Source organism: Mesocricetus auratus, unplaced genomic scaffold (assembly GCF_017639785.1).
Source record: "Mesocricetus auratus isolate SY011 unplaced genomic scaffold, BCM_Maur_2.0 Super-Scaffold_100018, whole genome shotgun sequence".
NCBI lineage: Eukaryota > Metazoa > Chordata > Mammalia > Rodentia > Cricetidae > Mesocricetus > Mesocricetus auratus.
Window position 1 is genome coordinate 28010074 of NW_024429199.1, and position 288358 is coordinate 28298431.

General features: G+C 42.8%; 5 protein-coding genes and 1 long non-coding RNA gene across 18 annotated transcripts in view; 4 read left to right on the plus strand and 2 right to left on the minus strand.

Annotated features, from left to right (window-relative positions):
• LOC121132892 (collagen alpha-1(I) chain-like) overlaps positions 1 to 5412 on the plus strand; it is a 5658-nt gene extending 246 nt beyond the window's left edge. The window contains exons 2-3 of the mRNA XM_040728369.1: positions 3198 to 5002; positions 5279 to 5412. Coding sequence (XP_040584303.1) covers positions 3198 to 4383 — 1186 coding nt within the window. The 3' untranslated portion in view covers positions 4384 to 5002; positions 5279 to 5412. The remainder of the gene's footprint in view (positions 1 to 3197; positions 5003 to 5278) is intronic.
• A 62502-nt stretch (positions 5413 to 67914) lies between these two features.
• On the minus strand, positions 67915 to 75653 carry LOC121132894. The gene is made up of 3 exons (XR_005869595.1): positions 75255 to 75653; positions 71684 to 71891; positions 67915 to 68140 (listed from the first exon to the last, which is right to left on the minus strand). It is a non-coding gene; the product is annotated as an uncharacterized LOC121132894 (long non-coding RNA).
• Positions 75654 to 75675: 22 nt separating this feature from the next.
• On the plus strand, positions 75676 to 90571 carry Ccdc28a (coiled-coil domain containing 28A). Of its 4 annotated transcripts, XM_040728377.1 has the most exons (7): positions 75676 to 75859; positions 77787 to 77986; positions 78405 to 78497; positions 80297 to 80460; positions 84699 to 84853; positions 87849 to 87871; positions 90017 to 90571. In XM_040728377.1, exons 2-7 carry the CDS (start codon positions 77829 to 77831, stop codon positions 90069 to 90071), a joined length of 648 nt encoding a protein of 215 aa, XP_040584311.1. In that variant the 5' UTR covers positions 75676 to 75859; positions 77787 to 77828; the 3' UTR covers positions 90072 to 90571. The 4 variants fall into 4 exon arrangements, with proteins under 4 accessions (XP_040584311.1, XP_012965698.1, XP_040584310.1 ...); XM_013110244.3 differs by lacking the exon at positions 78405 to 78497; XM_040728376.1 differs by lacking the exons at positions 87849 to 87871; positions 90017 to 90571 and adding an exon at positions 85939 to 86172.
• An 81-nt stretch (positions 90572 to 90652) lies between these two features.
• Positions 90653 to 156898, plus strand: Ect2l (epithelial cell transforming 2 like). 4 transcript variants are annotated; one of them, XM_040728371.1, is made up of 22 exons: positions 90653 to 94100; positions 99446 to 99579; positions 101852 to 101964; positions 119259 to 119421; positions 123877 to 124129; positions 125127 to 125295; positions 126990 to 127128; positions 128233 to 128401; positions 130121 to 130249; positions 132018 to 132110; positions 133886 to 134068; positions 136310 to 136413; positions 137877 to 138002; positions 146442 to 146525; positions 148266 to 148480; positions 149613 to 149760; positions 150959 to 151032; positions 151129 to 151285; positions 152067 to 152132; positions 153400 to 153488; positions 155391 to 155563; positions 156575 to 156898. In XM_040728371.1, the coding sequence occupies exons 2-22, from the start codon at positions 99478 to 99480 to the stop codon at positions 156697 to 156699; spliced, it is 2874 nt and encodes a 957-aa protein (XP_040584305.1). In that variant the 5' UTR covers positions 90653 to 94100; positions 99446 to 99477; the 3' UTR covers positions 156700 to 156898. The 4 variants fall into 4 exon arrangements, with proteins under 4 accessions (XP_040584305.1, XP_040584307.1, XP_040584306.1 ...); XM_040728373.1 differs by lacking the exon at positions 155391 to 155563; XM_040728372.1 differs by lacking the exons at positions 90653 to 94100; positions 99446 to 99579; positions 101852 to 101964 and adding an exon at positions 108965 to 109092.
• Positions 156899 to 160276: 3378 nt separating this feature from the next.
• On the minus strand, positions 160277 to 224576 carry Reps1 (RALBP1 associated Eps domain containing 1). Of its 6 annotated transcripts, none has more exons than XM_013110227.3 (20): positions 224322 to 224576; positions 193729 to 193852; positions 191980 to 192176; positions 191705 to 191858; positions 191187 to 191248; positions 190447 to 190609; positions 190122 to 190185; positions 188955 to 189109; positions 181476 to 181597; positions 177767 to 177847; positions 170686 to 170773; positions 169603 to 169704; positions 167509 to 167581; positions 166182 to 166300; positions 164950 to 165014; positions 164093 to 164278; positions 162863 to 162958; positions 162358 to 162506; positions 161576 to 161681; positions 160277 to 160548 (listed from the first exon to the last, which is right to left on the minus strand). In XM_013110227.3, the coding sequence occupies exons 1-20, from the start codon at positions 224472 to 224474 to the stop codon at positions 160480 to 160482; spliced, it is 2328 nt and encodes a 775-aa protein (XP_012965681.1). In that variant the 5' UTR covers positions 224475 to 224576; the 3' UTR covers positions 160277 to 160479. The 6 variants fall into 6 exon arrangements, with proteins under 6 accessions (XP_012965681.1, XP_012965680.1, XP_005065903.1 ...); XM_013110226.3 differs by having other exon boundaries at positions 177767 to 177844; positions 191124 to 191248; XM_005065846.4 differs by having other exon boundaries at positions 167509 to 167578; positions 191124 to 191248.
• Positions 224577 to 255736: 31160 nt separating this feature from the next.
• Abracl (ABRA C-terminal like) lies at positions 255737 to 264114 on the plus strand. Of its 2 annotated transcripts, none has more exons than XM_040728197.1 (3): positions 255737 to 255932; positions 259401 to 259463; positions 263568 to 264114. In XM_040728197.1, the coding sequence occupies exons 2-3, from the start codon at positions 259403 to 259405 to the stop codon at positions 263750 to 263752; spliced, it is 246 nt and encodes an 81-aa protein (XP_040584131.1). In that variant the 5' UTR covers positions 255737 to 255932; positions 259401 to 259402; the 3' UTR covers positions 263753 to 264114. The 2 variants fall into 2 exon arrangements, with proteins under 2 accessions (XP_040584131.1, XP_005065907.1); XM_005065850.4 differs by having other exon boundaries at positions 255775 to 255932; positions 259397 to 259463.
• Positions 264115 to 288358: the final 24244 nt, after the last annotated feature.

Here is a 288358-nt window from a genome sequence, read left to right on the forward strand (position 1 = left end):
AAGCCACAGGCCCATAATCCCAGCTACTTGGAAGTCTGAGGCAGGATAGTTCAAAGGCTGTTTGGGCCTCAAAGTGAGTCAGGGCCATAGACAACCTGTAGAAATCCTGTCTCAGAATTTAAAAATAAAAAAGGGGGTCTGGAGACACGGCACAGTGGTAAAGCATTTCCTAACAAAATCCCAAGTAGGGAGTAGGGGGCACACTTCCACAGACCTTAATAAACATGACTCCCTTGAGTATCTGTTGACTTCTGCACACTGAAGTCTCCTGATTGCTAACAGAGCCCAGACATATTCATATTTCTGCCTGTTGTTACTATTTTCAATAAAGCTGTATTTTGTGAACAGCGAAACTAAGTTTTACTCTCACAGAAACAGAGCCAATGAAATGGCTCAGTGAATACAGGACACTTGAGTTTGATCTCTGGGTCCCACGAGGTGGAAGGAGAAAACACTCCAGCCAGTTGTCCTCAAACTTCTTCACATGAGCCGTGGTATGTGTACACGCGCACACACGCGCACACGCACACACACATATACACACAGGTTAAATGTCATTTTAAAAAATTTAAATATATTCTAGTCACTGCACTAAGATCTATTTTTTAAAAAAGTGCTGCCACGTCCTTGACTCCGAGCAGCTTGCTGGATGGCTGAAGGAAGTAGGTGTAAAAGATTCAACTTCAGTCCCTTGTAAATGCAGTGATAAAGTTTGTATTACTTTGGGGTTCTTTAGAGAAATAGAACTGACAGAACAAACACAAACACACACACACACAGAGGATTTACTACCACACACACTGGACACAGGCAAGCCAATTGGACATGGGTTCTAGCCCTCAGCCAGGACAAATGGCTTCAAGTCTCTGGTTATGGGTTCATGCAATCAGAGGCATCTATAGTCAATTCCCAGTACAAAGGTTCACAGTGGAGGACGTGACTTGGAAAACCTGCTTTAAAAGGACCAAGATGGCCGGGCGGTGGTGGCGCACGCCTTTAATCCCAGCACTCAGGAGGCAGAGGCAGGCGGATCTCTGTGAGTTCGAGGCCAGCCTGGTCTACAGAACGAGTTCCAGGACAGCCTCCAAAGCCACAGAGAAACCCTGTCTCGAAAAACCAAAATAAAATAAAATAAAATGACCAAGATGTCAGGCATAGTGGTGCACACCTTTAATCCTTGAATTCTGAGTTCAAGGACAGGCACAGTGATGCACACCTTTAATCCAAAGGCTCGGAGTTCAAGGCCAGTCACTCTCTACATGCTGGAATTGCAGGTATGTTAGATAAGGAAGGCATTGTTTTCAAAGAATCCTGCAGATGCTAACTAGGATGAATGTGACGTGTTGCTTATTAGCATACCAAAAAAAGCTGTGCGAGAAGATGGGGCCAAGTCTAATAACTCATCTTTTTGTGTGTATGCACACCTATGGTCTCAGGAGTAATTATTTTTGTTAAAGTCTTCTCTCATGACCGAAATTAAGGCCATTTAAGATAACATGCTCATTAAAACTTTTAAGAGAATTACTTCAGTCACTCCAATAACAACTTTGGAGAGCATTCAGGGCAGTATAGCTTTCAGGAATGTACACATATTTAAAGAAAGGGGAGAGGGCTGGAGGTGACATCTTTGTATGTAGCAGCACTTGGAAGCGGGAGGCAGGATGGTCTAGAGCTCAAGGCCCATCTTAGCTCTACAGCAGGTTCGAGGCCAGCATGGACCACATGAGACCATCTAAAAGAAGAAGGATGTGTGGAGGGAGGATGAGGAGGAAGCAGAGAAGAAAACATACTTAGGCGCAAAACAAAACTAGCAAAGAATTTTAACGTCAAGCAATGTTTATCTTTCCAGAGTTTAGTTTAGAGTTGTAGCTGGCCTTGTTTTGTAGTTGCAGAATGGGGCATCGCTCCATCCCACGCACGAGAGTGTGTCCCCTTAGTTTGTTTACTTCCCCTAGAATGGTTCACCCGGCAGTTAGATCTGCCTCACTACATTGCATGTCAAGGATGAAATTCTCATCCTCCAAGGTACACACACCCTGCACGAAAAGGGCACAGAAACAAACAGGATTACCAGGTTGACAGTGGCACCACATCCTCATGTACGAGGTCTCCATTCACACGAACTGGACACATCTGATTATGTCCCCAACAAATTATTAGGTCACTTGGACTCTCTGGCCCTCTCATCCCCTCCTACTCTCCTGGGTCCACAGCTTATAAGGACATGTTTTTAGCATAATATAAATAGAGTCAGCCAAGAAATGTAAACCCACCATATGATAAATATACAACCTAGAAAGATGCATTTCAGCCGCATGTGGTAGATTTAAATTAGTGAAAATTCCAGCTCCTAGGCTGCAAGATAGTTAAGCCTGACTCAGGTTTTCTAGCAGGCTGGAAAACAAGCTCCTCCGGATTACATATGAAGTGATTCTAAGTGAGGCCATTTTTCTTGCAGAGCTGCTGAAATCTAGGCGTGGGTTGGTACACGGGTATCTCTCCTCCCACCGTGCAATCCATCAACCATCCCCAATTTACTCTTTGCACTAAGTGTTATGACCGTGTTCACTGAAAAGGGAGAAACCACCCAGACACCACACTGAAAGTTTCTCAGTTTGGGCCAGCAGGAAATTCCAGTCGCTTCATTCATCAGAGCCAGTTAAAGCCGCTGAAATGAAATGGGCACTTGGAGATTGCTATGTCAGGCCATAGGCTTAATTTGGGGGGTTGAAGAGGGTCAGACAAAGACAGAAAATAACAAAAAACTGGTGGCCAGTTTGGGAGGGAACAAAATTCAAAGCCAAAAGGAAAAAATCCTCAACTTTAGTTAGCACGCTTTTCTTTGGTAGGTAAGTCCACTTGTACAACATTCATCAGGCAGCGGTGACAAGCCACCCCAACCCTCGCTGAGCTCCCCAGAGATTTCCACAAACATATCCTCCTAAAGTGTAGTGCCACACGCAACCATTCTATGTATCCCCTGACTTCTCCGACTGGACACCATCACATTTTGCCTGAAGTGTGGCTGCTGTCAATTTCCCACTTGACAGAGCAATGGGATGAGCCTTCCCAAAAGCAACACTCGGCGCACACTTTAACTAGGCAACCTCCAGGAAGTCAGAATCGGGGCTTGCCACACATTCCTGCCACCTGCACTGCCTCTCATCCAAGCCCCCACCCCACCCCTGACACCCAAGGGCTCCTGAGGACGCCGGAGAGCTGAGCCTGGGCCGCCAGGGGGCGGGAGGCAGCTGCCGGCCGAGCGTCTCGGTGTCGCGGTGCCCTCCCCGGGGCCACCAGCCACTCACGGATTTTCACTCGCCGGTGGTCCAGGCGCGCGGCGGCGGCGTGCAGGGCGTCGAGGCGGCGGTGCAGCTCGGCGGTGCGGTGACCCAGCGCGGCTGCCTGGCCCTCGAGCTCCCCGAAGATGTCGCCGGCGCAGCGCGACAGGTCGGCCAGCTGGGCAAGCAGGCAGACCAGAGTGTGCGAGCTGACCTGCTCCAGCGAGCGGAAGAGCGGCGTGCCCGCAGCCCGAGCCACCGCCGCCTCCTCGGGCCGGCGCAGCCGCGCGGGCTCCACGCTCCGTTGGTGGAAGGGCATGGCTGGGCACGCGGGGCGCCGGGGGACCGGCAATCACGGCGTTCACGCCGGGCCCCGAGGGCGATGGGCTCGGGTCTGCATCCAACACAAAGGAGAGTCCCGGGGCAGCAGGCGCGGGGACGAGGCCGGCAGGGGAGGAGGCTCGGGGACAGCTCGGAGACCCCAGGCGGGTGCCGCGCGGCGACGTGCCTCCTCCGGGGCTCCCGGGCAGCGCGGCGGAGGAAGTTCCCGGAGCAGTTCCCGGGCGGCCGCGGTGGGTCCCGCTGGAAGTTTGCAGGCAGGAAAGCGCCGCCGCTCCTTCCCTCCCTCCGGATTGGAGAGGGAGGAGGAAGCGGGGGAAGTGCCGCCGACACGGGCGCGAGGGAGGGCGGCGGGAGAAAGGGAAGGGGGAGGAGAAAGGCCGGCCGGGAACCACCTGCGGCTCCCGCGCCCGCCGCGCCCCGCGCCCAGGCCGGTGGCCACCCGGCGCCCCAGCGCACTCTGCTGGGACGATCGCGCAGTCCCCGAGCTCCCAGGACGCCGTCCACGCCCCCAGCCGAGCCCCCGGGCGCCGGGGCCCAGTCCCCGCCCGCACCCCAGGCCCGAGTGGGGCGCAACAGGGCGCCACGGAGGCGGAGGCGCCGGGACAGCGAGGCCAGTCCGGATCTGGCTCCTCACCTGCGCTGCCGCGGTGGCGGCTGTGTCCCTGTCCCTGCTTCCTGGGGAACGCCGCCGGGAGGCCTGTCTGGGTCCCCCTGGTCTCTCCCCTGCAAGGCTGCCAAGACTTCTGGGACACTTTGGTGAACCTCAAGGAAGACCTCAATAAGTCACCCAGTGGCCAGGAGTTCTGCAGCCAGCTAGGAATCTGAGTCGGGTTGGGGGTGTGGGGGCGGGACGGGACTCTGAAAACCTCTTCAGAATGCTTCAAGAGTTTTTCTAGGTGTCTCCCCTAGTGACTTCCTGTCCTTCAGATGGGCAGACGTAGTTGCCTGTTTCATCCATCCCTCAAGCGTTTGAGTTAGGTTACTAGACCCTAGAACCGGGAATCCGGGGCCTGGTAGATCATAGTCATGAGACACCCAGCTAACTCAAACCTTCTGCTAAGAAGAATTTGAGGAGGCTGGGTCCAATATCCCTAAGCTAAAGATCCCCCTGGCCTCATTGCTGTTTGCTCAGAAAAAGAATCTTGTCCTTCGGTCTCTGTCGCTGAGTTGACCCACATTGCAGCACTGCTCCTTGAGCTTGGGATCAATCCCCCAAGTGGTGCTGGTCTGCCCCTCTGCAGGACAGGAGCAAAGCAAGCAGGCAGCCTGAAGAGAATCTCTTGAAGAAAATTGACAGACAATGTCAGCACTCAGGAGGCAGAGACAGGTGGATCCCTGAGCCAGCCTGGTCTACAGATCGAGTTACAGGACAGCAAGGGGTATACAGAGAAACCCTGCCTCAAAAAGCCTGAAAGGAAGGGAGGGAGGGAGGGAGGGAGGGAGGGAGGGAGGGAGGGAGGGAGGACAAACTTTTTCCATCTTCCCCTAATGTACAACCTGTTTTGTCGTTGATGTGTTTTACAGTATGTGACGTTAATGATCTCAGGTCACCTGGTAGGACCACCTGCAGGGCTAAGAGCAAAGGCAACAGGTGCTGTCCGGTTTTTATACCTTGTTATGAAACACTGTATAAACAGTGTAAGTTTCCTTTTTAGGCTGCTTCCTCAAGAAATGTCCTGATGTGAAAGGGTGATGTTCCTTCCCACCAGCACCTCGCTGACATCATGAGACCATGAGTAACACTTTAACCGGCGATGTAAACCAGTTCTACTGGTGGCACACACTGCAATCAGGCAAGAGCAGCAGGAGTTCGAGGGTAGCCGCAGCTGACCTATATAGCGAGACTGCCCCAAAACAGTACTAAAATTCTATACAACGCGATAGGATGTAATGTAGTATTCAGTGCTTTCTAGTGTGTTGAAGGGCATGCGAACACAACATAGTCTATTTGGACCAATTTATCACTCCTCACCAATGGTTCTCAGGACACCCCCACCCCATACTAGCCACATGCAACCACTGCGCCTGTGTTTTTCACAGACTGGCCTATTCTAGATATTTCAGAGGAAAGGAATCAATCTGTGTGATCTTTTGTAGCTGGCATCGTGTTTCCAAGGCTTCTTCATGTTATAGTCCTTCCGTTCCTTTTTATGGCTAAATAATATGCCACTGTTATTATGGGTAGGCTATACGGTGTTGATCCACTCAGCTAATGAGCATCCAGTTTCTGCTCGCTATTATGAGCAATGTTATAAACACTCACCTGCAGGCTTTGGTGCGGACATACGTTTTCCTTTCTCTCAGGTCTACATACCTGGGAGTGGAATTGCCAGGTCATATAGGAAGTCTGTGTTTAGCCTTATGAGGAATTACGGGCTGTGTTCCCAGGCAGTGATGCCATTTTGCATTCCCATCACCCATGACTGAGGGCTCTATCTCTTCACTACCACTTGTTATTATCGCTCATAATTACAGCCATCCTACTAGATGTGTCTTGATTTGCATTTCCCTGAGAGCTAGTGATACTGGACATCTCTTCGTGTGTGTTTCAGCCACTTGTTCATCTCTGGGAAAAGACAATGCTGGAGAAAATCCACTTGGGTTTGTGTTCTAGTTTTTGTGTTTTATTTCTGTGGTGCTCAGAACTGAACCCAGAGCTTTTCAATGCTCTATTGCTGACCCAAATCTTTGGCTCCTACTCCTTTCTTAATTGGATGACTGCCATCATTATAATATAACAGGTCTTTATGTATATTTATATTTGAAACCCTTATATACAACATTAATAGGAGAGCAAAGATATTTTTGTGAGTTTATAATTCTGGAGCAATCCCAACATTTTTTTTCCTGCTGAGTATCAAACCCAGGGCCTCTGGTATTCTAGACAAATTTTCTATCATCGAATTAGAAGCTGAGCCCCTACATCTTTTATCATTGATGGGGAGTTCGAACTCAGGGTCTCAAGAATGCCAGGCAAACACTCTACCACTGGGCTACATCCCTTCTTTTTTATTTAAAATTTTAAATAATTTTTAGAATTTACTTAACTTTATTTTTATGTGCATTAGTGTGAAGGTGTCAGATCCCCTGGAACTGGAGTTAAAGACAGTTGTGAGCTGTCATGTGGGTACTGGGAATTGAACCAGGGCTTCGATTAGGAATAGTTCCATCTTCCAGCTTGTTGAGGTAGGGTCTCTCCTGATCTATCAGCTGCTCTGCTTCTGGGTGATTCTCTCCATCTTGCTATAGGAATACTGGGGTTGTAGATGTGTGCTGCCATATCTAGTCTTTTGTGTGGATATGGGGCTTGAATTCAGGTTGGCAGACATAAGCAGCAGACTGTTTTCACTTGCTAAATGGGAGGATCTACCAAGTATCTACCCTAAATCTAAATCTCTCCAGTACATTTTGGGTTTTTGGTTTTGGGGTTTGTTTGATGGTTGGTTGTTTTGTTGTTTTTGTTTTTGTTGTTGTTGTTGTTGTTTTTGTTTTTGAGAGAGGTTTCATGCTGTAATCCAAGCTGGTCTTGAACTCACAGCAATCATGCTTTAGCTTCCTAAGTGCTGGGATTACAGGTGTGAACTCACTATGCTAAGTTTAGACAGGAAGGTGTGTGTGTGTGTGTGTGTGTGTGTGTGTGTGTGTGTGTGTGTATGTTGAGACAAGGTTTCTCTGTGTAGCCCTGGCTGTCCTAAAACTTACTTTGTAGACCACAAGTGCTGGAATTAAAAGCATGCACCACCACTGCCCAGATTTTTAAATGGACAATGAAAGATAACATTTAAATTACTTAATGAATAGAGGCCATGAAATTCTATTTATTCCACATTCTGGTGTGTCTAGAATTTAAATTGAGCTTCTCAACCCGTGAAGTCATTTTATCAAAACATTTTACTCAGAAGAGAGATGTGGTAATGAAATCCCAGCACTCAGGAGGGCGAGGTGCCATGAGTTCAAGGCCAGCCTGGACTACCTAGCAAAAGACTGATTAAGAAGGAGGGGAGAAAGCAGGGAGCTGGAGGGGGTTGGGAGAATGAAAGACTTTCTGTAATTAAAACCTTTCCCAATTCCCAGCAGGAGCCCTTTGTGAGCACAATTATAGGAGCTGTGTTCCCACTCCCCCAGCCAGCTGGCAACCGTGCCATGGAGAGGAAGAGGAGTGGAAATCAAGCAGGAGTCTGGGCTGCAGTCGTGGGATGAACTCTGCTATCTTCACATCACACTCTGCTTAGGCGCGCACTGTTGGAATGTGCTCTTTTCTGAACACGTCTGAGCCCTCACTGGAGTGAGGCCATACTGCCTGACGCGGGCCATGGATGGATTCCTCTCCCCCAAGTGCGCCATTCCATCCTTCCACTCCTCAGAGGCTTTTGTTGTTCAGGTCTTTTCCATTCTCACAAAGGCTTTTCAGATAGGATGGAGTTCAAAATGTCTCCAGGTCAACACGTTTCTGGCAGCGGGCTCCAGATCTGGTCTCCATTTATTTATATATTTTGTTTGTTTGTTTTGTTTTTCAAGGCAGGGTTTTGCTTTTTGTTTTCATTTCTGTGTAGCCTTAGTTGTCCTAGAACTAGCTCCATAGACCAGGCTGGCCTCGAACTCATGGAGATCCATCTGCCTCTGCCTCTGCCTCTGCCTCTGCCTCTGCCTCTGCCTCTGCCTCTGCCTCAAGTGCTGGGATTAAAAATGTACACCACCACCACATGAAAGCCATGTGGCAGGTCCATGCCTGAATTGCCAGCACTGGCGGCAGACAGAAAGATTGCAGTGAAGTTCACGGCCAGTCATATCTGAAGAGTCCTGGGGTCAGACCAGCATGATGGCTCAGTGGATAAAGGCTGCTGCCAAGCCTCATGGCCTGTGTTCACTCCTCAGGGCCAATGTGTTGGAAGGAGAGAACGGATTCCCACAAGTTGTGTACACACACACACACACACCAAAACAAATAAATGAAATGTAGTGTGGTTTTTTTTTTTTTTTTTTTTTTGGTTTTTACAATACAGGGTTTCTCTGTATTGTTTTGGAGGCTGTCCGTCCAGCCCAGCCTCGAACTCACAGAGATCCACCTGCCTCTGCCTCCTGAGTGCTGGGATTAAAGGCGTGTGCCACCACCGCCCGGCATGAAATGTAGTTTTTAAAGTGTTCTACGCCAGCCACAAAGGAGGTAAGACCTTGCCTCCAAACAAAATCAAACACCCCACAAATGCATGGTTGAAAGGCAGGAAATTACCTCTCAGGCACAATATTCCTCGGCTGCCACAGTGTGCTGGGCTTTCCTCAAGTGGGAGTCAACACTAGTCCACAGTCGATGGAAGAATGCCAAACACCCTGGAAGGACGTGGCTCAAGTGTCCCCATGGCATCATGTGTTGACATTTAATCCCCAGGCTGAGATACTGAGCGGTGGCTGGAGGGAATGCCTTTGAGAGTTGATTGGGAATAAACGAAAGGTTATGATAGAATCTCATGATTGAATACTGTGTAAGATATGTAAGATGAAAGGACAAAAGACACACACACACAAGTACACATATGCAATGTGCACAACTAACCCATATGGTTTTGATCTGAAATGTGCCTCCAATTTGTCCCCCAGCTGATGGATCCCGTCATTGAGGGGGGGAATCTGACCTCACTACTAGCTTAGCCCCACCCACGGCTTCTCGTCATTGGGACATGGTGAAAATGGGATTTGGGGTCCGGTTGGAGAAAGCAGGCCACTGGGACATGGTTTTGGAGGGTTTGTCTGTGGTTACCACTTCCTCTCTCCTCAGAGGCCATTCCTCTGCCATGTCCTCCCCTCCATTGCGTCTCTGCTTTGTCACAGCCTAGGAGCAGCTGCACAGTCAAGGACTGAAATATCTGAAACTGTGAGCCACTTTAATTAAAGACATCCTCCTTCCTTTGTTTTTCTTAGGCATTTACTCATGTGTTATGTAAAACATACACACACACACACACACAAATACACACACACACAGTCTTAGTTAAGGTTTCTAGTACTGTGAAGAGACATCATGACGATGGCAACTCTTCTTATAAAGAAAAACATTTAATTGGGGTGGTTCACTCACAGCTCAGAGTTTTGGTCCATCATATCACAGTGGGTCATGTCTGAGTGCAGGCAGACATGATGCTGGAGAGGTAGCTGGAAGTTCTACACCTTGTGCAGGCAACAGGAAGTAGTCTGAGTTACTGGGCATAGCTTGAGCATAGATGAGACCCCAAAACCTACCTCCACAGTGACATACTTTCTCCAAAAAGGCCATAGCTACTCCAACAAAACCATACCTCCAAATAGTGGCATTCCCTTTGGGGGTCATTTCTTTCAAACAATCACACACCCCTTCCTGTCTCTTACCATGTGATGCCCTGCAGTATCTCTGAACTTTACCACCTTAAAGGCCTTCACCAGGGATGGGGGTATAATGCTGTGGCTGGGCAAAGGCTTGGTATGTGAAGGCCTGGCATCTATCTCCAGTATACATAATAAAAGTTTGCAAATGCAGCTCTTCAGCCTGCACCTCCAAAACCATAAGCCCAATTATGACTCTTTTAAAATTTATCCCGCCTCAGGTCTTTTATTATGGTAATAAAGGAATGGACAGTTTGATACACCTTCTCACTCTTTGTGGCACGAGAAGCCAGTCCCCTTACCCTCTGTGGGATGAGAGTGGGACTTTAGTGAAGCTCTGTCTAAACAAATTCTCAGAAAGCTCTCTTTGAGGGACTGGGGGGTAGAGCTTTGTGGGACAGCACTTGCCTGGCATGCTTGAGGCCATGGGTTCAACCCCTAACATGAAAAAATAAAACCTTCTTGGTCTGAGCTGAACCAACTGGCAACATGCTTGCTATCCAGGTATAAGGACCTAAATTCAATCCTCTAGAACCAACAGGAAGAAGGGAAAGCTGCATAGTGGAACATGCCTATAAATCCCATCACAGGAGAGGTAGAGGCAGGAGGATTCCCACAGCTGTCAGGCTAGTCAGACTAGTCATGAACTCCAGGTTCAGTGAGAGACCTTGTCTCAAAATAAGAGATAATAAATAGAAAGGCGGAAAACATCTGAGGAAGATACCAGATCAGGTGTCAGCCTCTAGCCAGCCATACTCACTTGCCCACATGTGCATGTGCCCCAGCACACATACATGTACACACACACATGAAAGCATACGCACAACCTCTCAATCCCCAGTCACTTGACTTCTTTGTATTCTTTTTAACTATGGTGTCTACCTGACCTTCAACTATTGACTTTGTATTTTATTTTTCTTGAGCATTAGTCGCAGCTTCCTACTTAAGTAGTAAATGCAACAGTATAACAGGGGGAAACCGTTCTACAGATGTATTTCTTGGATAATTTAATGTCACTGGTGGTTATGTGGTTGGGTTCTGCCCTATGACACTGTAGATCTCAACTCAATAGTCACCAGAAGAAAGGAGCCCTGTGGTCCTCAGACAGCATCTGTAAGAAGGTGACTAGCACTCTTCATTGTTTCCCACTCACTCATCTGAAGAGAAGGTAAATTCCATGGTGCTAGTTACAATGCTGAAGTTGTAGGGACACACACGTATGCGTGCATGGGTGTGTGCATGTGTGCGTGTGTGTGTGTGTGTGTGTGTGTGTGTGTGTGTACACAAGTAAAGCATATTCTGAAAGTGAGTACACAGTACAGATAGGCTAAACATTTTCCAACCCTTTGCTACACAGTCAACACTGGTTCTGAGTCAGGTCTAATTTAATTGCTGGTGTGGTTTTATTTATCATCACTAGCTGAGAGGAAAGCGGCAAACCACTTTGATGTAAGAAAGCTTCGACAGGCCCTTTGAGATATGGTCCATGAGATACTGTGGCCTAGGAATAGAATCAACTAAGAGACAACCTTTGTCCAACTTCAGCCAACCGAGTCTCTTCTGCTATTTGCAGACACAGGCCTGTGGTCATTTTCCTGCAGATTGAAATCAGGACTGGACTCCAATTAGTCAGAGATCTTCCTAAGGTACAAATCTGATTGCATCCCTCCCCAGCTCAAAGCCTTAAGGCTTTTCAAAAATGATCTCTAGGATTATCTCTGAGGACCACAATGTGCCCAGAGGTGCAAGTCCTGTCATGCTGTCAGCCCTGTTTCCTGCCTCCCTTCCTTTCCCTCGCATGTCACGTCCAGGCTGGCCATCTTCCCCTCTCTTTATCTTCTTTGTTCAGTTGGAGCGTTGGATTTGGGCTCAAATGTCACTTCCTTGGCAAAGCATGCCATCAGCCTCCCAGGCAGACCTTGCTATCATGGGACACTGAGCTTCCCAACACGTGAGAGCTTGTATTTGCTCGTGTATATGATTGGAGGTTAATGTCTGTATTTGAGTTATGAAAGGAAACAACCTACTCCCATTCGATTGTGCGAATTAAATAAAGAACTCAGATGCCCGGCACCGAGGGACTAGCAATCCCAGAAGGCTGTGAAAGGTGCAAGAGAGAACCACCTAGTCCCCGATCCCCAGTGGCAATGCTCACCTGCTCAGACAATAGAAATAGGACCCTTATTCTTGGGAGAGAACAGATGGAGAATGCTCATGGGAGAGAGATTGACAGGTGAATAGATGGAACCCAGGAAGCAGATGCAATTCAGAGTCAACAAGGATCATTAGCCACACATCAGATAACTTCCTTTTAGTATCTCACACTTGCATCCCCAGACTTTGAGAGGCTAAGGAAAGGGAATTTTGAATTTGAGGAAAACCTGGGCTATAACACTATGAGCGTGTGTGTGTATGTGTGTGTGTGTGTGTGTGTGTGTGTGTTTTGTATATATGTGATAAAGATTACATTCAAGTCTCTGTTCTTGGTTGTCTAATTAATTAGTTACAATCATTTCCCCATTCTTCCTTTATAGTCAAGCTTCTAGAGGGATCTGCATTAGGTCTCCAGGTCCACAAACCTTATCCACAATCTCTCATCCCTCATTCCTTTAAAATGGCTCTGCTGCGGGCTCAGGCACCTGCCTCTTGGTCTATCCCTTGGCTCAATGCTGCTTCACATGCTCTGACAAGTCCCATGTTCTCCAAATTTTCTTCCCAGAATTCTGTCCTGTTCTTCCTTGTGTCATGTCCTACATTCCTAACTTCAGAAATCAGAAGCTATAAGCACACATCAGAAAAGGGGCACATATAGAAAATGTTACTATCCCTCTCTGCCTTCCCCTCCCTCTCCAAACCCGTAGCAAACATTCACCTGATAGACATTCCAGCTTGAAAACTTCACACACATACCCCTAACTAAGTACATCTACTCCCGGATCAGAGTGGGAACATCACTCAAGAGGCTGAAGCAGGGGAATTATAAATTCCATTCCAGTGTGGGCTACTTTAACAAGATCCTGTTTCAAAACAGAACCAAAATAGTAAGTAAATCTAAGCCTTTGTATGCTGACTTTAAAAGGAAAAAGTAAGAAAACAACAAAATCTCAAGTGCAGTCACTCAAAATAAATTCTCCACAGCACTCCAACTATCATTCATGAAGTCTGTAAAGACCAAGGGGAAAAGCTTGAAGTAGAAACCTCTCCCAAGTCAGAAGGGACCTCCTGAGTCACAGGCTTTTAGTCTGTTGATCATGCCCGTGCCTTGCACAGCAGCTAGCCAACTGTATCTGCTTCATTTCACAGTGTCTCCCAGTCGTTGCCTGAAAAATTGGTACTTGTCAATGGACGATGCAGGAAACAAATTAGAAACCCATTACTCGCCCAGCAGGGGGTGGCTCACGCTCGCCTTTAATCCCAGCATGTACTAGGCTGAGATGGGCAGATCTCTGTGAGTTTGAGGCCAGCCTGGTCTACAAAGCAAGTTCCAGGACAGCCAAGGCTACACAGACAAACTCTGGCTCAGAAAAGAGAGAGAGAGAGAGAGAGAGAGAGAGAGAGAGAGAGAGAGAGAGAGAGAGAGAGAGAGAGAGAGAGAGAGAGAGAGATCTATTACTCTAGTTGGTACAGGTACTGTTTACTACAGCTTCGTTCAAGAAATTTATTTTTAAAACTAGTGTTAGGAACTACTGCTTTCAAAAGAAACAAGTATTTTTTTCATGATTAATTATTACATTTTTTGATAAATCCTAGTTTTTGGCATATGCCAGGTGTGCGTGTGTGTGTGTGTGTGTGTGTGTGTGTGTGTGTGTGTTTGATATAAGGGTCTCATGCAGCACAGGCTGACCTCTCCCTCATTACGTAAGCAAGAATGAGTGCTGGTGTTACAGCAAGTGCTACCATGCCTGCTTTATGCTGTTCTGGGACTAAACCCAAGGTTTTAAACATGCTAGACAAGGGATCTACCAAATGAGTCACATCCCAAACCCAGACAGAGCTGATTTCTGAGCTAAATCCTTGTAGAACAGCATCAGGATTGGCTGTGCGTTCTGTTTATGCCCTTTCCTCCTCACAATAGCTTCCTGTTCTATTTTCAATGTCATGTACATTAGTGCGCTTTGAAAAAAAAACAAAAAACATGTATATCAGGTGAGCTACTTCAAACTCTTGGTGTAAACCATGAGGAATACACTAAATTTAATATACTGTGAATTGTTTAATATAAACTACATTATTCCCAACTAACCCTTCTTACTGCTTTTCTGTGTGTTTTGGTTTTTTGTTTATTTGTTTGTTTTTGTTTTTTTTTTTTCGAGACAGGGTTTCTCTGTATTGTTTTGGAGCCTGTCCTGGAACTCACTCAGTGGACCAGGCTTGGTCTGGAACTCACAGAGATCCGCCTGCCTCTGCCTTCCGAGTGCTGGGATTAAAGACATGTGCCACCACTGCCCAGCTGTGTTTTGGTTTTTAAGGCAGGTTTCATTACACTGCCCAAGCTGGCCTCCTATTGACTAACACTCTACCTCCTTCTCCTGAGCGCTGAGGTCACAGGCACACACCAACACTCCCTTTGCTTTTCACTGTTCTAAGGTTGCACACATTCTTTTTTTAAATAGTCTATTCAATTTTATTTCATGTGCATTGGTGTGAGAATGTCAGATTCCCTGGAAATGAGTTACAGGCTGGTGGGAACTGCCACATGGGTGCTGGGAATTGAACCTGGGTCCTCTGGAAGGGTAGCCAGCCCTGGTTACATACATTCTTAATACAATATCAAGAGGAGGCACGGAGCCACTTAAGTCCCCCTGATAAATGCAGTGACTGTCCTGCAGCCCAGACTGAAGGACCAAGCAAGCCCCTGAATCACAGCCATTCCACTTGGGCATGTCCAATCATCTAACGGAAACAGGAGGCCTCTCCCTTTCCCAGCATCCATCCATGCTTCAGATGATGGTCATCCATTAAGATATTAAGTTGGGACAGGTTAGGCCAAGCATGGCGATCCATGCCTTTAGTCCCAGCACTCAGGAAGCAAAAGAAGGCAGATTTCTGTGAGTTCAAAGCCAGCTTGGTCTACATAGTGAAATCCAGGCCAACCACAGCTGCCGAGGGAGACCATGTCAGAGTTGGGGGCTGCAGGGGCGGGTAGGAGGAAGAGGAGGAGGCTGAATATCTGTAATCCCAGCAGCCAGATGGTAGAGGAAAGTTCAAAGCCAGCCTGCCCATGTAGTGAGCAGTCTCAAAAGAGAGAAGACTCATTTGGGTCCTTGCAAGCAGCCCTGTTGGAACTTATTGGGTCATAGGTACACCAAGGAAACAAACAAATGTAGAGTCAGGGCTAGCTAGGAAGAGATTGGGGGAGGGGAGGACGAAAGAGACACCACTGGGTGAATATGGTCAAAATGCATTATATAATATATCAAAATGTCACGATGAAACCCTTTATTGTGTGTAACTACCACATGCTAATCAGTCATTGCAGAGAGGGGAAGGAAAAAGATAAGGACCAAATATGTATTGCTCCCTAGGTGTCACAGCATCTTCACTCCCCAGTTTCCGGCCCTCACTCCATCCCCATTTTGTCTCCCTCTTTCAGTCACTTAACTATTTCATTCTTCACCATCTGAAATAAATGGGGGAAAACATGATCAAGTAGTGCCTGGGGGAGGAGGCGGTGGGAGCATCAAATCCAAATTCTCTACAGTAGAGATGGAAAAATTAAGGAAATGTTTTCTGATTTCATGAAACCCTGGGAAAAGTTCTTTCTAGAATTTCTATAGAGATTGCCTGCATTTTCCACCTGCAGCAATGACTTTGTTGCCTACTTCTCTGTGTCACAAAGCTTCAAGCACACAAAGGAAAATGTTCTTTTCTAGTAATAGAGAATGCATTTTAAGTTTAGGATCCTTGCTTTCCTGTTTTTAGTCACCTTTCAGCTAAACCTAATATTTTCATATAACATTCTTCAAGAGCATAAGTAAATATGAAGGGGGAATCATTTTCAAATTTAGTAAGTTTTCAGGAGAAAAATGTCCACTGAGAAAAACTCTGGGAAACATATAATCCTTTTTATCCATTTCTCACACCTCATGAAAGTAGCTAATTATAATTTTGGCTATTTCTTTTGGGGAAATGCAAAATGTTAATGTCTTAAATTATCATACTCAAGTAAGTAAAATCTGATGAGGGAACACTATCAGGAACAGAATAATTCATCATTCTGTGCAGGTAGCTGACAGTCTGCAGTATTGCCCATCCTCAAAGACCAGATGCATGGCTTTTTCATTAATTTGGGGGGTTGGAGAATGTTCACTGATTCCCTCATGATATATCTTAGTCAGGATTGGATTTACTGTGAATAAAGGTGAAGGCTCAGGACCCCTCCCTTGCTTTATCTTCGACCCAGCAAGGAAGTTTTACTAATGTTTTCAAAAAGTCACACACACTTCTTTTTTTTTTTTTCAAAGTTCGCAAAAATGAGTTTTGTGAGTATTCTTTTTATTTGCAAGAGATGTTCCAAAATGATTTAGGTTTCTGGTTGCATAAATCCTGGATCTGTGCCTCATCTAACTAAAGAGCAACTTAGCAAAGTACTGTTGTAACGTCAACAAACTGGGTCTCTTTGGCTCTTCTAGTACTTCCTGTTTTGTTCGTGCACTCCTGTGTGTGTGTGTGTGTGTGTGTGTGTGTGTGTGTGTGTGTGTGTAAGTGTGCATACACATACATGCAGAGGCCAGAGAAAAATGCCAGGTATCTCCCCCAGTCATTGTCCAACTAACTTTTTTGTTTGTTTGTTTGGTTGGTTTTTACGAGACAGGGTTTCTCTGTATTGTTTTGGAGGCTGTTGGTCCAGCCCGGCCTCAAACTCACAGAGATCCGCCTGCCTCTGCCTCCCGGGTGCTGGGATTAAAGGCCTGCACCACCAACACCCGGCGTCCACCTAACTTTTTGAGAAGGGTCTTTCACTGAATTTGGAGCTCCACAATTCAACTAAACTGGCTAGCCAGCAAACTCCAAGGATCTTCCCGTGTCTGGGGTTAGGAGAATATAACACCACACCGCACTGTTTTCCAAGGTTTCTGGGATCTAACTCAGGCCCTCATGTTTGGGGGGCAAGCACTTTACTGAATAAGTCAACTCCCCAGCTTCCTACTCCCTGCTTTAATTATAGCATACTGAAGAAAGAAAAAAGTGTCCATTTGGGTCTTTTATGTAAGATTATTATCAAAGTGATATGGAAATAAAATGTGAATAAAGTATTTTAATATCATATAAGCCCAACCGTAATTTTAATAATTATGCTTAACTTCTATTAATAATTTAGCCATACTTCATATTACCTGATGGACTAAGAAACTTGAATAATTCAATATACAATTAAGATGTCATAAACATAATTTAAAAAAAAATTTTTGCGTATAATGAATTTATATATAACACTCCATTATCTTCTTTTTCACAATAAAGTACGCTAAAAAATAATATATTAAGACATTAAATATTACATGTCCATTATAATCTTTTCATATGGAAGTTAAGGCTTTGTCAAATAAGAGCATGTATTAATAATCCTTAAAAAACACTCTCTCTGTAGTTTGAATCCAGAAATTCTAAACCTAGCCATGCTTGCTAATCTTGGCCACTAGGAAGCCTCCAAGAGAGAAAAGTAATTCTTGAGACAGCTTGCTACTCAAAACCACCTAGATTTTTGTAGCCCACAGTCAACACCTCAATTCCACTGAGAACCAATCAGGCAGCCAAGGAGAAATGTGAAGTGTTATTCTGAGAAGTTGAAATTTTACTCTTATATTCCTGCCTCTCTGCAGTACCATGGTTCAGTTTATACTATCTGCAGGTTCCAAATTATGTCTTTGCGTGTGTAACAGACATCAGCTCTAAATTCACTTAACCACTCTGCACAGGGCTCGCAGAACTCTCATGGAGTGCTGCTCCCTCCTAAATAGCTGTGTGGGGTGATGCCATGACAGGTACATCAAATCAACACAGTCTACAGATACCCTGGATCACTTTGCTCACAATGCCGCCTGGATCAAACACTATGCTCTGTCCACAAAGTTGTTTGTCCTTGAATTGTGTTCCAGCCTCCATATATATCAAGGGCCTTAAACTGGAGAGAAGGGAGAAAAAACAGGAAGTGTCCTCCCGGAATGACAGCGACTTCCTTCTTTAAAGATGACTAACATTTTCAAGGCATACAGCCTACTGGGCCAGATACCAAGGGCTGCCCATGATGTCTCTCAATATCTACATACAGGACTGCCGGTAGACTTTATCAATACCGCCATTGTGCAGGCAAGAGATGAATTTGGAAGAGTGATGAGCAAAGAGACGGCAAGCATGTAAGACAGACGAGCAATGTTTCGATATAGTCTGTCAGACTCAGGAGTCTGAACATAGAAACATAACACCAGTGGCTCCTAGGCTGCTTAGTTTTTGTCAGCGTGCCACAGACTAGAGTCACCTGGGGAGAGGGAGCCTCAGTTGAGGGTTACCTCCATCAGACTGGCCTGTGGGCATGTCTGTGGAGCATTTTCTTGATTAATGGTTGACGTGGGAGGGTCATCCCTCTGGAGGCAGTGCCACCTCGAGGCAGGGGGTCCTGGGTTGTTTAAGGCAGTCTGAGCAAGCCATGGGCAACACGTCATTAAGTAGCATTTCCTCTGCTTCCCTTGCTGCCTTGAGTTTTGCCTTGTGATTGACTGTGACTGGGGAGGTTAAGCCAAATAAACACTTTTCCCTGGCAAGTTGCTTTTGTCATAGTGCTTAAGTAAATTAGGAGACTTTCTAAAATGCTAGTTAGCAGAGAGGTGTTGCCCGATGCATGAGAACACCATTTCTTTCTTTCTTTCTTTCTTTCTTTCTTTCTTTCTTTCTTTCTTTTTTTTTTTTTTTTTTTTTGGTTTTTACGAGACAGGGTTTCTCTGTATTGTTTTGGAGGCTATCGGTCCAGCCCAGCCTCGAACTCACAGAGATCCGCCTGCCTCTGCCTCCTGAGTGCTGGGATTAAAGGTGTGTGCCACCACCGCCCTGCTCACCATTTATTTCTTAAGTGCGTGGTAAAGAGATGGTGAACCCCCGGCCCTCAGGCATGCTGGGCAAATATTTTGCCACCGAGCAACACCCTCCACTCCAGAAAGTAATTTCAACTGAACATTCTTCAATCCTCTTTTCCTATCAAGTACAAAGGCAACTTCTTTTTATTCTTGGCCACCAAAAGGTCTTAATAAGACGAAAAAGGATTCCAATCACACAGAACGTGCTTTCAGAGCATGGCAGAATTAAATCAGAAGTCAATAACAGAAAGTTCTCTGGAAAAAAAATCCCTCAAATATTTGGAAATAAAATACCACATTTCTCAGTAATACATGGGCCAAGGGACAAATCAAAAGGGAAACAGCAAAGTATTTTTAGTGGAATGAAAACCAAATCTCAATTTAGAAAACCTACAGTAAAAAAAAAAGTGTTTTAATTGGCTAAAGCTTCTACTTTAAGGAATTAGAAGAAGGAAAGCAAATTAAAACCAGAGGAAGGAAGTAATTAAGATCAGAGAGGAAACAGAAATCAAAGCAATACCAAGGAGCCGGGTTAGAGCACTTGCTGCTCTTCCAGAGGACCCGAGTTTGATTCCAGTACCTACATGGTGGCTCACAACAGACTGTGCTTCTGGTTCCAGAAGATTCCATCCCTCTTCTGGTCTGTGCTGGCACTGCATGCAGATAGTACATAGACATACATGCAGGCAAAATACCCATACACAAAAAATAAAAATTAACTTAAAAACACCAATGCCCAATGGGAAAAAAACCAAAAATTTATGTTTCTATAACATAAAGAAGAGAGCCGGGCATTGGTGGCACACACCTTTAATCCCAGCACTCGGGAGGCAGAGGCAGGTGGATCTCTGTGAGTTTGAGGCCAGGCTGGACCAACAGCCTCCAAAATAATACAGAGAAACCCTGTCTCGTAAAACCAAAAAAAAAAGAAGAAGAAGAAGAAGAAGAAGAAGAAGAAGAAGAAGAAGAAGAAGAAGAAGAAGAAGAAGAAGAAGAAGAGAATGTTAGAAAGGAAGGAAGGGAGGAAGGAAGATAGGAAGGAAGGCAAGCAGAAGAAAAAGCCCACAACTTATGGTGGCATCAAACACACTTAGGGCTAAGAGTAGCTCAGTTGGTGCATAGCTCTAACACCTTTCTCTGCGCTACTTGGTGCAGAGCATTTGAAGGCCTCTTGTTACATGGGTGCTGGTATCCAAACTTTATTTGTCATGTTTGTGCAACATGCACTCCTAACCGCTGACACATCTTTCCATCATGGATGATTTCATTAATATAACAGGTCCACATATGTCAAATCCATAGACACAGAAAGTGGTCTTATAGAGTAACTACAGCCTAGCAGGAAGGGACGGCCAATTGATACAAGGATGTTCTGGAGTGTGTGCACGTGTGTGTGACGAAAATGCTCTGGATTAAATAACACCGATGGCCACACAACTTTGTAACAAAATTCACTGAATTGTGTTTAAGAAAAGCTGAATTAGTCAGGGGTGGTGGTATACACCTTTTATCGCAGCACTGAGGAGTCAGGGGCAGGCAGATTTCTGTGAGCTCCAGGCCAGCCTGGTCTACAGAGTTCTAATCCTAGGACTGTTACACAGAGAAACCCTGTCTTGGAAAACAGAAGGAAGGAAGAAAGGAGGGAGGGAAGGAAGAAGAGAAGAAAAAGAAAGAAAGGGAGAGAGAGACAGACAGAAAGGAAAAGGAAAAGCTAAGTTGTTGAGTATGAAAATATTGGGAGATGGGCTAGCCTTGACTTTACAATATCCCACATCAACCTCCTGAGTATATAGGAGATTATACATAGGTTTGTGTTACCCCTAAACTACTTTACTATACTTAGAAAGAAAATTCCAAACAGGACACGTGGTCAGTGCATGCTTGTAATTTAGCACTTGAGAGGCACAGGGAACCCAGCTTCAACACCAGCCTACGCTACACAGTGAAACTCTGCCTCAAAAATAAATAAATAAATAAATAAATAAATAAATAAATAAACAAATAAGCAAATAAAAAGTAATCTTAAAAAAATTCAACTGTCGCAGCTCAGTGGTGGTCCACACCTTTAATCCCAGCACTTGGGAGACAGAGGCAGGCAGATCACTGTGAGTTGGAGACCAGCCTGGTCTACAAGAGCTAATACCAGGATAGCCTCCAAAGCCACAGAGAAAGAGAAACCCTGTCTCAAAAAACAACAAACAAACAAACAAACAAAAAAATTCAACTGTCTTTTTGGTAGTAACTGACAAGTTGGTATGAAAATGCTAATGACCTGAATAGCTAAAACAACTTTGAAAAAACAAATGCAACAAATCAGAAGGCTAACTCTGCCTGATTACAACTTACCGTGAAAGAGTGTGACTCAAGATGGCGTGGTGTCGATGAAGATCAATGGACAAAGCAATGAGGCAGAACAAGAAATGCACTCATCTGTACACAAGGACAACCAACCTTCAACAGAGGTACGAAGTTGTCCCTGGAGAGAGGACCATCTTTCAAACAGGCAGGACTAGAATAACTGCATATTCACAGGCACATAGCAACTTTTAAACTTCCACCTACATCCTCCGCTGTTCTGTGGTTCAGATATGCTTGGTCCCCTGGATGACTCATATTGGGAGGTCTTGGGAGGTTGGTCTTGTCAATGGTAGTTAGGTCATAGAGACTATGCCTCCTGGCAGGATGGCTCTGAGGGAGGCAGTGATCCCACAAGGCCACGACTCTTCTCATTCCTGTACCAAACATTTCTCTCCCACACGGCAGCCTGTCTTTTTTCTTTCCACCATCAACTGGAAATGAGGCCCTAAATAGAACTGTGAACTGAACAAACCCATTTTCTTGAGAAATAACTCTGCCTTGGGAATTCTGTTACGGCAAAGGAAGATGGACTAAAATGTAAAACTTACAAAAAAAATCTCAGAATTGACTACTAACATATAACTATGAAGTTTCTCCACGATAACATATGATAAAATCTTTGAGCACATAGTTGGGCTTTGAGAGAAAGCCTTGAGCGTGTTATGACGCAAGCATGCAGTCACTGGACTATATAGCCCAGTCCTTGCTTTCGCCTCTCAATGCAGGTGATAGTAGCCTCAGACTCACTATCTGAGCCTTTCAAACAATGAGGGTACAGACATGCCCACCCAAGGAGTGTCTAATTCTGATTAAGTCTAATAAATTCGGTTTTTTAGCCTGTTTTTGTTTTTGTGCATCATGATAGTAGTTGTTGTGTTTAAGAAATCACTGCTTAGTGCCAAGTGTGGTGGCACATGCCTCAGATTTTCAGCACTTGGGAGACTATGGTTGAAGATCATGAATCCCAGGCCAACCGGAACTATATAGCAAGACCTTGTCTCAAAGCAAAAGCCAATCAAAAAAAGAAAACTTAAATAAATAAAAAAAATGCAGAAAAGCAGGAGGAGGAAGAGAGAGAGAGACACACACAGAGAGAGAGAGAGACGAGGGAGAGAGACAAGGGAGGGAAGGAGGAAGGGATGGAGGGGAAAAGATAGAAAGACAAAAAAAAGAAAGAAAAGGAAAGCATTCTCAGAATTGTGGGAAATGGAGTACATTAGCCCAGGAACAGTGCTACCTTCAGAAGTATGGAGTGTGTCTGTCTCTTCCTCAGGACAGACATAGAATTAACTGATGTGGGGACACTGAGTTGGATCTACACAGAGCTGATGTGCAGCCCCGCAGAGCACTTTAATGTGTGAGCAGACCTCTGAGTTGTGAGGGCTTTATGTTGGAACTGTCTGAGCCCTTCTCTGGACACAGCTTTGTTACAGTGAATGCGTTACTGCTATGAGCAGATGAGAAGCTCAGCCTGGAACCACACTGTTCCCTACCCCAGCTGGCTCCCCTGTGCTCCCCCAGTGAAGTACACTCCACAGAATAAGCTGAGCCACCAGTGTTCCACTCTGAATACAAGTTTACAGGAGTTGGAAAGAAAAAAATCAAGTTACAGATTTAATGAAAATATTTGCATACCAGCCGGGCAGTGGTGGCGCACGCCTTTAATCCCAGCACTCGGGAGGCAGAGGCAGGAGGATCTCTGTGAGTTTGAGGCGAGGCCGGGCTGGTCCGACAGCCTCCAGAACAATACAGAGAACCCCTGTCTCGTAAAAACAATATATATATATATTTGCCTACCATAGGCCTAATAGAAGACTTGCATCAGAAGATAATGACCTCTTGAAAAAAGAAGTTGCCCTGCCGAGGGAGCACACAATTGAGAAGCAATGAGTCCTGTCTGTTTCTGACCTTCTGTGCTGGTGTCTTGAGATGTGACAGCTAGTCCAGGCTAGATGAAGATCTTCAACCACAATGTGGTCACAGGCACAATGAATTACAATTCTATCTAAGCTGGCTCAAGCAAGTTTTCTATTATTTGTTACAAAATTAAGTCTTTTTATTTCAGACAAGATCCTAAAGATTTTGCTTTATATGTGTGGGTGCTTTGGCTGCATAGTTTTTTATTTGTTTAGGTTTTTTCTTCCTTCCTCTATTGTCCTTTTGGATTGTCAACACAGGTTTTTTTCAATACAGAGTCTCTCTGTGTATCCCTGGCTGTCTTGGAACATACTCTGTAGACCAGGCTGGCCTTAAAGATCTTCCAGCCTCTACCTCCTGAGTGCTGGGATTATGAGCACTATGCCTGGCTCTTGTTTTTGTTTATTTGAGATAAGGTCTCACTAAGTAGCCCTGGCTGGCCTGAAACTTCCTATGTAGACAAAGCTATTCTTGAACTCACAGAGCTCTGCCTGTCTCCCAAATACTGGAATTAAAGGCATAGGCTACCGCACCTAGCTTGTCTATATGTTTGTATGCACACCACACAGAGGTTAGAGAGACTATCAGTCCCTCTGAATCTGGAGTTAGGATGGTTGTGAGTCACCAAGTGAATGTTGTTCTTTGAGACCAGCATGTGCTCTTAACTGCTGAGCCATCTCCCCAGCCCAGAAACAAGATCCTAGTACCAACCAGCGTCAAAGTCACTATGCAGCCAAAGTAAGAGTCTTAGTTTTGTTTCCTGTTCCTATGATAAAATACTCTTGGTACAAGTAACTTAGGGAAGAAAGAGTATCCATTAGCTGACAGTTACAGGCCATGGTCCATCACAACAGTATCTAGAGGGACCTGGTCAATGACATCCTTAATAAGGAATATGTAATATAGTATAATTAATATAATGTGATAATATAGAGAATCATAGAACAATGGACGCATGCATGGTCACACCCTACTTGTCTTCTCCATTCTTACACAGCTCAGATGTTCCCACATCAAAAGCTCACAAACAGCCATCCACAGACACACCTACAGACCAACCTGAGCTAGACAATTTCTCATTGAGATTCTCTTCCCATGTGATTCTAGACTGTATCAAGATGAAAATTAAAACTAACCACCACGAGGACCTTGAACTCTTGATCCGACTGCCTCCTTAGTCCAAGCACCTGAATTATAGGCATACATTGCCACAACCGGTAGGAGTAACCAGAGAAACAAAAGGCGTAGGTGGTTGAAACTGAACTTGGGCCCTCTGCAAGAGCATCAAGGACTCTTAACATCTGAGCCATCTCGCCAAGCAAGAGAATAATTTTGCCGAGCATCAACAGGGTATTAGATATCATATGAAATGGATGAGGTTCTTGCCAAATGTAAACGGGAGAATGTACACAACTTCAGAGTAACTGTACTAAGAGACTTAAGTCCATAAAACAAACACCTGAGTGCTAGGAAACAGAGAGTCAAGTGGGACAGAACGCAAGGAGCATGCAAAGCATTGGATTTATGAGACTGCCTGACTAGTGAATTCTTTTCAAGAGTTTCACTTGAGCCTTCCCTGTTGGGAACCCAGTACACTTTCCCACAGGAGTATTACACAATCTGTTGTATCTGTGTTCTTTGGTAGGATGCACCAGAAACACTGGAAATGAAAACATAAGAACATGGAACTGGAGGGAGGAGCGACATGCTTTCTGTCTCAATTAAATGCCATCCCACAGGAGGAAGCACATGCCCCATGGCGGGGGAGCTCTTAGTTGTAGTTGAGCCTACAACTGCCTTTAAATTCATATCACTACGCCCATAGATGAGGGCAGCTCTCAGACCTCATCAGAGCACTTTGTGCACTAGACTGTGGTTCACAAAGAAACTCACAGCTGGCCAAAGTGCAGAGAATACGTGTCTGCCTCAAATGGGACATCTTATATCATGCCCCAATCCCCAAGGCCATCATGGAAGAGGAGGCAGAAAAAGGCTAAAAGTCAGAGGTCAGGGAGTATCAAAGTGAAACAATCTTTTCAGGGCATGACAAGACCAATACACTCTTGAACTCACAGCAGCTGTGCTCACCTGCACAAGATCTATACAAGATTAACCCAGTCAACATTCCAGCATGGAGGTGGGAGGGGCTCATGAACCTCCTCACCTCGCTGAAGAGCTACGGATTCTTCCAGACCAAGTCAGTTTTCTTTAAAGGGTGTTGCCCCTGATGGGTAGACCACATTCCAGTGAATGGTTCCATACCAAATTGGACCCAGTGGGTTATTTAAAAAAAAGTTGGCGGCTGGCTAGGGAGTCAGGGGTGGATTTGGGAAGAATTAAGTGGATGAATGGGAGCATGAATATATATGATCAAATTACATTGAATGCATATATAAAATTCTCAAAAGTATATATAACAAAAAATATTTTCAAGTCCTGAGTTTTCCAGTGGCTAAAATTAAAGAAAGATCTGCTTCTCAAGTTGGGTATTTTTGTGGTCAACAAAGTTCAGATGTCTTTACAAACTGCCCATGTAAATAAAATGCTTGTCCTCAGAGAAGTAAAGTTCTTCCTCTGAAGCTGCCCTTGTTCAATTGGCCCAAGTGAATTTCAGAAATGTGTATTTCATGCTTTTGTTCTTCTTTTGTAATATATCCATTATTCATGATGGTTCTGCTTTAGTCTTGAATAAATAAATACCAGAATATTCCAAAATACTCAACTGTCTGTCTTGGCAAAAAAAAAAAAATCCCAAATGACCGAAACCCCAAAGGTCACAAGATGTTTCCCTTCATTTTGTCATTTGATCTAAGACATGCTGCTCCTAAAACACAAGCTACAAAAGTAGCTATTTTGAGACCAGACAGCCCAAATCTATCATTTAAAAGAGGAAATAAGTGGTGGGGACATTGCATTCTTACACTGGAACTTCTTGTTTGTTTAAAGCAATTCCACATGACAAGGCCTCAGTAAAAGGCCCCATCAGTGGTGGCAGGCATAAAAGGCTGGCTCCCTTAGTACAAGAGTTTTTACCACCTTTTTAGTCAGCACTCGTCCACAGGTCAGGGGGTAACGCTCTCTCAGATGTACTCTGGAAAGGAAGGAGGGTGGCCCTCTGACCAGGTGTGGCCAATGAAGCCTAAACAGAAATGTCTGCTTGAGGCTTCCAGAAACCCTTTTAAAAGTCCTTATCTAGTAGAACTTGGGCATGGCTCAGTCACTGAAGTGCCTGCTGCTTTAGCATCAAGACCTGAGTTTGGAATCCCAACACCTACATCAAAGCTATGGTAACATTAGTGATTCCAGATGCTAAGACAAGTGAATTCTGGGGCCTTGCTGGCCAGCCAGTATAGCCAAGTTGATCAGATCCCAATTCAATGAGAGACCCTGTCTTAAAAACTAAAGTAGGAGATCTACAAGGATGACTCCAACTAACAATCTAAGCAATAGTGGAGAGGCTACCATAAATGCCCTTCCCTGATAATGAGATTGATGACTACCTTATATGCCATTCTAGAGCCTTCATCCAGTAGCTGATGGAAGCAGAAGCAGACACACACAGCTAAACACTGGGCTGAATTCCTGGAATCCAGTTTCAGAGAGGGAGGAGTGATGAGCAGAGAGGTCAAGACCAGGCTGGAGAAATCCACAGAAACAGCTAACCTGAATAAGTGGGAGTTCATGGACCCTAGACTGATAGCTGGGAAACCAGCATAGGACTGATCCAGACCCCCTAGGCAATCTATGGGGCCTCTGGTAGTGGATCAGTATATATCCCTAGTATATGAATGGACTTTAGGAGCCCATTCCACACAGAGGGATATTCTTTTAGCCTGGACACACAGGAGAGGGCCTACGCCCTGCTCCAAATGATATAGCAGACTTTGAAGATCCCCCATAGAAGGCCTCACCCTCCCTAGGGTGCAGAAAGAAGATGGGATAGGGGGTCAGTGGGGAACAGGAGAGGAAGAGAGGGAGAGGGAACTGGGATTGACATGTAAAACAAGCTTGTTTCTAATAAAAAAAAAACTAAGGTAATATGCTGAAGAGATGGCTTAGAGGTTAAAAGCATTTGTTTCTCTTCTAGCAGACCTGGGCTTCAATTCCCAGAACCTACATGGCAGTTCACAACCTTCCAGGGGATCCAATGTTCTTTTCCAGTCTCACAGGCCATCAGATACGAACGTTGTACATAGATGTGTATAGGCAAAACACCCATATACCTAAAAAAATTCTAAGGTGGAAGGTGATCAAGCCTCCCCATACATGCATAAACACTACACCCCCCAGGCCACCTCCCAGCAGACACCTGGGTTCCACATACTCGCATAAACACTACACCCCCCAGGCCACCTCCCTACCCCCCCCCCGCCCCCCCCCGTATCCCATGCCCTCCCACAAGACTACACTAGCAACTTCCATTCCTCTTCGTACTTCCTTCCTCTTCTGATTTGGATCAATAACATGCTGGCTGAGGTAAAGCTGTCTTTCACCTACATAAACTAGGACACCTACATGAAAACATGGCTTAGGTGTCATCTCGGTTCTGGAAGCTTATCCCCAAATACCATATTGCTTGATAAACTTTTTAATTGTGACCTGTCTTTCTTAGTTATTAACAAATGGTAAGCAGGCACATTTGCAATGGAGGGAAAGCACATTGTTCCCTGACAATAGTAATTTATTTTCTAGAAACTATAAAGTAACCAAGGAAAGATAATTTTTTTCCCAATTCATTTAGGCCTGCTTGAAAAATCTGATTTATGAATGGGCAGTGTGAAGTGTTCTTTGCTGTGTTTATAGCCAGATTTAACCCTTGTGAAAAAACAAAACTGACATTTTTTTTGTTTCATAGAAAATAAACGTATTGTCTCAAGAGGATTAGCAGTGAGATGGGGGCACGTGGCTGTTTTAGTCCTCTTCCTGCTAGGTTAAACATGAAGTCACAACAAGCACATACTGATTTTATTCCAGGAGTGGGGTGGGAAGATGAAGAAAATGTGAACATATCTTAGAACCAAATATAGGAAATTCCCTAGCTTTGTCAGCCTCTTCCTCATCTCTTTAAACCTGGGATGGTGTAGATTTTGGAGAAAGCTCTTGGTTATTCTAACTTCTACAATCAAAGTGACATGAATGGACCTTAAACTGGAGGAAAAAGCCTTACTATCTAAATTAAGCTAATTTACTTAAAAGGAAACAGAGTTTTTAGCTACCAGCAAAGCTCACCTAGCATTTAAAAACTTAATATCCACCTGTTGAATGTAGGGCCTCTGCAAACCTGCCAGACTGGAGTTCTCATTCTCTAAGGGCTAGGTTCATGGCTGGCCATTACAGTTACAGTTTAGAGTACAGGGTTCCTCAGGAGTCATGCAAGGGTTCTCAGGAGAAAGGATTTAAACAGAAGAAGACCTTGAAAGACCCTCACCTTTCTTGCCTTATCCCCCATCTCTGCACTTGAATTTGAGGTACCGTGAAGTTACACTGAAGAGGCTCTTGGTAAGGTTTTATGGTGGCAACTTTCACACCACTCTGAGGAGCCTAAAGGAAGTGACATCCCATGTTCAGTCATCAGCACTCACAGACTGGAAGGGAAGAACTAACTCTTTCGGGTTGTTCTCTGACCCCCACACATATCCTGGGGGCACTCTTGAGCATGTGTACACTCACACCACACAAACACACAGAGTAAATAAGCAAATGTAATTTTAGACGATGTCTCCTCACACCAATTATAAATACAAATATATAGTTCAGTTTGTGGTTAGCATGTTATTAATCTATTAACATCCTCATACACATTAAAATTCATGTGGGTTAGTAAATCAGAGCAGTGAATAATTGGGTGGTAAATTAGTAAATACAAATCTAGAACTACCTGACTCTCTGGTTGCTAATTCTTCAAGTGTACTAACAGTTCAGCTCATGAACTTCCTTTCAGCAGGAGTTTAATCGGTCACTCAATAGTTGCATGAATGTGAGTACTTGTATAGTTCATACAAATGGAGTTGTATCCTCCCCAGGCAGTTGTCCCTATGAACACATAGGAAGTAAGAATAGCAAGGAAAGCCCCCCTTCCCCCGCCAGCTAACCTAAGGCAGTAGAACAACAATCAGATATTTCCTGAGATTCCCTTAGCTATGCGGAGGTCTTCTAGGACTTACTCAGCTTTCACTGATACACTTAGAGTAGCCATCTGGACATTTCGCAGGGTTGTTCACTTCAAAACCTTAGCCATCTACCTTTGCAGTCCTAGAGTCTTCTCCAGGAAAATGTGTATTTGTTTTTCCCATGCCAGAGTTTGTGTCAAATACTCATCTCTTACTCTTCCTGCTGAGGGTAAATGTGAATAGTGGAAGAAGCCCTGAGTGAACGAAGACCTCAATGATTGTGTCTGTTGATGTGGACACAGCCATGTCAAAAACCAGAGCCTGAGACCCATGGGGAAATGGCAGTCTTCCTCATCCATCCACCCAAGGCTCAGAGGGATTGCAAAGCCTTCCTCTGTGTGTGTACACAAAATGTCCACCATAGCTTTCTCTCCCTGGATATCTACAGCATGGAGGTTGCTTCTCTACAGAGACGGCTCCTACTGGGATTAGTTAAGCCTGGCTTTTTGATCCAGGTGTATACTATAAACCCTGCTTCCTTGTTTATCTGTGTGTAATAACAAAGCCAAGTAGTCAGCTGTTGCAATAACCCAGCCTCTCTGGGTATATAAAAAACACACTGAGCTCCGGGATGCTACAGTTTCTCCATCAGAGAGCCCATTCCACCTGACCCCAGCTTTTCTGTGTGTCCGGGACTGTGTCTGTTTGTCTTTTCTTCATCCCTTCTCTGTCCCAGTCAGGTTTGTCTCTGGAACTGTGCTAGGCATGGCAGACAGACAAGGTAAAAGTCCCAAGAATGTCTTCCTGTTAGGCCCAGAGCAAGTCGAGGGTGTCTTTTCACACAAGCTCAGGGATGCAGGGATGCAGACACAGTCCAAGAAAACAAGCAGGATGCTCTGTGGGCAGAGGGAGGGGAACTCAACTCAAAGGAGCACCTATGCCTCTGGGCTCGAGGACAGCCCCAAATGCCCCTAACATCTTTGAAATGTGCTTTAATACTGGCCAAGGGTTGTGAGACTGACCATGGTCAACACACTTGCTAATTCTGAGCTGTTCTTATATTCCTCAGATCCCGGGGAGTTTACCCTTCCCCACAGGGAGCCTCCTATCATTTGACTATTCATAGCCATGGCTCTGGGTGCTCACAGCCAAGATTTTTCTCCTTAGCAAAACTCCTTAAGGGCAGGATGGGCTGCTTAGAAGGAGGATGTGAGGGCAGCAAACACTTGCTACACGTTTCTATTTGTCATCAGAGAAGGACTTCTTGCTTGAGGAATGTCTTTGATGGAAGAGATTGTACCTGCCTGGCTTAGGAGGAATTTGGAGGCTTCTCCTAAGTCAAGAAACTTCCAAGAATTCTGGAGGCTTCACAGCAGAGTGAGTCTCCAAAGACAAGACAGCATCCGTGAAGGAAGTGACTTCAGAGGCCAAGCGCAAGGTCAGTGCTGTAGACTCTGGGAATAACCACAAGGACAAATTTCAGCCACCAAGAGACCACTTATCAACTCAACTCCAGCCTGAGAGCAATTAGAATGGATGTGAGCCTGAACTGTTCTCTGGGGCGTCTTAATGTGGCAGTGGGGAAATGCTCCCTGCAGGGCTTTAGACCGCTGTGTTTGTCCATTGCAAAACCGTCGTGCACAGTTGTTTATCTCTAAATAAAATGGTTTTATCTATCGCACTGCAATTACTGACTTGCAAGTGTAGTGGACAGTTTTGGGGCTTTTTTGTTTTGTTTTGTTTTGAGGGCTTTGGTTTTGTTTTGTTTTTTCGCCTTATTTGGGCTCATCCCAAAAATGTGACAGTAAAGAGAAACTATCACTTAAATTTTCTGATTCCGTTTTCTCTTTCTGAGATGGTCATTTTTCTCATCTTAACAAGGTTTTTAATTTAGCATCTCACTCACATAGAGTGTATATGTCATGAATATTTGTCCCCCCCCCTCTTTTAAATGTCCTGAGTATATCTGGCAAGATGATCACCCCACAAGACATTAGAGCATGTCTAAGCTATAATAGATAGTTCCTGTAGGAAAGCAGTGAAAGGATTGCTGTGACGCACAAGCCTATGGTCTCAAAACTTGAGAGACAGAGGCGAGAGGGATCAAGAATTCAAGGTTATTCCTTCTTAGCTAAATAATATTAGAATTTTAAGCTGGTCTGTCAGGTCTACCTGAGACTCTGTGCCCTCCCCTCCCCACCCATCCCTACCCCCACCCCAAGCACTCAAAAAAAAAAAAAAGACTTTTACAGTCTGAAGAGAAAACAGAGTATAAATGCAGCTTTTATGAACTACAGCTTTAAGATGAGTGTTGTGCATATGCCAGCAATCCCAGCATGTGGGAAACAGATACAAGGGGATCAAGGGCAACTTGGCCTACACAGTGAGTTCCAGCCCAGCCACAGCTACATAGTGAAGCCTTGTCTCAAAAAAATGTAATCACAAAATTGAAGACTTTAACATATGAAAACAAAACTGAAGGATAGGCAGTATTCAAAAATGCACAATTTATTGGAAATCCCCCAATTATACAGTGTATATGATATAATCGCATACATGCTATACATTCTTTTTTGACCAATGTATTAGTTACTTTTCTAGTTGCCATAAAAATATACTTGAAAAAGCAACTTAAAGCAGGAAGGGGTGTGTTTTGGCCTGCAGTTCATAGTGGTGAGGAGGGCATGCATGGTGGCAGGAGGTGAGGTGAATGGTCGCATTGCATCAGCGGTCAGGAAGTGGAGGTGAGGCGGATGGTCACATTGCATCAGCGGTCAGGAAGCGGAGGGATGATGCTGGTGTCCCTTCACTTTTAGTTTCTTACTAAGTCAGAGATACAGTCCATGGGATGCTGCTGTCTGCATCTAGAGTGGCTCTTCTTCAATTAAATCATATACAAACCTCCTTGAGACATTCCCAAAGATTTGTTACCCAGATGACCCTTCATCCGTCAAGTTGACAATCAAGATTAGTCATTAGGGGCTGGAGAAATGTCTCAGCAGTTAAGGGCACTTGCTGCGCTTGCAGGGAGACCTGGGTTAGGTTCCCAGCACCTATGTGACAGTTGACAACGGTATGCGATTCCAGCTCCAAAGGGTCTGCTATCGGCTAATCTCCATCAGCACAGTGCACATGTGGCACAAATACATGCCTACAGGCAAAGCATTCATGCACATAAAATTAAAAACTTGATAATAACAAAAAGACGAGCCATTACAACTATGAACTGATCCCCTAAGTACTTCAGGCTGTCTAGCAGAGCCATTTCATGCTTCAAACCTGTTTGAATAGCATCATCTCAGAGGGTCAAACTTCCAGCAGCAGAGTGTGGCGGCACACCACTATAATCCCAGCACTTAGAAGATGGTGAGTAGCCGGGCGTTGGTGGCACACGCCTTTAATCCCAGCACTCGGGAGGCAGAGGCAGGCGGATCTCTGTGAGTTCGAGACCAGGCCTGGTCTACAAGAGCTAGTTCCAGGACAGCCTCCAAAACAATACAGAGAAGCCCTGTCTCAAAAAACAAACAAACAAACAAACGAAGAAGAAGGAGGAGAAGGAGGAGGAGGAGGAGGAGGAGGAGGAGGAGGAGGAGGAGGTAGTGAGTTCCAGGCCAGTCAGGGCTTCATAAGGAGACCTCATCTTTTAAAAAATGAAGAAGGAAGGAAGGAAGGAAGGAAGGAAGGAAGGAAGGAAGGAAGGGAGTGAAGGTGGGAGGGAGGGATGAAGGAAGGAAGGAAGAGGGCTGGGGAGGCAGCCCAGTTGGTGAAACACTTTCCTAGCACAAACCAAATCTTGTGTTTGATTCCCAACACCACATAAAACCAAGGAGGTGGTAAATATCTGTAAATCCCACCACTTGATGGGATCAGGAATTCAAGGCCAGCTTCAGCTACTTGGCAAATTTAAGTCAATCCTGGGCTACAGAGTAAGACAGTTTCAAAAAATTAAAGCAAAGAGAGAAAATAGTACTAAAATTTTTTAAAAGAAAGCACAGCATGGTGTCTCATTTTAGTCTGAGGCACAGGGTGAGATGCTGTCTAAAAAAAAAACAGGCAGTACTCTGACTACTGCCCACTGGACTCTGAAGCATACTTAACAAACTATTCCTCCACTTTTGTATGAAGTGAATTCATTTACTACCCAAACCAACAAGCCAGCCATGGTGGTGGCACACTCCCATAATCCTCCTGAGCCACATGACCATTTGGAGGCCAGCCGGGGCAACTTGAGAAGTTATCCTCTCAAAAATAAAAGACAACAGTTTCAAAACAATTAACAAACAAAACAAACACAAGCCAAGATTGATTGTAAGGTTCCAGAATCAGTGAAGAAAGCCTGGCCAGGCAGTTAAGAGTTGAATCACATTCTTCTCCTAAGGAGATCGCCACGGAGAGCACAAAACCATGTCTCAGTTACATTCTTTTGCTTTATGCATTCATAAAATCAACTCTCAGACTCATCTGCTTCCTTTTAAGAAGGAAATACTCTTTCAAGAGACATCTAGTCACTTCACTCCCCCCGTGTATCTATGTCATACATATTTTACCTACTTGTTCACCTGTTTATCGAGACAGGTCTTGCAGTATAGCCCAGCTAACCTTGGACTGGTGACTCCCTTGCTTGGGGTTCCTAAGTGCTGGGATTACAGGCAGATGTGAGTCACCTTAGTTCACTATCAAATACAATTTTAGTTTTGACTGCTATTTAAAAGTAATTTTAATGGTTATTTTCATGGAATGGTCTGTATCATACTGAAATGTGGTAGGTTTTTTTTGTATTGGCACATATTTCTGACTGCTCGTTTCGAGATTGCCCTAGAGACTTTTATCAGATGGAAAATATGGAAGGCCTCAATGTATCTGTAGTCATAGCCAATTTAAGAAGGATCGTTTGATCCTAGAAATTCTGGATAGGCCTAAACAACATTAGCCTTTATTTAAGAACAATAACTTTTAAAGCAAAACTGAGGAAAAAACATTTTCCAACAAATTTTCATTGTTAAGAAAGCATCTTATAACTGTTTTGTTCTGAAAGAGAGCAAGCAGGAACACCACTCTCTGATGCATTACATTACAAATGGTGTAATTAATAAGATACCCATGAAGTCAGAGGATATCCAGGAATACATATGCATCCCAATTATCTTATATTTTTGGTTGTGAGCCTAGCCCAACAGCTGAGCCATCTCTCCAGCCCCATCGTAATTATCTTTAACTGTCAACTTGATACAGACTATAGTCATCTGAGAGGAAAGTCTCAATCGAAGAACTGCCTAGGTCAGATTGGCCTGTGGCCATCCATGTCTACGGGGTGGGGTGTTGTCTTGATTGTTAATTGATACACACGGGCCTAGACCACTATGTACCCACAATTTCTAGGTGGCTATTCCTGAATTGTATGAAAGATTGCTGAGTGAGAGTTAGCATGGGATCTAGCTGGCAAGCAGCAATGTCCCCGAGTCCTGCTGTGCTCCTTTGTCTGTAAAGTGAGTTCCTTGGTCAGAGTAATTCTGTATAAAACAGCTATCAGGATTGCCTTCATATTCTTCCTCTGAGTTCCTGCCTTGACTTCTCTCAGTGCCAGATTGTGACCCGGAAGTGTAAGTTACACAACCCCTTTCCTCCCCTAAACTGCCCTTCGTCAGGGTGTTTTATCACAGCAAAAGAAATAAAACTAGAACACTATGTCATCATATTTTCAAAGGTCTGCTCATCTCCACATTATCATTAGAAAATCAGTTACAATTATTAGAAAATAAGAACGTAATATGCTACATTAACAATTGTTTCTTGATCATATTATTACATCCCCAAAAATGTGCTAAGCCAACTAAATCTATTATGAGTAGAAGCTCTCACTTATGCTATAGATTTTTGTAAGTGTCAAATGGAGAATCATGTCTATGCACTATATAAAAACAAAATTGGACTGGAAGTATCAGTCAATTGTAGAGCACTTGCCTGGTGTGTGTAGGCCCTGAGTTTAATCCCAGCACTACAAAAACACAAAACAAAACACATTTAAGCCTACCATTTGAGCTGAGGCTGTAGCTCAGCAGCAGAGTACTTGCCCAGAATATAAAAGCCCTGGGTTGGATCTCCAGCATTATTGGAGTGAGGGTGTCCTAATAAATATGCTAAACATTAGTTTTATCTTAAAAGTAAACCAATTAAGAAGCCAAAAGTTGTTCCAAAATGGAAAACCAGGCACAGACCAGCTTCTAGATGGTTGTCAAGCTACCTGAAAGCTCTTCACTTCCTTTGAGATTCTTAGTTGTTACAGAAAGTATTCTCACTTCCACTGGGCATATTAGAAATAGAAACTGAAGTCAAAGGGCTGGAGGGGCACAGACAGAATTCATATAAAGTGAAGCCCTGTAGATTAGATGGAATTATTGTCCACAATTATTCTCCCCATCCCTCAGCCATAAAAAATCTAACAGCACACTAGGGTAGATGAGGTATGTTCCCCTCCACTGATGCTGACCCACATAACTTGCTCTGGTCAGGACATTTTGACACACACAAAGAAAGGATTTAAAGGTCCTCTTGTCTTTGGCTTAACTGCTGACATCCTGCAATTACCCTGAAGAGAGCATGTGCCAACTAGCAGCCTTCCCTTCAGCCTGGATCCCAGATGATATATACAGACAGCCTTACATCTGATGAAAGACTAAAGCTCAGCCAAGATGATGTGTCACATGACACAGAGCTGACCCAGGTGACTGCCGACCTGTGTGCAAAAGAGTAAGTCACTCATATTGAAAGTTAACTTGGTATTTGGGGGAACTATAAGCATGATTTGAAGGGATTAGTAAGTAATTTAAATATCACATTTGTTTACACCAGCAGGTCTAGTTTATACTCCACCAACAAATAAATTACAAGAACTTTATGTAATTGTACACAGATATTCTTTTTTTTTTTTGGTTTTTATGAGGTACACAGGCTCTGTATTGTTTTGGAGGCTGTTGGTCCAGCCCTGCCTCGAACTCACAGAGATCCGACTGCCTCTGCCTCCTGAGTGCTGGGATTAAAGGCGTGCGCCACCACTGCCCGGCTTGTACACAGATATTCTAAAAATTTCTGCATTTTACTAGTCATCAGTCTACCTACTTATCTACCTATCTACCATCTATCTATCTATCTATTCATCCATCCATCTATCTATCTAATCATTTCTATCTATCTACCACTTACCTACCTCCAGTGTTGGTGACTGAACCTGAGATCTGTATATGCTAAGCAAGCGCTCTTCGCTGAGCTACAGTCTTTTGTCTCTAATTTTGAGATGCAATCCTGGCCAAGGTACACAGGCTTAGTTTGAATTATCTCTGTAACCTAGGTTGACTTTGAGTTTTTTAAACCTGCCTCAGTCTCCAGTGTAGCTAGGGTTATGGGCCTTTACCACTATGTCCTGTTTAGTTTAAAATTTCTAACAGGAGGTAGTTGAAAATGCTTGCTCTGTAAACATGAGGACCCAAAACCCAAATTAGAATCTCCAGCAATATGTGAAAAGCCACACATGGCTACATATGACAGTTACCCCAGCATTGGGAAACAGAGATAGGTGGATCCTGAGAGTTTGCTGGCTGACCAGCCTAAGCAAAATGGAGAGCCTCCAGTTATGTGAGAGGCTATCTCAAGGCAACAGGTATAGAATCATGGGGAAGACCCTGATGTACAGAGTATAGGCTCATGCACTTGCACACTCATGTGTATACAGCACACACACACACACACACACACACACACTTGCAGTGATGAGACACGGGTGGGAGTAGCAGAAAGTAGAGAAACAGGCTGTCATTGAATACACACTCTAGTATGACAGAACCTTGTCTATTTTACTACTGAGAGTTGGCATGTCCCAACAGCAAGTGGACAGTCATCACTCTAGAATTCTTTTCCTCTTACAAACACAAAGCTTCTTTTTCTATTCATAGTTGGACACATTCTCATAGACCAAAAAAGCTTTGGCTTGAGTCATTTAATATAAGAGTGCCTTCATTGGGTACCAGAATAATTTGAAGGGCAAGCACAATGATGCTCGTCTTTGTTTTAGCTCCTGAGAAAGGTCCAGAAGAACACTTAATGCCAAGCACACACCAGAAGCAGACTAAATGTTGTCACAAGGAACAGTATGAGTAGAGGTTTTGTAACAGTTTCCAGAGATGAGGAAATGATTCATTAATCTGCACACACCTCCTGTATAGGACACAAAATCAGAAAGAACACTAAAGACCCACAATAGATTAGCTGTGTTCATACTGGGAGAAGAAATGTGGCTTCAGACAGTAAAACATCACCTACTGTTTTATTGATTTGAACTTGTCTGATTCTATAGTTCGTTAGAATCTAAGTTGTTTTGGTTTTTGCATTGGGAGGTTTCATGCAACTCAGGCCAGTCTCAAACTCTATATGCAGAGTTGAGGATGACATTGAAATTCTGTTTCACAAGCAATGGTATTACAGGCTTGAGCCTGGTGTATGCAATACTGGAGATCAAACCCAAACTTAGAGCTTTTGTGCATGCCAGGCAAATGCTTTATCAAATGAGCTACATCGCTAGCCCTAAAGTTTTGTTTTGAAGAATTTATCCATGGTAATCTAGATTTACCAAAATAAAAATGCTAAGTTACTCGGCATTGCACCACTTTAATTAAGGATTTTAGTTTACATTTGGCTACCTCAAAGTAGTTATAATATTTGGTTGGTCAATACTGCGGCTCGCTGTTGGATGGACACACAATCTTTATCCCAAAATGTTAAAGCATACAAAGAAACAAGACATTGGTAAATACAGCAGCAGTGGTTGCTGCAATCAGGGCCTTGTCACCAACACCACAGGCTCAAGATGAATTCCCACATGTACTCGTCCACAGTACTCATCCACCGGGTACTCTAAACCAAAACACCACACGTGTGAATTACCGTAAACGGCAAACATCTTAAAGCTACATGTCTGATATTGCAGGCACTGTGCCCCACATAACCAAGAAGCTTGGAAATTTCCTTCCTGACAGAGTGTAAAGGAAACAACTTTGATAAAAGATAAGCTGAAAGGGCTGTATGCTTTCATTTTGGTGTTTTAATTAACTTCTTGAGGCTGATGTATAAAGTACTGAGTCTCACTGTGGCTTCTTCGCACATATATGTCACATATGTGTCATTATGCTTTGCTTGCGACCATTCACCTACACTGTCCTTTGCTACCCTTTGCTGGTTCTATTTCTCCCTCTTCAGCGGTCTGTCACCTTACTTCCTACCTCAGGGTTGCTATAACCTAAAGACAAGATCACTGTCCTCACAGGCTTTTGAAAAATTAAAACAAGCCTCATAGCTGTGTTAATCAGAGTGCTTATTTCAGTACGTTGTAACAAAAACAACCTGTATTTTTGTAATTAATTTTTAATCCTTTATTTCTCCTTTGACAACTTCAGACATGTATACAATGTTAGTTGAGTAAACTCCATCCCTTCCCCTCTCCCCTCACTGCCTCCTGACACCCCCACATGTCTCCTCCCCTCACGTCTTTTTTTGTTGCCTGCCGAGTCCAATCAGGGCTGTCTGTGGGAACAGTGACTGATCTTGTTGGCTTGATCTTGTGCAGGTCACATACGTACCGTGGATTCATGAGTGCGATGGCGGCCATTGTCACATCCAGAAGATGGCATTTCACAGCAATCCCTCCCGCCCTCGGTTCTTACATTCATTCTTGTCTTCCATTATACTGCCTGTGTCCTATTTAGGGTTAAGAACCCAAATGCCACTAAGTCTCAGCACTAGCGAAGAGTTTCTGCATGAACTGCTGTCCACTGCAGAAGCCCCTCCCCCTCCGGCCAAGGTTGAGGACAGCACTAATTTACGAATCGCTGCACTGCCATACGGACTTGAAACGTGAAGTCCTCAGATCTGTCTGGCTCTAGCGGGTTCCATCTGCTGGGCACAGATGAGTCAAGCAGGAGCTGTCGGTATCTGTAGCCTCAATGTTCTTGGGGTTCTGGCAGACTGGGGACCGGCAGATGTTAAGCCTTTTTCTGGCAGTTTTCCTCAGAATCCTAAACTCTACGGGGCCTCTTGGTCCTGCAGGTTGGGCGTATGTGAGAAGTGGCTCGTTTGCTGTATTTTTAAAAATTATCAAGGAATCGAAGTCATCTGGAGTAGTCTATGTAGAAGCTCTTTGACTTTTCTCTTATTGTGCTAAGTAATGTTCCTTTTGGGGTTTGCTATTGTACTTTCCAATGCTAAGTCAGGGGTATATCAGCACACGGTACGCCATTTTCATCCATGTACTTTAGTGAATTAAGACGGTCTCTCAGCAGTATCACTGAGATGTAGCCTTTTTTTTTTCTGGCTGCAAACTCTAGGGCTAGCATAGAAGTATAAATCTCTCTTGAGATGGTGGAAAGTGATTAGTGTAGGGGGATTTTTCCTGTCCAGACCACCTGTGCCTCAATAACCAGCAGCCAATACACAAACAATTGACTTGGAGACTTAATATAAATTATAAATGCTCACCCAATAGCTCAGGCTTCTTACTAACCAGTTCTTACAACTTAACCCATTTCTATTCATCTATGTGCTGCCCTGAAGCTCATGGCTTTTATCCTGATCCCACTTTGTGTGTCCAACTCGTTCTCTGTCTGGTGACTCTCTCTGACTCCGCCCTTCTTCTTCCCATCATTCTCAGTCTGGCTCTCCCATCTAACTTTATCCTGTTCAGCTATTGAACAGTCAGCTTCTTCATTAAACCAACCACAGAGACAAAGCTTCAGTGTACAAAAGGGTTATCCCACAGCAGATTAGAATATAAGCTAATATAATGGCTTTTATTATTTGCCTCTTAAAGTTACCACCACAGGGGAGCAAACCTTGGCTCAGCACGTAAAGGTGCTCATTGACAAGTTTAATGACCTGAGTTCAATCTCAAGAATGTACATGGTGGAACCAACTCCTGTAATAGTCCTCAACCCCTGCATGTCCACCACAGAACACACATACACACCCTCTGCCCCGCTCCGGACCACAAATGTATTTTAAAGTTAAAAGGGTAACATCATGTGAGGGATTATTTATGATCTTGGTCAGCCAAATGGAGTCGGAATACTGGCCAAAGCTCTTCAGTTCTGGCTCAAAGCTACAATGCATGTATTATGTTAAGCAGCTGGCATGATGAGGTTTTGAGGGCCTGAAGTTTTTCTCATTTGCTGCATTAGGTCATAAAAGGTCTCATTAATGGTTTGTATTTTATTTTATTTTCAGAAGATTCTCCAAAGTACAGTTGCTCCATTGTCTTGCTAGACTTGGACTTTGTTTCTGTCTCACAAAGCTTCCAGGTCAAACTTACTACCAACCAGAAGCATAGGCACAGCATCTCTAATGGAAGACTCTGACTTCCTGTCTATCTCTAAATGTGGACTGGGCTGGGATAAAATAAGCTAATGTAAAGCCTCATCTATTTTTCACATACAAATCCCTTGCTGCTGTAAACTGCCCCCTTCTACAGTACCCATGATCTCAAGCACACCCGATTGTGCATCTATTGCAACCATGCTCTATAAGAATCTTCTGTGGGACTGGAGAGATGGCTCAGTGGTTAAGAGCCCTGTCGGCTCTTCCAAAGGACCCAGGTTCAGTTCCCAGTACCCATATGGTATCTTGCAACTGTCTGTAACTCCAGTTCCAGTGGATCCTACACCTTCACACAGATATACATGCAGGCAAAACACCAACACACATAAAAACAAATGCATAATAAAAAGAATCTTCTGTGATAAGAATGTTTTTCAACACAAATTCCTTGAAGAAACTGAACTGTTAGAGCCAACTCTCCAAAGTCTACTGCAATGAATGTGCATCCACACAGGAGGTGAACTTTGAAACCTAGTACTTCCTACACTGGGTCCTTGCTGCCAGCATTGTCCTGCTATCCCTTCACATAGCTGCTTCTGGTGCTACAGTCCTGCCATTCCAACTTTTACATGTGTGACTCTCAAGGAGATGTTCTAGAACCTAACCTTAATTCTTTTAAAACTAATTTTATTTTTACATGTGTATATGTATAGTTGTATGTGTGTGTGCGGGCTGGGTATACATATGTCAGGACATCAACAGAAGATTAGAAGCAGGGCTGGGTTATAATCCTCCAAGCCAGTGCCTCAGTGACCCATCTCTGTCAGCTAGGCCTCACCTCCTAAAGGTCACAACATCTTCCAACCAGCTAAGAACCAAGTGTTCATACACATGTCCCTGCTGGGGAGCCCTCACATTCAAACAATAGCACAGGCCTTGCTGAATTAGGTCTCTTTTGCTTATAATATAAAGGTATTCATAGCTTGGCTATGCTTGACATATGGTTGAGTAAAATTTATGTATGTCTACTGAGCACCCAGATCTTAAATTAAGCCTGTGTACTGTATTTGTAAAAGCTCTTGGGTTAAACAAGTCTTTTGGATAATTAACAAAAGATAATTATTTGAACTAGACATGCCCTGTTGATAGCTAAAGTCAAAACGCAATCACCCGGCTGGCCCTAGTGATGGACTCCTATAATCCCAACCCTCAGGATGCAGAGGCAGGTGGATCTCTGGGTTTTGAGGCCAGCCTGGCTTACAGAGCAAGTTTGAGGACAGCCAGGTGTACATAGAGAAACCTGTCATTAAAAAAAAACAACAACAAAACACAAAAATACACAGCAACCAAATAAGATTGTTACCGGTAAGCATGCTACTTATGTCATTCAGCATTTACTGCAACCCTACAGTAAAAAAAGAAAAATCTCAATAAACATTTTTTGAGTTCTTTTATAGCTTATATCTAAATAGATTCCAGGTGAACTAAATCATGGCTTCTTAAACTTTTTCCACTTTCAACCAATAAAGTTTTCACAAGTTTAGGTATATGTTAGGTTTCTTTCTTTCTTCCTTTCTTTCTCCCTTTTTTCCTTCCTTCTTTTCTTTCTTCCTTTCTTTCTCACTTTCTTTCTTTTTTCACATCGCTGTGTCAAAATAGTTAACAAAGGTAACATAAAGAAGTGTTTGCTGGGTTCAGGGGACCGGCCTCTGGTCCCAGGTACTCAGGAGGCTAAGGCAGGAGGGCCTAGGAGTTCTGGGTTGTAGTGTTCCTTTCTCCAAGTCACACCCCAAAAACTCTTATGGGGGAAACATTAATATGCTGAGAAATCCTGTCTAAAAGACAAGCAAACAAAAACTGGAAGACACTCATGACCTTTGAGCTCAAAAAAATATGAGAGAAAGACTAATCCAGGTGCTTGGAATAAAAAGGAGGCTTAGGGTTTCAATGTCAAGACCCTGTGTGTGTGTGTGTGTGTGTGTGTGTGTGTGTGTGTGTGTGTGTGTGTGTGTGTGTGTTTGAGAGAGAGAGAGATCCATGAAGGAATAGAATTTTAAAACTGAACTTTACTAAAAAAACACACACCAGGCAAAATCAGATGAAGTACAATTTAGAAAAGCACCTACATTCAGAATATTTGAAGAATTCCTACAAACCTAAGAAAAATAAACCTCATACAGTTTAATTAAAAAAAAGTTCTCCAACTCTTTTTCATGAGGTAAAACAATGGCAAACGGACATGAAAAGGCAGTTTCTATTATTCATTAAATCAGAGTTCTCTAGAGGAACAGGAGGGATTTATTAGATTGGTTAACAAAACTGGAGACTGAGTGGTCCAAAAAGTGCCATCTTCAGTGGGCGAGGTGGAGGATCTGGCAGCTTCTCCATTCAAGGAGCAGGATGGCTGAAGAAGGAGAAGCAGGGATGCATTCTCCATCCAAGGCTCAAGAAGTGTTCCAGAGAGTCCCTGATTTGAGTCCTTGTTGAGAAACCCAAGAAACTAGAATTTGATGTCCACGGAAGGTCATGTGACAATGGACACACTTATTAGAAAGAGACACCTCCTTCTTCCTCTAGTGTTTTTTATTCATCCTCCCGCATGCTGGACGATACACTACATATTCAGGCCAGGTCCTCAATTCCCTCCTCCTCAGATGCTGTCCCACATTTCAGTTATCTCTGGAAATGCCCAGAAGTGTATATCACTAATCTGTTAGTAGTCTCACATCCAATATAGTTGATCAAAATTAAGCATCACAATCATCATAGAAGTGTATATTAAAACTAGTTGGCCCTGGTACGGTGGTATACACCTGTAATCCAGGCACTTGGGAGGCTAAGGCAGGGAAGGCTGAGACAGGAGAATGTCTACAAATTCAAGATAAGCCTGGGCTACAGACCCTGTCTTAAAGAAAAGTAGCAAGCAAACATAATATAAATCATGAATCCTTTTAAATTAAAGAAGGGGAATGATAATTTTACATGAACACGTTCTAAATATTGTGCTATGAAGGTAGGAAAGGTTTACAGGGGTGCATGAAAAGCCTTGAGAATTGCCAGAAGTGTTACACGTTACATTACGAGGCAGCAATTACAAGGGTATATACGTTCATACATGTACACACACACACACACACACACACACACTAAATGAACACGGAACTCTACATTTTTTTGCATGTCAGCTTTGCGTGTGTAAATTATACCTTGGGAAAAAAAGTAAGGAAAAAGAAAAAAAATGAACACTAAACTAGCCTAAATTTTTTAGCTACAGAGCAAAACATGCTGAAAAAATAAGGCTAGATTTATTTAATCTGAAGGCTAGCAAAGCTGCAAAGGAAACAGATCTCAACATTTTCTATGGCAAAGCCAAGTCTTTCTGTGAAAGGATCACACTGCCATCTGGGATGGTGACAGGGGGTGGGCAAACTCAGTATTTTGGACTCTGAGATGATTAGGAATCTTCTGCCCAATACAGCAGTCCTTAATTTTTTTTGCTGAAGAAGAAAAACATCTTTGAGACAGGGTTTTCTGTAGCCCAGGCTGGCCTCAAACTTACCATGACTTCATTAAACGATAATAAATTAGCACTAAAGAAGTCAACAATATGTCTCCTCTATACAGTGACAAGATTGTTCCTTAGAACTGTCATTTACTATGCATAGACATGTTAGGATTCCAGAATATTAGACATCATAAGGTGTCGTCATTCTGAGAGAGTAATATGGATATAACTACCATCATATACAGCAAAACTGGGATGGTAACCAGAATGTTTTGACCTACACAAATCCATGGATTAAAGCCGGGTGTGATGGTGTGTACCTGTGATTTTGTAAGGCTATTATGTATTATGGAATGCTGTAGAAGTATGTACTAAAATATAATTCACCTTAAAATTGTAATACCAAGTTAAAAATGAATGCATCAAGTTCTTTACCACAGTGTAATGAATGTGTACTCAAAACATTTGAAAACATAGAATGCCACTATAGATATGTATATATCTGAGAATGTATGAAATGATGTATGAAATCCAGGGATAAGGCAAAAGAATAGATGATACATGAAAAGGTAATTATCACACACCAAGAAATATGAGTCACCTGCATGATTTGAGGTCATGTGAATAAACAAATAAGCAAATAAAACCCAACAATTACCAAAATTCAAGGAGAAAATTATTGAGAAAAATAAGACAAAGTGTTTATATCATATATATATGTATATATATATCCATTTTATATAGAAAACAACAGTTTTTTTTCAAATGGACAAAATCCCAGAGCAGAAAATTAATGAAAGAAGGCCTTAAATAAGCAACAAGGAAATGTTTAAACCCACAGTTATTACAAAGTAAACATCCAATATTGTTCAAGGAGGGAAAAATTCTAACTTCTCAAGCATTGTCACTGGAGCAGGGAAATGAGGGAGAAGTTTCTGCGAAGGAAATTTGGCACATGTACAAAATGCCATGAAAAGTGTTCTCTGAAAACCTGCAAAGCCTTGGCAGGTTGCCATGTGTAGAAATGTACCTTAAGGAAGTAATAGAAGTGCATAGAGATTTAGCTACAGGATTATTGTCCCGTGTACAGCAACTGAAAAGGAGAGGTACGGGTGACTGGATATTAGTGAAATAAAACACACACATATTACACAATAGGATGTAGTCAGTGGAGAAACAGCTTGAACTTGCAAATATGTTTTAAATATATGGAGGTGAAAAAAACACAAATAGAACACATGGATCCTAAGCCATTTTGTGATTCAATGTAGGGGGGGAGGCATTTTTAGTAATAAAAACGTTACATTCTTAAAAGAACTTGGAGAATAAAGTCAAACTATTAAAAAGTCATGCCAAATGGCCATCAGTATCAACGAGGTATACTCACGGTTTATTGTCTTTTATATGGAGAAGAAACTAATGTTTAAAAGTAGAAATAAGAGGGCCAGAGATGCAGCTCAGGGCAGAGTGTCTCCCTAGTGTGTTGGCTCGGTCCTCAACAATGAACACACACACACACACACACACACACACACACACACACACACACACACACACACACACTTACATAGTCTTTGGGACTACAAATGCTGGTTTAAGTTTGCAATCCCAATGTCCGTCCATAAAGAAGTGCTTTGTGAGGAGCGCTGGTGCTCTTGAGACAAGATCTTGCTACACAAGCCCTTGATGGCCTGGAGCTTGTGATGATCCTCCCGCCCTCACCTCCCCAGCTCGAAACATTTTCCAAAATCTGATCAAGAAGGAAATATGACTGCAAAGAGGAAGGAAGAATGAATGATGGGTGACCATCTTTCACCTATGCACCAGAGGCCTACAACAGTGTGGATGAGTTTAGGATAAGCTCTCAGATTGAATAAGATAAACTCAAAGGCTGGGGATCTGAACATTGCCTTGAATAAATAGATAAGAGTTGGGAGCTGGTACAATCCATCCCAGAAAAAATCCAGGTAACAAGGAGGGCCCAAAGAGAGGTGTGGGGATGTCCCTGAGAAGAGGAAATAGAAGAGATCTCCTGGGTAAACTGGGAGTGGGGGGACAGGTATGGGAACACAAGGGATATGATCACGTGGGGCCAGGACAGACAAGAGTAATGAAAGAGATATCTTGATGGGGGGGGCGCATTTGGAGGTTAGGGAGAAACCTGAAACTCCCAGGAATCTACAAGGACTCCTAGAAATAGTGGAGAGGGTGCCTGAATTGGCCTTCTCCTGTAATCACATTGTTGAATATCCTAATTGTCATCAGAGAGCATTCATCCAGTAACTGATGGAAGCAGATGCAGAGATTCACAGCTAAGCTCTGGGATGAGTTCTAGGAGTCCTTTGAAGAGAGAGAGGAAGGATTGTATGAGCTGAGGATCAAGGCCATGATGGGGGAACCCACAGAGACAGCTGACCTGAGCTTGCAGGAACTCACCAACTCTGGACCAACAGCTAGGGAGCCTGCATGGGACTGACCTCAGCCCTCTCTGCTAGTGTGCAACAGTTATGTATCTTGGTCTCCTAGCAGTGAGATCATGACCTGCCCCTGGCCTTGAGCTGACTTCTGGGAACCCAATCCCCAAGCTGGGTTGCCTTGCCCAACCTTGATGCAGGGGGAGGAGCTTGGTCCTGTCTCAACTTGATGTACCATGAGAGGCCTGCCCATTTCTGAATGGAGAGTAAAGAAGGGTGGATGGGGGGGGGTGTGTAGAAGGGAGGTGGGGGGGAAGGAAGAAGAGAAGAGGGAAGGGAAACTGTGGTCGGTTTGTAAAATAAATGAATTTATAAAAGAGCAATTACACTTAGAGTTAGGAGCTGGGCAGCCTGGTCTACAGAGTGAGTTCTAGGACAGCCAGGGCAGAATAAATAAATAAATAAATAATAAACGAATGAGTGAATGAATGAATGAATGAATAGAAGATGAGAACACAAAGGAAACACGCCGTTAATAAAGAGTGAAAAGTGGGACCATCATTCCATTGCTTACAAGCTCCTGTCACAACAGCAGCCTCACTTCTCTGTCCCCCAGACTCCTCCAGCTTGGGACAATTTTATGAGCTGTCTTGGGGTTATTCTCTAGAAGAATCTGTGCAGCACATTCATGTACATTCCTGGCTGAGAGTGGGTACTGCTATCCATCAATGCTAGTTCTTGGTGTGAAATATCAGAACCACAATGAAACTACATTAACAATAAAAATAAAAATAAAAGACATTGTGAACCCCTGGGTGTCAGTGTGCATCAAGTGGATGACAGTGTGGACTGCAGAGATTTGTCCACTGTAAGAACTACTAAGGCCTTCTGGACAGGGTGGGGGTGCCAGATGACAGTCAGTGCACAATCTCCCTTCTGCAGTTCTTGGAGAACAAGAAGTGGCCATCTCTAGAGACCCTGGAAAGTGGATGTTTGCATGTCCCCCAGATTCATTCATTTTTCCAATCTGTGAGAGGTTAGAGGGTCAAAGGAAGCATAGAGAAACCTCTGGTTTTGCCATATGAAGAAACATCATGGTGATGGCTGTCATGAATCTGGAAGGAGGGGGTAGCTGTCACCTCATGCATGACACATGAATCTCCCAGGGCCGTGACCTTGGACTTTCTGGCCTCAAGAGCCATGAGATATAAACTTCCGTTTGTTTAGAAGTCTGTGGTGTTTTTGCTATGACAGCTACACAGACTTTATGACAGGGCCTCTTCACATTACATGTCACAGCTGCTAGAAGTAAAGAGTGGTTACAGAGATGTCTCAGTGGTTAAGGGCACTTGCTGAGCAATCCTGAGGACGGGAGTTCAGATCCCAGCATCCACGAAACAATCCGTTCATTCAACAAATATCTAACTTCAGCTACTTTTCTGGTCTCCATATGCACACATGTATATACACATATATAGATACACACAAAAACCACACATTCTTTTAGTGGGGGGGTTTCAAGACAGGGTTTCTCTGTAGCTTTGGAGGCTGTCCTGGAACTCATTCTGTAGACCAGGCTGATCTCGAACTCACAGAGATCCGCCTGCCTCTGCTTCCCGAGTGCTGGGATTAAGGGCATGTGCCACCAACGCCCAGCTACACACACATTCTTGAAAGTAAAAAAAAACCTCTGAGATAAAATTTTACACACACACACACACACACACACACACACACACACACACACACACATTAGTCCATGATTATTATGTGGAGTTAGACATGACTACAGTTGGGGATGTTGGAGAAGGTTTCAAAGAAAAAGCTGAATTATTCTAGTCCTAGTAGTTTAGATTATGGGGGAATAGGGATGAGGAGAAGGCAGAAGAATGAGGCCTGGAAAGTGTGGGACATGATGGAACCATGGAGAAAGGGAAGAATATTCTAAGAAAAGATTTACCTGTTCCCCCCCCTCAAAAAAAGCAAAAGGTGAAAGAACAAATCCAAAGGAAGAGGGCTAACAGATCTGATCTTCATATGCTTCCACAGCGAAATGACTCCAGAAGCTCTTTACTATCGTAATGTGTTGCTAGAGAGCTATTAGGAATTACAAGCTGTGTGTGTGTGTGTGTGTGTGTGTGTGTGTGTGTGTGTGTGTGTGTGGTTTTTCAAAGACAGGGTTTCTCTGTATTGCTTTGGAGGTTGTCCTGCAACTTACTATGTAGACCAGGCTGGCTTTGAACTCTCAGAGATCCTCCTGACTCTGCCTCTCGAGTGCTGGGAATTACAAACTTTTTAATCCACCAACATTTTAATGAGACACTGTCAGATGTCAGGGGAGACAGGAAATGCCCAGATTAAAGCAGGCAGTCAAAAATGTCCTCTCCAGTAGACTGCAGCCAAGTGGCAAGAATTTTATTGTTCGTTGTTGCCATTTTTAACACTTGCACACATAGAAAAGCAGAGCATTTTATTTTATTCAAAACAAATTATATAATATTAACTATCTCCTTTCAAAACTCTTACTGCATGCATGCAAGAATATTTTTAGATGATAAGGCTTTTTCCTCTAGAGTGTGACCTTGTAGCAGTTAAGAGGGGCGCTATGGGCCAAGACCTCAGACCAGGTGTACTTCATTCGGTAACCAGTGTTGCCAAATAGAAAAACACATTTCACAGGTGCACTAGTCAATGCCTGTATTTCCCAATAGTCAAGTGCATCTGATATACACTATTGCAGAATTCCCTGTTGTTTGTTTTTGCTTTGCTCTTTTTGAGAAAGGATCCTGTTATATATCCACATAGCCCAGGCTGGCTTCTGACTTTGGCCAGTCCTGCTTCAGACTCCTGAGTACTGGGATTACAGATGTGTGACATCATGCTAAAAAGTACTCAAAACCAGGCTTGGCAGCACAAGCCTTTAATCCCAGCATTCAGGAGGCCAAAGTAGACAGATCTCTCTGAGTTCAAGGTCAGCAGGGAACTCTTTTAATTACTTAAACATTCATTTCTTTTACATTTTTAAATTTATTTATTTTGGGTCTATGAGATCTTGCCTAAAACAAAACAAACAAATGTCCTTCTACCGCTGCGCTGTAGCATCTGCTTTACCTCCCCAGAGTAAAAGTGTCTCCGATGTTCGAAGGAGAGGTGAGGTAAAGCTCCCTTCCAAGCACTAGCACACCCCAGGAACGCTCTCCGTCCCTTGTTTTTACCACTCACCTCCCAGCACTTTTGAAACTGCTGCTTCTGCTGTTCAGCTGAACTTTGAAGTAACCGGAGCTTAGCTCTTGGATGCAGACAAATGGAAGAAATGGATTGTGTGTGGTCAGGAAAGTTTGATTTAGAAGCTGGGATGTGGCTCTGCTGGAGGACCTCTTCGCATACATGGAGGCCAGGGTTCAATTGCCAGTACCAAATAAATGAAGCTTGGTGGCTCGTGTCTAATCCCCAAACTCAGGAGATCTGAAGATAAGGATCAGAAGTTCATGGTCATCCTTGGCTATATGGAAAGTTTTAGGTAAGCCTGGGATACAGGAGATCCTGTCTCAAAACAAAAGAAACTGAACCAACTAACCAGGTAAAAAACCAATGTACATACATACAACTTATGATAGAAACGTGGTGATATCATAAGAGAGAGGTACCCTTGCCAGGTATTCATTGGTAGCCCATACCTTTAATCCCAGCACGCGGGAGGCAGTGGCAGGCAATCTCTGTGAGTTCGAGGCCAGTCTGGTCTACAGAGTGAGTTCCAGGACAAAAAAAGGCTATTATACAGAGAAATGCTGCCTTGTAAAACAGAGAGAAGGAGAGGGAGGGAGAGAGGGAGAGAGAGAGAGAGAGAGAGAGAGAGAAAGAGAGAGAGAACTGTGGGAGAAAACTATCTGTTTTGAACCCATAATTACTAATATATATTTTTATAAGGTCTTACCGAGAATACTAGACTTGTGCCCTTTCCTCCTGGGATCACATGGCCACCCCCTACTCTTGGCCACATTTTCCAGAATCCTCCTCGACTCCTAGTCCTACGTATCTTTCTTCCCTATTGGCCAACAGTGCTTTATTTATCAACCAATAAGACAACATATATACAGAAGAACTTCCCCCATCACAGAAGGGTGTTCCTTAGAAGGTGAATAGAAGAGCCATTTTAAATCTTACGTTTATTTATTAATTTATTTTGTGTGTGAGGAGGGGGTGTGAGCTTGCCACAGTGTGCATGTGGGAGTCAGTTCTCTTCTTCCACGACTTCAGTTCTGGAGCCTTTACCCACTGAGTTATCTTCCTAGTCCCCAAAGAAGCTTGCTAGTCTCCTCTTGTCTTAGGGTTTCTATTACTTCAACAAAACACCGTGAGCATAAAGCAAAGTTGGGGAGCAAACACTTCTGAATTGTTTTCACCACTGAAGAAAGCCAGGACAGGAACTCAAGCAGGGCAGGATCCTGGAAACAGAAGCTGATGCAGAGGCCATGGAGGGGTGCTGCTTACGGGCTTACTTCCAACAGCTTGCTCAGTCGGCCTACTTTTTTTTTTTTTTTGGTTTTGTTTTGTTTTGTTGTTGTTGTTTTTTTTTTTTTTTTGGTTTATTCGAGACATTGTTTCTCTGTATTGTTTTGAAGGCTGTCCTGGAACTCGATCTGTTCAGTCTGTCTTCTTATTGGAATCAGGACCACCAGCCCAGGGATGGCACCACCCACCATGGGCTGGCCCCTCTCCTATTGATCTCTAATTGAGAAAATGCCTTACAGCTGGATCTCATGGAGGTGTTTGCTCAACTGAGGCTCCTTCCTCTCTGATGCCTCTAGCTAATGTCAAGTTGACACACAAAACCAGCCAGTACACCTCTTGTTGAGAGAAGTGCTCCAGAGGGACTGTCTTGTCCTTATTTGCCTCCTCCTCTGAAAGACAAGCTAAAGTAAAACTTGCAAAGACTTTTGTGAAATGGCTCCCACTCTTTGCTAGAGAAATTTGCATAGACCTGCACAACCTGCACCTGCTAAACCACTCTGGGGGAGGGGAAAGCAGAGGAGGCCGGGGAACAGGGACACCTCCCATCTCAACTGTTCCCAGATTCCAAATTCCAGGTGATAACAATAGCCTAAGCCGGTAGGTGACCCACAGCACAGCCTACAGTGGTGGGAAGATGCCAGACACTAGGGGACGCCCCAGAAAGAAGGAACACAAGAGTCAACAAGCCAGTTACCAAGAGTGGGCTGGACTCAGTCTAGGTTTGAATCAACACACAATTACTGACCTAGAATGAGTTAAGCTGTCTGGAACTCAGTTTCTTATCTATGAAATGAGTCTAGGTATTAATGCGTCTGTGAGAAAATTGAGGACATTAAATGACTAAATGTATGTAGAAAGTTTATAATAAAGCAGAACGAGGTAGCTCACACCTGCAATCCCAGTGTAGTTTGAAGGTGAGCCTGGGTCACAAAAGAGTAGGGGTCATGATGGACATAGAAAAGTAAGTAATTTATGACAGTGCCTGGTGCCGGGCGTAAGTCATGTGTGCTCTAATGAGTCAAACAGTGGCCTTCAAAGTGGGCTCAGGCCAGCCTAGCTCTAGACATCGATCCCACCACCACCAGTGGCTCTCAACTATGCCAGAGTCATCCCATCCTTCCCTGCCCCCTCTCTGTGGCTTTTTGTGCTTCTCCTGCTCTCCCCCAGTTTCTTCCACAGCTCGCTCTCTCTTCTAGGGCTTGCTCAGATGTCTCTTTCCCCACCCATGGGCCCCTCCCATTCTCCTCCACTGCTGGATTTCATCCATGCCACCTACCATGATCTCTTAGACATTTATTTAATTTATTTCTGCAGGGTAGTGGGGGTACACGTCTTTAATCCCAGCGCTCAGGAAGCAGAGGCAGGTGGATTTCTATGAGATCGAGGTCAGTCTGGTCTACAGAGCGAGTTCCAGAACAAGCTCCAAAGCTACACAGAGAAACTCTGTCTTGAAAAACAAAACAAAAATGGGGCTCCTACAAATACATCTCTTAGAGCAGATATTTTTTGTTTTGTTCACTGATGTTCAATTCCCAAAACAGCACTAGCATACAGCAGGTGCTCAATAGTCAATAAATGAATGACTATTTCACACATGCCCATTCTTACACTTAAGCACACCTTTGCTGCTTCAGACTTTTGCTGTTGCAAGAGTGCTATGAACAGATATATTCCCTTGCTCGCTTTTTACTGGAACTCCTGGATCAGGAGTTAAGCACAACTTTAATTGGCTAGCTGTTACCGGCCAGCTCCCTAGAGGGCTCTTTATCCGTACTCCCTCCTTCGGGGTTTGAGGCCCTGCTTAGACTGTGGTGGTGTTGCTGGTGTTATTGGACTCCACTGCTGACTGCAGTAAGATGGGGTATTTGGTTTTAGCTCTATTTTTATTGCTTTCTTGAGAGGGTGGGAGAGGGTACATTCACTGTGAGAGACGCTCTTTCCTTCCACCTTGTGGGTACTGTGGATTGAACTCGGGTCATCTGGCTTGGTGGTGAACACTTTTGCCTGCTAGCCATCTCTCTGGCCTTGGTTCTAATTTTTATTACCTGGCTTCTAGTGAGTGTGAGAACATTTTCATGTGCTTACTGATTATTTTTCTCCTCTGTAAATGATTTGTTCTACTGTTCTCTTCCTTTTTGAAAATCTCTATAAGATGTTCAGGTTGACCGTTCGCTCACTCCACAGCCCAGGCAAGCCCTCGAGGTGTGATCATCCATACTTAGTTCTGAGCTACCAGGCCCAGCTCATCAAACATTTGACTAGGCTGAAATCAATCTGCATGCTGCCCAACCGAGAAGCTCATGAAGTCCCGAGAAACCCAATTTCTGAAGCATTTTAATTGGAACTCTATTCCTGACTTTGTACAAGAAAACTTTAATAAGCTGTAATACTCTTGTTATTCTAACAGCTTTAACATTCTGGAATGAAGAGATGGGATCCAATTAATGTGCTTATTTTATTTAAAGGCTTGATGATTGCTAGCTGACTACCAAATCTCGGGTGGACTGTGGCAGGGACAAGCCTAAACACCTTTCCTCATATTGTCAGGAAACCCTCTAGGCTCCTTATGAGACCCCATCCTTCAGTGACGGGACAGGAAGACGCTGCTCTCGGAACTCAGCTGGGATTCACTTCCTCCCCCATTATAGTCTCAGGAAGACAGCACTGATTACTTAAATAATATTTAATTCTTTGTTCAGCCCTTCTGTCTGTTCATTTGGCCTCTCTTTCTAATACTATAATCCTTCTTTCTAGATTATTGGTGTTAATAGTAAGGTTGTCATAGCATAAGTTGGATGGATAATAAATCCATTTGTTATTAAAAATAATAAAAATAAAATAGAACAAATAGAAAATTTAAAACGAAGATAGTCTACCTTCAGTAGAAGTAATTGCCTATCTCCATGTCATAAGGAGTGTGTGCACATGTGCAAATGTGTGTGTTTGTGCTCATGCATGTGCGTGTTGAACCCAGGACCTCAGGGCCTTATGTATCCTATTTATGTTTTTTTTTTAAGACAATCTCAAATATCCCAGGCTGGTCTTGAACTCATTATGTAGCAGAGGATAACATTGAACTCCTGATCCTCCTACATCTACCTCCTGAGTACTGGGATTGTGGGTGTTCAACAGAGCACTTGGTTTATGCATGTATAAATCCAAGGTCATGTGTATATTAGGCAAACACTCTATCAACTAAGATGCATCTCAGGCCCAGTCATATTTTAATGAGAATAATGACTTAATTTTCAAGTAATCAAACTAAGACAAAATGGAAAAATTACTAAAAACAGGAGGAAAAACATGAATATATCACTTCAACTTGGATACTTTTAGCTCACACTTAGAGAAATGAAATTCGAAGACGCTGACAAATGGAAATGGTGATTTGTTTCACTCTATAATACTTGTTTCCATATTTTATCACCATCCCTATAAACCTCCTATTTGAAATTAAAACAGTACCAGTTATTTCCTTTTGCTCATATTAACAGTTCAGAGCTCTATCTACGGTAGACTGTAAAGAAGATCCAAACTACAAAATTAATTTATTTTTTCGAGACAGGGTTTCTCTGTATTGTTTTGGAGGCTGTCCTGGAACTCACTCTGTAGACCAGGCTGGCTTTGAACTCACAGAGATCCACCTGTCTCTGACTCCCGAGTGCTAGGATTAAAGGCGTGCACCACCAATGCCCGACTACAAAATTAATTTTGACACTATAGCCCTCCCAACTGCAGAAACCAGTCTCCTTTCTTGGTGTCTGCATCTATGCTTCGATCTCTCTCTCCCTTTTCATTTTGTTGCTCAACTCACAGGAAAGGTTATTTTACTTGGCAGGAAGTGAACCTTTTCTTACAACTTGGGGCCCAGTCTTCGTCTGGATAGACAGCACACACCTACTCTCCAGGGAGAGGTGAAGGAGAATTGGCAGGGAAGTTGAATCTCTGTGAAGAACACATGGAAATTCTTAGATGCAGTGTATGTTCTAAATAGCATTACTTCTAGAATACGTCCCACTGAAAATAGGAAATTTAGCAAAGTCAAAAATCCACTAAGTTGTCCTCAGACCTCCAAGAACATTGTTCTTTTTTTTTTTTTTTTTTTTTGGTCCATAGTAAATGACTTCACCTTTTAAAACTGAAAAACAAACCCTAAAAACATATTCTTTATTTTGTGGTATCTTCCTCCAGGGATAAACTGAAAATGAAGTTTATTGTTTTGATTCCATAAAGATTTGGGACTAGGAGTGGCAATAAAGTCAAAGTTTTTATAAGAAGGGATGTAAATAAAATATTGGCTATGTAGGAAAAAAAAGGATTTAAAAACGTGTTGCCTATAACTCGTAAACAAAGTCATAGGATGACTTAGTGAGTAAAACTCTTGCCACATAAGATTGAGGTCCAGAGGTCTTCAGGACCCATGGAAAATCCAACACAGTAATGCAATCTGTAATCCCTGTGTTCTCTCAATGAGAATGAGGGGGTGGAGGGAGGAGAATCCTTAGGAACTGGGAGACCAGCGTAGATAGTGCAACAACAACAAAACAAGAGAACACAGATCCTGCCTCAAACTAGATGGAAGGCAAGAGCTGACACCGGAGGTTGTCCTTGAATTTCTACACGTGGTGGCGTATGCCCCTGGGCCCACACACATTCTCTCCTGTAGGCACGCACACACGCACACACACACACACACACACACACACACACACACACACACACACACACACACACACCTAAAATCGCAAATAAAGATGGTATTGACTGTGAGAGAAAAGATCTGCAAACACATCACACTGAACTTTTCTAAAGCTGTTACGTGGGTTACAGGGACATCTGTGCGTGGCAATCCAGCTTGGGAAACACAAGCTGATCCTCCTTTTTCTACCAACAAAGTAAATCCCCAGCTATTGTTCCTGTTGTGTGAGGGAAATGGCAGGATCCTGTTCGCTTCCTTTCAGGCTAGGTGGAGGCACACCTTCACATTACATAATACATATGGGGCATTGGCCAAGAAAGGTACGATTGCATCTGTGATGGTGACACAACCTCCTCCCTCTCCCTCACCCCCGGTCGGTACACTTGTCAGATCACACAATCATTTTTGAATTCAGGCTCTTCCCTTCTCTCTCCCTTCTGCCCAGTGCCATGCTTTTTTATTTTTTGAAAATGTCATGTGTGTGTGTGTGTGTGTGTGTGTGTGTGTGTGTACATTATACATATGCATTACATGCAAATTATAGATGACATATTTGAATAAAACATCGTATTTTATATATTATATAATGCTAAGAATCAAAATACATTATAAATATGTATTTTAATCATATCCACCCCTTACTACCTTAGTCTACCTCCTGCTGGGACCCCTGTCATAGCTCCCTGACAACTTCATATCCTTTTTTTTTGATAACCTACTGAATCCAATTGTGTTGTCCATATGCACATGGCTGTGCTCCATTTACTCAGACCTGGGTAGTTTACTAGTCACATGTCCAAAGAAAAGTGACTCTCCCTCAGCAGTCATCAATTGCCAATATCCCTGCATAGTGGCAACCTGTCCCCTATTCATGCTGGAATTCTGACTGGTCTGATCATATACCAGTAACCACAGCTGCAAGTTCATGCGTGCAATGGTTCTATCCATCCTCTCACATTTTTTTTTATGTTCCATGAGCCTTGGGGTAGATTAAAGTTGACATGGATGATCCATGCATTACTGAGAACTTAACTGTTACTTATTCATATCACTTTGACCAGCTATGAATCCACCTCAAAAAGTTTTTCTAACTAAGGTTGAGAGCAGCACAAACCTGTGAGTACAAACACAAATGGTTAGAAGACAGTTGGATGACATGACCATTTACCTAATGCAACAGTAGATTCTGCCCTAGAGTCTAATACATCACTACCTATGAGCTTTTAACCAGGTTTATAAAACTAGGCGTCATGAGAAAGGCCTAAATCCAACCAGAAAGCATTGGTACACCTGCAACAGTTATGCCAGCCCTAATTTCAGTATTTTTGTTACCTATATCCTTCTAACGTAAATACTATTTGTTGGGTGTGAAGATGCTTCAGTGGGTGAAAGTTGTGATCATGTGGGTACAAGATTCCCTGCACCAAAAAAAAAAATTCCTGCAAAAGTAGCCAGTACTCTCAACCAATGAGCCATCTCTCCTGCCTCAATATTCAATTTCATTGTGTGCTCCTTTTGAGACAGGGTCTTACCATATCACTCTAACTGCCCTAGAACTCACTTTGTAGACAAGGCTGGCCTGGAATTCACAGAGATCTATAGGCTTCTGTTTCCCAAGCACTGCAATTAAAGGTGTGCATCATGTTAGCCTGTGGTTTATTCCCCAACACCCACATAAAAAACTGGGCATGGAATGGGTGGTGGTGGTGGCGGCAACAGCAGTGGCGGCACATGCCTTTAACCCCAGCGTTCAGGAGGCAGAGGCAGGCAGATCTTTGAGTTTGAGGCAGCCTGGTCTACAAGGATCCACAAAGAAACCCTGTCTTGAAAAAACAAAACAAAAAGGCTGGACATGAGAGTTAGGAGATGGCTCGGTGATTACGAGTGCTTGCTGCTCTTGCAGGGGGTCTGAATTCAGTTCCCAGCAGCTATGCTTGGTGCCTCACCAGTGCCTAAACAGCTCTAAGGCATCTGAAGTCCTTAGTTTCCAAGGGCACTTGAACTCATGTACACACACACACACACACACACACACTTTAAGAGCTAGGCATGGTGCAGTACACCTTTAATGCCAGAACCCACATAAGAAGTTGGACACAGCAGTGCACACCTATGGAGATGGAGACGGGATTTGCTGTCCAGCTGGTCATACTAAATGAGCAAGTTTCAGGTTCAATGAGAGACGCCTATCTTAGAAAACAACGTGGAGAACAATGGAGGTAGACATGGGGCATCAATATCTGGCCTCCACATGCATACATACATATGCCTGTGCACACTTCTACAAGCCAGTCCCACCCCAGCCTTGAGATGAGCATGTGTTTCGGTGTCACAGGACTTGCCTACCATGTGTAGAGGCCCTGCGTTCCACCTTTAGCACCATAAGAATAAATACAAATAAAGTATCCTGTTGCGCCCAACCTCGACCAGCAAGGAAGACGCAACGCCCAGACTCTTCTTTAAGAAGTTTATTCAGGAACCTTGAACAATCTTCTTCTCCCAGGGAGCGCCAACCCACAGCTTAAAAGCCCTTGGGCGGCCAACCCCAGTATGCCACGTGGAACATGCAGATAGGTCCACGTACGCAGAAGCAAGCCTGATATCCAGCCTTAACCAAATACAGGAGTTGTTTATCACAGAGAGCACCTGCTGTCGGGCTAGCAGAAGGCAGAAGCCAGCGCCATCTTAAGGGTGCGGCACTTCGCAGCTCTCTACAGTCCCCCCTTTTCTGTTTTAAACACAACAGGCAAGAGTAGAGGTCTGATCTCGACATAGACAGGGACATTGTACTGATTTCTCATTATGTGTCATCCACCCAACGAGCATCAGACCCGTCCGATACCCTTTTTTCCAGAGGTGGGATTTTTGGGTACCAACCCGCATGCAATCAGACATACTCTTCTCCGGGTCGCTGTTAACTGACTCAGAGTGCAGTGCTCTGCCTCGTATCTTGAGCGCATTTAATCAGCTCTTAAGGTGGCTAACCATGCCTGTGGGGGACTGTCCTGCTTCAATAGCGGTAAAGGCCTGAATGATCATGGCTGCATTGAGTCTTTGTGTGACTCTAATCTTACATAGAAACCACAAGCAAAACCAGGGAGACCAACACCAAGAGACCTGTTAATGCTCCTATACCCGCCCACTCCTTAAGATGGTCCATTGCAGAAGTCAGCCAGGATGATAATCCCGATGCAAAGGAAAGGTCCACTCTGGTGGAATTCACATGGACCACTGCCAGCCTCAACTCCTTCAAAGTATCTTCAAATTTAAGTGACCAATTCTGTAAAAGAAAACTGGGCAAATACTTAGACAAATTTGCGGCTTTTGTAACACAGGGAAAGCAAGCCGCAATTCCGTACGTACTTGCTTCCATGTCCCTGGACAAAAGGACCATCCAGTGCATGAACCCTGAGTAGGCTTTTCCACTTCCGGGTATGGTGGTATGTTGCAGTAGGTCTGCAACAGCCCTTCACTTCAATACCTGTCATAGTTTTTTCTTTTTTCCTTTTCTTTTCCTTTTTCCTGCAAGCCACTTGCATGGCTGGTAGACTGGGTAGCATTTAATGAGTAGAGGGGTAAAGCGACTAATACCACACTGGCTGTAATAGATTCTAATTAGGGCATTAACTGGCTAAAATAGGCCCTGGTGATATGAGGCAGCTGGAGAAAGCTGAGTAGCATTAGTAAGGTAGTGATTCACGGACTCAAGCTAAGTGCTTCCATAGAGACTGGATTTGATGAAGGATTGAATGTGGGGGATAAGGATGGATGAAGTCCCTACCATTCTGGGGAGCTGAGAGATGGCTCGGCTATTAAGAGCACAGGCTGCTCCTTTCAGAGGACTCCAGTTCAACTCCCAGCACCCACATGACTGTTTCTTCACACACACAGAGGAAGTTATTATATATGAAGTTGACCGCTTCACTAATCGCAGTGGGAAAAGACATGCCAAAGCCTGCAGTGAGGGAGAGGAAAGCAGAACATTGATCTCAGCTGGCCTGTGCTTCTACTTGTAGCACAGTAAAGGTAATAATAGTTACCTTTAATGGAAGACACCCTTGAACAACAGTGGAGGCTTCTGGGTTGATGCTCAAATTGGCTACACCTGGCTGCATGGTTTGAGCCAACCCATCTGAGCCTGCCCAGCAATAAGCCAAGTGAAGAAACACCTGAGTGACCCTTACATTAAACCTGGCCCATGCAAAATCAAGATCTCCATACCATGGGGATCATGACAAAAACTCAGAAACCTGTATAAGTCCTTATTTTCAGGTTCTGTAAGACTGCATCATCTTAGCTGTTTCAATTGTTGGAACACCTGGTCCACTGTTTCCAGGGGTCTTGGTTCATCAAACTACAGAAGCCTGGAAGGAATCCTCAACTTTTCATTTTTGGTTGAAGCATAAACAAAAACTCTTCTCCCAAGTAACATATCAGCGGCATTTATAGTCAAGTGTACTTTAGTAGTTGTTCCTTCCTTAGCAATCAAAAAACTGAAAAACACAATAGCGTACAGTATCCAGACTTTGTGTTTTTTTCATCTTTACGTGGCTTATTTACCTATTAATACTGTATTTCTTTTACTTTTATTTATTTTTCTCTGAGACAGGGTTTCTCTTTGGAAATCTGCCTGCCTCTGCCTCTTCAGCAAATCCTACCGGTGTGCACCACCACAACAGGCTTCTCTACTTATTTACCACTTTGCCGTTTTTCTCTCTCAATCTTAGCAGCTCATTCAGAGCCAAAAAAACTGGGTGTGACTGAGAAGCGCCCATAGCTAAACTAACAATGTTTCTTTTGAGCTTTTACTTTCGGTTCGCTGCTCCCAGAACCGTTTGTCCCACTCTCTCTTTACCTACAGAGAAGAGCAAACCAACCCACTCTTGTTGTGGTCCCTTTTTTACCCCACTCTTGTCGCGGTACTTTAATTGTCCCACCTTACCTTGGGAACTTACCAGTGCGCTGCCCTGACTGCAAAAAGTTCTGAGTCTGTTGGAAAAGGCTCCTTGTACGGGCCACCATTTGTCGCGTCCAACCTCGACCAGCAAGGAAGACGCAACGCCCAGACTCTTCTTTAAGAAGTTTATTCAGAACCTTGAACAATCTTCTTCTGCCGGGGAGCACCAACCCACAACTTAAAAGTCCTTGGGCGGCCAACCCCAGTATGCCACGTGGAACATGCAGATAGGTCCATGTACGCAGAAGCAAGCCTGATATCCAGCCTTAACCAAATACAGGTGTTGTTTATCAAAGAGAGCACCTGCTGTTGGGCTAGCAGAAGGCAGAAGCCAGCGCCATCTTAAGAGTGCGGCACTTCCGAAGCTCTCTACACCTAACCACACTGGATTTGGGTAAGATGTGGGGAAAGCTATTCTGGGAACACAGAGGTGCTCCACCATGCCCATGGACAGAAATACATACATAGATGTGTGTGTGTGTGTGTGTGTGTGTGTGTGTGTGTGTGTGTGTATTGTCGGTTAGCTTCACCTTCTATGTTGTCATTCTCCTTTCCCCTGCATTGACTTCTTCATGTAAGCGAAGCATTTTATTTTTATCTCCATTATAGCTTGTTACTAACCATCTCTTTTGTTAGGCTATGGGCTCCCAGTAAGTTATTGAAAAAGAAAAGTCATGGAGAGGTCACATCACCAGGATATGAACCCAAGCCACCCATCTCTGGCCCTGAGCACCTGGCAGTGAGGATCACACTGCAGAGTAAGCTAGATGGAGGTGAGCATCTGGCAGTGAGGATCACACCATACAGAGTAAACTAGATGGAGGTGAGCACCTGGCAGTGAGGATCACACTGCGCAGAGTAAACTAGATGGAGTTGAACATCTGACAGTGAGGATCACACTGCAGAGTAAACTAGATGGAGGTGAGCACCTGACAGTGAGGATCACACCATACAGAGTAAACTAGATGGAGTTGAGCACCTGACAGTGAGGATCACACCATACAGAGTAAACTAGATGGAGGTGAGCATCTGACAGTGAGGATCACACCATACAGAGTAAACTAGATGGAGTTGAGCACCTGACAGTGAGGATCACACTACAGAGTAAACTAGATGGAGGTGAGCACCTGACAGTGAGGATCACACCATACAGAGTAAACTAGATGGAGGTGAGCATCTGGCAGTGAGGATCACACTGCAGAGTAAACTAGATGGAGGTGAGCACCTGACAGTGAGGATCACACTGCAGAGTAAACTAGATGGAGGTGAGCACCTGGCAGTGAGGATCACACCATACAGAGTAAACTAGATGGAGGTGAGCATCTGACAGTGAGGATCACACCATACAGAGTAAACTAGATGGAGGTGAGCATCTGGCAGTGAGGATCACACTGCAGAGTAAACTAGATGGAGGTGAGCACCTGACAGTGAGGATCACACTGCGCAGAGTAAACTAGATGGAGTTGAGCACCTGGCAGTGAGGATCACACTGCACAGAGTAAACTAGATGGAGGTGAGCACCTGGCAGTGAGGATCACACCATACAGAGTAAACTAGATGGAGGTGAGCACCTGACAGTGAGGATCACACTGCAGAGTAAACTAGATGGAGGTGAGCACCTGACAGTGAGGATCACACCATACAGAGTAAACTAGATGGAGGTGAGCACCTGGCAGTGAGGATCACACTGCACAGAGTAAACTAGATGGAGGTGAGCACCTGGCAGTGAGGATCACACTACAGAGTAAACTAGATGGAGTTGAGCACCTGGCAGTGAGGATCACACTGCACAGAGTAAACTAGATGGAGGTGAGCACCTGGCAGTGAGGATCACACTACAGAGTAAACTAGATGGAGTTGAGCACCTGACAGTGAGGATCACACTACAGAGTAAACTAGATGGATGTGAGCACCTGACAGTGAGGATCACACTGCAGAGTAAACTAGATGGAGATGTGCACCTGACAGTGAGGATCACACCATACAGAGTAAACTAGATGGAGTTGAGCACCTGACAGTGAGGATCACACTGCAGAGTAAACTAGATGGAGGTGAGCACCTGGCAGTGAGGATCACACCATACAGAGTAAACTAGATGGAGGTGAGCACCTGACAGTGAGGATCACACTGCAGAGTAAACTAGATGGAGGTGAGCACCTGACAGTGAGGATCACACCATACAGAGTAAACTAGATGGAGGTGAGCATCTGACAGTGAGGATCACACCATACAGAGTAAACTAGATGGAGGTGAGCACCTGACAGTGAGGATCACACTGCAGAGTAAACTAGATGGAGGTGAGCACCTGACAGTGAGGATCACACCATACAGAGTAAACTAGATGGAGGTGAGCATCTGACAGTGAGGATCACACCATACAGAGTAAACTAGATGGAGGTGAGCACCTGACAGTGAGGATCACAGTAGAGCAAAGAGTAAACCAGATGGAGGTGAGGACTCCGTCGTGAGCCACTGTCTGTGAATCACAAAGACTATGTCACAGCCAGAGATGAGTGCTGGTGACTCGATGCACTGCCCTGTCTCCCTCTAGGAATGCATGGCTATGCAGCTATACTGACTCAGATCTTCGTGCTTAAGCGACAGGAACTTCACTGAACCATTGCTCAGCCCCACAAGCCTAGTATTTTACATTTTTGTTTTCAGAGGCCTCAAGCAGACATTCTGTTTAGGCTTCGTTTCAGAATTAGGTCACAGGTCACAGGGGAATCTACCTTCCATTCCAGAGTGCATCTGAGAAAGCATCACTGTCTCTGGCCCGTGCCTAAGATCAACACCATCTGCAGTTTAGAAACCAGCGCTGCCAGTGTTAATCCCACCAACGGAGAAGACTACTAAGATGGTTTAAAGTCAAATCTGAAGAAAGCTTTAACTAAATACTGGCCAGGTGCATGGGCTCTGCCTAGGTCCATACTCAGAAAATGGCCCAGAGTCACAGTTTGCAGCAGCTTGAGAAGGAAAACCCATAATTCATTGCATTTCCCACCAGATCCAATCAGGAGCAAGCATTTATCCTGATATATCTCTAGCTTACATCACATCAGTGGCAAGTGTACATCCTGAAGTATTTTCTGCCTGTTAACCTCCAATCCACAGGAGATCAAGCACATCTGGTGCAGATGGGTCAAACAAATTTTTTTAGGGGAGTGATAACGTGTGACTTGTTATCTCCCATAAACAATAGCTTTCAGCATTTCAAGATCTGTCCTTGGGTAAGGGACTTGCAGATCAGAGACACCTTTGTTTCATAAATCTCTTAGGCATAGTAATTAAAACTTAAAATGTAACTTTGGCTCTCACATTAGAACTCTGTCCCCTAAAGACAAGTCTTTCTTCTCTTCCTTGTGTACTTATTGTTTGCTTTTCTATTCTAGAAATGGGGTTTGACGTAGCCCAGGCTGGTCTTGAACTTACTGCGTAGTTGAGGCTGACTCAGAACTCCTGATTTTCCTGCCTTTACCTTCCAAGTGCTGGCATTGGAAGTGTTGGACACTACACCTGATTGTTCCCTTCCACCCTCACTATCTCACGGATACTCGTTCCAGAAGAGGAAAGAGAGAGAACAGGGTTTGTAAAGATAAAGGCCTACCACCTTGGGTAGCCTTGGATAATCCGTCATATTGTCAGGACAACACAACCCTGGACTGATGCAGCCTGAGCAACCTTGGGCTATCTCACGTTCAGGCTAGTTGGAAACAAACACCTATGGCCCGCCTCTCCCATTTTTCCTTTCCTTTTCGTGTATGTGGTAAGTCAAATTCTCCTCCCTCCCTCCCATCTTTCAAGTCCTCAGCTCCAATTATTTGCACCCACAAACTCTTCCCATGGGAGCATTTTTAAAATCCTCCCCCACCTTTTGCCAGCTACTCTCCAGTCACTTTAGGTAAAGTTTTGTCACTTTCTGACACCTCTTTTTCTGTGAATACATGTAAAACAGCTCCATTCAGTGGATATGCACAAAAGCGGTAGTCACAATACCTTCAATTAAGGAAAGGAGCGGCCGGCCATTCACTTTGAACTGTTCTAGACTCAACATAAGAATGCTGCTCAGTGTTCCAGGAGGGGATCAGATGGCCTCTTCAGATTCTTCTCTCACAGTTCACTTCCTTCCCTCCTCTTACCTGGGCCTGTGTCCTCCCGCAAACAAGGCTGCTGAGGACTTGATCCAACTGGGGTCAATTTCTTAGCTATGTGACATGGGACAGCTATTTAGGCTTTATTTTCTCATCTGACAAGGGGGTTCTCAATAGAATCCTTCTCCTAGGTTATTATACACATTAACAGGGTAAATTTAAATGAAGCACTTTAGGCAGCTTTTAGCAAGCTAGACAGGACTTGAAGGTATTTCCTCAAACATGAGTACTCAGTACTTAAAATATTCACTTCTATTTCTTCCTTTAAAAAATTTCGATTACAGTAACCCCTTCCTCAAAAAGCACATCTTAAAACTGAATAGTGTTTCAGTCACATGAGTAGGTAGACTCTCAAAGTAACTGTGATCTAACCACTACTGATACTGTTGCCATGGGAAGCTTTTTACGTTTTTCAGGGTGTGGTTTGGGGATTGAGCCCAGAGCCTCAATTCATGCCTGGCACACCACCATTAAGCTACATCTCTGGCCCTACAAACATAATTCTAAAACACAATTTACATGGAAGATAGGACATGCTGATTACTCATACAAATAAATACAAAACAATACCTTGGTTATCTTGCTAGAAAATGTGTTAATATTTTAAGGGATTCATATCTATTTATTGTCATTGTATATCTAGTTCTGCAAAGGGTCTGGGATCAACTTCTTATCAGGTTTGAGGTATGTGCATGTGTATATATATGTATGTGTGAGTGTGTGTGTGACAGAGACAGAGAGAGAGAGAGAGAGAGAGAGAGAGAGAGAGAGAGAGAGAGAGAGAGAGAGAGAGAGAGAGAGAGTGTTCCTTAGAACAGAACAGGACTCCAGACATGCATAATTCCATTAGCCCCAGGACTTGGCATTTTCAACCAGACTCACAAGTCATAAAACACTAGTCATATAAAGTAAGTGCTTTGGGCTTTCCCATGTTCACTTACTAGAGGACTCAGCTTCCCAGAGAGAAATCCCCCACTGAGGGATGTTAGCCTCCTGGAGAGAGCACAAAGATCCACAAAGTCAGATTTACAGCAAGGAAGCTGGACCTACCAGCCACTTCCTTTTTATTATCTCCCCACATAAGGAAGTACCGTGTTTGCCTGGAAGTTTTGTTTCTTTTGAAATAATTACAAACTGTTGGTAAAATCACTCAGTTAGTTAAAAACAAAAAAACCAAGCTTTCCAGTAAATTTGCATTTCAGGTCAACTGGAGTGCTTCGTATTTGTTTGTTTGTTTCTGTGTCCTGGATACAATATTTGGGAAGACAGAACATTATTCCTGCTCATCCAAGATTCAAATTTTACCAGCCATTGTATTTAATCTGGCTACTCTACCTGTCAGATCAATTATTTCTGAAGGTATTACTGCCTTCTCTCACTGATTCTTGCCATCATCCAAATGCATGCACATTAGACATTTCTGTGCTTTGAAGGATTGTGTGTTGAAGGGACAACGGTACACCAACTTGTCACAAGATTCTAGAAACTACTTCAAGAATTACCAAGGATTCTCATTTGCATTGAAACTGGGAAAGAAATGCATAATCTCACAGAATTGTGTATTTTATCGCTTAGTTGCCTCTGTACAATTACAGAAATAGATAACTTAATTTTTATTTAAACATGCTTATTTTTCCAAAGAGTGAGTGGAATCCAGTTTGTGAAAAACAAATATGGGACAATACTGCCACCTGGAGCTCAGAAGAGCAATGAGCCTTCTAACCGAAAAGAAACCAGTTAACAGGGATGCCTGCTTTGACCCTAACTTCCTCCTTGCTGCCATGGGGTTTAATTTCCCCTAACTGCTTCATATTTACTATGCTGAACACTATGCTGGCCTTGGTGAATATAAAGACAGGAAGGCCCAGATCCGTCCTCGAGGAACTAGTGAAAAGAACGCCCCAATTGACCCCAGAAACCAAGGATGCAAATGCACAGTTGAACCTCACAGGAAGGACATGCTGGCACACCTGTAATATCAGAACTGAAGAGGCAGAGGCAGGAGGACAACCTCAAATTGAAGGCCACCCTGTTCTACATAACAAACAGTTAAGGTTACATAGCAAGACTGTCTAAAAAATAAAAATCTATCTTTAATGGTAGAAAGAGTGCTTCTTATTTCTAGGTCAACAGTAAATGGTAGTTTATATTTTCCCATTCACTGTGGAGAACCTGTCTCCAGGGACACTATTCAGTGTATAGACTACCTTGCTGACACACATTCTGCCCCTTTTCCTCAGACCTCTGCAAGGATGTTGAACCCAGCTCTCTTCCTTGGACTCCTACAGTAATTCTTTCAGGGAGCTTTGAGCCTATAAGGGATTACTCTGGGTGAAGGTATGGTGTGTGCGTGCATACACACATATACAATAGTAACAATTACAGGTCAAATGACAGACTTCATCATTCTTATTTTTAGATTGTTTTGTTTTAGAGACAGCATTTCATTCTATAGCATAGGCTAACCAGCATAGGCAGGACTATAGTTCTGAGATTCCATATGTTAACCACCACCTTTTGTTTTTTGAGACAGGGTCTTTTTATGTAGCCTTGCCTGCCCTGGACTCACCATGTAGACCAGGCTGGCCTCAGCTGCACAGAAACTTGCATACCCTGAGTCCTGGGATTCAAAGTGTGCATCTCTGAAACTGGCCAACCACTGTTTTTACAGTTCTTCCTACCATTTCAACTGCCCTTTGCTCTGCCTCCCTTTTTGGCTTCCTTTAGCAGCAACAGTGAGATGCCCCAGCTCTACTCCAGTGATTCTTTCCTCTTTATCACACAGAGCAAGTCAACTTTCTCAATTTTGTGTCTTCCATTCAGCCTCCTGTCCACCTAGGCATATGTAGCTGTCATCATTCATTATGAGCACACAGCAGCAGGACATCTACTTCTTCTTGCCTTTATTTCCCCTACTGTGTTAGTTTGCTGTAATAAAAGCAACTTGGAGAGAAATCCAAGTCCCAGCCCCAGTCCATCACTGAGAGAAGCCGGGGTGGGAACTCAAGGAAGGAACCTGGCGCCAGGAACTGAAGTAGAGGCCATAGAGTAGCGGTCCTTAACCTGTGGGTGGTGACCCCTTCGGGGAATCGAACAACCTTCCACGGGGGTTGCCTAAGACATGGATAAAGAAGATATTTATATTACAATTCATAGCGGTGGCAAAGTCAGTTATGAAGTAGCAATGAAAATAATTTTATTTTCGTGGGGGGGGCACCACAACATGAGGAAATATATTAAAGGGTCTTGGCATTAGGGAGGTTGAGAACCACGGCCTTAGAGAAATGAGGCTTCTTGGCTTGCCTACTGTCTCACCCTGCTTGTTCATACAGCCCAGGACCACCTGCCTAGGGATGGGGGGGGGTTGCTGGACCCTCCTACCTCAGTTGTTAAAAGGTCTCACAGACTTGCCTACGGGCCAATGTGTTGGAGGCATTTTCTCCATTGAGGTTCCCTCTTCCAGAAGGCCCTGGCTTGTGTCAAGTTGACAAATGAGTAGTAACCAGACACTTGATGACAGAAATTAAGCAACTCAAAGTTGGAGCGTGGCAGCAGTTTGGATTTTAAAGCCTCCTTGCTATCTAAGGGGTAAGCCTTATTTGCCTTCTTCGTTTCCTGTCCTGTCCCCCTTGCCCTTCATGCTAGCCAGAATTCTCTAAAGTAACAACTGATAGAAAGAACACACACCCTCATCATATATATTATATATCATTTATATGCATATATGTGTGCGAGTGGCTTATAGGCTCTGGTCACAGTATGTCTTCACAGCTATAACCATTCTTCTGCTGTTGGTTTCTTTTACTCTTTTCCCACATTGAACACCAAAATGTTGCTGTTTTTTACTCTTTTCTCAAATAAATCACACACAGAGTCTTACTCTTTCTTATAAATGCATGGCCTCGGCTTGTTTTTAGCCAGCTTTTTTTTTTTTTATCTTAAATTACCCCTGTTTACCTTTTGCTTCTGGGCCTTTTCCTTTTCTTACTTCTGTATATCCTACTTTCACTCTTGCTCAGCGGCTGGCTGGCTGGCTGGGTAGGTGGGTGGCTGCCCCCTAGAGTCCTCTTTATTAGGACCAACAGGTGTTTTAGACAGGTAAAGAGCCACAGCTTCACCGAGTTAAACAAATGCAGCATAAACCAAAGTCACATCTTTTCTACAGCATTCTTCCTTTTACTTTTTGCTACTTTGTAAGACATTCCTTCAAGTGTTTTTATCGTCCTTGTAGCACTACTTTTAGTAAACTCTGAAAGTCTAGCCAAGGAGAGAAAACTGAAGGCTGTAATACAGTGTAGCTAACTTGTGACCCGGGGGCAGTATGCTTTGTTTTCTGGCTCAGCCATCTTTTAAAGCTTTTCCGATTACAGCAGCTTGGAGAAGATTCTTGAGGATCAAAACAACCTCAGCTCTCTTTGACACCTATCTCCTAAGCTAGTCAACTACTTCAGCTTTAAAAGAGAAGAGTAGATTTGACATGCAAAAACTCAGGTAAAGCATTAACTTTGGAGAACTATAACCCCCAAATTAAAAGTTTTATTGCTTGTTTTTAACAAGAAGGCATCAGAACTTCAAAGGTTGGGTAATCAGATCCTTCATCAGACTCCTTGGAAAAAGGCAGGTGTAGCAAAGCCCAGATGCTCAGCTGAGGAAAGAGCACCTGCTTGGACACTGGTGATGCCATCTGGCCAGCATGTGACTAGGCCAACTCCCTCAGATGTCACAGTTTCACATGGGGGCTTAGCCGGATGTGATGCTTCCCAGCTGCCATTTCAGCATTTGGGGGAGGCTGAGGCAGGAGGATAGCACATTGGAAGTCAGCTCCGTCTGTTGCGGAATATTGATTTAAGATGTGTTACGTTTGTTTGATTAACTAAAATTAACCTGAGGTCAGGAGGCTGAGGCAGCAACTATCTGACAGGATGTGGTAGGGAGGAACCATGTATAACTAGGGTTCTTAAGGGGGGTGCAGAGCAACCTTGCTGCTTTGGGGAGACAAGGTTAGCTACTTGCTCTCCAGCCTCTCTGAGCATGCAGAGTTTCACCTCAACCTTTGAATCCTGAGTTCTTTAGAGGGATAGAGATTAGATAAAGCTCACTAAAGTGAGTGTGATAGAGCCAGTGCCTGAGGGAACAGAATTCCCACCTGACCTCCCTCTGCAGCAATTGCCAATTAGGACAGCAATTGCTTAAGAGACAGTCACTGAATTTAATGAAAAATAGCATTGGTTTACAGAAAATCCTGCCAAAAAGAGCTAAGCATGGCTCTGTAGTTGGCATTTTTTTTTTTTGAGCCGCAAACCAACTCCCAAATAAAGACACGGAGACTTATGAAAGCTTGGCTTTTAGCTTATGCTTGGTCCCACTAGCTCTTATAACTAAACCTGTTTCTATTTATCTATGTTTTGGATTGGGACATTTTACCTTACTTTTCTTTCATTCTACATGTCCTGCTCTCCTGCTTCCATCATGTCTTTTTGGCTGGCCGGTACCTGCCATCTCCTTAGCATCCATCTCCTTTTCTCCTTCTTTCCTTTTCTTTCTTTCTCTAGAGACTAGATTCCCCTTTCTACTTACTCTCTCTGCCAGGAAGTCCAGCCTATACCTCCTATCTATTGACTGTTTAGCTTTTTATTTGCCCAATCAGGTGCCTTACACAGGCAAGGTGACCAAACACAACACACGTTTACATAGTCGAGCCAATATTCCACAACATGGTTCCATGCCTGTGATTCCAGCACTCAGGAAGCCGAGGCAGGAAAACTGCAGTGAGTTTATAGCCAGGCTTGGTTATAGAGTGAGTTCCCTATGCCAAGGCTATATAACATAACCATGAATATGGGGGGGGCACACTGCTTTAATCACTGTATTTTCAGAAATAAAATAGAGAACTTCATTAATTCACTACATCTACTGAGCACCCACTTTATATTCTCTGCCATATGCTAAAGGTACAAAACCACACATATTTGCTCTAAGTGTGTTTATCAAAAACCATTATATAACAATATCAGATGTCTTTAAAATAAGCAATACAATATTTTAAACACTATGGGTTTCTTATATTTATTTTTGGCCTCACACTAAAACCTGTTATATCTCAGAGTAGAAATGAAGTAGTTTCTCTTGGTTCACTGCTTAGCCTCTTTCTTTTGGTGCCAGGGTCTCAAGCTTGCCGGACCAGTAGTCTACCCCAAGCCCTGGTGCTTATTCCATGACACCAGGCGTACATTCTTGAGGTGTGGTTACTCATGGCCGCTCCACCCAGCGGCTCCTCCTTCCAGTACCCGCAGTTCCCAGGAGCTCTCCAGATGCTCTTGTCTCTTCAGGAACAGTCTGGAGGCCCTCATTCAGGACAGTTCTCCCTTAGTCACTCAGCTCCGTTCTAGAGCACACATTAAAGCAGAGGTCTCACTAAGATCTGCAAAGGTAAACCAACTATGGCATGGCTTTTGGAATATAACTACCCATGAAGGTCTCAGCTCTAAGGCATGTCAATAGAACACCACACTGCAGCCTGTTCCTAAGCTGTTTTCCCTCTTTGCATTCTTTCATGGCATCATCTTCCAAAAGTAGAACTCAGACCCTGCCATGCCTTACAACTCTCAAGTGATTTTGTTGAAAATGTCTTACATTGGTTTATAAGCCCTCCATTACCTGATCCCCTGCCAATCTTGGGGTCTTCCACTTCTCCCTGCGTCTGCACCCCACACTCTCATAATGCCATTCCTTCAGTTCTATGGACACGGTAACCACACTTCTGCTTTAGGGCTGGGGAAGGGGGCACACAGACAGAGAAAACAGGCCATTTCCTTAGTCAGGCAACCAAAAGGATGGAACAGTGGCCCATCTCAGTGTAGGCGTTCTAGTAGGGGAGGAAAAGAAGATGGAAGGACACTTAGCAAACGATGGACAAGATCCCAAACAAAAACAAACAAAAGCAAAATCCAAATAAAAACTCCTTCCTATACGGACAAGGACAAGACCACATTTTCACGCACCGGAGTGCTCTGAGTTGATCAACCTACTTGTATTAGTTCCATTCTCTTTACTGTGATACAATATCAGCAGAAATATTACCCTGTCTCATGATTTGATGACACAGTCTCTTCTGATGCAGAGTGTAGGAGTGTGAGGCAGCTAGCTAACTTGTATCTACCACCAAAAGCAGAGAGCTAGGTGCACACACTCAGCTTTCTCCTTTTTATTTAGTCCAGGGAAAGTCTTCATTCAGAGTAAGTCTTAACCTCAGCTAAACTTCTCTAGAAAGGCCCTCAGACAAGCCCAGAGGCCAAGTGTTTCCGACTCTTAAGGACAGTCAAGGTAACAATAAAGAGCAGTCACCAAGCTGGTGGCTTAGAGCATACACTTCCCAAGTGGAAGGACAACAAACATCTGGAGCCAAACAGGGAACATAACAGCGGCTTCCAGATGCAGTTATCGCGTGAAAACTTTGCACAGGGAAAGATTAAAAAATAAAGTTACGCATGGTCACCTATACCTGTAATCTCAGAATTTTGAGAGGCAGAGGCAGGAGGATTAACACAAGTTCAGGACCAGTCTGGTCTACCTGGCAAGGTCCAAACCAGTAAGTGTACACAGTGAGGCCTCATCTTAAAAAGCAAAGACATAAAAATGAAGGAAAATCATGACATCCACGAGTTTAATGGAAACTGAACCCTAGCTGGATAGTTTTGCAGTCAGGATTAAGTTATCTGTGGAATATTTTGATAAAATAGCGGAGAAGGAAAAATGTAAGGCTGAAACATTAATGTTCCCCCAGCCCCCTGTAAAGATTTGCTCCCTCCATGTGGAGATATATTGGTAAGTCATAGAACATCTGAGACAGGGTATCTTGTGATAAGTCTTGAACCTTTGGAGGGACTTAGGATAGTCATTCAAAATGTGAATACCTCCAGTGCAAGGCATTTATTTACTTACGTGGAGAAAGAGTTTCATGTACCTCAGGCTCCTCCTGCTTCAACCTTCCTAGTTCTAGAATGACACACCTGAGCCCCATGGTGTGTGGGGACACCAGACCTTGAGCAGAAACCCACTTCCCCTTCAGCCTGGGAGCAGGCAGCTGTGAGATAATGTTTACTGAAAACAATTCAGTGCTATAAAGCTCTTGATAGGGCTCAGATAAGGGCTTGCTCACTGAAACACCATGACTTTGACACCCCCTAAGGCTAGATGCTTCTTCCTGTTCCCCCTGCTGTTTCTCCCCGATTCTGGGGCCGGAGATTAAACCACCAGCCAGGAGGGTGAGAAGTCTGGGAGAGTTGTTGGAGAATTGTATGTAGATGGATGGCAGAAGTCCTTAAAAAGGGAAGCGTTTTTTCTTGGGGAGACTTCTCCTAAGCGGACTTGGAGGCTCCTCCTAAGCTGACTTGGGAAGCATAAAGTTTTCTTAAAGCAACCGACCGGTCTCTGTGTCATCTATCCCGAACACCTCGCTACATTCTCGGATGCAGGCTGCACAGCAGGTGCAACAATGGTGGCTTTTCTTACATACATTCAGAAGGGCATTTTTCAGTGTCCCTAAATTATATCATAGGCTGTAAACTCAAATGCCACAGGACTCAGGTGGGTCATAAAAGGAAAGAAAAACTAAATACTTCTAAGTGTTTGGATCTGACTCCTGATATAAAGCAGATATTCATTATCTTAAATCACCACTACCAAGCTTCAGTGAAGACCTGGTCTTTCTCATGTATTCACAGATTGCCAATGACTCATTTCTTTTGACCCAACTGTTAGCAAATATTTTGAAAAAGAAAAGTTAGAACAGCACATGAACCATCCATTTCCTACTGACTCTGGTGGTCTGCAGAAAGGGAGATAGCCAAGGGGGATGAGAACAGGAGGGATCCACCATTTCTGAATGTGCTAATTCTTTAACCTAAAACACCAAATAAAAATATATAATGTGTGTTCATGTTGGAAAGTAGGATCATGAATGTTTTGTCTGTGTTAAAAAATTCCAGTTTTGTTTCGTTTTTTGTTTTTCTAATGGAAGAACATCTCATAGTAGGAGCCTAGGGACTTAGAAACTTTATCTTTGCTTTGCCTCTCTAGAACTGACTATATCTCTAGACACATTGCCTCCCTAGGTAATTAGGGCACAGAGGCTTCAATCTAAGAGGCTAGGAATATAAAATTCCCCATCTCCAAATCCCACTCTAAAAAGGCAACCCACACCAAGGAAAGAAAAATCCGTTTTCTTCTCTAGTTGAGGACTGAGCTAATGGGACCAGTATTCAGCACAAGATACTCCAAGACCAAGTTCTCAGCACAAAGGAAATTTATTTGCCAGAGAGGGACAAAAGGCAGGGGAGTAAGAGACAAAGATGAGAGTCAGAGGATGAGGGAGAAAGGGAAAGGAACAAGGGAGAGAAGGAAGAATAGTTGTTAGGGAGGGATAAAGGACGAGGCCCCTAAGCAAATGGTAGTGTATAAAGGCAAAAGGGGGGAACCCCATGTTATGATAAGGCTTTTATTTTTGATTGGGCATGCTAACTAGGTGAGCCAAAAGGGGCTTTTTGTTTTTGTGTTGTGTTTTGTTTTGTTTTGGAGACAGGGTTTCTCTGTATTGTTTTGGAGGCTGTCTTGGAACTCACTTGGTAGACCAGGCTTGGTCTCGAACTCACATCCACCTGCCTCTGCCTCCCGAGTGCTGGGATTAAAGGCGTGCGCCACCACCGCCAGGCCAAAAGGAGCTTTTGATTGCTGGACTTCAATACTTTGATAGCTGGACCTTGGTAGTCAGCTTCAGGAGGAGGAAGTGGCTAAATAAGGGAATGGATCTCGATGTCCAGCTTTAGGAACGTAATCTAATGGTTTTTAGCAAGGAAGAGGGAATGGGGGAGAAGGGCAAGGCCTGCCAGAGTCATCTTAGGTATGCTCTGGCTGCCTAGGGCTCCTTCATGAGCCTTCTCTCTCAACTGTCAATTCTTTCTCCCAGGGATGAAGTGGAGAGCCTTTCTGAATCTCAGATCCACGTGTAAAACGCGGATTATGACACCTATCTCAAAGGATTACCGTGAGGTAAACCCAATCGAGTGGCACATACCTGCAACCCCAGCACTTAAGTGGCGCTGGGAGGAGGATCAGGAGTTCAAGGCCATCCCGGCAACATAACCAGTTCTAGAGCAGTCTCGGCCACACGAGACCCTGTCCAACAGAAAAGAAAACTAGAAAGGCAGACACACAGACAACATAAACAAACCCAGCTCCTCCGAAGAACTGCAACGCTTGGACACTAGCTGTCTACGGAACTCCACTTGCTGGCTCAGCGTCAGGGGGGCTGAACCGTCTACAGTTTTGCAAGCCACATGCAAGGTAGCCAATCCGAGATCTGGATCCGCGGCTAGGGTGACAACAGGCTCCGCCTTCAGGTGTGCCCGAACGGCATGCTGGGAATTGCAGTGTACGGGGGGCGGTCATTCACCGTGGTGGCTAGCCGCTTCCGGTGAGGACACTAGACTGCCGATTCCCAAGAGGCCATCTCAGGGGCGGACTTGGAGTGGCCAGAAACAGTTTCTCTTTCCCGGAGCCTCCGGAGCGGTGCCTGAAGGCGGGCATGGGAGAACAGACCCAGGGCAGAGATGCGAGCCACGCTAAGGGACCCGGAAGGGGCGTGGCTTCCGCCTCATAGAGGGCTCCGCCCCGACGCATCACTTCCGTAAACAAAGGGCACTGTGGAGGCGCGGGTCCCGGGCTGGTGACCAGGGCTGACGACCTGGGCTATTGCTGCAGCTGTAGCCAGAGGCTTTGGACGCTCCCTGAGCTTTTCCGGTTAAGGAAAGGGATCCGCAGCCTCTTCTTTCTCCGGTATGTAGTGGGATGGGGGGACCCGCAACCTGCGCCTTCCGGCCCCTCAGCACCCGCTCTGGTCGCCGCTGGGTATTGATGGGTCGTCGCTGAGGCGGGGTGCGGAAGGGAGACGAAGCGCAGTCCAGAGGCCCCTGCGGTGATTCTGCTTAGAAGCAAGGCCTAACATTCAACCGTGAGCAGTTCGTCCTCTCCGGAACGGTCCCTGGTGCTTGCCATACCAAAAGGAGTCCAGCGGTCTTGTGACAGATTGTTGTCCTCCAGAAATGAGTACATCGCAAGCTTGTTCCCTCGGAGACCATTGGTTTATTTGCGATGTTTTACGGGTTAACTGGTTTTTTGTGTTGTTTTGTTTTTTAGCCTTTTGTCACCAAATACGTGTTAGCACCCTTAGATTTGAAGGTTTATGTGCTTATGAATTATACAGATCCTCACCTCTTGGAGACCTGCTTTGTCATCCTCAAATATCTGTTTAATCTGTATTACATGTTAAACAATTCCCAAATGACTCTAGTGGATTGGTATCTGAAATTAGACACTGGACGTTGGACCCTTTCCCAAGAAAGCCTTCCATTTGATAGAAAAAACATAAATGAAAAACAACCCCCCCCCCAACGTTGCCTTTATAATTCCCAAGTGATTCTTTCAGGAGTGACAGTGTCAGTCTTTTAAAATAACCGTGGCAGGATTAAATTCAACACTTTTAACTTTTAAATTGACTGTGTATGAGTGTTTTGTCTACATGCATGTCTGTGCACCGGGTGCATACAGTGCCCCTGGAGGCCAGGATAGGGCATGGGCTACCTTGGAACTGAAGTTACAGACTGTTGAAAGCCACCTTGTTGGTCCTGCAAATCGATTGAGTCCTCTGGAAGAGCAGCCAGTGCCTCCTAACTACTGAGCCGTCTCTCAAGCCCCACAGTATTTTTTTTAAAGACCTGACATTCATAATGCAATTAACGATTTGAAGGAATGGATAGGTATGCATATTTCTGATGACTCTGTGATCCATTAATAGTAGAATTCAGAAAAATTCTAAGCTAAATATCCGATCTCGTGACACATGCCCATCATCCCAGCACTTACACGCAGAGGGAGGAGCATCACCACAAGCTGAAGGCCAGCATGGCTGACACAGTAATTTCTCAACCAGTCAGGAACATACAGGAACCTTTTTTTTCTCAAAAAGAAAAGGTGAGGTGGGGCACACTTTTGATGCCTTTATAACCCTAGCACACAGGCGACAGGCAGGTGGATTTCTGAGAGTTCCAAGCCAGCCTAGACTCTAGAGCAAGTTCCAAGCCAGCCAGAGCTACATAGTAACACCTTCTTTAAAAAAATATATATATATATGTATATGCACAAAGATAAGATCTGGGTGTGGCGGTGCATAGCATACCAATATCATTACATAAGCCTTCAAGTTGCAGTTTAGACTACTGATGCCCAGATCTGGGTGTGGTGGGGCATAGCATACCAATATAGTGTACATTATATACGCCTTCAAGTTGCAGTTTAGACCACCGATGCCCTGATATACATCTGTTTGAGTGTGGTGTAGAAGAGAAATTGGAAGCTGGGGTTTTGCATGGGTGGTTTGTTTATATTGGCCACCTTATATACTGGTAGCTTCTTGAGGTTAAGGTCTTATTCATTATTGCTTCTTCAGGACTGATGACAGTGCCTCGTTTATGGAGGAGAATCAGTAGATACTTAGAAGATGTGTGAATAGAGAAAGTGCTAAAAAATTATCAGTTTTGATAAAGACCTTCGTGGGCATTAGCAAAGTAGAAAAGATATAAGGAATTCCTTGTCCTAACTTTAATGACTTGGAAGTGTTACTCTTTTGGTCTGTGAAGTGTGTCGTTCACTCTTCTTTGCATATTATAGCATATAGCTATATAATCACTGTTATTTCCCTATGTAGGTCTTACGAAGCTAGTGTTGATGCAACGAAGAACTTAAAACAATGGAAGAGCGGAAAGCGAAGAGGAAGAGTCCCAAGTCGTTCAGTGCCCACTCCACTCAGGTTGCTAATGCCAAAAAAAATGCCATCCCAGCTAGTAAAAGCACGGGCTTTTCAAATCCCACAGCACAGTCAACTTCCCAGCGGCCAAAGTTAAAGAGGTGAGTTCTTTTCTTTGACATTTCCCAGTGAAATGCTGTTAAGTAGTTATCTTCTCTGCCCAGACTCTTTTCCTCTGGTGCTTTGACTTTTCCCAGCACTGCAGCACCAATGATACAGAGATGGGGATCTTTGGGGCTCGTTGCTGAGGCAGTCTAGCCAATGTGGCAAGCTCTAGGTTCGGTGAGAGAGTATCTCAAAAAATAAGGCGGAAAGCAACAAAGGAAGATACCTGACATCAGCCTCTGGCCTCCACACATGCATGCACACACATGTACATACAACCATGTGCATGCATGCACCACATAAAATGTGCGTGCACACGCGTGCACACACACACTATGCAGGCCTTTTCTTGCAAAGAACTGATACCACCACTCCAAGTTCCATTTTTAAAAAAAGTTTTCACTTTATTCGTAGGTGGTTTTGTCTTTGTGTCTATTTGTGCATGCCTGGTGCCTGTGGATGTCAGATGGGAGGGAATTGGATCCCCCGGACCTGGATTAGACAATTGTGAGCTGCCGCGTGGATGCTGGAAGAGGAGCCAGGACTCTTAACCGCTGTGCTGCCTCTCCAACCTGAATTCTAAATTTCTTAAGAGTTGCTAGTTTCTTTCTTTACCCCACCCCATCCATGGGCTTACACCATGCCCTGTTTATCTTAACCTTGTGAGTATAGTTGTGGGGATGAGGTCTTCATTATTGTGTGAAAATCGAGTACTGAGTCTCTGTATGTAGAGTACTGAATTCCGAATCTACAGTACTAGTTAAAGATAACACCAACCCCTTTGGCTTTTTAACCCTTTCTGTTGTGGGTGACCCTGCGTTTGGGGTAGCAGCAGAGCATGTTGCAGACTCGTTTATTGAGGAAATCAGGCCTGCCTTTATACCCACCCTCCCAAGGTCCTATTGGCCCAGTGGCTGACTCTGCTGCGTTGTCCTTTCCTCATTGGTGTCTCTGGGTCAGGTGGCTCTTTGTCAGCAGTCTCTGGGTAGAGGCGGGCTTGGCTAAGGGAGGAAGTGCCTGCCTCGCATGCTCATGCAGCCTGGCCTGGGCACCTGAGGCTTAGGTAGGCTGGCTGCAGTTTCTCCTACACCTTACCTGGATAGCACCTTTAGAACCCTGGCTGGCTCTGTGCCTTGTGAGCTCCTGTTTCTCTGCTTTTATATAGGCATATGCATGGCGCCGTCTCCCTGGTGTCTGAGAGCCTGCAGTATCACATACACAGATGTGTGTGATGAGAATTAATCAAAGGGCTCCCAGATATCTTTCTGGGGAAATAGCAGCTAGACTGAGGCCTGCAGGGTTTGTGAGCAGCGGCCTGGTGAAGGTGTCGGGAAGTGAAGGATCTGAATGTAGGTCCACAAGTCAGATAAGAAGATGGCAATGTGCTTCTAGGAGGCTAATACCATTAGGGTTGGTTGTTTTATTTGAAACAGGGTCTCACCAAGTGGCCCTCATTGTTCTTGAACTCATGTAATTCAGGTTGGTGATCCACCTGCCTCTGCCTCGTTCCTCTGCAATGGGATTAAAGGTTTGAGCAAGCACACCCAAGGAAAGTTGGGTTTCTTAAGGGTGTTGGATTGAAGCAGACTCTTGAAGGCTTAAATTATGCCACCTGGCATTATTTGGAAATGGACTTGTCTGCCTCATGGGAAGGAAAGGGGGGCCAGGGACCATACACAGGACCACGTGGGTCATCTGGGAAGGTGTGGGGTGCTGTTAGGTCAAGACACGGGGTGGTGGCAGCAGCTAAGTAGAGTATAGAGAAGTTAGACTACATTACTCAGTTGAACTTTGAAACTGCATGAGGGTTCCTGAGGATGGTGGCAGGATTCAGGATGCTGCCAGGTATTTGAGTCTGGATTTTAAATGTCTTTCTCCTAAGCCCAAGCACTCCTGACATACTGTCTTCAGAGCAGGAACCCAAAAGACTCACCCAGCTATAAATAGTTCAGGGTTAACATTTAGAAAGAGAAATGTGTGATGCGCTTTACTGAGAAATGAAATATACAAAATAGCGTACTTGAAGGATTTATCAATTTTCTTTTCAATCTAACAAATTATCATATTACACAAACATACTAGCTAAACTTTTCACGTCTCAGTGATTAAAATTTATATATTTGGGATTTTCACCACCTGCTTTTCTTTGTTGTTGACTTGAAGCTTCATGTTTTATCTAGTATTGATTATCTTCTGATTTCTAGTTTCCAACAAAATGTTCATTTATTTAACTAAGAAGTTGAACTGGAGCTTAATGTAGAACAACCTGGAAGATCTAACCAAGGTCAATTGCATCTTCTCCACAGAGTGATGAAGGAAAAGAACAAACCTCCAGGAGGAGAAGGGAAGGGTGCTCAGGCCACCCCCATCCAGCACTCCTTCCTCACAGACGTCTCCGATGTCCAGGAGATGGAGCGCGGTCTCCTCAGTCTGCTCAATGACTTCCACTCTGGAAAGCTGCAGGCGTTTGGTAAGATGGCAGTGCGCTCTCCATGCTTTGTCTCTAGGATTCTCCATCCCGTGTTCTGCAGTGTCTCATTCTTCTTTTGTTTGGTGTGTTCTTGTGTGTGCGTGTGAAAGCAAAGGACAGCCTTTGGTGTCATTCCTCAGCACCGCCTGCCTGCCCCCCACCTTGTTGTAAGAAGGTCTCTCAAAGAACCATTTTCCTTTATTAAAAAGGAACACTGGATGTGGTGACTCATGCCTGTAATCCCAGTATCTAGACATCAGAGGCAGGAGGATGAGAGGCTCAAGGTCATCCTCAATGACCTACGGAGTGTGAGGCCATTCTGGGCTACCTGAAACTATCTCAGGACAAACATTCAGAGATGACTGGATTTGTGGCTTTGTTGGTAGTTGGTAGATTGCCTAGTGCTTACAAAATCCTCAATTTGACACTCACAGCACTACATAAAGTCCAACATGGCAGCGCACACCCCTAATCCTACCACTTGGGAAACAGAGACAGGAGAACCAGACAGTTCAGAGACATCCTCACCTATTTTGGAGACAACCTGGGCTACATGAGACCTGCCTCAAAAACAAGAACATACACTTAGTGTTGGGGGAAAAGAAGGGGCCACAAAATATATAGACATAAAATTTAAGAATTTTAGATTTTATTATCATGGACAATAATTGGCTTTCTAAAATTGTTGGGGGGAATTTTTAAACAGAGTTTTTGGGGCCAGAGAGATGGCTTAGTGGGTTAGACAATTAGCTACCCAGCCATGAGGACCTGAGTTTGTACCCCAACAGCTGTGTAAAAAGTTGCGAATGGGCACAGGCAGGCCTGGAGCTGCAGAGATACGAGAAGCAGATTTCTGGGACTTGCTGTCCAAGTTCACTGGAAGACCCTGTCTTAAGGAATAAGGCGGAGTGATAGACAGGACACCTGATGTCCTCCCCTGGCTTCTGCATGTCAGCATGCACAGGTGCATTCCTGCATTCTGTATAACACCACACTCACGCACACACACAAGGGAAGGTTACCCAAAATATTAAAGTAGGATTGCTATTATGGAATAACTGGTGCTTATTTAAAAAGTAGGTTCTCTGTCTCTACATGTGGTCTTGTATGTTCATTCCTTCTTTAGAAGACAACCCCAATCCATATCTGAAAAACAAAACCATATCATATAATTTATCTATTTAAATAGTAGGGGAAATCTTTTTCTCTTAAACCAATTTAGACTTGGTGTGTTTAATTTGCTTTTGTTTTTCCAAAGCGTCTTGCTTTGTATGTAGCCTGACTATCCTGGAGTTCATGACCTTCTGCCTCAGCTTTCCGTGCGCCGGGGATTTTTCCCCCCTTAGAGGCAGAACCTTTACTATGTAGCTCAGGCTGCTTTAAACTCATTGTGTAGCTGAGGATGACCTTGAACTTCTGATTTTCCTATTGTCACCTGTCTCTAACTGCTAGGATTATAGGCAAATGCTATGACACCCTGTTTATAAAGGCGGGGAATTGAACTCTAGCCTTTGTGTTGGCTAGATGAGCATTCTGCAAACTGAGTTAACATTCTCTGTTTTTTTGCGGCGGGGTCTCATGGATTGTAGGCTGGCCTTGAATTCATTATGTAGCAGAGGCTGCTCTTTAATTCTTGACCCTCCTGTCTCCAAATTCCAAGTGCTGAAATAGAGAAATGGGTAACCACACGCAGCTCAAATTTTATTTGTAATAGATGTAACCTGAATACTTTCCTGTTCTGGTCAGCCAGCCTCGAGGGCCGATTGTGGGAATCAACCCACATGAGCACCAATTGAAGGCGGGATTTAAATGAGTTTACCAGACCCAAGATAAATGATAAATGGGTGTTTTATTAGGGAAGAACTTACACAGATAAGAGTAAATAACCGCTGTGGCCTTCCTGCTCCAGAAGATGTGGTCTCTGTCCTTCCGAGGCTCTCCGTGACCCAAAAGAGGGTATGCCCGCAGCTCCTCTACCTTAAAAGGGCTCATGTCCACACCTGAAACCACGCCCAAAGGGTGTGGTCACAACCACAAGTTGACTGGCAAGGCAAGATGCCACTACACTTTCCAAAAAAAGAAGGAAAAAAAACCCCCAAAACTTATAGCTTCTTGTTTTGTTGGCAATTTAGGAAAGAACCTTTTTCCTTGGGTTCCCACCAGCAGTGAACATTTATCTTTCCATTTTTGCCAGTCAAGTGGATTTTTATTTATTTGTTTGTTTGGTTTGGTTTGGTTTTTGGGGGCAGGCTTTCTCTGTGTAAAAGCCCTGGCTGTCCTGGAACTCACCTTGTAGATCAGGCTGGTCTGGAACTCACAGAGATCTGCCTGCCTCTGCCTCCCTATAATGCTGGGATTAAAGGCATGCGTCACCAATACCCATTGTGAATTTTTTTTAGATGGCCATCAAATTTGAATTTCCATGTCTACTTGTTAAGTAGTTGGATTGTTCTTTTCAGGGTCTTTATATAGTTTTATTTTGGTAATTTCTTTGTCGTTGTCAAGAGCTCTTTGTATGTTTTACATGTAAACAATACATTTTTCTTAATCTATTTTCCCAAATATCCTTATGTCTTTAGATGTTGTGATAGTTTATTTAGCCCTGTAAAGTTCTTGATTTTGTGTGTGTGTGTGTGTACTTACATCTCTTTTCTTTTGTGGTTCCTGGGTCTTTAGTCCTTGGTAATACTTATATTTGACAAAGAAGCCAGACGCAGTCCTGTAATCCCAGTACTAGGAGGCCGAGGCAGGAGAATCATGATTTCAAGGCCAGGCTGGATTACACAGGAGCCCAGCTTCAAAAAGAGGAGCATGTTACTTTACAAAGCATGTTTCCCATCTCATGCTGCGCTACACCCCAGCAGTGTGGTGTCACAGTGTTTCTCGTCTCCTCTCTTCCCCACTCACTCTTTCCTGGTGGTAGTCTCTGTACCTCTTTTACTCTGCTTCATCCCTTAAGGTCAGGTGGCTTTGTGTTTGACTGAAGTCCTTCCTTCCCTGTGTTGTCACTCTGCCCTATGGCTGTAAGTGTTGCACTGAAAATTGTATTGCTGGTCAGTTTCTTTCTTACTAGGTCATTAACTTTTTTTACAGCTTAATGCCTAAGAGCCCACCCCACCTTCTCTGTGAACTGTGGCATTTATCTGGATATGCAGAACTGGGTCTTCTCATGCATCCCACCAGGAAATTGCTCAGCCTTTCTTAGCTGCTGATTCATCTTCCATCCTTCAAAACATGTCCTTTTTGTCATATGAAGCTTCTGTTGTCTCATGGCAGGCAGTCTAGGTCTGTCTGCCTCTCCCTTTTCCTTTGTCAGGTCTTTATCTCTGTATTCATTCATTCATAGTCTCAAGAGGTTCTCTCTCTCCCTCTCCTCACCTTCTCCTCCCCTTTTCCCTCTTCCTCTTGCCACAAGAACACACCTCTTAAGGAAACCCAAATGCTGATATATATACTTATGATACCACGTCTGACTTTATTCCAGCTTTGTTGAATTAATAGTATACTTTTACAATATATTTAGAAAAAGGAGTGGGTTTTTGAAATTGGAATAACAAAAGAGGTTGCAAAGGCTGCACTTAAACCAGATGTCGATATAGATTCTGTCGTGTATGTCTGTTAGTTCTGGGCAGGTGAAATCACCATGCTGAACTTAAGAAATGATGATTGAAAATATTATTACCTGTGTAATGTGTAGCATGCTTCATAAAGATTTACACTTATGCTTCCTAAAGGAAGAATATATAATTGGCTGGAAAATAATTTGTGGCTGAAAGTCTTAGAAAATCCCTCACTTTACTCAGTGTACTACAAAATGTTGACTTTTCAGTTCCCCCGGCAGTTGTCAAAATGGACATAATTGTGGTGCTTTTGCTTCTGCATATAGTTACAGTGGAAGAAAAAAAACACATTTTTTCCTTTAAAAATATTTTATACATGATTTTATCTTAGGGCCCAGGATCATTTCTTAGATTGGTCATTGTTTTCCTGACCAATAATTGTATTTGCTCCTAGTAGTCAAGAGACCAAGACAGGAAGATAGTGAGTTTGAACCAGCTTGACTACCCTGTCTCAAAAAAATAAAGGATTAGTGATTATACTCAGAAAACAGTTATTAGTGAAGCAGTTTACAAACAAAGCAAACAGATTTCTTTTGCACACCTGGAGTTTAAAAGCTGTTCCTCAAGGGTTATAGGCTTTAACACTAATCTTTGTTAATGTTCTGGAATGTTCCCCAGGAAATGAATGTTCCATAGAGCAGATGGAACATGTCCGGGGAATGCAGGAGAAATTAGCTCGCTTGAATTTGGAGCTCTACGGGGAGTTAGAGGAACTTCCTGAGGATAAGCGGAAAGCAGCCAGCGACGCCAACCTGGACAGGCTTCTGTCGGACGTGAGTGAAGCGCTGGTTTTTAAAACACCTTCTTGCAACAACACACACACACACAATTTGATTTTAGCTACCAGTGATTTTATATATATGTAATCATAAAATGCATATATGTGATATCACATATTATATATATATATACACACATAACACAATTTGATTTTAACTATCAGTGACTTTATATATTTGTAATCATGTATGTTGCATATATGTGATATCACATATTTCACATATATATATACACATATATATATATATACACACACACACATATACATTCATAGTGTTTTGAAGTCATCACCACCATCTAATTCTAGAACACTTTCTTTACCTCCTAAAGAAGTCTGTCCTCCCCACGCCCTAGCAACCCCTCACGTACTTTCTATCTTGATGGACGGGCCTCTGTGACACTTCATGCATATGACATTATGCAGTGTGTGCCCTAGTGGGGATTCTCTTAGTGCAGTGTCCTCAAATTTTATCTCTGTTACACTTGACTCTCTTTAAAGAAATAGTCTAAAAATGCTTAAACTTAGATTTATGGATGCAAACTTGTAAAGGAAATGCTTGCTTCTGTACATTTTTACATATGTGCCTGTGTTATACTGAGACCTCATCCATATGCAGACCATAAGCCCATAGAAGACACCAGCCAAAAGCCCTTTGCCTGCCTGGATGGCGTTTTAATTTTAAATACAAGCCACGGTTGGTCTTTATAGCCATTAGAACATTACTACATTTGTCAGTCTAGAGCTGCCATAACAAAGCACCCCAGACTGGGTTTATACACTGGGGATTTTTTCTTACATTCTGGGTGAGATCAAAGTGCTTCCTAAGGCTTCCATTCTCCATTTGGGTGGTCATCTCAGTGCTCATGTAAGTCCTCTCCTGTGCACTTCTTTCCTTGTTAAAGTCGTATTGGATTAGGGCCCATTCTGTTGGCCTCAGTCTGACAGGATCATCTCTTTAAAAGCTTGTCTCCCAATACCTACATACTCTGACAGTTAGAATGTATGAGTTGGGGATGGGGTGGGCTACAACTCAGCCCATAACATCTTGTAAATTTGCCTCTTTAAAACCTTTTTTAGGGGGCTGAAAAGCTGACTCAGCGACTAAAAGTACTTGCTGCTCTTGCAGAGGAACCAGATTCTGTTCCCAGCACCCACATGGCGGCCCTCAACCGTCTGTAGCTCCAGTTCCGGGGATCTGAAGCCCTCTTCTGGCCTGAGGGCACCAGGCACACAAGTGGTGCACATGCTTACACGCGGGCAGAAACTCATGCCATGTGCATGAAATAAAAATAAACAAAGCTTTTTTTTTTTTTTTTTTTTTTTTTTTGGTTTTCCGAGACAGGGTTTCTCTGTATTGTTTTGGAGGCTGTCCTGGAACTCTCTCTGTAGACCAGGCTGGCCTTGAACTCACAGAGATGAGATCCGACTACCTTTGCCTCTGCTTCCTGAGTGCTGGGATTGAAGGCGTGCACCACCAACTCCCGGTCCAAAATAAACAAATCTTTAAAACCATCTTTAGCGAGCTTGGGAGATGGCTCAGTCAGGAAAGTTCTTGTTTCACCAGCAGGAGGGCCTGAGTTCAGATCCCCAGCACCTGTGTACAGAGCGCCTAGAGTGCCATTGCTGGTGAGGTGGAGGTGAGAAGATCTGGGCTTACTGGCCACCTGCTCTTGCTGAAGTTGTGAGCTCCAGGTTTGCTGAGAAATCCTGTCTCAAAGAAATAAGGTGGAGAGCAGTTGAGGAAGACATAAAAGATTGACCTCTGGCTTCCATATGTGCACATGTTTGTGTGTGCGCACAGGAGCTTAGAGCACACAAAACCTTTTTAGAACAAAGGAAAACAATGAAGACAGACTTCAACGTAGTAGTTTAGCTTCATGTTCACCAGTGACGAAAGAGTTTGTTTCCGCTGATTTTCTTTCACTTTTTTTTTTTTGAATGAGGCAAATGTCAAGACAGGGTTTCTCTATGTAGTTCAGGCTGTCTTGGAACTCATTTTGTAGACCAGACTGGCCTCAAACTCAGAGAGCCACCTCCTCTGCCTCCTGAGTGCTGGGATTAAAGGCCTGGTCCCCCACCTCCTGGTGTCTACCCATACATTTAAAGCTTTAAGCCTAGAAGATTAGCAATGCATGCTTGTAACCCCAGACCTTGGGAAGTAGATGCAGGAGGAACAGGAGTTCAAAGTCAGCCTCACCTACATGAGACCTCCCTCAAAAACAAACAGTCCCTTCAAGCCTGTACTTTTAAATATCAAATCTGACATATAGTACTCAGTGTCACAGGTATTTCAGTTCATGTCTTATGCATCATCTCTATTAAATATAAGCTTACTTTGTGTACTTTTAGTGCATTTAGGAAAATACTGCATTTTGACAAAAGAACACTGAAGCTGAAACCAGGAGGCATAGTGCAATGCTTGTGTCAGTGTTGTTCTTGGTAACAGTGAACAGTCTAGTTAACCTTCCTTTTTTAAACTGTTTGGAGATACTGGAGATTAAGCCTCATGGATGCAAGACAAGCACTCCACCACTAACACTACGGCCTCAGCTAGCATCTCTATACCTTATATTTCTTCTTCTAAAATTAAAGAGAGTGTGGTCTGAATGTCTGTATCCTTCTAGAACTCCTGCTTTCAAGTTTCTCCAGAAAGTGGTGCAACAAGAGACTTTCTTTCAAAGAGAAATAGCAAACACAATAGAGATTACTGCCATTGTACATGATTCTAAGATTACTTCCAAAGCTCTAGTCTTTAGCATTTGCTTCTGCTCTCTCTTCAGCGTCTCTCATTCAAGCCGCAGCCACTTTATAGTTATTTTGTAAAAAGGAATTTCCCCGCCTAGGAAACTTGTTGAGAGTTTTTTTTTAATAGTTGTTGTTTCAGTTAAAGAAAACCTACATGAAGCGACTTTAATACATGGTTTACAGTGACCGACTAATATTTATCTTGTAAAAATTAATATCCAATTTGTTTCTTTGTGTTGCAGTTAGAAGAATTGAATTCTTCTATGTATCCTTTGCCTACTATCAACAGTGTAAAGTTCCTTATCTATAGTTCTGGGTAAATAATTCCTACCATATCTTATTTTATTTACTAGGCCTGTATCTCTTCCCTTTTAGTTTCCGAATCAAATTGTTTCATGGTTCATATGCTGAAATTCCGTGTCTGGCTTATTCTTTGTTTTACATTGTTTTTTCTTATTTTTCAAAACAAATTTAATTATTACTTTTCAAGCCATGAAAATTGTGTATTGGACTCTTAAGAATTATTTTGACTCTTAGATTCTGAAACTACCTGGGAGATGTCCAAAGATATACTTAATAGTACTACTTAAGGTGCATAAAATTGGAATTCAAGTTCCACTAAAACACAGCTTTCAAGAGGCCCTCCCACAGCTTATGAAGTGGCATCTCCACACCAAGCTAGTGCAGTGTAGACTTAACTTGAAGGAAAACACCAAGTCACTGGTAGGTTATTTTGATTTTGATATTTCAGTCTGAAACAATGACCTAAGGAACATTTCAAACTTTTTAAAATGTATTTATCAACATGATTGCTAATACACAAGAATAATATGAAACAGCCCTGCCTTCATCCTGTTTTCATATGAGAAGGAAACTCTTTGAACACCATAATAGCATGAGATAGGACTTTTGAAATGTGGTTCACAGTTCAGGAATGTGACATTTCACACCTTTAACATCTTTAAAGGGCTTTGTATAGTGATATGCGTGGGGAAATTTCTAAACTATATAGAATATGCAGAAGTTAGAATAGCAAGTCTGAATCCTGCTGTATCATTTTACACTGTTACTGATTGCTCAGCTGTGCAGTAACCAGTTAAGTCCGCTTTTGCTTTGAGCTTGCACGTGAAGATGAATTCCACTTGCCATGGCTAACTAGGTGTCTGCTCCTGTCCTCGCTTCCTTCTCTGTGTGGTACTGCAGGTGCTTAGAATCTGATTCTGCAATACATTTTTTCTCTTCAATTCTTGGTTTGTTTTTTACTCAGGATCACCTTCTACACCCCAGGCTGGCCTAGCACTCACTGTGTGGCTCAGTCTGGCCTTGAACTTGTAGCAATCCTACTGCCTCACTGCCTCTAGTCCTGGCTTAATACATTGGCTCTTGGCAATTCTTTTTTATTTTTATTTCTTACCGTTGTCACCCTTTAAAGGCTTTTTCCAGGTGATCACAGCTTAGATCTCATGTGAAAGCTCTTGTTCCCACTAAGCTTTCTTTGATGTTTGGGAGCACATCCTGTCCATTCTTGCCATGATACCCTTTGTTCAGCCTGCACTCTTGATGCAGATACACGCCAGCCTTCTTTCCCTCCTCTCTGTCAGACAGGTGACGTTCATGCCGGCCACTCCCATCAAACGTTTGGTTTGTACCTGTAAGTTAGCATTCTGCCTTACTTTACTGTCTGATGGTTCTTCTGTGTGTTTAAATCTCAAACCTCCCAACTAGACACAGGCCATGCCTCTGTCTGTCTGCTTTCGCAGCCTCTGCTGTACATGTGCTGCCGACTCTTGCTGTCCTCGGTGTATTCAGATCACTGTTTGAATTGGACCTTTAAAGGTCAGCAGCAGCTGAACAGTTTAGGACTAGGAAGGAAAAGAAAGATAGTCATGTGAAGGGTTAAGGACACATGCAGAAATTGTTTTCTTCAAGGATGAGTAAGATTATATAAAAGATTATAGAGTTGTGATAATTATTTTATGTGTGGCTTTGTAAGGAAATTGTTTCCCCAAACATGGTAAAATGGCTTCTTCAAGGGATTGTCTTAATCCGGTTAGTCTTTTAATGTTTCACTGGTTCCTTGTCATGAAATGACTCATGCTGCCTTAAAAATAAGCCTGTGCAGACATGATGCTACACTCCTATAACTCCACCACTGGAGATTGAGGTAGGAGGAGACTGCATAACTAGATCCTAAATAAATGTTATTAAGCTTCAAGTATACACATCCATTATTCTACATTGACTACTGTCCAAACTTGTTGGCAACACTGCATCTTTCCCTTGAAGCCTCCCCTGCTCTCCCTCCTTCCCTTATCCCATTTCTTCTGATTCCGGGTCACTCCGTGTAAATTCCTGAAATGTAAGAGAAATCCTCACTTTAAAAAGGAAATCTTCTTAACGATGAACACAGACAGAAACTGCACTTGGCAGATACACAGGACGTCCCCACCACGTCCGCCCGCTAGCGCAGTGTGCAGCCTGCTCTGGGGACTTGCAGAGAGGCAGCAGTCCTTACTCTTCCAGCCGAGTCCAGTAGCGGAATCATCTTCCACCACAAAACTCAAGTAAGGAAAGCGCAAGGGCCGTGACCGTGTTCCCACGCCGCTTCTCGTCAGTGTGCTTGCTGTAACTCACCGCTGTGGCTGTGGCCTGGCTGCGCATCGGATCAGGGTCAGGAAGCGGGATGCCAAGCTGTGCTGCTGTGTCTTCTGTTGCCTTAAGGGTTATACTTGAAATGCTTCGTGCTAAACGTTCTGTAGGGCTGAAGGATCTGTGCTTGCTGCGATCACCACACTGACCCGGTTCCGGTCATGCGTTGGTGGCGCACAGGCCTCCTGTGGCAGCCCAGCTTCAGTTTACGTCAGACAATCGGTACACATGCAGGTGTGTTCCCCAATGGCCAGTGACAAATGTTGGATAAGTATTTGTGAGATTTGCTATTTTTAATAAAGTGATTGTTTTAAAAGATCGTCTCTGATGTCTGTTTGGAAGACCCTGTAGTCTTCAATCTGGAAACAAGAGTTCAATCCTCCAAAGTAAATTGCAGGATTTTGCGCCATCTCGGCCGAATTCTGCACCTTTTGCATATTTAAATACTGTTTAATGGAAGGACATAAAGCTAGAGCTGGATGTGGCTCCCCATAGCTTTGTGATTTGTATTTGATTTCAACTTTCATTTTTCAGTGTAGCCCGCAAGGAATTGCCAGCTGGTAGTGATTGCATGGAGTAACAGGTACAGGAAAGGAGCCTAGCATGAGGCTCCGGCCAGGAAAACTCAGACACAGCCTCCCTACCTTTCCCTCATTTCTTAGTTTCAGTGATGAGGATCACACCCAGGACTCACGAGTGCTGGGAAGACAGTCATAGAACAACACCAGCCACTGTTTTTTAAAAATTATTTTTTTAACTCTTGACAATTTCGTGTATATACATGTGTCTTGATTATGCCACCCCAGCGCCCTCCTTCCAGTACTCCTGAATCCCTCCGCACTTTCCCTCCCACTTTCATTTCCTTTAAATTTTTTTTTATAACTCATTAGGTTCAGTTAGTGCTGCCCCCAAAGGAAAGTGACTCCCACTCCCCCAACAGCCATCAGTTGTGAACAGCTCTTCAGCTGGGATAATGCCTCATGAGCTCCTCTCGTCCATGGGGACTATTGACTGGCTTGACCCTACCCAGGTAACTAGTGCAGTGAGCTCATTAGAGCAGTCACCATGTCATGTCTGGAAGACAGTATCCCTCCCATCCCCTGGCTCTTACATCCTTTCTGCTTTGTTTTCCATGATGTACCATGAGCCTTGGGGGAGTTGATATAAGTGGATTATTTGGGACTGAGCATGCACTCTCAACCCTTTAGTCAGTTATGAGATTGCTGCCCACTGCAGAACCAAGTTTCTCTGGCCAGGGTTGAGAGCAGCACTAATCTATGGATATAAACATTTATAAATACTTAAAAAGCAATTTGACAACAATAGCAGGTACTCCCCTAGGTCCTGGGACCTCTCCAGCCATGGGCTTTTGACCAGGTTTATAGTACCAGACATGAATTCCATTCCTGTGGAGCAGACCTCAAATCCAATCCCAAAGCTGTTGGTTACCCTGTAACAGCCATGCCATTACTACACCAGTAGGCACATCTTACTTGGCAGGGTAGTAGTGTAGCATGTAGTCTGATAACTTTTCTCTCCCAGCAGACTATATAATACTATCTAGCACCATAAAACTAGCTGGCAGGAGTGAAGTTTCCAGATCAATTTCAATCTGATTTCTTTGTGTTCCTCAACATGGTCTTACCTTTTAGCTATGGTGGGCAACCAAGAATAATAATAACTTGTGTTATTTGGGGTGGTACCCTTAGGTCCTTTCTGACTAGTAACTCATAGGGAGGTGTCTCACACTTGACACTACGATTTTCATTTAAAAACGCTCCCTTTTGGGGGAACATTGTCCATTCATTAAAGATACCTCTGTTCAAACTCCTTTTGGAAATATTTTAAAGTTACTTTACAAAGCATAAGGCCTCTTCATACATCCTTAGTTGTGTTTGACTCACCCGCATACCGCAACCCTCATTCCTGCTTAAACAGGAATTCCTCTTAACATTACCACACACTCTTCCTTGTCACGTTTGTTTTGTGCACTCGCCCCATTACGTACGGCCCCTGTCACCTGTGTGCTATGTCTAAATTCCTGATCTCAAATAAAACACACATCTAAAGATTTGAAGCTAGGATCCACACATGAGAGAAAGGAGAGACATTTGTCTTTCTGGGCCTGAGTCACCTCTGTATTATATCCTTCAGTTCCATCCACTTTCCAGAAAATAGCAGAATTCCGTCTTCCTAACATCTACACAAACCGCCATGGTGTGTCATCCTAACATCTACACAAACCGCCATTGTGTGTCATCCTAACATCTACACAAACCGCCATGGTGTGTCATCCTAACATCTACACAAACTGCCATTGTGTCATCCTAACATCTACACAAACCGCCATTGTGTGTCATCCTAACATCTACACAAACCGCCATTGTGTGTCATCCTAACATCTACATAAACCGCCATGGTGTATCATCCTAGCATCTACACAAACCGCCATGGTGTATCATCCTAACATCTACACAAACTGCCATGGTGTGTCATCCTAACATCTACACAAACCGCCATTGTGTATGTCTAGGCTGTCAATTGAGCAGCAGGTATCCCTGTGGTAGGCTGCAGCATCCTTTGGTATATGCCCAGAAGTGACACAGTTGGGTCATATGACTAGCTTTTGGAAATACCTCCACATAGATTTCCATAGTGGCTGTACCAGTTTTCACTCCTACCAACAGTGTGAGGGTCAACATTCCCCTCCCCTCATGTTCTCAGCATTTATAGTACTGATGATGGCCATTCTGACTAAAGCAAGATAGAATCTCAATTTTAATTCACATTTCCTTGGTGTCTGGCCACCCTTTTAACATAGATGTTGTAAAAATCATTGTATTTTAAAAATTGAATGTAATGTTTTAATTGATCATCTCCAGAAACCTAGTAGAGAGCAAACTTTTAACTCAGCTGTGTGTCTCCTTTCAGACTTCATTCTTGGGTTTTGTTTAGTCCCGCTATTCTTAGGGTTGGTAACTTTCCCATACTTACTGTACTGTGGAATCTTTCCATGTTAAGAACAAAAGAAGAGGAGGGAGGGATGTGTCAGAATAAACAAAGGCATTTTTATCAAAGCAATTACAAACATGTTGACATTCATGTGTCTTTCTAACCCCTGTACAGCTAATACTGCTAAAACAAACAAACACAAAACTCTAAAATGTCCTGAGGATTTGCTAAAGATGAACATGAGAAAGGCTAAGAAACGCCTCCCTTTCCAGCACAGGACTTAAATAAACATCGCTGGCTAGATAAAACTAAACAAACTTCACTTCAGCATCTAAGCCTTGCTTGGCAGACAGCAGCTTTGTGTCTGTCACCTCCTCCAAGCAACGTTTCCAGACCCCCCGAGATCCGGCAGCAACCGCTTCCCACAGCCAGCAAAAGAAACTCACTCAGAACCTGAGTCCAGAAAACCGAGGGAAGATGGTGTAAGAACTCTCCTGCCAGCCGGGTGTTGGTGGCACACGCCTTTAATCCCAGCACTCGGGAGGCAGAGACAGGCGGATCTCTGTGAGTTCGAGGCCAGCCTGGTGTACAGAGCGAGTTCCAGGACAGTCTCCAAAACAATAGAGAGAAACCCTGTCTCGAAAAACCAAAACAAAACAAAAAAAAACCAAAAACCTCTTCTGCGAGGAACACCGAGGTTGGCCACTGGAGCGCAGCACTGAGCAGGGACATGGGATCTGTGGGGTGTGGTTGTCTGCCTGTGTTGTCATCCCTATGGAGATGGGGCTGTCCCTGTCCCACCTTCGTCCTCAGGCTGTGATCTCTCCTTTTCACAGCACAGTATCAAGAAGAGACTGCTGCCACCCTGCTCAGACCTTTGACCACTCCCAGAGGTAAAGCCCCTGCCCCTTCACGATGTCTTTTCCTTGGGGCCTCTGGAAAAATCTTGAGCAGTGTCCCATGGTCTAGCAGCCCCCCAGCAGGGTCAGGTTTGATGGGTCTTCCCTCCTCCAGAACACTCCTGGGGTAGGAAGAAGTGCTCCAGGACTTTAGAAAACACTGATTGGATCAGGCTAGCTCTCCAGATTGGATCAGGCTAGCTCTCCTCCTCTGACTTTTTCATCTTGTTCTATTTGCTGCTCTGGAGTCCAAAGACGTGGGAAGGGGCCGTAGGACTAATACAGAAGAGGCTAAGACTCTACAGTGACTACTTTGTGGCTCTAATATTCCACATGCTATGGTTTCATGAATATAGTGAATGATTACGATATATTGCTAAGTGTTTATCTTTTGAGAAGTACTGGTGGTGTGCTTATTAATAAACGTTGTTCTAAAGATCGGGACAGTTTCCTGGCACCGTCTGTGTTCGAGTTCACACAATTCAAGCAGTGGTTTGCACACCCCACCTGTGGCAGTCTTGCCTCAGAAACTTGACTCCTGTGTTGCTCAGGAGCCTCAAAATTGTGTTCTTAAAACACTAATTTCAGCGGGAGGGAAAAACAGGAGTGGAGGAAGTAAAAAACAATTAGGGCGACGGTAATGCACTGTTTTTCTAGAATCGATTTAAACAGCACAGCTATTTCTTGCTTTGATTTTATAGCTTTAAATCAGTAAGAATATCTAGCATTTAAAATACCAGCACAGGCCCGTTTTTCCTTAATCTCTCTCCCTCTCTCTCCCTCTCTCTCCCTCTCTCTCCCTCTCTGTCTCTCTTTGTCTCTCTCCCCGTGTGTGTGTACAAGCACTAGGATGTCCACAGAGCCCAGATGAGAGCTGGAGTTAGAAGTGACAATGAGGTATGCCATGTGGGTGCTCCCTAAGAGTTGCAAACAGAACAGCTGAGCCATCTTCCCCCAAACAAATGCATTCTGTTTATGATATTCTGAGATGTACCCTCTGTAGGAATGGAGCAGGACTGACCCGCTCTGCACCTCTCCAGACAGCACAGATCACTCAGGGAAACAGTGATCACACAGGAGACATGCTTCTCTATTTAGGACTTTAGAATGGTTCTCTTCTTCTCCTCCTCCTCCCCCTCCTCCTCCTTGATTTTGGACAGGGTTTCTCTGGAGCTCACTCTGTAGACCAGACTGGCCTCGAACTCAAGATTCACCTGCTTCTGCCTCCCAAATGCTGAGATTAAAGGTGTGTACCACCTCTGCCTGGTTGGAATATTTTTCAATAAAGTGTTATAGTTTTCTTCATAATATTTGTACTTACTGTTTTCATGGTACTTAATAGTTTTGGATGTTGTTATAACTGTATCACTTACTCCTATTTCCAGATCAGTGTCAGCCCCTACAGTCACCCCTAGTCTCCCCTCCCAAGTATTGCTCTCTCTCTTCCCTTCTCCTAAGGAAACTGTCTTGATTCTTAACACCTTCTTGGTCAAACTGGATCATTTCTGCTCCTGGATTCTGTCACTAGGGTATGTGTGTGATCATCTGTGGTTGTGGTTGTGTGTAACAGATCCTCATCCCACGATACACAGTGCTGTTACATGGATATATGATGCAGGATGCATTTATCCATCCAGCTGTTGATAGACGCTTGGATGATTCCCTCTCGAAGCAATTCAGCACCTCAGGAAATATTCTTTTCGATGTTTTCATTCATACGTGTATTTTTTCTGTTAGGGCAATTATGTGTATATGCTCAACTTCAGTAAGTAATGCCAAACAGCTGTCTAAAGTACATTTCCACCAGCTGTGTCTGAGTTCCCAATGCTCGCCTGCAGCTGGCTCTCTAAGTCTGGTGCCAGGTAATAAGCCAGGCCAAATGTCAGTGGCATGAACAATAATCATTCATTTTCCACACTGTTGCAAGTGTTCTGGCTTCCTCAGTGTATCTCTTCCACTTGTAGACCTCTTTGGTCTCTGTGGGTACTTGCCCAGACTCGGTATACACTCACACAGAGATACACACATGCACACACGGTATACACTCACACAGAGATACACACATGCACACACGGTATACACTCACACAGAGGTACACACATGCACACACGGTATACACTCACACAGAGATACACACATGCACACATGGTATACACTCACACAGAGATACACACATGCACACATGGTATACACTCACACAGAGATACACACATGCACACACGGTATACACACATATATAAATAAAATAAAGTGTGAAAAAGAAATTCTTTCACTTGTTAAATGGGAGGATCTACCCAATATCACCCTAATTCTTTCAAAGACCTTACCAAAGAGTCCCCTGTTCACACCATTTGTTTGATCTTTGTCCAAAGGCTTTGTTACATGAGACTCTGTGGTCTGCTGGAAACTGTCTACCCCAAACTAAGCAGGTCTCTCATGTCTTACTGGGCTTCATTATGTGTAAATAAAGAAGTTAGGCAGCCATCCTTTTCTATATTCTGCTTGGAAGCTATGTAGTCAGGTGCGTGTGTTCAGTGTTACACTGTGTTAGTCACAGGAGCACAGGTAACAGTGTCACTCCTTTTCCATAGCTCACTAACACAGTTCATCTTCTAGTCCTAATTTACCCACTCTTCGGCTCCTTATCATCCTGGACCCAGTGTCAATGGTGTTTTAAGTTACATATGACTCAAATATACTTCCAGGCATATTGGGTTTTATTAATTCTGAATAACAAGACACCTTAAAAAAAAAACCAACAACAGTGGCTCAAAACAATAGTAATACATTGTCCTGATTCAGGTGATCAGCTGGGTGACCTGGGCTGCTGTCCTACTCTGTGTGCTGTTGGCTGGAGCTATTCTTTCCCAGAAATGTTAGAAATCAGGTGCCCACACACACGGCTCGGTTTCTGGACTTCTATCGTTTTAGCTATTCTTGGGCCAAAGTCTCACGCGCTTATTACCCTAAGCAGATCCTGACACGTGTGCTGCAGCCCTGACTCTTCTCTGCCAAGTTGACTTTTTCTATTCTAGATACATTTTTTTTTGGTTTTTACAAGACAGAGTTTCTCTGTATTGTTTTGGAGGCTATCGGTCCAGCCCGGCATCGAACTCACAGAGATCCACCTGCCTCTGCCTCTGGGATTAAAGGCGTGTGCCACCACCGCCCGGCGTCTAGATACATTTTCTAATCAGCTTTTCAATGCTTTTTGGGTTTTGGTGCTGAGTAATAGAGTAATTTGGGAGAAGCAACATCTATAACATACTTGTTCTTATGTATATCTCTTAACATTTCTCTTGATACAGTTTTTAGTAGTCTATGCAGAATGCTTGGCCCTCATATTTGAATTGGACTTTAAATATTATTTATAAATGATGCATTATTGTTTAAAAATTGTTTGTGAGGGGCTGGAGAGATGGCTCAGTGGTTAAGTGTCTGCTTTTCTGGAGGATCCGGATTCAGTTCCCAGCACCCACATGTCAGCTCACAACTGTCTGTACCTCCAGCTCAAGGGAGTCTGATACCTTCACACAGATGTCCATGCAGGCAAAACATCAATGCACATAAAATAAAAATGGATCATTGAAAAAATTTTAAACATAGGTCAGGTGGTGGTGGGGCATGACTTTAATCCCAGCACTTGGGAGGCAGAGACAGATGGATTTATGTGAGTTTGAGGCCAGCCTGGTCTACAGAGTGAGTTCCATGGTAACCAGAACTGTTACACAGAGTCTTGAAACAAAAACCAAATAAAAATGTTTAAATATTTGTGAGTATATGCAAATAAAATTTATTTTGCCTGTTGACCTTGTAAGAAGCAGCCTTTAAACCTGTCAAGTTATCTGTTGATTCTTTAGTACATATGTTGAAAATGACAATTTCATTTTTTTTCTGTTATTCGTTTATCACACTGCAAAGAGCACTCAGAACAATGTCAAATAAAGATGCTAATTGTAATCGGAGGAAAGGATCCTCTTCACTGTTGAGTTTAATGCTTAACATATGCTTCTCTTGCTTTTTTTTTTCAAGACAGGGTTTCTCTGTGTAGCTTTGCAGCCTGTAGACCAGGCTGTCCTCGAACTCACAGAGATCCACATGCCTCTGCCTCCTTAAGTGCTGGGGCTAAAGGTGTATACCATCACTGCCTGGTTTTTAAAATGCACTCTTGTTTGGATTAGGAAATCCCTCTATTGCGACTTTCTTAAAATTTGTGTGTGTGTCATGAATAAATGTCAAAAGCTTATAAAATATACCTTTTGTGTTTACTGAGATTATTATATAACTTTTCTTCTTTGTTTAGTTTATGATAAGTGCATTGATTTTACGATGCCAAATTATATTTGACACATTGTAGTACATGTCATAATGTCAAATTTACATTTTAAGAATAAATCTGGTGTGGTAGAGTATTATTTTAATATGTGTGACTTTTGTTTATGCTGCATTTGTTTAACTCCATGAAGCTGTGTTACTGTGCCTGTCTAAAACACCTGATGGTCTAATAAAGTACTGAATGGCCAATAGTGAGGCAGGAACAAGGATAGGCGGGGCTGGCAGGCAGAGAGAATAAATAGAAGGAGAAACAAACCGAGGAGGAGGAGCAACAAAAAAACAAGGGGAAAAGGATACCAGGGGCCAGCCACCCAGCCACCCAGCCACCCAGCCACCCAGCCACCCAGCCACCCAGCCACCCAGCCACCCAGCCACCCAGCCACCCAGCCACCCAGCCACCCAGCCACCCAGCCTCCCAGCCAGATGAGGAGAAAGAAGGAAAGAAAAGGTATACAGGAATAAAGAAAGATCAAATCCTGGAGGCCAAAGATAGATGAGATATTTAGTTTAAGAAAGCTGGCAAGAAACAAGCCAGGCACTCATAACTAAGGATAAGCCTCCGTGTATTTATTTGGGTGCTAGGTGATCGGCCCCTCAAAAAATCAAGAGTGAAACATGGCTCAGCAATCCAGAGCTGGGGATGTAGCTCAGCCAGTAGAATACTTGTCTGGCATGCCTACACCAACTCTGATTCAGCAACAGAACTTCCAAAAACACGTTTATCTTTCCACTTTCCCAGCAAAGTAAGAACTTGTTTACATCCAGATCCGGATACATGTATATAAATACAGAATAAATGCAACAGCCTGGTGTTAGTGGACACTTGGTGAATATTTTCACAGTCTACATATGTTTATGCATAGTCATCTGAACTATAAATTTATGTATGGTTTACCTATATACTAATGGATACAGTAATTCTCTAATTCCTACAGAGAAAGCAGTTAATGCTGTGGTTGTTTCTAAGCTCTCTTAACCATACATCTGTTAAATTGAACCAATAGTTCTTCGAAGCAGAAGGAAGTACTTTGCTGAGATGTCATTTGGGAATTTTCCTCAGAAAAGCCTGGAAGTGGAGAGTTTCCATACGAGGTTCAGCACCTGGACTCCATTTAACAACCAGCCCTTAAACAGACAGGTGAGTTCCACACTCCACGGCAGAGATGAGTTCAATTGGTAAAGTCAGTTTTACTGGGTATGTTGAGTCTTATGTTGTCATGTTTTTAAAGAAAAATCATTTAGCTTTTGAGTCCTAAAAAGAAGCAAAAAAAAAAAAAAACCTGACTATTTCTCAAAGTGAGTGTCTCCTCACCCAAGACTATCTGTTTCCTAGGGAGGCACCATGTCTGCTACCCTCCCCCCCAACCCTCTCTATCTCCCCTCTGTTGAGTGTAGCCTTCCCTGCCATCTGCCTGGGCCCTGCTGCTTTGTCTGAACCCCCAAATAACTCACAGGATGCTGCATTAATTATGAGGCTGTTGGCCATTTGCTTGGTTTCTTACTGGCTAGCTCTGACTTAGGTATTTACCTCATACTTGTTAATCTAAGTATTTTCTCTTACCGGAGAAAGGGGTCCAGACCTCTTATTCCTATGGTGGCTACATGATGTCTTCCTGTGTTTCTCTCTCTCAGAATCCTCCTTGACTCTTAGTCCCACCTATCTTGCTTCCCTATTGGCCAACAGTGCTTTATTGACATATACACAGGACTTCCCTATCACCCCACCCTCTCTACCCCCCCACCCCTACTTTCACTCTGCACCTCCAGGATATCATGGGCTTCTGTAGTGGGGAAGGGAAATAAGTAAAGGGCTTTGGAGAGGTGGCAAGGGCACTTTTATGTATGGTTCTATGGTTCTTTAATCCATCAGAGAATACAAGAGAGTAAGAAAAGAGATACCTTAATAGAGGGAGCCATCATTATAGGTTTAAAGAGAAATCTGACACTAGGGAAATGTCCAGAGATCTACAAGGATGACCCCAAATAACAATCTAAGCAATAGTCGAGAGGCTACCTTAAATGCCTGTCCCCGATAATGAGATTGAGGACTACCTTTATGCCATCCTAGAGCCTTCATCCAGTAGCTGATAGAAGCAGAAGCAGACACCCACAGCTAAACACTGAGCTGAACTCCTGGAATCCAGTTGTAGAGAGGGAGGAGTGATGAGCAAAGGGGTCAAGACCAGACTGGAGAAACCCACAGAAACAGCTGACCTGAACAAGGGGGAGCACATGGACCCCAGACTGACAGCTTAGAAACTAGCATAGGATGGAACCAGGCCCCCTGCATGTAGGTGTCAGTTAGGAGGCCTGGGCAGTCTATGGGGCCCCTGGTAGTGGAACAGTATTTATCCCTAGTGTACAAATGGACACTGGGAGCCCATTCCACATGGAGGGATACTCTCTCAGCCTAGACACAAAGGGTAGGGCTTAGACCCTGTCCCAAATGATGTGACAGACTTTGATAATCCCCTATAGAAGGCCTCTCCCTTTCTATGGAGCAGAAGAGGGATGGGATGGGTCGGGGGGAGCATGGGAGAATGGGAGGGAGAGGGACCTGGGATTATAATTATAAATAAGATTATTTCTAATTTAAATAAAAAAGGGAAAAAAGAAAAATATACTACTCCGTTGTGTGCTCACTTCATGATTCCATGTAACCCGAGAGCTCCTGTTCTTTTGAAAAATAATTCAAGAAGAATTATTTGAACAGTAGGGCAGTCTGACCAGGTTTCATGGAAACAGAGCTCATGTGGGTTCAGCTGCTTCCATAGCAGGAGAGTAGGTGTAGCTGGTGGATAAAGCCTGATCTACAATAAAGGCAATGGATTTGTATATGTCTTTGTGTAAGCAAAACTGGGCTGAAACCCAGCTTTCAGAGATGTTGGTTCATGGTGTATGTCCTCACTGGAGACACAGTTTAACAATGGCATTGTGCAATAATTACTCATTTTTAGTTTTATGGGCCTTATAAAGCCACAAAGCTAGGAGTAAGAAAACCAAATCTGTATTAAATGGTCCTGCGTCCACAATTCCGTGAGTAGGGCTTGTAGACAGGATGAAATACTGGATTCTTGCCCTGGCCTACACTAACCTAGGTAAATACAGGAAGAGTGAATCACCATTGCCCTGTGTTCTCCAGGGGTGATTCTTGGCCCCTTTGTAATTACACCACCCCTTACCCCCACCCCTGTTTTTCCCTCTGGCCCATCCAACAAGCCCTGGCTTGCTTGGATAGCTGGATAAAAACACCTTAAACCCAAAGCAGAGACCCTACAGCCCATGTGAAAGTACTTGTAAACTACCACCAACGATGTAAACATTAGCTATGGGGTTGTTAGTTGACCAATTGCTTAGCAACTGCGAACTTATGGAAGTGGACAGTGAAATCTCATTTTCCTCTCTTCTAGCTCTTTCAAGAAAGAGTTACTCTCATAAGTCACTGGTTTGACCTCTGGACCAATAAGCAACGGCAGGAATTCTTATTCACAATTCTTTCACAATGCTCTAAGTCACAACTAAGGTAAAAGTAACATAGTGATATAATTATTGGTTCTTAAGAAAACCAAATATGGTGATATGTTTATATAACCCTTAAGGGGTTTTTCTCTTTTCCCCCATAAAAATGAGGCAATTGTTATTTTATGGCTTATGAATGGATTTTTCTAGTGCCTGCTTCCTCCTCCAGATTGAAACAGAGCCCTGGGGCTTAACACCTTCATCCCAATAGGAGGCTGTTCCATTTTTGCAAACACTTGTCAGTGGCTTGGTCTATTCTCCTGGACTATTAAATTCTTCTAGGAACTACCAGATAGAGAATATATGCCAGATGGGTATCTGGTACATAGGTAAACATTTCATAAATGATTATTAAACAACGGATGGATGTAAAAAATGTAAGAAGGGATAATACTAGTGGCCTTTAGGATTATGAGAAGATATATAGCAACCAGATATTTATTGTTTTAATGAATTCCTGTTCCTATTCCTTCCTTCCCCTTTGACATAGATAGTGTGACATTTGTTAGTGGAAATCACAGCCAGGGAGGCTAATGTTCTGGTCAGGATTTAGTATTCTAGAGGTCATTAGCTTTCTCTCTCTGCCTCTTTTGAGATTTATTCATTTATTACGTATGCAGTGTTCTGTCTGTATGCCTGCACACCAAAAGAGGGCACCAGATCTCATTATAGGGTCGTGTGGTAGCTGGGAATTGAACTCAGGACCTCTGAAAGAACAGGTGGTGCTCTTAACCTCTGAGCCATCTCCCCAGTCCTTCATTAGCTTCCCTTCTATTATTGTAACAAAGATTCGACAACTCTTAGATACTTCCCAGTTAGCAGAGCAAACATCAGACTCGAAAGATAATCAGACCCACCAGTGGCTTATTGACTAGGCAGCTAAATGTTAGAAATGGTCTCTTGTAAGTGAAATTGGAGGTACTCAAAGATGCATGGCAGTATAGTCTGGAAAGCCCCTCAGTATTCTCAGACCTGACTAAGAACCTAGCTGGGCCAGTAGCAGGTTCCAAAAGGATGGTTTTGTAGGATTCATCTCCAAAGAGGTGACCTTGAACCCACCTGGGATAAGTGCTGGTAACATCAGCCAACGATCACAATTGAATGGCATTTCTGAGATACTGTCTTTGTCCATGGAGTGAAGCTCTTTACCCAGTGGACAGAGAACTGGAACTCTGTCAAACCAGCAGAGGAGAGTGTGGCTTATTTCCTACTGTTTGCTTAGTGAAACTGGGTATATCACCAGTTTGGGTTAGTTGCTTTCACTCTGAGCTCAAGGAGAGGCTAACCTTCAGTTTCTTATACAACTATCAAAAATCATCAAGAGGTGAGTGCGGTCAAACTGACTTGTACTCCAAAAGCTGCCTTGTACCCTCCTTCACCTTTCTCTGCCCAGCACACTGCGATGGTTTTTGTTTGTTTGTTTTTCCCTCTTCTCCCTGGGTTCTCACTTCTGCATCTGTGGGCACACAGTAGATTGTCCCCTGAGGCTTCCTGGTGGTATCACCAGAAGGAGACAGCTCCCTGCTGTGTTGAATAAATTGTGCAGACTCTTTTATTTAAATAATGCTTATTTATTTACATGTGTGTGTCTAGGGAAGGGGTGTCAATGGAAGTCTGAGAGGATTCTGATCCTTTGAAGATGGAGTTATAGGCACTTGTGAGTTGCTGTGCAACGTAGGTGCTGGGAACTGAACTCTGTATGTATGTACTCTTAACCACCAAGTTTCCTCCCCAGCCCAAGTAGAGGCTCTGCTGTCAGTGTCTGAAGGTCAGGAAGGCATTTTTTACTATCACCAATTGCTGTGATCCCTTCCACCCTGCCTTGCAGCTTTCCAGAAAAAAAAAAAAAAACAGACCAAACTTCATATCCATCATGGCTTTGTACAGTGCATTCTAGTCTCAGGGACCATACACCAAGCAATTTCTGTTGTCACCACTGGAGGTCATTAGAGATCTTGTGGTATATTTGAGGCCTCTTCACATAGGCCTAACATGCAGTCACAGGAATTGCACCCTTTGCTAACTGAATTCTGCTTTCTGTGGGATAAGACTGTGTGACCAACCTGTTCTATGGAATTTCTTTGCTTTCTTTGCTAGCTGCTGTGTTCCCGACAAGAGAGCAACAAGTGAGTCATAGTTCATGCTGCCATTAACATGCTCTAGACTGCTGAGCTCATAGGAAGCTGTGCATGAGTTTCTAGATTTGAACTTCTGAGATCATCTTTAACTTGTAGAGATGGTTTTGTTATAGAACATAATCTGTCTACACACACACACACACACACAAACACACGTATGTCTTGACCTTCTGTGGTTGGGTGATTTTACCTACCTCTCTACTGTTTCCAAAGGATCATTGTGGGTTGCCAGACTCAATCAGACCTGTGTTCCATTATAGTGAGCTCTAGAAAATCAACTCATTTTTGAACAAGTTAATGTAATCAGCTCCTCTTAAAACATCTTTATTGAGATACAATTCATATACAATAACATCTGGCAAGTGAAGGACTCAAGTGAATACTTTTAGAACATTCACATAATTTTGTGGTCACCATACAATCTAAGTCTAACACATTGCCATCCTTCCCAGAGCATCCTCCTAGTCAATAACAGTCACCCCCCTATCTCCTGTCCATTCAAATGTGTTCAAACACAAGTCTACAGCCTGTCTCTCTAATGTAACCCCCTCTGACTCTCCCTATAAATAGAGCCAAGTAATATGTGACTTATTGTTTTTTGTAGCTTCTTTTGTATATTAAAATTTCAAAGCATAAACACTTTATAGCACACATTAGGACTTCCTGTCAAATAATATTCCATTGTGTGGATTTGTCCTATTTTATCCTGTCATCAGTCGACAGACTTTTGATTTGTTTCTCCTTTGGGATGTTGAAGATAATGGTCGTGTGAACATTTGCATCCAAATTTTTCTAAAGGGGTGCTTGCATTTATTTACTTATTGGTTTTTTGAGACAGGGTTTCTCCATGTAGACCTGGCTATCCTGGAACTCACCCTGTAGACCAGGCTGGCCTCAAACTCACAGAGATCTGCCTGCCTCTGCCTCCTGAGTGGGATTAAAGGTGTGTGCCACCACTGCCCAGCTAAAGCGGTATTTTTATTTTCCTCTTTTTGTTTGTTTGTCTCAACAGTTTGGTTTTGGACCAATGTCTAGTTTCTGTGTATCTGTCAGATTCGTTTATTTAGTATATGTGGGGGTGGTATGGCCATGAACCCGCTATGGGGTGAGTATGGAGGGCAGACAACCACTTGTGGTAGTTGGTCTTTTATTCTACTGTGTGGGTCCCAGTGATTGAATTCATGTAGTCAGGCTTGGCTGCAAGTGCCTTTACCTGTGGCCATTTCTCTGGCCCTTTTATCATTCTTAAGCATATGTATAAGAGGCCTGAGTGGTGGAGTGCGTGCCTAGCATGTTCAAGGGCAGGTTCAGTCCTCAGTATGGGGAATAAAACTCTGAAGTATGTTTAGGAGAGAAATAAATGGCCCTAACAGTAACAGTACCATCAAACTTGTTTATTCAGTGTTTCTTTTGAATCTTCCTTATTCCTGTGGTCTTTCTCCCCTCATAACTGTAAACTGAATAAATAAGAGAAACATACAGCACTTGAATGCTTGAATTCTTGTGTAAACTCTGTTGTATGTATACTTTTCTAATGACAGAGGCCATTGTTTGTTTTACAGTCTATTTTTTTTTTTTTTGGTTTTTCGAGACAGGGTTTCTCTGTATTGTTCTGGAGGCTGTCCTGGAACTCACTCTGTAGACCAGGCTGGCCTCGAACTCACAGAGATCCGCCTGCCTCTGCCTCCCGAGTGCTGGGATTAAAGGTGTGCACCAACGCCCGGCTACAGTCTATTTTTTAAAAATCTTTTTCAGACAATATATTCTGATCACACTTTTCTCCTCTTCCAACTCCCCCCAGATCCTCCCCACCTCTTCACATGCCCGATTCCACTCCCTTTCTGTCTCTTGGGGCCATTGTTTTAAATGTTTATTTCGTTCTTCCCAAACATGTTTTAATTCAGATAGCCACACTTATAAACATGGTATTTCAATATCAATATCAATATTGAAATAGGAATATGTTATCACAAGTTTCTTTGAAACTTTATTCATAACCTCCATGACATATACTTAAATATCCAAGACTTAATAGTCCACAGTGTTAACTTTTAGGATAACCCTAAGTGGAATTTTATAGTAACTAAGGTATTTTTCACTCATTTAGTTTCCCTAGCCATCCTTCTGGCCAGTTCTTCTCTTAACTAAGAGTCCCCACTCCTGGAAGTGTTTCCATGCCTCCTTCATGCGTTTCCCCCAGGACATAAACTCCCGTGTCAGCAGGCTTCATGGTTCACACCGGTGTCTGCCTTCTTCCAGTTGACTCAACAGACATCTCAGGGCAACTGGTTGTTTGTATCTGTCACACTCGGAGGAGCCTCTAAGGACTGTGAATCGCTCTCCCTGCTGCACTGGTGGGACCGGTTTTAAATGGCTTCAGCCCAGCTGCCAGCAATGATTTCCTACAAAGCCCTTTCGTTCCAGACCGGGAGAAGTTTAAACTTGTCGCCTTCCTGGGTGGGTGGGGCAACATTCATGCAACTGCATTTTCGAGAGTGGGGGGAGGGAGGGACAGAAGAAAGAAAGAAGGAAGGTCATGAGCAACGCAAGAGAGATCAGCTGTGGTCATTGTCTCCACCAGAGCAGAACGGACTTGGGGGTGGGCAGGAAAACATGCATCCCTGTATACTTAAGAAAGAACACCACACCCACTTCGGTAGGCTCACCCACTCCTTCCACGAGGCGTCCAGTGAGGGAAGTCTCCCTTGTGTGTGCAGTTTTTCAGAGACAACGCACTTCAGGCTTCATTTGGAACCTAGTAGAGCGAAGCTCTGTTCACAAACTCATTCTAAACAACAATATTTCCACGTAGCAACGGGGAGGTTAAGAAGCAAATGAATATCAGCCAGTGATGGTCTAACCCTAAAGCAGGCTTTTTAGGACCTTGACAATGGGTAGAGGGATCACTGCTGTGGGATTTGCCCCCAGCAAAGGGCACAGCTAGATCTGAAACACAACAGGGGGGGCAGAGTAAAAGTTCTAGCTGAGGGGCAGAGTAGATGGAAAATCACCGTAAGGAAACTCCAGGGTCAGGGGATTTTTGTCTAAACCAACCTAGCAAGCGCCTGCTGGAGACAGGCCAGGGCATCAGGCGTCCTCTGAAGGGCAGGGAGGGATCATATTTCCAGGCTGATCAGGTATCAGGGTTGGGGTTCCTGCTGAAGTGACTTAGCAATGGTCTTTGCTAAGACTAGATTTTACAGCGGAGCTCAGGTGGACTGGTGGAGGAGGTAGGCAGGAGCCTGAGAGGGTGGAAAGGGCGGTGGTCAGAGACAAGCTGTGCCTCTGTGCCTCAAACTATTGTATCTGCACACGTGGAGTGTCTGGAAGTCTGAGCCATGTTGTCTCTTTTTTTAGTGTGTTTGAGGTAGTCATACAAAATATTCTTCTTCCTTGTTGGGGTGAAGAAAACACTGTTTATTTTTAATTTGTTTTGCATGTATGGGTGTTTTTGTCTGCCTGCATGTTTGTGCACCACGGTACACAGTGCTTTCAGAGGCCAGAGGAGGAGGCTGAATCTCCTGGGACTGGAGTTACAGACAGTTGTGAGCCACCATGTAAGTGCTGGGAATGGAACCCCATCCTTTGGAAAAGCAGCCAGAGCTCTTAACCACTGAGCCATCTCCCCAGTCCCGTCCCCAGCAAAAAATGCTTAAGTTTAAAAGGAAAGGAGAAACCAAGAGGCCAAAGCTGTCGAGTTGGGGGAGGGAGGAGGTGCAGTGGACATCTTAAGCAAGTCCTTGCACTGAAGTCTCAGTTCTACTGTCTCACGTACAGCCACACGGGTGTTACCACACACAGTACTTTGTCCAGGCCACTTCATCCTAAGAACCAGTCCCGGGAGTCCCTCTGGTGTCCCGTGGAGTGGGACAGGAAGAAACTTCCTTTGCTCTTCTCAGTTCTCACGCAGGGTTTACACACTTCATTACTTGCTCACCCAAGCCGTTCCATGTCTTTCTTTTCCCTGTTGCCCTCCCCTCAGGTATTAGATGCCTGGGGATTAGCTGATTACCCCCCCCCCCAGCCAAGGGCCCAAGGTTCCAAGACACCTGGGTCTTGGACCGAATTCATCATCATGGGTGTTTGGTTGAGAAGAGGCCCGCTGAGAGTAATTCTGCCCTGAGAGATGGTAACAATGTCTGCAAAGAACAATGTCTCCTCCAGGTGTTTTCTTCAACATTAATTTGTAGCTGACCCTTAAGGACAGGTGTGTGCCGTCTCCCGCACTGTGGTCTCTGCTGTGTCAAGATGAGTACTCAGAGGAGTTAGTCCTTGGGGGAAACATCTCAGGGGTCAAGACTGAGGACCAGAGCCAGAGTGTGAGGATAGCAAAACCAAAACGTAGAAATCCAGGCCCCATGATGACATCATAGGGTCCTTGAATTTGAAACTGTCCTGGTTAGGAAGTCTACAGTAGCCTTTCTGGTCATCTCAACTCTCTAGAATGTGGCTGAAGAAAAGTACTTAGCAATCACACAGTTACGAGAAACACAGTTATGAGAAAGCCCATCAGACCCACACACTTAGTATAAGCAGTTAATCAGAGGTATAGCTCTCCCACAACCATGTGTATACTCTGTGGCGTGTACTTGACTTCAGCCGCAGCAACAGAATCTGCCCCTCTGCTCCTTCCTTACCAGTGGGAAGTCAAGTTCACAAACACTGAACAAGTGTGTCCCATCGGACTGGCCTGGAGTTTGTAAAACGCAGGTCACGAGTCTCGATAGAGACTTTGGCTCAAGAAGCCTGGAATGGGATTGAGGAAACTGTTGTCACCAAGTTCCCCAGGTGATCTGGTGCATAGCCAAGGACAACACACGGTAGGCTCTCTAGGCCACAAGGCAAGGCTTGATCCCTTCCTTCCTGGTGGCAGGAAGGCTGGCTGTGCCGGCTGCCCTGGCTGTGCCGGCTGCCCTGGCTCTGTAAGTGTGTTTTGTATCCTACACTGGTGAGCCTACTTGGTGGTTTTAGAAGATGCCGGCTGCCCTGGCTCTGTAAGTGTGTTTTGTATCCTACACTGGTGAGCCTACTTGGTGGTTTTAGAAGATGCTTCATTGTGTAGTTGGCCCTAAACTTGATGGGAATAATTAGGGAGATTCTAGTCCCACGTAACTGGAAATTCCAGGGATAGATCTGGTTGCAGTTGCAGTCAAGTTTCAGTAATAAAGCCAATGCCTTGTTTTTTCTCTTTTCCTGCTATGCCTTCAGTAATCTTGGCTTCTTATGCATCCTCAGTGTGTCTACAAGGAAAGGAAGTGTTATTTGGGGTTTCATTTTAATTGGACTAGCTTATAGGTTCAGGCCAGCACCCTCCCATACAACCCCTGTGCCCCTCCGAAGGCTAAGTATCTCAGACTAGTACCTGGATGACCTGACCTGAATCTCTTGCCTGTACCTCCTGAGTGCTGAACCTCAGCACCTACACAGTAGCTCACAACTACGTGTAACTCTAGTCCCAGGGGATTTGATAGCCTCTTTTGCCTTCTGCAGGCACTGAAGGTTCGTGGTACACAAACATACATGCAGGCAACACACCCATTCACATAAAAATAAAAGCTAAAAAATAAAATTAACTAGACTCCTAAGTTTCTCTAAATGTATAGGTGTCTCCCTTCAGTGCTCCCTTTTGACTTGTAGAGTTTCCCATGATTTGCCTCTTGCTGATTGTATCCTTCTGACTCCTGTGGTTTCTGAAAATTAGTAGTTTGGGCCTACCTCATTGGATTCAGGTCTGATTTTTTTGATAAGGACACTTGATGTGTTCGTAGGGTTCCCTTTCAGAAGAGTGCTGTTCAGATGTCTCTTTGGCTGTCATCTGCCTTTCTTCGCTTAGGTCCATTATGTCATTAAGAGTTGCAAAATGTTGACTGGTTAAGGTCAGCACTTTTTGGCTTACTAATTGAAATTCTTCAAAAAGGGAGGCCTCTTGTCTTTGCTGAGTCCTTGTCTCTTAAAGTGCCGTTTGTCCTGAAAAAGGCAAACAACAATAATCTGGTTTTCTAGTTTCTTCCATACCCAGAATTGAGTTCTTTGTAGCATTATGAACTCACATATTTGTATTATGAACTGAAATATTTTGATGTGACTTAATTTCAGGTTATTTTGTTTGGTTGGTTGTTTTGTTTGAGGTGAGGGCTCGGTATGTAACCCAGGCTAGCCTGGAACTCACTACGTAGCTCAAGCTAGCCTGATCTCATGAGTGATCTTACTGGTTGTTCTGACTCCTAGGATTATAGGCAATTTTCATGATTTTTTCATAAGAAATTTGTTCTGTTCTTGGCCCATAGAGTCTCTTCAAGATAACTCCTTGGCCGGGCATTGGTGGTGCATGCCTTTAATCCCAGCACTCGGGAGGCAGAGGCAGGCGGATCTCTGTGAATCCTGGTCTACAGAGCGAGTTCCAGGAGAGCCTCCAAAACAATACAGAGAAACCCTGTCTCGGAAAAACCAAAAAAAAAAAAAAAAAGAACTCTTTGGTTCTTTTGAAGTTTCTTAGTAACTAATCTATAATAATCTTTTTATCTGTGGTGCTCCAGGGTCATGGTGTCCTTAATCTACCTCAGGTTTGGGACCAGTGGTTTCCCTGAGGCTCCGGGAGCTCAATGGTGGGAGGTGGGATTGGAGTTAGGTGCTGTTGCTGCAGAACACTAATAGCTGTCTTGGTTGCCAGTAGTTTCTGGGAGTGTCTAGTAAAACAAGAAAATAGCTTAAACAAATCGTAGTCCATGAGTTCAGATACACTCTCAGCTTAACTTCAAGTCCACAAAACTCTTAACCTTTTAAAATTGTATCTGTCTCTCTCTTTCTCACCCCATTAGTATTATTACTTTTTTTTCTCAGCTTCTCTGAATAACAGCCCTGGTTGTCCTGGAATCCTCTTTGTAGACTGGGCTGGCTTCAAACTCACAGAGATGCACTTGCTTCTGCCTCCAGGGTGGTGGGATTAAAAGCATGGGCCAATATGCTTGGCCTGTTTTCTTCTCTCAAATGGTAAATTTGGTTCCCTGTGACATCAATATATCTAATTCTCTTTCTTTGTTCCATAATGAAATAATGTATGCATAACACTCCCAGAATAAACCAAACCACTGCCACCACACATTATATAGTTCCTGAAACTTGTTAAACCTTTTTTAAAACAATTCTTTTTGTCCTTAAGATATATATATATATATCACATTTAGTCATTTATTTATTAAGAAATTTAAATAATTCTGATCTGTAATTGTAAAACTAAATCAATGTTCAATTGGGTTTAATTCTTGCTTTTGAATTTTAGAGATTATATTCAACCACTCCAAATTTTGTTTGATAATTAGGAAAAAGAAATATTATCAGAGGAGCCAAGCTAGAAAACAAGATTTAGGCTGAAAAAAATTTAACTCCTGCCCTTGTGTTGTGTACTCTGGACCCTCCCTCTAAATCTCTCCACAGCAAAGTGTTTTGGGAAGGACTCACTTAGTATAGTTGAACATTCTTAATCTGAAATCCAAATCTACATTTCTCTAAATTCTAGAAGCTTTTTTGTTATGATTTATTTTTAGGTTTTAATTGTGTGTGTGTGTGTGTGTGTGTGTGTGTGTGAGAGAGAGAGAGAGAGAGAGAGAGAGAGAGAGAGAGAGAGAGAGAGAGAGAGAGAGAGAGAGAGAGAGAGAGGCTGATTTTCTCTTTCCCAGAGCATATTAGCTGAAAATAGCAGCCAGGTGGTGGTGCACACCTAATCTCAGCATTCCTTGGGAGGCAAAGGCAGGTAAGTCTCTGTGAGTTCAAGGCCAGCCTGGTCTACAAAGTGAGTTCCAAGATAGCCAGAGCTGTTTCATAGAAAAACTCTGTCTCAAAGAAAAAAAGAAAAAGTAGCTTATTGGTTAGAAGAGGAACTTTTTGTCCATGTCTCTTTTTCAGTGTTGGTATTTGTCAGGTTTGAATTTGTCCAAAGCCCAAAGTATTTTGAGTGATGATATGACACCACACATGAAAAAATTCACACTACATCATGCACAAAATGGTTTATAATATGTATAGAATTACCTTCAGACTATGCATACACATGAAATATAAACAATGTTATGCTTAGATTTGGGTTACATCCCTAAGATAGTCCATTATTTGTATTCAGACATTCTAAAATCGGAAAGGAAAAAAAAAAACCTAAGATTCAAAACACTTCTGGTCCTAAGTATTTCTGTTACGGACATTCCACCTATGAGTATGTTGAGGTTTGTGGACTGTAGATTCTCCAGTAATAAAGTATGGGGCTATAGGCAATGTGTAAGTGAATGGGTGTGGATTTCACACACCAGCAATAGGCATTCTCCCCTACATCAAAACCAGAAAATAAAAATATAAATACACAAGCAACAAGATAAAATAGAAGATGAAATCCCTAAAGCCTTGACTATCATTCCTCTACATCTTCTACACCAGGCACAGGCGGTCTCAGTTGCAGCTCACCACACCCTAAACTAGTATCTGAGTACCCTTGCAACTCCACACGCTGAGCCCTTGATTCTACCTCCCCTGATCTCTCTGCAGCATTTAGTAATATCAAGTTCTTGCTCCCAGAGACACTCTCGCCTGTGGATCCTGTGGAATGACTCTCTTCTGGCTTCCTGACTACAATTGCTTAATTCTCTCCGCCTGTGGCCTTTGCCTAACATGCTAAAGAATGTTAATATTTCCTATGCACTCCATCATTAAAGGTGGACATTCCTCCCATCTGTTTAGCCTTGCTTCTCCTTCCATTCTTCATCTTCCCTCTGCCTCCCAAGTGCTGGGATCATAGGCGTGTGCACCCCCACATCCTGCTCTAATTTTTGTTTTTTAGAATCTTAACTATATCTCTCCCCAAATCAACCTATTTAAAACGTTGTTTGTTTTTTTTAAGGTAAAACATGACCATTTTCTCTTTCTCTTTTAATAGCTGATACTGTTAGTCATTCTGTCTCATCTAATCATCACTAGCCCGCTTACCCTCAAGCTCTAGAAAACTTACTCAGTTTTCTCCATCTTCACCCCATGCATTCAGCCACCTTTTAAACTTAATTTTTGACAGTTCTTACATGTATACAATGTACTGGGCACATTCATGCCCTCATTATTCTGTCTCACTACACTCCTCCTCCTGTAGACCCCTTCTTCTTTCCAGCCCCCCCACCTTCATGGTGTGTGTGTGTGTGTGTGTGTGTGTGTGTGTGTGTGTGTGTGTGGTGTTTTATTTCAGTAAGTTGCAGATTTGCTTTTGCATTACTTTTTGTTTGGAAGAGACTATGCTTTAAAATATTTTTGTCATATTCCTCAGTATTCCTACGCATTTGAAATTAGCACATGGATTCTCCTTTCGGCTCAGAGTTTTGGTTTCTAGGAAGAGTTATTAGGTTTTATAAATATACCATAACTTATCTCAGACATTTAGCTCATTTCCCTGGCATTTGTTATAGAAACAACACATACAGGAATATCTTTTAGCTGGGTCCTTGGCCGTGTCTTCAGTCATTAAGGACAAACTCCTAGAGGATGAGTTGTTGGATTCAAAAGCACATTGGGGTGACTGTTGGTACCTCTCATCCTGCTGGCATGCCTTCTTAGTCTATGCAACTGACTGAAAACTGCCCAGTAGGCCCTTACCTTGCTATAAGTGTTTTCAAGAAGCTAGAATGAGACATGCTGCCTAGGCAACCAGAAAACAAAGACCTCAGCCAAATCCATGAACCCTCTCCAGGCCACCTCTCCAGACTATCCTCCCAGCCATTTTCATCATAATTTTGGCAGCGTCTTCCTCCTCCTTATCAGAAATTTAGCAAAAAATGAGATTCGAGTCCCTCTAGTACTGAGCTCTGTTGTTTTGAAAGTACACACTGTACATTCGGTAATACATTGCAAAGCATTATCATGAATTATTTAGATTAAACTATCCTTGTCACAAGAAAATGAGCAAAGCACATTTTGTTCATTTTCTCCTTATGTGTTGTTATTTCTCTCCGTTGATTTCTTACTTGGCAACATTAAGTACAAAGTGATGAGCTGAGTGTCATTACTGCAAAACCTTCCTTCTGTTGCTCAGGCATGGTTTTTTTTAAACATAATTGGGCCATTTTCTGTTCTTCTTGCTCAAGATTCATTATTCTCCAACATGAGTCTGGTAGCAGAGCAGACCAGGCACAAACATAAAACATGTATAATTGAAGTTTAATTTACAAGTTATTCACATTCTGTTTTTCTCCTTGGTCTCTCTGGGATGCAACAGTAGATTCTACAGAGTGGGATGGGGATTGAAGCAAAAATTCCAAAGATACCCAAAGAGCCATCTTTGAAAAGGTGACCGAGACTGTAATCTCAGCACTTGGGACTGAGGAAGGAGACAGTTTGAGGCCAGTCAGGCCTATCAAGTAAGTTTAAGGCCAGTGCAAGCTACATGCAGAGAGCACCTGTCTCAAAGAACCAAGGGCCAGGATATAGTTCATTGGTGGAGTCCTTGTCTAGCATACATAATACACTGGGATATGTATGTTCTTAGCACCACAAAAAAAGTGGCTGAAAAAATTTCAGTTTCACATATTATTTTTCTAATTTTCTTAAAATTCCAAAATGGGAGTAAGTTTTATCTCAAAGGGGCTGGAGAGATGGCTCAGAAGTTAATACTCTTCCAGAGGACCGGAATTTGGTCCCCAGCATTGACTTAGAGTGGCTCATGACTTCATGTAACTCCAGCTCCAGGGAACCTAACACCCTTTTCTGTTTTCTGGTCTCCAAAGTGCTCTCATGCACGCACGCACGTGCGCGCGCGCGCGCACACACACACACACACACACAAAAATAAAGTCTTTCTTTAAAAAGAAGAGGAAGAAGAAGGAGAGAATGAGAAAGAAAGGGAGGGAGGGAGGAAGGGAAAGAGAGAGAGAGAAAGAGAGAGAAGAAGAAGAAGAAGAAGAAGAAGAAGAAGAAGAGGAAGAAGAAGAAGAAGAAGAAGAAGAAGAAGAAGAAGAAGAAGAAGAAGAAGAAGAAGAAGAAGAAGAAGAAGAAGAAGAAGAAAGCTTGTTGATTCTAAATTCTACCAGACAATTTGTAGTTGGAACCACAATCCTTTGGGTTTAACTGCTCTCGGCGTGTCATGGTCTTATTCAGTTTGAATGTTAATTTTGAAGGAAGTGACACTTAGTCATCAGTGTCAATTTCAAAGGACGTGTACTTTACCATCAATACTGAGAAGAGCCCCCAAATGGCTGATGCCAGCCTTGCACATCCACAATCCTGTCATCCTGCAGACTGTGCTGTCAATGAGTTGGCTTTAAGGCATTGTCTTTGGGTGTGACTAGGATGTATGAATACAGATAACGAAACAACAGTAACTTAAACAAGGCCAGGAAGCAGGTCCATATAAAACATACCATGAAGTAAGTGTTCTCTCTGTCTTGTTTCGAGACAGGGTTTCTCTGTGTAGCCCTGTGGAACTCACTCTGTAGACCAGGCTGGCCTTGAACTCACAGATCCACCTGCCTCTGCCTCCTGAGTGCTGAAATTAAAGGTGTGTACCACCACTTCCCGTTTTGGTGTCTCTTTTAAAAGAAATTATTTTCCAATACATTTTAGGCAAGAATAATAAAACTACTTTCTTTGCCCTTTCCATCTGGATTCCTCTCCTTGATTAAAGTTTAATTGTGTACCACTCAGTAATAAACACCTGTATCGAGCTTGCCTTAGTACCCTTCATCACTGGAGAGTAGGTTTTGTGATTCTCATAACCCTCAGCACGTCAGTGTCGATTTTTCCTTTTATTGTTTTGTAGTGTATGAGCAGATGTGTGTGTGTGTGTGTGTGTATGTATGTATGTGTAGGTACACAAGTGTGCACATACATGTGCTGTCCAGAAAATAGTTTTGAGTTTCATTCCTTAGACACGGCATGTAGGAATTTCTCACAACCCAAGTGCAAATCTTCAGACACTGACTTCTCTGTAGATGGTAGGATGCATTTCACGTTTTCTTCCTGTAACATGTTTATATAGCAAGTATTTATTGTGTGCCTTCTGTATGCCACGAACTATCTTCTGCCTTGCATAGGGGACACTTACACATGTTCCATGGAATGTACACATAGAACAGACTTTATCAGGAAAACTTTTTATATGGTATGATTTACTTATTTTTGACAATCCCTATGTGTATAGAATGTATCATGAGCATAACCACATATTACGCCTTTAAGCCATCTCCTACTCTTGCTGACTCCCTTTATCTCAACTAGTGCTCCCCCGTCCTCATGTCGACTCCCTCCTCCTCCCTAACCCAGGGAAAACTCACATAAACAGAGAAGTAACAGGAGTGACTGATGCCACCTTTCATCACCACACAGCTTAGGCAATGTGGAGATGGGCTGTGTGGCCCTGGGCCAGTATGTGAGCGCAAATGCAGTGACTTGGCCCATGAGATTAAATGGATATTTATAGCATGGGGGAGGGGAATGGAGAATTATAGAGAATGCTGCCCTGTTTTATGGTTTTTTTTTGTTTTTGTTTTTTTAAATACAGACACTTGGTACTCAGCAGTTGTTCTACTGTTGAACTGAACCAGGTCTGTGGAGAGAGCTCTCTGCTAAGTCATAGCAGGATCCCATCTCTATCAGCCCCTTCCCAGTCCAGCCTCTGGAACCTGAGACTCTTTTAATATAATTCTCAGTGTTCTTTCTAGCTGGAGTTGAATAACACTAGGTTTTATGTGTTTGTTCTCAAGTGGTGTGTCAATCAAATCTCACCCAGCTATCCAAGTAGGGAAAGACATGCCCAACACTGAGAAGTCATAGAAGGCTTCTGTATCTTTAGGATGCTTTTGCATCCTTCTTCAATCCTTTATCCCAGTCATCATGCCTCCAGGGTAACCTAGTTGCCCTTTCCTGGGCTTATGAATGAAATCCACAGGACCATGGAGGTTGCTATTTGACAGTAATTTCATGAATGGCCTCTGAGGAGGCAAAAGGACAGTCATGGATGTGCCATGGCAGTCAGGGTCAAATCCATGTCTACTTAGGTGTTCTCAGAAGTAATGGAAATTTGTTCATCTGTCAAGGTCAAACCAAGCATGAAAATCAAGAAGAATAAGAATTCCCTGGGTTTCTTTTCATATGTTTGTGAAAAAATAAAAAGAAATGTATACTACGCCTTTCACTCTTTACCTTGAGCTGATTCCTGAATGGGGAGGCGTGAATACAATTTAAAATAACAGAAGACACTCAGAAGAACTTTGCTTAAGCTTGGCAAGAGTCTATGAATCATATAGCTTCATGGGTAACGGTGGCTTTTTCTGTGAATTGGGAGAATTTCTTTCCAGGTGTTCTAGTGCCTTATAGAAGTTCCACTGCTGTGATCCTGATTGGGGCACAGCTCTTGCTGGCTTCAGCAGAGATGTTCATCAATCTTTAAAACATGGTTGCCTCACAAGAGTAAAATTGAGTTTATAGTCAAGGTATTGCATCCGATTCCCACGGAGGCCCCACGATCTTCTGATTCCACATGGTCCAAATGCTATAGGTGTAGTTAAGAAGGTGACTGGATTTTAGTCTCAGGACAACACGTGTGGCTTAAACCACTTGAAGTTCTGAGTACTTCTCAGAGTATCCAACATGGTATATTAGCAACAGTTCTTTATTATGTTGAATGGAGCTGCCACTCTTGATGGTAGATGATTTTATCAGTGAACTTTAATCTTCAGGTTCAGGGACTTGCAGACAAGGCTCCAGGCTGAGCTAGTAGTTTTGGTAAAGCAGTGGTCAAGACCATATTTAGGAGTCACAGGTGTTCAGCGGGTTGGCTATTGTCTTTCCCTAATGGGAAGTGCTGATTCTGTTTCTATGAAATGAGTTGAGGCTTCAGCCACCCTCTGGGAATATAAGTCAGAGAAGTCCAATGCAGGATGGGGTTTGCTCAGTATCTTGACTTTTGATGAGCTTATCTGTGTCCACTAGGGCCTGATGGCTACTTAGCAGTGGGAGAAAAACTTTATAGTGCCAAAGGTCTCGAGTAAACGAGTTGTGGTAGGTTCTTAATTAGCAGAACTACTTCCAGCCACCTAAAACTGGTCCTACATGTCCGAGATTTTGGGGAGTTTTACGGTGATGAGGGGTTCCTGCTTGCTGGGTTGCTTCCAGCCCTTCCTGCTCCAACAGTAGGTACTCAAAGACCACCACCTATCTGGTGTCCTAACACTGCAGAGTTTTGTCACCAATATATAAAGAGAACAGTCATGTTTTCAGTTGTACATACACATGCAAGTGTGTACGTGTGTGTGTGTGTGTGTGTGCAAAAATTATAAAACTTGAAAAGGGACCATAAGAGTGGAGGAAGAGAGCTTAATGGGGGAGTGTGGGATTGTTCTTGACCTGAAAGCCAAAGAGGTGCTTTTTGGAGAGAGAGAAGACTAACGGGGGCTGGGGGCGTCACGGGATGGGGATGGTCAGCAAGGGAACGGGACAGTAAGGACAGAAGCTGGTGCTATATGGATGAAAACACCATAAGGAACGCATTGCTTCCCTGCTGACTTAAAGTCTCATTTAACAAACAGAGCTAGACTTGCAGTGGTTCTCAACCTTGCTGTGACCCTTTAGTACAATTCTTTGTGTCATGGTGACCCCCAACCATAAAATTCTTTTTGTTGCTACTTCATAACTGCAATTTTGCTACCATTATGGATCATAATATCATTTTTTTTGGAAATAGAGGTTTGACAAACGAGTCACGACCCTAGTTAAGAACCCCTGGTAGAGAAAAAGTTCAGAGATTAAGAGCACTGGTTGATTTTCCAGAGGACTTGGGTTTGATTCCCAGCACTCACATGATGGCTCACATCCTCTAACTCCAGTTCCAAGGGATTTGATGGCCTCTTTTAACCTCTTCAGGCACGCACATGAGTGCATAGATATATATGCCAACAAAACACACGTACACATTAAATTGTAAGTATGTATCTATAATATATTTATTTATATACAACGCTGAGGATATAGCTCAGGACCTTGCTCAGCCTTGGGAGGCATATTACCACTTCCCAAGCCCTGATTTAATTACTTTACAATGGAACATTGGAAAATAACAATGACTGGTCTCTCTACAGGATCTTTTAGTCACTGTTAGATGACGGTGTTAAGAATTAAATTTTTGTGTCTTTCTTTGTAGGTTCATCCAAGGCTGGTTTTCAGAAAGGAAGCAGGTGGCCAACGTGGATTTCTCGACAGTGCTACCTCGCTCCATTTCTCTTTATATCTTTTCCTTCCTGAATCCAAAAGACCTGTGTGCAGCTGCTCAAGTCAGCTGGCCCTGGAAGTTTCTAACAGAACAGGTTTCCTCCTCTCTACTCCTGTCACTTCCTAGCAATGGCACACAAAGGCAACCGTAATCTGCAATGGGTCAGTCAGGGTGGCTCTGGTGCCTGAAATAACAGTGGAGGGAGCCCGAAACTTAGTTGAGTGCCCCTTGGGGGAAAGGATGGGGGACCTGGAAGAAGTCGGTTCAGCACGTAAAGGCACTTGCTGCACAAGTGTGATGCCCTGAGTCTGATTCCCAGAACCTCTGAAAATGGGGTGTGACAGTTGACCTCTATAATCTCTCTGTTGCTCCAGCAAGATGGGGATGGAGGCAGGAGAGCCCTGGACACTCATGGGCCAACTAGCCTGGTATACACAGTAGTGAATGACAAGGTGGAGGTAAAGGCCGTTGACACACACTCACCTGTACTCATACACATGAACACACACACACACACACACACACACACAGATTTAAAACGGAGATAAGTGAATTTCAGTAACTTATTTTTTTACTTGGAAGGTTTTTCCCACCTTTGGTTTCCAAGTTTTCATATTGTGAATCAAACCCAGTGCTTCATACATGCTAAGTCAGCACTCAACAGCTGAACCAAATACCAGCACCAGTAATATTTTGTAATCATGGCTATATACACCATTGCAATAGCTTATTTACTTTTATCATGCTTGTGGATCATTCAATGTGATTATTATTTTAACAATTTATAGAAGTTTGCTATTCTTTATGAAAAATGTTTTGAGCTGTGTTTCTTATGTGGTATTATTTTATTCATGATAGATTAGTTCTGGAAAATTGGTACATAATCAGAGCTTCTACTGAATGCTTGGCTGACAGCTGCTGAGGAACAGAATAGCAGCTAAAACCAGCATCTGCCGCTGCCTCTGCCTCTGCTCTAGGCATCTCTTTGTTGTCTTTTACGAGAGTGATTGTGAGAAGACAGACATGTTCTGGCTTCATGTCATGTTTTCCCCCTGTAGACTGCACATGTCCAGGGATGGCTGTGTCCTGATTTTCATTTCAAACACGAGCTGCTGCTCAGTGAGGGCCTCAAGCTCAAGGCAGGCAATGGCCCTTATTTTATGGCCTGTTGTCAGGTTCCTCAGACCCAGGCACTCTTGTTTATATATCTTACTCTTGGCTTTTCTGTCACCACACACCTGAGATACACCTCTAAAGAGAATATGCTTGGCCAGCATTTGGCAGTCTTTGAATTTTTTTAAAGATTGTTTTGGTTTTTAGGGTACAGAGAAGTGAATCCAGGACCTCATAAGCTGGGTAGTGTCCCAACGCTTATGTGGAGGTAGCACCTCAGGCGTTTGTTGGCTCTTACTATCTACCTTCTTTGAGACATAGTCTGTCACTATTTACTGCTGAGTCCTCCTGGGAGGTTCAGGGATTCTGTCTCCATCTCCCACCTCACTGGAGGAGCACGGACATTACAGACATGTGCAACCATGTCCAGCTTTACATGGTATTCTAGTTAGGGTTACTATTGCTGCAGTGAAACACCATGAGTGAAAGCAAGTTGGGAAGGAAACTACATCATAGTCAATCACTCAAAGAAGTCAGGACAGAAATTCCGACAGGCTGGAACCTGAAGGCACGAGCTGATGCAGAGGCCATGAAGGGGAGCTGCCTACTGGCTTGCTTAGCCTGCTTTCTTATAGAATCAAGGACCACCAGTCCAGAGGTGGAACCACTCACGATGGACAGGGCTTTCCCTCAGTCAATCACTAACTAAGACATGTCCTACAGCCAGATCTTATGGAGGCATTGTCTCAATTGAGGTTCCCTCCTTTCAGATGACTCTGGCTTGTGTCAAGTTGACATAAAATTACCCAGCACACATGAATTCTGGAGTTGTGTGTGTTTTGTTTTTAGCAAAAGTGTTTAGTCTATTTATATTCATATAGATTCTGATATATTTCGGTTGAGACTCACCATCTTATCTTTAGAGGTTCCCTTATTTTTAATAAATTTATCGTTTTTGAGGCAAGGTCTCATGTATTCCAAGCTGGCCTAGCCCTGGTTCTATAGCAGCAGAAGACTCCAGATTTCCAAGCACATTTCCTCCCCCTTCTGAATACTATGCAGCTTCTTGTTGCTCTTTCATTTGACCCTCATGTTTCATTTTTATTCTACTCAAACTTTCCTTTGGGCTGCATAAGTACTTTTACTGTTCATCTCAAAGTTTTAAAGATTTTTTTCGTAGTTATCAGAGATCATAGTATGCACTCGGGGTTATATGATCAGATCTTAGAACCTTTAGACTGTGTATCACTCCCTCTGTTTTTGTGCCTTCTTGTCATATTTTTGATTAGGTGCATATACACATATAATAAACGTTATCATTGTCCTTGAGTGTCTGCAGCAGACTGGATACAGCCCATGCCTCTTCCTTTGTAATAGCAAAATCCACAACTGCCTGAGAGTTTTTTATGCAATGGTGTATCTACATGTAATCAATCCTCTTGGATACTTCAAATTCTTCCACATATGTTATTACTTTTTAAAGATTTTAATAATATTTAATTGCATATATGTATGTGTTCGTTGCCTGTATGTATTTGTATGTGTATTTATGGGTATGCCTCCCAAGAGACAGTTCATAAGCATGTACCACCAAGCCTGGCTCCATAGTCTCTTACTGAGCCTTGCATCATTTTTTGTTTTTTAGTGTTTAAGTTCGGGTTTTCTTCTGATCTATCAGTTTTTTGTTTCTTTATCTGGATTCTAATATGCTCTTGTCTGTTTATTGAATTTTAAAATTAAGTTATTATCTTTTCCAGGCCCAGAATGCTGATTTGCTTCTATTGCCAACATTTTCCACTTGGTCCCTTAATATTTTTGGGCATATTAATCATGGCATTTTTTTCAAAGTTTATGTCTCATAATAGCAATGTTTGGCTCTTCCTCAGGACTCTCTATAGTTACTAAACCTGAAAGAAAACAAAGAATTGTCTTTCTAAGTATTCAAATTTTTTTTGGTTGAGTGCAGGTATTGGGTTAAAACACTGATGTCATCATCTGGGTCTCTGAATGATGTCATCTTCCTCTAGAAAGAATTTACTTTTGCTTCTAGCAAGGGATCAGACCCAGAGCAAGCTGCTTCAAAGGTGGCCTCAGTCCTTGTCATGGTTTGCATAACTCAGTCTTACTCTTCCTGCAGTGCTCCTCAGTTGAAAACCTCGTGTGGTACCCAGGGCTGTGGTACCCAGGGCTCTGCTTAGATGAGCCCTGAGTTCCAGATGTGTTCATTCTTCTGTTCGCCTCTCTCTCTCCTTCCTTTCTTCCTTCCTTCTTTCTGTTTTTTCTTACCTGCTCCTTTAGAGCCCCCGAGTCTTTGAACCACAGCTTCGTGGCCTGCTCCCCAGCCTAAGCACACTTTTCTTTGAAACTGGCCATGTAGACTGGGGAAGAACTCGGCTACAGGGTGCTCGTCTTTCTTGAGGCCCGGGGGTTAGTCCCCAGCACTGCACAAACCAGGCATGCAGGTACACATCTGAGATCACAGTACTCAAGAGACTGAGGCACGAAGATCAGAAAGTCAAGGTCCTTCTCAGTTATGCTGTATAGTGAATTGCAAAACAAAGAGATGGCAAATGCCTCGAACCCAGTCTGGGTTTCCTTTTGTTCTGAAATCTTGAGGATACACAATTTTTACTGCATTGGTAATTTTAGAATGCATACACACACACATACACACACACACACACACACACACACAGAGTCTGTTGTCTTTTAAGGTCTTACCATGTTTCCCTGGGCTCATAGTGTACCTCCTATTCCAACCTCCCAGAGATCTAGGAGCACAGGTATATGAGGGAATGATATTGTGCCCAACGTAATTATTTTTATATTTTGTCTAGATTGTGATCTCAGTGAACCACATGAAATTCACTGGTTTTTTTTTTGTTTGTTTGTTTTGTTTTTTCGAGACAGGGTTTCTCTGTATTGTTTTGGAGGCTGTCCTGAGGAATTAACTCTGTAGATCAGGCTGGCCTCGAACTCACAGAGATCCGCTTGCCTCTGCCTCCCGAGTGCTGGGATTAAAGGCATGCGCCACCAACACCCAGCAAAATTCACTGGTTTTTAATATGTCAAAAATTGTTGCAATTTGGCAATATGAGTTCAATAAAAATTCTTCTCTGTGGGAGAGTTGATCTGAAGCAAACTATTAACCTTAAGTCTCATAATCTAGACTTAAGGTAACAAAATACTATAGGAATGCTAGATAAGTTTCACAAGATGGCATTATATATATATTATATTCATATATAATGTAATGTATACTAACCAAAGAACAGTCTTTATATGGGATAAAATATACTTTATACCTTTTATAGATTGAAGTCAACAATACTAGAAATGTCAGTCTACCAAAAAATGTGTGTGCCTGAAACTACCATTGTTAGAAAACTGTCCCTGAGAAATGTTTCACTCGTCTCTCTCTTGTTCTTTCCCGAAGGACTGCTTATGGATGCCCAAATGCACCAAGTTTGGGTGGTTTCTGCCCTATACTCCAACACAGAATGAATATGGCGCCTGGAAGCAGCACTACATTGCCTGTGTGTCCAGCTTGGATTGGCTAACGCCCAGGGAAGCTGCTGCTGTTTATGGGACACTGAATGAACCCAAAACAGAGGATGAGGAGTTCAAGGAGAGGCAAAGAGAAAAGTGCCTGAGGAAAGCAATTTGGGAGAAAATAGCATCCCGTAAGAGTGAGTAGCATCACCCAGCTACTGAACAAAGGGGCTTACATATAGATTCCCATCTAGAAGAGCATGTGGATTTGCTCGACTCCTCTTCCTTTATTATATACTTTAGGTTAATTGCTAATAAAAGAACAATTCAGATGAAATATCTAAGGTCAAGCATCCGTCTCCACAGCAGTCTAATTCCAGGTTTGTAAGAGCAAAAACAAGGAAGGGATCTGGTAACATGATTGTCCTATTAGCCTGAAGACCTGAGTTAAAATTGCCGGTACCCAAACAGCGGAGGAAACCTGAGCTAGGGTGTGTGTGCCTCTCAATGCCAGTTTGAGGGAGGTAGGGGCAGGAGGATCCTGGGAGCTTCCTGGCCAGCCTGTGCGGTCCAGTCAACCTCTAGCCTTGTGTGCTTGCACACGTGTGTCTGTGCACACACTTATACACACGCATATGGCCTCTCCCAGCCCTTCCCCCACGCATACCTAAAAGGAGGAGAAAGGGCAAACAGAGGCAAAAAACAAGAAGCAAATCCAGACGGAAGAATTGGGACTGGTGAAAAGGAGGCGTGAACACGGGAGTGAGAGCACGAAGAGCAATTTCTATGAAAAGAGCAAGAAGGAAACAGGGATGAGGCCATGCGCTCGGGGAAGCACACATGTTCTTAAGATACACTGTCAGCTGGCTTGGGTTCGCCCTTCTCTTTTCCCTCGCTCTTCCCTGGGAAGACTGAGACAAATGGGAAATTACCTCCAGCCGAGGACAGAAAGGGATGTAGGCCTATAGGCTGATTATCTGGTCCTCACAAGAAGAGTTCCTTGTTCTCTGAGCTTTGCTGATTGACCCAAAATGGCAGACAGAAAATAAATCCTCTAGGAGTGTGGGCAAGTGGCTATAATTATTGTTTGGAATATTGCCCCGGTGCAGCTTTCTTCTTGATGTCTTAATCTATGTCAGCTTGGCTGGGAAAAGTGTGGTTTAATGGGAAGCTTGCTGCTGTTCGCTTTTGCAGAGGAGTTATTCAAAGCTCGACCCCCTTGGCAGAGTGGAACGCGCTGCACCAGGATTTTAAAATCCACAAGCCTGCCCAGTGGTCCTCAAATGTGGAGAGATGGAGCAGGATTCTATGAAGCTTTGGAGAGACAGCTGGTTCTGGCATCTTTAGATGCTTTGCCCAAGCGGTGAGCAAACCTCTACCTACGGGGGGCTCAGTACTCTCCTGTGCTATGAAGACTCCATTATAGAATGGATTATTTAGCCAGCATAGGGATCTTCAGGAATTGGATGGTTTGTAGTCTATGAAATGTCAGAGAAGGAATTAATGACTTAATGTTCAAGAATAGCAGTTTTTAAATGTTTTCTGAAGAGGTAACTGTGTAATATCCAAAGCTTAATATACTTTTAGCCCTATGGTAAAGTTATATTGTAGACACCATACATTTTCTAAAGCTATTGAGCAAAAACGATGTTTCCCTGGTGTCTTTGATGGTCATCCTTCCATTGTCCTAATGAATGCTTAACATGATGTATTTATAAAGAAGAAGGGTCTGTTTAGCTCATGGCTTCATGAACAGTTGGTTCCATTGCTTTGGGCCTGTAGTAGCGTGAGCATCATGGTAGAAGCACATGATAGGAGAGGCTTACTCACTTTATGGTACCCAGGAAGTAAGGGGAAAAGGAAAAGTCGCTAGGGTTCCAATATTCCTTACAGAATCCCACCCTCAATGACCCAACTTCCTCCTACTAGGCCCACTTTCTAAATATCTACCCGACCTCTAAATAGCACCACGGACTGGTGACCAAGCCTTAAATACCCGAGGAAAACTGCAGGTCCCAATTACAGAAGCAAATTTGGACAAAAATTCCCATTTATTTTTGCAAATCTAAACACAATTCTTTTTTCCTACTGAAATTAGAGGAATTCTGACTGTTTCCAGTCCCGGGATTCATTTCTTTCTTTTTTAACTTTCTTTTTATTTTATGTGATTGGTGTTTTGCCTGAATATCTGTGTAAGGGTTCCAGATCCTCTGGAACTGGAGTTACAGACAGGTGTGTGCTGGGAATTGAACCCTGGTCCCCTGGGAGAGCAGTCAATGCTCTTAACCGCTGAGCCAACTCTCCATCTCCAAGGATTCACTTTTTATTCTATCTACCTATCCTATCTGACACTTGTAACTTCCACAACTTGCACAGCAATTTAGAAACTAAGAAAAAGAGGTTTGTTTTGCTTTTCACTTTGGATTGTACAGTTACATTTCAAATGCAGACACTAAAGTCTAGACAAGTGACATAAATCACCCAGTTGTCATAATATAAACAGTGGGACCTGAACCCTCACATTCCCACACTCCTTCAGCTTCACCACTGACACCACGCGCAGATCTGTGTTGGAACACTTGTGAGTGTGGAGTTATGTCCTACTCATCCAAAGGCACACAAAGACTTTTTAAGAAGTATAGGGAATCTCTTGTCCTTGGTAATGTGGGGATGGGGCTGTGGAAAGAATGGAGACATTACTCAGGAACCCCTAAGGGCCAGGAGTGAGTTAGGAATCGCTTGGCTGCACCTTGTAAACTATAGCTTTGAACCTGTAGGTGTAGAATAATGTTTATTTTAAGTGCCCAATAGAAGCTAAGTGAGTGCCAAAAAGCTTCTCCTTCATCTCTCATGTGGAAGTGGAGAGACAATAGGGCAGATTTGGCTCTGCCCAACCTGGGACCCCTATTTGTCGCTGTCCCTCAGATTGCTAGGAGAGCCTAAGAACTCAGGGACAGTGGCCTTCTGCCATCCATCCGTGTTCAGAGGGTATTGGCACTTATCAAAAGTCACGTTAGCAGAACATTAGGATTTATCCAGCCCTCTTGTGCTCTCCAGAAGCAATCTCTCTGGAAGTCACTCCTACCCTTTACTGTTAAAGAAAAATCATCGTGGGGTTGGCAGGACTGATGACAGCTCTCCCTGTGCTTTGCAACCGCATGTCATCCTGATCTCATCGCAGACTCCTGCATATGAGGTACCGCTGTGCTAAGAAGCCCGCCCTTTCCCGAATGGCTTTTTCTCATCTAGACTAACGAAGTCTTTTGGCTGCCATGTGTGTGAAGATGATTCATCTCCTGAAAGGGAAATTGTCTAATCAAGTGAACATTTACAAGACCCATACAGTTTTTAAAATTGGAGGCAATAAACATAAAAGCAATCAAACTTATTCTGAAAAAGCATGAGAGGTTCAAATTGCTGTGTGTGCAGTTGTTGTCAAAATACTCCTGTTGGATTGAACTTGTTGCTCTTAAAAAAAAAAACAAAGCCAGCATGATGATTAAAAATAGTTAAGACTCTTCCAGAATTCCCAAGAAGTTTAATAATATGTGATCAATAGTTTTCAAAAGTGGGTTAGAGCCGGGCGTTGGTGGCTCACGCCTTTAATCCCAGCACTCGGGAGGCAGAGGCAGGCGGATCTCTGTGAGTTCGAGGCCAGGCTGGACTGACAGCCTCCAAAACAGAGAAACCCTGTCTCGTAAAAACAAAAAAAAAGTGGGTTAGAAGTATTACTTTATGATCTATTTAAGCTAAAATATGATCATTACAAAATGAAGGTAGAGCTAGGTATAGTAGTGTGTACCTGTAATCCAAGCACTTAGGAGGCTGAGGCCAGGAGGATAGATGCAAGTTTGAAGCCAACCTGGATATAGAAAGTATCAAGTAAGCTAGGACTATACAATGAGACGGTCTCAAAAAACAAAAATAAGTAAAATGAAGTTATATGTTTTCATTACACATATAGTTAGAAGATTTTAAAATCTATTTAAGAAGTCCATTGTAAAATGGTATTAATTCAATTTTATTATTTTAATAAGTTGTGCATGTACAAAAATAAAGGGGGCGGAAGAAAAATAACCTAAATCATTAGTGCTATTTATCTGCATGGCAGAGTTACAAATGAACCTCATAGTTCGCTCACAATTAGAGAAGAAATAAACTAGCGGGAGTTTAGTCTCCCCCTTCTGTCCTTTCTGAAACAATTCTTTAGCAACGATAGCATATTGTGCATCACCTCGGTTCTTTGACTAGCTCTAAAGCTCACGCACACTGACTCCTACAGCTGCAGTCTTCCTTCTAGATGGTGGTGGAGAGCGTTAAGGTGGGTGTCTCGGCCATTCTGTATGAACACAGTGGTGTGTCCTTGGAGGGCCTGCTTCATCTCATAGACCGAGCTCTGCAAGGGCAGAAGGCACGAAGACTGGGGATATTTAGCAGTGGAAACAGCAGAGAAATTGACTTACTCCGAGGTTGGTCTGGGGTTTGGAGAACAGTCCTGTAGCTTGAGTGTCTGCAGTGCCTACCCACAAATGTGACTGTCACAGTGCTGTTAAGTTCTGATTCACTGGGAAAGGTTCATTTTGTCTTCATGAAGAAAGCAAAGTAACTTTTGATGATTTTTATTTTGAGACAGGGTTTTTCTTTTTTTTCTCTCTTTTTTTTTTTTTTTTTTTTGGTTTTTCGAGACAGGGTTTCTCTGTGGCTTTGGAGACTGTCCTGGAACTAGCTCTTGTAGACCAGGCTGGCCTCGAACTCACAGAGATCCGCCTGCCTCTTCCTCCCGAGAGCTGGCATTAAAGGTGTATGCCACCACTGCCCCATTCACATTCCTGTAAAGCTTTTCTATCTTGCAAAATTGAAACTTAGGAACACCTGTCTTCTTCCCCCAGCGCTGGCCCCTGCTAACCACCATGCCCTTTAGATACAGATATGGAAGCACTTGTTTTGTTTTTTTGTGACTTGGTTTTTCATTTATACTCCTAGAGCTCATACACTTTACCAATTGATTTTTCTCTTCTCTCTTAAGGCCAGACACTAATCTACTCTATCTGCGTGCTCCAGTTTCCTTATCAGCTGATCTACTAGTAGTCACTCAGGTTGCTTCTACTTCCTGGTTGTCATGAGTAACCACAAATCTCTTTTGTTCTTGCTTTCAGTGATTATGGAGATATGCCCATAAGTATGATATGGTGGCTCTCTTTTTATTTTAAAAAGCCTCTATGCTGTTTTCATAACTGTTTTATCAGCAATGTACAAGTATACCAAGTACTCCATGTCATTTACTTGTTAGAGGTTTTTGTTTTCACAGTATCCAATCTCATTGTGTTTTGATTTGCCCATCTCTGATAAGTGATGCCGAACATCTGTCATATGCTTGCTGCCCATTTGTACGTTTTCTGAAAACAAGCCCTTTGTTTATTAAAATGTGGGTTTGATTTTTGAATAAGTTGAGTTGTAGGCATCCTTTGTGTGTTATGGATATTAATTCCTTACCAGATATGTGATTTCAAGTATTTTCTCCTCTTCTATAGTGTCTTTGTCACTGTCCTATTACTGTGAGAGACACCACGACCAAGGCAACTCTTATGAAAGAAAGCATTTAGTGTGGGTTCTTCTTCCCAGAACCCTCTGTCCCCAGAAGTCCCACCTAGTCTCTTCCTGCCTAGTTAATGTCCATCCAGCCCTTTATTAAACCAATCACAGTGACACATCTTCACACAGTGTAAAGGAATATTGTACAATATGGCAGAATGAATCAGTTCTGAGGAAGTGGGGGGAGTTGAGGTGATGCTAACTTTGGGAGCCTTGGGCTTTGACCTTATTTTTTTCATTGACAATTGTGAGAGCTTTTTCTACTTTGGAAATTAGTTGCCAGACCCCAGGGCTTGACTGGCTATTCACCTTAAACTTTGCTCAAGCCCAGTGACTCCCAATACTGCACAGTGAAGGCAGAAACATAATGACCAAAATGTAAGTGTGTAACTCATTCACCCAGAGTGCAAAGGAGCCTGCAGCCATGGTGCTGTTCAAGGCACTTTTGTGGCCCTACCATGTTGCTTCAGGAAGCATAGTAGCACTGGAGATCTTGGTTTTTATGGGCAAATTGAATTTGTGATTTCATTTTTACAAACTGCTGAGAGTTGCTGTTTGTAACAATATAATATTTGATATTTTAATTTTTTCCTTAGGCTATAAGATTTCTATTAAAAATTTACTGTGGCCTGAAGTGAGAGACTTCTGGGAGAAACTGGGAAGCTGTGTGGCCACCGAAGAAGAAGGGGGACGTGTAGACTTCTTTGTGCCTCTTGGAGCATCAGGTCAGCATCAGTATTCTAGAAAGGCAGGGGACATGTCTCCTTGTGATGCTATTTTGTGTGTGTCTGAGGTGCCCTCACAAATGAGGCCATTTAATGCATGAATCAGTGGCTCATTCCTTTTTACCACTGTAGTTATTGCATGAAATACCATTATGTTGTATACTCTATCTATAGAAGGTATTGCATAAGGGAAGTTGCTGTGAGCATGTGAACATGGACAGTCACGTCTCTAAGATATCTAACAGCCCAGTGGTGTACATTTAACTCTTACAAAGCCAGTGAACATGTTTTTTTTAAGTGGTTCTACATCTTGACTTTTATACAGAGTATGTCTGAGAACTGCCTTGCTCAACACCGTGATACTTGTTTTACTTTTAGCCATTCAAGTGGAGACAGAAGCATCTTGTGGTGGTTCTAATTTGCAGTTCCCTAGTGAGTCACGACACTGAGCATCTTTTTATGTCCTCATCCACCATTTTTTCAAGTATCTTGCACATTTTGAAAAGTAGATTGCTTTTCCATTTGGTGCCTTATGTTTTCTTTCTCAGGATAGTTCTGCTGAACAGAATAATTTCTTAATTTTGATGAAATAAAATTTATCACCTTTACTTTTGTAACTGTTTTTACTGTCATATTTATAAATTATTTGAGAGGTGTATATTTTAAAATCTTCTGCCTATAGGTGTTCTGTCACACTTCTGTCTGTACCGCATGGGTGCAGTGTCTGTGGATGCCAGAAGAGGGCATTAGATCCTCCAGAACTGGAGTTAACATAAGGTTGTCAGAAGCCATGTGGGTACTGGGAACCAAACCCGGGTCCTCTGGAAGTGAAGTCAGTGCACTTAACCTCTGAGCCATCTCTCCAATCTCCATATTTTAAATTCCTTGCACAAGCAAAGATAAAAAAGATCCCCTTCTGCACCTCAAGGGGGTTGATATTTAAGTTTGGCATTTAGATCTGTGGCCCATTTGATTTATTTCAGAAAAGGTGGCATGGGTTGAAATTTAATTTATTTTACACATGGGAACCTGTTTTCCCAGTACCATTCCTTTTAAGGCAGCCTGTTCTCCCCCCATGAACTTTATGTACAAGTTTACTGCTATCAGTTGATGATTGAACTTAAGTGCACTCTCTGTCTGTGGACTCTTGTGGTCTCTCTATCCGACTTCATTATCAATGAAAAACATTAGGCATCTAACCCATCAGCTTCTACCATCTTGTGCCTGGAAGCAATAGGGTATTTAGTTTTGGACTACAGAGAATTAAAATACCCCATCCATTATGTATGTTTCTTCTCAACTAATTCAGTCTGTTCACTGAATTCAATATATTCCAATCTGTGTCACTGAAGAAGGGGAGAAAACGATGCCACATTAAAACCTGACTATGTTGTCCATCCTGGGTTTATCTGTTTTAACTGTATCCACTTTCGGCAACAATTCTCCTTTACTTGGAATGTTTTAGGAAACCCCTGCGAGACTTTCTCTGCCTTTGGCTTAAATATTCCATGCTGGAAGGTAAACATTTGCTGTAGTGGCATGTCCTCTCTCCATATTGTATTGCGTTGTTCCCACAAATTAGGTGTTTGCACATCTGTGTGTATTACTAAAGGTGAGATATTTATGGACACTTTGATAGAAGGGTTTGAATTGAAGATGATGACAATGGCTTGTGGTCTCTCTTGGCCAGCTCTGTCTTTCTTCTAACATTTGACTATTTCTGGAGAACCCTGTGACTAAACTAATGCAAGCTGTTTTCACTGTACAGAAGCAGGCATAGAAGTTCTTTCTCAGCTGTCTCAACTAACTGGCACATCCTTTTCTGCCCCCACCGGAATTGCGACTGGGTCATACCAACACAGTAAGTATATATGAGTGCTGGCTGCTGTTCCCAGGAACATACAGCCACATCAGCATCACCGAAGGACAAGAGCTATTAAAACATGCTCTTTGTCTCATCCTCTCCATCAGCAAGCAGCATTATACATCTTCACCGATGTCTACCAATCCCCATCTGCCTACAGCAGTTGCTGCTCTCTTTGAAGGGATGTTGTCCCTTCCATTTCACATCACGGAGTCATTCATTTGGAGGAGGAGTCTTTGCTGCAAATGTTTTGCTTCAAGCCATCATCTACTAAAACCCTCTTTAAAGAGTTCAGCAAAATTATCCAGTTGCTGATTTAGAGGAAGAATGTGTTTTCCTAGTTTTTTGCTTTTTTTTTTTAAAGAATAGATTGGTTTTATTCGGGGAACAGAAAGTAGAGCTCTCAGGAGTTGGAGACAGTAGCATGATAAGGAAGGGAAAAAGATCAAAAGAGGAAATGCACCTGCATACACACCTTTGCTGACACACTAAAGCTGCTAATACTGGCTGACAAGAGAAACACGTGACTGTCTTTACAATGTCACTCGTCATTTTCTCTTTGAAAACTCCCCTCTTCCTACACAACAGGGCTTGGCCTGCCTTGGAAATGACACAAACACGGATTCTTTAGTTCCCAAAGGCCTTTCATGACTGGTGTGTGTGTGTGTGTGTGTGTGTGTGTGTGTGTGTATGTGTGTGTGTGACGAGTGTGACACTTGTAAGGGAAATGATTCCATGTAGGGGAACAGAAAGGCACTGACTTCATAGTTCACCCAGTTCTGAAGCAGACACGGCCAGTTCACTGTGGTTCACACATCAGCAAATGAAGGTGCCTGTGGCTCTGTGAAGAAAATTGCCTAGCTCAGTGCAGCAAGGTTTGCACCCTGATGCTTGCCCTAAGGGACAGCTGTACTTCCTTGTCTCCTCCTGGCCTTCTCTTTCAGTGGGTTCTTCTTACTCTCCTTGTGAAAGAACACATTAGAAAGTTTTGCACATGCTTGCAGTGACAGGGGAACCAAAAGGGTTCTGACTGCCCATTCTGGTAAAACAACAACGACACCAATGGGCCCTCCATCATGGGGTAATTACTTTGCAAGGAGACTAACTAGCCATCTGCCGTAGCCACGTGGAATATTATAGTTCCCCGTAATTTGAGAAAGAGACAGGAGTGGCGGCTGTGGGTTGGCCTTGAATGGCATGGCAGGGTGTGGGAAGTGCTGGGTAGGGAGAAGTCTCACTTCTAGAATGGAGACACATTCTTTCTTACATCCATCCACTCGGTTTCCTGAAGCACCAGGCAGCGATTTCATTGCTAATTTCAAGTAGAACATGCCAACCTTATCTGCCAGAAACAGACAGGTATTTGCTGTGTCCTTTGCGAGTTTCTTATTTTACCACCAGAAGCAGGCTGTGGCTGCTTCTGTTCTCCTGAGAAAGGACATCATGCCTGGTATAAAGACAGCTGAGTTGGTTTTACTTTAAACAAAAAGTAGAAATCTCCTGCCTCAGGCCAAGTCTTCAGCTACTTGGAGAGGTCGAGGCCAATGAGAGGCCTTGTTGAAAATAATAGGTGGACAGCACGTGAGAACCTGAGAAACAATCCCTGAAGTTGACCTCTGACCTCCACATGTATGTACACACATGTACACTCATACACATGTGCACCTGTGCACACATACACACAGACACACACAAACACACACACACACACACACACACACACACACACACTGATCTCAAGTCTTCAATAATAAATGTAAAAATCCTGTCAGTTCTTAGTGACTGGCTGGGGCCACATCAGGAAAGGCTGCCTCCTTCTGACTACTTCAGTGAGTCCAAGTTGCAGGTGTGGACCAGCTTCACAGACTCCCTGGAAGACACCTTGAAATCGGTGAGGAAGGAGTTACATCCACTCTTCAAGAACTTGCAGAAGAGCATCAGTGGCCGGATCATAGGTAAGATCTCTGACACTTCCTCTGCAGATCAGGTCAGAGCTTATTTATTGCCTGAGAAAATTCAAGACTGAGAACGGCATAAGCAAAACACAAGCTTGGTCAAACACCTTCACCTTGATTTTTCAAATATTCAAGAGAAGCGAGTCATGCTCAGAATGTTGGCACTGAGCCCTGTTTTCAGGTTTCTCCGTCTTATTGGTCCATAGGACAGCCCATATGCCCTAGATTGAACTTGCTTTTTGCCTAACTAGAGAACTGTATCCTTTTCCTGTACAACTTCCCAGCTGTTAAACACTTCATACTCATGGTGTCTATTACACAACCTGTTCTTCAGTTCAGGTATTATCTAAAATCCATAATTCACCCAGATGTCTCAGGTAGATTAGCCAACTCAGGTGCCCCTCCAACTATGCATATAAATTATATATTACATTTTCTTCTTAAACAATAAAATAAAATACGCAGCTTAGTGCTGGGCTCCATGGTCTTTTAATGAGTCTGTTAGACATCACTGAATCAATTTTCCATTCCCTTATCAAATTACCATAATAATCTTTGTGGAATAATGTACTGGCTAACACTGAGTCATAAACTAAACCAGTCCATTCTTTAAAACGAGGCACTTTCACCATCTGGGTAAATATGTCTCCCATCACCTCTAACCATCGCTTCATATTTTAAACATTCTATCTGAATAAGACTATCATTTGAACACTGTAGACCCATGCCTTCCTCCCTTTCCCTGCTGTGCACGCAAAAAGTTGCACATGTATGTTCACACAGATGCTTTCGTTTGCTTTGTATTTTGCATGCCCCACCACTACCTGGCAAATTTTGTAGTTTGTTTGTTTGTTTTGGTGGGGGGAGTTCTTTAGGTCTTTTCTCCTTTTTTTTTTTAACATTCCAGTCCCAGTTCCCTGTTCTTTTTCTCCTCCTGCTCTCTCCTCCTTCCCCCATCCCGCCTCCCATCTGCTCCTCAGAGAGGGTAAAGCCTCCCCTACAATGTCAACTAAGTCTGTCCCATCACCTCATTGAGGCAGGACCAAGGTGCCCCCTCCCATGTCTAGGCTGGGTAAGGTATCTTTCCATAGAGATACATAGGGCTCCACAAAGTCAGTTTATTAGAGTTAGGTTTTTGTCCCATTGCCTGTGGCTTTATATACTGCCCAAGTCATACCATTGTCACCTGTATTCAGGGGTCCTAGTTAAGTCCTATGCTGGTTCCCCAGTTGACAGCATGGGGTCAGTGATCTCCTTCTAGCTCTGGTCAGCTGATTCTGTGGGTTTCTCCATCATGGTCTCGACTACTTTGTTCATATTATCTCTCCTCCCTCACAAGTTCAGGAGGTTGGTCCACTGGTTAGTTATACATCCATACACACATATTTTGTTCATCAGTATGCTGTACATTTTGCTTCCACAGATGCCTCTCATATAGAGATCTTGCCCTGTATTTTTCTGTACTACCTGCTCTATCACATCTAAGAAATGTTAAACCAATATTCTTAAATAGTTTAGAAACTATAAACCAGCCAGGTGGTGGTGGCGCACGCCTTTAATCACAACACTCAGGAGGCAGAGGCAGGCAGATCTCTGAGCTCGAGGCCAGCCTGGACTACGAAGTGAGTTCCAGGACAGCAGGACTACACAGAGAAACCCCATCTCAAAACAAGCAAACAAACAAACAAACAAAAAAGACAAAAGCAACCCCCAAAGCAAAACAAAAACTATAAACTAGGAGAAATAATTTTCCCTTTTTCTTTTATACATACTAAGGATTAAATAGAAAAATGAAAAAAGTAAATATTTTTCATGAAATGAAGTCGATGGGATAAGTTGTTTTCCAGTAAAAGCATGTAAGAAAATATTAAAAATGAATAGATGTCTTTGTATGTAAGCTATTTTCTCTGAATGTAAAATATTTACATTTGAACACAAGATAAGGGGAAATGGGAGAACCTAACATTTTCAGTTGGATCTAATATTTAACATATATAGCATTCATGATTTATTTTATTATTGTCTGACTCTTAGATTCCGTTTCAATATCAGTTTTGCCACACTGAAGTCACTTTGACTTATTTCCTATTTTGTAACAGAGCTTCCTGTGGCAATGATAAAAACTTGGTCCTGTTCCTTGCATTGCTGTCCACCAAAAAATAACTGAGATGACTTTTTTCTATCTATGACTATCACATGGCTCGCATTAATTAAGTACAGTGTATGTGCCTTACATTTCAGGGCAATTTATGTCTGACACTCTGAGTGTGGCCAGCTTTCTAAATAACCAAGATACTGCACAGGCTCTGGCGGATGGACTGATGGAGCTGTCAAGAGAAGGGTCTGTAAGTGTTGTCGAAGAAAGAAAACTGGACATTTTTCAGCGCAAATAAACCCTTCATTCCATTTGTTACCTTTTACCTGTTTATCACTCTGGGACAGAGTTCCTCAGAGAAATTACATCAGTTTATAAAAGCAAGCACAGAGAGATTCTGGGCTCAGGCTGTGATGTGCTAAGTATATAAAAACCGAGAAGCAGGAGACCTCCTGGGTTATTTAAAGTCTGTTAATTTGTGTGCTGTTTTCTGCCTTGTGCCTAATCTCAGTCAGAAGTGACTGCATTAGAAGACATGTTCACAGCCTTACAGTCCACATACATGGTAGTATGAACTGAGGAATTGAAACATGTGCAGCAGATACAAGATGATGATGAGCCAAGGGAGCTAGATGAGAGAGGATAGGAAAGAAAACACAAAAGAAAAGAGTTGAGTCAGCATTGGGAAACCCTGACAGTTGGGGGAGTGTCAAGAAGTATTTGTATTACATGGCTTCTTGGGCAGTCTACCAGAAAAGGAGTGTACATTTCAAAAGACTCTAAGAGCTTAGCTGGCTGGGGGGCCTGGCACAGACAGAACAGTGCCTGCTTTGCAAGTGTGAGGACTCAGTTTGACCTCCAGAACCTATGTGGAAGTAAGTGAGGCGGAGCTGGTAGGGAGAGAGAATAAATAAGAGAGAAATCTAAGCTCGAGAGGAAGTAAGAGTATGAGAAGGAGGAGAGAATGAGGGACACTCCTAGGGCAAGCCAGTGGGGCACCAGCCAGACATGAGAAGCAGTGAAAGTAATATACACAGAAAGAGCTGGTGTTGGCACAAGCCTTTAATCCCAGCACTCGGGAGGCAGAGGCAGGTGGATCTCTGTGAGTTCAAGTCAGCCTGGTCTACAGAGTGAGTTCCAGGACAGCCTCCAAAACAATACAGAGAAACCCTGTCTCGAAAAACAAAACACAAAACAAACAAACAAAAAGAAGATACACAAAAAGTAAAAAGTCCTGAGGCAAAAGGTAGATAAAGAAAACAGGTTAAGTTAAAAGTTAGTCAGAAAATAATGAAGGCCAAGCATTCAAAACTAATAATAAGTCTCTGTGTCATGATTTGGGAGCAGGTTGTTGACTCCAAAAAAAAGCCTGGTAACATGTATGTGATGTGTATGTGTGTCTGGAGGCAGGGGTTGGCATCACATGTTTTCCTCAATCACTTTCTGCCTCATGTTCTGAGACAGGGTCACTCACTGACTGTAAGGCCAGCTGGCCAATGAGCTCTGGGGACCCATCTGAACACTCACAGAGCAACTCCAGAGTCCAGTTTTTCCTTGGTACTGGGATCAGAACCCAGGTCCTCAAGCTCACACAGGCCCTTTACCAACTGAACCCCAGCCCATGCTCTCTTTTCTGTAGTATGTCTGTAGTATGTTTAACATATCAGATGAATATTTTAAACAGAATTTTTTTGGGGGTATCATTTTTTTCAGGACAAACCTCTGGAATTTTTGTCAGATTTCCTGCTGAGGAAATCCAGTCAAAAGAGTGAAGAATTTGAAGGAAATGATATCCTGATAGAATGTGGTGTAAAAGTAACATCGGATCCACTCATGAAGGTAAAAGTTGCTGTTGTGTTTTTTATGCCTCAGTGCTTCTCTGTAGAGGGAGGATCCTGTGGGGAAGAGATTCTCCTGAAGGATGATGGTTTTCCTGGAAAGCTTCCAGCTACTAGTTGTTTCATTGTCATGAACTATTGTTAAATGGGGCATTCCGTGGCGCTCTGGGTGAGTGGATGGGGTGTTCCGTGGTGCTCTGGGTGAGTGGATGGGGTGTTCCATGGCGCTCTGGGTAAGTGGATGGGGTGTTCTGTGGCACTCTTATGTGAGTGGATGGGGTGTTCCGTGGCACTCTATGTGAGTGGATGGGGGTTCCGTGGCACTCTTATGTGAGTGGATGGGGTGTTCCGTGGCACTCTTATGTGAGTGGATGGGGTGTTCCGTGGCACTCTAGGTGAGTGGATGGGGTGTTCTATGATGACACTCTATGTGAGTGGATGGGGTATTCCGTGGCAGTCTTATGTGAGTGGATGGGATGTTCCGTGGCAGTCTTATGTGAGTGGATGTGGTGTTCCGTGGCACTCTAGGTGAGTGGATACCGTTCTATGACGACACTCTATGTGAGTGGATGGGGTATTCCGTGGCACTCTATGTGAGTGGATGGGGTGTTCCGTGGCACTCTTATGTGAATGGATGGGGTGTTCCATGGCACTCTTATGTGAGTGGATGGGGTGTTCCGTGGCACTCTTATGTGAGTGGATGGGGTGTTCCGTGGCACTCTATGTGAGTGGATGGGCTGTTCCATGGCACACTATGTGAGTGGATGGAGTGTTCTGTGATGACACTCTATGTGAGTGGATGGGGTTTCTGTGATGACACTCTATGTGAGTGGACGGGGTGTTCCGTGGCACTCTATGTAAGTGGATGGGGTGTTCCGTGGCACTCTATGTGAGTGGATGGGGTGTTCCATGGCACACTATGTGAGTGGATGGAGTGTTCTGTGACGACACTCTATGTGAGTGGATGGGGTGTTCCGTGGCACACTATGTGAGTGGATGGAGTGTTCTGTGACGACACTCTATGTGAGTGGATGGGGTGTTCTGTGACGACACTCTATGTGAGTGGATGGGGGTTCCGTGGCACTCTAGGTGAATGGATGGGGTGTTCCGTGGCACTCTATGTGAGTGGATGGGGGTTCCATGGCACTCTATGTGAGTGGATGGGCTGTTGCGTGGCACTCTATGTGAATGGATGGGGTGTTCTGTGACGACACTCTATGTGAGTGTATGGGGTATTCCATGGCACTCTTATGTGAGTGGATGGGGTGTTCCGTGGCAATCTTATGTGAGTGGATGGGGTGTTCCGTGGCACTCTATGTGAATGGATGGGGTGTTCTGTGATGACACTCTATGTGAGTGTATGGGGTGTTCCATGGCACTCTAGGTGAAAGGATGGGGTGTTCCGTGGCACTCTTATGTGAGTGGATGGGGTGTTCCGTGGCACTCTTATGCGAGTGAATGGGGTGTTCCGTGGCACTCTAGGTGAATGGATGGGGTGTTCTGTGGCACACTATGTGAGTGGATGGGGTGTTCCGTGGCACTCTATGTGAGTGGATGGGGGTTCCGTGGCACTCTTATGTGAGTGGATGGGGTGTTCCGTGGCACTCTTATGTGAGTGGATGGGGTGTTCCGTGGTAGTCTTATGTGAGTGGATGGGGTGTTCCGTGGTAGTCTTATGTGAGTGGATGGGGTGTTCCGTGGCACTCTTATGTGAGTGGATGGTGTGTTCCGTGGCACTCTATGTGAGTGGATGGGCTGTTCTGTGGCACTCTAGGTGAATGGATGGGGTGTTCCGTGGCACTCTTATGTGAGTGGATGGGGTGTTTTGTGGCACTCTAGGTGAATGGATGGGGTGTTCCATGGCACTCTATTTGAGTGGATGGAGTGTTCCGTGGCACTCTATGTGAGTGGATGGGGTGTTCCGTGGCACTCTATGTGAGTGGATGGGGTGTTCCGTGGCACTCTAGGTGAGTGGATGGAGTGTTCCATGGCACTCTTATGTGAGTGGATGGGGTGTTCCGTGGCACTCTAGGTGAGTGGATGGGGTGTTCTGTGGCACTCTGCATGAGTGACGTTTAAGTTACTTCAGAACACGAGCTCCTTCCATGACTGTGATTTGCTGGAGCAGAGCTGCAAATCTGCATTTTGCCTTACCACTTACTCCCCTGAGTTCTCACTGAGGTAACTTGAAAGAAAAAAAATTCGCAGACTAAGATCCATTTTGTTGTGTATGAAACTAAGTCTTCTTTCACAGCAGGTGGTGGCATACAACTTTAATCCCAGCACTTGGGAGGCAGAAGCAGGTGGATCTCTGTGAGTTCTAGGCCAGTCTGGTCTATGAATTAAGTTCCAAGGCCTCTCAGGGCTACACAACGAGACTGCCAATACCAAACCAAACAAAAGAATTCTTTTTTCCCCTCTCCTTCCTCCTCTTCATTGTCCTCTTCTCTTTTCTGAGATAGGGTCTCCTGTAGTCCAGGCTGGCTTTGAACTCACCGAGGAGCTGAGGAAGACCTTGAACTCCTTCCTAATCCTCCTGCCCCCTACTTGCCAGGTTCTGGGATTGCAGGTGTATGACACTATGATGGGTTTATGAAGAACTGAGATCAAGCCCTGGGTTTCATAAATGATAGGTGATAATACACTACAGACTTGCATTTGAAGACCTCTTCTTTCTTCAGTTGAGATTCAAATTCATAAAAGAAAAACATAAGGCTGAAGCTAATCCTTCAAAAGAGACTAATTTTACCAATGCTCAATTCTGAATTCCCATATTCTTGGTTACATGAAATAATCAGAACTCATTGTCATTCGCAGAACTGATTTATTACATGGAGAAAATGCCATTTTAAAACCATTTATGCCCAGGGGGAAGATATGTGAGGGCTTAGAACTCTGTCACCCAATGCAGAGTCCCCTAGTACTTCACTAGAGCACAACATAGCAGTCACAGGAGACTTGGGGGACATTTCCCTTTGCTTAGCACACTACTAGTCCATCCAGAGAGGAGTATCTCCACACTGGGGTAAGTTTTAAAACTATAGTTATTTGTTTCAAAGAACTCATAAACCCACAGTTACAATAATGGAAATAATGATATCTCTCAGATGGAAGTCCTAAAGGGGCTTGTGCAACAAGGGCTCATCTGTCTATCTCTCTGTCTCTTTGTCTGTCTGTCTGTCTGATATTATCATCCATCCATCCACCCATCCTAGTCATTACGCCAGATTTGCAATGTCCCCATGGGTTCTTGTTTCAAGTGTTTGGTTCCAGCGTGTTGGTACCCTTTAGAAGTCTTCAGGAACCTGCCTGATGAAGGGTGGATACTAGTGTCAGGCCTTAGACGGTTATGGCTGATTCTGGTCCATGCCATGTGAACAAGTTATCACCTCCTGCCCCAGCAGCCATCGAAGGCGACACGCCACCTTGCCTTTTGCACCACAGTGGACTGAAATATTCTGAAACTGTGACCCAAAACAAATCCCTTCTCCATGTGCTGCTTCTGTCAGGCATTTTGTGACAGTGACAGGACAGTAAATAATTGTCACTATTCTCTCTCCTCTGTCCCCTCATGCTGCTGTCCGAGCAGTCCTTATTCCCAGGCTGCTGTGTGCTCCATAGTATTTATACTGACATTGTGCAACCATGGTGATGAGAGGCCATAAGAATCAAAGTCTCATTTCACTGCCATTTCTGGTCCCTGATACAGGCAGCTCTGTGCTTTCTGGGGTCATCAGTCAGGTGGAGAGTGAATAGAGAATACCTTACCTGCCCGCTGTCTATTCTAGCTAAAAGCTTCTACCATGTGATCCAAACCCAGCCCTATAAGCTTATTTCTTGCAGTTACATTTATAGGTAATAGACAATCATTCAACAAAATAAGCATTTCTGTAAAGTTGCAAAGGGCACTGCTCTCTATTCACTCTTAAAAACAGAATAAGGGATGGCACCATAATTTTAAAATAGGCTAAAATTCCCAACAATTGTAATTATGCTTACTATAAAATAAGTCACCCTGTTTATGTTCAAACAACATTTCTAGGCTGCATTTTCTATGTCTTACATATGTTATATATTTTAATGTGTGTGTGTTTACACGTGTGCCAGTACATGCAGTACATGCAGAGATTAGAGGCATCAGATCCTGGGAGATCCTCTTATAGAGGACTGGGGTTCGGTTCTCAGTACCCACAGTGGCTCACAGCCATCTGAAACTCCAGTTCCAGGGCGTCTGAATCTGATGCCCTCTTCTGACCTCCACAGGCACTAAGTACACACATGATATACATACATACATGCAAGCAAAATGCTCATACACATAAAATAAAAATAAATCTTTAGGCCGGGCGCTGGTGGCACACACCTTTAATCCCAGCACTCCGGAAGCAGAGGCAAGCAAATCTCTATGAGTTTGAGGCTAGCCTGATCTACAGAGCGAGTTCCAGGATAGCCTCCAAAATAATACAGAGAAACTCTGTCTCGAAGGAAAAAAAAAAGCCAAATACTTTAGCCGGGAGGTGGTGGCACACACCTTTAATCTCGGCACTTGGGAGTCAGAGGTAGATGGATCTATGCAAAGTTCAAGGCCAACTTGGTCTACAAAAGTGAGTTCCAGGACAGGATCTGTTGCAATTAAAAAAAAAAAAAAGCAGCACAAGAGAGAAAGATGCCATGAGACAGAATTCAAGTGGAGGTTTTTTTTTTTTGAGGGGGGAGGCATCATATAAGGGGAAAGGGGATGGGGGAGACCAGTCTCTAGGGACAGGAGCATCAGGAAAGAGAGAGGGAGGGAGAGGGAGAGGGGGAAGGGGAAGGAGAGGGAGAAGGTGAGGGAGAGGGAGAGGGGGAGGGAGGTGGGCGGGTGGTAGGCAGGGCCCTTTAAAAAGGAAATGTAGTGAATGTACATAGGTGTTGCTCTCAGTGGCTGCAGCTGAAGGTGTGTCCTGTCAGACCCCAGGGCAGGCCAGTACAGATGCCTGAATACTAATAGGCTTCAAAGCTACACAGCAAAACCTTGTCTCATAGAAACCAAAATAAATAATAAGTAAACAAGTTAATAAAAAATAAATCTTTAAAAGAAGGAGAAAGAGTAGGAGGAGGGGAAGAGAAGGAGGAAGAGGAGGAAGAAGAAGAAACAAAAGGAAAGAAGGAAGGAAGGAAAGTAGGGAGGGAGGGAGGTAGGGAGGGAGGGAGGAAGGGAGGGAGGAAGGAAGGAGGGTACAGCTGCTGGGATGATGTAAAGCTCCTGCATGCACACCACAGGGGCAGAATCTGATGTGTCAGCTCTCAGGTGACCAAGCACAGCATGTTGATGCGTCAGCTTTTGATGGCTGTGAAATACCCGACACAATGGAAGGAGACAGGTTGCTTCTCACGGTCTCTGAGGTTTCAGTCCACAGTTATGTAGCCTTGTTTTGGGCCTGTGGCCAGGCAGCGCATTGTGGTGGAAGCATGAGATACAGAAGAAACAGTTTGCCTCCAGATGAGCCAGGCAGTGAAAGCAAGTAGGAAAAGGCAGGCAAGCCAAGGTCCCCAGATCCCTTCATGAGTGCGCCCCCATGATGCAATGTCCTATCATGAGTGCACCCCCATGACCCAATGTCCTATCATGAGTGCACCCCCATGACCCAATGTCCTATCATGAGTGCACCCCCATGACCCAATGTCCTATCATGAGTGCACTCCCATGACCCAGTGACCTACCACTAGGCCTCACCTCCCAGTACAGGGCAAGGATTAGCTTTCCACACATGGTCTTTGAGGGACACTTGAGTATCCCCAGCAATAGCAGGTGCTCTTCCACACCAGAGCAGCTACTTTATGTGAGAGGTTGCACCACAATTGTGCAGTGTTCCAGTTGTCCTCATTTTGAGACTGTGCGAGTTGGATTCTCATCTTACATCTGCAGCTGCTTTCTCCTGGAGAGCCACTGGTGTCTCCACTGCCTTGACAAAGTGGTGATTTCCTGGCTATAAATAACCAGCGCTAATGAAGAGTGTTCTACTCACAGGGAAATTCTGGTGTGTGTGTGTGTGTGTGTGTGTGTGTGTGTGTGGCTTTTTTTCCTTCAAAATTTAAAGGTCTCTCTCTCCCCAAGCCAAAAGTATAAAACGTACCAGGCTGGCATGAGACAGTCATACATGGAAAAAGCAGGGAGTCCCTGGAGTAGCACTCTAGTGGCATAGTCGGCAAACCAGGAGAGATCTGTGAATGGCCACTGCTCAGGGACCACCTCCTGTACCAAAGTTTCTGTTTGCTGTATAAACTGTCGACATGACTGTTCCATGGTGATGTTATAGGGAGAGAGAGAGAGAGAGAGAGAGAGAGAGAGAGAGAGAGAGAGAGAGAGAGAGAGAGAGAGAGAGAGAGAGAGAGAGAGAGAGAAGTAGACTGAACATGGCGAGCAGACAGGACACGACCAGGGCTATCTGAGAGAGGGGGGAGAATAGCAGGGGATACAGAATAGAGAAAACAGCGAGAGAAGCAAAAGCAGAGCAGAGAGAGAGAGAGATCAAGAGAAAGAGAGAGATGGAAGGAGAGAGGGGGTAACATAAGGAGAATAGCAGGGCTATAAGGAGAATGAGTTGCTGGGAGTGGGGGAGCCCATGTACCTGAGGGAGTGTTGGGTAAAGGAGGAAGTGAGAAAAGCTAGGATGCCAGCCTGGGCTTTGAAATGTGTAACAGCCTGGGCTTTGAAATGTGTAACAGGTGCTTGTGATACTGAGGGAGCTAGAGGCCAGCATGAGCTTTGATCTATTAATAGGCACCACAGGTAGCCATTTGTCCCTTCTGATAGAGGTTAGGGAAATGACTCCTTTCCATAGATGGGAACTAGTTTCAAAAGTTACTGACTTTTATCAAACTGCCAGAAATCTTCCTATAGTTCAGGTTGAGCTCATTTCCGGATATTTGAAATTCTTTTTGGAGTTTGGGGGAATTGGAGTTGCCTTTGGACCTGAAAGCTGCTATATGAAACCACACAGATACAGAATACAGTCATTTTCTCCTGATTAGATAAAAGGAGTCTTAGTTGAAAACTGATGTTTATAACTAGGCCTGATGGTGCACGCCTGTAATCCTAGCACTTAGGAGGTTCTAGGAGGGTCAAGAGATCAAGGTCAGCCTTCGCTAGAGAGCAAATCTAAGGACAGTCTAGGATACTGGGGACTCTGTTTCAAGGCAACAGGACAAGCAGAGCCTCAAACAAGGTGATGTTTGTTCTTCAACCGCTTCCAAGGACAGCAGGGGATCTCTACTAAGAGCTTTATCCTTGAGTAGGGAGAGCCGCAGTCAGAACTGCTGTTCTGGTCTTCCAACAGGAACACGGGGCTATTGTTCTGTTGCTAGAGGGGCCCCTGGCATGCTTGCTGCTCAGGTAACCCTGGGACATTTTAATTTTGATGTGCTAATTTATAAGCAGGCTGCAAGATACAGTAAAGAGAGAAAAAGCCGTATGTAAATGTGAAAGCAGACAAATCTTGTGAACTGTTTTATGACACTTTATCATGAGTTGAGAAAAGGGGTGAATTTAATAAAGTGTTAGAGCTTGTTCTCTCTAGCATCTTCAAAGTGAGATTAGCCACTTCCCAGCAGCTGCGAAGAGGAGAAGCAGTCTGAGATCCCTGACAAAACCCCTACCCCCCACCCCACCTTTCAGGGAAGAGGCTAGAATTTAGTTTTTAAGTGTAGTAGCTCAAAGGAAGCTAAAGGCTGTTTATTTTTAATTTTTCTGTGCGTATTTATGTATGCATACGAGTGCATGTTTGTACACATATGGAGACCAGGCTGGTGAGTATCTTCTGTTATCCACATCTGTCTGTCTGTCTGTCTGTCTGTCTGTCTGTCTGTCTGTCTGTCTGTCTGTCTATCTATCTATCTATCTACCTACCTACCTACCTACCTACCAGCCTGGAATTTGCTGTTGTGGATAGACTGGTTGACTAGCAAACCCTGGGGACCCTCCTACTTCTTCCTCCTAAGGCTGGGATTACATGTGGGCACTATTACCCACTGAACCAGCTCCAGAGTCCCTAAGGTAGTAGTTCTCAACCTTCCTAGTGCTGCAACACTTTAGTACCTCATGCTGTGGTGACCCCAGCCATAAAATTATTTCATTGCTACTTCATAAGTATAATTTTGCTACTGTTATGAATTGTAATGTAAATATCTAGCATGCAGGATATCTGATATGTGACCCCCCACAAGGGGGTGGAGACCCACTGGTTGAGAGCCACTGTCCTAAGGGCTGCTACTAAAAGCATACATCTTAAGTTTAAGAGAGGCACCACATTGGTCAGGTGCTTAATTCACTGTGCCTAGGGACCTTGCAATGACAGCTGAAGGCAGATGGCTTCCCAGGGCTTGTATGTGCAGAGTACTGAATGGGCTTTCAGGGACTACAGGACCCACCTCCAAGTAACCAAGTCCATTTCATCTTCAGGAAAGAAGTGCCATAGAAGGCAATTCTCAGGACAGAAAGTCTGGTCCAGGCCAAAGCGTCCTGAGCATGGAAGTGCTTAAGCTGGTAAGCCACCTATTAGCAATTAGGATCTTAACAGTGTTGTCGATGACACGGAAGGCTCATTATTTACCATGGTTAGTTCTTTGTTTTCCTTGGAAACATCCCTTAAAGAGAGGAACATCCAACCAACTACTTAACTGAATTGGAGGAAAACCCACTTGGTAGATTTTATTCCCCTGGAGGCTATGCTATAGACTCAGAAGTTGATTCAGAGGATAAAGACATGTGGGAAAAAAAATCTGTGTGTGATCCTATGGTTTTCTATGACTAGGACATCATTTAAAGAAAGGGTACAGGATCTCGAGGTTTGCAGTTTTTAATTGGCTCATCAACTTATAGGCTGACTTCAAAAGTTTGCTCTAGTCATTATATGGGACGTGCTCTGCCCTGGGTGATGGACAGCCTTTAGAGGGGGATGCCAGACATGCAGAGACCACTCCTGTTGCCAAAATGCACAGCATGCACATATTATTTTGCAGTATTCAACATGGCTTCGCATTTGTTTCCATTTCTTTTTCCAAAGACTCGAAAGAAGATGTTAGTATCCACAGTTTTACAGATGAACACCTGAGTTAGAGAAAGTAGGTGACTCATCTAAGGTTAGACTCTTAGAGAAACATTTAGGAGTTCTGCAGCCTTGAGCTCAGACCTAGAGATCTTTAGAGTCCCATCCTTGGAAACAGGGAGGGTCCAGGGCAGGTCTTTCCCTCAGGACATAGTGTCTCACTCTCCCTACAGATCACTCACTAGAAATCAGCACAGAAGCTATCACAATTGATGGTAGCAGCTGCCACAGCCTTCTGAGCATTGGCGTTACACACCTGTATTGCCATGCCCGGCTAGGATTAATTTCTTAAAATTGCTTTTGGCCGTGCTAGGATGTGAATCCAGAGTCATTCAGACAAGTGCTCCTCCACTGGGTTGCATCCTCAGCTCTTGGTTTTTTGAGACAAAGGTTTGCTGTGTGGCCCAGGCTGGCTCTTAATTCATAGTCCTCTTGCCTGGTGAGGCCTCCCAAGTGCTGAGATTACAGATATATGTACCCATGTCCTGACTGGAATTTTTTTTGACAGATTTAATTTTACTTCAAAGACAGATAGTCCTATGCAGAAGAATTGCATGGAAAGGCATCTGTCCTTTGGAGGTTGGGATCTAGGCTGAGCCTGCCCAAGTGTAGAGTTTGCTTAGCATGTACAAGACTGGGTTTAATACCCAGGGTCAGAAAAAAAAGCCTTGCTTTCTAGTGATAAGTGAAAAACTAAAAAAGCACTGTAATTGTCAAATAGAGCAGGTATGTAAGGATTTATATGCTGTTCTGTTTACAGAGGGAACATAAAAAATCTCTTCTGGAATAGAAAGGTAGGAGCCAAGTGAATGCTCCTGCCTCTCCCAGGGGAAGGGCGATTTTACAAGGGTATTCCCCAACCCTGTGTATGTCAGCCAAGGCATCTTTGGCTGTCTGTACACATACAGTGAGGCTTCATGTACATTACCTCATGCTATCCTGGTGGATGAGGAAGAAAGAGCAGAAGACACTCAAGAGTGGGTGGAGCACGCCGGCTGTCTGTCTCAGCTCATTAGGCTACGGGGGGAATTCATCTAGATCTACACCATTGCCACCTTCCCTTAAGATGGTCCCTCTCTTGGGTCTTGCCTCTTCTTCCTCTTGAGGTATCTTGCTATGGGCCCTTGCTGAGGGCCTCAGTCATTACATTTCTTCTGAATTCCTGATGTTTTCTGCAGGAGAGAAAGCTCCAGATGGACTCAGTAGAGAAACGAACCCGAGTTGTGAGGGAGCTTTTAAAGAGTGAGAGACAGTATGTACAGATGCTGGGAATCGTGAGGGATGTGTATGCCAGGCCCCTGCGGGCAGCGCTCTCCTCAAACAGAGCCATTCTGAGCGCCTCCAATATGCACATCATTTTCTCTGATACTCTTCGAATCTTAAATCTCAACAGGTAAAGCTTTTTTTTTCCTTTGGTTTTTCTCGAGACAAGGTTTCTCTATGGCTTTGGAGGCTGTCCTGGAACTAACTCTTGTAGATCAGGCTGGTCTCAAACTCACAGAGATCTGCCTGCCTCTGCCTTCCGAGTGCTGGGATTACAGGCTTGCACCACCAACGCCCGGCTTCAACAGGTAAATCTTAAAGATAGATTCTTCAAGATGTACTCCCCAGATGGTGGGGAGAGCACACTTTGTCTCCAAAGTTCCACCATGGCTCAGCCATTCTCTATTTTTATGGGGATCCCATTACCTGGAAGAACAGAGAGTCTTCTTTGCATGTTACTAGACAGCTACAACCAGCAGTGGTGGCTTCCACTGCTACCCCAGCCACAGGTCACAGCATGTGCAAGAAAAGAATTCAATGCCTAGGCATTCTGTTATCAGTAAACTGCTCACACAAAAGTCCATGGGAAAGAGTCAACAGTGTCTAATTGAATGACAGAGCAGGAACACAAGAGCTCTCTGCTTTTCCATTGTGGGTTTCCTATATATGTATCAAGAGATTGAGAACAATGGTTTCTCTTTATGGTAGGGTTAAATGAGCCAAATGCTGGTCTTAGTCAATTTCTACAGATCTGGAGAGCCCCTCACCTCTATGGGTCCAGCTCCTATTCAGAGACAAGGCTGATGGAAACCTTTGTTTTCATGGGCTGGAATGGCTGAGAAGGGTCACCTTGGATCTGCAGAGTATGGGGGCTGTATACAAGTTAGGGCTGTATGCAAGTTAAAGGTGAAAGGCCAAGGCCTTGAAGCTTTTGAAGGGCACCATTTTCCTCAGAGGACTGAGAATGTCCATGGCTTTGGCTCTCTGATGGTGGGACATTCAGAAGTGGCTCTACTGTGGGAAGCTGGATTCTGACAAGAAATTAATGTCAAAGATGGGATCCTGGACAGCCAACCTCTTCCCTTACTACCCAGCTCCCCGATCCTGTCAAATCCAGATTTCTCTGTGGTAAGGCACTCAACTGGTCAAGAGCAAGTCCTACCTCAGAACATTGGGCAGAAGCCTATGCTAATGGATTTGTTGCTTACATTTGGAGGCTCTCACAGGCTCCTATTTCAAGATGCAATCTTCTCGTATTGTAGAGAATTTCTAGATAACCTAAGAAACAGACTGCAGGAATGGAGCCCAGCTCAGTGTGTTGGAGAAATATTCATAAAATTTGGGAGGCAGCTGAACACATACACCAATTTCTTCAACAACTATCCAGTTGTTCTGAAAACCATCGAGAAGGTAAGCAGTTGTGTTACCTCCATGCTAACACTACACAAACTGAAAGACTGAGGTAAATGGGAAGGGGAGCTTCTCAGCTGCTTCCTCTCAGGTCTCCTCCCCTGTACCCGGAGCTTCTTGATGACAGGGACCTCGACATAGAGGTTAACACAAAGCCGTGCTCAGGAAATGATAGTTGATCTGTAGCTATTTCCATATATATTGCCAAATTTTCATGCACCCCAGCCACTTAGTGGTTCAGTGGCAGGACATTAAACAATGAAGTTGGAGCAAGAGTGTGAGCTCAGAATGCTCTGCTGCTGCAATGCCAGGGGCGTGGGCACACATGGTTGCCTCAATGGCTTTCTTGACCACAACTCTAGACCTTGAGGACAAGACTTAGAGCAAAGAGTGTCACCAGAAACAAACTAGTGGCAAAACTTTTATAGCCACGGCAAACCCTGATGCCTACTTCATTAGCATAGTGAGTGCATCCAGCTGTTCATTACATTTAGCTATGGTAGCTATTATTATTTGAACATCATCAAATCTTTTAAGTCCTTTAGTTGTTCACAGGTATAAATGGTCTTATTTCTAAAATATTCTTGGGACTTGAAATCAGCAAGTCTTGGACTCAGACATTAGCAATATTGACATCTTTTAGACACGCACATACTGAATAGAAGGACACAATTTCACAGATATACGAGTGCTGATAGATGAGTACATTTGAATTAGTGAAGTTCTTTTGTATTATCACTCTGGAAAACATGAATGACTGCAGCATTAAAGGTATATATCAGTGATTGCCAAACTCTTCAGAAATAAGTAGGATTCATTGCATAGCAGGCCCTTTATGGGTGAGATTCTGTTGGCCTCACTATGAGCTGGGTCTTTGATCCATTTTACAGATGAGAAAGTCAGGTAACTTGACAAGGTCACCTACTCAATTCTAGTTCTAATCCAATCCTACCTTAATTATAAATCTGTTACTATTTCTCTCTAATGATTAAGTAAGTGGATATGGGTAGGTCTGCGGTATAATTACAGTACTAGATTAGTGTATTAGAACACATGAATGGTACTATTGATACTTAGATTAGATGGAGATGCTGCCTTCTTGTTTTGCTGTTTATAGCTCACCATTTGCTGGTGGAACTCAAGGCTTTATAACTATCTGACAGAGCAAAGTTTTGACAATGTAACCCTCACCTTTTAGTGCAGAGAAATGACACCAGCATTCAGAGCTTTCTTGAAGAGGCATGATAAGACCATTGTCACCAAAATGCTGAGGTGAGCTTCCAGGGAGAGCACAGCAGGGTACTCAAGGACAGGCCCTCCATGACCTACAAATAGCAACCAGGGTACCCTACCCTATGTCCTGTACAGCCTGCCAGAGCTGCTTCTGTACCCATCCCAGAGGTTTGAAGAATATATTCACCTTCTCTATGCTCTGAGACTCCACACTCCCACAGGACACATAGACCGTGGAGACCTGACTACTGCAATTGATCAAATCAAAAAATATAAAGACTACATAGATCAGGTGGGTTGCTGATACGCATGTGTACCTTCCAAAATGTTTCAGTGCCATTGTGGTCTCACTTGAAGACCCTGAAATGGCCTCTTTCCTGTGACTGTCTTACTTCAGTCTTCCACCCCTTTAAAGATAAATCCATAATCCTGTTTCCCAATTTTGGTCATGAAAGGCATCTATTCCAAGCCACATGGTGTAAAACAATGTTTTCAGAAAGCTCTATGGCCACAGTGCTTCCCCACACACTCAGTTTTAGACAGGGTCTTATGTGTCCCAGATTGGCTTGAACTTGATATGTAGCCAAGGATCACCTTGAACTTCTGATCTTCCTGTCTCCCTCATTTCCGGAGTGCGAAGATTAGACATTCCCCAATATTCCTAGGCAATACAGTGCTTGAACTCAAACCCGGGGTTTGTGCATACTAGGCAAGCACGCTGTCACCTGGGGCACATCCCCAGCAGTACCTCTTCTAGTGTGAAAGTATATAAAGTTTGGAATTACATAGATAATCAAAAGGAAAGCCAAATGTAAAATCTTTTGCTTCCAAAAGATTTGTTTTTAATGTATCAAATCACTTTTCTGAGTAACTATGGCACTCATAATCTCCTATATACTGTGAAGGCACATCACACCCTAAAATGACTTTTTTCCTAAATAGCCTTGTTTACTTGTCTTTGTTATTAAAATATTGGGCCTAGAGAATTGATATTTTTATTAAAGTATCAAGCCCTTTACTAGGTGCCACAAAATAATGTCATGATCTTTGCCTAATATAACCTTGTATTCTAGATAAAGGAAAACATCAAAATGAGAGAGCAGCTATCCGATGTACAGACAACCATCTCAGGATGCCCTGTATGTATGCTGATGTTTCTGCTGCATCTCATACTCCTGAGTATAACCTTGTCACTGCCAAAGAGACATACAGATCCTGAGGCAGCTAAATGTGGGATGCTGTTACTGCTAAGCACCGCAAGCTTCCATGTAACACATTCTTGTTACCTGAATTAGAAAATGCAGTATGTGAGTTGGGCCCTATCCCATGTTTGGTTTCTTCCAAAGCTATAGTTCCTTGTTTGGTGGTACTCTGATCATGACAACTCGTAAGCTGAGCATGGTCATGTGTTCTATACGTGATCTCTGTCTGACTGATAAAAGCCTTTGGTGCAAGATTCAACACACTGAAGACATCCACACACTGGAACTCTTTAACCTTATCTATCACTTGTAATCTCTTCTATTTGCCTTTATCTTCTGACTCCCCTATCACCTAAGGTGCCTACTATACCTACTCTCCATTCTTTAATAATGCAGCCTCTTGCCATTACTCTTTGAACATAAGCTTTCTTCTCTGAAACTGCCTGCCTTCCCTACTTCACTGGATAAGTGCTACTAGCCCTTTCAAAATGAGGAGCTATGGAGATAATCAGCAGGAAAAAGCTCCTGCTCCAAAGGCATGGGGACATGCGTCCAAATCTTCAGCACTCACATAAAAAGCCAGGCAGGTCACAGGCAGACACCTGTAACTCCACCATGTACGAGCTTTGACTTGTTTTCTGGTATCTAACATTCAGCAGGAGCTTCATATAGATAATGAAAGAATTAATTGGAGACACTTTTACTTGGTCAAATTGGAGAAGCAGGAGAGTGTAGTTTTGTTAAAACTATCTTTGTGTCTTAGTAAAGAAAGAGAAGTATGGTTGGTTGGACTACAAAAGTATGATTCTTAGAACTCACAGGACTTCACTTTTGGGTCTCTGTGCCCTCTTAGAAGGCACCTCATGGCCAGAATAATGCATGGACCTACTTCTTAATCTTACTAATTCATTTGCCTCTTTTTAACAGTTCCTTTTACTCCCTCCCTAACTTTGGTTTTTTTTTTTTGACAGTAGGAAAAGTATATACAAAGAAAATACCTCAGCTTTAAAAAACCGATGGCCTCAAATATTGTTTTCCTCGTCAGTTTGGTTTGCTAAAGGAAGCTTGTATTATAGAGAAAAGACAGACCTTTCTGCAACCACACTAAGTTTTAGTCAACATCTGTATGCTGTGGGATGTAGAACAGTAATTACTGCACTAGTGGGATTTCAAATAATCATGCACCCTACTTTTTATTTTACAGACTCTATCAGAAGTAAACAGATACCTGATTAGGATCCAAGATGTAGTTCAACTTCATTGCTGTGATGAGACAATGGACTTCTCTTTAAGGTGAGCAGTTATTAGTCAAAGCTGTGAACGCCTTGAAAGCAGTAATTGTCTTGCTCATTGTTCACCCCTGGCATTTAGTACCATGCTTGACCTTGTATGCAGTCAAGAGAACCTTTGCACTGAATCAAAATCACACGCATATGCCTCTAGGTGTTGTATGAGACTTTATCATTTCGTTTGTATTCTGATGGCTCCCTGGTAGAATGAGTAAACAGTGTCTGCCAAGCCTAAAAGTTCCATAGTAGACCTCAAGGTTGGTAAGTTTCCTAATGAATTCATATCCAAGTATTGTGGGAGCTCACACCAGTATTCTACTAAAAAGTGAGAGGATCATTTTATTATCCTTAGATAGCTGTTCAAATTAACACTGAAAATGACTTTACCATATTTACTTTGCATAAGGCTCAGAGATGTGTAGGAACAGATGGAAAGATGCCAAGGTTTATAAATTAGTCTTCCTGTTGCTCTTTTAGAACACGAATGGACAAGTTTTTCTATGAAGTCCGAAGAGTAAATATTTAGGATTTCCTGGCCACATGAGGTTTATGGCAATGACCTTTCATGTTGCAGCACAAAGACAGCCACACAGCACAACTGTACTCTATTCATAAATAGCACCATTATATAAATGAACAGCTGTGGCTATGTGCCAATAAAACTTTATTTACAAAAGAATTTCCTGATATCTGCTTTAGAAAATGGTCAATGTTTTCAGTATTGAGGGCAAAGACAAATTATTCAACACACAGCAAACAAATGGAAAAGAGGCTCTTTTATTCCAATGACTATTTCAGAAGACATCTATAGGTGTCAGGGCAGTGGGTAGATACTTCCTTTCACCTCCATCTCCACCTGGCTAGAACTTGAATGAAAATCAAAGGCCATGAGAAGACCTGAGTTTGATCCCCAGAACTGACAGTGGAAGAACTAACCCCTGTAAGTGGTCCTCTGACTTCCCCACCCCTCCTCCTGAACAAGTAATTCAATGTAAACAAAAAGAGAAAAATCAAATCACTGGTGAGTGTCTTGCCTCACTGACTTAGCATTTTTGTTTTTAATTGCTGTTGGCTGGCAGCAATGGGTAAGACCTTGAATAGTGGGAAGAGGCTGGCTCTGACCCCGCAAGTCTAAAGAAGCTGGCCGGGAGACATGCTAGCTGATCCAGGCTGGGTTACTCCATCTTTATATATTGGCTTCTTGAACGGTCTTCATTTCTTTGTAACTACTGGCAGTGTGTTACCTTAATTTTGGTTTGAGAAACTGTCCACTATGTTTGAAGAAAACTTTTGCTGGCTATGGAATTATATGTAGGTTGCTGGGGTTTTCTTTCTTTCATTATTTTCACATTATTTTCTTTGTGCTTGGTTAGTTTTGAGAAGTCAAATGAAGTTCTTATCCTTGTCCCTCTAGATTTTTGTTGTTCTTTGTAGTCAAGTTTGAGGGTTTTTTTTTATTTCCTTATTTCTGTTTTATGTGCACTGGTGTTTATGTACATTTTGGGTGTTGGGTTCTCTGAAACTGGAGTTACTGACAGTTGTGAGCTGCCATGTGGGTACTGGGAATTGAAGTCAGTATCTGGAAGAACAGTCAGTGCTCTTAACCACTGAGCCATCTCTCCAGCCCCTTTGAGTTTCTTATCGAGTGGTGTATTATGCCTATGTGTAGAGATTTATTCTGTTTTTAGAGCTTTCTGGAACTGTGGTTTGCACGTATTCATGGGGTATATACAGATGAGTCTGGTGTAAGGAGGGCATAAAGGTATTGGATCTGTTGGAGCTGCAATCACAAGCTGTGATTTAGCCATGGTGTGGGTGCCGGGGATTGAACTCACATCCTCTGGAACAACCACAGTTGTTCAACAAGGAGCATACCCATGAAAATAGCTCATCTCCACTCTAACAGGCTCTACGAACAGACCCGAGACCTCAGCCTCTTCCTCTTCAGTGATGTACTGCTTGTTACCAGTCGGGGCACATCTCACCCTCCGTTTGAAAGGACTTCTAAAACAACCTACCAGTTCATTGCATCTGTGGCCCTTCCCAGCATGCTCATAGAAGACATTCCAGACTCCAAATGTATGCATTTTCTTTCATGAGAAAAACCATCTCATACCAAACTCATTAACTAAATTGGCATCTAGTTAGTTCCTCTATAAAAGAGCATTTGCAAAGTGTGCTTAGTAAGTACACAGTGATTTACAACTCCAATAGAAATAGCACATCATAAAAGAATGAAACTTAAGCCAGTTGGGCTTATTGTTAACATTGCATACGGCAACTCCTCTATTTGGCAGGCTTCATAGGATTTGTTTCTTCCTGCATTTCTGTTAGCACAGGTAACTAGAAGGTAACATTTCTCACTTCAATACCTTCCCTGAGTGTGGACAGGGCCTCAGCTTAAAGCAGGAGCCAAGACCTTATTGAAGTTTTTGACTTTCGAGTCTCACTAACCCTTTAACCACTGAGTACGGTTAGAATGGAAACATGCTTCTTTTCTTTAGTTCCCTCCTACTGCAATTGCCAGCTGTGCTTACACAAGAGCACGGACACCCAGCTAAGACTATAGTTGCCTGTGTCATTCACACCAACACGACTTGAGGTCTAGTTTTCACGGATTCCAGTTCTTTCTAGAGGCACTGAAACAAGGGATTAAAGGGCTTCACATTAGCTATCATCTGGCCTTTTAAATAACTGACAATTATAAAGATAGGAATTTTGATGATGTTTCAGTTTTGTTTAGAAGACAATTTTCTAAACTCTGTGCTCACTTTGAATCCTTGATTGTAGGCTTTAAAAAATCTAAGACTATCTAGTCAAATCTTGAACTTAAAACATTTTTGATAATTGCCTGGTAAGATTAAACATTAATGTAGCATCACTGCAGAACTGCTTGGCTGTAAAGAAAACCTTGCCATATCACTGATGAACACAGAGGACATTACATTTAAGTGAAATAAACTAAGCAGGGGAAAAAGATGTTCCTTAATCAGGCAATGATGACAATTATGTAACTATAAATAGTCAAAATCAGTAAGTGGTATACTTTCAATAGATGAAAAGAATAATGTACCTCAAATGTTTTCACAGATGTCAAGAATGCATTCATTCTTCAAGGCCCAAAACGTGAATGGATCTGTGCTACTGAGGTGGCAGATGATAAGCTCCTTTGGTTGTCTGTACTGCAAACTGCAGTTAGAAGCAGTATGAAGTGAGACAAGATTCAGACAGACACGAGGGTCCTGGGAAGTCCTAGCATTTTCTGCTCCAGCTCATCTGGACAGCACATAGCACCAGTCATGGAGGGTGAGGGGATGGAAGAGCTAGGAGCGCCTCTGAGTTCCTTCCAACTTTCAAAATGTATGGTTAAGCTTTTAAGAATGCAGAAGAACAAGTCTAAAATTTTGAACCACATCTTTTGGTAGCTACTGCTCATGGGCATTATTTAAAACAATTTGACATGATGAGTAATGAGAAAAAACATGTTGGTTTTAAAAAAAAACGAGTAATGAAAAATCAGAATGAATAATGTTTATTTCATGAACATTCTAGAAAAATACTTGGATTTGTTTGTGACTCACCAATCAATATCAACTTTTCCATGAAGTAATTAATGGTTTTAAGGGTATGCCTTAGAAATATAAATGGCAGCTTTCTTGAGCACGTGTCAAATAATGTGAATGTGCCCCTTCAAAAAGCATTAGCATATGACATTTCAAAGAACTAAAACATTTGGTGGGTTTTGTTTCTTTGTTTTCTACAATTCTTACTTTTTGCTTTAAGACAAAATTCTTATGTTTTCCAAATAACCTTAAAACATTTTAACTATAATATTAGAAATTTAGTAGTGGGAGAATCTGATTTTTAAATAACAAAAATTAATGACTGGGACTGGAGATACAGCTCATTGGTTAAGAGCACTGGCTCTTCTTCCAGAGAATCCAGATTCAATTCCCGGAGCCCACATGGCAGATTGTAACCTGTAACTCCAGTTCTAGGGAAACTGATACTCTCTGGCCTCCATGGGTGCTAGGTATGGATGCAGTGCACAGAGATACATCCAGGCAAAACACACATACTCATAAAAATTCAAATAATCTGCAAAAATTAATGGAAATTGTTGCCATTCAGACTCAGAGCCCAGAGACTCCTGAACTAGAAATGGGCCTGAATGCCTCCTCCCGAAGAACTAGCTTTTGACCCACCCAGAAGATGGCATGTAAGCATCCAAAGGAGGGAAGCAACCAACAGTCCTACCTAGCTATGATGTCTATGAAATACAATGACCAGCATGGCAAGATAACCCAAGAGTGCAGCTGTGCATGCATACTGGGGGTCGCCAACAGCTCTCTAATTGGACATAAGGCCATCTCAACTGGAATGAAACTATGCCTGGTAATGGAAAGGTAGCCAACTACTCAGGGTTAGTGAAGTCATGGATCTTGGAGAATCTGCAACCACCACTTTACTAAACCAGCATAATCCCTAACAACATTCTAAATATTTGTCCTTTTAGTCACCAATAAGTGTGGTCCTTATCCCTCAATAAGGAAACCTTTCTTTGCAACAGACAGAATCATTGCAGAAAACCACAACCAATCAAATAGCAGATCTATGGAACCCAGTCCCAAAGGATTCATCTACGAAACATCCTCAGAACTAAGGGTCAGGGAACACTGTGGAAGGCCGGGGTTATACGAGCCAGAGGATGTCCTAGTAATGCCAGAAGCTACACCCATAGAGACTCACCAACACGATGACTACTTAAACATGAGCTGAACAAGGATAGCTACAACAGAAACGACAACGAGGATGGGCAAAGATCATCAGATCTCAACCCTATACAAAGAACTATAGACAACCATGGTGCAGAGAGCGGGAGAAATACCTCCTCAGGGAAGATAATGACTGATACCCAACAGCAACTGGTCAGCCCTGAAAACACGCATACAAATAACATTCACAGATTGAGCAGACTGTATTTAGGAATATGAAAAAAAGGAGTCATGAATTTGAAAGAGAGTAAGGATATAATCTCAAAAACTAAAAGTAGCAGCCAGGTATAGTGGTGCACACCTTTAATCTCAACACTTCAGATGTAGAAGCAGGAAGATCTCTGTGAGTTTGAGGCCAGCCTGGTCTACATAGAGTTCCAGGACAGCCAGGGATACAGAGGCCCTGTCTTAAAATAAATGAGCAAGTAAACAAATAAAAAGTGGAAATCTAACAAAAAAAAAGTGCCTGAAATGAAATTTAGCTGAGTGAAAATGAATTCTTTTTGCATCGTTAAATGATTGGTGAAAGTATGTATTAATTGGGATTATGTTATTTTTTGTTTTGTAACGTGTTATGGTAATTAAATCCATTGGTATATTGTAGGATTGTGAACTCAGGATACTTAAATATATTTTAATACTGAAATGATGTAATTCTTAGAAGTTTAAATTCTGGCTAAAACATATAGAAATTAAATATTATGCTTTCTTATTTGTGTAAAAATTATACTCAGCTGTGTGGTATTGGTGTACACCTTTAATTCCAGCACTCAGAAAGGGAGAGGCAGGTGGATCTCTGTGAGTTCAAGGCCACTTGGTCTACAGAGCAAGTTCCAGGACAGCCAAGGCTACACAGAAAACCCTCTCAAAAAACCACACACAATAAATTAGAAAGATTCTGTTATGAATGGATCAGTAAAGTTAAGTCATAAAGTAACCTTTAAAGGTGACGACTCTTGGTAGTTAGTAATGAATGCAAACTAATACATAGTACCCAGAAATATCTATCCTGACAGGGGAGGGCACATCCTAGAGACTTTACTAGCAACACTATATGGAAAAAAGTGATAATGTAGTTGAGGATAACCTAGAAATCCGAAGTAACTAGTTCTCATGTGAACTGATACCCTTAGAAATTTACAACCATTACTTGAAAATGCTATCTGTGAAGCTTTTGTATGTGCTTAGAGGTAGAAGTCAGAGGACAGCCTGCGTGTCAGTTTGCAGGCATCTCCACATTTTTTAAAAGACTGGGTCTTTCACTGGCCAGAGAACCCGAGGAACCTGTCTGTCTGTCCTCTCAGTGCTGGGATTACAAGCATAAAACCATTCCTGGCATTAAAAAATTCAAAACAGAGTTCTGAGTTGAATTCTCAGGTTCTCTTCCTTGCAAGGTTAGCACTCACCACTGAAGTAGGACCCTAACCCTGCCAGATCTCAAGTAGAGTCAGTACTTCAGTCACGCACAGAGCAGGAATGTGTTCAATGGCTTTCCCCACTCCTCATGTAGTGTTTTCAGCCTTTTCATTCACCGTGAGGGGACAATGAAGAAAGACTTCTCTTTATAGTTAGTAAGCTCACAGCACTCCTGTTGAATTAAACCCTTACATAAACACACACAAAAATAACAAGTCATGGGTGAAACTGGTCAAGAAAAACATAAACCCTGACCCTGAGTTGGCATGTCAAACAAGCTTCAAGTACTACATGATTTCCTGACTAATGCCGAGTAAGGCCTTGAAGAAGAAAGGGAAGTATTCTCTGAGAAACACACCAGGCTCTTGAATCAAATACAGAGTAGGAAGCTCATCTTAAACCCTTTGTAGAATAGAAAAACGCTGAGAGTTTGAAATCGTTTTCCTTTTACAAATATTTCTGAGTTTGTGCTTGAGGAAAAGACCATTCTGTAAATCCAGTCATGGTGAGGTTTGGCCACATATCACGAGGGGACTGTATGACTGCTATCTGATGTTATGGCATAGGAAGGGTGAGTCATGCCAACAAACACAAAGTATCCTCCAGAAAAAGTCCTCCTGACCCTTTTATTGTTGAAATTAAAAAATAAAAGATACTTAAATACAATGGTGAACATATAGGGCAAAACAGAATCATAAAATTTAATGATCAATTAAGCAGTGAGCTGAATGTTTGGGTTTCCAAATAGGCTCTGAACCCAAAACTGCTTAAAAATGGGCATGTTCACAGTTAACGGCAATTGGCTTAGAGGTGAGAGAATGGTCGGAGTTGTTCCAGTTGAACTTCCAGGGAAATTCTCTCCTCAAGAACATCCTGAAAAAGACGTAAAGTCCAAGTCATGTTGAAAGTAGACAAAAATCTGACACTAGTTCTGCTTCATACTAACAATTGCATTTGTCAAGAGAAAGCAACAGAGATTAATATTTTAAAATAGTCCACTTTAGAAGGTAATTTGTACATTCATAATAGGAAAACAAGATCCTACTAATTCAAAGCCATTTCTGGTGACAGAATCAGGTAGCAAAATGCTTTTAGGTTAATTGTGACAAAAGCCAGTGATTATAGCAAATGGTATTACTGCACAAATTGAATAAAGCCTTAATTAACTATACATGAATTTATTAACATGAATTCTTTCCTCTGGTGATGGTATCTGATCTAGATCTCATTGTGAATTTCAGTTTTAAAAAAAGATTTATTCTTCATTCAGAATCTTAAAAACTATTATTATTAATAGTGAGTGAGCAAAAATGCCACAGCGTGTATGTGGAGGTTGGCGAACTTCTGGAAGTCAGGTCTCTGCTCCCACCATTGTTGCAGGGATAGAGCGGAGGTGACCAGGCTTGCAGGGCAGTGCTCTCACTCACTGGCCCATGAAACATTACTTTGACTTAAGGCTCATCTTTTTTCACATGCAGACAGTTTAAACTTTTCCACTCTGTCTTAGACTGGTTTAAGTTTGCATTACTCAATCTGACTTCCCTCTGGTCAAAGGAGAAACTGGTAATAGCCCAACTGCCCTCACGGAGCACAGAGCCACATATGGACTCTTGGAGGTACTCAAGTCCACTCTCCTTCTCAAAGTTTCTTCGTGGAAGTTAACAATGTTACAGGGATAGTGATATCTTACATATACAGGGTAAGACAATGTGTACCAGAACTGTGGTAAGAGATTCCTTTTAGTATTAGAAGAGTCGACAGTGTACACACTTTAGCTACACACTTTTCTTCTGCTTCAGGAAAGTTTCACAGACTGACAAGAGCTATTGGATCAGTCCCAGTTCCCCCCAAACTGAGATGCCTCGCATGCACGGAACTTAGGGTGCAGAAGTGACACTACCTTTAATTGCTGCTGCAATTCACTATTCAATCTGGCCAGAACGGTGTTGGTTTCCTTATTGCGTCTAATCGATGCCTGGATAGCCTTTTTATCTTTCCCCACAGATCTGAGAAGACACAGGGACGAAGACACCTTCATTTCTTTCCCATCTTTAACCCTTTTTTCCCACTGACTTCTAAGCAGAGAAGAAGGGACAACTTCTCCCTTCTCAACAGGGCTCAACTTCACTTGCTGTTCCAATGATAACTGGGAATCTGTAAGTTACAGAAGCCCAAGACCATAGCTGATATTAAGTACTGTGATTATTCTGTTGGAGTCATGGAGTGTCACAGTCTGGACCAGGACTTGTAGATCTTTCTATAAACAGCCAGACAATGAATGGTTTCGGCTTTGTGGGTCATACTGTTCCTGCTATGTGTCTCTGTCTCGTCCTCTTTTCTCAGAAGTGCAAAAGATGGGCTGGCAAGAAGGCCCAGATGTAAGGGCACCTGTCACACAGGCATGATAACCCAGTCTGTACCATGGAACCCACATGGAAGAAAATCCAATTCCCACATGGTCTTCTGACCTCCATGTGCACGCTCTCCTCCACCATGTGCGTCCTGGGTTTGAACTCAGGTTGCCAGGTGGCAAGCACTTTTACCCACAGCCTTTTCACTGGCCAAGAAAGCTCTCTGAGACCTTCTGCTTAACCAAAGAATGGATCTGTTTCTTTCTGGCTGGTGTTTCTGGCTGTGTTTTGTTGTTAGTAATTACATGTACTGCGGAGGGACTTGGATTACCTGGGAATAGAAGGCTGTGATGCAAGGACAGCCGCTAAGACACCCGTCTTCTGTGTGTGCTCATCCACATCTGGACGTAACTCATCTTCTGACTTTAGTCTTCTTCGAACAGGCTTAGGTGGTGGAGCCAGAGGTGTGGTGCCTTTGCTCTAAAAGACAAGAGAAATAAATGAGCATTCTTAGTGACATTCATGCTTAATTAGCATTCTGCTCACACCGATGGCCTTTTTAAAGGCACTGCTGTTAAAAAAGAAGGTTACTTGTCTCATTTTAAAACACTTTCTGTATCTGTGGCAACAGTTAAGGAAAAACAGGAACGAATGCTTATCACCATGCAGCCCAGGCCGGAGCTCATGACCCCCTTGCCTCCCTGACTTGCCTCGGCCTCCCTGACTGGGTTCAAGACGCACAGCAACTGCACCAGGCTTAGACAACTTTATTCCAAAGCATTTTGGCAGTCCCCTTACACACAAAACTGTCCACAGTATAAAAAGACTTTGCATACCACATTGGCAGGAACACTAGCAGCTGTCTTTTCCTCGATTTTACCGTCTGCTTGGGCAATCCGAAGAGAGGTTGCGGGGTCAGAAGCTTTTTCAGTCTAGAGATGAATATAGTATCGAGTTACTATATAATTATATGTAACAAAGCACAGAACCATGTAACAAAGATGTTAAGAGCTGTTCATACTGACAGGAAATCTGAAGTGAGGATAAGCCACACTGAGAAAACTTGGCCAAATGACTTTCTCTAGCACTGAAGTTGAAAAACAAGACCTGAGAGCAGAGACGCTGCCAAGGGCACTGACTGTGGTTGGTGCTTCAAGGCACTTGATACTGGGTGTGCGTGCGTGTGTGCGTGCGTGTGACACACCCATCCAAGCAAATGAATGACAGTCTCCTGTGCACATCTGCCTCTGCCCTCATGTCGACACCACCTTCCTAGACACAGTCCATGTCCCTAATGAGCCTGGTGTGAGTGAGACTCATGAAGTCTTAGGCTACGGCAGCGTTAACATGGACTGTTACTCCTGTTAGATATGCAACAGTTGGAGCAATCAGAATGCAGAGGTCAGTACTACTTTTCTCCTGCCAACTCCACATACATATTTTCTTTTTCTTTTTTTTCCGAGACAGGGTTTCTCTGTGGCTTTGGAGGCTGTCCTGGAACTAGCTCTTGTAGACCATGTTGGTCTCGAACTCACAGAGATCTGCCTGCCTCTGCCTCTCAAGTGTTGGGATTAAAGGCGTGAGCCACAACCGCCTGGCCACATATATATTTTCAATGATTTAAATCAGATTCCTGACCACTAAAACTAGTCTCCAAGAAGAGCCTAAGTTTAGACATGTGTTTTCGGGAGTGTGGTGTGTATGTGTGTGTGTGGGGGGGGGCGTTGGTACAGCTATGGTAAACACAGCTGCTTATCCTAGGGAGGTCTTTATCAAATCCTACAACTAGAGCAGTGCTAACCAGGGCCAGGGGTGTGTGCTTCACACCACACAATCCCTGGCCCTGACCCCTGAATCTTACTAAATATCATAGCGCAAGTATCAGTCGTTAAAGGCCAATAAAGTATCTGAGAAGCATGGATCTAGGGAATGCATATCCTCCAAGAGGCAGCAGCAGGTGTTTGATTCACTTAGGCCTCTGCTAATTTAATCTGCTTTTTCAAGAGTACTCCTTGTAGCATATGGGAAGAGACTGTCCCAAATTAGGTGAACTCCAGAAAACTCACTGGCAAGATCTCAGGATGTTTGTCAGCTTCACTGTCTTGTTCTTCTGTTACATTTGATGCAGCAAATACTTCAAATTGGCTGAAATCTGCGAAATTTGGTTGTTCTGGTATCTGCTGAGGTGAGGTACTAGTGTGAGTTATTAGACCATCGGCATCCACTGGCCGATGCACTGAGGGACCAGGTGCCTGTACAATGGGTTAGAACACAGGAACATGCATTTTATTAGCATCCCCAGTGTCACCGTGTTCCTCTTCATATTGTAACACTTTACAGCGAATCCCAGATACATATGCACACAGTCCATCAGTCGTATTGAACTTGGCTTTCTCTCAATAAGATGTCAGTCTCTCTCTGTCTGTCTGTCTGTTTATCTCATATGCATGCCTCTGTGGGTGCCACTCTTTTTCTTTGGAATGCCCTTTCTGCAGCAAGTACCTCTTATCTTCCCGGTCTTAATTCCTTCATTTCATTTGTATCTTCTCAATATGCTCTTTAACTTTACAAGCCACCAAGGCTGTCCTAACTATTCTATAAATAGTCTACTGCAGCACTTCAATTCTGACCTAGAAGGGATGCAAATGTCCAGGGAGATACAGTGGATTCTGTCTATGAGTCAGGGCTGGACCCAGGACATCATCAGATATTTCTGTCTCCCAACCCACTATCCTTCTGCTAAACCCGTTAAGACAGCATTATTTGTTTCTTAGTAATCCAAATTACTGGAATCCTTAGCTTCCAAGAATACTTCCTGTGCTAACCTTACAGATAATACTAAATAGAATGAGTTGTCTAAGGCACAAACTGATCCTGAAGATGGCATCAACTGCCATTTTTAACAAGAACACAGGAGAATTACCTGTGAGGGCTGAGGTCTTGGAGGCACTGCAGGAGGGTGGGCAACTACTCCAGCCTGTTGCTGTCCTGTGTGGATATGCAAATCTCTAGTGATTATATAATTGCTTTACTGGAGAAGCAACAGATGAATGTGACCACATGATAAGACAGTTCTAAGAGCACTTGATAACTTTCCAAGGGGCTGAGGTTGTAGCTCAGTGGTAGAGCAGTTGCCTAGCATGCTTCAGGCTCCGGGTTTGACCATGGTTCATGGTGTCTCATACCTATAATTCCAGAACTTGGGAAGCAGAGGCAAGGGGATGAGAAGCTAGTTCAAAGTTAACCTTGGCTACACAGTGAGTTTGAGGCCAGCTAGGGCTACATGAGAACGTCTTAAAACAAAACCCAACCCGAAAGCTCTACATTTGACCTAATGGTCCAAAGTCATGGTCTTTCTTCAGACCTAATTTCTCGTCTCTTCCACTATATGGGGGACTGTTGTCAAGTTCCTGCTATTTATTTTCTAAACAGTAACCTGTTCTTGGTTTTCTTCTCTATTTTTCTGATTGTTCTCTAGCTAGTAGATGAAAGCCTTTAAAACTTTAACTTAAAATTATAATCTCTGTGTAAAAAATTCTCAGTCTTTCCACTTTTCTGGCTTACAGGTCCAATAGTTTGCTGACTGCTTACACTTTTCCTCATGACAATCTTTTATCATAAAGATTAAAACACCATTTCTGTCTTAGCTTTTCTATTTCAATTGCTGTAGCTGCAACACTGCCGGTTATATAAACATCAAAATCCTGGAGTCGTGGCTCTCCTCTGTTGTCCTCAACCACACCCCTATCACTGATAGAAGCACATCTTTAAAATTTCCCGTGGTATCTGTCAAGTTCCATCATTATTATTTGTACTCAAACACACCTTAGTCATTAGGAAAACAACAATCTCTCCACTTAAAAATGTCTTTGTTTTATTTTATTTATTTTTTAAGGCACAGTTTCTCTGTGTATCCCTGGCTGTCCTGGAACTAGCTCTTTGGACCAGGCTGTCCTTGAACTCAGAGATCCACCTGCCTCTGCCTCCTGAATGCTGGGATCTTTTGACATCTTGAATTCACATTTTTCTTAAATGTAAAAAAATAAGATATATTAAGAGAAACAAAAAGTATCTTGGACTGATTTAAAACAATGTATATTAATATTAATATTAACATGTATTAATGCATATTATGATTCCCTGGCTCCTCCCTACCTGTGGTAACTGCAAAGGTCCGATTCATATCTAGGGATGATGATCTAGAATGAGAGGGCTGTGGCCTTGGAGGGGGAGGTGGTGGTGCAGTGTTATCAGGTGACGTTCCTGAATGAGACCTGCAAAAGCCATCCATCACAATTGGTTATGTTAATAGTGGAGCTCCATCCCTTTTAAGCATTCAAACTTGACTGAATCATCAAAGACCTTATTAGAGTGACACTTTCAAAGCAGTACTTATGAAGGTATCTACACAACTAATAAGAGCAGCATTATCTATTCTGTGTTGGAAACAAATGGTTACTTAATGTGCCAAATAATTTGTTATAAAGTCATAAACAAGCTTGGTAAAAATTGGAAGTTACTGTCAACATGATTTTACCAACACAGACCACAAATCTCTTGTGATGTTTTCCATTCTACTAAAGGTAAAAGGAGCCTGGAAAGCTATTTTCAAAAGCAAGAACCTCTACATGGTTACATGTTTACTTTTTAACAGCTGGAATGTAAGAAGCTGGGGCAGGATCTGGCTACACTATGACATGCTCATGGGTGTCACATACTACCCCACTTTAGAGGTGACTATACTAAAGTTCAATTAACTCATGAGATTCTTCTTTGGGGACCAAAGTCTTTTATTCAGAAAAGGCTCTCCATGGTTCTGGCAAACAGATCTTCACATACAGCGATAAAAAGAACAAACAAACTCCAAAATAGCTGAGAACTCTACAAAACACAGGAGAACTTCATATACCAAAGAAAGGAAAGGAACAGTCTTTTGACTTCTAAGTTCCTTGGAAAACTTGGGAGTGGAGGTGCTCATCGTTCTCTCCAGTAGGCATGTTTCAACACATGAAGTATTAGAAGTGAAGGATGCGTCTATCCTGTATGTCTGAGCGAATGGTAAGGTCCATGCAAACAAACCTCCACCATCATCCTTTGCTTATTATCCATGTGTTGTTTGCGCCTGTAAGGCTGCAGAGTGAGCAAGCAGCTCCCATCTGGACATGATCTGGGTGTTTACAACAATGTTCTGGAGGTACTTGCCATAAAGTCATATGCTTATAACTCACTGTTCTACTGACACAAAGGGTTGCCTTAACATCTACTGCTAACAAATTATGAGCTCTTTTTAGACCATTCATAAAACACAAACACAAAATAATGCTAACAATAAGGGTTCCCTTTTATTTTTTAACAGGTAGAACCAAAATATTTGTCTTTTACATAAACTAATAGGTATTTAACAGATTTCAGAGAGCAAATAATTCGGGCTTGGTCCTAAGTGCATGGGGAGATCTCAACACAGTTTGATATAAACACTGACCTTTGACGAGTTACATTGCTCCCAATTTGCTCTGGGTCAGAAGGGAAAGAGTCGGAGCTACTGTACCCATCTGCTGGTAAATAAATGTCCTGGTTAATAATACTCATTTCTTTGTTTTTTATTCTCTCTACCACAAATATAAGCAACAGATTGCTTCACTGCTTTGAAATCAGAGACATTCACAGGCTGCTAAATAGGCTAACATCATTCCAGTGTTGCCAACTATAAAAATCAAATACATCAGCCAGGTGGTGGTGGCACACGCCTTTAATCCCAGCACTAGGGAGGCAGAGGCAGGCGGATCTCTCTGAGTTCGAGGCCGGGCTGGACCGACAGCCTCCAAAACAATACAGAGAAACCCTGTCCGTAAAAACCAAAACAAACAAACAAAAAAAAATCAAATACATCATGCATAGGTATATAGTAGACAGAACAAGTTACAATCTACATAAATATCTAATGAAACAGAAATATTCAAAATAAATCATAAAAGCACATATATATTACAATTCCCTCTTATATAAAAACATAAGTATAAGGCTGAATATTTCTTTTATGAAATGCTTTGGGCCCCAAATGCTTCTGGTTTCCATTTTCTCTTTTTCCATATTTAATGCATTTGCATAGACATTTGAGACATGGAAAAGAGAGCCAAGTATAAACACATACCCATCCATGTCCCCTATCTACCATCATGTACACAGCCAGATTCATAATGTGCCTTTGGTTTTACTGCTATCTGTCTAAGAGTTCAGGTGATGCGATTTTGCTACTCAAAAGGTTGCGGATGCTGACACATTTCCTATTCGGGATTTTGGGATTGCTCTTGCTCATTCTGTATTACAGATTCACAAAATATGATTTAAACTAGACAATAAAATGTTTAACTGTATATTAAGAATGTGAATGATTTTCTTATTTTTATAGTATTATCTGTAGTGTAGTAATAAACAGCTACTTTCAAATAAAAGATTAGAAATAGTCTACGAAAAGCAAGCTCCTTTTACCTGGGCATGGTGGCACTGTGCCCAGATAGGAGGAGCTTTCTTTGCTGCTGCGGTCCTCCTGCTCTCTCTCAGCTGCAGAGGCCACCCTCGACTCCTTTCCCCTGTGCTACCCCATACAGGTAAGCAAACCTCCAGTATTTTCCTAGAGTTACAAATCTGAATGCTTCTCACTTCCTGTGCCACTCCCATTCCAGTGCGAGCCACCAAGCTCCTGGAACTGGGTTATCACAGCTGTCTATCTCCTACGTTAGCACTTGCCTACTCTTGGTCTGGTACTGGAACAGGCAGGTAAGTCTTTCTAAAGAGAAGGCAGGTGTCCTGTCAATGCCTCGGTGGGAAACTTTCTACCGACTTTTCAGGCCATTCAATAAGAGTGAAAATGTCACAATCTCTCCTACTCTTCTCTCCCTTGCTGCCTCTGCTTCGCTCACGGGTTCCATTCCAGGCACTGCCTGCTCTTCTGCAGGCCCAGCTTCCTGCCTGAGGTTGCACACTGGCTGCTGCCTGTGTTTTAGTCATCTTTCCTACAAGTCACAGAGCTGTCACTCAGCTCCTTCAAATTTTAAGTCAAATGTTATCTTCTAATAAAGCTTTCTTTGTTCTCCTCATTTAAAATACCACTCTTATTTCCCTTTCCAGCTTTGAAGTTCTATCCATGGAGTCACTTTCTTTTCATCTAAGGGTCCCCCATCCCACCCACCCTGACCTCCCTTATAAACTCAATACAGATGGAGACTTGCCCTCTTCTGTTTACTGCTAAATCCCCACTCCCTAGATCAGAACCTGGTACACAGCCAATTATCATGGCCGCATGGATGAATATATACCCAATGTTTTGTGAGAAACTGGGGAAGGGCCAATGGAACAAACAGGGCATGGAGGCAAACAGGTAGCCTGCCCTGAAGTAGATGACAATGACAGGGGTCATGTATTCACACACGGGGCGGCAGGTTTTGAAACATTACTGTCCCCTATTTTATGCAGCGAACACAGTGTTAATAAACAAATAAATAAATACTTCAAATCTCCAGACTCTAAATTTACTTAGTGAACTCAAATGTGAGATATGATTCTATTTTTCACTTACCTACAGTATTTCCAGAAGGAAATTTTACTGATGAATTGATTTTATTTTCTTCAGAAAGGTCAGATGTTTTCACAAGTAACGGACTTGTGGGATTAGTGTGATCTGGTAGAGAATTAAAAGGTAACAATGCAAGAGACAGACATTTACATTGATAAAATTCATAAGAGATCACATTACAATGTGAACTAGTATTGCAAAAAGTGTCACAAGGCAACATAGTCTTATTAATAATATAATATAAACTTGCTTATGGAAAATTTTGTTATCTTCCACAATATAACATAATTCATTTATCTGCATTTTTACTTGGTTAACTTTATCCCTGTAGCACAGATAACAAGCTACCCAACGTCTGGGCTGTAAATGCTATTAGTGCTGATTTATACAGACGATACATTTTCCTGAGAACCCTTTACTAGGCCAGGCATGGCGCTGCACACCTGTCACTGAAGCACTTGGGAGGCTGAGGGAGGAAGATCAAGGGTCTGGGGCCAGCTGGAGTCACATAGTGAGAACCCGCATGGTGGTTACCACCATCTGTGACTCCAGTTCCTGGGCATCCAATGGCCTCTTCTGACCTCTCCAGTTACCAAGCACACAATGTTGCATACGCATACAAGGAAAATACTCATACATATAAAATAAAATAAATCTAAACAACAACAAAAACAGACTAAGGTCATTTCAAATGGCCTTATTTATTTTGTAAAATTTCCCCTGAACATCCCCATTTTAAAGCTTTATATGGTAAATAATTCCGTTTTTAAAACTGGCACATGTTTAATAATGCAGCTCTGGGGGCACACAGAATTGTAGAAAAGTACTTGGTTAAAAGAAAAATAAGCAATTACTAGTCAGTGTGGTGAAGCGTGTCTTTACTCCAGTACTCTAGAGGAAGAGGCAAGTGGATCTCTGTGAATTCAGGGATAGCCTGGTCTACAGAGAGAATTCCAGGATACACAGACCCTGTCTCAAAAAACAAACTGAAAAAGGTCACTTATGAAAGAAACCCCACCCTTGGGGACAATCCCTCCTGTGCTCTAGCAGCGAGCGGAGCTAGACCGGCCTGGTGGCCCTCCTTACCACTGCCGGCTCTCTTCAGCTCCAGCTCCTGCATGTGGATTTTGCTTGGAGTCATGCGAATGGGAACTGGGTGGACAATAGCAGTATCCTAGAGACAAACGAAGTAAACATGGAATTTGCATTAGGAATCATGAGACCCTGAAGACTAACAACACAGAAAGCTCCTGCACAGCTCATTCACAGTAATGCAAACACAACATCTTTAAAAATTAAAAACTCAATTTAAAAAATCAAGTTTACATGCTGAATAATTTGATTCCATAATGTACTTTTAAATTGAATGATTAAAGAATTTCATGACATTTGCTTATTAAAAACATGTTCAAAACAATATATGAAAACAAACTGCAACGATCTGATGAGATTTCATAAATGTTAACCTCCGAGGTAAATTAAAATATTTCATGGGAACTCAAAAGCTCAGACTGAAAATTGTTTTTACTAAACTGCTTAAGAAAATTTTGCTTTTTTTAAACCTACAAAACAAAAATAACTAGAACTCTGTACTGCAATTGTAGGTATGATAAACGCTTCCTATCCATTAAGGAATACACTACTTTAGAGAAGAAAGACGCCGCCCCCCACTAACATGCCAGGATATTATGATCACCATACATCAAATCTGAGCCTCTGGACAGGCAATTTCAGAGGAGTAAAGTGGTTGACAGTGCTGACTTCTGAAAGGAAGGAAAGAGGAAAGGCCAAGAAAAGAGGATGACGACAAAGGAAACATCTCAGAGCCAGGAGGGAGGCAGAGAGGCACCCCAGGAGAGAGGCCAGCTCTGCTGCAGACCCTCTGGGGAATGCAAGAAGCAGATCACACACCCAGCTCCAGAGCAGCTCAGTCAATGGGAGGGCGTGGCTCCTCACTCCTATGCTTCCCATGCTATTCTTGTGTGCTGTCTTTACGAACCTAAGCTCCTTATAGGTGAGTATCTAGCAATGTAGTACAGTGTAGTATGGGCACTGACCTTCAGTGTACCCTGGACACTGTTCCGGAGATAAAACTGAATGAACAGTAAACCCATGAGGGAAAAATGACACACCAGCATGTGCCTTTTATTCTACAGGCCATTGGCTTACTATCATTGTCTAAACTTAAACAATTAGCAACAAATTTGTCATAGCTATTACACAGACAAAATCATTGAGAGTAATTTCCTGTTCCTATCCCAATGAGAATTTAACCAGGATTCATGTAAATAACCAGTAAACCTGAACAACTATATCCCTACGCCTCTAAAATTATAGTTAAAAAAAAAATCAACATTATACACGGGTGACAGTTCTGATTTCTCTTACATTCTCAAAAATATTTAAAATAATACATTTAAGACACTGCCATATTTATGATTATAAAAATGTGGCTTTATTGGTAGCATTTTAGTTTAAAATTTTTTATAGTCCCAGAATTTTCATTCTTGCTAACCTGGTAGGTGCTGGTGGCTTCTCGCTGAATTTAGCTGTATTCTTTGATGATTTGAACATGTTTGTACTTCTTTCTTATAGTCTCTCTATGTACAAATCTTTTATATTGGCTCCTTAATGATACAGCTTTTAAACATAGACTTTATATCGTTTTTTCAGTGGGTGATTAATATACTTAGTATTCTTTGTATTTTGTTTTTAGTCTAATTAACTATTAAAAGTTTGTACCTGTGAAGCTTTTGCAAAATATAAATTTCCCTGTTCCAAATTTGGACATTTACACATGACACCATCTCCAAGGTTTGTAAATGTATCCCTTCTGCACAGACTGTTGCCTGGACACAAAATTTTCAATACACTCACTGAATGAGATTTTTAATTGTATGGTTCTAATCCTTGGTATTTTAATTGCTAAAGTTGGGTGAATTTATTTCCCTCTAAAGTGATTTTTCCATTTTATCCTTATTTGTATAATCTTTTGATTCACTTTTAAAGACTTTTTTATTTTTAATTGTGTATTGTGGTGGTTTGAAGGAGAATGGTCCCATAGGCTCATATGTTTGAATACTTAGTGCTGTGCCTTTGTTCCACCATGGACTATAACTCCTAGAACTGTAAGCCCAATTAAATTCTTTTTTCACCAGTTGCCTTGCTCATGGTGCTTTGTCACAGCAATAAAAAAGCAACTCATCTTGTGTAGGAACCTGTATGCACATGCAGGTGCCCATCGAAGGCCAGAGGCTTAACCTGAATGCCAGAAACCAAATTCCAATCCTCTGCAAGAGCAGAATGTGCTCTTAACTACTGAACCTTCTCTCTAGCACCCTTCATATATTCTTGAGTTATGAGGTAAAACATTAAATTTGTTGTATCTTTCAAATGGATACAATTTCATTGCCTTTTAATAAAATAAAACAAAACAAAAAACAAACCATAGTCTCACCATGTAGTTCTGACTGGTCTTTAATTCCCATATCCCTAGGACACTAAAGGTGTGAACCACTTTGCCTAGCTAATTTTATTACATATTTTTATTTACAAACAAAATACACATAAAAAAATCTAAGTCTTAATTTCCCAAAAGGCATGCTTAGTCTGTACCAACCAATCAGCTTTCAATAGCACATTGTGCTTGAACAACTCCTGGCTACTGGTGACCTGTAAAGTTTTTAGTCCAGTGGCTTATGTTGCTCACAGAAGACAAGAAAATACTGATGAGCCCGACATGGATGTCCAGGCCTCTGACCTCAGAGAAATACATTATTCACTGTTTGTGGCTTACACAGCTAGACAGGAAGCATTCACTTTAATAAGTAAATGAAAAATCATGAATGTCTACAAAGGTCATACTTTCTCTCTGCTCTTATCCACTGTCTCCAAACCAAAAAAGACAAACCCCACAAAAACCCATTATACCACCACTAAAACACTGGGAGCAGGCAGGCTCTGCCCACTTTCTTCTACCTACTCAAAACCACCGAAGAACCACTTCCAATTGCACATCTGTATCACAGACCTGGGTGCCTACTTAATAGAATTCAGAACTTTTTATACTGTCATAATTAAGCTCACCTCTCCTTATTTTCTACATGCCCAGCATCCTGTTACTCCCTCCTACCTAACCCAACCAACTTTCCACTCTAGGGCTACGAGCGCATCGGCTCTGTGACCATCACTTCTTCGCGTTGTTGGCGGAGCCTTCTGGCCCAGTTGTCCTTCTTTGCCTACCTCATCCTGGCTCTTGGTGCTAGCTCCCAGTTGACAACCAATTGAGGCTGAGCTCCTCAGCCTGGCCACTGAGAAGTTTCCATTTGGATTCAACTCCATTCTTTAACCCCAGGCCTCCCCAACACATATGTGTACCATATGCTATCACTATGCAGACCTTCTCTCTACTCCAAAGGCCTTTGTCTACTTTACCAACACCCACTCTCAATTAGGACACAGGGAATCAATTACAGGACCTCTAGCATGCAGCCTGTCCACTTTTCTTAACTTCTGTCTTTCTCTTTTTCTTTCAGCTACTGGCCAGAGCCTGGGCATCCCTGACACTGAGTGGAAAATTCTATGAAATCTGCTCCCCTCCTGCCATGCAGTTGCCTGCCAGTCTCCACTGAACCTGCCTGCTTTCTAGATTCTAACTTAAGAATGAGGCTTTCCTCTTCCTCATCTCTATCTCCCTCTTCCTGACAGCTGCCAAGAATCACAGTAATGTTTCTCAACCTGTGGGTTGTGACCCATTTGGGGATTGAATAACCCATTCACAGGGGTCATATATCAGATATCCTGCATAGCAAATACTTTCATTATGATTTATAACTAGCAAAATTACAGCTATGAGCAGCAATGAAAATAATTTTATGGTTGGGGTCATCAGAACATGAAGAGATGTATCCCTTTTATTTTTATTTTTTTTGTTTTTGTTTTACGAGACAGGGTTTTTCTCTGTATTGTTTTGGAGGCTGTCGGTCCAGCCCCGCTCGAACTCACAGAGATCCACCTGCCTCTGCCTCCCGAGTGCTGGGATTAAAGGCTGAGCCACCACGGCCCAGCTGAAGAGATGTATTAAAGGAAGGTTGAGGACCACCGAGTTACAGCTTGCTTTGTCCTGTTGTTTTCCTCTTAAACGCTAATAAAAGGGTTCTTGAGCTTAAAAACAAAGAAGATTCATCATACAAATACCATATCTTCTTTTGTCCAAAACTTCCCTGAACACCCTGGGTTGAGCTAGCCAATCCTTTCTCTGCCTATAGCTCTGCCCAGCTATATGTCATCATAATGATCACAATTAGCATTATCCTGATCATTAGCTAACAATAATTGAACTGCTTTGCCTAAGATTGAAATCTTGCTTCTGGCATCTTTTATTTCTGTAGAGTATCACAGAAGGGGTGCTACCAAATCAGCTGACTTGGCTGGACTAACAGGTGACCTACCTAGCCCTTTTAATATGCTGAGCTGCTCAGCTCCATGCACTCAGGACCAGGCATAAATCAGGACAAAGACTAGTGCGTTACACTCGTCCTCAGTCTAGAATGTCCTTCGTGTGTTGATCACACTCACCCTAGCACACATTCTACTGGAAGCTACTAATTACCCAACAAATCATTCAAGAAAAGAGAACAAGTTTATGGAAATGAGTGCATCAGAACTTCAGTTTCACTAGAACTGTGAAACAGCTACGGAGGGTACAGGGTGACACTGTGTAACAGGTGTCAAGTGCCAGTAAACCTGGCTGAGCTTTCACAGACCTTTACTCAGCAACTGACTATTGTTTTTGCTGCTCCCTTCACCCCTATGGTGATTCTGCTGAATATGCCCTGATTCACTAACTGCAACCCTCGTTTATACAAATCTCCCAGAGGGTCACTTGAGAGTGTGGCTAAGGCTGTAGTCCATGGACAGGCAGCATTCAGCCATTAAATGATGTGTAAGGCACTAATATGAGAAGACACAATTAACTGAAAGTAGGTGTTTTCCTAACTCAGAACCTAAAGTAAGGATGGGAAGAGGCTGGAGAACAAAGATTTAAATTTACTACCACAGAAACACTATAGGTATTTGATCCTAAGTATTTAATAGTATCACCCGTATTTGGCCAATTTCAGAAGTCTAAATACAAGTTTAAAATCTCAATGACCCATGTCTTATTTTCTCAAAGTCTTGTGTTTTACAGACAGTGATGGAAAGTACTGAACTATGTAAGAAGTTTGGGTTTTTTTCCTGATTTTTTTTTTTTTTAGACAGATTCTCTCTATGTAGCCTAGGATTGGTCTCAACCTCCCAAGTGCTAGAATTACATACTCTGCTGAATTATAGAGTTTGTAACACCAGAGTTGGCACACATAAATCTGGACTTTATTTCTAAGATACGAGAAGAACATCAAATGTTTTTTCTATATTTCCTGCTAGCCTGGAGTAGAGTTCAAGATTAGCTTGGGATACGCAAAACTGTCTCAAAACAAGACCAAAAGCAAACAAATAAATAAGCAAAACCCCCCAAGTCTGGTCTAGAAATGTTAATACTATCAGTAATTACTTCTCTGCCTTCTAGGTGTTAGAAAACAAATCAAGTTTTTTTATTGCTAATTCATAAAGTATTTCCATTAGTTAAACTATGCAATAATTAGAAGACGAGAAATTAAAAAAAGCTTAAAGCTAAAAGAAACTTAAAGGTAATCTCTTGTTCTAGAGCTTGTCACATCCCAAGAGATCAGAACTGTGACTGCTAACAAGTAGCAAAAATTTCAATGTTTTCTGTGTCTCAGGAATTTTTCTGAGATTAAAAACAAAGACAAGAGGTTTAAACATTGTAGAAAAAAGAAGCAAACACATGAGTAATCCACATATTAACTGGCTTTGGAAACAATAAATTATAGCCTTGATATTTTAAAAACATCCATACATTATGTTTGAGCTGAGTTCAGTAGCTATAAAAGCACCTTCTATAAAACTGAACTATACATTGAAGTTTCATTAATTCACTGCTGCAGCAGTATTTTCTTAAATGCTACTTTCCCCCAAACCACATTAAACACCGAGACCCTTTAAGATTAATAAGCACTGGCTGTCTTTGATCAGAAGCATCTAAAAAGAAGGCGCCTGTGCTCTGGACAGAGTGCAGTGTTTACAGTTTTGGCATGAACCAGGCTCTCGGTTCAAACCTCAGTTCTGGGTGGAGTGGGCACAGACAAGAATGCCATGTGTCACTTTCTCTGCTGCTCATTTAAGAAAAGAAAATCTACCTTTATACTTTCTTTCCTTCCTAGTTCCTTTTTCTTTTTCTTTTTTGAGACAGGATTTCTCTGTCGCTTTGGAACCTGTCTTGGAACTTGCACTGTAGATCAGGCTGGCCTCAAACCCACAGAGATTTGCCTGCCTCTGCCTCCTGAGTGTTGGGATTAAATGTGTACGCCACCACCACCTGACCTTGCTTTTTCTTTTTCTATAGTATGCTTATTAGCAAGTAGCCTCTTAAAAAGAAATGAGAGAAAGACCACATAAAGGGGTGAACAGTGAGAAGAATGATTTCTAGCTATAGTTTAGAAGATTTCAAGCATTTGAGGGACAGGTGGGATATAACTCTACAGGGACAGAATTTGTTTTTACAGGATAAGAACTTTGTAGCATTTTTTAAAAAGTGACACAGAAAATAATGGAAGACAAGACAGAGGCTCTGTGGCACAGGACTGCTTTTGCTGTGCTGAACTCAATTCTCTTTACCAGGACTCAGCACACCAATTAAATAAAAGGTGTGCTATTGGGAATATTAAAAAAAGACACTGTATATTTACATATAGAGTACATGTTACATGATATATAAGCATACACATAAAATATTAACGTAAGGTCACTACACTGAACAAGCAGTATATGTTTAATAAAACATACACTTAGCAGATGGTAACATAGCTAACCAAATCAACTGTCACAAAATACTCCTTACAGACACATGTACCAGATTTTAAACGTACAGTTTTCTCTCACCAAAACAACTACAAAACACAAAGAATGGCAAAAATGTTTTTCTACTACTGAGCCCACAAAAATCAAAAGGCCTACACTGAATCATGCATATTAGCTAAAAACCATAATGATGGAAATTGGGTTAATGAAATTAATTTTAAACAAGCAAGCTAAGTGATTGACTTACAGGATCAGCTGGTGCAATGTTAGAATCAAATTGGGTCAGAGTTTGTGAGCTTGAAGAGCGTTCACTAAATGTCTCCCACTGCTGAACAGACAGAGGAGAGATAAGTCAGCACGGGGAGATGCGCAGAGATCACTGGAGAAGACTCAGCAAGTCATTCAGAGGCTGCACTGCAAGCTGCGTTCCCAGATTAATAAACTTCTGTAGTTTCTAATTCCCATCAGGACTGCATACGTATCTATGCTGGGCCATCTTATTAATGCAAGGTGAGTACCTTTATAGTCAAATGTACAATAAAAATTTAATGCAATCTCTATAGATGAGATTAAAAATTTTACAGAATTGACACTCAAAACACCATGTCGAAAACATAGTATAAGTGATGAAAATGGCAACCAAGTAGAAATGCACAGGGGCTGTGTTGACTAGAACAAAATTTAACTTCAAATCCTGTTCAAGGTGCAGTTAAATCACTAATGTAAAGAGGCCCAGGAGCTGAAGTCAGAGAAGATAGAGCCTTCACCGCGACTTTCAGTGCGGCCCCTGGAAAATGATTCCATTATGTACGTGCACAGATTTTATACATATGCATAGATATTTAATAAAATATCACTGAAATAAAGTGCAAGGAATTCTGGGATTAATAACGTTTGAGCTAATTTGCCAATTTGTAGCAAGTCAACCTCTGCGATCAGTACTACAAACAGGGCCATGCCAGATCACAAGACAGAGCTGCCAATCAGGCACCCTCCCCATGCTAGGAAAACCAGAATGCGGCCATGAGAGCAAATCAAGCATCTGAGTATGTTATATACAGGAGATGCACGGGAAAAACTACTTTTCTAAAAGAGGTACACAAAGAAATATCATACCTCTTCAAATAGGTGGAATGATAAGTCAACATTAATTACAGTAAATTCCATTTGCGATCTTAATAACAGCACAGAATTTTTACATCAAGATTGCATTAAGACTATCATTTGAATCTGATCTTAAAATGACAAGTAGTCCTCTGAAGAGGAAGACATCTACTTACACATATACAATGTATACACATGACTGCTTACACACAGACACAACTACCTCACTAACCAAAATCCTTGATGTGATTCAGTTTGTAAGAGTATATACTTTTATGCTTCAAAGTTCAACTTTCTACTTAAAATAGTGATATTCAATTTGAGTAGACTTTTGAAATTAGGTTTTAGCAAATGAGAATATTGCTGAAAAGTACCTACAAAAATGGCTAAATAGAAGCATTTAACAACTTTTCCTACAGGTTATTTTAACATGAAAAATGATGGTTTAAAGTCATTAGTAAAGCTAACAGCACATTTTTTATCATGGGCTTTCACATCAGGAACTGATTTACCAAACTGAATAATATAATTAATGTCTTCAATAATTATTGTTCCAAGGATTTAGAAGGAACTGAACTGTCTGCTTTATAGAAAACATCTTACATGCAGAACTAAGCTCCCTGGAAGGCAGTGGGTCTCATCTTTATGACAAGTACATCCCTGAGCAGCAACAGTCTGCTGCTCTGACCTGACTACTGTCACCGTACTAGCTGGGCTGTGCACACCTGGCTGAGTTACATAGCCTCTCTGTGTTTCACTGTCACCATCTTTAATATGAAGTTAGGAATACCCATCTCCTAGGAGTGTGGTGAGGAACTAACAAGTTAAATTAGGTGAAGAACCTTTTAAATAGCCTGGCATATCAAAAGTACTTTAGTGTTTTCTCCTACAGCACATTAATTATATCCATCAATGCCGAATAAACACTGAAATAATGTTAAGAGTTTGTGGGAGATAAAATAGAGCCTAAATTTATATTCCAACTAGATATTTTAAAAGCCATTATCAAAACATTTTAAAATCATTGTCTTACTAACTTTTTGATCTTTTATGCAGAGTAAAATTAAGTCATTTATGATCTTATTACTAAGTACTATAAAATAAAACTGGTAGAACTTTTTAAGAGGGTAACACATGTATCTGGAATCAAAACTAAAAAGTATCTTTATCCCCATCTCTCAAGATCACATCAGATTTCTTTTAGAATGAACTCTGGAACCTGATGCTTGGGAAGAGTTGCTCTTATGTACAAACTCAACAATGGGCTAACGGCACTCTGTCAACTTAATAATTGCTTTTTAAAAAAATGACAAAAAATGTAAGTGCAGCTTTGTGACTCTAACCCTATCTCTGTAAGCCATTTCTACCAGAAAATTCTTCAAGGCTTGCCCAGGCACCCCCCACCCCCCACCCCGCCCACCTCCACCACAAGCATGTAGCTGATGTTTACATCCACAAAAGGTGGTGGTGCAAGAGAGGAGGACCAGCAGCAGCAAGTCATACAGAACTGCTAGTCTCTATTTCCTGGCAGCCCCAAATCAACTAGCACGACTTTAACAAAATATTTGTCTGGCTTTAAAACTCAGGAAAGCCTAAAAGCTTACTTTCCCCTAGAAGTCAACAAATTACCTTTTATAGGTATGAAACTTAAAACAAAGAGAGGCACTTAAAAGGTTAATAACAGAGTTTGCCAGAGCACAGGAGTTCTACAGAAGGACCTCCAGCATATGAGAATGGGGTGTTCAGGACCTTTCACTTATGCTAAGAGGGCTTGCTCTCTTACTGTTTGGCACTGCCTAAGTCCAAGTAGTTGGGAAGCAGCGCATTGCCCCTCCCTATTCTGTTTATACCATTGGTCATAGTTAATATGGTAAAATAACTTCACTTGCGTTATAATTACTATTATTTTCTTTTGAAAAGGTCTCTCTACATGGTTCTCGCTGTCCTGGAACTTACTATGTAGACCAGGCTGGCCTGGAACTCACACAGATCCTCCTGCTGGGATTAAAGATGTGTGCCACTATGCCTGGTCGCCACTTTATATTTAAATAAAACTAATTATAATAGTTTGGGTTGCAGAAAATACTTTTTCCATGCAGAAAGCTACACTAGTGACTTGTCTCTTGCATCACTTCAGTGTCAACATTGCAAATGTATCCTCACACATCCTACTTATACAACTAAAGACTCATGGACATGGATGGCAGCTGATCAAAGAGCAAAGGACTTGTATCCAAATCTTGCTCTTGAATCTTCCTGGACATGAGACCTGGTTAAGTCACTCCTCTTTGACTTTCAATTTATGCATTTGCCCTACCTAATTCATAGGGCTTTAGCGGGGATTGATGGTGGTGTAAACCATATGATAGTGTACACAGACCTCACAACCCACATGACTACTAGTATTTCTGTCATTGTCTTTCTTAGGTCCTCTCAACTGTGTGCATACTGGAGGAATCCTCTGTGTGTGTGTGTGTGTGTGTGTGTGTGTGTGTGTGTCTGTCTGTCTGTACTAGAGAAAGAGAAATCCTACGCTGTGTGTGTGCACACTAGAAGAATGCTGTGTGTACACTGTGTGTGTGTACTGGAGGAATCCTGTGCTGGGTGTACACTGGAGGAATCCCATGCTCTGGGTGTGTACTGGAAGAATCCTGGGTTGTATGTGTACTGGAGCAATCTTGTGCTGAGTGTGTACTGGAGGAATCCTAGGCGTTGTGTGTACTGGAAGAATTCTGTGCTGGGTGTGTACTGGAGGAATTCTGTGTTGTGTGTGTGTGTACTGGAGGAACCCTGTACCAAATTGATCCTGTTTGAAACATCATTTTAAGCAGAGAAAGGGAAGCTTTACTAACCTCACTGCTCTGATTCAGCTCAGGCCACGTCTGGTTTAGTGATGGCATTGATGGTGACTTGCTTGGAGGTGCTTCTGCAGGAGAGCCTGAATAACCTACCTCACCCGGCTGGTCCCCCACATCTGCAATTTAGACACAGAAAGTTCTCATCAGCAACATACTTTAGTTTGGATGACTTATTTATGAGTAGCTAACAGATAATTTTATGTTATACTCTGTTTCCATTCTCAAAGTAGATACTTTAACGGACAATACTTACAGCATTTATAATCTATGTGATATCATGGCTCCTTAGCTTTTCATGAAAAGAAAGTCAGGTTAGAAAAACAGAAAGAATGTTAGACAGATAACAATGCAGGAAGGCTGTGGGCTGTTCTGACAGCAGGGATGGATTCCTGTCAGTCTCCCACAGTGCACGGTGGGGTGCTCCTCAGTAGGAGACAGAAAGCTTCCCTGCTCTGTTCTGGTGAGCTTGGGAATGCTAATCTCCAGTGTGGCATCACCCTGTGTGTCTGCAGCCCAGGCTTGTGATGGCCCATAGCAAATACACTTCAAGTCAGTTTCCCCATACAAATGCTTTCTAGCAAACAGACGCATGAACACTTTCTTTACAAACCTTCCTATTAACCATAAAACTACACCCCAAAAGGAGTACCTATCAATGAGAAAAAAACTGAAGTCAGCAAGTCCAGATGAAACGTACAGCCTTGTATTTATTTTAGGGTTTTTTTTGGGGGGGGTTGGAGGTTTTAAACCCAGGACTATGTGCATGCCACATACATGGTAACTGAGCTACAGCTGGGCCAGCAAAACATAAGCTTTTCTCACTTCATTATGTGCACTGGTGTTTCTAGATTGAAGTCAGACAGCTAAAAATCTATGCTGAGATCTCAAAATGGTCTTTAAGCATCCTGAGATATCATATTCTACTTTGAATTTCATTTAAGTCTTAAAGTATCTCTAAAATTATACTTAAAACAGAAGGAATTTCAATGATAACTAAATTTCATTTTTCCAAGTTTTACAGAGCTCTGACTATAACCCCTATCAACAGGGACTACATAATGAAATATGATTCTACCATCTGTTCTTTTGACCATGGGAGAATTGAAGAAAACCGCTCTTGAGTTTTTCCATCAAAATGAAAGACATGTGCTAACAAATGTTGGCATCTGCATTTCTATATAGACAGCTATATAATAAAACCTAGCAAGGTACAGTTTTCAACTTTCCACTCGAGTCAGAAGCCTTTCAGTCTCTGTGCCCAACGTAGACTGTGTTGTAGCTAATGTATATATCTAATACAAAGATGCAAACAAGTAATTGTTGAAGTGCTTTTTGTGCTGTCTGCTTCCATTTTCTCTGAATCACAGCTCACCACTGATGGTTGTAACAGTTCAAAGTTCCCCTTCTTCTGTTCTGTTAGGGGCTCTCCCATGTCCCATTCACTGACCCTGAGATTCTCTCTATAACCCACCACACTCCGGCTCTAGTTTACAGCCCAGCACACCATGACTTTACATTTAAAGAACACGTGCTGATTCTACTTTCTCAGTCCTAGAGTCTCATGAGAGCAGTGTCAGGGCAGTAGAGAACCAGCAGAAGTGGGAAAGCATCAGACACTGATATATATGTAAAGATGTCTGATGCCAACTCCTAGGGGACTAGCATGGAAACTGTTAAGCAGCAGCAGGCAATGCCTAGTCAGACAGTTTAGGGTTTCTGTGGGAACACACATGATGGATCCCTCCACCCCACCTCATGACAATAAAGAAAAGGTAGCCGAGGGGAGAAGGTGCTGACCGTATATTTGACAGTAACCAAAAGCAAGGTTCAGCTGAACAATTATGAAGTGCCTTCAGGAGATTCTCCCTAGAAGCTACTGGCAGCTGATGGCTGCTGGGAAAGAAGGGCCGACTGTCTTCAGGAATGCAGCCCCTGAGAGGTGGCCAGCAGATGACCCTACACTCACACACACACAAGCAGCACTAAGTGGATGCAGTGGATCTACAAAGAGAAGGCCTGGGAATGGGAGGGAGTAGTAGGGGTAGGAACTGGAGGGGAGGAAATCAGGGTGGAGTCGATTAATAATATACATGCCTGATACTCTCAAAAACTTAAAATCAAAAAAATGACCTCGTAATAAAAGGGAAGAAAATCAATTAAAAAACGGTACTGACTACAGGAAGGTTAATTGCTAAACAAACCAATTTCTAAACAAGCCAGACTCTATCAACTCAACATCACCTTAGTGCAATCTCAGGCAGGACTTTCTAGGTCTCTCTTCTTGGGATGTCATGTTCCCATAAATTCAGGCCCATCTGTACCCCACTCTCATCTACCTGTGAATGAGTTTGAGAACTCGTCTGATCCAGTACAAAGCTACAGTCTAGCCTCTTAAAGTGGTAAACAAGAAAGTAATTACCAAAATAATTATTTTAGCACTTATTTTCCTAGAAAACTATATATGGGTCACAGGTTCCTTCTTGGACAACTCCAAGAATGCTTCAGGGGTCTAAGTTTCAGAATTATTTGTGCGACAACACTAATTTTCACTGTGTTGACAGTGGCCCCAACAGAGCAAAAGCAACAGAAGGGAAAGATGCCTTCTCATCAGTACAACGCAAGACAGGAAGCACTAAGTGTGGTTATTAAGTTACTGTGTTCTTTACTCCCGCTCATGTAAGTGAACATTAATAAGTGGCAAATGAGTAAAAAGTCTTCCTGAAATGAAGAAGTATAGATTAATTTTATAGAATTTTAGAGCTAAAACCACACTCTATTAATACTTCCTATGGCAAAATGGTAATATATCTATTGCATCTATCAAAGTGCACTGACTGAGTCAACAAAGCCCCATGGGATGCAGTTGACAGCGAAATGATGACATTTTCATAGAATACTGTCTTTTTTGAAATGAACTGCTGACAAATCATAATTCTTTAGGCCTGATTAAGCAGATATATTTTTCAAACTAAGCTTTCAAGGAAACATTACAATTCTGAGAACTATGCATATGGGTCCATAAGATTCAAGACTCTGTAGTACTCATCAACTTCTCTAAGAAGGCTGTGATATTAACAAATATATTTTCTGACAAAGTGAAAACCCCAACATCGGAAACATCTGTCAGACTCAATGAAGTAACAATTATATTGTATACAAAATCATGTATACACAAAAGGTTTACTCAAATACAAGACAGACAAATGGTCTGTAATGCTATGATGTAAAACAATATATACATATATATGTATATATATATATATATATATATATATATATATATAAAATTTCAGCTTCCATACTGCAACTAACTTTTAAGCAATTACATGCGGCATAACAGTTGACAGTCTTTGCTAGGAGCTCTGGGCTCCTATCTCAGCACTGCATAAACCAACTGTGCATGGTAGCACAATACCCACAATCTTAGTGGCCAAGAGATGGAGGTGGGAAAATCAGAAGTTTACTATACAGCTAGTGAAAGCCCAGCTTGGGATATCTAAGACTCTGCCGTTAAAAACCAAACAAATCCAAAACAAACAAACACTGTTCTGTCCTCGGTGACAGAGTATTTGCTAGCATGTGCAAAGCACCAGGCTGGATCCGAAACAGCAACAACACACAGAGAGCAGCATTCTTGGTTTGTGAACTATTTATTCCGAGTCAGGTAGCACACTGAACTTGGTTTGTGAAGCTTAGCCTTTTGGACTCCTAATTTCCTTGAATAAACAATTCAGTCCAATAGACTGAATGAAGAAAGCAATCCGAGAAGCTGGATGACGCCCGCTGTCAGTTATTACAGACATTTACAAAAGGGAAAACAAGGGCGCCTTTTTCATAGATGTCATATTTTGGAGAATATTTTCAGAAAAATATTTATGCTAACATGTAAAGAGTTGGTGATATTTTTAAAACATGGTACTGGGGAAGGGATAAAGGAAAGATAAATTATTATCATTAGTAAATAATTATTTTATTCACATACATAAAGGCTCTTAGAGATACAGTTTTTGAGAATATTCAAAGGTCTTAAGATAAATAAGTTGGACAGTTGTTGTCCTAAGAAACTAAACACCATTGCTGGGATAAACTGGCACTAGTGTCACCTTGCTTCTTTCCCGCTTTACCCACAGAACAACAGCTGGCAGGAAGAAGAGGGCAGACTACTCGGACTCTGAAAACCATCGGGCGTCCAAGAAGCTCTGGAAACCCAAAGCACATCCTTCCACTCTGGTCCCTGTAAATACTGAGTGCAGAGCACCCTGCCCGTCCACAAAAGTCAGGCTTCAAGACCCCAGCATTGCAGAGGAGGGGTGTAATGTTCCCCTTACCTGACAGTGTTCCAGCAGGAGGGTCAACCTGCCAACTTGCCTCCCTCCTGAAGGTTCTGCTCTGCCCCCACAGTATGAGTCGTTGTAGGCGCAAACAACCGGGGGGACTTCAATAATGAATTTTCAAAACAAAGATAAATGTCTAAGCATGTTCACTACAATGCTGTTTTAAAGGCAAACTGAAAAGAAATACAAAAATTCACCAATAGGAAACTGGAAAGGCACATCCATATTATGGAATATGCTCTATGGAAAAGAATCCGTCAGCTAGCATTGTATGTCATGAAGTGTCAAGCTATCTGTCTGATCTAAAGGAACAACTAGGGATATATAGTATGATTGGATTTGTGTATAAACTGATCTCTTGGTCTGTAACCCATTATGGTAACATTTTTTGAATACTAAAGACATCATTAACAAAGCTTAATTTGGTCAGTACAATCTCAAGTCTGAATTTACATGAACTTTTAATGAACTACTCATGAAATGCTTGATACTTTCTCTTCCTTACTTTACTTTACGTGCATTGGTGTGAGAGTGTCAGATCCCCTGGCACTGGAGTTAACAGACAATTGTGAGCTGCCATATAGGTGCTAGGAATTGAACCCCGGTCCTCTGCAAAACAAGCCAGTGCTCTTAACTGCTGAGCCATCTCTCCAGCCCTCTCTTCCTTACTTTAAAAAAATATTCACATAGGAAGTCCTAGTTAGAGATAGTCCAGGTATGCTCTGCCTGAGGACAACACAGAAACATACTCAGTTCCACTGCATGCAGCAATAACAATGGAGAAGGAAACACAAAGGGTCGCCCTTTTCTCTCTTGGCATTTTAATCAAATGCTGCTGAGTTTCTCAGATGAGTAGTGTTGTGGAGTCAGCATACAATTGAAATCCACTTGCTCTGAAACTCAGTCATTTCAAAAATATGAACACTGACTTACATATTCAATTTTGACCCACTAGACACTCACATAACCAAGAACAAGTTTCTAGTCAAATACTTTGAGAGGCACAGATATGTCAAAGGATCCCAACATGCATGTACGATTGCAACTGTCCAACCAAAATAAGTCTCTGGACTGACGACCTTGATTCAAACTGGCTTTACTGTGGAAATCAGGGTTGGTTAAACATATATACATCAATAAATACAGGAAATCTTATTAACAACTTAGACAAAAAATCACATGACCATCAATAGATGCAGAAAAGGCCTTTGACAAAATCCAGCCTGTTGTCATGATAGAAGTTCTAGAGGAAGTAGGACTAGAGGAGACATACCTCAACCTAATAAGGACTACATATGTGAACTCCTCAGCCAACATTATCTTAAATAGAGAAAAACTTGGGGCAATCCTATTAAACTAAGGAATAAGAAGGGATCGTCCACTATCCCCTCTCCTTTTCAATATAGTTCTGGAAGCACTAGCTGAAGCCATAAGGCAAGAAAAGGAAATTAAAGGGTTACAAATAGGAAAATAACTCATCAAACAATACTCATCTGCAGATGATATACATAAAAGAGATCCCAAAAGCTCCACCTGAAAAATTTGTTCAGAAAAATAGCAGGGTACAAAACTAAATAGTCTTTCTATATATCAGCAACAAACACCAAGGAAAAGATAATGGACACATATCTAATTACAATAGCATCAAAGATGATAAAATATCTTAGAATAAAGCTAACCAAGGAGAGGAAAGACCTCTACAATAAAAACTTCCTTTCTGAAGAAAGTGATTTGGAAGACATTAGAAAAGGGAAAGACTTCTCATATTCACAGGTTTTTAGAGCTAATAGCATGAGGATGATCATCCCACCAAACGCAGTCTACAGAGTCAATGTAGTCCCAATCAAAATACCATAAACAGACAAAACAAATCCAAAACTTCTTATGGAATCAAAAAAGACTGGGTTCAAATCTGCCCAAGGAAACAGTTTCCTGGAGGAAAGTGACCACATCTGCATCAGCATCTATGTAACTCTTACTGTCTGCTTAACTGATAAAAAAGGCAGACCACATAAGTTCCTAGGTTAACAAATGTTCTTAGAGATACAAACTACTTAAGAGCTAAATTCTGCTTTAATTTCCCTCTTTAAAGAATGATCTTTCACCTCCATCCCTGAGAGCTTGAGTAAGGGTATGGAAGACCTTGAACAGCTTTACAATTCGATTTAGTGGGAATGTGACAGCCCACTGCCTTTCATTCATGCAGAATTTAAGAAAATCATATGCATATTCAACAGTTAGTTTCTTTCCCTTTAAAGAAAGATACAAGCAAATAGGCATCTACCTTTTCTGTTATTTGTTAATGATTACATATATATCATTATATATAATAGTACTATCTATGATCAAATTCAAAATTTCTAGATTTCTAGTCTTCAAAAATACCCCCAATATGTTTATTATTATAAAAGTTCATGATGCACACATTACTTCCTTTAGATAGTATACCATGCAGTTAGAAACACTGCAACAGTAAGCATCACTGTGAAATTCTCTTCAAGTCCGATCCACCCACTGGTTAGAAGAAAGCTTTTCTATTTGCTTTTCTCATTTTACCTTGAGACAGAGTCTAGCCTGTAGCCCAAGCAACACACCACACCCAGCCTTCTGGACCTCTATTAAAGCTGAATGAATACCTAATGACCCAAATTTAGCCCATCCATTTTAGCCTGGCAAATCTGTGTACTCCATCCATCCATCCATCCATTCATTCATCTATCCACTTGAACCAGGGTCTCACTATGAAGCTCTGGCCAGCCTGGAATTTGATACGTAGCACAGGCTGGCCTCAAAATCAGAGGCCTGCCTGCTTTTGCTGAGACTAAAGCTGTGTATCATAATGCTTAGCCAAATGTGTTCTCTTGACTAAAACATTAACTCTATGAAACTTCATTTTCACATCTATCTTAATTTCCTATCTTAACCTGTGGGTCCTGGCTCCTCTGACAAAACTCTGCCTCCAAAAACATTTACACTGTAATTCACAACAGTAGCAAAATTAGTTATGAAATTAGCAATGAAAATTTTATGGCTGGGGGTCACCACAAGAAGAACTACATTTATGTAAGGAATTCAGCATTAGGAAGGTTGAGAACCACTGACTAAGCAGACACCAGCTCTCTGTGGCTGCCAGTCTCACCTGCTGAGTCTTCCAAATCAATCAGCTTAGGCATCAGGCTTTCAGGGAGTTTTTCTGGTAAGTCATAGCCATTCTTCCTAGCAACTACCAGATGAAAAGCAGCACAGAACTCATCCAGTGTCAATGCTCCATCTTTATCGAAGTCTGAGAGTTCCCTGGAAGATAAGCCCATTATCACCACACCTTGGAGCCCCTCATTTATTAAAAAAAAAAAAAAAGTAGACAAAAAATTTCTCCCACCAGAAAGTAAAAAAATAAAATAAAATAAATCCCATATGTACAAAGAAATATAAGAAAGTGAATATATCAGAATGCATCACACAGTCAAGTGACTGATACCTGAGTGTTCATGGTATGGTCCTGTCAACATCCCTGAATGCTAAGCTTTCTCAGTGTAAAATAGGAAAATTAGTCTCTAAAGTTAAAGTCACCAAAATATTACCATTAACTCCCAATGTGTTTTAGTAATAGCTCAATATTTAAAATTATTTATTATCAAAGTTCATTAATTTTACACTTTAAGGAAATAGACTGGTTAAAGTTTAATAGAAAAATACGGCCTCTGCCCTGCTGTCTTTGGTCCCTACACTGAACCCATTGGTATAATGCTCTATTTTTTTTAGATGAAGTCTCACTATATGGCTCAGGCTGACCTTAACCTCAGAATCCTCCCATCTCTGCCTTCTGAAAGCTGTGACTACAAAGCCTACACCACTATGCCTGACCTTAGTGAAGAATGATACAAAATAGAAAGGATGTTTACCTGGTCAAATTTGAGGTTATAATTTGTGTTCCGAGGATTAATTTAAATTATGTGACCGCTATCTTGAGAGTCTTAGTCTACGTTTACCATGAAAACTAAGCACTGTTCTTATGTGTCTGGCTAGGTATAAACTTGTTGGAAGCTAAGAGAGGTCAACAGGCACTATAACAGCTTTTCTTCACGCAGTACACTAGCAGCAGGAGGAAGTCAAGGTGACTTTAGCTTTAGTACACAAGAACTTCTCTAACTAGTCTTGTTTATTTCTTTCCTAGAGAGAGGCTCACTGTCCTCAACTTAAGTTCTCCACCAGTACTGAAGGTGGTCGAGTCTAGCCCTAGTTTTAAGGTGCTAGAAATTCTTTGGAAACAACCCACATGAACCAACTAACAACAGACCACACTTACCAAATATGAGAAAGTTCAAGAATAGGAAGTTTTGATTTTGTAAAAAATTCTTTAGCAGCAGATCCTGAAATATTAAAACAGTTTTAATGTTATTCTGAACACAGATATAAGAATAGAAGAAGGTAACAGTCTTAGATTGGGGAAAAGGTAACATTATAATGTGAAAAATGTCAAGGTTTTGTTTCCCAGAGACTATAAAGTCCTTTTATGCAAATAATGTAAGCAATAATTAAAGTCTATGATCAACAAAATAATGTCTGTGAGATAATGAAACTGAGACTTTGTCCTAACCCATCTAGAAAAACTTCTGTTTTCAACAACTCACCTGGAATAAATCCGTTTAGATCAGGCTGAATGGTTTTAAACTGATTTACATAATACTGTCTTTGTTCATCTGTTATTTTCCAGGGATCATCATAACTACTGGATTGCCTACGAATTTCATTGGCAGTTGTAGCTGAAGCTACAGTTCGTACTGTTGTCTGGTCCTGCAATGAAACATTTTTTCCTCAGTACAGTATCTATCTAAATGCTTACATGGACCAAGATTGCTAGGTACTTTTCCGTGAAAGCAAAATTTATTTTTTGAGGATATTTAAAAGGTAAGAAGTCATCAGCAAACCACATATTGTTACAGTCAGGTTATTGGATATGGTTTTGCACAGTGAGTATATAAACATGTAGAATGACAGCATTTATGTAAGCAACAGAAAGTTATGAAAAATGTGCTAAGAAAGCCAAGCAAATATATTCCCAGATGTAGAAATCTTTTAAAGCTTCACTAGGGAATTAGGAACAAAAATAAAATCAGCCAAAACTTAGTGAAACATCCTGTGGGTAACAGACTTGAAGAAACAGCACGAAGCAGAGTTCTGAATATTTGTATTTCTTTTTTAGTAAGAGTGAACTTGCATTTGTAAAATCTGCAAAATATAAAAACAATGACTGCAGTGATTCTTAGAATGAAGCAAATAAAAATGCAATTCCAATAAAATGTCACACCTGGACAGAAGCAGGATGCATGGTTAAAAGAGTACTGGTTGGTGGAGTATCTGCAAAACTGACCCAGTTTTCTTGAGGTGGAGGTGGTGACTGCCCAGACCACACTGCATCCCCAGCAGAAGAGCCTAAAAGGAGAACGATGACCACGCTGACTCAAGTTTGAAGAGACAAGAAGTTACCAGGTCTGACTTAACAATCACAATGAACTATAATGTGTACATTGTGATAGTTTCCCCGTTTCTCTAAATCACTGAAAAGCAATGGAACCCCTTCTGTTCAATGAAAAATGTTTCATTTAAAGCTTTTTAGACATCTTGTATCGATCTTGTCATATACACCCAATATTGTAGGAAATATTTATTTTACCACAAGACTATCTGATACCCATAAACTTTTGTCTAAGCCTCACACATATAACTGCCACTTCCAAAGCTATAGATCTACCTATAAACTTAATAACTGATTCTGCTTTTATTTAATTTATAAGAAAATTGATTTGGGAATAATTCTTATAGGAATGTTACTAATTTCCTTTAATTTGCAAAATTAAAAACACAGTAATTTAAAAGATCTCTAAATACCTGATTGTGTGTCACCAAAAGGTGACCAGAACGGCCCCGGTCCTGCAAGAGGTCTCTCACTACTTCCCCCACTGGGATGGCGGTTATGCTTCCTCCATGTGTGTGGAGAAGTTGGTGGGGACTGCTGGGGTGAAACTACTGGAGATGCAGGCTCCTAGGGAAAAATGTTCGTTAAACATTTTCATTTGGGGGTGGCATTTTAATTATCCATCACCAACAGTGTTGTAAGTAACCTCCCAGGACACAGCTGATGACATGCACATGCGTGTGACTACCTGCTGATCTGTAGATGGACGAGGCTGAACGGCATCGTGGCTTCCAGGTCCCTTCTTAACTTGCCCTCTGCCAGGAGGAGGGGGAATCACACCAGAGTAAGAGCCCTGGTTTTCAGAATCTGAAGAGTATGAGGTGGCATGGCGAGATTCTTGTTCATTCTTTGAAGCCACAAATCGTGGAAGAGGAAGGTCCTTTACTGTTAACCACAAAAAACGGTTACATGTTCAGTATTTCTTACCTGAAATACTTGGGAACAAAAGTGCTCACATTTCAGAGTTGACGGATACTCTGTAGTATTTGCAGGTTTTTTATGGGCTGGCATCTCATAAAAACCACAATCTGAGGTGGTATAAACCTTTTGAGCATAATGTTGGTGTGCAAGACATTTTGAATTTTAGATTTTCCAATTATATGAGCTTAATCTGTATTTCTTAAAAATAGAAAGGACACCCACATGAAAAGATGAAATAAGAGATGAATTAGATATTTACTATCACTATTAAATTTAGATCATTATCTTTTTGTCTTTTTGGAACATTTGAGGAAGATCTTACCTAGAAAGACATAAAACAAAAATTTCTTTGATAGGTGACAAGAGCTATGTTAAATGTCTACTCTGTGTGTGTGTGTGTGTGTTCGTCCGTGCGTGTGTGTGTGTGTGTGTGTGTGTGTGTGTGTGTGTGTGTGAGCTATGAGCACTCATGTGAGTACATGCTCATGAACACCATGATACAAACACGGAGGTCAAAGACACTTTGTAGAAGTCTATTCTTTCCTTTCAATGGCTTGAAACAGGCTGTCAACACCTTTACTGGCCAGTAAGCTATCTTGCCAACTCTAACCAGAGCATGATCTAGATTAGAATGGAACCTTTTCCCGAACAAAACACCAGCAAATATAAGACAAGACAAGAAGCTGGTCCAGTGGCTCAGTCCTATAATTCCAGATACTTGGGATACTGAGACAGAAGAGTAGCAAACTCAAGGTCAGTCGAAGCTACAGAATAAATTCAAGGCCAGCTTGGGCAACTTAGTGAGATGCTGTCTCAAAATAAAATGAGGACTAGGGTTATAGCCCACTGAGAAAACACTTGACTAGCATGGATAGGGCCCCAGATCACCTCTCTTACACACACACTAAAATCCAAAGTAGAAAAGAATAAAATAAAGAAGCTATATATAGAGGACATATCATTTACCTTTATAAAACTATCAACCTCAATTCTTTCTAATCAAGTTTTAATGAACTCTAAAACACAGTCATTTTAACATTGTCATCAAATTATATTACACAGGAGGCGGGAAGATGGAGGCGGCTGGAAGACTGCTTGCAGTTAAGAGTACTTATTGCTCTTGAAAAGGACCCTGGTTTGATTCTGAGCACCACATGGTGATTTACAACTGTCCTTAACTCTAGTTCTAGGGGATCCAGTGCCCTCATCAGACCTCCATAGCACCAGGCATACACATGGTTCATGGACATACATGCAGGTCAAACATTCATGCACATAAAATCAATAAAATTAGAATTTAAGAGGCACAACATATATTGGTAGGTTAAGCATATTCTTCAGCATAACAGATAAAAGACAGACATGGTTTCTAATATTCTCACATACCAACAAATGACAACTGGGTCATGACATTTCAAGGTCACAAGGGCCATTATAATATCAGAAAGTCTCAAAAGTACACTTAGCGCCATTTGTAATTACTTTCATTTTGATTACTCATGTATTTCACATTTACCTGTGTTTATACTTTCCACTCTTAATGGGAAACCAGACTGGGCAACAGCTACAAGTTTCAAAGCAATGTAGAACTGACTTCTTCCAAAATATCCAAGTCTTGTTGCACCACAAAGCTCCATGATCTACAAGAGAATACAGCATTAACACTAAGATTTATGGCAAAACTTCTTTATCCAACTTGCTTTTTGTTTTGTTTTGTTTCTTTTTTGTTTTGTTTTTTCGAGGCAGGGTTTCTCTGTATTGTTTTGGAGGCTGTCCTGGAACTCACTCTGTAGTCCAGGCTGGCCTCGAAAATTGCATTCCAACTTGCCTTTAATAATCTGAAATACTTCTTTACTATCTCAAGTAACAGCCAGTTCCTTCAAGTTTCATGTTCATGTTTAAAAACAATAGGCATTGATTTTATAAATAAGGTCAAAAGCTGTGCATAACTTTGTTATAATTGTTTTTCCAGAGCTGGGTATGGGTGATGCAAGCTTGTAATCCCAGCACTTGAAAGGTGGGGACAAGAATGATCCTCCTCAGCTGTACAGTGAGTTTTAGGTCAGTCTAGGCTACATGAGCTCCTGTCTCAAAGTACCAAAGGAAAATAACTGTTTATCCTTCAGAGTTGTGTTTAAAGAAACAGCACACCATCTACACTTTTATCATAAGTAATACGAAATAGACTACAGTGAAATCATCTTAGGATAAGCACCAAGTATCTTGTCACATCTTCCTCAGTAGTACAAATTCCTTTATGCTTAACCATCTTCTGATATGAGACATTCACATGAAGGTGAGATATAGTTAAGATTTGTGTTATTAAGTCTGAAGAAAGGGTTTACAGAACTGCAAAAAAAAAAAAAAAAAAAAAAAAAGAACTACTAATGCAGCCTGGTCTACAATGCAAGTTCCAGGAGAGCCACCACTGTCACATAGAGAAACCCTGTCTCAAAAAACCAAAACAAAACAATAACAACACAACTATAAATGGGTAAGTCATATCACAGCAGTAACTATTTGTTCACATGAAATGAAAGGAAAAAAGAGTTATGTTGAATCATTAACATTGGGGAAAAAATTCTTAGTTCTGCCACTAAGGGGCATGTGCTCCCGAGGAAATGTAAATAGGCAAAGGAAATTTAGAGTAGCAGGTGAAACCACTAAAAACTATGAGGGGGGAAAAGATGCAGAATTAACAAAGGAAAGCCACATTTTTGGTATAATTGTTGTTCTAATTGACTCCCTTTTCTGATAACCTAAGGCCTCTCTGGGAATCATTACATATCTTTGCTAATTCCATTTATAAAACAAATCATTTAAAATATTCCAGTCAATGTCAGATAAAAGAAAGACCTAAAAGACCACAGTTATGTTGACCTTCAGGAGATGATGCCAAGGGCTGTTATAAGTCAGAAGAGAGTCCAAGGAAGCCAGGGTCTTAAGGGAAAGGGACAGCAGAACACAGAGGCAGGAACAAGAAAGGAGTAATGGGGAGGGGAAGGGAAGGGGAGGGACGGGAAAGGGCACAGGAAGGAGGCTAACTAATGCTAAGGAGATCTGAAAAGTCCTGTAGTTTCTACTACTTTTATCCACTCTGTATCTATGTCTATTTTCCACATGGAAGATTGAAGTAACCCGACCAAGGGGATTATTCTCATTCTGGAAGCCATAGGTCAGCAAATAAAAAGCTCAGTGCCTTGTGTTGATTATCTCTCCTGTAACTGGTGGTAAGAGGTATCCTGGAGACCAACCCTCACCCCCACGAAAAAAAAATAAAGGCTACTGATCCTGGTTGCCTCAGAACTTGATGGTAAGCCCTATATAGGTGCCACAGGACACACAGAAACCAAGTCAGTACTTACAGAAAGCTTCCTTCTTGTTGGTTAGCTTTCATGGCACGAGAAGATGCTTTGCAGGATGGTAGTGGTGGGGTAACTCTACAACAATCTTACCCAGGTGAGAATCATGTGAGTTGTAGTAGTGACCATAGTGTCAAGAAACGACCATAGCTCCAAAAGTGACATGTATGTATTATGAAGATAATCTACCACTCTCTGATTGGATTTAAGGCCCACTACACAGGAGAAGACACATGCTTGATACTGTGAATCTGGGCAAGAACCCATGCCAGGCCCTAGGGATGAATCTATTACTGTTGTGCTAAATGGTCATCGTAGTACATGCCCTCTAGATTCGTCCCTTTCTACCTGTAGACTGGTGCAGCTCTGAGACCTCAGAGTCTTTGTGCAGAGACACTCACAGCTGGTCAAAGTGTAGCGAATAAGTGGGGCGTACAGACATAAATAGAACACTATATCACAGCCCCTCCCAGGCTCAGGCACCATGACACAAGTGGGGCAGTATGAGCCAGGGGCCAGAGACTGGGGCCAAACAGGCTTCTAGACACGCCAGGACCACCTCCCCCAGAAAACCACAGTAGCTGTGGCTGACGGAACCAGATCAATCCAGTCAACATCCTAACATGGAGTAAGGGCTGCACAAGCCCCATTCCTAACTGAGGAATTATGGACAGCTGATGACTTCCAAAGGGGGAGACTCAATTTTAAGGATTCTTATTAGACTGACGATTCACCACTGGATGGCCCACATTCAGAAGTAAATGGAAGCACAAACTATATTTGATGGCTTATTAAATTGGGGGGCAGCAGGCAAGGAGGTGGGTGTAGATTTGGAAGGAATTAAAGAGGACTTTGGAGCAAAAGACCAAAATACATTGTATGAAAGTCTCAATAAAATATTTATCTTTAAAAAGCCAAGTGCTACTTCTGTTTTAATTTCTACTTATTAAAGATTACAACTATTAGCTACCTGTAAACTTCCTAACTTATCCTTTCCTAATTTCCAACAGAGCAGTATTCACTATTATTTCAGTGAGTTTTATATTACAGTTATTGACCTCCAAACTGTGTGGAATTAACTCATCCAATGATATTTACTTAGCACCAATTATGTCTCATTAAAACTGCAGAGATTGCAACAGGAACAGAATGGGAGGCTAATTAAAAAGGAGAGAGGAGGGTGTGGTTGGGAGAGGAAATGGAGTATCAGTAGATGAAGCTAAAGTCTCAGACAAGAGCATTACATATCACATATGCAGTTTCCCAGGGAGTAAAAGCTCTCCTGTCATAGAATGTTATCATTTTTATACAAATTATCATTTCTTCTGCTTTCTTGCAGAAGAAAATTTAAGTCTGATTAAACTAGAATTTGTTTTTGAAATGAAAAGCAAGCCACTTGATCCTCCTGAAAAATTACCTACTAACTGAAACCATCATTTCTGCAGTAACTTGAAAAGTCAATGATGTATGTATTTTGGACTCTTGGTACAGTTTGGCCTTGCATCATACTCTTCTACTTATTTTAGCTTGAAAAGACAAATATCTAATAGGGTTAGGCAGTCCTCTTTTTTGTTTGACTTTTCTGGGCTATTGACATTTATTTTCCTTAAATAATCTTTAGAGTACTTTGTCAGAATCACTTGAGATTTTACTCAGGAAGGCAACATGCACATATAGCCTTGTTCCAAACTTGATCATGACCATTGCTGCTACTCCGGAGGTTCTGGCCAACACCCTGCCACACAGTTTATGCTATTGAACTAGTTCCACTCTTAGGAGGTTTTTATTTGTGTGTGGTGGAGTCCTATTTTTAAAACTACAAATAATAATCTTACCATGTGTATTTTGGGCAGAAAACTAAAAGATTGTGTTTATTCTCTAGTCTATTAAAATTATCAGATTTCCTAATATGGAACTATACTTTGATTCTTGGAATGAAGTCCCTTTATTTGTGGTATATTACATTTCCAAATAATATTTGTAAAGTTGTAATCACAATCTTAAACTTAAAAATAACGCAATGTTTGGTTTTTGAACGGGTGTGTTGAAAAACAGCAAGCCTCCCTCTTTAGGCTCTGCAGTACTTATGACTTGATTAGGACTAGGTGTCCATGAAGCAAGTTCACCTATAACTGCAGATGGACCTCACATGTGCCTCAGCTGCTTCCGTGCTACTTTAGATAAGTGGGTCTTTATTTTTAAACTACTTGATCATTTCCTACAGAAACATTCATGACTTCCAATTTTTGCTACTTAGTAATTCAGCATCATTCAAGGTAGTCTCATTCTTACAATTTCTTCCCTAGGGTAATTTTATGCAAATACTAATTACACAAATTTGTGGGCAGTTAGTTCACTCTTCCTCCAGTGGTTGGGTACCTGACCACAAGGAAGGCTTGGAATTCCTCTTAGGATATACCTTGTCAGGTTCCTTCCATCAGATAGCAAACTCTCCTGGGAAACCCAAGGGCAGGCAGTGGTTGTTGGTATACCACTGATAGCTAACTTTTAAATAAGGAACTGCTGAGTCCAGGTACTTAAAAAGCAACTGCTACTCAAGAGTTTTTACTCTATACTGTCATCTTGATGGGGTTGTTTGTTTTAATGTGTGTATCTGGGAATTTCAGAGATTATTGTGCAGTGGTTAAAAAGTGTACCTTGCTCTTCCAGAGGACCTGAGTTCTGATACTAGTACCCACGTCTAATGGTAAATACTGCCTGCAATTACAGCTCCAGGGCATCTGGTGTCCCCTTCTGGGCTCTACAGGTATCTACAAACAAGTGGTATACACAAATACAGACAAACAGAAACAAAAAAATAATAATAAAAAGTGTTTCAGGCTGGAGACACAACTTAACAGTTAAAAGCATGCACTGCTTTTGCAAAGGCCCTGAGGACCCAAATTCAACTGTCATCACCCCTGTTGGACAGCTCACAACCACCTAGAACTCCAGTTCCAGAGGGTTACAACTCCCCTGGCTTCTGTGGTTTTCTGCACTCATGTGAGCACACCCCCACACAGGAACACATGCATACACATAATAAAAACATATTCTAAAAATTGTATGACTGGGCTGTTCTGTTTTCACTTTGAAATACTAATGCAGACTCAAAAACAAAGCACATGAACTACTCTTTGCATATTTTATTCCAGATAGTTTTCTGCAAGTATTACTGGAAAATAGAAGTAAGTGGTAAAATAATCACAGTATTTCATAGTCTCTAGCAGATATTTCGAGAAAAGAAGATAAGATCAGTAACACAAGCCTTAGCACCACGGCCTCAGGGGTCACCCTACTGCTAACTTACTGTCCAAAGAATGAAAAACTTCTAGAACAGGCAAGGCCAATCTCTACTTGTGAGCTGGCAGAGTGAACGGCGAGTAGAGATCTAACTAACATACTGAAGTAGAGCTCCAATTAACTTTGTATCTTAAAGGACAGACTTCTCAGGCTAGGTAGAGTCCAAGGCTTCCATACTACAGCACCACTCTCTCTTCCCAGTCTCACCGCACTCAGTAATGATTCCCACCTCTGTAGTGTCACTTTTCTCTCTCACCAGCTCCTATTCTTATTTGGATTTGTTTATTCAAGGTACATCTTTCCATTATTACCCACTGTCAATTATTCTCTTTCCTGTAGCCTTTAAAGGATTAAGATTATCTTACTGTACTTCTGAGACAGGGACTCATTGTGTGGTCAGTCAGCCTTAACTCACTATTATCTGGTCTTAACTTCCTGAGTGATGAGATTATAGGTTAGGGAACCACTGGCTTATTTATTTGTGGCTAATAAAAAACAACAAACTCCACACAAACCGAAAGTATGTATATATATATATATATATATATATATATATATATATATGCATGTATGGCATAACAGGGTCTTTTGACAAATATTTAAGTCTCGCTAAATACTTCTATCTCCTCAAATGCTTGTCATTGGAAAATACAGTACACCATGTGGGCCTTGGTTACTTTATTGTGTAACAGCACACCAGAACTTCTCACTTCTAATTTAAAGTCCACTGATCAATACTCTTTCCCTGACCCTCCTTCATAGTCTCCCAATCTCTGGTAACTAGCATTCTACCCTCAACTCATATACAATCAATTTTGTAGATCTGGCATGTGAGTAAAACCATGGAGCACTTATCTTTGCTGTCACAAAGGACATTATTCTTTTAAATAACTGAAGAGTATTCTACTCCATATATGTGCCACTTTTAAATAACTGAAGAGTATTCTACTCCGTATGTGTGCCACTTTTTAAAATCCATCATTAGTTGATGGATGTTTCAGCTGTTTCCACGAACTATTAAGAATAACTATTAAGAAAGCCGGGTGATGGTGGCACACGCCTTTAAACCCAGCACTTGGGAGGCAGAGACAGGTGAATCTTTGTGAGCTCAAGACCAGCCTGGTCTCTACAAAGTGAGTTCCAAGCCAGCCTGGAATGTTACACAGAGAAACCCTACCTTGAACAACAACAACAAATAGTGTTGTAATAAGAGGTCTCTTTGAAATATTTCAATTTTTCTGGACATATATCCAGTAATGGGGTTGCTGTGAATGAGTAGGATTGATCTTGTGTGTATGTGTGTGGAAGGGGGAACCAAAGGTCAATTTCAGGAGTCATTCCTCACTTACTGGAACTCTTACCGTCCTGCAGGAAACCAAGTGGATTCTGCTGACTGGCCAGTGAGACCAGGGGTTCGTCTCCATCTCCCAGCACTGGGATTCTAAGTGCCTGCCACCACACCCAGATTTTTCAAACCTAGGCCCTTATGGTTGTGCAATACTTTATCCCCCAGCCCTCCACTCCCCTTTTTGAGATGGGGTTTTGCTACATATCCCAAATGACTTTGATCGAACTGTGCAACCCAGGCTGGCCTCAAACTTACAGCAATGACTCAGCCTGACTGCTAGGATTACAGGCTGTCCTGTTGACCATCGTGCACTAACTTACATTTGCACCAAGAGTAGGAAAGCCAACATCCTGCAACACAATCTGCCCATCCAACACTACAACCAAATAATCTACAATCTTCTTCGTATTAGAGCTCTGACCTCTTCCATCTAAATTATGTGAGTTAGCTATATAATTATATGAACCCTCCACTCCTTACCCCCACACGACTTCCCTCTGGCCTCCCTCACCTTACTCCTCTGGTGCAGATACTGTGGCTTGGTCACATTGGAATGCGAAGCAAGCTCTGGAACTTTCTGTACACATGGTTATATGTGCTGAAAGGAGCCGCTCTCTGTGGCGGGCACCACACCAGCCTGTGAACACTTCCATGAGCTGGCACTGCAGTGCATTACTGCAGAGGGAACAAGCCAAGGGAAAATGAAAGGCAGAGCAGAAACACACCAACACCGTTCATTCTGAACGCCTTCCTTTTTCCTGCTGGGACAGTGTGTTAGCTTCAGCCACTAGTCCAATTCTTTCTTTTTGTTTTTTTAATTCATCTTAACTAGCAAAGGCCCTGGAGAGATAAATCAGTAGTTAAGAACGCTGGCTACTCTTTCACAGGACCCGAGTTTAATTGCTGGCACCTATATCAGGTGGCTCACAAGTACCTCTAACTCCAGCGACACAAGAGCAGATGCCCTCCTACGCACACAAGACATACACTCACACAGACATACACACACCTAACTAAAGCTAGACATAAATCTTAAAACACAAAAACCCTTCAGCCAGAGGCCTTGAACCAGACCAACAACTCATTGCAATGACCATGTACGGTAAAGCTGAGCAGACAAAAAGGTCTACTGAGTGACACACTGCAGCTCCCAGTGCCTTTAAGATGATTGAAAGGGTGTTGGAGAGGCAGTAAAAACAGGAGTGAAGTGGATCTTTTGTTTTCCTTTTTATTAATATTTTTTAACTTTCTGGGGGTTAGCTGCAGGGGTGAGGGTGGATATGGAGAGACTGGCAAATAGTGGACTGGGTACATGATGTGAAATTACTGAAGAATCAGTAAAGAATTGTGGTTAAACAAAAAAAACCTTTAAGCGCAGTATAGTCCAGCAAATAATCACATACCCACATCATTTACTGTCCTCACAATCATGCTCCTAAGTGACTTTCCCTACTCCCAGTGACCAACTTCAATGCCAAATGTCTCCAAAAATCTAGTCTAGTGCAAATACAACTGGGCCAACCCTTCTGAAATACTTGCCAGCAGCACTAGAGCAAGTATCTCATCTCATTTTTACTACATCTCTTACCCGAAACCCTCAATTTACTTATTACTTTGCTGACACAATACAAGTGATCTTTGACTTCCACCTGAGGTCAAGACTACATCGCTTCTGTCATTTCTCCTGCTCTGAGTCTCTCTTCATACATATGAACACACACAGGTATTTATTGGTATTTGCTTTCTTGCTCTCCATCTTTCTCCCAAACCCTTCTCTACAACTTCATTTTATTTTTCAACCACATCCCTCCTTCATCAAGGATAAGTACTCCATGTATCCCTAAGTATATCCTTGGACAAAACAAACAGCCTATATGTTCTGATGTTGATAGAGGATACCCATTTATTTTATAAACCACCTCAAAAAACAAAAAAGTGTAAAATTTGTCAGAAAAATTATAAAGCTTGATAGTAACACATCAGACATTTCTCGATGTGTGTCAGACAATCAAAATATACAAATGAGAAAACATATACAAGTATAAGTAAATACATATACTAATTAGATTAATCTAGCCATTATGCAATACATAGATATTAAGAAACTACATAGGCACCAGGCGGTGGTGGCGCACGCCTTTAATCCCAGCACTCGGGAGGCAGAGGCAGGCGGATCTCTGTGAGTTCGAGGCCAGGCTGGACCGACAGCCTCCAAAACAATACAGAGAAACCCTGTCTCGTAAAAACCAAAAAAAAAAAAAAAAGAAAAAAAAAAAAGAAACTACATAGGCACAATAAATATATGTTCACTAGTCAACTTCAAAATAAGTAAACAATTGAGGTGAACAAACAACACCAGAAGTACCATGTTGAGTGTTGACTTCTTTTTATAAAAGCAATTGTGTAGGAATGAGACAGCATTTATCTCTCAATGCCAACAAAAGCCACAAGTGTTTAATTAATGAAAAAGAGGCTAAGAATTTGAGGGGGTGGGGTGAGAGGCTTGGGAGGGGCTGGTGAGAGGACACTGCAAAGATACAATTATTTTTGGTTAAAAATTAAATTGAATTAAAAACCATAAGTGTCTTCTGTAATTTTTCATCTCAAAGTGTTCAAATGCATTACAATCTGTATTCCCTACTAGCATTATCATGGAAACTCACCAAAAGAACTCAGCATTATATTATTGCTAGGGGACCTAGAAGCAGCTTACTATTTGGAAGGCAGGTTTTATTCTATCCACTAAGGAAGGAACCATAAAGAATGTTCTGGTCGAGTTAGTCAACAGGAACTAGGACTAAGGCAACTTATTAAACATTAAAGTTTATGGACAGCATAGGTAATTAACAACAACTCCCTTTAGTGATATCTGACTTTTTAGCTATAAATTCTACTTGCTTTAGGCAATAGCACCCATAAGCAGTCTACCCTGCTAAGAGCGGTATATACAACCAACAAGTAGTTTATTCATTATAGTTTATATCACATCCACAAGGTTATCAGACAAATAAAACACTTGTAGTAGCCGCAGACATAAGGGCATAATGTGAAAAATTGAGAGTACGTTTCAAATTTACTCCAGTTCAATCCAAGTCTCACATTCCCAATTAAAATGCTTTTGTATTTGCTACATGAGGAAGCAGGACCCCAGTTCACACAATGAAGCCTTAAAGGTATAAAAAGTAAAACACATGCTAACAAGAGGGGAGAAAAATCACAAAAATAAAAACAATTAGGAAAATACTACAAACCATTAAAACTTGAGCTTGAAACAGTATTTGTCTATGCTATGGTTTATGAAAACAGTACAGTAAAATACATCCAGTATTTACCTATATAGTGTAACCAGAAAATTTGTATACACACTTGCACATTTATAAGAGTGAAAAGGAGGCACTTTTCATTCAATTATGCCAGGGGACAAGAGATGTAAGTCAAGGCTGTCTACACAAACCAGATTTACACCTGCCCTTCCAAACCTCCAAAGACGAACCATCCACTGAACCAACAGTGCATACTGTGACATGAAAAGCCAAAACTCCTAATATTTTAGTTAAAAAGCAGTACTTTTCAGGAAGACTTACTAGTTTTCAAACCTGACTTACATGGAAGTCTACTTACAAAGAACCACAAAATTTCTTTGCCAAAAACTTTAAAAAGAATTAGTTTAGAAAGAAACATTTCAACACTGGGTCAGGCATCATCCTAAGCACTTTAAAGCTCACTTAATCTTGGTAACAGCCCACTTAGACAGGGGTCTCATGGCTATTCCACAGAGAGAAAACAGAAACATGAAGTTAAGTAAACCGCCAATGTAAGTAGTGAGACTCAAGTCTGCACTGTATTCATAGTACATGTCCCTATTGCTCCTCTCGGGAAGACCAGGAACCCACTATTCTTCACAAACACACAGAACAGAATGGCACTGCCAAGTAAACAAGCAGAATCAGGTCAAGCAGCAGTCAGCCCCAGTGATATTTCTGGTGTATATTCATCACCAGGAATTAGCAGCAAACACAGACTTGGACAATGTACTTGTCTGCGATTAAGGAAAAGCTACTCAACTCAGTGTTAGAGTAACACACTAACAACATGTTCTGCAGGCTATTTTAGAATATGGATGATGACCAAAAAGAGATGGTGATTTTAAGAGTAAGTACCATTAACCATGTTACAGAATGTGACATACTGACTAATCCAATCACCTCAGCTGCTCTCTAGGCAGGCACTACTCACTGGAGAACAACTAAGCCTTTGAACTTTGTTCATGGACAGATAGGAGCAGAACTCAGATGGACGTCTGTAGGCTTCATTGTGAAGATCTGGTCTAGAACAAATGTTTTCTGAATGCAAATTTCACACAAAATCTATGATTACATCAAAAACCACACTTTGAAAATATTTCATCTTTAAAAATCTGCTTCTGTAAAAAAAACAAAAACAAAACAACAACCAGCATTGTTTCTGCCTAAGTGTCAGATGTAAATGGAATGAAGAAGTTAAATCCACTGTCAGGATTTATGTGAAAATAAGTGATTTTCTAAGTCCTGTCCTGAACATGGGGTACCAAAAAACACTTTTTGTGAAACTCAAGTGTAAATACCTCTATTTTCCAACTGCCTTATCATTTATTTGCACTGAATATTTTATTGAAAAACTTCCCATTTTCTAAGTTTTTATTTTGTGTTAGGATCAATTTTCCTCCATATTGAAGAGGACCGATTTGTACACTGGGGAATTAGCACTGACTAGCTTGGCTTAACACACTTGTTTCATAACTTACCCATTAGAAACATAATTAACTCACAGAATAAAATATACCATCTGTCCTTAAAAACAGGTAAAAACTTGGAAACAAATAGTAAGAAGTATAATGATACAACTAACATGAATCCATGATCCTTAAAGAATTACTAATGGGGTGTGTGTGTGTGTGAGAGTGTGTGTGTGTGCACCAACTGTCCTTGGTATTTCTCTCAACTAGAAAGTGCGATAGTACACATAGTTTTAGGGTGGATTCAACCTCAGTCCTCGCAATGGATAGGGTTTGATAGTGTTCTTTGGAGTTTGTGTACTCATACCACTATCATTTTAGGCTCAGGGTAGCTCACAGTAGTTTTATTAACAATCTTATTCTTATTGTTCTTGCCCATTGTTAGGCTCAGGATATAACTCATGTGTCAGTCACAGTATTACTATGCTAAACTGCTACTTAGCTTCTGTCAAATGCACATAGTCAAGCCTTCAACTCAAGATGATAAGAATAAATAAGCAAAGCCTCAAGAGTTCCCAAAAGTTTATCTTCTCTCCTGGGGAATAACAGTAATAGCAAATGCCTATATAGTGCTGGCCCAAGTACCAGGCACAAGGGCCAGGTAGTTCTCAAATTCATTTACCTCAAATAATCCTCTGAGACAGGTGCCGTATTAATCCTAGCATACAGAAGAGAAAACTGATGCTCAGAAAAAAAGCCCAGAACACTTTGATGCTTGTTTAATGAGTCCTAGAATTAAACTGCAATTTAAAAATTCTAGCAAAAGGTTTTACCTCAATGAATGAAAAATGAACAAATAACAAAAATTGATGGTGTGATGGTGAAAAAATTCTTTCACAGAATGGAGTGCCAGTGCTCATTGAGCCAATCCTTTAAATGAGTCACAAATCAGAACAATGCAGAGAAATCACCTATATAATCCCAGAGGGGACATCAGCAGAAGAACACAAGGCATGTGGTCTTCTCTGTCTTGTCTGTGTAGCTCCAAAGCATGGCACTGTTATGGTCTCCAGTGTTTCCCACTGCCATCTCCTTCCACAGTTCTGCCATGCACTTAGTATCTATACTCTTCAAATCAAGAAAGGAACTTGTGTCACAATACAAATGGAAAACAAGCCTCAATGAAATTGAATAAAAAGTAACAATAAAGTCAATGAAACAGCTGTTACTTAACTTCAGCCAATGCCATTGTATGCTGGAAGCCATATCAAGACTCTCCTGATCTTTGCTGTGGTGACCAGCATCTGAGAGGTGCCTGCTTGTTAACACCAAGCTGACAGTCCTAACACTGAGATGTAAGAAACCAGAAGGGAAAGCTTGCCATGAGTGCTTCCTTATCTCTCTGGGTACACACCCCACATTTGGGACACAACATAAGCTGCCTCTGCTGCCTCCTTTCTGACTCCAGTACACAGCACTGTGTTCCCGACAGCTTAGAGATAGTCCTAACACAGAGATAAAAACCATGTTTTTATAGCCAGAGCACTACAGGAACCTCAACATAATCGTCTCTATAGTACTCACATAATTATTCAAAATATACAGGGTACTGGGAAGCAGACAGAAAAGTTTAAAGAATGTCTTACCTACTGCAAACAATATACAACTCTCAAAGATATGTCAAGGCATAGGGTTGTAATTTTGTTTGCATCACAGAGTCTATAATCCTGAATGTAACCCTGACACAGAGGAACTGGATTAGATCCCAGTTCATGTTGACCATGTAGACTCAGAAATTCCACGTTTCTCGGCAGAAAAATTAGAGCTTTCGGTTAGCTCAACATTTGCCCCACAGTAAATACTTGCTATTTTAAAAACTAAATGCAGGTGTGGTGACGCACACCTTTAATCCCAACACTCATGAGGGAGAGGCAGGTGGATCTCTATGAGTTCGAGGCTGGGCTGGACCGATAGCCTCCAAAACAATACAGAGAAACCCTGTCTCGTAAAAACCAAAAAAAAAAAGAACTAAATAGAGGTACCCAATATTGGGGAGGAAAAAAAATACTGTTTTAAAGCAATCTGATGTGGATCTTCAAAAACGGTCAGGTTTTTGTGAGCTGAAACACCAAAGGCAATCCAAATGGGGAATGCCAACAGACCTGGGTAAGGAATGTCGTGGAGGCAAGGCAGAAACTAGAGCAAGCCAGGGGAGTGCTAACTGCCAGGCTAATCTTCGTGGTCAGGTCTGAAGGGCAGTCTGTAACTTCTAATCTACCCTCTTTCTTTAACATGACAGAAGAGTTCGCTGGAATTTAGGGGCCCATGGCAGCAGTGTCACAATGCGATGGTCAGAGCTGGGAAGTCAATGGCAAGAAAGCAATGATAAGCTGAGACCTTTTAAAAGAATTCTCAAGGACTTTGTAGGCGGAACAGAAGAAAGGAATCAAAGCTAACTCTGAAAAAGGTAAAGAGCTCGGAGACAATAAGGACACCAAACACAGAGTCCTTTAGCACCAGGATGAAAGACATACTATCCATTCAGTGTCAACCGCAGGGAGGTGGTGAGACAAAGACACACCTAAGAAAAGGTCTCTAGATTTGACTAAGTAGGATAAAAGTGAACTTTAGGACATCTTTAAGTCAGGCATGGTGGTGCACACCTTTAGTCCCAGCATTTAGGAGGCAGAGGCAGATGGATCTCTGAGTTTGATCAAGGACAGACTAGTCTACAGAGTTCTAGGACAGTCAGCCTCGGCTATACAGAGAAAGAAACCTTGTCTTGAAAAACAGAAAAAACAAACAAACAAACAAACAAAGAATATCTTTAAAAGGCTGGATAGTTCAATGTTCAACAATTAAGAGCATGCACTGCCCTTGTGGAGGACCTGGACATGAATTCAGTGCCAACACCCATCCCCAGTAGCTCACAACTCCCTGTAGGTCCAGGCCCAGACACCCAACACCTTTGCAGGCATCTTCACCCACGATGACGTATCCACACAGGTACACTCATACATACACACGGTCAAATAACAATAATCTTTTAAAAGAAGGTCAGATGACCAGGGCTTATGGGGAATAGACAGGGTATTTGGTGGGCAAGGAGAAATAGGAGTCATTTGTCCTTTGGCAGTAGAAGAGAAGAGAACGAGAACAAACGGATGTGCAAACCAAGAGAATTACATCGGAAGCAAAAAGGAACACTGCAGAAAATAACCGCCATACAACATCACTGGTAACTATGACAATTACAGCTTTGCCATTTGCTATGTACAAGTGAGAAACACTAGGTTTGGATTCCCTCCAGAATTAAGTCTTAAAAGGGAAATGTGATCAAGGAAGTCAAAGATTTCTGTCTCTAGTGGTCCAAAACTGTGGGCAGTCAACAGAAAACCTACCCATAAACTCTCTTCCTTGGGCCACCACACCGACTTTCTGGAGGCAGGCTCTTCTACTGCAAAGGCTCATAACAACTTCGGCTTCCTTCCTGCAGATCTATATTAACGAGTCTGACACAGCCCAAGTTGCAATGGCCTAGACTAGGAAGTGTGCTATCATGAGGTGACACTGTGCAAAGGCACCCTTAGCCCTCAGTTCATTTGTGGCTCCACTGGTACCCAGGTACTCGGAAACTCTCCACGCTGTATTTTATACTGTATTTTATGAACAAATGTGCATGCTGTAGCACTGACATACCCAGATTCTGCCACAGCTAATTCTTGTAATTGCACTAAATTCCTAGTTTTGCTTTTCTTAAACTTCTCAGTCTGCTGTTACACTTAAAAGAAGTCCTCAGAGGGAGAAGGGGGAACTGGTAAACTGGCAACGTGTCAGCAAAGTCAGAGCTCAGATTCAGGGCCATTTGTTCCTGTTCTCGCTGCCTCTCTCCTCATGCCCAGAATGTTGATTGGAGTTGGGAAGAAGCACCCACAGGGCTAGGCAGCAGGCCAGCCAAGTGCAACTTCACCACCCACACTTTCTACTTCCCTGCCTGAAGAGGCCTGCCTTACTCCCTCATCCCAGTCACGTCTGCCAGTGAACTGCAAACAGGCCTAGGCAACTGACTAGCCCTAAAAGTTCTCTGTTTTCTAAACATCTACCATGCATTTCTGCTACCATGAGATCATAAAAGAAAAGAAATCTGAATTTTAGATGTGTGCAAGCCTGTAATCCTAGAACTTAAAAGGCTAAAGCGGGAGGGGGGAAAGAAGGGAGGGAGGGAAGGAGGGAGGGAGGAAGGGAGGGAGGGAGGAAGGGAGGGAGAGAGGAAGGGAGGGAGAGAGGGAGGGAGGGAGGAAGAGAGGGAGGGAGGAAGAGAGGGAGGGAGGGAGGGAGGAAGAGAGGGAGGGAGGAGTGACAGAGATGAGTGAACAAGCAAGGAAGGGAGAAAGAAGAATGAAGGAGGAAGACAAGAAAGAAATCTGAATTTTATCCACAACAACCTTCCCATGTCATTAGCTCTGAATACACCTGGAGATGCAGCAAACAAGGAACAAACTCCAAATGGTACCAAACTGTACTGGCTAGTTTTATGTCAACTTGTCACATGCTAGAATCATCTGAGAGGAGGGAAACTCAGTTAAGAAAATACTTACAGAAGATGAGGCTGTAGGCAAGCCTGTAGAGTATTTTCTTAATTAGTGATCAATGGGGGCCGGCCCAGCCGGTAATAGATAGTGCCATCCTTGGGTTGAGCAGGCCAAGGGGAACAAGCCACTAAGTAGCAGCACCCCATCCTGGCCCATGGCCTCTACATCAGCTTCTGCCTCCAGGTTCCTGCCTTGCTTGAATTCTTGCCCTCACTTCTTTTGAAGAACTGTTACATGGAACTGTGAGCAACATAAACCCTTTCCTCCCTAAGTTTGGTCATAATGTTTCATCAAAGCAGTAAAAACCCTAAGAACAAACACAGAAAACACCATGTTGTTCAAATCAGGATCCCCAAAGCCTACCAAAGGGAAGACACTTCATAAAAAGGATGAGAAACATCCTGGGAGTGGAAAGAGGGTGAAGAAAGCAACTGGTGAAAACACAAGCTACGTGAGAAACAGGTCACACAGACTTGCTGAGCTGGAGCACAAAGTCCATGTTAGGAGAAAGATCAGGATGGAGCTGGACATGTGGGAATGAGCTCTCGGGAGCATTTTTTTTAGTGGGCAAACACGCTTGGCAATGCTTCAGCCCTGAGTTTGTGTGCTCAGGGCCTGACTAGTCACCCCGTGCATTTCCACAGTACTACTTCAAAGACTGCTCTCACCATGGAGGAGAATTCTGATCTCACACTCAAAGAAAGTCACTATTTCTGATTTATACTACACATTTACACAGAAATGCTCATGCAAGCTTAATTACTTTACTGGGCTATGATATCTCCCTCTCTGTGTCCCTAGCTCCTGCTAGAGATGAACTTAAGGCTCTGTCCATCATTCTGTCACTGAACTATATCTCCAGCCTAGCCATGATACCAAAAACAAACAAACAAAACACGAGAACAATCTTGAGGCAACAATACCTTACTGTAATGTATTCAGTATGTTCAGTATGCTCAAGTCATCTTAATATCTTCCATAGTATCAGCAAGCATATTGGGTCTAGCTGAAACTACACAATCTGTTCTTGGAGGTTCCATTTAGTTCAAGAGGCAACCACTCACTGTCATTTGGAATTTTAAGATGGTAGAAGAGTTTAGCTAGGACCTAACAATATACTGATAACGAATGAAGATACTAAAAGTGTAGAAATGCAAAAACAAAGGACAGTGTTAGAAAAGTAAAAAAGGAGAATTATCTACCTGGGAGGATTATTGAGAAGTTCAAGATGTAGACATCAAGCAAATAAGCAAATAAAACAAACATAAACTATTAAGTTGTTTCCTTGAATATCTAACTTCATATAATATAGCACTCTTTGTACCTTGATGGTTCAGATTGTTATAGATAAATTCTTCTGGGGAATGGAAATTTAATGACTACAGAAAAAGTGAGTTGGTTTATAATAACTGAAAAAAATAATTTATCATGAGAAGGATGTGTTCTAGGCCTCAAGAAGATAGTAAATAATGACAGAATGTAAAACAAAGTGCCAATAGGAACCAGTCCAAATTTAAATTAGAAAGCAGTTTGGAGCAATATACAAACTTGCAGAAGTATCTTTCATTCTTCTACCTCTAAAATATTCGATACTTAGTTCTGTGACACGCACACAACTTTTCTAGTTTTTCCTTGTTCCTTCAGATGCACCAGATAGTGAGCTAGCTGCCTCAGGCCCCTTCTCTAGTTTCTTTCACTAACAAACACATTCTGGCTGACCTTATTCATATTTATCGCATAAACTGGCATCTATATATTAAGGATATAAAAAGCATATGTTACGGAAGGCTTTGCCCAGTTTCAGACTTCTGTGAAGCTAAGCAGGCCCTCAAAAACTTCAAACAGAGGCCTACAAGATGGCTCAGCAGTTATAGGCATTTGCCTTCAAACCTGATATTCTGAGCTCAATTCACAGGACCCACATGGTGGAAGGAAACAGATTACCCCAGTTTTTCCCTGACCTTCACACATAAGCATATAGAAACACTTGCCCTGTGTGTGTGTGGGTTCACCACCTCAGAATCACCCTTTATTAGGGTCTGTGGTCTTTATTTGGGTACACTTTTGGAAAAACAAATCTCCAAACTAATTACACAGTAAGGAGGAAAATACAATGATTACTGGCAGGATCCAAGAGTGGGAGCAGCACTATGTTCACAGAAAACATAAGCAATAAAAAGTGTGATGCCAGTCTGAAGAATGAACAATTTTTTCTATTATTAAAGCCAAGAGACTGCAAATTTCAAGTTTTCTTGCAGAGCAGAGCAAATGAAACTTATCTGATCACATTCTAAGAAGCAGGCCCTATGTGCGCACGGCTTACACACATTTCCACTAGTGTTCATTACCAATCTTCAGAACTGGCATCAGCAGGAAAAAGTCTCAGCAGGTTAAGTTATCAGATCAGGGTGAGAAGTTAATAAGCACCAAGTAGAGATTCAAATCTGAAGCTGTCACATTCCAAAGTCTATGCTATTTTAACTAAACTCAATGCTTGTTGACATGGAAAGTTACAAAGGTGTTTAAATGCTTTTCTCTGGGATGTAATGTAGGACTCTAGAAGAAACACTCACTCTACATCAACTACTCATGTAACATGGCAGCATGAAAACTCCAAGCCATGACCCCCAAGTCATAAATTCAACATAAAAGACATCGACTGTGCTCTTAGTTTCTAGTCAATAATTTCCCTTTTCAAGGCTACTAATATTTCTACATCCACATCTACATTTTGCTCAACTCATAGGCAAAAAGAATTAACAGCCATTATTAGATCAACACTCTCTACAACCTATTTTTATACAAAGGAATATAATAATTGTGACTCCTGGACCCCAGACCTGGCTGCCTATGAAAACTCAAGAAGAATTAAATGGAGATGTCACATCAGTCCATCTAAGTAACATCAGAAGCCAGCTGTTTACAAAGAGTCATAGTAGTGCCTGACTGATATTTCAGTTCCCAAGTAATAAAGACTACTACTATATTAAGATTATAATTTGGCAGACATGACTATTTCAAATTCAGAATTCTGGAGCATTACATTTATGCAATTTTCCACAAAAAATACGATATCCCAATTAAGAATAGTAAGGTCTGTGCTAGATTGAACGAGATGCTCCCACGAAGTCTTGGGCACTTGACTACTTGGTCCCCAGTTGATAGCTGTTTGGGAATGATTAGCAGATATGGGCTTGCTGGAGGAAGTATGTCACTGGGATGGGCTTTGAGGTTTCAAAAGACTCATGCCACTTTGAGTTAGTCCCTCTCTACTTCCTGTTTGTGGTTCAAGATATGAGCGAGCTCTCAGCTGCTGCTCCAGCCTCCTTCAACCTGTCCCACCATCATGATTCTGTCTAGAGCCCTGAGCCCCAAATCCACTCTCTATATATGTTGCCTTTGTTGTGATGTTTTATTACACCAACAGAAAAGTTAGTAATGTATCACCCAAAATCCAAAGACAGAAATTGGTCTCAAGTCATTTTAAGTCATCATTTTGAGCCCCTTCTAAGTCTAACAAACCATGTGTGTACAGAGTAAGTCAACTGGGTATGACGGCACATGCATGAACCTAGGTGCTGGGGCTGAGACAGGAGGATCACTTGAGTTTAAGGGGAAAAATTCATTCATTCATTCATTCATTCAATGTTCATTGATTGGTGTTTTGCCTGCATGTATGTCTGTGTGAGGGTGTTGGATCCTCTGGAACTGGAGTTACAGACAGTTGTGAGCTGTCATGTGGATGCTAGGAATTGAACTCAAGTCCTCTGGAAGAGCAGCCAGTGGTCTTAACTGCTGAGCCATCTCTCTAGTCCCTAGAGGGAAAAATGTACATATACAGAGTACCCCTGACACACAGACAAAATGAATAACTAGTACCCAGACATGCTTCAACACTGTGTGTCAGACAGGGTGCCACATGCCCATTATCCCAACATCCGGAAGATGGAGGCAGGAGAACCAGGAATTCAAAGAGATCTTCAGCAATATAGTGTATCTGGGGCCAGTCTAGGCTATGTTAGCCGAAATTAGCAAGCAAGCACACTCAGTTCTAATAACTCTTCATGTGGCAAGTTACATATAAGTCTATCTTCAAAACCTAAGTCCCTCGCCAAATGCCAGTTTACATTAAATTATGCTGCAGTTTGGTAAATAAAATTGTACACACAGTGCAGTCCTTCACACATGACAAATTCTTGATTCAAAGAATTAGAGCTGTGAAGCATAATGTTTAGAGCATAATACTACTTACCGAGTTGAAATCAGGCTTACAGTACTGTGTAGCATCACATCCTACAAGTTTAGAACTTCCTTATCCCAGAATGATCCCCTCCAGGCTGCCACTCCTGCCCTGGCATTAGGGAACCACCAATGCCTGTCATTTATGGACTTTTTCCACAGACATTTTTTCTATAAAATCTTATATAATGCAATACAACAGGTACTCCTTTGTGTCTGGCTTCTCTCATTCAGTATGTTTCTAACATTTTCTTTGTTGCAGCCTATATCAGAAACTTGTTCCTTTTGATGGCGGATTATTATTTCACTTTAGGGATATACCATATTTTATTTGCCAGTTACTAACTGATGGGTACTTGGGCTGCTTTTCAGATTTGCTACCGTGAATGGTGTACTGTAAAGGTTCTAACAAAGAATTCTTTGAACATTTTCTCATTTCTCTTGGGTAGATATCTCTTGGGTAGAGCTGCTTATTCCTAGGTAAATTTATGTTCAACTTTTAAAGAAATGCCCAGTGTTTTCCAAAACAGCTATGTGCCACTTACATTCCCAAGAGCAGCATGAGAGTATTCTATTCTCTCCACAATACCAAGTGTTAAGTCTTTAATTGCAGCCTTTCAAATGACAGTTATCACTGTGATTTAATGTTATTCCCCAATTATTAATGATGTATTCTGGAAGATCTTTATCATGTTTATAACATGCAAATATCTTTCCCAAATCTGTATTCTTTATACTTTCTTAAGTATTCTCTGTAATAGTAAATGTTAAGATTTAACATTTTTTGGATAATATCCAATTTATAAGTTCTTTTCTTCATGGTTCATATGCTCTCCATGTTGTATCTAAGAACTGAGGTTAACCCAAGGTAGCAGAGATTTTCTTTATGGAATTATCTAGAAGTTTCATGGATTTAGATTTGACAAGTAAGCACATAGTCTATTTTGAGATAATTTTTGTACACTGTGTGATTTATAACCAAAATGTTTAAGTACATTTTCCCCTACGTACACTGTTTTAGAACCATCTGCTGAGAATACCCTTTTCCCAGTGAACTATCCTGAGACATTCCCCAAAATGAACTAACTATATGTGTAAAAAAAATAATTTCTGAATTCTCAGTTCTGATCACTGGTCTGTGTGTTTGACCTCAGGCCACTCTGTCCTGATTAGCACAGCGTTGTAGTCAATGTTTAGAACGGGAAGGGTGGGCCGAGTCTCCAATTTTGTTCCTGTATCTTCTTCCAAGTCTTTGGGACTAGCTAACAAAATCTGCAAGGACTTTATTAAGTCTCAGTATTAATAATAAACTAGCCAGGGCAATGCCTGGTGGTAAGGACAAGAGAGAGCATTTAGTCTGACCAACCCGGCAATTCCAGGTCCAAACCGGAGTTATGTGTTGGCCCATCCCAATATTCAGCCCACTTGTGACCTGCTGGAGCAGGTGAAGGGACTGGTCCTGCAGACCCAACGCTGCAGGGCCTCCATAACACAGGGCAACAACAGGATAACTAAGAGGAGTCCCAGTGAGGGCCCGACATCCGATTGTGTAGCAGAAACCGGAGGTCCTAATCCAGACCATGACTCTTTGCAATGAACACTTTGCTTACAAGACATATAGATAAAAGGCTTAGTGCGTGACTCACTGTCACACTATAGCTTCCATGATAATGAGATTCATTTTTCTCTTTTTTTCCTCTTTTTGACTTAATTTTATTGGGGGGGAGTTGCAAGGGCAGATACCAAGGGACCGGGAAATGAATGGGATCTAGATGCATGATACTGAAAGGAAATAAGAGAAAGTCTTTAAAAAATATTCAGCCTTCAAAACTAGACACATAACTAAAGATTTATTTAAATCTTTAGATTCTGTGTAATATTTTATAGTTCAGTGTAAAAATTTTAGTGCTTTGTTTATTAAGTTTAAACCCTAAAACTTTATATCTTTTTGATGCTACTGCAAATGTTTCCTACTATTGTATGCTGACTTCCTGTCATTACATTGTTAATCTAGCTTCAGATTACAGGAGAAAGCAGAAGCCACTGGGCCGGAACACTTCTCCACTAAGCTATATACCTTCCTACTTGTCTCCCTGTGTTCATACTGAAGCAATGGGCCTTTCCAGAAGCCTATGGTCATGATGCAGACCACGTCTGCTCCCTGGAGGACATTTTTTTCCTTCTCCCCCTCAGCAGTCCTAACAACTGAAAGTATGCCTCACTAAAGATTCCCTTTACCAGCCGGGTGGTGGTGGTGCACGCCTTTAATCCCAGCACTCGGGAGGCAGAGGCAGGTGGATCTCTGTGAGTTCGATGTCGGGCTGGACCGACAGCCTCCAAAACAATACAGAGAAAACCTGTCTCATAAAACAAACAAACAAACAAAAAACCCACCTCATTCATCCCCCCTTCTATTCAGCTGACCCTGACCTGGATCTGTTCACTCTCATGGGCAAACTATCTTTTAAAAAGCTACCTATGTGCGCCATCTCTAGTCCTCTGGTTTCCATTTATTCCTTAGATCATTCAAATCTGGCATGTATCACAACTAGTCCATGAAAACAAGGCTCTAAGAGTTACCAATACATCTAGGTTTCTAAATCAAACCAATGGCTTTATTATTTCTGCTCACATTTCTCAGCCTCTCAGCCAAATGAAATCTCAATGCAGTTGGCTCTCACCTCCTTGGAACACTTGATATGCATTTTGGCATCCCCAGCATGTTACACATTATATATTCTCCCTTCAACCATTCTGGCTGCCCTTAGCCTCCACCCTAAGGCTTTCTACCTCCCAACTCAGAGATGTTCATTGCTCCTTCAGACTCATTTGTTAAACACTTTTTTCTTCTTTATTAGTCTTTTCTTCACTAATTTCATAGGTTACTGTTTTCAATTTGCCAACAAAGTAAAAATCTTCAAGTCTTCCTCTCAGAGATCTTCTGTGGTAAAGTTCGTAAGTGACACGCAGGCTTCCATAAATTTAAAATGAACAAAGGAGAATCTTTAAATTCATCATTACTCCTTTACCAAAACAGCACCTCCTAGAACCCACCCCTCTGCCGACCACCCAATAGTGACAAGTCCAACAGTATCCTCATGCTCTTTCTCCTTTCTCACATCCCTTATTTATTACCATGGCTTCCTACTTTCAACTAAACAATCTCAATTACACCCACACCTCTCTACTTGGCTGCCTCTCTTTAAGCCACTACTGTTCCCCACATGGACTACTTCCTATCCTCTGGGCAATCTGCTCACCTTCCCCAGTTATGAGTGGTCTTTAAAAATACAATTCAGATGTTACTCCCTTGAAAAATGTACAGATTCCTATTAAGACCTCAAGTGCCCACAGTAAGTGGTCCCTTCCATTCTCCTATTTCTTCCACTAATGCACAGCTTCTCATCTTAGGTACATCATCTCTTCGCAGCCCCAGACCCTTCACAGTCCTCGATATGCTGTCTCACTTGCTCCCATCCTAGCACTGCCCGTCCATACCTCCTCTGAGATGTCTTCCCTTTCATTTAAGTCTCACTGCCTTCGTATCAGTGGTCCTCCAAGATCGCACCCAGTTCTTTTCAACACTACCGCAGACATACACATAATGGCAGAGACAATGGTTGATCCTTCACCATTACATACATAGCCTGGAGGTAGAGAGTGCCCACAAGGAAGTGGTATATAAAACTGATTTAAGAAAGATGACCCTTCAGCATTTCGCAAGTCCACCATAAGACTTCGGTACCACAGGGTCACATGAATCTTACTAGGCTAGAACAAGCTAGCAACATCAAGTTAAATGCAAAATGTTGCATAACTATGTTTTTTGAGCAGATGTCCAGTGTGTTCACCAGAATCCCAAATGACTCAACAACAAAAAAATAACACATACTAACAGATTATGACTTTGTCCTTTAACAAAACAGACCTCAAATATAATTCTTGAAACAAAACAGTAAAGAGATGTATTTTTTTAAAGCCCAAGTCCTGTAATTAACCAATCTTAAGAAATATGAGCTGGGCACAGTGGTGCACATTTTTAATTCCAGCACTAGGGAGACAGAGGCGGGCAGATCTGAGTTCAAGGCCAGCCTGGTCTTACAGAATGAGTTCCAGGGCTACGCAGAGAAACCCTGTCTCGAAAAGGAAAAACAACAACAACAAAAAGAAAACAAAAAAACCACCACAACAAGAAAAAATAGATATGGTAAGTAATTAGGTTCCATCAGACTAATTTCCCCTACACAGGTTAACAAGGAAGAACTGAATGAAGATATCTCCCACAGCATCTTGGTTACTTTTCCATTGCTGCGATTGAGCACCATGACAAAAGAAGCAGTTCATTGGGTTGAACAGTTTCAGAGGGTTAGAGTCTGCTGACAGCAGAGCAAGGGCAGGGCGGCAGGAGCAGGCGAGAGAACTCACGCCTTGATCCACAAGCAGGAGGCAGAGAAAGCACACTGGGAATAAGTGAGTCTTTTGAAATCTCAAAGCTCATCTGCAGTGACGCATCTCCCTCCAAAAATGCCATTGTTTCCAAATCTTTCCCAAACAGCTCGGCCAACTGGGAACCAAGCACTCAAGCACATGAGCCTAAGGGGTCATTCTCACTCAAGCCCGACACAGGAGAAAGGCTTCATTTCTCTTTTTAAACTCCCACTGGTCAGACACCTTGAAGAACCAATACAATCTTGGCCTCAGCTTCTTTTATTGGCCAATACAGCACTCCAGGCTTTAGTTTTCCTCTTAAATGACCCACAGAATGTGAACAAACCAACCAAGGTGCTACAACAGTGAGCAGTGCACCGTTTTCTTGAGGGTGTGGCTGGACAGAGTGGCCTCAGTGCACAAAGACAATCACTTGAATCAGAAATCCAGAAAACCCAACCCAGCCACTTCATGTGTGGTGATCCGGGTGAAGTGATGTCAAGGCCACAAAACTGGCTGAAGCCAGCCTCTGTTTGGTGCTCCTTAGACCAAGGCCTTATGTTGTTTTCTACTGTCACAATGCTTGCAGTAAGTTCCCAAAACACTAAAACTCGGGGCATGAAGGAAGGTAAGGCTCCAATTAGCATGATGTGAATTCCAAAAGTAAGCATGACAAGCTGTATAAAGATGTCAGCTGTGACTTCTTTCATAAGCAGTGCATGGGAAAATGTTTAATTACGTTTTTACTCCACAAAGAGTTTAGTGATTTAGAAATTACAAAAAAAAACCCCACAACTTGAGAGTAGCAAACTGACATTTTATTAAGTTTCTAATATCCAGTGAATAAATTTTGTAACTAACTCAAGTTAACAAGAGAAAAAGTGGCTTATATTTTATTGTTGTTGCTTTTCTCCCATTAAACTTGTTATCTTATTCAAATAGTCTACCACGCTATTGTTCAACACAACTGCTGGCAAACTTCAGTAAAAGGACGCTCAGTACTCAGAGCTCCTATCAGCGATCACACATGCAAAGTCTGTGCTAGTTTTGACATTTCCCAGAAAAAGATATTTTTAAAAAAGTGAAAGCTAAGAAGATATACTGATTAATGTAGTAAATAATATACTTTTTTTCCTATTCTTTGAAAAATAAGTTGAGTCTTGAAAAGTTACAACACTGAAAATCTTCAGCAGACAGCAAAATTGATGATTAAACCCTGTAGGCCAGATCTCCAATTCCTGCTCTGGAACAAAATGTCACAAAACAATAGTTCTCTTGGTCAGCTGACAATGTCTTCAACAATAAGCCCAGAGCCCCTAAAACATCTTACTCTGCTATCCCAGGTCAGCACTGATGACATAGGAGGCCAGTCTTACTCTGCTATCCAGGCCAGTACTGATGACATAGAGGAGTCCCTGTCTCAAGACACAAACACTTGGGTGCTGGAGAAATCACTGGGTGGTTAAGAGCACTGGGATCAATTCTCAGCATCCGTATGCTGGCTCACAATAGTCTAACTCCAGTTCCAGGGGATCTGACACCCTCTTTTCACCTCTACCAGCACAAGCACGCTTATGGTGCAGACACACGTGTGACAAAACGCCCGTGTACATAGAAAGAAATATTTGTTTAAAAAGAAACAAATACTAACAAGTGTCTGATAGTGTAATAATATGAAACTGTGACTGTCTGTACCCAGGAAGTACCAGAAGAATCCACCTCTCTCCAAAGTGACTGTTTCAAAACATCATAAAAATTAAACTCTTCACTATGCAAAAGAAAAGGTCTACATACAACTCAAAAGCAATCTCAAATCCTTACTTTGTATTAAGTGCGCACAATTCAAAGGTGGCCTGATTTAACTGCATTCCTCACATGGCCCCATAACCAGGTGGCAAGCGATAATGGGAAGGGAAGAACATTCACTATTTGTAAACAAGTTAACTTCTCTGCCTATCAAGTTCCTGGTTAACAAGAACGATGCCCACCTCACAGGGCTGTTGCAGGACCAGATGAGTTCCTGACTGGTAAATAGAGCACCCAATAGAACCCAACCACTGCCTCCTTCAGACCTAGGCCCTCTGTTCTTTGTTCTCTACCCTCATTTCTCCCGATGACTCAGCCCTCTCTTGGGACTTTTATTAACAAATGTTGAAAAATACTGGATCAATCAAGGTCTGCTCCCTGCCCTCAACATAGGTGAGGAAGAGGCCTCCAACTTGTGAACAGAACCATCGTGCATCATAAGTAAAATATGTTTCTACTCACTGAAGGTTAGCACCATCCCCAAATGCTGGACAATCACACAGCAGTCACCCTTACCATTCCTCTTTACGGTATGAGGCCCTCCCCCTGCCCCATTTCCAATTAGAGTGGTGTCTAAAAGTGAAGAACCCTTCCCACCATCTCCATCTAAATTATGCCAAATAGTCCATACTTACCAGGTTTACTGTCAGAACGCCTAGAACCCTTGCCTCATTTCCTATCCCACCGCCAGAGTCCAGGCCTGGTCTCAAACCTCCACAAATCTCCACAATCCTAACATTGTGAGAAGGATAAGTCTTGTACGGGTAGTCCCATGTGCTCTGGGCTATTAAATAGGATCTCTGGTCTCTACCCATTCAGTACATGTCAATAAAACCATTCCCTCCCCCATTTCACAACAGCCCAAAATGTCTGTAGACACTGACAAACAGCCTGAGAGAACAAAAACACTCCTATACACTGCCCTCTCGAACTCTATTCTCTGTTTTTAAATATTTCATTTCTTAAAAAAATACTTTATGAGGAGTGTGAGGCATATGCCATAGCTGGTCTTGGGGAGTTAGAGGACAGCTTATGGGGGTCATTTTTTTCCCCTTCCATCATGTGGGTCCTGGGGATCAGAGGGTCATGAGGCTTGGCAGCACATGCCATCACCTATGGAACCATGTCGCCAGTCTCCTGACCCCAGGCTTTCAGTGGTGCTGGCCCAGTTCCTCACCATTTCCTATCTCTGACAAAAAATCAGCTCCCAAGATAAGCAGACTTGAGCTGCTTTCCTCTCCTGCATCACTGACAAATGCCTCCTAGAGTACTTTCATGAATCATTTCTTTCAAATACTCTTCACAGCTAGTTCAAAACTCCCCATCCTGCCTTGATAATCTGGACTCAATGAAGTAATATCCCACAAGGCACTGCCCATGGTAAGTAAGGATAGCTACCCAGCTGCCCTTCAGAAATACACCTCCCGCTGATTTCTCCATTCTACTGCTGTCACTCTGGTCTGGATGTCTACTCCCCAGCACCCATGCCAGATGTCTCTGCAAGAGCCTCCTTCCTGCCCTCTAATATCTCTACCCCACAAAGCCAAAAATGTCCATGCCTCTCCACTGCCTACTGAAATATGTATAAATCTCCTGCCTTCAGTCTTTAGTAATATGACCTCCTTCTAACTGCTTCATTATCTCCAAATACACTTTAGCCTAGGTAAAATCTTACTATCTACCAGTCTATTTTGTCCCTGGTTTGGAAGTCCACTCGAATTGTGTCCAGTTTATATCCTCTTTGGGCTGGAGAACACGATGGACCTCCTCCCCTCATCCTTTTCTTCACACACGATGGACCCTGTAATTCAGAGTCCTGGGGAGCACCTGTGCTTCTTCTGGTTCCCTGCAATACCTTGCTCAGGAAAGGGTACAGAAATCTGTTACCTTACTTGAATTGTCCCAGATGCTTCTCATTGGAAAGCAATGGAGGGCTGTTTTCAGAAAATCTCAAAACCCCTTTCAGAGATCAGCCCACATTCCCCTTGTCTCACATTTCTAGATCTTAGTATTCCAAATTGCTATTCAGTTCAGGTTGGATATCCCTTATCAGTAATGCTTGAGACTTAAGTGTTTTGAGCTTTTTTTTTCCCCCTTCAGGTTTTGGAATGTTTGCTTATACACAATGAGATATCTTGGGGGTGGGAACCAAGTTTAAAGAGAGTTCATTTATATCTTAGATACACCATTTTCACACAGTGAGTGTAAATATAAAAAAATGATAATTCTGCAACCAAGTTTCATGCTGTGTAATTTTCCAACTTGTGTTATTTTGGCCCTCGAAGTTCTGAATTTCGGAGTATTACAGATGTTTTGAACAGGGACACTCAATCTGAACTCGGGAAATTCCAACAGTTTCCAACTTGTAACTCAATCCAAATATTTAAGCTATTTAAACTGTCTATGCACAAAGACAATAGAAATTTATTTTCAAATACTAACACAATTGAGTAAAACATTAAAGGAAGTTGGATTTAACTGAACATATTTCAGCTGGAGGTTAATGGATACTAACTTGTGAACCCTAAACAGTACATTTAAACATCCTAAAGCCTTGTGTACCATCAAAATGACAAAAGTCAGTTTGTCAACTCTGTTTCAACCCTGTGCCCCCAAAGATATAACCCAAAATAGAGTTTAGGAAGCTTCTCCTTCATCTTTAGCCCTAAAAGAGGTGTTTTATATCCACAAAAGGAGCAGAATCATTAACAAGCATGTTTTGAGTTCGGTACCAAATCCCATCAGACACTAGCCCCACAATGCCACCATTAACCCATAAACAAACTACAAGTTGTTTTGTGCGTTTTAAGCTAAAACTGGTTTCCACATTGTGGAAGGTCCATAAAAACAAACACATTGAGCACACAACAGACTCTACCTAGCTGCCAAAGCCTACAATAGTCCCCATGTGGTCCTTGTCAGCAGTGTGGGTCTGAAGACTTACTGGTATCTGAGACACTCACCTTTCCCCACCACATCCCCAAGGTTAAAAAGGACCATACAAAAACAAAAGGGGAGAACTCATTCTCTAAGCCAAAGCAGATGCAACTTCTACATCAGAGGTGTGTGTAAAAATGTTTAGATAGCACAGGACTTTTGTGAGAAGAAAACTGACTTTCACTCCACGATGAACCTACAAGAACTCAAGGCTGAAGAGGCAGAGTGCTGGCTGGCACTTAACAGGAGACTTCTGTCAAAGACTGGAGCCTCCTGGCCCAGCTGGCACCTGTAATCCAAGCACCTAAGCAGTTTGGGGTGGGGGGTGGGCGCTGAGTTCAAGGCAAGCCTGAACTATAGGGCAAGCAGCTGTGTCAAAACATTAAAATAAACTAAAACCTGGGCCAATATCTGCTCCACTACCTCATTCCCGTGTGTTTAGACATTCGGATAACCGGCTCGGATCAATATTAGGATGAAAACTTTCAGAACGGTTCATGACATGCAGTTTAAATAGGCTCTTACTGCTAGCAGCTATGAATCATTAAGTAGCAGCATGAACGCTCATCACAAATATTAGATAGGGACTTCTACGAAGCCTCCTGTAAAGCCAGATGACAAAGAAGGTTAAACTAACCATGCTCGCTGCTTGCTACAGGGCGGAACTACACACATTTCTTCGATACCAGCTGCTCGACATATCCAAACCAAATCCACAAGATCCACCAACTATTACCCAATGACCACTTGGAAGATACCGTCCACCGGACACTGGTCACCCGTCCTACTAACAAGTTCTTTTCACATCTCCACGCAAGGTATTAGCCAGAAGTTCAAATTTCTTAAGTCTCCCTAAGAACACAGCTTCCTTAAAAAATTAAAAGCAAAAATAAAAATAACCTGCTTCTTGGATACCTTAAGTCTAACCAAAAAAACAAAACAAAACAAAACCCAAAACCCACAAAACTCACTTCCTCGAGTCTGTTCGGCTCACTCAAGAATCCAAATGGCATTGTGCCTGCCTAGCCTCGTAACTTTACTGTTGTGCAGGACCCGAAAAGCTTGTGCAGATGGGAACACATTACCAGGGGCTAGGATTCACACTCACTCACAACCCGGGCGCCTTCCCGGGAAGTTGGTCTTCCAGGGCACAGGCTGACCCGGGGGGGATGCGGGCTCGGGCTCCGCAGACCCCCACCCCACCCCCACGGGGCGACCCCTCCCCCTCCAGGAGTCCCGGGGTACCCGCACCTGCGGCCTCGGTCCGCAGCGGGTGATGAGCCCCTCGGGGGCAGGGGGAGGGACCGGCCCTTCCGTGCTCCCGCTCCCGCAGCGCGAGGCCCGCGCGACCGACCCGGGGAGGGGACGCGGCGGCCGTACCTGGAGGACCACGTCGTTGGGCAGCTGCGCGGCCCGGAACAGCTCGAGCACCCGCCCGTTGACCACCACCTTCTTGGTGCTCTCGATGTCGCAGTAGGAGAAGAGATCCGAGTAGTATTTCTGCTCGGCGTCGCTCAGCGTCAAGCCTTCCATCTTCGCCTCGGCCCGGCGGCCGCCCCGCCCCGCATGCACCACCGGGGCCGCCGGCCCCGCAACCCGGGGCGGCCGGCGGGGGGACTCGTGCGCCCGGGCACGGCCCTCGTCGCGGGGCCGCAAGCTCGCGGGGCCCTGGGGCAGCGGGCGGCGCTCGGCGGCGCTCGGCCGCGGGGCTCGGCGTGGGTAAAGGAGGCGGCGGCCGCGGGGCTCGGCTCGGCCGCGTCCCTCGGGCTTCCCGCCTCGGCTTCCCCTTCCGCCCACGCCCCCACCCCACCCCCGCCCGCGAACTTGTGCGGCTTCGGAAGTCTAAAGTTTCGGGAGCTCCGGGCTGCGCGTGGCCACCGCTCCGCCTCCCTCGGCCGCCATTGACTGCGCCCCGGGCCCGGCACTGACAGCGGCGGCCGCGCTCCAGACCCGGATGTGAGGCCGGGAGGAGAGAGCGCGAGAGGGAGAGAGAGGGAGAGAGAGAGAGAAACACCCACCGGGCTGGCTCGGCCGCTCCCGGGAGAGCGGGACGCAGCGCCCCCTGCTGGCCGGAGCGCCGCGGCGCGGGGAGCCCTGAGCGCCCTCCGCCAGGACCCTTAGCCCAGAGGGGCAACCTGGGGACCGGCCCGACTCATCCCTGTGGCAGGATTCACACAGGGCTGCTGCGGCCTCGTGGGTGGCAGCTACTGGCAGCCAGCGTTTCCCACCCGTTTGTGCCTGCTGAGGAGAGATGCATCGCTTTACTGTCCACTGCCATCTGGAAACCGTGCTCAGGTGTGGACCGCTGGCACCCAGGCCGACCTCCCACTCCCCCGAGCCGTGTCCTCTGCAAAACCAAATCTGCGAACTAGGAAGGAAAACGGTCGAAGTTTTGGTCCCCAGGAGCCGGATACTGTCGATTTAGGCCATCAACTCTGTAAACCTGTGTAGGCCTTCAGCCCACCCCAGGGCCCCCTGTCACTCAAAATGTCTTCTGTGAAAATGGTGGAGTTACACTGTCTCCAAGCTGCATTGAGACATCAGAAAGGAGTGGATCAACTCTTCTCTGGTCTTTAATCTTTTAAAACTATTTTCTCTCGGAAACCCTAAAGAAATCAGGCTGGACTTGAACTCTTGATCCCGCTGCGTTTGCTTTCCTGGTGATAGAATTCCACCACCAGACCGCTGTCTATCTTGTCAGGGTTAAATATGGAGTATTTCAGAAACATGGGCCAAGGAAGATTACACAGAGGACTTCCCACGTTCGGTTTCTAGTCTCTGTTACACATACTGTTGTTCCCCAGAGCGCTGGTCCTACAAATAGCCCCTTAAGAGGACATGATTGTAAGATCCAAAGAACTCAGCAGGCTGGGGATGTAACTCATTTGTTAGAGTACTTGCGTGCACAAAACTCCGAATTCTATTCCCAGCACTGCATATACCATGTGTGGTGGCGTTTGTCTGTAGTCACAGCATTTGGGAGGTAGAGACTCGAGGATCAGAAGCTCAACGTCATCTTCCGCTATGTAGAGAACTAAAAGCTGACCTAGAACACATGAGAGAGACCCTGTCTCACACAAACGAAGAGCCCAGAAACCGGAAGGGAGAACTCTGTGGCACCAAAACCTGCCATGCCTCATTTGAAGGCGAAGTCTAAATGAACTCCCATGCAGATGTCCCCAGTCTTTATAGATGCCACTTCAGAATGATAATTTCGTTTTACTCTACACCTTCATAGAACACTAGTATATTCACAATGGTAGACTTTATGGTGTGATCTTAAAATATAGTTCATTGAGGTAGGTGTTGATTCCTTGTTGTCACTGGCCCCTTTCCCTGCCACCTTCCCAAGGCCTAGCTGCTCTTTCTTGCCCTGGGCCTTTGTTCCTGTCTGCAGCTCTTCCCACGGATTTCCGTGGTTTAATCTCCTTTCCAAGGTTACCTTCCTGGAGAACTGTTCCTCCGACACCTGACCTATAGCTGTTCTGCTGTGCTTGCTCCTCTTATCCGACTTGTCTTTATTGCATTTTCTGCCTGATACATGTGAATCTCTGTATGTATCAATAGTGAATGATTACTGAGTATTATTGTGGCCAAAGCATTTTCTAACATTTTATACTAATTGCTACATTAATTGCAACACCCCTATGAAATAACATTTACAAGTATTTTTCTCTGTTGAGAAATGAGGGACTGGAGACCAAAAGAGAGCAGCTTTAGTAACTTTTAAGTTGCGTTGATACTAAGTATCTGGATCTAGGATTTGAAACCTGCTCAACTCTAAAATCTACCCATTCTTAAGTCCCCTAGGCCACTAACTCTATTCAGTAGAAAGAGTTTCTTCATCACCACATGCCCTAGGCCAGTACCTGGATCAGGAATGATCAAAGGAAGTTCAGCATTGATGGGATGAACTGCTGGTTTCCTAATCTGCTTTCCCATCCTAAACTTCAATAACCTCCACTTCTGCGTGCCTGTTTTACAATCCAAAGTAATTGCAAGATTGCTTCATGTGCAAGTGCTAGGTTCTGAAGTGACCTTCTTGGTTCATAATCTGTCTTTTTACCCTCCCCTGCCATTCCTCGAAAAAGCCTGTTGCTTAGTCTTCAGTGTCTCTACAGTCCAACATAGTTAGTGTATTCAAAATTATACTCTGAAGGGCTGGAGAGATGGCCCAGCAGTTAAGAACATTTGCTGTACTTGCAGAGGTACCAGGTTCCATTCCCAGCACACATAGAGTCTCACAACATCTGTAAATCCAATTCCTGGGATCTGATGCCCTGTTCTGGCTTCTGTGGACCCTGCACACACATGCTGCACATACATTCATGCGGTCAAAACACTTAAAATAAATAAGTCAAGATTATACTTTGAAAGCCAGTTATGGTGGTACAAATCCCAGGTAAAGGAAGGACTGTGAGTTCAAGCCCAGCCTGGTCTACATAATGAGACCCTGTCTCAAAAAAATAGACAGAAACCTATGCTTCGATCATATTGTCCCATCGTTAAAATGAGCTGCAAGGATTTTGTCTTCAGGAATCACAGAGTCTAGGGACCTTGTGATCAGACCTTGCAGGCCACTGCTTCCTCCCTGCATTGTCCTTCCTGTTCTCTAATGGCTAATGCTAAATTAGCCACAGCATGGACTTTATAGGATGTGAAGTTCTCTTTCCGTGGCTCTGTAAGGCTTTCCTGATGTTAAAGGTCTTTAAGCAGGAGCCTTCTTATTGGAAACCGAGGCCCAGAGGAGAGCAAAGAAATACTAGCACCAGACCAGGCATGGTAGTGCATGCACGCAGTCCCAACATTGGAGAGGCTGAGGCATGAGGATCACAAGTTCAAGGCCAACCTAAGCTGCATAGACCCTGCCTTTTAAAAAGTCACTAATAAGACTGGAGAGATGGTTCAGCAGTTAATGTCACACACTACTCTTGTAGATGACATGAGTTTGAGTCCCAGAACCCTTGTTCAGCAATTCATAACCAATTGTAACTTCAGCTCCATTAGATATAACACCTGTAGCCTCCACAGAAACCTGCACTCACATGCACGTATCCACACAGACATAAACATACATGCATGTAATTTAAAAATAAATCTAAAAATAAAAACAGTCCCCAATACCATGAATGTCAAAGAAAGGAGACAAAGTTCACTCTCTTTACTAACTAGCAGATAAACAGCCTCATTTGTCAACAATTGTTGCCTTTGACCCACAGACCCATTACTAGGATGCAGGTAGAGTACCCTGGACAACACTGATATGTAAGGTACTGTTGTGGAATATTGATTTAAGATGTGTTACGTTCGTTTACACTGTGGAATATTTGTTTAATGATGCAAAGATGTGTTGCATTCTTTTTATTGCATTTGTTTAACTCTGTAAAGCTGTGTTACTTTGCTTTTTTAAAACACCTACTTGGGGCCGGGCAGTGGTGGCACACGCCTTTAATCCCAGCACATGGGAGGCAGGAGTATCTTTGTGAGTTCGAGACCAGCCTGGTCTACAAGAGTTAGTTCCAGGACAGCCTCCAAAGCCTCAGAGAAACACTGTCTCAGAAAACCAAATAAGTAAATAAAACACCTGCTTGGTCTAATAAAAAGCCACAGAGAAACACTTTCTTGGGAGAAAGAGAGGAGAAATCTAGGATTGACAGAAGAGAAAGGAGCAAGAAAAAAAGGAGAAGAGGACACCAGGGGCCAGCCACACAGCCACACAGCCACACAGCTACACAACCAACCAAGAATAAGAAGGAAAGAAAGATACATAGAATAAAGAAAGGTAAAAAGCCCAGAGGCCAAAAATATAGTTAGAGAGAAACAGGATAATTTAAGTTAGAAAAACTGGCTAGAAACAAGTCAAGCTAAGGTTGGGGGGCATTCATAAGCAAGAGTAAGTCCCTGTGTATTTGTTTGGGAACTGGGAGCCCCAAAGAAAAACAAACAAACAAACAAGCAAACAAACAAACAAACAAGCAAGCACCGACTGCACGGTAGACTGGGATGGATTCAGAAGTGGAGGGAGCTCAGACGGATGAGGAAACCATCAAGAAAAGCTGCTCCTCCCACCCCCACCCCCACCCCCCAACCCCCAGTGGGCTGGCTGATGGGAAGGCTTAGCAGTTTCAGAACTAAGTGCGGGCTTTTCTCTGTGTCCTTCACTTCATTGATGTTTCAAGGTGTGAAGGGAAAGAAGTACAATTCACACGGTTTACCATGCAAGCCCTTTGAAGTCCAGCCCAATGTCTTTCCCGTGCATTTCTAAGCATGTCAGTTTTTAGTGACATCATCAGAAAGTTATTTTAAACAGATGGTCTATATTATATCCAAACAGATTTTAAAATGCTGGTTTTGGAGTAAGATCAAACAGTGGGTTACTGCTAGAAAATGTTTCGACTCTTCTTTTTTAACTCTAATCACTCTTTTTCAATGAAATATCTGAGTAGGATTGTATACATTTACAAAGAATTCCCCAATGATGTTCAGAAACAGTCATGTTATTTTGCATTCCCACTGTAAATGTATATGAAATGACAGTATTTTTTTTACATTCTCATAAATAATCCTCAAGTCAGTCTAAAGGGTGAATAGTGGTGTCTCACTGTGAGTCAAACCTGCACTTTTCTAATGACCCTGGGCAAAGTTTTACATATTTGCTTACTTTAGTATCTATTTTGGCTTTTGTGAAAGCCAGTATTTAAAATGTTTCCAATTTTTATGTTGAATTGGTGTGTGTGTGTGTGTGTAAAACTGAGTGCAGCTGGCTACATGAAGGCCAGAGGAGGGACTCAATCGGATCCCCTGAGCTGTAGTTACAGACAGTTACAAGCTGCCAGATGTGGGTGTTGGTCACTGAACTCTGCTCCTCTCCAAGGGTAGTATACATTCTTTTTTGCTTTTTGGTTTTGGAGCAGGGTTTCTCTGGGTAGTCCTGGCTGTCCTGGAACTCGGTATGTAGACCAGGCTGGCCTCCAACTCTGTGATCTGCTTGCCTCTGCCTCCTGAGCACTGGGATTAAAGGCATGTGCCCTCACACCGAGCAAAAGTAGTGTACACTCTTATCTGCTGAGCCCCTTGAACTGTTTTCTTATTGTTGATTTCCTGGCGTAGGTTCATCATCAAGCACACAATTCACAAGTAACAGTCCATGAATTGTTTTCTCTCCCCCCTCCATCCCCAGTGTGTGGTGTGGTGTGTGTGTGTGTGTGTGTGTGTGTGTGTGTGTGTGTTGGAACTGTCTCCCGTAGGTGAAGAAGACCTTCCTGACCCTCCAGCCTCTGCCTCCAAGTGCTAGGGTTGTTCCAGATGTAGGCTACCAGGCCTGACATCTCATGGCTTGTGTTTTTGCTCATTTAAGAATCTCCTTTGCAGAACTAAATTGTATTAATTACATTCACAGTCCTGTGACCAAAGCCCTAACAGGAGAATGGTTTATCTGGGGACTGTTCAAGAGACACAGTTCATCATGATAGGGACACTGTGCATGTGATGGCCGACTCCACCAGTGGCAGTGAGAAGCTTACAGCATAGCTCACTGATATCTCAGCAGCTGATCTCAGCAGAGATAATTCTAACTGTAAGTGAGGCTAGTTATCACCCTTAAGGTTGTCACCTCTCTGCCACCCACTTCCCTCCTACCTTTAGGTTTCATGACCTCCCCCCTAACAGTGTCCTGTGAGGGAAACATATGACATTGAAATTGAAAGGAGAATAGATTTTGAGTTAAGTCCAAGTCAAGGGCCGCCTTAAGGACATTTGATGACTGGAATTCTATTGGAGAGAGTTTGGGTACGTGTGCCTGGTCTTTTGTTTTGTGTGAGAGAAGTAGACACAAGATGATAATAAACATTAAACCCCTGGACAATGGTGTCAGTCTGGTGGGGAGGCTGGGGACTTGGAAAGAGACATTTAATAGATGGGGGAGAGGAGGGCCGTGGCAAGCACACGATGAAGGGTTATTATGTGTGAGTACTTAACCAGGAAACACCCACTGTGAGTTAGGCACAAGATGAGCAAATGAACAAAGTGACCCGCTCAGCTGATGCTAAACAGCATTCCAGCAAGCAACCAGGGTGTGGTACACTGCCGTAGGGAACTCCGTGCTCTTGTGCCTGTAATAGGCCCCATACCATGTGTTTCCATTTAACAAGTCCAAATCTCTAACCTGACAGCCACAGAAACGTGGAGTGAGCTCCTGCTGATAGAGCATCATCAGTCAGGCATTGGGGTGATGAAATCAAGCCCGTTCCATGATGGACATTTTCTTTCTTGCCACAGAGCCCCAGCAGCATCAGTATCTGAGGGCTAGTAGCCTCATCAATAATCTTACTTCCCAACAAGAGACTAAGAGACTCGTCTTACTGGACCCTTCAGAAGCCACACCTTCAGAAGCTGTAGACTTGAGAGAGTAATGGGATGGCTTTGGAAGCGACAGACATGCATCTACTTACACATGATTTTTGCACAGAATGGTCTCCAGATGACCAGATGTGTTACCCTGACTCCCTATCCCCCCCCCCACACACAGCTGTAAAACCTATCCTAAGCTACACATGGAAGATTGGTCCTCACTTTAGCCCCAGCATCCCACTCCTTGCCCCCCATGCCCCCACCCCCCTGTTACCCAATGGGAGGTTGTGTTTGAAAGAGGAGTGTATTACTAGTCCGGCTGAACTTCCAGCTATGAATGCCGTGTAGTCACCCAGGGTTCCTTGTGCTAGCAGATGAGTAGAGAACAAAAGAATCAACATCCTGAAGGGGGAACTGAACTTACTCACCGGGAGGAAATAGCACTTACTTTTCACAGCTGAGCAGGAAGCAATGGGTTTTACAACCAAGCAACCTTTTAGTGTCTGTGAGTGCCCCCATAATGACGTTTTGTTTGGTCAAACTTGATCCATCTCCTAAGACGTCTGCTAGTCCTACCTATGCATTCCCGTAGAAAATCCACTCTTTACAAAGAGTTCTGCTAATTCAACCTAGCAAGAGAACCCCTTGCTCACAATACCTGGGCTCCTCAAATCTCTGATGTGGTTCTTTTTCCTCCACTATCTTCCAGGTGATGCCTAATCTCTTCCCACTGTTTTCAATAAGAATCCTGATGGGTTGATTTAGCCACAAAATCCCCACTAGGCCTGACGTTGTCTAAGTAATTCTCCCATCTACTATCTATCCCGCTCCTGTTGGTTCTTACTTGCCCATGAGCTAGTCAGGAGTTGGGTGTAATCTCTCCCCTCGATTGTAAGATCCCTTTGCAGAAGTTTCCTATGGCCACTCTGATAGTCCTGAATAGTCTGCCTTACTGCCCCCCAACAAGTGTCAGTGGGTAATATTTTCTTTAATACCCTTGTTTTTATTTTGTCTGTTGAGATTCTTGTTGCTATGCAGTACATGCTCTTTCCACCCCCAACCCCCTTCCCCCCACTCCCCCACCCCCACCTAGTGTGGGGATGAGAGACCAGAGCTCCCAGGCTCGGCCCATGTTCACTTGTAATGATAAAGGGATCAGACTTAACTACTCTGCTCTGGAAGGAGAAGGTGACAACAGATCACTTGAGGATGAGATTCTGGGTTGCCCTGAGATGTTATTAGCAAGCTGGAGCAGCAGAGGTGTGGGTTGAAGACATGGGAAATCTACAGTAAGATGCACGATGCCTGGACAAGAGACAGTTAGCAACAGAGATGGCCTTGAAATAAGCTGTGATGTTGGTGGAAAAACATTCACTCCACTACCTTTCCTCTATCAAAATTTCCAGGAAATGAAGTCATTCAGAATCATAGGAGACTGTGTGTAGCTCAGTGTGGGGAGGGAGCACTGCCTGGTGTGCACAAAGCTCCAGGCTTCATCCTCAGCACTGGATGCAGGTAAGAGAGGAGGAGATTGGAATGGGTACCACTATCCAGGCACTGTGAGTAATCCCAGCATTTGAGCAATGAAGTAGGACTGGCTTGTTTAAGGGTGGCCTAGGACTGTGTAAGTAGACAAAGTATGACAAAGAAGAAGGAAAAAGAAGATGCCGGGGAGGAAGAAAAGGGGAAGAAAGAACTGAAAAGTAGTAAGAAAGAAGAAAGATTAATGGACCCTGGTGAGTTGTCCCCATTATCAAATAAATGTATGAAACAGGTGGAACCGGTTGACATAAGCATGTGTGTTTGTGACTGCTGGGACATGATACTTCTATCACCCTCAGCAGTGACGGGGTAGCAGACACCTCCATGCCTTCAGCCTCTGGGAGGACAAGGCTCAGCTCAGGGTTGAATTATCCAGGAATTCTCCAGAAATTGTCCTTGGGAGAAGGAAGTTGACTAAGCTACTAGTCCAAGGACAGTTGACTTCCAATAACCACTCAGAGGGTTTAGGAGCCTAACATTCCCTGGATTTTGTGTGATGCTGGTATTGATGGATGGATGGATGGTTGGATGGTTGGATGGTTTGATGGATGGATGGATGGGTGGATGCAGGGCGTCTATATATGGTGCGGGTTGAACTAGAACTTACTTTGTAGACCAGGTTGACTTCGAGTTCAGAGATCTGCCTGGCTCTGCCTCCTAGGTGCTGGGATTCAAGGTGGTTCCCACCAGGACCATTGTGTTTAGGGATTTCTTGGTGCCATGCCATCTCAGCTCCAATGATCTCAGGATTGATGGAGCTTTAACATAACAGCTCTCCCCCTGTGTCCAGTGCTATGCTTTCTTGACTTCCTTATGACTGTTGCTCTGACAGTCTGGGACCTTGCCATTTCCAAGGCAGCTGTCTCAGAATTTGATTCCCAGTAACCTGACCTACGCGTTACCTAAACACTTTGGCTTTTACTCATTGGGTTCTTGCTACCAATCACTTAGACTTATTACTATAGTCATTATGACCAGTGTGACTGAATATTACATAAACAAACGATTGACCATGGCTCTGCTGGACAAGCTGCCGCTGAGTCAGACTTAAAGCTGGGTTGCAGGTTTGAGAGCTCAGCAGCAGAGCTGAGTCCAGATGCTCAGGTGAAAGTGCAGGGTCAGGTCAGGACAGTGTGGAGACGACTGGATGACATGTCCAGAAGGGTAAACAGGATAAGTAAGTAGCTAGCATCAACGGCAGATGCTGAGCCACAGTCCCTGCAGCAGTCAGTTCCTTGGTCCCTACACACACACACAAACATACACACACACACACACACACACACACACACACACACACACACCAGATGGTGTGGACAATAGGTTGGTGGGGCCATCACCATGATGGGGAGACAGGAGACTCGGAGTTCATAAGCAGTTAGGGACAGGCTCCAGGAAGACCAGTCGGTGTCTGGACAACACTCATATTGTCAGCTGATACTCCACAGATCAAGGGCCTTCTGCTCGATGACCTTTAGGTAATCGCATGAATATGAGAGCGCTTCATCTTTGGGAGGAAAGAAGTTTCCCCTCCCCTTTCCCCCACTATTGTTCTCTTTGAGCTGTAGCCATGTTTTATTGTTTTTAAGATTATATTTATTGGGGGATCATATCATAGTGCATGTTGCGTGATACTGTTCCTGGGGAGATTTGAACAAACGTCTACTCACCCATGATAGGGGAGTGATGATGGAACAAAGTAACAATACTACCCAAATCCAAGTAGGTAGGCGAATGAGTTTTATTGGGGATATGGGTGAGGAGTTCCTTAGGGGAACAGACACGACTTGGCGATGGAAACCCGGAACACACCACACAACTTGCAGGCAGCTCCACAGGTTGGAGAGTCTCCTTTGGCTGGAGAGCTCTGTTGGTCGGAGCCTTTTTTCCAGGCAGCTTGGCTGGTTTCTGCTTCTTAGAGAGTAGCTCAGCTTATCTGAGAATATCTCTCAGCAATCTTTACTGCTTATCTATGCTCTGGGAGAGAAGGGCCTGGAAGAGTAATTCTCAACCTATGACTCGCAACCCGTTCAGGGGTCAAATGATCCTTTCACAGAGGTCACCTAAGACCATCAGAAAACACAGACATTTACATTACGATTCACAACAGTACCCAAATGGCAGTTATGAAGTGGCAATGAAAACTGTTATGATTGGGGGTCACCACAGCATGAAGAACTGTGTTATAGGGTCTCAGCGTTAGGACGGGTCGAGAGCCACTGGCCTAGAGAATCTCTCTGGTCAGTTTCAGGGACTTCCTGAAACCATGAATTGCTTACTCCATGAGCTTAGCAAGTTTCCCTGTAAACATTCTATGTGTTAAGGGACTCCCCCTTAAAACATCCTATTTTACCTCCCTTTAAAATCCTGTTTTAAAACTGGGCATTGGTGGCTCATGCCTTTAATCCCAGTACTCAGGAGGCAGAGGCAGGCAGATCTCTGAGTTTGAGACCAGCCTGGTCTATAGTGCAAGTTCTAGAACAACCTCAAAAATAATACAGAGAAACCATCTCAAAAAACGAAAAAAATCCTGTCTTAAAATATCCTGTGCGGAGGTCAAAGGACAACGTGTAAGAGTCAGTTCTCTCTCCACCACGTGGGCTTCAGGTTGGCAGGCTTGGCGGCAAGCACTTTTTTTATTGGCTGCGCCATCTTGCTCACTCCTGTTCTGTTATTATTTAAAGGCACAGTCTTTGCTGCTTGGAAGGAATCTGACTGATCCCTCTATCTCTGGAGTCCTTAGGCTTCTATTCCTCATTGTCCATTAGACACGATATGGGGTCACAAACCACAATGATTCCATTAGGTGTCCACTGTTTTAGCGGCTGCAAGTGAGGAGGTCACATCCCTTCCTCTGTCCAGTGTGTCTGATAATTTCTTTTTTCTGATAGAAGTGTATGTGCTCCTGAAGCCCCAATTTGCCCTGATAATTTATAGGGAATAATCATCTATCAGTCTGTGCTTCAGGAGTGGTGTCAGACAGATGGTGTGACCACATGTCCTCTCAGCTGCAGTGTCATCCCGCACCCTCAAAGGAGAGTTGTGAGCTGCTTGGAAAACAAGTCTCTCAAGGCAAGGCACAGTCTGAAAGATTACTGTGTTTCCCACAGTATGGAGTACCTTAGGGCTGGGCACAGCCTGGTCTCAACAAGCTGCAGTTAACTTTCTCATGGGTTTATGGGGAGAGAGAGTAGGGGTTTGGAAAAATAACATAGCATCCACATATGGGACACATAATATATTCAATGTGCAGTTTCTGTTTGATGTGAAGTTTGAAATAGAATATAGTCGGCTGGTTGTTATATTAATATGTGGTTTTTATTTTTGAAAAATAATTATTTTTACAAAATATACTCACTTATGAAAACTCAGAATAATTCAGACATGAATTAAAAAAAAACAAATCAAGTTATCTGGAATCCTGCAACCTACAGATACCTATTGACATTTCAGTGAATATTATCAGCAGGATTTGCTCAATATACACAAAATATATGAGGCATAAAATATCAAATAAATAAATCCATTGTATCAGTGTGGACTTTTGGATGTACATATCACTATGTATTACATAATCAGATCAAACAAATAGATACATTATATATTACTAGATGTAGTAACAAGGAACAGAATGTTGTAATACATAGTACATTCTTTATTTGATATATGCTTACTTCTTCCTAATCTCTTTTGTAGTGTGTCTTATTTGATCCACTATAACTTGTAAGTGGAAAGCCTGTTTTTAAACTTAATACAAATCATTTCTCTCCTTCTTTTGAAGCCATCCATATAAATGATAAAATTAGAATAACAATAAAAACATGTATCCCCCAGAAGATATGAAGCAGCCTTATATTGCCAATTGGATTTATTCTCAATAAAAATTTATTTTCAATTTATTTACTTAACTGGGAAATAATCTTAAAATTTGTATGTTTTGGCTACTGCGGCTGTAAGTCTGTGAGACTGAAACTATCTGATAAATTTAGGATCTCATATTTGCATCCACCAATTTTTCCATTGTTAGTTTTACTGGCCTGTATAGGAATTGATGACGGTGATTTCTTCCAGTAAGGAATGTCACCTAAGCAAGGAATCTGGTTTATCAGGAGCAAAGGCACAGAAACCTTCACGCAGTTACTAGCACCAAAAGATAAACGGAATTCTTGTGAAATTAACCAGCATTTTTTGTTTGTTTGTTTTAATCCTTAAAATAAAAGACAAACCAACATGCATCAAGTGCTTGCCTATTCCACCCAAGGCTGTTTTTCTCTTAGTTTCTTTTGTGAATATTCTCAGTGTAGTATGTTTTTTGTGGGGGAATCTGACTTTTTGACAGGGAGAGAAGGTAATTTCTTATCTCTGTTCTGTAGAGGAAAAGTGCCTTCGTGGTACTTAAGAGTTGTTTCATGGACCTTGCTTCCTGCTTAAGCCTATGGCAGGCTTTGCTCCTGTCAGTTTTGCCTTTCCTGTGGGTGCTTAGGGTTTGTTTCTGTGCAAATTTAGAGACTAAATATATGGAAATTAAAAGGAGTATATATCTTTGTGGCTGTAGCAATAGAAGGCAGTGAGTCAAAACAAAAACACAATTACTAAGAAGTCATAGCCACCTGGATTTGTAGCTCAATTCTGGGAGTAACATTAATCAAGTAGTCTAATGTAGTTTTAACCTCTCTCAGCCTCACTATCTTTCATCATAAAATGGAATACTGCATTTGGTCCAAAAGTGAGAGCTGATATGTCATAGGTTGTTATATAAATGGTGTTTATATGGCAGCTTTATCAAAGACAAGTGTAATCATTGTAATAGAGATTCCTCATACTTGGTTTTTGTTCAAATAATTCAAACTACTAGAGAGGAGATTCATCATTAAAACATAAATAAACACCTATAGCATCTATTTCTTCCATGTTACTGAGTTATTGCTATTCTGTCAACCCATTGATTAAATGAAACTGGACCATATCTAGTAAATGAGGAACTATCAACTAGCATTCTAGCCAGAAAGCATTTAGTAATTAAAATCACCTACTATTTCAATGATATTGTTCTTTTTGTTTTGGTATATTTGCACAATGTAGTGGAATCAAATGTTTTATACCATCTATGCATTTAATTTTCATTTTTGATATTGTGTGTTGGGGGAGGGGAAGAGAGAGGTATATAGGTAGACGCAGCCACAACATGTGTATGTAATGGAGTTGGTTCTGTCCTTGTACTATGTGGGTTCAGGGGATTGAACTCCACTCATCAGGCTCGGATGCAAGCACTCTTACCCCCTGAGCCATCTTGACAGCCCAGAATCAAATATCTGAATACCACATGTAGCTTTCAGGTTTTTTTCTGGTGGATATTATTTTCTTTTATAGTATAGGAGCTGAATTTCTTTTTACCAGCCATGTCTCAGGCACTTTCAGTTAAAGTATATTTATGAAGGCAGTTCAGGTTCTTGCATTATAGTCTCGGCCTTTTATATTTCTTCTTCTCTTCCCAATTCTTCTTGGGAACATGTGAGAACAGTGGGCAGAGGTCAGTTTACATGATTTCCAAGGTATGAAGGAGAGGGGACCTCAAATCCACAGGCAAGAGTCCTTGTGCTGCCTCTGGCTCCAGGGTGGGGTGCCTGGTATAACCTGATGCCCAAGCTTATGGTGAGGTGGCCCAGAGTTGGCTGGTCCAATCTGGCTTTTGGGAACATTGTGCTAGCTAATATCAACAAAGGACTAGCAGATTGACCTGCAAATCAAGTCTGTACTTAGCAGCCTTTTGATCCACAGCCTTTCCATTGTTAGTTTTATTGGCCTGTGAAGGAATTTAGGAAGGTGATTTCTTCCAGTTAGGAATGTCACCTAAGCTGGGAATCTGGTTATCTGTTGCTGTGTGACAAATTACCTCCAAATTCCACAGTGTAAATCATGATTCTTTGGGTCAGAAGTCTGAGAAGAGATTGTCTTGGCAGTTATCCTTTGTCTTATTTGTGTGGTCACCCCAGGGACACATGGGAGAACATTCAGCTTGGCTTACCCCTGTGATTGGCAGCAGCTAATATTGCCTGTGATCCAGGAGCTCAACCACAGCGCCTCCTACCTGTCCAAGTGCTTGGGCTTCTTACAGCTTGGTTGGTTGACAAGGAATCAGTGTAACTGGGGTTTTAAGAGAAAGTTATCCGAAGGACAGGTTTCTAAGAGATCCAGGCAGGCTACAGCATCATCTTGTCAGATTCCATCTATTAGGTGAGTCATGAAGACCAGCCAAGATTTAATTAGAGGAAAATCATGTATCACTCTTAATGGGAGGGGCTGCCGTTTCTTATTATGATGGATATGTCAAGTCAGATAATTTGTCATCTGAAGCCATTTATGCCGTAACTGGCTCCTCATCTGGTTACCAAGGTATGCACCTTCCACAAACTTTAATGATCTAGAATGTCCGTACATCAGAGAGAAAGGGACACAGTTCTCGGCAGGGGAGAGGAGGGAAGGCGTTTGCAGTGAATGAGGAGCTCAACTGAAGAAATTAGCCTCAAACCTGCCTGGGCTGAGATGGTAGCTGACCTCCCTGTTACCTGCCTTTCCCCAGATCCTTCCATCTGTGCTTACCAACATCTGAGGCCACCAACACCTCTTCAGTTGCCACAGCAAGACGTTACATGAAATTCTAGAAAACTGTGGAGATGCCATTGCTGTCTCGCCTATCCGCCATTCTTTTACCGAGTTTCATTCTGTTTTGTTTTGTTTTGATTTTTTCCTTTGAATTTGACCTCAGCGCTAACCCACTAATGTAATGTTCTACACTTCTTATCCTTCGAGGCTTGGCCATCCTGCCCCATTCCTTTTGCTGCCCCTCCAGCCTCAGGATCTTCCTCTCTATGTGAAGCTCTCACCTGACTCCTGCTCCACAGGTAGTGCCCAGGTTAAGTTACCTTCTCTCTTGCCTCCCTAAAGGGAAGAGGGAGAGTCGGACTTTGTCTCTCAGCTTCCAGACAAAGTCCATGCCATCAGTTTTACTGTCTCCTAACCAGTTAAGTCTAGCGTGAGGTTTACCTGTCCAGTCTCATTAGGTTACCATGCAAATTGGTTTACTGAACCTTGGTAGTTTTCTGGCAATTTCAGAGAATGAGTAGCTTGGTGTGCTCTCCTCTGAGGGTAGCAAACAGTGTCTGAATAATCACTGTGTCAGGAACCAGTGAGAGTTCAGAAGTGTGGGTGTAAGACACACCCTCCCTTGTTGTCTTAATCACCTAATATGGATTAGAAGAGTCCCTGTTGCAGGTCCTGAGATGTCTAATAGAAAGACAACCCAGAGAACATGTCTAAATATGTCCGCACAAAGTCAATTTACAGATTAAATGTGATGAAGCAAAATCGGAAGTTCCTGGGACAACATATATATCTTCCCTGATCTCCTACAACATGCAAGCCATCACAAGGGACATAGAACCTACTTTCTCATCTTGGACATAGGTTGCAACACATCTATACTATCACCAATTTCAGAAGTGCTGGCCTGGCTTCATACTACATGAAATGACTCCCGTGGCCTGGAAACACAGCTCCACTGTTTAGCCATAGAGTGCAGAATAATAATGGTTACTGTCCACTGAATATTGCTTTGAAGGGATAGGTGCATTTACCCTTATGATTAGTCTGCACAGAAGGCTTTGCTATTCATGTATGAAGCATCCAAGTCTTGGAGAAATTGAGCCCAAGGACACATACTAAGTGGTAAAGCTGGGATTCTAGTCACTGTTTTTAGGGGACCTAGTAATGAGATTTAATGCTCCCACCAGTGTTGAGTAAGAACAGCACTTCACTGGACCCACTGGACCCATTTTGCCAGTTACAAAAGAACTTCTTGTGAACAAAATTTTGGAAAGCATAAAACAAAACAACCAAACAAGAAAATACCCTATATCAACCTTCAAACTTGAAAGGTTTAATTTACTTTATAGCAGGAATAGGCATGCATAATTTACTTGTCTTAAAACAATACTCTAATAATCACAAGCTAGCACTATGAGTTATTACATTAGAATGGTAAACATCACTTGGAACATAGTTTTCCCAGGGAAGCATATAATGAATTAAGTGCTTCTATTCAGCAAATTTGAAGTTTTATTTTATGTCATTTTGAACAGCCTATAAAAAAATTATGGGTCCCAAATAAAAACCAAAACAAATATATAATGATGATGTCCATAACAATGTAATTAGCTAAACATCATTAATCATAAACATATGTCTAAATAAACAATGCACTTAAATATGTTTATAATTACCAGAAAGCTAACTAACAGTAACACAAGATGATATTGATATCTATGTCATAACAGAATGGCCTTCCTGATGTGGCAGAATTCCCGGCCTGACTGTGGAAATGCATGTAGGTGCATCGAATCACAGTCTTAGTATAGCATCTTCTGATCTCCAATCATGCCACAGCAATGGCTGCTTACCATACGTGTATGTAAGTCCTCTCTGTCAGTCTTAGTTTCATCCCCGTTGCTGTGATAAAACATTCTAACTGAAAGCATCTTGGGAAAAGGTTCTGTTTGGATAACAACTGCAGGTCTCAGGCCATCGCTGCGGGAGGATCAAACAGGCATGAACTTGAAGTAGCTAGTTACCCCCACAGTCAAGAGCAAGGAAAGAATGCGGCATTGCACACTTGCTAACCCTCAGCTAGGTCTCCCATCTTTGTACAGTCTTGGCCCTCCTGCGTAGGGAATGGTGCCTCCCACTTTTTAAAACTGGGTCTTCCCCCATCCATGAATATAATCAAAATAATCACCCACAGACCGATCTATCAATGATATTCAATGCTATATGGAAAACAATATATTTATTTACCAGAGAGAGAGAGAGAGAGAGTCGCACAAACCAGGAGTTAGAAGCATGGCTGGCTTCCAAGAGAAAAGGGAGGTTCCTTTTCCTTTCCCTTCCTTTTATATCTACCTGTGTCAGTTTGCATGTCCCCGCCCTCATGGGCGGATAGCTTTGTGGGGTTCACTCCTACAGCGATCTCATTCTGAGTTGACATGTAGTTCATCATCGCTACTCTCTTCTCAGGTGATTCTAGATTATGTCAATTAAAATTAACTATTAAACTGCTCTTAATTGGTTTGAAGACTAAGCCTAGATGTAGCTGGCTATCAGAGGCCTGCTGCTTTTAGAAACAGAATAACAGTTACACAACAAGGTTTCTGAAAACCTTCTTAAGCATTGAAAAGGGGAAGTTTGCAAGAGACTATATTAGTTGCTTTTCCATTGCTGTGATAAAACCCCAGGACCAATGTAACTTACAGAAGGAAAGGTTGCTGGGGGCTTGCAGTTCCAGAGTGCTAAGCCCATGGAGGTAGAGCAGAGGTAGCAGGCGGCAGGTGACTGGAGCAGCAGCTGAGAGGAAGCAGAACGCGCACACTGGAAATAGCACATGGCTTTTGAAACCCCAAAGCCCACCCCCAGTGACACACTTCCTCCAGCGAGGCCACACCTCCTAAAGCTCTCCAATAGGGCTACCAACTGGCAGCCAAGTATTCAAATCCTCCATACTTGTGAGGAAAACTTCATTCAGACCACCCCAGACACTGTCCTTGTTAGCTCTCTGTTGCTGTGACAGAACACTAACCAAAACAACTTTGGGAAAAAGGGGTTAATTTTGCTAACAGGTTACAGTAGATCATCAGACAAAGCCAAGGCAGAAACTCAAGGTAGGTACTGAAGCAGAGACCGTGGAGGAATGCTACTTACTGGTTTGCTTGGCTCTGCTTCTTATTCAGTCTGGTCCAGCTGTCCAGCAGTGACACCTTGCACAGTGGCCTAGGCTCTCCTACATCAATTGACAATCAGGAAAATGTTCCCACAAGGGTGCCTAAAGTTTCTTCTTCCATTGTATCGAACTGTCAGGTGACCCTAACTGTGATAGAGACCTTCCAAGGTCCAGTTCTACTTAGTAGATATTTCCCCAGTAGAGGGAATAATTCTATATTCCAGATGTAAGCCCTACTAGAAGAAAAGGTAGCCTATGAAGTTTGTAGCAGGGAATCAGTAAATATTCCTTCAATAAATGCTGGTTTTATGGTTATAATTATGATTGATAAATATAATTGTTTGAAATGACCAAGTAGCATTAAATCTTTGATTATTCTAACAGCCTATTCATCTTCTTTCTCCTCTGTCATAAATTTTGAGCCCTATTTATGTGCCAGTAATTAGTTCACTGCAAGGAAAACTGTACATTGTTTTGTCTCCAGCTCTGTGATTATTAAATCTACTTTTTTTGTGAAACCAGCCCGATTTTACACATATAGCAATGTTGTCTATAAATTACAGATGTGCTTGTGTGGACAACTCATCAAATTTTTCTTATAGTTGAATTTCTTTTTTCTTTCATTGATTTTTTTTAAACTTCTTCAGACATCATCATTTGTGACCCAGACTGGCTGAAAACTCAGTATATATCTTAGGCTGACCTTGAACTCCTGATCCTCCTGCCCCTACCTCCCAAGTGCTAGGATTACAGGTGTGCTCTATGCAGACTGTATACCAATACTGAAGTTTTAGAGACAATCTTTTTTGTGATTGGTTAACATGAACCAGAATCGTAGCTGAAGGAGCAACGTGAAGCCACTTGACTTCTCAAAAAAAGAAACTTATCAAGAAAGATGGGGATGTTTGCATTTTAAAAACATCAATTGTTGCACAATATAGCAGGATGCTTATATTTAAAAACTCTTAAGCATTTCAGTGAAGCAAGTCCTGGTAGCGCAAGCTTATAATTCCACCTATTCAGGAGGTTGAGGAAGGAGGATGAAGGGTTTGAGACTAACCTGAGCTACATAGTGAGTTCTAGGCTTGCCTGGGAAATAGTGATTTCTGTAACTTGCAAACGGCTGCAGAAATATAGTTCAGTGTAAGTTTCTTGACTCCCATTTGCAAGGATCCTTGATAAAATCTCCAGAATCACTTAGGAAGTTTCAATGCTAAACCTGTCAAGCTCAACTGACTTCATAACCCCAAGGAAGAGAGTGAACTATGTTAGGGAAAGTTTGGCAACAAAACCATCTTCTTAAGACACCAGTGAATGGACCTTACGTGTAGTCTCAGGTTGGTGGAGGCGGTGGCAGGAGAATTGGAAATTCCAAACCGTTCTGGGCCACATAGCAAAGTCCCTGGGCAACCTGAGCTGAGTGAGACCATCTTTAAAAATCAAAAACAGTCAGGCAGTGGGGGCGCAGGCCTTTAACCCCAGCATTCAAGAGACAAAGGCAGGAGGATCTCTGTGAGTTCAAGGACAGCCTATTCTAGAACTAATTCTAGGACAGCTAGGGATACTTAGGGAAACACCGTCTTGAGAAACTGGACCAAACCAACCAAACAATAAAAACAGGTAAGAGGCTGGAATTATGTCTAGAAAGAACAGTCTAGAGTTTGTATGACTTGAACTATTTCATCGGGACTGCTAAGGCTGAGAAAGAAAAATTTGTTCAGGCTGTTTATTTAAATCTGGCCTTAAACTGCCTGTGCAACCCATCCTGGTTCCGGACATCCTCACATATTTTTGTGTTTTCAGCCTTTAATCATGAGGGAGAAAACAGCTTAAAAGACCATATTTACTGTCATGGAGAGACCTTGAAAAATCCAAGAAAATATTAAGCTGTATGTTTGCTGGGGTTTTTTGTTTGTTTTTTGTTTTTTTTCTCTAAAGATTCTCTCAGGAGGAGTGAAAAGAAAGGATTCCTCCAAAAGTATCGATACCTATGTATTATGAATACTTTTTTGTTGTTGTTTGTTTTTGTTTTTGTTTTTCGAGACAGGGTTTCTCTGTATTTTTTTTTTTGGAGCTGTCCTAGAACTCGCTTGGTAAACCTGGCTGGCCTCAAACTCACAGAGATCTGCCTTCCTTTGCTTCTCCTGGCTTTATGAATACTTTTTTAATAGTAGAGTTCAATGACAACTCTCTTGAAGAATTACACATGCAATTGATAGTTAACATTTATGTCACATTGTAAATTATTATAGCAATGAAATTTTCATAGCTATACTTGCCACTTTAGCCCCTTAAAGTACATCCAATTAATTTTTACACATTTAAGCAGTTTATTTCAATTAAGAATATTATAGAGGCAGCAAGGGCAGTGATATTAGATGTTACTCTTACAATAAAAAGACAGTGGAATTTGAATACAATGTTCAGCATTATAAAGAATTATAAATGTTCAGTGCATGGTGTATTAGGGTTCTTTAGAGCAGCGGTTCTCAACCTGTGGGTCATGGACCTCTTTGGGGGTCCAATGATCCTTTCACAGGGGTTGCATATCAGATATCCTGCACATCAGATACTCACACTATGATTCATAACAGTAGCAAAATTACAGTTATTAAGTAGCAATGAAGTAATTTTATGGTTGGGAGTCACCACAACATGAGGATCTGTATTGAGGGTCACAACATTAGGAAGGCTGAGAACTACAGCTCTAGAGGAGCAGAACGCATACATATGCATTTAATAGGATGGCTTACAGGCTGTGGTCAGCTAGCCCAACAACGACTGTCTGCCAGTGGAAGGTCCAGGTTATGCGGTTGGATGTCTCAGCTGGTTTTCAGTACACACCAGAACCCCGAAGGAGGCTCTAAGGTCAGTGAAGGGATGGACTTGCCAGCGACAGTGAGCAGGTAAAGAGCAAAGGTTTCCTTCTTCCACGTCCTTTATACTGGTGCCACCAGAAGGCGTGGTCCAGATGAAAGGTGGAGCCTCCCACCTCAAAAGAGCTGGATTAAAAGTAGGTCTTTCGGGGCGGTGGTGGCGCACACCTTTAATCCCAGCACTCGGGAGGCAGAGGCAGGCAGATCTCTGTGAGTTCCAGACCATCCTGGTCTACAAGAGCTAGTTCCAGGACAGCCTCCAAAGCCACAGAAAAACCCTGTCTCAAACACACACACACACACACACACACACACACACACACACACACACACACACACACACAAAGTGGGTCTTCCCACTTCAAATGATTCAATTAAGAAAAAAACAAAAACCTTGTGTTTTAGTTAATTTCAGATGTAGTCAAGTTGACAATTAAGAATTGCCATCACATATACAGATTTTTTTGTTGTTGTCGTTTTGTTTGTTTGTTGAGACAAGGTCTTACTATGAAGTTCTGGCTGTTTTGGAACTCACTTTGTAGACCGAGCTGGCCTTGAACTCACAGAGATCCACCTGTCTCTTCTCCCGAGTATTGGGTTTAAAAGTGTGTGCCACTATGACCCTTGCATACCAAAAATTTAAATATTGTCTCTTGCTTAGAAGCCTATTTAAATGTTACTGCTGACAAGACGACTCAGAAGGTCAAGGCACTTTCTGCCAATCGCTCGGCACCTACTTGGTGGAAGGAAAGGACCAACCTTACAACCAACCCTTTGATCTTCACATGTGAACTGTGGCATAGGCTCATGTATGTGCATGAAACACACAAATAAATGTAATTTCAAAGATTTTTTAAAAAAGGGGAAACCTTTACATTGTAGTGAAAATTTAAGAATATAGTCTGTGTAAAATGACAAGTATGCATCTAATTTTTCATTTTAAATAGCCTGGAGGAGGAGGTTAGATAGCCAGTCTTCAATCTGTTTAACTGAGCAGTTACTGAGCACTCATTCCCTGCCAGACATAATGTCAAACTTTGCAAAGAATATTAGGATATTGTTTGCTCTCAAACCTTTGTTGTCTGCTAAGGAGAAATTGCTGTGGTACAGTTTCTAACGTGGTTCTTAAAACTGCAAGTGGGTCAGGGAGATGCCTATAACCCAATGACTCAGACGAGAGGCAGAAGCGTCCTGAGTTCATAGTTGGAATAGGCTGTGTTTACAAGAACAAAAGCACAAACCAGAGGGTAAGGACTCTGTCCTCAGGAATATTATGGTTCATATCCCTGAGAAGATAAGCTGCAATAAGGCCTACTTAACTAATGGTGTCAGTGGTGGAGAGAGACAAATGAAAAAGAGGAACGGAATAAGTTCAACCACGACGTCCCCCCAGGTCGTGTCCCCCCCCCGCTCCCCTCCCCTCCCCTTTTGTTGTTGTTTTTGTTTTTTTGAGACAGGGTTTCTCTGTGTAGCCTGGGCTGTCCTAGAACTCTTTCTGTAGACAAGGCCGGTCTTGAACTCACAGATATTCATCTGCCTCTGCCTCCCTTGAGTGCTGGGATAAAAGCATGCGCCACCACCAGCACCTGGCTTTAGGCTCACTTTTCAGCAGAGCACATTCATGGTGCTTGGGGTTTGGACTAGGAAGCTAAGCTATTCTGTACAATGGAGGAGGAGTTGACAGTTCCTGTGCTCAGTCAGGCCTTGAAAATAGACAGATAGGGAGACATGGGGGAGGGGTGCTGGGAAAGGGAGCAGGAGACCTCACTGGAGGGAAGAGGAGGGGCCATTAAGTGAGTTGAGAGACAGAACAGTTGAAGACTCTTGCTCGAAGAGGACATTTCTTGTTCCTTTATGTTGGTTCTGCTCTAACGTAAATTGCCATCGTCCTTTATTTTTTGTGTATGTGTGTGTGTGTATACATGTGTATGTGCTCATATTGTATACACGTATGTACATGTGGCCATGAATGTGGAAACCAAAAGACATCGTCTGTGCCATTCCTCAGACACCATCTGCCTTTTTGAGACAAGGTTCTCACTGCCTCAGAGCCCGCTAGCTAGTTAGATTGGGTGGGCGGCATTTTCCACGCCCCTTGCCCAGTGACCCGTCAGATAGTTCCGTGGGCTCAAGTGAAAGCATCGGTGATTTTGATAAGAGTGACCTTAAGAGAAAAGGTAATCCAGACACATGTTATCACCGTAACCCACATGTGAGAGGTGCTATCTGCCAGAACCCTACTGGCAGACTAACACTGTATCACTTCGCACATGCCTGCCCAAATCAGTGATTTTAAAAGGCAACAGTATGTAAGCAAAAGCTAGAGTTTATTTAGATTTTTCTCTCAGTCCCAGTAACTTTTCCAAGCACATGTATTATCAAGCCTGGAGGCAGCCTGAGTGTCTGGGTCACTTCTGCTTCGCAGAGACACATGGAGCTCTATGCCAGAGCTGGCACGAAGTTAGCTTTGGATTTCAGTAGGCGAAGATCTAGTGGGAGGCAAGGACTCCCGAGGCAGAGGGAACAATCTTAGCAAAGGCAAGAAAACATTCAGTAAACATTTACAGAACAAAAGTGACCTCCACCCCATCCTGTCACTAGAGTCTGAGCCAGATTCAGGGACAGAATGTGCTAGTCAACGTGACAGATCTAGGCTCTTGCGGATGGCACTGAAGGGTGAAGAGTCTGCACAGGAGTGGGGGCCAAGCCATGGAAGGTTTTAGAAGGTACAGTGGAAACTTGGCACATTCTTAACTTTGGAGCCTGTCCTAGAACTCCATCTGTAGACCAGGCTGGCCTCGAACTTACAGAGATGCACCCATCTCTGCCTCCCGAGTGCTGGAACTAAAGGCATGTGCCACTACCACCCCGGTGCACATTCCTTAATAGAGATGAGATGCTGAAGACCGTGAGCTGGGTTTTCACATGATAAACTGTGCTTCCAGCAGGGTACCATGAGAGTCTGTTGCAGGAAGGCACAGGGCATCTCAAACTCAAAACTCAATGTAACCCGAACTCACATTCTTTTCCTATGTTTGAAATTCTGTATCACTGGCACAAGATCCCCGTGCCATCCTAGTTCCGTATTGCTGGGATGACCAGGACCCAAAGCAAACTGGGGAGGAGGGGGTTTACTCCGCCTCACACCCCCAGTCTGTTATGACGGGAATCAGGACCAGAACTCCAGGAACGAACCTGGTGGCAGGAACTGAAGCAGAGGACATGGAGGAGTACTGCTTCCTGGCTTGCTCCCCTTGGCTTGTTCAGCCTTTCTTACACCACCCACAACTACCTGCCCAGGAGTAAAACAACCTACAGTGGGCTAGGCTCTCCTTCACCAATCATTAATCAAGAAAATGACCCCACAGTCTTGCCCAAAGGTCAATCCGATGAGGGATTTTCTCTTCCCAGATGATTCTAGTTTGTGTCCAGTTTTAAAAAACAAAACAAAACAACAAAACTAACCAGCACATGTGTCAGGCTTGGGGGGGGGGGGCTCAGGGATCTGATGTTTGCAGCTATGAGTTTCCTTTGGCTAAGGTCTCAGGGCAGCAATGGGCCAGTGAAGGTGAGGTATTAGGGGAGGGAGAGTAATGGGATCCTAAAGCATGGAGGTTGCCCTTCGTCCCTCAGGACATCCTTAATACCACAGGCAGGAGCCCTGTGCACACCAGCTGTCACTCCTCAGTCCCCTATCTGCCAGCACAGCAAGCCTGCCTGTTTTTCCTGTGGGCTTGCACTCTCTGGACATTTCATACAAATAGAATTATACAGTGTCCAGCCTTTTGTTCCTAGCTTTTTTTTTTCACTTAGCGTAGCGCTTTCAGATTTGTCCACACTGTAGCGTGAACTAGTACTCATTCTTTCACATATAAACAGCAACAGTCTACTGCATCCATTGTACATGCTGTGGTTATCATCCATCGTATGTGTTGTGGTTATCATCAATTGTACGTGTTGTGGTTATCATCAATTGCACCGTGTTGTGGTTATCATCCATTGTACGTGTTGTGGTTACCATCCATTGTACCGTGTTGTGGTTATCATCAATTGTACCGTGTTGTGGTTATCAACAATTGTACGTGTTGTGGTTATCATCAATTGTACGTGTTGTGGTTATCATCAATTGTACGTGTTGTGGTTATCATCAATTGCACCATGTTGTGGTTATCATCAATTGTACCGTGTTGTGGTTATCATCAATTGTACCGTGTTGTGGTTATCATCAATTGTACGTGTTGTGGTTATCATCCATTGTACCGTGTTGTGGTTATCATCCATTGTACCGTGTTGTGGTTATCATCAATTGCACCATGTTGTGGTTATCAACAATTGTACCGTGTTGTGGTTATCAACAATTGTACGTGTTGTGGTTATCATCAATTGCACCATGTTGTGGTTATCATCAATTGTACCGTGTTGTGGTTATCTATTCACCAGTTGCACTGTTTCAAGCTTAAGGCTATTACAAATAATGCTGTTATGAATATTTATGTACCAGTTTCTGTGTAAGCATATGCTTTTAATACTCTCATGTGAATAGTAATGTCAAAAATGTATGTTTACTAAACTGCCTATTTCTCACAAAAGCTGTACCATTTGTGAGAAATTCTTATCTGCAATGTGTAAGTTTTCAACTTCCTACAACCCCACAAATACCTGTATTTATTTATTACAAAAATCCTACTGCTAGATATGAAGAGGTGTCTTATAGTTTGTTTTTTGTTTTGGGGCTGGTGCTTTTTTGTTTTTATTTGTTTGAGACAGGTTTCACTGTATAGTCTTGGCTGTCCTGTAACTCTCTATGTAGACCAAGCCAGCCTCAAACTCAGAGAGATTCACCTGCCTCTGTCTCCCAAGTGCTGGGATTAAAGGCGTGTATCATCATTGCCTGGCTGAGGGTGGTGTTTGAATCCATGGCTATGTGTATACCACCAAGATACATCCCTAGCCTTATGGGAGGGAGAGAGAGAGAGACAGAGAGAGAGAGACAGAGACAGAGACAGAGACAGAAACAGACAGAGACAGAGACAGAGAGACAGAGACAGAGAGACAGAGACAGAGACAGAGAGACAGAGACAGAGACAGAGAGAGCGTTTGTTTGAGGCAGAGTCTCATGTGGCTAGGCTGATTTCCGAATCCCTATGTAACTGAGGATGACCCTGAACATCTAATCCTCCTGACTCCAATTCCTATTAGCTAGGGCTCCAGGCTCGTACCACCACACCTGGCAATATCCTCTCTTCACAAACGACTCTAAGTTGGGCCAAATTGACAAAACTAGAAATCCCAGTAGATAATTACCAAAAGCAATGCAGATTCAATGTAATCTTTATCAAAATGAGATTCATCTTATAGCTTGATGGAAAAAAAGTCCTAAAATTCATATGAAAACACAAAGACTTTGAATAGCCAAAGAATTCCTAAGCAGAAAGAGCAATGCTCTGGGTGCAGGATTTCAAATTATACTAGAGAATCATATCGTTGTTAATCAAAAGATAAACAGTCCCGCATGCCACTGGCACAAAGCAGACACACGGACCAATGGAGCAGAAGAGAAGACCCATAAGTAAATCTGTGCAGTCAAAAAGTTTTTAAAACACATGCTGGAGAAAAGATAGTCTCTTTAACAAACAGTGCCAGGAAAATGTTATTTCCACATGTAGAAAGGTAAAATTATATCTGCTTCTTATCCTGCTTAAAACCAACTCAAGGGGCTGGAGAGATGGCTCAGTGGTTAAGTACACTGGCTACTCTTTAAAAGGACCCAGGTTCAATTCCCAGCACCCATCTGGCAGCTCACAACTGTCTGTAACTCCAGTTTCTGAGGATCTGACACCTTCACACCAATGCACAACAACTCAAAATGTGTCAAACACCTTACTGTAAGACCCCAAACTATAAACTGCTAAAAGACAACAGGCAGGAACCTTTCAGGTTATGAGCATAGGCAAGGATTTTCCGAGAAGGACTTCAATAGCTCAGGAAAAGACAGCAAGAGCTGACAAATGGGGTGGCCGGGAAGTAGAAAACTGTCCAGCAAAGGAAACAACAGAGTAAAGTGCCAGCCCAAGCCCAGGAGAAAAATCTTTCCAGCAATCTTATCTGACAGGGCATTAATACCTAAAAACAACATATAAGGACGTCCAAAAAATATAAGTAGATACCCCAACCCCCAAACACCCAATCAACAATAGGCAAATTAATTGAAGAAAAAGCTATCAGAAGACACAAAACAACCAAAATACATGTAAAAATATTCAAAGTCCTTAGCTACAGGGAAATGCAAACCAAAGCTACGTTGAGCTTTTTCCCTCCGTTCAAGTGGTTCTCTGGAAGGAAACAAGTGACTGCAAAGGCTTGTGAGGACCTGGGGAAAGAGGAGGGTTCAGACACTGCTGGTGGGAATGTAAACTAGTGCAACTGTTGTTTATAGTGTGGTGGCTATCCCAACAGCCAAAAATAGAACTACAGCATGAGCCAGCAATACCACTCCTAAAGGAATCAAAGTCATCATTCCACAGAGATGCCCGCCCATCCACATTTACTGTACTCCACTGACAGCGGCCAAGCTTTACAATCAGTTTAGATGCCTCTCAACAGATGACTGGATAAAGGAACTGCATACACAGTGGAGTTTCATGGGGCTGTAATGAAGAATGCGATCATATTATCTGAAGAGACATAGCTGGGGCTGGAGACCATCACGTTCAGCACAATAAGGCAGGCTCAGAAAGAAAATGAGCACACCTTTTCTCATATGCAAAACTCTAGACAAAAAAAACAAAACGTATGTGGCATGTGTCTTAGGTAGGGTTTCTACTGCTGCAGTGAAACACCATGACCAAAAAGCAAGTCAACGAGGAAAGGGTTTATTCTTCTTATACCTCCACATCAGTTCACCTTCACAGGAAGTCAAGACAGGAATTCAGGCAGGGCAGAAACCTGGAGTTGAGGCTGTGGAGGAGGGCTGGTTTGCTCCTCATGACTTGCTCAGCCTGCTTTCTTTATTTTGTTTTATTGAACTATACATTTTCTCCTCTCTCTCCTTCCTTACTCCCCTCTCCCATTCCACCCTCCTCATTGCCCCCCAGGCTCCCAATTTACTCAGGAGATCTTGTCTCTTTCCCCTTCCTAGGCAGATCCATGTATGTCTCTCTTAGGGTCCTCTTTGTTACCTAGGTTCTCTGGGGATGTGACTGCTAGTCTGCTTGCCTTTGCTTTATGCCTAATATCCCCATATGAGTGAGTAATATTATGTTTGTCTTTTTGGGGTCTGGGTTACCTCACTCAGGATGTCAGCCTGCTTTCTAATAGAACCCAGTTTAGGAATGTCACCACCCACAATGGACTGGGCCCTCCGTCATCTGAGCTGGGCAGGGCCCTCTATTAATCACTAATTAAGGAAATACCTTGCAGGCTTTACCACAGACCAATCTTACAGAGGCCTTTTCTTAATCAAGGTTCCCTCCTCTCAGATGATTTTAGTCTGTGTCACGTTGAGACATCACGGAAGTAGAAGAGGGCTGTGTTGGGAGAGTCAGCAGTCCACAGGCAGATGAAAAGGAACGAGGGAGGGTAAAGGGGGACAGAAAGACAAACGTCACAGTTTTCTTTCACACGTGGAGTCTGGAAGGGTATGTGTATATATAAGCAGAAGAACTATTGGGGAAGTGTAAAGGGACCAATAGAAGAAGAGGGGAGTGGTAATTATGAACTAAAGACAATAATACACATGTATGAAAATGGCAAAATTAAACCTATTATTTATACACTAAAAAAATCTATGAATCTATCCATTGCAGGCCAAATGGACAGTAGTTTGCACAGACTCAGTTAAATAAGCCAGTTATTAAAGTTAAGTTTTAATTTGCTTTTCAATTTGGCTATGGAAAGATATAAATATAATAAAAATAATTTCACATAAATAACAATTCTATTTCTATTAGATAGTGTTTGTACTCTGCAATTAAATAAATGAATAAAACTTGTCTTAGTATTTTATATGAACATAGTTACTATGCAGTTGCTTTTTTTTTTTTAAAGTCCGCCTCAGACCTTGGGCTATTTTGTAACTTTCCATATTGGCACACTGTTGCCAGCTGTCCTTGATAATTAATAAACACTTCTGGACTATTTGCTAAAACTTCACTCTTTGTCTTTCAGGCTAAAGGTCCAAGGACAATGTTTCTATAAAGAAAGCAACAGTCTGAATGAAAATGTAAAAAAATCTTTTTTCATGATTTCTTTAATTAGACTTTTCTTTTAAGCTAGGGATGGTGGTGCACCACTTCAGTCCCAGCACTCTGAAGGCAGAAGTAGGTGGATCTCTATGAGTGGGCTGGCTAGCCTGACCTACATGGCAAGTGCCAGGCCAGTCAGGATTACATGATAAGATTGAGTCTAAAACAAAGCAAACACCACAAAATGCTTTTTAAAATTGCAATTCCTTATTCAGTATGTTAATATGAAGTTTACTAGTCCTTTTGTAGACTGCCTGGAACATATGTACAAATAGCACGTTTTTAAAGAGTAGATCATTTAATTAATTAATTAGTTAATTATTATTTTGAGGTAAGGGGTCAGCCCAGACTGACCTTCCCTTGCTTTGTGTTTGACTTTGGATTCCTGATCCTCCTAATCGCACCTGCCTAGGTGGGCTCATATGTGCACACCACCTGCCAGACTGAGAGTAAATTAAGTACTAAAGGAAGAATTTTTACTTACTTAGTTAAGATAATGTATTTTATTTTTTCCATGACTCAGAGTATGGGGAAATTGCCTCATCACCCATTAGGAAGCAATTCAACAGTGTAGACAGCCTTGTAGTGCGGCCTTGCTTAGGGACTTGATAAGTATGGTATTTTTCTTTCACAATAATTTTTTGCATTGTGTATACTTTGAAAGACATAAATTGTGAATTTTCAGCTTCTATCTGAGAGGACAAAAAAAATAAGTCTCAAAGAATCTTAGAGTCACTTTAATCTTCATTTGATGTGAGAAACAGAAGAATTTGCAGATTTGCCGGACAGTTACAGAACAGTGACCCATTCAGGTTCATAGTCACATTACAGACCTTGACCTTGTAGGGTAGATAGGCCACAGCTTGGGCAGTGCTTAGGGGACCTGGCTACTCCTACATCCCCTGAAAGCAAGTGGGACTTTGTGATCCTCCTAGCATTACAGCTGCAGCTTCTCACAGACTGTTCTTCAACCTCCCCACCTCCCCAACCCCTCCACCCGACTCCACCCACCTTCTTCTAATCGCTCTCCCCCTTCCCCGGTTCCTGCATGGCCACGTGAAAGTCCACTCTGGGCCTCTGTCTGGATCTGGCCTTTTTCAGCCTCAACTCAGATGGTGCCTCTAGATTCATCACCTTAAATTTCGATAGGTCTTAATGATCAGGCCTGTACCAGAATTGAGGGACAGCTGCTAAGCTTCTTATTTGATGAGACCTGGTAGATCCTTGTTCTTCAAGAGCCAGTTTGTGTGTTGGTAATGACTTGGCTTTTTGAGACAGAGTCTGTCTACATAGCTGTACTGGAATCTACTATGTCGACCAGGCTAGCCTCGAACTCCCAGAGATCAGCTTGCCTCTGTGGAGTGCTGGGATTAAAGGCATAGGCCTCTAAAAATGCTGGTGACTTGGACAACGAATTGGGATTGGGGAGATAAATTTCCCTCGTAGCTACAGTTGAAACTACTGTAAAACGAATTTGGGTTGACTTTCTTTTTGGAAAACTCTGGGTAGGGCAAGTATATTACACACACGTGATAGAAATAAAGAGGATTTGAATACTTTGAATTATGAAGCTAAATGTAGGAAACAATGGAGAGAAGCAAATCTGTCCTGACCCAAGATCAAGAACCAGTTTTGTCCAATTCAGTAGAACAAACTGGCCTTGAAGAATGCCAGTGCTTGCAAATTGGACACTTCTGAGTCGCGCGCGCGCGCGCGCGTGTGTGTGTGTGTGTGTGTGTCTTGAGCCTCACGTTCCTGGCACACAGAACCTATGTGAGTCACGCTTTTTCCTAGGAGCCCTCGATATTCAGCACAGCGGGACGCTTTCTCTCCTGTTGGGTAAGATATCCTGGCAGGAAATCAATGCCCAGTATCAGAAGCATTAGGCTGCGGGTGCTGACTGAGTAGGATGGAGAGAGGTGCTAGTACTTTGGGTATGCATTCCTAGAAGCCTGCCTCTAGCTCTGGCGTCTGCTCTGGGTGCCTCCTCCTAGGCGTGTCCCGGAGGAGTGGGCGGCCCCTTTCCAGAGAGCACTTAGTCTCACTTGCCCCCCACGCCTCTCCTTGTCCCCTCCCTCTTCCACGGCAGCCTTTCTCTTCGCCGGGGCCACTTCCTTCTTCTGCTTGTTCCTCCTAAGGGCACGGAAGCAGAGAACCCGGTCCAGATCCACGCGGCATCAGTTCTTCCGTGAAGAAGGAAGCAATCGGAGAGGTGAGCGAGTCTGGGGAGCAAAGGCTGAACCCAACCTCTCGGGAGGTCGAGCCCCGGGTGGAGGGCTGGGACCCCAGGGTGCCGAGGTGTTGCTGGAGGGGCCGTGAGCATGCTTCCCACCCCCTTCCTTTGCCCCACTCGCGGGTACCCCACTCGGCCGGCACACTTCCGCACTGGGCTCACGTGACTTTTGCCGGGCGGGGCGGACCGGGAAAGGAGCTGCCTGAACCGATGTTTGCAGCGGTGCAATGTGTGGGTTTTGCACTTGGCGTCGGTTCGTGACGCGGTTCTGCATAACTGGGTGGGGAAGGGCTGGAGGGGGTCACGGAGGATTGTCAGGACAGTGCCCTCTGCAGTGCGGAGGGCGGGTGAGTGAGGGGACGCGGGACTTGTAGGGTTCACGGGCAGCGCCGTTGGGTGCTCAGACGTTTGGAGACCAAGGGCGGGTGAGTTGCTAAGACAAAGGCCACCGGACTAAGCCCTTCCTGTGGTCCCGGGCTCCGTACCCCTGTGCCACCAGTTAAGAGGTGAGCGAGTGGTATCCGCAGGCCCCAGGATTTGGGGACCCTTATTTGGCAAGACCTCAAACTTGTAGGAGGGATGACCAAATATGGAGTGTGCTCGATCCAGCGGATAAAGAGAAAGGTACCGGGTCAGCCTTTGACCCGCGCCAGCTGTTAGCGACAGAAGTGAGGCTGGAAGAGAGCCCAGCAAGCCTGTAAAGTTGCCTGCGGATTCCCAGGGGAGGTGACTCCAGTAGGCTTTATTTCCTTGACCTACTACTGCCTTTGGAGTTTTAAAACCTAACTGGAGAATGCTCCTGACATACCTCTCCAAATGTGCATTGGTGGAGCTTTCCAGCGCTTGCCACAGACCTACTCTTTGTGAGTCCCACTCAGTCAGCCTAATTAGAGTCTGACAGTTAGCGGCTAACATCTGCCGCTGCCGTCCTTCTGGCCCAGCCTCTCGCAGACAGGCAGACAGGCTCTTTTTCTTAGGCTTGCTCTGCTTAGGACCTCTCATTGTTCTTGATCTGGCTCACTCCAGTCAAAGGTTCTGTCCTGCTTTTAGACTGCCATGGCTCTTCCAAAGATTGTATAATGTGAATATTTTCTTCTTTGTCCCCTCCCATAATAAATGATTAAAACACGCCAAGTTGTGTATGCTAACAGTAGGAAACCTATTATTTTCCTGTTCATAGGGCTCCAGACAGGGAGCCTTTTCTTGCTTTGTAAATGATCCGCCTTAATAAGTACTCCGTATATGATATTACATAAGGATACACCATTACATTAGGTTCATTTGCATAACATCAAAAGAAGGGGAAGATGTGGCAAAATGATGCGTTAGGAACCGTGCTTTGTGGCATTAACCATTGTGAACTTGTTTCATTCTCGATAAAAAGGGGCAAGTACTAAAGTGCGCTGTGGGGTTCTTAGGATTCCATGAATTAGGGTAGCTGAATGGATCAGTGCATAAAGGCAGTTGCTGCCAAGCCGGATGACCAGAGTTTGATCCCTGGGATCCACATGGGAAACCCACAAGTTGTCTCTGACAGCCACACTCACATCCTCCCAAAATATATGTGGAAAAAGATTAAAAAATAAAAGAATTACATGAATTAACTCAGAGAAGGAGCCTTGTGTGTAATTAATTATGAAGAAATGCCCCTTGCCTTCCCTCCTTAAAACTGGATGAGTGCCCATTTCAGTGCAAGTGGTTATGCATGCTGCACCTGACAGAGGCCTTCCTCTTTGTTTCTCATTGGTAAACGAGATAGAACTCTGAAGTGTCTTCCTGGTGTCTGAGGTAGAGAATGTGGCAGAATGATGATGAAGAGAGAAATGTACAGGCAGGGGATTCAGAAGTCCCCAACCTTGAGTGTTTCCTTCTCCCTTCAGTGCAGGCTGGCTTTTTAAAATTTTCACTCTCACAAACCCTTAAGCAAAGATTTTGCATTTCACTGCAGTGTCAACCCCTTCAATTACAACATTCATGCAAATAACAGCAGGTGGTAGTGTCACTTTAATTATTAGCTGATAGAAAATCTGGTGTCCCAATCAGTATCCTTTAAGCAGGTGGTATCCAGTTGTAGATGCCACTCTTATTTTAAATGCCACCAGGAATTAGTAATAATCCATCTGGATGAAGTTGTTTCAAGTCATCACCTTAATGAAAAACGTAACACAGCTCCACCTTTTAGCTCGTTATTCAGCCTGGAGAATTTCTCTTGTGAAAGCAGATAGAATCGATGCTTCTTGTTTTTGTTAGTTTGAACACCTCCTCTTGGTTCCAGACATGGCTAACAAGGAATATTTAAGTCAGATCCCCGTGGAGAGGAATTTACCTTCTAGTGAGGAAAGCCCAGAAACCAGTAACTCCACTGGTCCGGTGGGAACGCCCAGTAGGGGAGCTCTCTTCGGATTATGGGATGCTTTTATGGAGGATGTTCCATCCAAGCTGGGCCTGACTCATGAGCCTTAGGAAGGGAATGGCAATAGCCGGAGCAGAAGAAAGCATGCAGAGAAGGCTGGCAGTGTGGCCAGGGATATTTGAGGAATCCAAAGACTCTTGGAGCCGCAGCTTAGTGCTCAAGTATACAGCGGAGGAGGCTGGAACCGAGGCCAGAATCCAGCCTGTGAAAGACTTAGCGAGCCACACAGGATTTAGCATGACTTAACAGGCTCAGCTCTTATTAGCCTGGACTCTGTGATGGGAAATGAATGAGCTTCACTACAAGCTGTGCAGTGCGGTCAGATCTCATGGGCAGAATCAAGAGAAGGGTGTGATGCTCCTGTCTGTGAACTGGAAGTAATCACTGCACTGCCCTGAGGGTCCCAGGTAGCCTTGGCATAGGTCTGTATCACGTCTAGACCCTGGACTCCTGAAGAGCAGGGAGCATGTAATTTATCTTGGCATCGCCATCTCCTAGTTCGGGGCTTGCCTCAGCTGCGCCTTGTGCTTTCTTCTTTGTCTCCACAATTTTCCATTGTGTGGAGGTAATTTTCCATTTTTCCCCATTTGCCCACTTGATCTACCTTCCCCATGATCTCTAAGGAGGGGTCTGGCCGTAATCCCTTGGACCCAGCACCCAGAGAGTGCTCGCCACATTGCTATTCATCCGAGGCCTCTCTCTGCCTTGAGCATGGATCCTGTTATCGGTTGCAGTTGGCTGCTTAGCAGGACTCTGTGACAAGATGTGCATGGAGTAATACTGCTGTGAGGAGAGAGGCCATCTTCTCCCTGCTAGCCAGTAGGTCACAGGAGTGGGGCAGCAGAGAGGGAAGGTATGTAGGTAGAGGGGGAATGGAGCTATGTTAGTGCACTGTGCTTCAAACAAGTGGAAAAGGGTGTGGTCAGCAGTGGTGACAAATGCTGCATGACATGGAGAAAGAGCCCTTTGATTGCTGTGTGCCCGAGGGAGTATGGAAATGGCCGTAACACGGACTTCTTTTCTCTTCCAGCCAGCAATGAATGTGGATCACGAGGTTAGCCTCCTAGTGGAGGAAATTCATCGTCTGGGTTCTAAAAGTAAGTATTCTAACACAGAGTGTTTCTTGTGAGTATACTCCAAGACAGGCATTCTGGAGAAGCTGCCCAGGGCTTAGGACACAAGGACACACTGCCCACAGCCTGAGGTGGTAATGCTCTTAGCCTTCAAGGGGTGTTTGAGACACAGGGCTGTTGGGGTGTCAGGTTTCTGAGGCAGACAAAAGTTGAGATGTTTTATTTATTTATTTATTTTTGAATTGAAAGAAAAAAACCTCACTGAGATCCCTTTGTTTGATTTAAAGTCTGGTATTTGAGTTAGCTTGAATTTTTTTCTGTTAAAATTCTTGTTTTCTGCTTTATTTTTGCCACCATTTTATATAGATGTAGACTGTAATTACACTAAATAAGTCTATTAGTCAGGCCTCTCTGGAGGAAGAAAACCTATAGAATGAACCTATGTATGTACAGACAGGGGATTTATTAGAATGGCTTGCAGGTTGTGGCCAGTTAGTCCATCACTGGCTGTCTACCAATGGACGATCCAAGAGTCCAGTAGTTATTAAGTCCATGACGCTGGATGTCCCAGCTGGTCTCCAGTATACCACAGAATCCTGAAGAAAGAGGCTTGGATGCCAGTGAAGGAATGGGCTTGCCAGTCAGAGAAAGCAGGCAAAGGGAGCAAGCTTCCCTCTTCCATGCTCTGTATATCAGGATTGGCTGCCTCCAGAAGGTGTGGCCCAGATTAAAGGTGGAGCCTCCCACCTCAAAAGATCTGGATTAGAAGTGGGTCTTCCCACTTTAGATGATTTAAGAAATAAAAATCACAGGTGTACCTAGCCACTTAAGTTTTATTTGAGTTAGTTTTGGATGTAGTCAAGTTGACAACCATGAGTAGCCATCATGATTGTCTTTATTTTCTCTAAGTTCTTGGGATTTGTACAATTCCAAACATGATAGTAAAATAAACCAACTTTAGATCTTTTCTTGGTGTCTTTGTCTTCAGTGGCCAAGCAGCTGTTGTGAGGACAGCAATGTGTACAACTGGTGTGTTGGTGTCTTTCTCCTAAGTTGTACTGAAATGGTTGTACTTGTAGTGTGAGGTATTTGCTACATCTGAGACGTGCAAGGATTGGGGAGCACTGTGGATAGAAGAACAATGGACATACTCAGCATCAACTAGGATGATGGAACTCAAAGTTTTAAACATCATATAAATGAGACCTAACGTTTCAGAGTATCTCACAAACAAACATTGCACCCTTGTAATTTCAGCCGAGGCAGGAGGATCACAAGTTGAAGGCCACCCTAGGGTGTACAGTGAAACCCTGTCTCAAAAGAAAAGCCTTGTCATTACAGCTTGATTCTTCTTAGAGCTGTTTGCTTATAAACTACAAATTCTTTGATACAGTAGGATGGATACACTTTAAAAAAATCACTAAGCTTGTTAATTCCTACTGTCTCTTGTATTAGTTGTGTTCCTCATCTCTGTGAACATACATGGCTATGTTCATGCATGTAGAAGCCGAAAGTTAATCTCAGGTCATTCCTTGGGACTCCTCTTCGGTTGTCTGTTGAGAAAAGGTCTCTCATTGGGATATGGGGCTCACTGAATAGCCTAAGCTGGCTGGCCAGTGAGCTCCAGAATTCCTGTGTTTTTACCTCTTCAGTGCACACCCCTTTCCGGTTCTAACCTTGGTCTGGTGATTGACCAAGCCTCCATGCTTGCACAGCTATCTTCCCCAGCCCCCTGCCCTTGTTTTAATTCTTGCTGTAGCCAGTTAACCACAGACTTAGCAATGGTAAAGCAGGATGTTTAACACCAGGACACCTTTCCTATTTTGTGTAGTCCACGTGTCCCAAGAGGGTCTTTCCAGGCTCAGATCCAGGTGCTGGCTGGCTTCAATCCCTTCTGCAGGGTTTTGCGGAGACTGTATGCAGTTCCTTACTTTGACTAGCTTCTGGAGCTGCCTGCATTCCTTGGCTCATGGCCCTCTTCCCCCCCCACACTGTTGCTGGTGTTGGGTGTCCTCACACTGAACTGCTCTGCCTCACTCTCCCATTCTCAAGAACTCCTAGGATTTCACTAATTGGATCCAGATAATCCAGAAGAATGCCCCATTTTAGAGCCTTTATTTAATCACATTTGAAAAAATTCCTTTTGCCTAGTAAGGTAAGGTATTTACAAGTTGTACAGATTAGAATATGGGTTTATCTTTGGGTGGCACTATTCACCCTGCTCCCTTTGGTAGTTCTGGGATAGAATTCCTGCTCTCAGACATGCTATGTAGGTGCTCCACCACTGAGCAGTCCTAGCTTCCTCCTCCTTGAGTCTTTTCTAGTCATTTTATTTTGACGTCATAGCTGAAATGTCAAGATAGAGACACAGGGAGGTGTTGCGGAGGTCATAGCCACATGCGTTTAATTATTTTGTCACTGATTTTGCTCTCCCATATTTGTCAAGCCATGTGTAGTAAAGGTGACATAGGCATGTTCTTTTTCTTCAAGCATCTTATTACTTAATTGATGAAAATAGCTAAAGTTGATGAGGCAATTATCAGAAAAAAATGACTTGCTAGACTATGAAGTGCTGGCATTCAGTTCAGTATAGTTCAATGCAATAGATTATTGATAACTGTAGAGTTGGGAGCATTTACTTGGTTAAGCCTTGAATAGGTGGGATTTGGATGTGTTGAAGTGTAGGCAGGTTAGTTGAGGAGGGGACATGTGAGCTGAACTTGGAATGGGAATGAATTGATGTTTATGTAGAATACTGAGAAGACACTGGAGAGTATAATTTATTACTATTTAGGTTCCCAGTTAAAAGAAGTCTTTCCTAACTCCAGTATTCTCTTCCCCCTTCACTACCCCCACCAGATGCAAGTCTGAGAAGGTCTCATTTTCACGGGTGCCACCCCTACTTGTGTTCCTCTCCCACATCTCCTGGGCCTCTCCAGCTCCAGTAGGGTCCCATTACTTAGAATTAGTATGCCGCTTGGATTGTTAAGAGCATATTTCACAAAACTTGTAGACTGCTGTTATTCACGTCCACCTGGTGCTCATTGGTCAGGTTCAGCTGGCTTTAAAACTCTAACCTTTGCACTCCAAAAGAGTATGTCAGTGTTCTACTCTGGCAACCTGAAGCTCCACTTCAAAATGAGCAGTTTTACAAATTAGAAGACAAGATAATTATCATAACATCCATATGCATGAAAATACTTAAAATTCACAGCCTTGCCAGAACACCTTGACTTTGTTGTTGGCAAAAGATGGATGATTGAGTTGGAGAGCATATATGGAACTATGTCATCTTCTGACATGTTATGGCTATTTAAGCTGAGCCTGGAGTGATTTTGATTAACCTACGTATATGAGCTCCTACTAGAAAAATCAATGAAGGAATTTTCGTCTGTTTCTCTGAAAGTCTGAATCTTTAAAGTCTCACTTTTCATCCAGTTAGAGAAGATGAAGTGGAGACTATGATTACTTGGAGATCTACATTCTTTCATCCATCAAGGATTCTTGAACACCTGCTTTGGGCTCAAGCACAGAGAATATCGGATAGAAAAAGAACTTCTATTTCAGTCCTCAAGGCCTTCTTGAGGTAGTTGGAAGATGGACAGACCGGAAATGTATTGGGGAGATGTTAAGAGTATGGACTTAGCCAGCTGTGATGATATTTGCCTATAATCCTAGCTGTTGGTAGGTCAAGGCCACCCTGGACTACTGAGACCTTGCCTAAAAATTTTTTAAAAGAAGGTCAAACTAGAATATGGATTCCTGTTAGACTCTCTGGGAATGAATCCTGTTTCTCTTATACTTGCTGAGTGGTCTTTTACACTTTATCTCAGGTTTCTGTGTTTTGGTTTCCTTATTCATGTTTCAGTAATTTAGACTTTAAGTTTCTAAAATAGAATGCTTCTTTTTGTTGTTGTTATTTTTTGTTTGTTTGTTTGTTTGTTTGAGACAGGGTTTCTCTGTGTAACAGCCTTGGCTGTCCTGGAGCTAATGCTTGAGTGCAGGAAGAGGCTCAGTGTTATATTTTAATCTTGGTTAACCCCTGGTGAGATGTTTCCCCAAAGATGTTCCACGTTCACCATCCATGAAGACAAGACACATTTACTAATGCTGTGTTTCTGCAATTAGATGCTGATGGGAAGTTAAGCGTGAAGTTTGGGGTCCTCTTCCGAGACGATAGATGTGCCAACCTCTTTGAAGCATTGGTGGGAACTCTGAAAGCTGCAAAACGAAGAAAGATTGTAACATACTCAGGAGAACTACTGTTGCAGGGTGTCCATGATGATGTGGACATTGTATTGCTGCAAGATTAATGTGGTTTGCATACTGTGGTGTCTCTGGTAAACTGGAATAATTAAGTCAAAAAACAAACATAAGCTTCCTTATGTATTTTTATAGAACTTTGTAAACAAAGGGGACTCTTTGTTTGAGAAGTCCTGTTTTTATACCTTGAAAGAAAACATTACACTGTAAAGTAAACCAAACCTATTATTTTTCTTAAGAATGTGATTGGGAAACATCTTTGGAGGTGTGAGAGGAGTTTTTGTTTTCGTAAATAATTCCTGGAGAATTTCTACAGGTACTTGACATTCTGCCAAAGCAAGAAGCAAATTGAAGATGAGATGCCATGAGGAATGTTGTGTTTATGTAATAAAAACATGTACATGCCTCTAAATTGTCTGATGGCTATGTCTTGTCATTTAAGTATGCATGTGCCTCTTACAATCGAGTTTTTATATCAAAATGAGGTCACTGTAGTCAAAACGACCTTAATTTAGACAAAAAAATCTTTAAAAAACCCACAAAATTAATAAAAAAGAATTATTGTTTGATGTAGATGAAAACCTAGCCCCAGGTTAAGGATAAGGAAAAAAAAATAACCTTTTGCCTTTCAGTTAGATTTAAGCAATAGGAGGCTATCTGTGATCGCGTGTCTCAGCCACAGTACACAGCTGAAGATGCTGGAGACTGCCAGGCAGGGTAAAATCAGTGAAGGCCACAGTGAGCAGGGAAGAGGCAGGGTGTACACTGAGAAGTGATAGGAGCTGGTTATTTAGGGGGAGTAAGATGGGACAAATAAGGTTGATGATTATAGCAAAGGTGGGGCGTGTATTAGCAAGGCAGAATCTTCGTGAAAGGGAAGCCATGAGGCTTCCCCGGGAAGGACATGTTAGGGGGAGGGAACTGAGAATAGAATAGGAGTTTTCTCCTTGGAAACTCAGAAGCCAGAGAGTTGAGCTAGGAGGACCGGAAACTCGAGGCCAACCTGGGGTACATAGGGTGACTGTACCCCAGAAAGTTGGAACAAGAACTTCCCATGGTGAATGTGATGATGATGTTTTGTGATGTGGTGATGTTAGAAGGTGCCCTGGTCTGAGTGGTTAAGTTCATGATGGGTGGAGAAGGAGCTGGATCAGCAAAGAAGAATCACACGAAAACCCTATGGGAGGAGCGATTAGCAGAAGGCAATGGAGAAATGTCTTCTAAACACTTTTTGTTTGTTTTTTCAAGACAGGTTTTTTTGTGTAGCCTTGGCTTTCCTAGAACTCACTCTGTAGACCAGGCTGGCCTTGAACTCACAGAGATCCACCTTCCTCTGCCTCCCGAGTGCTGGCATTACAGGTGTGTGCCGCCAATGTCCAGCCCTACTTTTAGAAAAATTAAACTCTAAAGTGGTTTACTGCTGTGACAGGACTGCAACTTGTCATGGCTACTGTTTTAAGAAAGTTGGCTGACTAGCATTCTTACCCACACTGATACTCACAATGTGGTTTTCTGTGTTTTCCTTTAGATTCCAGTTGGTCGTTTCTTTTGTAACAACTTTACATATGGATCTTAGTTGGATCATACATAATTATTTATTGCACTTATTTTTAGTCAGATTTACAGTGAAATTTCTCTTTCTTGACCACAAACTGGGTTCCAGTTAGTTATCTTAGTAATATGTTTAACCAGGAGCACCTGCCCAGGAATGACACCACCCATAGTGGGCTAGGCATTCCCACAAGAAAATGCCCCATAGATAAGCCTACAGGCACTTGGCCAATCTGATGGGTGTGATGGGACCTCAGTGGAGGTTCCCTCTTCTCATATTACTTTAGTTGGTGATAAGTTGGGAAAACTAACCAACACAAAATAATTTTAGCTGTGGTGTCATTCCATAGAAAGACAAGGAAATCAAGTAGCCTGAGGAAAAAAGAGTCAGTCTCAAGATTTGTATCTCAAAGGAAGCCTGGAACATTATTTTGAATTCTTAAGATATGACAAGTCCAAGTTTATGTCTTAACAATGGATTATAAAGAACTGCAAGAAACAACTTGATAGGCATTGCTAATTATGCAGTAACTTTTTCAAGTCCTACAACAGCATGTACTGAAATTATATGGCAATATAATTATAGCTCATTATCATTATGGTGAATGGCTGTTAAATGAATAGTGATTACGGATGAATATGACTTTTACATATACAAAATTCCTTTTGTTCTCATCATAGAAGATACAACTATGCCTTGGTGTCCTGGAGTCATAATTTTACATAAGCTAAAAAAGTTGATTTGAGGGATTTAATTGAGCCACTAACATTCAGGTTTCCCATGGATGCCCATGAATCTAGACAATACAGTGGGGAAAGCCCCAGAGATGACAAATTATAAAAGTATATGATGGCACAGGAGCAAGTCGGCTTTTCTGTGTGACCTGGGCTATTGGGTTCATCTTAGTCCTCTGTGTCTAGAAAAAGCCAAGAGAAATGTGCCATTTTAAATTTATATGTAGGCAATCAATCTTGGGGTTTCCTTTTCCTTAAAAAAGTTAACAAATAATTTTCAAAGAAAGCCATCTCTTCAGTAGGTTCTGATGGGAAGAAACCAGAAACAAACCCGCTGTTCTAGAAGACGAATCAGTGTGAAAAACCTCATCTCTTATAGTCTTTATCTCTGGCAGCCTCAACAAAATTTTCTTTAAAAAGTATTCCCCTTTGAATTACTGGGTTTTTGTTTGCTTGTTTTGTTTTTGACATTTTTATTTAGATGGAATGGAAATCCACTTAGCTATATAAAAGAGATAACTCTTGGGGTGGACATAGGGCATTTAAGAATACTGTAGACCTCATGAAGGCCGTAAGGGCCATCCATGGTGGAGCAGTTGGAGATGAGGACTCCCTACCAGAGGGTATGTGAAGGACTTTTGTAGCTTTTTATTTTTCCCCATCCACCCACCCACCCACCATTTTTGTAGCTTTTCAACACCTAAATACCCTGGAGATTTGATCTATAGATCTGGATATGGTCCAAGCATTTCCATGGATATGCAAGTATCCCTTCTTCACACTGGGGTTGCTATGCCGACACCACCCTGCCATCTTCATAGATTCAGGCTTTCTCTTTGGTTTCCCCTTCCCTCATCTTTTCTCTAACTCAGCTTCTAGATGATCTTGATTTCCGGGTGCCTTAGTCCTTGTGGACAGTTATCTCCTATAGTGTATGTCTCTACATCTGAGTTCAAATGCCTGAGAAAAAGACTGGTCAACAGGCACAATGTTGCCATTAGATGGTGAAGGTCATTTATAGTGTGTCTGCTATGAGAGATGAATGACTATGACTAACTGTATCGTATTAAGTACTTGAAAATAATGAAAATAGGATTTTTTAAAAATGTCCTCACCACAAAGAAACAAGAAGTGTTTGAAGTACTAATCATCTTGATTTAATAATTACACAGTGCATGTATTAAAATATCATAGTGTACCCTATTAATGTGCACTATTATCATCAGGTAATTAGAGCCAAACCAAAACAGATGCTCAGTGGAAGCCCAAGAGGCCCAGTGTGTCCGTAACTGACAACTTTTTGTGCCAAGCCATTTCGGGGGTCAGGGTCAGTCAAAGATTGATTGGGCCAGCTGGCTACCTCCATTCTAATTAGTTCTGGCTGTAGATGTGGCGAGGCTAGGCATGCAGTCCAGAGTGGTGGCGAGAAAGGCATAGTTCAGAGTGTGGCTAGAGTTACTTGAGGGCTAGAGTTTCTGCACAGGGTCTGAGTGCTGAGATATTTTAAAGGCCCATAGATTTGGCAGGCAGAGAGACTGCATTCCAGCAAGCCTTTCCTTTTAGAGTCGGATTTATGACAGTGACTTCTAATTTATAGGGCATGGTCATTCCTGTTAAGGAAAAAAAATACTGCTCCCAAGTGGTTGCTATATTTCCTGTACCCATGATTAAGAAACTATACAGGATATAGAATACAAAAATTCAACACCTAGCTTCAGCAGAGATTTCAAATGAGTTTATATCTTAGTCATAAAGACAGAATTTCTATTTTGAAGATAGAAGTGTGTTATGTAGAAAAGGCATGTATTTTTCAGTATATATAAAATGCTGTATTTATAGTTTCCTAGATCCTTTGAAGTGTCCCTTCACTGCACTGGGGCTCCTCATAAGTGCTCAGGTTAGCAATTTTGTGGACAATAGCACATTCCTGAATTGGGGAAGCCCACATTTGGATCTGAGGGTTTGCTCAATACTTTTACTTTTTAGAGCTGTTCTAACATATCTTCTTTTTGAGCCTGGGCGGGTGTAGTGGTAAGTTTTATGTCAACTTGACACAAGCTAGAGTTATCTGGAAAAAAAAGGAACCTCAATTAAGGAAATGTCTCCATAAGATCTGGCTGTAAGGCATCTTCTTAGTGATTGATGTGGGGAGGGCCCAGCCCATGGTGGGAGGGGCCATCCCTGAGCTGTTCCGCCTGGGTTCTGTAAGATAGCAGGCTGGACAATCCATGGGAAGCAACTCAGAAAGAGCACCCTCCATAACTTCTGCATCAGCTCCTGCCTCCAGGTTCCGGCCCTGTTTGAGTTCCTGTCCTGACTTCTTTGATGATGAACAGCCAATGTTGAAGTTAACAAACCCTTTTGTCCTCTACTGGCTTTTTAGTCATGGCCACTCACTGTAGCAATAGGAAACCTAACTTAAACTACTTCAAAAGAAAAGGCTGGAATGTCTAGTGATTTCTGAGGCTAGTTCATACATGGCTATGGAGTAGCTATGAGGCACATGGAATGCAGAAAGGGAGGGAGGGCTTTGGGGACGGTTTGGTAAAGAAATCCTGGCATCGAACTCCTGACTGTGTCGCCTTCTCCTCTTTCTTATGTTCCTCATTTGTCTGCGGCAGGCTTCACTCTATACCCTGGCCTGGCCTCACACAGCAGTGACCCTTCGGTTGCATCCTCCTAAGTGCTGGAATTACAGGTATGGTATGCTTCACCATGCCCGGCCTCTCTTTCTTCAGTTCACCTTCTGCAATGTCAGTTTCATTTATTTCTAAGTCGATTTTCTTCCTGGTCAAAAAATCGCTGCCAACAACATTTAGGGTAATATGGAGGAGGAGGGAAAGGAAGATGGAGGGAGGAAAAGAGAAAGAGAGAGGGAGGGAGGGAGAGAGGGAGGGAGGAAGGGAGGGGGAATTTGTGTACATATTTATGTGTGTACACATGTATGTACATGTACATAGGAGTGTGAGTATGAAGACCAGAAGTCAACATCAGGTGACACACTCCCTTGCTGTCCACCTTGATTTTGAGACAGGGTCTCTCTTCTAACATAGAGCTTCAGTGATTAGGTCAGCCTGGCTACCCTGTAAGCTCTAAAGATCCACCTGTCTTTGTCTCCTTAGTGCTGGAATTGGAGACATGCACTGTCACACACATTACTTTTTGTGAGTGCTGGGGATTGGAACCCAGGTCCTCATGCTTCCATGGCAAGCACTTTACCAACCCAGGCACCACCTTTCCAACCCCTTGAGTTGTAATATAGGGTAATCAGATTGTAGATAAGTTTTCATCATGAAAATCTCCAATATCAAATTGTAATTCTGTTATCCCCCTCCCCACCCCACCCCCCATGCTTCTCTGAAGCCATTCAGTTTCTCCTGGGAAGAATTTGGCCATTATTGACTTTCTCCCATGTTCTGAGATTCTGGAAGCACTTACAGAAGAGACTGGGGTCCTGTTTACAGCTCTGCTCTTGACACTTGTCCATAATACTTGGGATTCTCTGGTGAGGACCTATTTCCTCTCCAGGGTTTCAGAGATCTTGGTTGTGTCTATACAGTATGGAGAAGAAGTCCTTGTCTGGATTTGTCATCAGTTCAATGGACGGATGACTCACCCACTCCCCTTATTTCCATCATATCTCTATTGCTCTCTTAAAGGAACGGCCATGTACTGCTGACCCTCTCCAGCCCCTGTAACCAGAGATTGGCAAACTCCTGCTGGCGTTCTTACGTACAGTGCAGGGCAAGCTTTCTCAGCGGGTCACTTCTCCACTATCTGCTTGCCAGTCTCTATGGGGTAATCCACATTGCTTCTCTGCCATTGTCTCATACTCTTTGTCCTTGTGAATTTGTGATTTTATTTACTGCAGTTGAGAATGGGTTCAGGTAAAAGAATATTTTACGACCGATAGCCTCCAAAACAATATAGAAAAACCCTGTTTCGAAAAACCAAAAAAAAAAAAAAAGAATATTTTACAAGTTGTTGATTTTTCCATATGTGCCTGGGAAACCCCCCTCTTCTTTACCTTAATTTTTGCTCTATTTGTTTTTTCTCTAAGACTCTCAAATTGCAGATGCAGGAAATCCAGAGCTCACTCCCAAGCTGTGTCATCACCTATGGTGGAGGTCACTGTCAATTGACCCCCCAGCTTATGATGAACCCATAGTCTTCTCAAAGCCAGATTCACCTGACTTGAGTCTTCTCAGTGTTCAGCTTCCAGAAAGAGAAGAGAATCAGGGAAGGCAGGTTGGTACATTAGGAAAGGCCCAGAAAGATCTGGGTCCTGAAGAATATGGGACTCACCATGAAAAATTTACTCTAGGCTCATAATTTGTTTCACTTGGGTTCTGAAGAAACTGAAGTGTAAGAAGCAGAGGAAAAAGAATAGCATGCTGGCAGGAAATGACAGATCTTGAGAAAAAACACAGCAGCACAGAAAACAATGTGGGGGCTAATTACAGATTTATTGGTACAACTTTATCTAATTGCTAGGCAATTCAGTGACAATTATGTGCCATCTTAAATAGGTATCAAATTAACTTTGTGAAATGCACTGTTTGATTAGAATAGTAAACAGTCTGCACATGTATTCAATATTTGTCTGTTGATGTTCTAATCAGAGGAAACGGGCCTCCTAATAGCCGACTACGAGAGGAGAAAAGAGCATTCATAGAGCATCTACCATAAGGGAAAGGTGCTTTGGATCTGGACTCAACCACAAATCTACATGACTACAACAGCACTGACAAGTTAATATGTGTGTAAGAACTGTTGGTTGGATGGATGGATGGGTGGGTGGATGGGTGGGTGGATGAGTAGATGGATGGATGAGTGGATTGATGGATGGCTGCCTGGCTGTCTGGCTGGAAAGAGGAGTGGATGCATGGGTGAATGAGTGGGATGGATGGCTGGATGGCTGGATGAGTGGATGGAAAGAGGGGTGAATACATGGGTGAGTGAGTGGGATAATGGATGGATGGGTAGATAAATTTAATAGAACTTTGTTGCTGCTACTAGCACTAAAGTCTCATGTACCTTGATTACTTATAACTTAAGATAATAAGGGAGCATATACGGGTAGTAATTGTATTTATCTGATTGGGAAGCAAGTTACAGGATTTTTAAAAAAATCAGTATTTTGGCAGCTTTTATTATATAGTGTTTGGATAACAAATGGATATTTATTTACAGAGAGGTAATATAAAATTCCTATATTTTATGAAACAACAAATTGTTTCATGTCTAGACTTTTAGATTATGTTTTATATTTGGAGGTCAAATGAGCCTTTTCAAGGTTGTGCTGAAAGTGGAAAATTATGGATGAAGCTAGTGTGATCTAGTGTCAGGTGGTATATAACAGGTCACTTTACAGGAAGTGTGTTCGAAGAGAGAGGACAGCAGCTGTGTCCAAAGGTGTCTACCATGGCACAGACCTGCCTGGGGATGTTTGCTGTCGGACAGAATGTTCCCATGTACTTAGAGAATAAGAGCAAGGAAGGTATATTTGGATAAAGGTAAATTTTGGAGAGGGAGTTGAGAAGCAGAGAATGGCAGAGGACCAGAAAGTAGAATTCATAATGGGAGTCGAGGGTGGGGTGGGGGCAGAGAGAGAATAAAGGGGGAAGAAGGCCATACGACCCAATATGGCAATTTGTCTGGCTGTACTAGACCTGTGTCATTGTTTTCAAAATGAATTCCATGGTTATTTTCTCTTTGGGATTCCAAACCTAATCTAAGAGGCAAGGTGTTGTTAATCCCACTGGGCAAGAAGAAGACCACAACTGTAATTTTTAAGTCAAATTTGAAGCAAGCTTTATTAAACACTGGCCAGGATGATGAACACTGGCCAGGTTCATCTGGAGAATGGCCACCAATTACATTAGTCAGAGACTTATAAAGGCAAAACCCACAAGATTACATACGTCTTGCCTTCATCAAATTGGGGGCAAGCATACATCATGATACACTTCCTGCCTAGGTTCCTCCTGCCTATGTACCTCCCATCTACTCGGGATCAAGCATATCCTGTGCAGTTAGGGCAACCAACTTGTTCACAAAAGTGAAAACATGTGGCTTGTTATCTTACATGAACAACAGTCCCCAGAATTCTGGGAAGTTATCTGTCACAGTGTTTGTTATTATTTTTGAGTGTGTATGTGAATGGTAGGGTGTGTGTGTATAGTGTATACACGTGTGTGTGTGTGTATGTGTGTGTGTTTGAGAGACAGAGAGAGAGAGGGAGAGACAGAGAGGGAGGGGGAGAGACAGAGAGAGACACAGAGAGAGAGACAAAGAGACAGAGACAGACAGAGACACAGAGAGAGGGGGGACTACAGTGCATGTGCTTACAAAAGTCAGAGGAGAACATTGGGTATCCTGCTTTACTTCTCTTCATTCTTGGACACAGGGTCTCTCACCGAGCCTGTATCTCTTGTTGTTGTTGCTAGAGTGGCAGTCAGACAGTCTCATCTATCCATCTGTCTCTGCCCCCATATCACTGGAGCTACACACAGGTGAGGCCACCCAAGCTTTTTATATTGTGCTGGAATTTGAATACAGTTCTTCATCCCTAAGCTTCAAACACTCCTATTAACTGAAGTAAGATATTTCTTCATTCATTTCCACTTACACGGGGCTAAGAAGGGCTTTACTAGTAACCCACCAGAAAACTGAGACTTTACTTATAAACTAAACTCAATAGATAATTACAGTTGATGAAAAACCTAGTTCATCTGACATATGAGGTTGATTCTTAACACACTAATTGTATTTTTTAGAGCTGGCATTGCATAGCACATGGTGATGGTTGAATTTTCAGATGTATTTTTGAAGGAATTCTTGTGAACAGTATATAATCAGGGTCTATGAATGGTCCATGATTTTCAGTTGCTGCAATTCTGGTTATTTAATAACTGTACATTTAGCTTCATTAGTCAAAGTTTATAGATTGTATAATTAGAATATTTGCAAGTAGTTTTACACATCTGCAGCAATGACATTTATGATCTGTAGTTTGATCAAGCTAAACTTTGAAACACAAATAATTCATCCATTGCTACAGAATTATGCATAAAATATTTATTATTTATCCGGGAAAGGTGGTATACACCAGTTATTGCAGCACTCTGAAGGTTATAACAGGAGGATTGTAAATTCTAGGCAAGCCTAGGCTAGACATTAAATTCTAGGTTAGTCTGGACTACAGGGCCAAACAGTCTCAAAAAACTCAACCAACCAACTAACCAACCCTCCCCCAATGGAAACCAAACAAAACTCCCCAATTTGTTTAAGGAGCTATAGTTTATCTTTTAGTTCTTTCTCCTATTGGAAAATAAAATCTGATAATACTCAGTATGTGTATGTGTGTGGCAGGCACTTTCCATATTTAAATAGACAATGGTCCAACACAGTTGAGTTACGATATTCAAGCAATAGCTTGTTAAAAACCAAGGGCATGTATTTTGGTAACATTAAGGAAAATGTCTTAGAAAGTCAAAATTCACATAATGGCAAGAATATTAACTTCTGTTCTAGAACCACATACTTGAATGCAGGTGTATTTTGAAAGGACAAGAGCGTGTTGCATGTGTTGACAGACTTGGGGTAGTGATGGTGGAGCAGAAGGATGAGGGAGACACAGACAATGAGCTGAGAAGCCAGAGGCTTGGCAAGCACACATTTCTGTTCCTCCAGTTTTCTCTGAAGTTGTCAGGATCTCCAAATGGGATGGAAAATCCTAGTTGACCTAATCAATATAATTCAGAGAGGTTGACACTGAGGGACATTAATCCAGAGTCCTAGATAGTAAACAAGGCAAAAGGACAGATGGCCCAAGATCATTTATGTTCTAGGTCTGACTCTTCCCCTCAGTGTTAGCATTGTCTTTTGGGCTCCTCCAACCCAAATCTGAAATGAACAACATTAGATGAGACAGATAGGTGATCTGGACATGAAGGTCTAAAGCTGGGAGTTATTTCTGCTTGGGGCTGGATGATTGGAGTGTGTTTTTGTTTCGGTGTTAGTTTTTAAAGACTGGGGTGAACTCACTACGCAGACCAGAATGGTCTCCAACTCAGAGATTTGCTTGACCGCTGGATTACAGCTGTATACCAATCCTGCCTAGCTGTGTCTTTTTGTTTTTTTTATGAAGAATCATGGAGGAGGGAGGAGAAAAGGAAAGATTATAAAAAGACACCCTCCCCTAGACAACTCCTACCCTGTTTTTTAGATTTAACTGGAATCCAATATGATTTAAACCTTAAATTTTGGGCTAGACTCTAGATTGATTCCCAATGTAAAAAAGACAGATTCTGAAAGACACACAGAGAGAAGAGCTGTTAATGAACTCTTCTCTTTCTATTGTTTATCAAGTTAAACACCAAATAGTCAAGCATCAGTCACACGGATTTCCACCCTCTGCTTAAAGTGGATGACATTGCCAGATTTGTACCCTAGCGAAGGTGCGGCTCATTAGAAGAGGGGTGAATGTGGTGACCATGCCACAAGCAAGTCCAAGGTATCAGGAAAAGAAAGACAAGACGACCAGCTGTTTGTGTCACGTCTGCTGCGCGGCCTGTGTCCGAGAACGTGCGGAGGGTGTCAGGTATTGAAAACACAGAGACTCGTTCAATGATATAAAGAGAACTTTAAACAGGCTCCAAAAAGGTTCAAGAAAAACTTCCTAAGAAAGGCTCCCACCAGAGAAGCTTCTGCTCTCTCCTCTACCCTGGCTGGTTCTGCTCTGACACCAGAGGTGGATGTGTGTGGGTTTTTGAAGGTGCGGTTAGTCTTTGGACAAGGTCGAGGTCAGGGCAGTTTCTGTGGGAAGGCCTTTCCCAGGAACTTATTGTATCGTTTTTAGTAAACATGTTTTTACTAAACATTGTCTTACAGCTGCCTACTCCCAGGCAGAAGGGGAAGTGGGTCTCTGCTCAAGGTCTGGTGTTCCCACAATTCACCCCTTTTTATTTTCAAATGAGGCACTCCTGGCTTAGGTCAAGTAGGGTCACCCTCCCTTTCCCGTCTTTGGGGGACCTTGAACCCCTGTTTTAGGTGGGAGGGGTCTTCGCCACAGGTTGCCTGTCATCGGAGATACCCCAACCTTAAATCATCTGTAACCAACCTTCATGGCTATCGGGATTGCCATGGGCTAAGCTAAGCAATACTTGGTTACGGATCTCTTGTCTCTGGAACAAGGCACGTTTGAGCTCGGCATAAAGCCAGAATGCCTACCGCCACTGCCACCATTTCCAGGACCCCCATTGACATAGCGCCTCTCCATTACCATACCCATCACCAGATCTGGGCCATAACATTCTACCAGCCTTCGTCTGTTACAAGGGTAACCCGCATGTGATTTACATTTACAATTTGATAAAGTTTCCAATCGTTTTAAGATCTGCTCAGGAAAGCATTTAGAAAGTGCACTTGCACAGATACATTAGGTACAATCATTGATGTTACACATGTAGCATTATGAAAAATATGAACAATATTTGTCGTATTAGGACAAGTTGCATTTCTCCAGAAAAATACACTGGCCTAGTCGTGATTCCAGAAATAGGAACCATCAAGTCTGATATTTCAAGTGACCATGTCCTGTTCAAATACTGAAAAGAGGCTTTTGTCACTCATCATAGTCCCTACCAATGTCCAAATGCTTTAAATGGGTCCTTTTTTCTCTGTTGGCTTCACGATGAAAACTCATGGGTCCAGAAGGTTGATGCAGCAGGTCTGTTGAGAAACTGGAAATCTCGAACCGACTGTTTTCTTTCTTTCTTGGGCTCTAGATTCGATGACATCAAGAATCAGGAACACTGATTTAGGAGATCTCACTCAAACTGGCTTAGGTAGGCTCCCATGGTCTCAGGTCCAGTTTTTCTCTGCTCCATGCATCTCACTAAATGGTCTGACAGTTGCCAAAGCTTTATTCTTTTCCTGCAAGAAAACACAAACATGCCCTCGACCCCAAATTAGGGTCTTCTCCACTGTCTAGTGTATGGATGTCTCCATTTGACCTGAGCAATGGTTGCTCAAGTTCCATCATGCCAGAATCTGTCTGAAGCTCACTGGCATTCACATTATAAAATTTTTAAATGAGGAGTGTATTATTTGATGAGTCATGTGGGGACTGGGGACATTATTCCCCCTTTTTTATTTTCTAAAAAAGTTTTCTTTTTTGAACTGTTGAAGCTGGACCATAACAGTAGAAGGATTTGTCTACCCTCCTTGGTTAACTATCTAGGTAAATTGGGCTTACTACTTAGATTATTTGTAGATGCCCATTAAAAAGGACATATCCATTAAATATTTCCCCAAAACTTCTGAAAATCACTCAAAGATTGTAAACTATACTTGTCAAAATAACTTTTGAAAATTATTGGAAGTCTGTGAGTAGTCTTTCCCAATCTAACCTGTAGAGCTCTCACTAGCTGACAAGGCCTCATTTGCATCTTAAATTTTTCTGTTAAAACATTAACAGACTGGCTGGATGTTCCTTTTGGCTATATATAAAGCAATCTAGGTAGCTTCTGAACTATTTTTTGAAGGGATTTAAGTATCCTTTTAATCATATAAGCAGTTCACACTCACACATTCGCAATCATTTTTCATACATACCGGTGTGGCCACACCATACATTCAGAACATACATGCATCTTTCAGTCATCCTTTTTCCCTAGGTCATGATTAGTCTGTTGCAATGAAGCTTCCTTAATTGAAATCTATGTAAAAGAACAACTCCAGCCAATCCTTGAACTAAAAGGGTTAAAAAGTCCTGTATGTTCTTTATCATTCCTCCATTTGAGCTACAGTCATGGGGTACAGCCATACCTACTCCTTGTAACTCTGTAGATGCAAGGTGCAGGTTTTTGGCCAAAAGTTTTTAGAGATGACTCACAAAATAGAACTTAAATGTAAACAAAATTTTTCATTCCATATACCTTTTTCTTTTTCTTTTTTTTTTTTACTTAATACCAGTACCTCCTTTATTAACTGTTACCAATTTTCAATTTACTCACTTTTAATCCATCCTCCAACTGAGGGTGATCTCTCAGGTTCCCCTTTCTTTCCTGACCTTGGTGTCAGGCGAAGGCCTGGAGATTTAATCCGGTACCCCTAGCTTGGTACCCCTTTTTAACACATCCGCATAGCCTTACTGGCCAGCCTTTTAGATCTCTCAGTTTCCCTCAAAAATGACCAAAACCCTTCCTATCCCCTGGGGCCCTGGTCTCCAAAGGGAGGGATGCCACAGGGCAAACCTCTCCCTGTTCTAGTTTACCTAGTTCCCTCCCCGGGCTCCAGCCCCTCCCTTGCGTCATCTGGGGGCCCCTGCTTTTGGACTTGGGTGCCTGGGTGGTGAGGACCACTCCCATTTCTTGCATGAGGTCCCGTCCCCAGAGGTTAATAGGGAGGCCAGGCAAAACATATGGCTGGAAAAGCCCTGCGTGGCCTTCAGAGTCTTGCCACTTTAAGATTCTGAGGCTTTTTTGGGGCACAGCCTGTCCTATTCCCTGGAGGGTCACTGTCCCTTCCTCTTTCGGCCAGGCGGGGGGCCAGAATTTATCTGAGAGGACAGAGAAATCTGCCCCAGAATCTAAGACGCCCCTAAAGGACTTGCCTTCTATCTTTAATGTAAGCTGGGGGCGGTTCTCCATAGTGGCTACCCAAAATGCTGCCGGGCCGGTACTTCCAAAACCTTGGTTGCCCCTTTTCTCTTTAATTTTTCTAGCCTCACAAGGAGCTGTAGGGAGAAGGAGTAACTGAGCAATCCGTTCTCCTGAAGGGATGGCAACAACCCCACTGCCCACTGATGTCATTATTTTAATCTCCCCCTCACTATCCTGGTCTATAACACCGGGGTGTACCTGGATGCCTCGAAGAATAGTACTGGACCGTCCCAAGAGTAGTCCGACCGTGCCTGGGGGCAATGGCCCATGCACCCCAGTAGGGAGGGCCTGGATCCCCATTTCCAGTGTTAGGATTGCCCGGGCAGAGGGAGCGAGGTCCAATCCTGCACTCCCCGAGGTGGCTCTAAGGAGGTCTGAGATATGAAGGGGTTGCTCTGGGGGAGAAAATGAGTCCTGCCACTGCCCAGAGCAGGGGTCATTGCCCCGTACACATTGGTTTTGGGGCCCTGGGGCGGGGCCCTCCTCCCGTTTCCCTGATTATTATTAGCAGAAAGGAAATTTCCCTCCCAGTCAGTTTTAGAGTAGCAGTCTTTGGCCCAATGATATCCCCTTCGGCAACGGGGGCATAAACCAGGTCTCTTGAGACCCGTAGTACTATTTTGAGGGCACTCTCTACGGAAGTGTCCCTCCCTGCCGCAGCTGAAACATGTTTTTCTCCTTCCCAGAGTAGGTCTTTCTTTCCCCACTTGGGGCCGAATAGCAGCAGCTAACACTTGGCCCTGGATGAAGTTCCCATCAATGTCCCTACAGATCCGGATATAGTCATTTAGACTTTTATTGCGATAGGGGCGAAGGGCTTCCTTACAATATTTACTTGCATTTTCAAATGCCATCTGCTTTATGACTGGCATCGCAGGCCCAATGCCCCCAAATATTCTTTCTGCTACCTGACTGAGACGGTCTACGAAGTCTTGAAAAGGTTCGGAAGGTCCTTGAAGGACTTTGGACAGATGATCCCCTCCTCCCTTGGAAGGCAATGCTTTCCAAGCCCCTTTGCTGCTGCCACTTGGGCATAGACTGCGATGTCATATTGCATTTGTTGCTGAATGGTGGCGTATTGACCACTCCCGGTAAGCATCTCCACATTTCTCTGGGGCTGTCCGGCCTGTGCATTTCTTTGGGCTGTCTGGCTGCATCTTTCCTGAAACTCACCTCTCCAAATCAAATAATCTCCCCCCGACAGAGCTGCTCTGCAAAGTTGCTGCCAATCGCCAGGTGTCAAATTAAGAGACACAAAAGATTCCATTAAGGAAAGTGTAAAGGGAGCCTGTGCTCCATAATTTAAAGTTGCCTCTTTAAGTTGTTTTATATCCTTAAAATTTAAAGGGTTATGATGCCGAATGACCTGTCCAGAATTGTTCGGATCTGGAACTTCCATTACTGGGGCCACCACTGGGCAGCATTGGACCCCTCCTCTGGGTCTTCCCTCCAGGTCTGAGAAGGACTGGGTTATCTCATAGGAGGAGTCCCTTTTTTCAGAGTATGGGGAAGGGTTTCTCTCCCTGTCCTGTCTTTCCTTAATTAGAATCTTTTTTAGTTCTTTTTTAAGGGCCGCGATCTCAGCAAGTAACCGTTCCTTTTCAGACTGTGACGAGTCTGAGTCTGAGCTACTTCCATTTTCTAGGTCTGATAGAGAAGGATATAACCGATTCTGACCGGAGTCCTTCTTTTTGGGTCGCGCCCGGAGATGTCTACCCGTTTTTTTGTTGTTACCAAGAGACTCCTCCTCATCCTCACTAACAATGGAGCCTCTAGTTTCAGTCACGGTCTCTTCATCATCACTCTCTGCCCCTGAACTCAAGGAGGCTTGAGCCTCAGTCTCTTGTAACTCTAAAAAAGCCTCTTTTGTGTCCTGAACTACCTGGCGGTGACGAACCTTATCTGTCAAAAGTGCTCCCTCACTAATCTCCATAAGGAGAATGTCGTAGGGGGCAAGGACTCAGATCCCTCTTTTCGTAAAAGTCTATGAAGATCACGGCGAACCTCCTCCCAATCTGGAATATTTAAGCTTCCCCCAGTAATGAACCATGGACTGGCTCGTTTGATCGATTTTAGAAAGCCTTCTAGGGTTTTAGACTTGACTGCAGTCCCATGTTCTTTAAGTAACTTTTTTAGTTGATACTGCAATGATTCTAGCTTCCCGGAACTATTCCCCATAGTTTCTTAACCCCGTCCACTTACCTCGCTTTCACGATCTCAGTGGGACCTCCAATTGTCACGTCTGCTGCGTGGCCTGTGTCTGAGAACGTGCGGAGGGTGTCAGGTATTGAAAACACAGAGACTCGTTCAATGATATAAAGAGAACTTTAAACAGGCTCCAAAAAGGTTCAAGAAAAACTTCCTAAGAAAGGCTCCCACCAGAGAAGCTTCTGCTCTCTCCTCTACCCTGGCTGGTTCTGCTCTGACACCAGAGGTGGATGTGTGTGGGTTTTTGAAGGTGCGGTTAGTCTTTGGACAAGGTCGAGGTCAGGGCAGTTTCCGTGGGAAGGCCTTTCCCAGGAACTTATTGTATCGTTTTTAGTAAACATGTTTTTACTAAACATTGTCTTACAGCTGCCTACTCCCAGGCAGAAGGGGAAGTGGGTCTCTGCTCAAGGTCTGGTGTTCCCACAGTTTGTACTAAGAGAATCCATGTGCTGCCTTTATGTGGCGCCAGCGCCACAACCAAGTCCAGGGTATCAGGAAAAGAGAGACCAAATGTCCACTTGTTTGTACTAATAGAATGCATGTGTTGCCTTTATTGCCAGGAGAATGTGTGTGTGTGTGTGTGTCTTCATTGCAAGTGCTAAGAGGTCTCTCCCTTGTAGGAGGGAGGAGCTTTTTATACAAGTTTACAGCACAGTGGAAAAAACCCCAGGTAGAAGAGATGGTTGTTTTCCTCCTATTGGATGTTGATGTCAGAGGGTCAAGGCCAGGGCAGTAAGCCAGGACTAGAAAACAGAAAGCACTTGGACTGGAAAACAAGTTGCACTTGTAGGCTGACCAGCAACTCACAGAGACCCCATGGGGCTGGGGCCCAACACTTTATTGCCAGGAGATTGTGTGTGTGTGTGTGTGTGTGTGTGTGTGTGTGTGTGTGTGTGTGTGTGTGGTGTGTCTTTATTGCAAGTACCAAGAGGTCTCTCTCCTGTAGGGAGGGAGGAGCCTTATATACAGGTTTACAGCACAGTGGAAAAACCTCAGGTGGAAGACAGCTTGCTTTCCTCCTGCTGGATGTTGATGTCAGAGGGTCAAGGCCAGGGCAGGAAGCCAGGACTAGAAAACAGGATGCACTTAGACTGGAAAACAGGATGGACTTGTTGACTGACCAGTGACTCACAGAGACCCCATGGGGGCTGGGACCCAACAGGTAAACACAGTAGTTTTCCCACCTCCAGCCAAGACAGAATGATTATAATCTCTGTTATTGTCTCCTTGGAGCAAAGATCAGTGACCCATGTACCATAGAATCTGTAGTTTTAAAATTTGAGACAAAACAGCAATAACAAATTGAGATATTTCTTCCCTGTTATTTATTGTCACAAATACCAAAGAAACAAGGATTTTTAAAAAGACTTTATAAGCATGAAATATGCAGGTGTTACATTTTCCCTTTCCTTGGTGCAGCCTCATTTCAGAGAGGGTGTGATCAGATCCTGGCACACTTCTTTCATGAGTGTGGACATGGCCCATCTGGGAGGAAAAATTCAGTGAGCCACACTGCCAAATACCTCGGAATCAGTCAGGTTCTCTCAGGATTCCCATGTTCTTTCCTGAGGGGTCTGAGCTCTCTCTTCCCTTATGATCCTACAGGATCCCAGGAAAAGTCAGTCTGCTTTAGGAGGACAAAGCAGGTATATATGAAACAGTCTCGCTGCTGTCTGTATCACAGCTTTGTCTTTCATTCGGAGTACAGGAACAACCCAAGAGTCTTGTTAAAATGCAGACTTTGGAGTGAGCCACACAACATGGCAGGTGTAATAAACTTATGAGGGATATCATTATTGTTGACCCCAGATCATGCCTATAGACAGACTAGCTGCCTTCTCTTTCCCCTCGCCTCAGACCATGCCTAGAGAAAATGGCTTGTCTTCTCTTCCCCTGCCCCATGCCAAGCACTGCTGTTGTTAGAGACTGCTAATGCACACCACCATGTATACTGGTCATGAGCAAGAAAGTAGGTACATGTAGCTGGTATTACAAAAATTACATTTTATTATACTGAGGGTCATCATATAAGATTATCACTCTAAATTCCTGACTACAGTCCTAAGCCTATCTCCCCGAGGCTGCTCACCTGCACATCATACCTTAGCTGAAGGACGTCTCACAGTAGTTTCCAGCTCAAAGGTGAGGATCTGGGGGAGACTTCCCAGTCACAGGGCAGATCAAGGCGGCATCTCTCCAGATGTGCAGAGCAGGGCATCGTTATTGGTCTCTGCTTATATGTTGTCCAGTGGGTGTTAGTCATGTGTCTGTTATCTTGACTGAGTGATGTTACTGGGTTCCGGTTATCAGGGACATGTGGTGGGAATCCTGACTAAGCTATTTTTATATGTCTAAAAGATTTTTTTCTGCTATGTTTGAAGGACCTGGTAATCAGGTCCAACGTATCGCAACGTTCCGAGCTCAAAAACCAGACAGTTGGATGCAAACAGAAAGAGGTTTATTGTTCACACAGGCGCCTGCAGGCACTCCAGCAGCCTTAGCTAGCTGAGCACACTGGGCCTTAAGACAGTTTTCTTTTTACATACATAATCTTGGCAAGCAATAGGGGTATTGCAAAAAGCACGGGCATAATTTAACCTTCTTGGAGAAACCACAAGGTCAAAATTAAGCTTATCTCAACAGTCTGGCAGTTTCATGCGTCAGCACTCTGGACCAGATGTTCTTTTAGATCTGACCTTGTTCCCTGCCTGGGGGACCTTGGGGAATTTTCCACTGGGGCAACCTTCTGAGTCTCAGGGGGGGTGTATTGAGGTCTTTCATGTTCATTACAATCTTCTACCTCTTGTGAGGCAGCTCCCACTTTCCTGGCCTTTACAATCCATGGGACCTAGAATGGGATATTTTGGGGGGATACTAAGGACTGAACCTTAGAACTGTTTTTAGGAGCTCTGACACTAGGCTGTACTCCAAACCCCATAATAGTTACTCTTAACTTAGGATTTTTATTAAAACGGTTCATTTTAAAATAATGAAGATATATTTATTTTAGATATTTTTTATTTTTCTAGAATGTATGTTGCAAACTCCACAGACTCTCCCATCAACATAAGCACATGCACCCACACATTTGCATACAACCACCCACACACATATCTACTCTGCATAGCAAGACATAAAACGTTGTTGCTGAGTCAGGTGTGGTGGAGCACGCATGTGATCCCAGCTCTCAGGAGGTAGAGTGAGGAGTCTCAGGACAACCAGGGCAGCATAGCAATATCTCATCTGGAGAGTTTCTTTATCCCTGGCTGCAGAATGTGTCCTCATACCTCTTACCAGTAAATATCACTCTCCCAAGTCACCAGCATGCTAATATCTATCACTCACATTTCAGTTTTGCCTGTACTTGAAATTCCTAAAAATGAACCATATATCATATATTCTTTTGCATCTACCATATTTACTGTCACAATGCATGAGAGATTTATCCACATTGTTGATAACAGCAACACTAGCTGTTTTTATTAGCATGTACAATTCCATTCTATTAATATTATACAGCTTAATTTATGGATTGTATGACTGTGAACCAGAAATTCAGGCAGTATTCTAAAAGTTTTGAGGCAAGATTCTTTCCTCATTTCCCATTCTCAATGATTGGATGAGACCCACACATTATGAAAGGCAATCTTCTTTACTTAAAACTGAATGAGTATGTTAGTTACATCAAAACACCTCCATAGATGCCTCTAAACTAATTTTAGATGCCTAATTAAGTTGATGCATAAGTTAGACACCATCATGTTTAAAGTTAGATTTATGCTTGGCTAAAATAGCCCTGATAATCCTATTCACCGAGAGCCTATTAGTCTTTGAAAGGTATTTTTATTATGTTTCAAGTGATGTATGATCTCAGGGTTTAGTGTCACATGGGCCACAGACAGTGCTACTAATCGTGGCTGAAGAATCTTAAATTGTAAAGGAGATTATCGATGTTGTATCAGGAGAGTCAGCTAGCTAAGTCTTTGGGAAGCCTCCAAATCTTATTAAATCATATCTCAAAGAAAAGTCTTTCTTATCAAAACAGCAGATAAGGAAGTGTGCTTCAACCACTGAGGAACTGAATGCTGTTATTGAAGCTTGTGATGTGTCTCTTCCAGATAATGTCATAGATGGCAGGGACCCAGAAACGCTAGATATTATCTGTATTTGTACGTTTTAGCCATTTAATCAGATGGTTTCATAAATAATGGCCTGATTGCCTCTTCTACTTTCCTACACTTACTAAAATATTAGAAATGAGTGATCAGGTTTTTTTGTCATAGTTAAGTAGCAATGTCCAATGAATTAAAAATTACCGGGAAGATGGACCCATGGATTACATCTGACTCTTTATTTTGATCTATGTGTTTAAAAATAATATTAATATTGACATGTAGAAAGCAGAAGATTTCTTTTCAAAATACAGGAAATTTTGTGCTGTGGTGGGAGTCCCTGGACAGAAGTCCTTCTTTTTCCTTCTCTCTGACTTTCTGCACTCTTGGTCCTCATCATCCCTGGCCAGCCCTGGAATCCCTCCTTCTTCAGAGCTGCCCAGCATCACCTCCTTGTTTTACTTAGGGTTTCTATTGCTGTGAAGCGACAGCATGACCATGGCAACTCTTATAAAGGAAGGCATTTAATTGAGGCTGGCTTACAGGTTCAGAGGTTCAGTCCATTGTCATGGCGGGAAGCATGGTGGCATGTGGGCAGACATGATGTTGGAGAGGCAGCTGAGAGTTCTACATCTGGATTGGCAAGCAGCAGGAGGAGAGAGTGACACTGGGTCTGACTTGAGCACTTGAAACCTCAAAGTCCACCCCCAGTGACACTTCCTCCAACAAGGCCACGCCTCCCAATAGTGCCACTTCCTGTGAGCCTATGGGGTCATTTTCTTTCAAACACCCGAAGGATCCATTCCTGTTTCCCTAGCCCAAGCTTGTGTCACATGTCCAAGACCAAAAGCTCTTACCCTTTGTCCTCTGCCCAGTGTGAGGACATAGCCATGTTAGATGACATCTTCTTGAGCTCATCCATTCCCTGCAGCATCCATTCTCCTCCTGTGGATCCCAACCTGCCAGTGGGAAAGAGCTCCTCTGAGAGTGCCCCTAACACCTGCACTTAGTATAATTCTGTGTTCCTTCTTCATTACCAGTTGAGTCTTGGCCCCTCACAGCCTCAGAGTGGCAGGAATGATCCAATTCATATGGTTTGACTTATGCCACCTGGGTCTACACTAGCACAAACTGCCAGAGTTCAAGGACCCCCTTCTGCTCCCTCATCACTTTATATGCTTCTTCTGTGTGTACTGCATTTTGTTTTTATGGTTTCTGAAGTAATTCAAATTCCTTGAATTAAATAAAATTTGAATACATTATTCAAAATAAATAATTGATAACATAAAAAATTAAAGTTGCAAGACCCTTAGAAAAGGATTTCTGGATTTTCTTAAATTATAAACCAATCAGACATCTGGTAATATTAGCACAGGGTTATTATGCATGATAAACACTGACAGGAAGAAAGTAACGGTAGTCCTTGTCATGTGTTTCCCAGGTCACAGGAGCCGCCCACTGGCTGGCTTCTCTGTAATGCCACCAGTGCTGTCCTGTAAGCTAAATTATAATCTCTGACACAGCTTGCAGCTGTCATCTGGCCAGGGCTATGATCTAGGGTCTGCCATTTGGGCTTGAAGGCCTTTCTTTCTGCTATCCTGATAGCCATGAGGATGCAGTTTATACAGCACTGTACAGTCCCTGCTCCAAAGGACTCAGGCTGCCAAGTGTACGAGTGGAGTTATCCAACCATTCCCACAGGCTGTGGAGGAGAGAGCTCCATCTCCATCAGGGTCAGCTGTCACCTTTTCCTCTCTTCTCCACCAGTTTACTCCTTCCTGTCTCCTGTTTCCACTTTCCTGTCCTACTTTTCCTTCACTTTCCCCTCCTGTTCCTTTTTCTTCTCTCCTGTCTTCCCCTTCCTCCTTTTCTCCATTTCCCCCTCATTCTTGTCATCCTGGCTTCAGGGTTGTCTCACCAGCAGGGCAGAGAGAGCAGGCTTCCTCAGCTTCCCCACTCCTAGAAGAGGTGGATGCTGAAGTGGAGCTGGGTGGGGCCAGTGTTGTCATGCCAGGAAGATGCGGGGTGGGAAGTAGGAGGGGAACTGAGGCCACTTCCAGATCCCCTCTCCACAGGGAGGGTGGACAAGGAGGAACAGTTGGCATGTGGGACTTTCTCCTTCTTGTTCCTTCCAACTTCCTAGAGCAGCTCACTCTTCCTGCCCATTGTCTCCTCCCTGCTTTCCAGTAATCTTGTGGTTCTTGTTCCCAGACAGGAGGTTGCAGGGATTAAAAACAGGGGCTGTGCTGAGTGGGGGGAGGGGTGTGTGGTGCAGGGAGCTCAGGAAGGCAGGAGGATGAGAAAGTTCCACCAGGCATGGAAAGAGAAAGTCCTCTCTGAGTCAGCACAACCAGATGAAGGTATTATTTGTACCGTGAGTATGAAGGCAAACACTTTCAGTTTCTTTATGTATTTTCTGCTACATTCCTCGCACAGTGCACAATTAAGTAATTTATATGCTAGTTAAAAATTCAGTGCTCAATCAAGTTAAGGAAGGAGGTTCTCAAGAGTGATCCCCTACAAATTAGTACACCATGCAAGGGATTTTAGAAATTAAAGAAAGGACCTTAAAATAGATACCAGGGTTGGCAAGATGGCTCAGCAGGTAAAGGTACTTGTCCCTAAGCTGGACCATCTGAATAAGATCCAAGGACCCACATGATGGAAGGACAGAACCAATTCCTGAAAGCTGATATCTGACCTTCATGTGTGGGCTGCAGGGCATGTACACACACACACACACATACACACACACACACACACACACACACGGGTGTGCGTGTGCGCACCTACATGCACACATACATACATGTACAAGTAAAAATTTAAGTAGTACCAACCACTGTATATGATAGAAGGAGCAGAAAAGACTGAACAGATGTTTCAGTGTTAATAACGAGTCCAACAATAATCTGGGCATTATCATCTCTCCTCAATGCTTAGCACATAATCAACAGATAAAACCCAGCAGTGTCAGTATCATGATGGTTAAATGTTTATTAAATGCTGACATATTGAAGGAATGGTGATTAGCCACTACACAGTGCAAACTAACCAGAGCACCGTCCAGACAACAGTCACTCTCTAAAATCAACAGCAATGCACACAACAGAATGGCACCAATACTGTTATGAGGTGTCCATCAGTGAAGACCACTTGAACGTGGGTTCAATATTAGTGTACCTTGGGACATTCCCAAGCTATGAACTTTGGTGGTGTAGGTCTTTGCTCTCCTTTAGGCAGGTATTGAAGTCTACATACTGGGCTCTAACATGACATCAGCTATGCTAAAAGCTGGGGGCCTATAGCAACATAATAGGTATGTTTTAGAAATGACCTGTTTTTATAACTAGAGTCTGTGAAAATGTTAATTTCAGTTGTGAAGGAAGAGAAAAATGTCTGGGCCTGATGGCACAGGCCTGTAATCCTAGGTACAGGAAGGCTAACACAGAAGGATTCTAAGCCCAAGGCTTGCCTGGGCTACAGTGAGTTCAATGCCAGCCTGAGCAATTTAGAGAGCTCCTATATGAAAATAAAAAGGGAAAAAGAGGGCTGGAGACATAGCTCAGAGGTGTTTACTAACTTCCAGTCCTAGCTAAAACAGAAGAGAGTAAAAATCGGGAGAGGATACAGCTGTGTGGTAGAACACTTGTCTACACACTGAACACCTTGGCTTCCTTTAGCTCTGAGGAGAGGGAGGGGCTAAATACAAAGAAAGGCCAAAAGAAAGCCACCGTTGGTATATATCCCAAGGCCATTCACCCACACAGCCCATAGCCACACACCCTAAAACTCAAGTCATCCTGCTTTTCTGCCAGACAATCTCTACCTGAAGGGACACTAACCCACTTGAACACGTGTCTCTGGCAGGCCTGCCCTTTTCTCCCATCCCCTCTGACATATTCCGCTTTGGATCACCTAATTAACATGACTAATTAAAATTAAACACCTCATCCTAACACCAGGTTTCCCCTTTACCTTTATAAACCACTAAGTCAGCTTGCCTTGAAGAGTTTTAAAGTGCAAGAGCCAATCATGAAAAAGGTCAAATTGTTTCCTTGATTTATAAACAGTGTGGTAATGTGATTCAAGTTCTTACTGGTTTGGGTTTGAGGTCTCCTGTTTTGCAGACTATCTTTTGTGTGTGTGTATAGATTATATTTTTACAATTTTAAATTATAATTTGGTTTATTTTTGGACTAACAAAGCTACAGAATCCACTTGTAATTATATTAACTATGAAATTATGGGTTGGGTTATAATTAAAGTACATGATGTGATATAAATTGATAAAATTAGTTCATTCATAAAGTTTATGTGTTACATGACATATCAAGAATACTAATATGAAGGCTACTGCTTATTGTAAGTTAATTTTGTA

Bases quoted from the DNA above. Each gene is read 5' to 3' on its own strand.
- Ccdc28a (XM_040728376.1), top strand. From the start codon at position 77,829: ATGGAAGAGCGGAAAGCGAAGAGGAAGAGTCCCAAGTCGTTCAGTGCC. The intron at 77,987-78,404 runs GTGAGTTCTTTT...CTTTATTCGTAG, and splicing joins CAGCGGCCAAAGTTAAAGAG to GTGGTTTTGTCTTTGTGTCT. The intron at 80,461-84,698 runs GTAAGATGGCAG...AATGTTCCCCAG, and splicing joins TGGAAAGCTGCAGGCGTTTG to GAAATGAATGTTCCATAGAG.
- Ect2l (XM_040728371.1), top strand. From the start codon at position 99,478: ATGTCATTTGGGAATTTTCCTCAGAAAAGCCTGGAAGTGGAGAGTTTC. The intron at 101,965-119,258 runs GTAAAAGTAACA...CTTTCTTTGTAG, and splicing joins TGCTCTAAGTCACAACTAAG to GTTCATCCAAGGCTGGTTTT. The intron at 138,003-146,441 runs GTAAAAGTTGCT...TTTCATCTTCAG, and splicing joins CATCGGATCCACTCATGAAG to GAAAGAAGTGCCATAGAAGG.
- Reps1 (XM_005065845.4), bottom strand. From the start codon at position 224,474: ATGGAAGGCTTGACGCTGAGCGACGCCGAGCAGAAATACTACTCGGAT. The intron at 190,186-190,446 runs GTGAGTTGTTGA...TTAATATTTCAG, and splicing joins TCTAAACGGATTTATTCCAG to GATCTGCTGCTAAAGAATTT. The intron at 160,549-161,575 runs GTAGTGTCACTT...CGTCTTTTTCAG, and splicing joins AATTGCAGCAGCAATTAAAG to GATGTTCTTGAGGAGAGAAT.
- Abracl (XM_040728197.1), top strand. From the start codon at position 259,403: ATGAATGTGGATCACGAGGTTAGCCTCCTAGTGGAGGAAATTCATCGT. The intron at 259,464-263,567 runs GTAAGTATTCTA...TTCTGCAATTAG, and splicing joins TCATCGTCTGGGTTCTAAAA to ATGCTGATGGGAAGTTAAGC.